Source organism: Ambystoma mexicanum, chromosome 1p, assembly GCF_040938575.1.
Source record: "Ambystoma mexicanum isolate Mex_15411 chromosome 1p, UKY_AmexF1_1, whole genome shotgun sequence".
NCBI classification, from domain to species: Eukaryota; Metazoa; Chordata; class Amphibia; order Caudata; family Ambystomatidae; genus Ambystoma; species Ambystoma mexicanum.
In genome coordinates this window covers 43,186,332-43,474,689 of record NC_090921.1, presented here as the reverse complement: position 1 = coordinate 43,474,689, position 288,358 = coordinate 43,186,332, and the positions used below count along the sequence as shown (strand labels likewise).

General features: G+C 48.1%; 1 protein-coding gene across 1 annotated transcript; it reads right to left on the bottom strand.

The window, feature by feature from the left end:
* Nucleotides 1–57,000: 57,000 nt before the first annotated feature.
* LOC138565921 (zinc finger protein 793-like) lies at nt 57,001–271,043 on the bottom strand. The gene is made up of 8 exons (XM_069643040.1): nt 270,835–271,043; nt 222,142–222,268; nt 162,839–162,949; nt 139,640–139,741; nt 111,300–111,407; nt 101,100–101,177; nt 95,535–95,645; nt 57,001–59,148 (listed from the first exon to the last, which is right to left on the bottom strand). The coding sequence occupies exons 1-8, from the start codon at nt 270,877–270,879 to the stop codon at nt 58,490–58,492; spliced, it is 1,341 nt and encodes a 446-aa protein (XP_069499141.1). The 5' UTR covers nt 270,880–271,043; the 3' UTR covers nt 57,001–58,489.
* Between the last annotated feature and the right edge of the window lie 17,315 nt (nt 271,044–288,358).

The following is a 288,358-nucleotide window of genomic DNA, read 5'->3' as shown; positions in this document are numbered from 1 at the left end:
TCTGGAGAATAGTGCGTGACCCGGCCACACCGGTACTGTACTGAAAAGATAGAAAAGCTTAGGCAAAATGATCATTTTAATTAATGCTATCCTCCAGCGCTTTATTTTGGTGCAAAGTGCATCTGCCAGTGAACTGTAATTCAGTATTCGGGACAGTTGAGCAGATCTGGCGACAGCAGCGCCTAGGTAAACAATGTGTACCGGGCTCCATATGAGACCGTGTAGGTTTTGGGGGCGCGTGGTGGCATCTGTGAGTGGGAATATCTCCGACTTATTGGGATTCAGGCATAGACCTGAATATTCGCCGAACTCTTTCACTACAGCCAGCTCCTTGCCCAATGTGCGGTCTGGGTTCTTCAGGTATAACAAAATATCATCCGCATAAAGCGTTATTATATGCGGTTTACCTCCAAGCCATATCCCGAATGTACTATAACGGGATCTGAGTATTTCTGCAAGGGGTTCTATAATTAGGGCGAAGAGTAGCAGGGAGAGTGGTCAGCCCTGCCTGGTGCCCCCCAGTAGTTCTAGTATGTCTGTGAGGGACCCATTCATTCTAATCTTAGCATGTGGCTGTGTGTAAAGAATTTGGATCCACTTTATGAAGTTTGTGCCAAATCCATAGTTCCGTAGCACCCCGAACAGGAATGGCCATGAGACAGTATTGAATGCTTTCTGCATGTCTAGGGAGACCGCTATTCCTTGGGTTTCTGGTGGTATTGTGGCAATGATTTGGTGACATCGCCTTATATTCGTTGCCGTAGATCTGCCCAATATAAACCCAGCCTGATCTTCATGTATCATATATGGCATGAGTGGTGTAAGCCTGGTTGCTAATATCTTGGCCAGGATCTTGGCATCTGTATTTATTAAGGCTAGAGGCCGGTATGACCCACATTCCCCAGGAGGCTTCCCTGATTTCAGCAGGAGTGTAATTATAGCTTCCCTGGTTGTTTCGGGGAGTTCTCCTGTGTCTAGTGCCTCCATCCATACAGCGTGAAGCCTGGGAGCTAGTTCACTACTGAACTCCTTATAGAACTAAGCACCCAGTCCGTCCGAGCCCGGCTCTTTCCCGTTGGGGAGTGCTTTTATTGCTTCAATTATTTTGGGCTCGGTGATGGGTGCCTCAAGTGATTCCCTAGTGACATCCGCTAAAAGGGTTGTGGGTATCTGGGCTAGGTAGGTCTCTATCTCAGCATCTGTTACGGCGCTTTGCGGGGAATATAGTTCTTTATAGTAGGCATAGAAGGTCTCCTTCAGTTTGGCCTGATCTGTGGGCACCGTGCCGGCAGGCATCTGTATGCAGGGTATAGTTGTGGGGCCATTCTCTACACGTACTGCTCTTGCTAATAACTTCCCCGGGCGTTCCCCTTCCCCATATCTACGCGCTGCAGCTGGTCGATCAAAGTATCTGACCTCTTGATCTGCAGTCTCGGTGTATTCGTCTAATTTGGTCTTTAATTCAGAGCTGAGCTGGGATGACAGGGAGGATGCGTACTGGGATTGTAGGGATGGTATTTAAGTTTCTAGTCTAGTTAACCTATTCCTAATGTCTTTGAGGATTCTGCCCTCTACGGATATTGAGTGACCTCTGACGCAGACTTTGAACGCCTGCCATAGTATAGACTGGGTAGAGACCGAGTGTTCATTGTTATCGAAGTAGTCCTGTATATATTGTTTCATCGAGTTAGTATAAACCAGGTATTTCAAGGCCGCAGGTTTAAATCTCCAAGGTGGGCTGGTGTTGATCTTAACAGGGATTCGTAATGTCAGTTATATCGGTGAGTGGTCTGAGTATGTGTCATGCTTGCGCCATGGGCGCATCCATTTACGCTCAATATGGACTATTTGCTTATCATTTATTAACAACAGACTCCAACAAACTACGTATACCACAATGCACCTGGCTACAAACATCAATTCCTGGCTGTTCCTATTTGTCATCAAAGGAACTACACCCCCCAGAAGCCCTAGGGACTTGCCCTGCTTCCACCAGCCTAGGAACAGAAAGGGAGGTGGCCGATTGCCTGCAGGTGCGCTTAGCCAGGTGCTACCAATTAGCCTGCCTCTGTGCTGGGCTAGGCAGTATATAAGGCTGCTGTCTGCAGTGGCTCAGCCTCTTGCATTGAGAGTCCTTCCTCCACCTTTCGCGTCTGTCTTCGGATCCTTGTATGCTGTTTACCCTCACTCCTGCTTGGACCCTGCCTTGCAGCTTGTTACACCCTGCTGCCTACAGCCCTAGCCTTTTGGGCTCCCTGCCTTGCAGCTTACTACACCCTGCTGCCTACAGCCCTAGCCTTTTGGGCTCCCTGCCTTGTTGCTTGCTCCACCCTGCTGCCTCCAGCCATAGCCTTCCAGGCTCCCTGCCTCACAGCCCTGCTCCTCTGGGCTCTCCACACTGCAGCTGATCACGCTCTGCTGCCTTCCAGCCTCCGCCCTTGCCCTGCAGGCTCTCTACATTGCAGCTGATCACGCTCTGCTGCTTTCCAGCCTCAGCCCTTGTCTTCTGGGCTCCCTGCTCTGCAGCCTACCTCACTCCGGCTGCCGTAGCCCTTGTCCTCTGGGCTCCCTGCTCTACAGCCTGCCTCACTCCGGCTGCCTTAGTCCTTGTCCTCTGGGCTCCCTGCTCTACAGCCTGCCTCACTCCGGCTGCCTTAGCCCTTGTCCTCTGGGCTCCCTGCTCTACAGCCTACCTTTCTCCGGCTGCCTACAGCCCTTGTCCTCTGGGCGTCCTACTTGCAGCTTATCACGCTCCGCTGCCTACCCCCTACCTTTTTCCCGCTGGGTCCTCTGCCTAGCAGCCCTCTATAGTCCTCTGCAACCTTCTACGTTCAGCGGCCCTGCCCCTCAGGGTTCACTCCTTACTGCCCGGCCCTTCTGGGATCCTTGCCGTGCAGTCTGCTTTACTCTGTTGCCCTAAGCCCTTTTCCTCTGGGATTTCTACCTTACAGTCCCACTCCTGTGGGCTTACTCATTGCCTTCCTGCTCCTCTGAGCTCTCTACCTACCCTTCTGTCCTCTGCCATCCTATCCTGTTACTCTACTTTCCCTTCATATCCTTCTGCTAGTTTGCTATCATCTCCTTTCCTGGATTTGTCTGTTGTATCTTCTCTTGTACTGTTTGTAGACCCTTTTGTACAGAGCTTGTCTGCTGGTTTCCATCAGTCAACCTCTGCCCCTTCCCTTGTCTCGTTTCTACATCACAGACACCCATAGCTGCTGTTCCGAGTCATGAGCAAATAGCGTGGGCCTCTGTTATAGCAAACTGTGCAGAAGGCTAGAGTATTTCCAAGGTTCGTGGAATACTCTTTTCCTATATCTGCATACACCCCAAGAGGGTATTCATTCTGTATCCTTTCCCTTGCTACTCTTGCCTACTCTTCGCTCCCTTTCCTTTCCGCTGTGTGTGTTCCTATTCTGTCCACTTTATTTGGCACAACCACCCAAACCCTTTCTGGGTGTCCTGTGCCGCTCTTCATAGAGTGCCATCCTTGACAGAATGCAAGAGCTAAAAATTTCTTATTCCATTGGCCAGAAAGGCACACACACACCAAAGATGCTTTCCTTTCGAGTTAAGAAACCTTTGCATAAACCTATGGTTTCCCTAAGGACAGCAAACAAGAAACTTAGTCTAAAGGACAGTCTCGCCTTAGTAAACAAAGATTTACAAGCACGGTACTACACTCACTGGCTTGCTCACCCTTCTTCCATGTACAATTATTATGACATTTGCGACTATGATCCGCAGTCCTTATCTGTTGCAGAGCTACAGCAAGATAATGAATTCTTACAGATCTTGTTAGACCAAACAGTGGAAAACTCTCCTGCGTCTTCTGACAAGCCTTCTAACATCGCAACAGCTAAGGACATATCACTCATTGTGAGAGAATCTAAACCAGAATACGCTGTTGCCAGAGTGATATGCGCAAGATCAGCTTGGCAAGCCCCCCAGAATGCTGGAAAACCTTATTTGACAGGACAAGGCAGTCATTATCCTGAGGTTTGTGCATCTGGTCCTGGGTACAAAAGACCTATACTAACCATCGGTTGTCTAAATGCTTCCACAGTATCTACTAACCACAATAACCCTAAGGTCAGTCTTCCCATTGCTGCAACCGAATTTTCTACCACACCAGCTTCTGAAGCTTTAGATCAAACAAATGATACTTACCTGCTACAAGAACAACTCCTATGCCTTAAAAGAAAGACCGAAGAACTCTATGATGACTTTGTTTATTTGCATTATCAGAATCTTATGAAGGGACACAAGTTACCAGACCATCTGACACTATGTCCAACACCTGACCTCTTATCTTTAGAGATCGACATGATAAGGCCTGGAATTGCCACGCAGAAAAGGATACAGACTTATAACAAGCAGATGGAAGACCTAAACATAGCATATGTATCCCTTCTAAAGACTGACACAGCTCTTTCATCTTCCAGCCACAGTAACTCAGGTTGTTGTACTGACAGAAAAGAATTAACTCCTCCGGTGGTTCAAATCACTCACACAGCCATAACACCACAAAACAAGGGTGGTCTTCTAATTGGAGATCCCTCTGAGTCAAAGGATGGTTCCGCCCTCACCCTTGCCTATTGTCCAGTACTCACACTTACAACCTCTTCTGAAATGACAACGGCAGCTGAAGAGACTGGCACAGTTCACACCGAGCATGCTGAGTTGGCAAGCGGGGCTTGCCAAAGTGTGGCTGTGCTATCAGACAACACTCTTGAGCAATCAACATCTTCAGTTTCTTCGATACCCCCTGAATCGCCAGTGGTTGTGGTACCCGATCTACCAGTAGTTGCAACACCTGAACTGTCTGTAGCTGCTACAGAACCCAAACTTCCAACTGCTATTCATGATCCTCCTGCTGCTATGGCTTCTAAACTCCCTGCCACATTTGAGACACCTGTAGTCCCTGCTGCGAATCTTGAGGTTGCTATAGCTACTGTGATTCCTGAAGCTACCGCTATTTCTGATGCTCCCGATGCCCAGATTTCTACTTCCTTCGCAGCTGTGCTCGCTGCAGCAGAATCCTCTGCTACACAACCTGATCCCGCAGCACCTTCTCTTCCTGATCCCTCATCCGCCATGCTAACTGTTGCAAAGTCAGCGAAGGGTTTCCCTGTTAAGACTACTGTTCCAGTTGTTCCTGCTGGTGTATCTATAGCACTAAGACTGCCAGACTCTACTCTACCAGTCTCAGGTGCGTTCCAGCCCGCTGACTCTCTCATGGCACCCACAGACCCAGTCGCTATAGCATCGATACTCTCTACAGCCATTCGAGATCTCACCGCTGCTGTAACCTCTGAACTGTCTACTAATCCTGGGGAAACCGCCACTGTGACTCCTGAACTCTCTGCGGCTAACCCTAACGTTGTCATTGCTGCTCCGGATGTCTTGGAAACCCTGCCTAAAGCTACCAACTCTGCTGTACCTATGGCTCCACTTTCCAGCATCATACTGTTGCCCGTCAAAGCAAAATGTATCATGGAGCCTGCAGCAGTTTTTCGCAGTTCCTCTCTTCATGCACACACAGTTGGCGTTTGTGATCCAAAGACTTCGTCTTTTCTGATTTCTACATCTAAAGTTCAGAACATTGGTACTGTCTCCGTCATTCAAGACTCTCACCTTGTAAATCGTTTCTGGTGCTTGATGATGTGCTTTTTCAGATTAAGACTCTGGTACGATGTGACAGACATTCTTCCTCTAGGTCGGTCTTCAGGGAGCCTGGAGAGGGGCCTGGAGAGGGGCATACTGTCATGCTTGCGCCATGGGCGCATCCATTTACGCTCAATATGGACTATTTGCTTATCATTTATTAACAACAGACTCCAACAAACTACGTATACCACAATGCACCTGGCTACAAACATCGATTCCTGGCTGTTCCTATTTGTCATCAAAGGAACTACACCCCCCAGAAGCCCTAGGGACTTGCCCTGCTTCCACCAGCCTAGGAACAGAAAGGGAGGTGGCCGATTGCCTGCAGGTGCGCTTAGCCAGGTGCTACCAATTAGCCTGCCTCTGTGCTGGGCTAGGCAGTATATAAGGCTGCTGTCTGCAGTGGCTCAGCCTCTTGCATTGAGAGTCCTTCCTCCACCTTTCGCGTCTGTCTTCGGATCCTTGTATGCTGTTTACCCTCACTCCTGCTTGGACCCTGCCTTGCAGCTTGTTACACCCGGCTGCCTACAGCCCTAGCCTTTTGGGCTCCCTGCCTTGCAGCTTACTACACCCTGCTGCCTACAGCCCTAGCCTTTTGGGCTCCCTGCCTTGTTGCTTGCTCCACCCTGCTGCCTCCAGCCATAGCCTTCCAGGCTCCCTGCCTCACAGCCCTGCTCCTCTGGGCTCTCCACACTGCAGCTGATCACGCTCTGCTGCCTTCCAGCCTCCGCCCTTGCCCTGCGGGCTCTCTACATTGCAGCTGATCACGCTCTGCTGCTTTCCAGCCTCAGCCCTTGTCTTCTGGGCTCCCTGCTCTGCAGCCTACCTCACTCCGGCTGCCGTAGCCCTTGTCCTCTGGGCTCCCTGCTCTACAGCCTGCCTCACTCCGGCTGCCTTAGCCCTTGTCCTCTGGGCTCCCTGCTCTACAGCCTGCCTCACTCCAGCTGCCTTAGCCCTTGTCCTCTGGGCTCCCTGCTCTACAGCCTACCTTTCTCCGGCTGCCTACAGCCCTTGTCCTCTGGGCTTCCTACTTGCAGCTTATCACGCTCCGCTGCCTACCCCCTACCTTTTTCCCGCTGGGTCCTCTGCCTAGCAGCCCTCTACAGTCCTCTGCAACCTTCTACGTTCAGCGGCCCTGCCCCTCAGGGTTCACCCCTTACTGCCCGGCCCTTCTGGGATCCTTGCTGTGCAGTCTGCTTTACTCTGTTGCCCTAAGCCCTTTTCCTCTGGGATTTCTACCTTACAGTCCCACTCCTGTGGGCTTACTCATTGCCTTCCTGCTCCTCTGAGCTCTCTACCTACCCTTCTGTCCTCTGCCATCCTATCCTGTTACTCGACTTTCCCTTCATATCCTTCTGCTAGTTTGCTATCATCTCCTTTCCTGGATTTGTCTGTTGTATCTTCTCTTGTACTGTTTGTAGACCCTTTTGTACAGAGCTTGTCTGCTGGTTTCCATCAGTCAACCTCTGCCCCTTCCCTTGTCTCGTTTCTACATCACAGACACCCATAGCTGCTGTTCCAAGTCATGAGCAAATAGCGTGGGCCTCTGTTATAGCAAACTGTGCAGAAGGCTAGAGTATTTCCAAGGTTCGTGGAATACTCTTTTCCTATATCTGCATACACACCAAGAGGGTATTCATTCTGTATCCTTTCCCTTGCTACTCTTGCCTACTCTTCGCTCCCTTTCCTTTCCGCTGTGTGTGTTCCTATTCTGTCCACTTTATTTGGCACAACCACCCAAACCCTTTCTGGGTGTCCTGTGCCGCTCTTCATAGAGTGCCATCCTTGACAGTATGTTCTTGGGTGTATATGGGAGTCTGTGACGCATGCCATGCTGTCTCCGTCTATTAGCCATAAATCTATTCTGGAGTGCATGTCATGGACTGTGGAGTAGTAGGTGTATTCCCTACTGGTAGGATTCAATGTTCTCCAGGCGTCTTTCAGTTGTAGATCTGCCATATGTAGGTGTATTGCCGGTGCTGCTTTAGTCAGTGTTCTAGTTTGCGTAGATGTAAGATCAAGATGTACATCTAGAATTGTGTTGAAGTCCCCACCACATATCACCCGGGCTGTTGGGTATCTTGCTAATTTTTCAAACACTGAGGCATAGAAATCTGGTTGGTCAATATTCGGACCGTACAAGTTCAGAAAGACAAATTCTTTATCATATAGATGGCCATGAAGTAAAACATATCTCCCCCCGGGTCACACTCAACATGAATACATTCAAAGGACAGCGTTTTATGAATCAGAATTGCTACCCCTCTCGCCCGGCTGGAGTATGTCATGAAATACTGATGTGAGCCCCAACTGGGCATCAATTGTTCTCCTTGTCGTGGTCCAGAATGTGTTTCCTATAAGAAGACTATCCTGGCAGCTTGCCTATTGAGGTAGGCCAGGATCTTCCTCTTCTTGATCCTAGATCCCAGACCCCTTACATTCCAGCTGAGCACATTAATGTTGTCTTTGTCTAATTTAGCCATTGTCAATGGGGCGATCACTGCCATGTAGTCCCCTATAATCTGCCATTGTGAGCTGAAATATCGATATGCCTGATATCTGTGTGCTTATTTCTTTATAACAAAACCCCGAAACTCCTGTGTAAAACCCTCCCCCCTCCCTCACAGTTCCCCTAACTTTAACTGTGCCATTAGATATCCATCCCTCCCCTCCAAACAACATCTCGAGCACCTGCTACAGTGGGGGCTGCAGCGTCTCCAGTGCCTAAGCCAGCTTTTCTTATAGGTATCGTGTCCGGTTCACGCATGTTGCTCTCGCACATCCTAACGACTTTTGGGACGGTGTTTCCATTGCAGATTGAACATGTACATTCTACATAAACATCCCTGATGTGGGCCTCCAGGGTGGAAGCCTCTGGCGTTGCTGTTCCTTCTCACTTCGAGAAAGTGGTGGTAATGTTTAGGCTTCAGTCTTGTTTAAATCGCCCACACTTTAGGTCTTCCCATTGTTTGGAGGAATATGCGTTTCTATGAAGTTCGCCGCTTCTTCGGGAAATGTGAAGAAATATGACTTGTTTTGGTGTTGGATTTTGAGCCTGGCGGGGTAGAGCATTGCATATTGCACTTGCCGTTTGCACAGCATTTTTTTGATTCCTGTAAATAGTTTCCTTTCCTGTTGGACCGCCAGGGTGAAGTCTGGAAAGATGCGGATAACATTTGCCTCCCATTTGAGCTCCTGTTTTTCTCTGGCGGTTTTTAGAATCAAGTCTCTATCCCTGTAATTAATCATGCGTGCTATGATGGGCCTGGGGTATGCCCTGGGTTTTGGCTTCGGGGCCAGTGATCTGTGCACCCTCTCAACTATGAACATCGGCGACCATCCGGGATCACCCAATAGTGTACGTAGGAGGTCTTCTACCGCCTTCTCCATTGATCCTTTTATGGCCCCTTCCGGAACGCCAATAATGTGGATGTTGTTTCTCCGGGATCTTGCCTCCAAATCTTCACATTTGGATTTCACTGTGCCAAGTTCGATAGCCATTGTGGATACCGTGCTCTTCAGGGCCTCTAAAGCATCCTCAGTGCCAGATATCCTGGATTCCGCCTCAGTCATGCGAGTGGTTGTCTTGTCGAGTTGTGTTTTAATATTGGCGACACTTGCCGTGATCCCATCCAACTTGTCTGTGAGTGTAGTGAAGCCCTGCTGCATCGCCTGAGAAATGGCCTGGGGGTCTATCATTGTAGCCCGGGGTACCTGCTTCTCGTGTACTGGCATTTCCCGGTCCTTCTTGGGCTCCGTTTCCTTCTGCATCGCTGTCGTGTATTTATTGATGGTTCCTCTGCCTTTCTTCGTGCCAAAGTTCTTGGGCATTGTCTCTGGTCTGGGAGATGTGGGTTATCCTAGCGCTCAATGGGAGGGCCGTGATAGTTCTACCAAAATTTACTCTGCGCTATATCCTCTTGTTGTCCCTGGCACCCCAGGCGTCGTGGTGGTGGAATCAGTGCCCAGCCATTGCTTTATTAGTAGGCTCTGATGTTTCTTACAGATCCGTCATATATGGTAAAGTGGAGCGCTAGTTTCGGCGCACGGGCGCTAGTTTCGGCGCACGGGGGCCACCAGTTCCAGGGACCGAGGTTTAAATGTGGCTTGCGCAGGCGGTACAGAGAGGCCCTCCCGCGTCCCGCCGATAAGTGAAGCACAAGGCTCTTAGTAAGCTGAGTTTTTAACCGCCTGTCCCGCAGTCCCCGAGCTCGCAGGGGGTAGCGGGGTGGCTCGCTGGTTGTGCGGTGGGCGCAGATTTACACGCTGGGAGCGGGATGGGCCTACCTCTGCAAATGCGGTCTGATCCCAGAGCAGGCCGCCAACCGTCCGGGCATCCGAGGCGATGAAGGTGGAGGGGGCCAGCGGGCGGTCCACAATACTCGGGGCAGCCGCGGCTCTCCCCTGCTGGATGGATGAGAGGAGCGGCCTGGTGCCGCCGCACCCGCTGCCTCGGGGCGGGGCTCCTCTCCCCTCCCGCCAGCCGCCGACTGTCGGGGCGTCTGCTGACCATCCGGGTTCTTATCTCTGGAATCTCTGCACCGATCAGCCTGAAATTACGTTGGGCAGTCTGATGATATTGTTACCTGTTCTCTGCAAAAATCGCGGATAACCGGTGCCTGCAAATGATCTTTTCTGGCTTTGCAGCCTTGGGTCCAGCCGGAGCTCACACGAGAGCCGCCATTTTCTCTCGTGCGCAACAGCGCTCCTCCTCCTGTCTGTGATGTTTGAAATGCATTGGAGGGACATCAGGCACCAGCTAACCTTCGCCAAGGCTGCATGAAAGTCAGTCCTCGAAAGGCTACCGACCGGAGATGGGGACCGCCGCAGAATCACGAAGCGAATCGCTCGGACATTGTGTAAATCTAGAAACAACCCTAACCAAGTATAGAAGGTATATTATGTTGGCCGAAAACCAATCGCATCACATGTCCAACACCGCACACATAGAATCGTCAGTAAAACCACAGGGCGTCCATTTTGTGTAACATCCGCCCTTTACTTTTTTCCTTTCTGTAAGAATGCTTTGCAAAACGTGTTATATTCTGAAAAGCTCACACACGGTACGAGGCCATAGCCTGCATGTTGAAAGATCAGCCTAGACAGGAATGCCAAACAGTACAGAAATACATTATTTTCCTCCCTCACTGAGTCCTTGAGAGCAAGCAGAAACGGCATTTAATCAGCGGCCCAGGTGCCGGCCTGTCTCACTAAAGCTGTAGGCAATAGGCAGATAAAGCATGAATTATACTTTTCTAGTGGTCCTCCTTCGCGGATCTTTCTTAGAACAGGCTGACCCCAAGTTCACGAATAGAAACTAGTAGATAACGTGCTCTGGAATGTGTCTCTCTCGCGAACACGATATCCTTGCTGAACAAGTGCTTTATGTTCTGTATAACAAAGAACTATGTCTGCAACTGTTGCAAAGTATAAGAAACTGGTCATAATGTGTCATATTTGTCATAATTGTCAATCACCGAACCCTAGTTCAAGAAGATACATTATGGGCGGTTCTGATGTGCCTTGAAGGCTTGCTTTTTGTATATATGTAACTGTTTGAATGATGCTCGCTCTCTTGCGTCTCATGAGGTCTGGGAGACACACGTTGCGAGACATTAGACCCAGCCGGCCGACTGAGCATATTTTTGCAATAAACCATAGTGCTTGGAAAATCGAACCTCGTGTCTGTCGTATCACTAGTATATGGTGATTGTGCCTTAGTTTCCATATGCGGAGGGTCTTCAGGCCTCCCCCTTTTGCTCATACGAATCAAGGACGAAGCCATCGAGCTGGGATCGAAAGGTGTTGGGGCGCCCCTTTAAAAGTGATGAGAGGCTCCTTTGCAGATCTGTACACAGCTATTCCCTGATCGACGAGCAGCATCGAGGCAAGGGTCCCAAAACAAGGCAGATTGAGCCAGATACACAGTCACGACGATTCTTGGTTGCGTCTGTTTACAGACGAATTGCGTCTTGAGAGACAAACTGATTGATCAGGTGAGTCGTGCCCTGATTCTTAATTGCCCTGATATTGATTGAGTGTTGCTCTTGCAAGATCAAATGCCCATGGTAAGGTACAAGTAAAGATCAATTATACCTGGGAAATTGTCTTCCTGTCTAGTGGGATTTTTCGACTGCGGTAGACAATCTTTGGAAACTGCCCAGGTTGCGCCACCCGTAGGGTCGCCAGTGTTTGAAATGTATGTGAAGTATGAAATAGGGGCAATAATGTTTAACGCAATTTGGCATAAGCAGACCAGACATGTATCAGACTTGCAGTGGCCTAACGACGGGACTTTTGAATTGGCACGTATAGAACACTTAGAATCAGTATTGCTATGCAAGAAAGCACGCCCAGCGGCATTCGATGTCGTGAGAGACTGGAGAAAGGATGCTAATCTCCGTCTGAGAAGTAGGGAGAAGCATGCATGTAGACACAAATCAAACACAGAGAAAGCGCTAGAACTTGATGAGCTTAAAGTGACAGAGGCCTTTCAATTAGTCGTACAAAAAATATATCCACAACAAGATTTGTATATATCAAATGAGCTAATAAACAAAATTTTGAATGAACGAAGAAATGAACACCCTCAAAGTAGTATTGACCCTCTTCCCATTGCTCCTCCACCTCAGTTGCCACCCCCTGTTGTTCCATCTGCGCCATCTCCCCTGTGCACGTGACACCATTTTCTCCATTGCTGACAGATCGTGAGTTAGCAGCTGCTGCAGGAGGTAGTTCTACAGAGGTGGGGCCTGTGCTGAAATGAAGCACTAGAGTAACTTGTAGTATGGTTAGCAAAGAGAGAAAAGAGCAGCTGAAAGAATGGGCAGAAACGTACATTGAAGGCAATGATGAGGGATCCGTGCAGAGTTTCATGAATGACTACAAGAAGCTTGGCGAACAACAGGTATTGTTAGAATGCATGGGGGAGTATCTTGTGGAGGAATGGAAAAAATGGACTGGTACATTGGCACAGCAGGAATTGCGGGACATAAAGTTTTTTTCTCGTATGCGGGATAGTGCGTCAGAAATACAAGAACATATAGGCCGGCTATTTGTGTTTAAAAGTGAGCTTGATCAATTGACTGAAGAGATGAAAAGAGGGAAACAACAGGTAGTGCCATTTGTCCAACAGCGATTTTTGCCGCCTTTAGTGACGAGATGAACATTTGTACGCGAGAGACGCTTAGATGGATTACAGATGTCACCATTACCCCAACAGAAGTGCATGACACGTTTAGTCAGTATACACTAGAGATGCAGAGGAAGGTATTGCAGGTAATGGTTGAACTGGTTGAATATTTGCAAGATGAGTGTTTGAAGAAAAAAAATATGTTGCCCCCCTGATTTAATGACTGATTTAATGACAATATACAAAAGAGCATCTTTGCTTGAAACTGGAAAGGCTGCCTTCTCTCTCGATTTAGCTTTATTGCTTAGCAAGCGAACAGATGAGGAAACGCCTAGTTTACAATTGCCTATGAGAGAAGTGCCCCCTACGTTTGTCCCGAAAGTAGAGATTGCTGCAGAAAGTGGAAATCCAACGCAGGTAATAGAAGCCCATTAATCTGCACAGTTCGTGCATGTCTTTTTTTCTAGACAGGAGGTAAATAATATTAAGCAAATAATCCCTGATTTTAGGAAAAATCTGGCGGGATTTTATAAGGAAATTGAGTCTGTTTTGAATTCATCTGTTTTTACATGATGATATTGATCTATTATTCCCTGTGATTCTTCCTGTAGACATATGGAAACAGATTAGGAATACAGATGACATTGATATTTTGGGTGATACATGGCAAAATTTGATTATAAGTGATGAGAACATAAAAGCTGGCAAGAAGCCACCGCCGGTCATGTTGGCCTTACCAGCGCAAATTTTATAGAAATTGAAAATTTTAATACCTGAGAGAAGAATTATTTGGGACAAATTAACGGCTAGCGTACAGGGTAAAGATGAAGTTGTGACAGATTATTTTAATCGATTTGAAGACGTATTTGCAGATTTCAGTGGCCAAGATTTGAGTACTGAACCAGGGAAGATGTTGTTTGTTGATAAGTATGTACGAGGGTTGTTACCTAAAATTCAAAATGTAATAATGACATCTGAGAGTGCATGGCAAGCAAAATCACAGAGTGAAGTGTTACACATGGCCCAATATTATGAGTATAGAGTAAATGCAGAGAAGGAGAAAGAAATAAGGGACAAAGGGAATTTGAAAACAAGGGTATTGATGCAACAAGTAGCAAACAATAACAGAGGTAGCGGGAACGCACAAACCAGATCTAAATTTTCCAACATGCATGGTGGTCAAATTGGATTTAATCAATGTGACTATTGTAGACAAGAAGGCCATTGGCGAGCACAGTGCCCAGAGATACAGAATTGGAATGGGAATTTCCCAAGAAGACAGAATAGAGGTCGCCCGGGAACACAAGGGCAGAATAGGAACCCGAGAGTGCCACAAAATCCGAACAACCAGGGGAATCACAACCAGAACCAAAACCAGCAGCAGCAGAATAGTACGGGAGATGGAAATGTTTTTGATAATCAGGCCATTGCATACTACACTGGTGACTTTACATCTGATGATGTATTGTTTTACTAGGACAGCCCAAGACAGGGGTTGGAACCAGTATCTATTCCCATAGACCAGAAAGGGCCCTATGTAGAAATGAAGGTTGGGAATAGGGAACACACTTTTCTAGTGGACACAGGTGCCCAGAAATGTTCAATTGGCCATCACCTGGTTCCAGATATACCACTGTCAGGACAGAATAATGTCTCAGTAGGGTTTGCAGGTACACCAGTAATTAGTCCAGTGTCACAGTCAGTAACTATAACACTAGGTCCATTTACTGAGTCTTGCCCATTTCCTTTGACACAAAATTGTGGCGAAAACTTATTGGGTTTGAATTTGTTGAAGAAATTGAGTGTGGTTATTCATTGTTCTCCTGATGGAGTGTATTTGACAATATCACCACAAAAAGCGCCAGTATCACAATTCTTGTCTACACCATCACTGACTGAATTGAGGAGAGTACCAACTTGTATATGGGCGATGAATGATAACGATGTTGGCTGTTTAAAGGTAGAGCCAGTAAAAATTGTTTTAAAAGAAGGATTTACATTTCCATGCATTCCACAATATAAGATTTCGGTGGAAAGGGAGAAATCATTAAAATGCATTGTTTCTGATTTGATTAACGAAACGTAATTGAAGTGATTTCAGGTAGCACTTGCAATAGTCCAATTCTTCCAGTTCATAAGAAAGGAGATAATGATATACCGTACCGTTTCATAATTGATCTGCACGGATTGAATAAAGTAGTTGATCCCCAATTTCCATTAGTCCCAGATGTGACTACCATTTTAACTATGATTCCAGCATCTGCATCGTATTTTAGTGTTGTAGATCTGAAAAATGCGTTTTTCAGCATTCCGGTACATCCAGATAGCAGATATGTATTTGTGTTTACTCTAGGAGGACGTTCATTTACATTCACACGAATTCCACAAGGTTACACTGAAAGCCTGAGTATTTATAGTAGAGCATTATTTATTTATTTGTAATGCGCCGGTAACGCGCACGTTTCGGGGTGCAAAAACATGGACACGAAGACCAACAGAAATTGGACGAGACAGTTCCTAGAAATCAAAGGGTTAGTGGGTCAAGGGTGGCAAGGTCAATTAAAGAGATACGTTTTCACTAACTTACGAAAGCGTAAGTAGTTGGGTTCTTTCCTTATGTGGGCTGGCAGATTGTTCCAGATACCTGCTGTAATGAATGGGAAAGATTTTAAAAGAACAACTAGACATGCTAGAGCTACCAACAGGCTGTGTATTATTACAGTACATTGATGACTTACTAATTGCTGCAGACACAGAAGACATTTGCAAAGAGAGTACAGTTACATTGTGGACACATTTACCAGCTCATGGGCACAAAGCTTTTTTGAGAAAAATCTAGTATTGTCAAAAGGAAGTGGCCTATTTGGGCTACCTCCTTTCGAAGTAGGGAAGGAGACTGACACCAGAAAGGATAGAAAGCATCTCTGGTATGCCTATTCCAAAAACGCAGAAGGAAGTCAGGGCTATTGGCATGGCTTGATATTGTAGGCAGTGGATCGCGAACTTCGCCATGATTGTGAAACCAATGGTGGCATTGACAAAGAAGGATGGTGCTCTGCCTTTGCCATGGAGCATGGAATGTCAAGAAGCATTTGATCTGTTCAAAGCTGCATCGTGCTCAGCTCCAGTTTTGGGCACACCAAATTATGGCAAGAGTTTTAAGTTATTTGTGCCTGAGAACAATGGTTGTGCTTTGGCTGTCTTGACCCAGGAACAAGGAGGGAGAAATAGACCATGCGGTTATTTTTCTTCTGCGCTGGGATCCTGTTGCATGCGCTTTGTCGCGCTGTTTGCAAACTGTTGCTACGGCTGCCGCGTCAGTAAAACAAACCGAGGGGATGGTTTTGGGTCACGCTTAAACCATAATGGTACCTCATGCAGTAGACGTTCTTTTAAATAGAACGCAGACGCACCACCTTACATCAGCCAGGCTGACAAGATATGAAATAGTTCTATTTGCACTGCATATTCAAATTTTGAGGTGTTGCGCTTTGAATCCGGCTGAGTTAATGCCCCCTCCCAATGAAAAAACGGGTGGAACAGAATTCCCCCATGATTGTTTAATGGTTACTGAACAGGAAACGAAAGGAAGAATTGATCTAACAGATACCCCACAGAAAGAGCCAGATGGAGAACTGTTTTGTGACGGTTCTTGTTTCAAATTACCCGATGGTACATCAACTGCTGCATATGCCATCACAACACTAAAGAATATTGTGGAGAGCAAAATAATCCCATATAACTCAGCACAGGCTGCAGAGATAATAGCGTTAACCAGAGCATGTGAAATTTCTGAAAACCTAAATGTAAAGATATATACTGACAGTCAGTATGCATTTGGGGTGGTCCACAATTTTGGTCGACTATGGGCTGAGAGTTTTTTTTTGACATCACATGGAACGAAGATCCAACATGGCACTTTGATAGTAAGATTGTTGTCTGCTCTTGCACTTCCTAAACGATTGGCAATAATGAAATGCGAAGCGCATAAAAAAGTAACATGTAACGTTGGAAAAGGAAATGCATTTGCAGACAAAATTGCAAAACAAGCTGCCACTGATTTACATACGAAAATGTGTATTGAGAGGTCAAAAGAGGTACCCTGCATGGTAGAAAATGGAATTGCCACAGTTAAAGAGATGCAAACAGAAGCAACTGCAGACAAAATAAAAGCTTGGTCTGAGGGTACAGCAGAATTGGACATAGAGGGTTGCTGGGTGGACAAAATGTGTAAAAAATAGATGTTGCCCAATGCCTATGTAACAGCGATGGTCACTATGGCCCATAGCCCCACACACATATGTGCTAAGAAAATGATTCAGTATCTAGACACAGTATGATAGAACCCGCACATTAGAAAAACTGCTGACAGACTAGTCCAAAACTGCATGACCTGTTTGCAACATAACATTGGCAAAGGAACCATGACTCCCGTAGGTAGTTTTGGTCCCCTCTCTATACCATTTGAAGTGATCCATTTTAATTTCATAGGGGGTCATTATAAGGTGGGCGGTAAGGGATACCGGTGCCGGTAATCCTTTACCGCCCTACTACAAGGTCCCTTAGCAGGTCCCTCCAGTAACGCCTGGTCTGACCTGGCGTTATGGACGGGACCCGTTAAGGGACCAGGGCGCAAATAACAGACTTGACATACGCAAGCCGGTTTTTTGCTCCCTCTCCATTCCCATTGAGCCCTATGGGGGCTCAAATGGGAATGGGGAATGGCATTTTCAATGGGGACTTACCGGTCCCGCAAAGGCTGGATTATACCGGTAAGTCCCCATTGAACTAGACCGGTGCCGGACCGGTTCTTGATGGCAGTCATGGCGCAAATAGCGCCATGACTACCACCAATCTTGGAATGAGGCCCACAGAAATTGAAAGGTGTCAGAATTTCAAGTACCTCCTTGTAGTGGTCTGTGCATTTAGCAAATGGGTGGAAGCCTATCCGCTCAAAGATTGCACAGCAATGAGCACAGCAAAGGTGATGCTAAAAGATTACTTTTCCAGTTTTGGCCTGCCACGTGTCACATGGTCAGATAACGGCCTGCATTTTATTGCAGCTGTAATACTACAAATTTGTGCAGTCCTCCAGGTTGATAAACGATTCCACTCGGCCATACAACCGATGAGTGCCGGTCTTGTGGAACGCCAGAACGGTATTTTGAAGAATAAACTTAGCAAAATATGCTCAGGGAGTCAATAGAAGAGGCCTGATGCGTTGCCATTAGCTTTATTGTGCATGAGAACGTCTGTACAGGCAAGGACTGGACTCTCCCCATACAAGATCGTAATGGGCAGACCTGCAAATTTTGGAGTGCCCTGCAGCCTAAACGTCTGAGTGAGATCGAGTACCCTTTGCTCAGCACCTTTTGTAAACTGTTAACTCAGAACTTGCGTTTGATTCATCAGCAGGTGCAGGGGGGTCTTCCTGTCAGATATACTGGCCTGGGGCATTGTCTGCAGAAGTCCTTACTTGCAGCGAGGTGGAAGGGCCATTACCAGGTCCTCCTGGCAACATAGACAGCAGTCCGAGTGGATGGTCGAAAGGCATGGATCCATGCTACGCACACGAAAATAATTCCATTCCTGTTGAAGGAGCTGCCTGATCCGAACGCCGAAAGAGAAACAGCTGCACTCGATCGCAAAGACACCATCGCCAGTTCTCTGCCAGAAGTGCTTCCTAAGCCCGAGAAAGGGCCTGTGGAGATTGCAACGAGGATCAAAGGGCAAAGGTGCCTCAGCCTTGCCCGACCACTACTGCATCATCACTCATTGCATCACAGGCTGACACTAAGCCTGCCTCCGGAAATGAAAATGCATTATTCATTGATCACACAGTACCTGGAGCAATAAGGTACAACCTGCGCTCTCAAAATCGGAAGTCATCTGATCTACGTGTTTGTTTTGCCTCTGTTCCCAACACGGATGAATTGGGAATCAGAGGCCTAGGGAAGTTGAGTGTATGAGCTGTATTAATCTGCATGAAAATTGAAAGCTCCGAAATGCGGCTTCCCGGTGCTACCTTTGGAAAGTGAATGGCCAATGCGAGCCCATGGGGACAATTGGGGAGGCATATGGTACCAACACAAGTGATGCTTGCTCTGACATTTTTGGAGCATGTGCAGAATTACATAAGCTTGCTACTCATTTATCATGCAGGCTAACCAGAACTGGCCTGAATGCTTTGCTGCTATTTGAATGCTTTGCTGTTTAACGTGTGCTGCTGTGAAGAAATCCTTCGTGACAAACATTGTCGAGAATAAACACTGCAGACAATGCCTATACTTACTCCTGCTCCCTCCTGCACCAACGCTGATGATATTATAGAGATAGAGACTAAAAAGAATATATAGAAGAATTTACTGTAGGAAACCTATGTTAATAATTATAACACTACTTTGCATTTTGATTACACTGGTCCCAATATTTTGGTATTTGGAAACTGTGCATCCGTTAAGCTCTCTTTCGCCTGCTACTAATGCTCCTGCCACAAACAGTCTGGTACATGTGCTCTCTTATACTCTCCCTCCATTAGAAGAGAGTCACAGAAGAGAGTATGATAATAACACATTGCTTTTGATTATGAATATGACTCACACTATCCTGAATAGAACAAATTGTTGGGTCTGCTCCCATTTACCCCAGCATGGCGGAAAAGGAATGGGTTGGTACGTACAGCCATTACTGCTTAATACGACATGTTATGCATCATTGAGTGCACTATTTTATGGGAAATGGAATAAGAGTGATACGGGACAATTAGATGGAACAAACATAGATGAGTTTGAAAGAGTGGTAATGGAACCAGTGGGTTGGTCCATATTAAACAGGTCAAGAATAATAAAACCAATAGTAAAACCTTTAGATAGACACTTTGTGCCTTATGTATATAAGGAATCACTTTCCACATGAATCCAGTAGGGAATAAAGATGTTGTGCCTCCCTCCTATACTATCAATTACAGTCCACGTACTGTCCCATTTTGTTTACGAAAAAAGGGTTCTTATTCAGTGGGAACATTCTCGAGATGCATGAATATTGCAGTACTTGAGAAAGAAGAAGAACCAATATATGTAGGTGATCCCATTTATTTTATATGTGGAGAACAGGCTTATCTCTGGTTACCTAGAAATTAGGGAGGGACGTGTTACTTAGGGATCCTTTTTCCTGGTGTATTCCTTTCCAAAACTTCAGACATATCCAAATTATCAAGATCTAGGCCACGGCGGGATGATACAGGATTAATTGCAGAGGACATAGCAAAATCATTTATACCATTCTGGGGACAAGCAATAAATTCATGGAATATAAGAAAACTGTCCAGGGTGTTAGAAAAAAACGATAAATGGAACAACCGATATATTATATAACATGATATTAGAAGAGAAGGCAGCTATATTAATGACACTTCAGAATATAATGGCTCTGGATATAATTTTGGCTGATCGTGGAGGTGTGTGCAAAATCGTGGGGTCAGCGTGCTGTGTATTTGTAAGTGACTCCTCCCCTACGATTTTTGAAGCAATCAAGAAATTGCACATCCTGAATTCTGACATTCATACCCCGACAGGTGGTTGGGATCTGAATATGAGTTCATGGTTTTGGGAACTGCTGCTTCATGGGGATGGAAACTAATTGCAATCTTAGTAACGATACTTGGAATCCTCATATTCTGCTGTTGTTGCATACAATGCCTGCCAATTTTTTGCTCTGAAATGACAAATGAATGTGTACATGTGATGATGGAAAATCAAACTCCCAGGTTGAATAAGGTGTAGATCACGAAATGGAAACAATGAAGGAATTTATGTCAATTAATATTGAAGATGGCGATTACAGTAGCATGCATAATTCAGAATTAGATACATGGTCAGATGACGATGAGATGTATGGATGATGCTCTTGGCTTACGGTCAAAAGGAGGGTTTGTAAATCTGGAAAAAACCCTAACCAAATATAGAAGGTATATTATGTTGGCCGAAAACCAATCGCATCACATGTCCAACACTGCGAACATAGAATCGTCAGTAAAACCACAGGGCGTCCATTTTGTGTAACATCGGCCATTTGCTTTTTTCCTTTCTATAAGAATGCATTGCAAAACATATTATATTCTGAAAAGCTCACACATGGTATGAGGCCACAGCTTGCATGTTGAAAGATCAGCCCAGACGGGAATCACAAACAGTACAGAAATACATTGTTTTCCTCCCTCACTGAGTCTTTGAGAGCAAGCAGAAACGGCATTTAATCAGCAGCCCAGGTGCCGGCCTGTCTCATTAAACCTGTAGCAATAGTCAGTTAAAGCATGAATTATACTTTTCTAGCAGTCCTCCTTCGCAGATCTTTCTTAGAACAGGCTGACCCCAAGTTCACGAATAGTGCTTTATGTTCTGTATAACAAAGAACTATGTCTGCAACTGTTGCGAAGTATAAGAAACTTGTGATAATGTGTCATATTTGTCATAATTGTCAATCACCGAACCCTAGCTCAAGAAGATACATTATGGGCGGTTCTGAAGTGCCTTGACAGCTTGATTTTTGATGCTCGCTCTCTTGCGTCTCACAAGGTCTGGGTGACACACGTTGCGAGACGTTAGACCCAGTCGGCCAACTGAGCATATTTTTGCAATAAACCATAATACTTGGAAAATTGAACCTCTTGTCTGTCGTATCACTAGTATATGGTGATTGTGCCTTAGTTTCCATATGAGGAGGGTCTTCAGGGCCTAGCAATTGAAGTCCAGCACCGTCGACAGGAGCCTCAACGCTCCATTGCCTAAGAACACTTTGAACAAAGGACTCCCTTGCTCATCCCTGATGACCGCTTTGTCCCACCGGAGAAATTCAAGGCCGCCGTCGAGCCGAGGAGAATCCACCGGTTGGAATTATCGTCATCGAGGTGCACAGCATGACTCATCTTCGCAGGACGTCCATGACTGATCGTCGACGAGCACCGCCAGGACCAAAGCTGCTGCCCCAACGCCGTTCTTCACCTTTTTTTCATGGGATCTCAACAATCCGTGACTTCTGTCTTAAAGGGGGTCACTCAAGAAGGATCCGTCAACAACCCGACGTCGAACTCTTCTCAACCAGGTACATTGGGGCGATAGAACTTTTATAGAAGGAGTTAAGACTCTATTAGACAATATATGGACTGGGCTTGTGTTATATCCTATTTACAGGTTGCCCAGCTGGGGGGAACCTCGCACAGAACTGTGCCTGATAGTAGGGGTCCAGTATTCTGCCAATTTTCTAAACCCTTGCTTTCCACCTATATCTATGGTCTTGCCTTTTGCTATATTGATTTGTATGCTATTTGAACTGTCTACAGTTGAAGCATTTTAATAGAATCAGAGTAAGAGTGGTACCACAAAGAAACTGTATATATTTACTGTTTTAGAATTGTCAGAGCACAAAGTGTGCTTTGTGATTGTGTACATAGCGTGAACCTTATTTCACTAACATAGTGTGTGGACATTCCTTTGTGGGTGCCTGGGGACTACCCTGTACTTAAGAACCAGCCTGCATCACCACATGAGAGCTTAAGCCTTGATTGCTCGACCTTCGCAACCAGTCTCCCCCAACCTAGCCGAGGAGCAGGAGCTCCACAGAGTAGGATCCTTCCCTGCAGGAGCAGCGGACACGTAGCAGGAAGCCCCCCCAGTCATCCCAGGAATTACGGTGAGTGCTGCTACTAGAGCGCACACGCTTGAAAAAATTATGCTCCTGGCTTTGTGGCAACGCATATGAGAAAATATCCAAGTTTGCCTATAACAGCCACTTCCACGCTTAAATCAGGTGGAATTTGCATTTCTGTGCCCCCTAATACCATCAAGATACACAAGGCACAGAAGACCCTCCAAGATGGCCGACCGCTCGCTGAATTGAGTTTCCACGGCCTAACCAGCAGTCTCCAACCTCACTGGATTGGCTGCTCGACCCATTTCACCTTCTATTGGTCACAGGCAGGCGAAGCCGGCTCACTCACGCCAAGGCCTACGGGAAACAAGGCCATCATCGCCCGTTTCCTGCCTGTTTGTGCCGTGTCTGCTGTCTGCCAGACCCCCTGGCTCTTACACCTTGGCTCCTCCCAAAGGTAACACTTCTATTGCATCTCCACCATTGCATTTCACTGGGTGACTATATACTATTCATGCGCTATTGCCTGACCCAAGGCTGCCTGACTCATATGCTCAATCTACTGTACTGTTCATATACTGGCGTTCGATTGTCACCAGAAATAGAATTTTCCATTGTCTGATTGCTCCTACCCAGTCTCCAGCCCTGAGCTCCACTTCCCCTACCATGGATACACAACTCGCCCCCTCTCTTTATTAAACGCGCACACATATCCCTTTTCCAACACCCTGTGATCACATTATCCTCAAGCGCTTCCTCACAATCTGCCGGCACTATTACTCACCACCTTATCACTTCCTTTCCACTACCCAGTAAGGATGATTCATCCCCCCTCCGCACAGCACCCACCAGCCATATACCTACTAAACTGCTACAAGTTGTAAGTTATTAAGCAGTCCTTCTCCACTGCACCGTTGCTCCTACCGCCCACTAATGCGCTGCCGAGATACCTATAACAACAAAGCTGTTCTCAGAGTGCAAACTCACCTTAGGGACACTCCTCTGCAAACCCATCTTAGCAGCACAGACGCACTTAGATTGCTTGAGTAAGCGGCCTTGCAACTTGCCTTTGCCAATCTATTCCTGCCTACAGCAGTAAATCTACATTTAGATTATGTGAGGAACTGTCTTTGTAACTGGCCTTTGTCCATCTATTCCTGCATACAATAACAAAGTCGTATTTAGACTGCATGAGATTTGTTAGCAACTAGCCACTGCCAACCCATTTTTGCTTCCAGCAGCAAAGTCGCATCTAGATTGTGTGAGAACTTGCCTTAGTAACTAGCCACTGCCAGTCTATTCCTGCCCACAATAGCAAATTCGCATTTAGATTGTGTGAGGAACTTTCTTTGCAACCTGCAGCAGTAAATTTGCATTTAGATTGTGTGAGGAACTGTCTTTGTAACTGGCCTTTGTCCATCTATTCCTGCATACAATAACAAAGTCGTATTCAGACAGCTTGAGATTTGTTCTAGCAACTAGCCACTGTCAACCCATTTTTGCCTACAGTAGCAAAGTTGCATCTAGATTGTGTTCGAACTTGCCTTAGTAACTAGCCACTGCCAATCCACTCCTGCCTATAGCAGCATAGTCACTTCATACTGTGCGACAACTGTTGACACTATGTACTTGGTATCCGCCTAATAGCATTTAGATTGTGTGAGGAACTTTCTTTGCAACCTGCAGCAGTAAATTTGCATTTAGATTGTGTGAGGAACTGTCTTTGTAACTGGCCTTTGTCCATCTATTCCTGCATACAATAACAAAGTCGTATTCAGACAGCTTGAGATTTGTTCTAGCAACTAGCCACTGTCAACCCATTTTTGCCTACAGTAGCAAAGTTGCATCTAGATTGTGTTCGAACTTGCCTTAGTAACTAGCCACTGCCAATCCACTCCTGCCTATAGTAGCATAGTCACTTCATACTGTGCGACAACTGTTGACACTATGTACTTGGTATCCGCCTAATAGTTTGCTCTAACTGTCATGATTAGCTCTGCATAGCTCTACCTTCCTAGCAGTCAAGCCACCTATATGAACACCCTATGCATCTGCCATCACTCTACACTGTTATACTCAGAACTATCCTCTACTTGATCACCTTACAAGACCCCATCATGTCCCAGTCCCAGAACCAATTACCACATGTCAGTGCACCTCCTAAGCATGCCGGCATGGCCACCAAGCCCTGTTGTCTCGAACAGAGAAACTTCAAACTTCGTGCCAGACTCCCAAGAATCTATGATCCCCGAACTAATGCCCACCTCACCATTACTCACCCAAGGGACGCTCATCCTACTCCCAATGTCTCGCCCCACAAAGACACTAATGGCCAACACTCACTTCAGCTCAACTGTCGACTCTTCAGAGAGCCCACTTCCCCTTCGAACTGCCAACACAAAGCTCAGCCGCTGTCTGTTCAACCCACCCAAACTGGCATAAAAGGCGCATTAATAAATGCCTGCTCTATGGTAACCCATGCCACAGATATAGCAGACTTAATACATAATGAAAACATAGACCTCCTGGCTTCACCTTGCAGCAGGCCCAGCAATTATGCTAGCCATTCCAGACGACTATACTCTGATAAGACTGGATCGCACCACCTCCAGAGGTGGCGATCTTGCTATAATTGTTAAGAACAACCTAACGCTAAGACTTTCCACACCCCATAATACAAACTCCTTTGAATCCCTCATGGCCAAACTCACCATTGCCAACAATCAAACCATCACCATTCACTTGATATACCGACCACCAGGCCCTCTAGGTTCCTTCGAGGAAGACCTCATGAATTTACTATCGGACAACCTAAATAATTCATCATAATGCCTTATCTTAGGAGACTTCAACCTCAGACTCAGCGACCCTCTAGATCTTAACGCCTTACAGATTAATAACTCCCTTGAGAAACTAGGATTCACCCAAAAGATTACAGAACCTATTCATATTAAGGACCCTCGATTGGATTGCCGAACATAATTGCCCAACTACTATCACCTCTCTAATGCCCCAGCCCTGGACCGACCATTACCTGATATCCTTCACCCTAGAAGCTACACCTCCTACGAACTCTACCAGTATAGCACCTGCCGCTTCTACTAGAAACAAAAGAAATATTATTCCTGAAAATCTTATTCCCCTCATCCTTCCCACACTAAACTCTATCTCAGACCAGACTGACCCAGCTACCATGGTAGAAATGTACAACAAAGTGATGCTCGCATCTCTAGATGCCATTGCACCACTGAAGGTTAGAAAGTGCAAACCCTGCCAACATCTAAACACTTGGTTCACGCCACATCTGAAAGTAATCAGACAAGAGAACCGTCTAAGCGATAAAATCTGGAGATCAGACCCCTCAGACATCAACAAAAATAACCTGAACAAACTAGCCACCCTCTACAAAAAAAGAAATTATTTTAGCTAAGCAAACTTCTTACAACTCCCGAATCTCTCAAGCTAACTCCAATACTAAAGAATTGTTCGCCATCCTTAAAGGTAGAATCTCCCATCCAAGCCCCCGACTCCTGTCTTAAGGATAAAAACTGGTGCACAAGCATACAAAACGCCTTAGCCAACAAGATAACAACGCTCCAATTGAAGATTAATAATAAAAAAGACACCCTTATTGCCTCTAAGACTGGTTTCAATGCTACCACTTTCAAGACTGTCACGAACATCATACCATCACCTCAAACCTCTCTGACTCCACCCACACCACTGACCCCCAGTTTCAACTTTCATAAAGTATCTATCAAAGAAGCCGAGAAAGTTATCCTCACCCTCAAACCATCTAATTGTCATGGTGACCCCTTCCCAGCCCAAATCATAAAAGGTGCTGCCCGCAAACTCTCCCCCTTCATCACTAAACTTATAAACGCTTCATTCACTACAGGCACCATACCTAGCAACCTGAAAAACCCCTGGGTCCTCCCCCTCCTTAAAAAACAAACCCTCGACCCTTCCATCCCCACTAACTACCATCCCATACAACAGTGCCAATCCTACTTAAAATGTTAGATAAAGTAGCATATCTACAAATCCAGCATCATCTGGAACAAAACCACCTCCTAGGAGTTTGTCAGTCTGGCTTCAGACATCAGCATGGTACTGAGACTGCACTCTTAGACCTCAAGGCACAAATAGACACACTGAGAGACAAAGGTAAGACAGCACTCCTACTACTCCTTGACCTCTCAGCCGCGTTCGACTTGGTAGACCACTCTATACTTTGCAACCACCTGGTCTCAGCAGCCCGCTTTTTGCAGGAGGCAGTCGCCTGGATCCAGTTAAGAGGACAATGCGAGTCTTTCCTCCTCTAGCAGCTGCGGACCGTGCGCCCATATCATGCGGTGTACCCCAAGGCTCCTGCATATCTCCCACCCTGTACAACATCTTCACTAAGCCCCTTTTCGATGATCTAGATGGTCTAGGTATCACCTACACAAATTATGCCGATGAAACACAGATCCTCATCCCGTTGACGGGAGATTATGACAAGGATTTGGCCATTGTGAACAGAGTCTACCTCATCATCCAGGCATGGATGGCCTCGCACGGTCTATGCCAGAATGATGACAAAACAGAACTCCTCATTCTAGGTACACCATCCAACATTAAAAAAACTAGGTCCAAACTATGCATCCCTCATAATTGACAACAATAACATTACTGTGGGTAAGGCAGTTAAAACCCTGGGCTTCTACATAGACTCTATGCTTACCTTTGGTAAACAAGTAAATTCTATGGCCTCAGCCACCTTCTACACCTGCAAGCTGATCAAGGCAGCCAAGCCTTTCCTCTCACCCAACAATTGCATTACCTTAGCGAGAGCCCTAATCTTATCCAAATTGGATTATTGTAATGCCCTTTATATAGGCAACAACAAATACATCACGTCCAAAATTCAGACTCTCCAAAACAATGCCCTGAGAGCTGCCCTAAGTCTCCTTAAAAATGCCCATATATCTGACCTCAGGAGATCTATCAACTGTCTCTCTACGAGAGATAAAATCTTCCTCAAAACTGCATCTTTGACACATAAATGCCTTAACCGAGCAGCCACATAATACTTCTCAGCCAGATTCACTGGACAAACAGCTTATCGCCCCCGAAGAAAAGCCAATTCTAACCTCCTATTAGTACCCAGATTTAGGCTGTCTAAATCTGGTGGGAGTAGCTTCCCTTTCAAAGCAGCACAATATTGGAATTCCCTCCCCCTGCCTTAAGAGAAGATCTATCCTACCTACAATTCAGAGCTAGTCCCATTCACTGGCTAAAGGAACATGACGTCTGACCCTACCTTACCTGCATCCTTCCTAGTATCTTTGGTATATACGCAACCTCTCTGTTGTGTTTATTTACGTGCCTCACACTTATTCTTGTTACTTACTGTATATACCTATTCGCCTTGCCTATTGTTCATGCATACAGCATTGTAACCTCAGCTGTACTCCTCTTGTCCACTATGTAACTTAAGCTTAACAACCCTCTTTATGCTCTTGTGCCTGAATACCCCTGGGTCTGGTGCAAAATATAAATAAATAAACAAACAAACCCTACAGAGAATCTTGGCTGGGGTGCTCTGTGCTTCTACTCTGCCATATAGAGAGCAGGAGTACAAATACCCCCACTCCAGTCTTTACAACAGCCTGCAAGTAGAAATTGCACAAAAGTCAGTAGACCACGTCCACTGCCAACAGTCATAATTGTATAGTTGTCAGTGTAAAATAAATGTTACAGGAGCAGGGAGGAAGGTTTGTTTGTTTATTTGTTTTTATATAGCGCTCCTGACCCAGGGGTATATGGGCGCTAAGTATCAAGTTACAGGCAATGGTAAGGAACAGTTGTACATTTGTGCAGCATATGTAAAGTTACAAGAAAGCAGATACTGACAAGCAGACATAGTAAGGATGCAATCATACATTAGGCATACAAACATAATTGGTTATTTATTGAGTAACCAAGTGATGACCTGAGGTTGGAAGGTAGGGGTGGATTTGATATCCAATGGGATAGTGTTCCACAGTTGTGAGGCTACTACTGGGAAGCTGGATCCACTGGCTCTTTTAAGGGAGTATTTGGGCACCGTTAGTTGTAAAGTATTGGAGGATCTGGTGGTTCTGGTGTTCTGTCTTACAGTGAATTTGTTGGTTAAGTAGGGCGGGGATAGGTGGTTGAGAGCTTTGTAGGTGAGGCAGATAGTTTTGAGATCTATTTTTTGTTGGATGGAGAGCCATTTGCAAGAAATTCTTGTGGCCGAGATATGTTCTCTTCTAGGATATTAAGGGCGTCACGGAGTGCATTGTTTTGTAGGACTTGCAGTTTATTAATTACCACTTTGTTGGCACCTACATAGAGGCTATTACAGTAATCCAGTTTGGATTGTATAAGTGCTCTGGCTAAAATGAGGCAGTTGTTGGGGGAGATCAAAGGTCTGCAGGCCCTAATTAGTTTACCAGTGTAAGCAGTGGCTGAGGCGTTCATGTTAATTTGTTTGGCGAGGTTGGTATTCGTGTCTAGATAGAAACCAAGAGTTTTTACACTCTAAGCGATGGGAATGGTGTTACCGTCAATGGTGAAGCTGGTGTAACTAGTGCTGAGATTCCGGATGGTATTAGGTGAGCCGACAAGGAGCAGTAGTTCGGTCTTGTCATCATTCAGGCAGAGGCCATGTGTGGCCATCCATGCCTGAATGATGGAGAAGACTTCATTGATCCGGTTGGCGTCCACGTTGTAATTGCCGGATAAGGTGAGGAGTATCTGGGTGTTATCTGCGTAGTTAGTGTAGGTGACACCCAGATGGTCCAGCTTGTCAAATAGGGGCTTTGTAAATATATTATACAAAGTGGGTGAAACACAAGATCCTTGTGGGACACCACAAGTGATGGGAATGGGGTTCGGCCGCTGCTAGGGGTGAGAAGACCTGCATGGTCCTGTTGTCAAGGAAGGATTGGATCCATGTGACCGCAGATTAGGAGAAGTGTGCTGCCGATGACAGGTGGTTGCACAAGATTTTGTGGTCAACCAGGTCAAAGGCAGTGGAAAGGTCAAGGAGAAGAAGGATGGAAGCCCTACCTTTATCTTTGAGTTCGTCTATCTGGCTTTTGAGGTCAACAAGGGCCGTTTCCGTCCCATGTTGAGGACGAAAGCCAGATTGGCGAATTCCCAGTAATTGGTTAGTCTCGAGGTAATCCTGAATTTGTAAATAGGCCACTCTGTCAAGAATGTTTTGTAAGAATGGGACAGTGGTAATGGGTCTATAATTCATGGGTATATCTGGGTCAAGAGTTTTTTTTTTTTAGCAGTGGTAGGACCCAGGATTGTTTCAGATTGCTAGGGACCGTGTTATTGGAGAATGACAGATTTATTAATTTGGTGATGAAGGGGGAGAGATCCCTGGCTGCATCTTTTACGATCTGTGCGGGGCAACTGTCCCCCTTACAGTTCGAGGGTTTCAAGGAAGCTATAATTTTTTGTACTTCAGGTATGGTTACCTTTTTGAAGGTGAAGCCTGAGCTAGTGGCGGTGGGTGAAGGCAGGGTGGAACTGGAGGTAGGACCATGAGTAAGTTGTTGTCGTTTGTTTTCAATTTTAGTTTGAAGCCCTGAGATTTTGTTAGCAAGGGCATTCTGGATCCCTGTGCACCATGGTTTGTCCTTTGTGCAGGTATCTGCGGGAGGAATGGGGTTTTCTAATTCCTTTAGGATGTTAAAGAGCTCTTTTGTGCTAGAGCCGGCCTGAGAGATCCTGGAATTAAGAGATTCTTTCTTAGCGCGTATGATTACATTTTTGTAGAGGGTAGAAATATTAGTAAGGTTAGTTCTGTTGTCTACTGAGGGCACTGATTTTCATAGTGCTTCAAGTTTGCTCTTTTGTTGTCGGAGGGTTTTGAGCTCCGGGGTGTACCACGTATTCAGGTGCGCTTTTGGTTTCCCTGGTGTTACTATGTATCCCCTCACTACTCCACATAGGGTGGTGTGTGTGATCTCACAAAGGGAAAAGCTAAGAATCGTAAAAAGTATCCTTCTAACCTTGAGAACAGTAGTTCTTAAGGAAAATAAAAGAATATTAAAAGGAAAGCCTAAAGGGTGCTTTGTGTTGCAAAAGTGAAACACAGATTCCTTTAGAAAGTATGGAGGAAAACCTGACTCCATAAAATTAAGTAAAAACACAGTGAGCAGGGTTCCCGGGGTCAGAGCAAAAAGAATTAATGAGGGGAAAAAAAGATTTGCCTGATTCAGGAGAACAAGAAAAAAGGAACAAGTTACTTACAGGTAAGTAACTTGTTCCTTTTTTCCTGTTCTCCAGCATGGGTCTGGCATGGATTCACATGCTCATGAATATTCCCCGTCGTCAGGCCGGGAATCCTCGGTAAAAGAAAAAACAGTTTCACTTTCACTTATATGCTGTCTTTCTCCTATAAACCAATCACTGAGCTCTGGGTTATACTGCCCCCAGCCAATGACTGCCCTCTCCCTAAGCCTCTCCTCTGGCAGCCATCTACAGATTGAGTAGCACGTAAAGTGGCAGTATGACCAAGAAGAGACACAGAGGGGCAGGAGGGAGGGTTTGCATGTGAATTCATGCCAGACCCATGCTGGAGAACAACAGTTACAGGCAGGTAACTTGTTCCTTCTCCAGCATGGGGTCTGGCATAGATTCACATGCTCATGAATAAAGAATACATAGCAGTACATACATACACAACCACGGGAGGTGGCAAGGCTCAACAGAACCAATTACTCTTACCTCCACACCAGGCTCACCTTCAAGCTAACAGGTTGCGCAGCACTGCTTGGCTGACCCTGGACTCCTCTCTTGAATCCCTGTCGACGCAGTAGAATTTTGTGAAAGTGTGCATAGACCTCCACGTAGCAGCCCTGCCGATGTCCATCAGGGGCACACCAGAGAGGAACACCGTCATCGCAGGGATCACTCAGGTTGAAAGGGCTTTCGGACTGCCAGGCAGCTGTCGGTTTGCCAACCGGTGACAATGAGAGATGCAGTCGGAGAGCAATCTGGAGATGGAAGCCTTGGACAAGGCCTTCCCATGGTTCACAGGACCAAAGTTCACTGAGATGTCTTCCGGAATCTCTTCATGCGGGCCACATAGAACTTCAGAGCATGCGCCACATCAAGAAAGTCCTTTCAGCCGGCGACAAAGGCGTTGGAAAAAACAAAGGCAACAGCAAAGGTTCATTGAGATGGAATTCTGACGGAACCTTCAGCATGAAGGAGGGGCGCGTCTGCAGCACTACCCTCGCATTGTGGAAAGTCAGATAAAGCTGCTTGCAGGACAGGGCCTGATCTCATCTACTCACCTGGCAGAGGGGATAGCCATGAGGAAAGCCGTCTTCCACGAAAGGTACTTGAGAGGATATTGATGCATAGGCTCGAAGCGGGCCCCCATGAGCCTCGTCAGAACCACGTTGAGTTCCCACACTGGGGCAGGCGCCTTCACTAGCGGGAAGATCCCTTTAAGTAACTCCTTGACTAGACGATGTGACCAAAGAGACGACCGTCCCGGAGACCTGGTGTAGCGGGAGATAGCCACCAGATTAACTTTGACGGAGGCGTGCACCAGCCCTGCCTTAGCCAAAGATAATAAGTACGGAAGGACCTGAGGGGCCGTGGCCCTCAGCGGGTTAATCTTCTGCAACTGGCACCAAGTCGCAAATCGCTTCCACCTATGTCCGTAGCACTTAAGAGTCGACGACGCTGTGGACTGGCCAGGACCTCACTGCAGTCCACTGACAGCTTGTACCCAAGAAACTCTAAGGCTGCAGAAGGCAGGCCTTTAAGTTCAGTGATCCTGGATCGTGGTGCAGGATTGCGCCTCCTTCTCTGGCGTGCAGATACGCGGCCACTGGAAGATTGACTGGAGGTGATGTTGGCAGGCTGAGAAGGTCCAGGTACCAAATCTGCCTCAGCCATCCTGGGGCGATGAGTATCATCTTGCACTGGCACCGTTAGAGTTGACTGATTGCTCATAGTCGCAGAAGCAATGGCGGGAACGCATACAGGAACAGCTGGTGGAACCTCCAGGCGAATCTCCGGCACTTGGTGTTGGCCACCGCCGCAAATAGATTGATCTGGGGTCTGCCCCACCTGTGGAAGAGGTTGTCCACTTGAACCTGCCTAAGTTCCCACTCATGGCAAGAGCGCAGGTGAAACAGAATGAGAAACATCCCCTGGGCGACGGCCCAATGCCACAACTCCTGCGCCTCTCTGGAGAGCGCTGGGGATCTGGGGCCCCCCTGCTTCCTGATGTAAAACATTGTGGTGGTATTGTCCGTGAAGACCCTCACCACTTTGAGTTTGAGGGACAGAAGGAAAGACTTGAGGACCCAAAACACTGCTCACAGTTCCAGGACGTTGATGTGTAGCTCCTTCTCCTACAGTAGCCACAGGGTAGCGGGAGATAGCCACCAGATGCACTTTGACAGAGGCGTGCACCAGCCCTGCCTTAGCCAAAGACAATAAGAACGGAAGGACCTGAGGGGCCGTGGCCCTCAGCGGATTAATCTTCTGCGACTGGCACCAAGTCGCAAATCGCTTCCACCTATGCCCGTAGCACTGCAGTTCCAGGACGTTGATGTGTAGCTCCTTCTCCTACGGTAGCCACAGGCCTCTGGCGGGGAGACGTCCGGTGTGGGCTCCCCAGCCCTCCAGGGATGCGTCCGTGATGACCATCTCCTGGTACGGGGGGCTCTGGAAGTCTGTGCCCCCGGCGATGTTGGAGCGCATGCCCCACCACCTTATTGCCCGATGGAACTCCTCGTCAAGCACAATCCTGTCCTTTAAGCTTCCATACACCTGGATCCAGTGGGGATCCAGGAATTCCTGGAGTGGTCGCATCCGCAACCTGCAGAGCCTGATCAGGTAGATACCCGACAACATCATGCCGAACAGCGACTTCAAGGTCCTCACCATGGCAATCTTCAGTGCTAACAGCTGTTGCACCTTGCCCAAAATGGCCGCCATTCTCTCTTCTGAGGGGAGCCACCAGGCTGGATACCGTGTTGAATCTGGACCCTAGCAACAGCGCACCCTGCAATGGAATCAAGTAGGACTTTGGATGGTTTACGGAGAACCCCAGATCCGTCAGCCGCCGGACCGTCCTCACTATGTGATTGACGGTGATGAGCCGGTCATAGAGGTATGGGTACACATGTATTTCTTGTAGGGGCAGATGGGCCGCCACTGGCGTCAGCCACTTCGTAAAGACTCTGGTTGCCTACTTGAACTGGTAGTGTTTTCCCTGTACAACAAAGAGTAGGAAGTTGCAATATTTTTTTGAATGGGGACGTGGAAGTACGTGTCTGCTAGATGCAGCGACGACAGGAAGTTGCCCGCCTCATATAGTTGGCCGAGCATGTGCTGCAACATGACCATCCTGAATTTTGGGACTTGCTACACTTGTTGAGTCGTCATAGATCGAGAATTGGCCCCCAGTCTTCTTTCTTACTAAGAAATATCTGGAGTAAACTCCGGAGCTCTGGAGCCGCTTTGGAACTAACTCTATTGCCCCCTTTTTTAACATGGTCCCAACCCCCAGCCGCAGCTGAGGGATGAGTTGTTCCTGCAGGGCCACCGGTGGTATCCGCGGACCCTTCCGCTGAAACTCCAAAGTGTGTCCATGGGCGAGAGCATCCTGCACCCATCGATCAGTGGAGATGTTTTCTCACATGCTGACGAAGTTCACCAGCTGGCCGCCCACCGAGGTGCAGGTGTGTGGGCCTGATGTCTTGGTCAGTGCTGCTTGGAGACCGGCGCGCCGCCTTGGGAGCCTTGATGATGATGGCAGCCACCTCCGAAGGCCTTGCAACAGCCCCTGTAAGCTTCCTGGGTCATGGAACGGGAGGGTTGGCAGTAAGAAGACGATCATCAGCTGAAACCGTTCCATGATCTGCCCAGCTTTCCTCCTGAGGAACGAAAGGACGGATGGTGCTGTTGCAGAGTGCCCAGGGCATGGGCCTTTTCCGCGTCAGTATTGATGGCCAGAAGAGACTCATCCACAGCCTTTCCAAATAGATTGTCACCGTCGAACGGCATGTCCAGGACCATCGTATGAACTTCCTGCCTAAAGTTGGTGGCCTTCAACCAGCAACGACGATGGAGGCAAACCCTGTTCCCCATCTGGCGGAACCCTGTGTCCACAATGTCCAGGGCCACAGTGATGGCGTGGTCTGACACCACCTCACCCTCCTGAAGGATCTCCATCGCCTTGACCCGTTTGTCCACGGGGCGGTAATCCAGTAGCAGGCCATCTTGTACCATAATTCACAGTCGTACCTGGCCAGGATCGCTTAAAGCGTTCGCCGCATTGAACGTCGTAGCCACCGCGTAGATGGCTTTTCTACCCACGGTGTCCAACTTCTTCCCCTTGCTGTCTGGGGGAACAGAGGCTGAGGACGACGGGTTGGATGACTTCTTCCGCGCCGCTGCCGAGACCACTGAGTCTGGTGATGGCTGTGACAGCAGATGCTTGGGTGCAGACTATGGCACCCGTTATTTCTTCTCGAGCCTGTCTCTTTTCGCTGGGGCTGAGATGGGGTTTTTCAGCAGTGCCAGGCCCTCATTTTAGACGTCGTCCAGCAAAGGCACCGCCAGAATGGTCTTCCTTTGCGCCTCCCAGCATTGGTAAAGGAAGCCCTCCCCCTTCGGCTCCTCCGGCGTGAGCTGGTAGAATTCCGAAGCACGGGCGACCATGGAATGGAATGAGCCCACTTCGTCTGGGGGAGAAGCCCTTGGAGGCGGAGAGATGTTGCTGTCATCGTCAGTGTCTGTTGTCGCTGTGTCTGTATCCCTAGGGGGAGAGGGTGCATGCAGTGACTGGAAAGGCAGTGTACAGTGCCGCTTCCTCTTCGGTGGTGGACCCGGTGTCAACGTGGCCGGCAGCGGTGGTGCAATCAGCATCCTTTTCTGTATCTCCAATACCAGCGTGTGCAGAGTCGAAAGAATGTCTTGTGACAAGTCTCTGGGAGGTGTCAGGGGAGTAGATTTTCTGGGCCCACCGTCTACGTCACCGGCGACTACCACTTTCTTGATGTTCCCGTTGTCGTCACCCCTCCCAATGTCCTCCTGGACCGTGTGGACGGAAACCATGTCCTCCTCATCGGTAGAAGAAATATCCGTGCCCTGAAGTACCTCCACCCAACACACCCCTTTATTGTGTCCTGATGGGTCACTTTCAGGCTTAGGGACGGCATCCTCTTTTCTGGGGTCTTTTCCACTGGCTTGGTCAAAGCCTCCCGCCTGGCCGCCGTTGGGGCCTCCTGGGCTAGGTCAGCCCCTTTAGCATTTGAAAGGGCAGCCACAAGCAGCTCGATAGTAGATGACGATTTAGCCTGGACCACCTCGTCCCTCACGGGCAGGTCGACCACCTTATCCTGAGGCTTGGCCTTCTACGGTCTATCCCACAGCTTCCCCGGGGTAGCTGACTTCCTCTTCGACGAAGAACTGGAGCGGTGGCTGGACATGGAGGACGATGGAGAAGATGAGTGCAAGGGAGATATGGGAGATGCGGGCAGCAACAGCAAGAGGTGCATGTGCTCAATGATACATTCCCACTGTCAACTAGCAGTCAATGGGCCTCATTACACGGTAGGCGGTAAGCGATTACCGGCACAGGTAAGGGCACTGGTGCCGGTAATCCCTTACTGCCCTACTACGAGGTCCCTTAGCGGGTCCCTTCCTTAACGCCAGGTCTGACCTGGTGTTAAGGATGGGACCCGTTAAGGGACTTCAGAGCTAATAACGGTACCGCAAATTGCGGTACTGTTATTAGCTACTTCCCCATTCCCATTGAGCCCTATGGGGGCTCAAATGGGAGTGGGGAATGGTTCCCGGAATGAGGACTTACAAGGTCAGAATGACCTGGTAAGTCCCTATTCCGGGAACACGGACCCGGAATGCGGTAAGGGGGTAGCCATGGCGCTAATAGCGCCATGGCTACTGCCTACCATGTAATGGGGCCCAATAACTCCAAAATTTGGATAGCAATGAATATTGAAGGTATTTTGTGAGTTGGGGAGTTTTCAAACTCATAATCCAGGATTATATACTGCATTTAGGTTTTAAAGGAATGCATGCAGTGTCTGGCAAATACTCCATGTAAAGTTTAGAAACTGAGCAGGAGGTAAATAAAGCATGTGCTAACCAACTCATAAGGAGGAAAGTGCCAATGGACAGTGTTTCACATTCCACCTGTTCCTCCGATTACTGCTAAACTCATAACCGGAGCCAAAGATTACTTTAAACTAATATTACGAGACTAAGGGCCTCATTACGACCCAGGCGGTAAGTTACCGCCTGGGTCGTACCTTTACCACCATGGCGTAAACTACGTTTACGCCATGGTGGTTGGCGGATTTACCGCCCCATTCCGAGTTTGGCGGGGCGGTAAGTCCCCAATCCCCATTTACCCTTCCCCATTCCCATTTTTGCCCCATAGGGCATAATGGGAGTGGGGAAGGCGTTAATTACGCCACCGTAAATTACGGTGGCGTAATTAACTCCATGGTCCCTTAGCGCCATGGATTTTAACACCTGCTAAAAGAAGGTGTTAAAACCTCCATGGCGCTAAGGGACCTCGTACTCAGGCGGTAAGGGTCGGTGCTGTTTACGCCGCCGTAAACCCCTTACCGCCAGATTTTACTTGAAAAGAAAAAGTTTGGAGTAAAATGATTTTTATGGAGTAAAAATGTAAGACCCATTGCCAATGAGAGTATTCTATAAGCAAGTAAATATATGTTTTAACTGTGAAATGGAAAGGTTGCTTTAGTAAATAGTTCTTCATGCACATTTAAAGATAATAGTTCCCATTTCCGATCACTCAGAAATAATAGTTTAATCCTGTGGCACTGTATGCATGGATCAGTGTGGCTTAAAGCAGGGAGACTGTCTCGTATGTATCCACGGCCTATTCACCGTTGGGAGTATGTGCATTCCTTATTTTTCTTTTTTGTGAGTATTTGCCTAATTTTAGGGTGGAAAGGTTGCTGATCTGATACACCTGTAGGAGTGAAGGTGAGATTGTAGTACCAGCTTCAGCTAAGCTCTATCACGTTTCTTTATCGAGCCTGTCTCAAGCTTGATTTCACATGTCTTTTTGGAATGAGCCTGAAAGTAGATTTCATGTCCATTTTAGGAGACTTGATCGAGCTCGATCTCATGTCCCTTTTGAACCTTAGCTCACATTCTATTTAATGCTCTATTTTGAACGCTGGCAGGAGCTTTATTTCATGTACTTGTTTTGTTCCCTAGTTCGAGCTGTACTTCATTTCCATTTTTGTACCTTTGTTCGAGCTGTATGTTATTCCATTTGTCAGGTCTGGCTCAAGATGTATCTTATTTCTCATTTTTAGTCTATTTCATGTATCTTTTTGGACCCAGTTCCAAGGTGAGTTCAATGTCCCCTGTACACAGGCAAGCATGGCAAGCGGTTCTCACAATGAAGAGTAAACGCTGCATGCCAGGCAGCGTATGCTCACATTGCATGGCAGAATGCAAATGTGCAGGGCAAAATGACGCCGTGCAAATGTTGAGAATTTGGCAGAGCAGTTTACGATGCAGTGCAAATGTGACGGTTCCCCGCTGTCAAATAATTTTTCATAACATGAACTCCTATGACATTTCATTGAATAATGAGCACATATCTGCCTAGATATCTCTTAAAAGCAGGAGTGACCTTGAGAACTGGGCCTGTGCCTCCTCACAGAAATCAGTTGCACTAATTGGAAGGCGTGACATCCTTCCTAGTGAAGCCTTAAGACCATCCCGATGCTGCATTGGAGCCTATGCAAAGAAAAGCCATAGGCGGACACTGCAGCCAATCAGATTGCTTGGAACGCAGGCTGAACCGTGCGGTATATGTCTATGTTGCAACCAAGCGGACAGCTGCTTGTGCCTGCCCCACCATTCTCTCCCACTTCATTTTCCCTTCCCGCCCCGCCTCTCCCTTATCTGAAAGCACTGAGGTGCTGCTGGGTCACTCCTCTTATGTCTGCTGGGCCAGCAGGGAAATGGAAGAGGGTCTTCAAGCAGAGCTTCTCTTCCATTTCTATGGGAGCCATGTGAGTTTAGCATTTCTTTGAAACAACTAGTCTTCTGCTCGCCGTGATTCGTTCTTTCAAAGAAATTCATTCCTGTTATCACCCCGGCACGTTAACTCAGGGTGCTAATGGGAATTTCCAGAGCCTGGGCTGTTAGTACCCATTACGGTCCTTTGAACTCTTGAATAAGTCTAAATTGTAAAAGGAGAGGAGGACAACACAGGGTTGGGATTGTTGTGAGCCATGTGTTGTCTTTGGCTGTGTTCACCCTGCAGTGCTGCTATTAAAGATTTATCAAACTAACCACACTTAAGACTCAAGAGCAGAGTTTGATGCCTTCTAAACTCTACAGCAACACTGACTGTACATGTGTAAGTTGTGCTTTCATAAATACACCCTTCACGAATTTAGCCCGGTGCACACACATAGAAGAACAAGTTACTTACCCCTGGTAACGTTCTTTCGATTGGATGTACCCCCCGCGTATTCCTCATCTTATGATAATTATCCTTACAGCTTCAACTGCTTCAGAAAAACATTTCGACAGAGGGCGCTGTGTGCCGTCTCGTCGAGTCGATGTTGCTCGAGGGCCTCCAGTCAACATCATCATCAGTATAAGTAGCGCACGCAGTGCTCATTGGCTTCAGTTCTGTTTTCCCCCTTCCTGTAGAGGATTTACCATGCGTACCATAGACCGTAGTCTCAAAGAAAGCGTAAAGTGTAAAGACATGTAAATTGTACGGCGGGGTAGGCTGGGAGAGGCGATGAGGAATATGTGGGAGGAAGATCCAATCGAAAGAACATTACAAGGGGTAAGTAACTTGTTCTTCAAATAGATTCTGTCCTCCCACATTTTTTCTCATCTTATGATAGACTCCCAAAGTAGTAATAATTTGGAGGTGGGAGTATAAATTATATTTTGTTTTGATCATGGACCGAATGAAGGACCACATTTTCAATTTGTCCTCCCTGACTAGAAGATGAATCCAGGCAGTAATGCCTCACTAAAGTGTGAACAGACGACCAAGTGGCCGCTGAACAAATGTTTTTGCTTGGGACACCTCTTTGAAGAGCAGCAGAGGTTGCCATGCCCCTTGTGGAATGTGCTCTTAAGCCTTCCGGCAGGTCCTTGCCCACTAATCTGTATCATTCACCAATAGCCAGGATGATCCATCTGTTTTTTTTTTTTTTGTAACAGCTAGACCCAGTTTAGGGCCAGTATATCCAATGAATAATTGGTCATTTTGGTGAAATGCAGCCATTCCATGTACTAAGAGCCCTTTTTGGATCTAGTCTATGTAATCTTTCCTCCTCCTTTCCGGATGAGGAGGTGGATACAAAGTTGGCAAAATTATTTTTTGCGACAAGTGTAAATCAGAGACTACCTTAGTTAAAAAAGAAGGTTCCCCTAGAGAACAACCTTGTCCTTTTAGAATACCGTATCTGGGGGAGAGCCTGCAACTTGCTTACCCTGCAGGCTGACTTATTGCAATAAGCAAAACAGTTTTGAATGTTAAAAGTCTTAATGGGCATGAGTGTAAAGGCTCAGAAGGAATGCATGTTAGAAATGCCAACACCACATTGAGATCCCATACCGGGACATTGAATGGAACTGGTAGAAATACATTAGTAAGACCTTTTAGGAATTGAAGGGATCTTAAAATATTAATACTCCTCTGAAGATCGCTTAAAAATGAATAGGGCTGCCTGGTAACCTTTAATTGTTCCAATCTGGAGCCCCAGATTTGCCAAATATAAAAAAGAAAGCACCATAGGCTTGTCACATAGAAAGGGATCCGCATTCGTATCCCTGCACCAGCTGCTGAACTTGTTCCAGCAGCAGCGGTACAAAGATATTGTTGCTGGCCTTCTGGCTGAAAGCAAGATCTTCATTACGTCATTTGGGAGGTCCCAATCCTTGTACCTCAGCCTCTGAGAAACCGTGAGTGAAGGCTGAGAGTATTGACCTCTGGATGGGGAAACCGGCCATCCTCTCGCGAGAGAAGATCCTCTCTTTGTGAAAGACGTATTGGAGGCCAGATGGACATGTCCAGAAGGCTCGGGTACCATGTCCTCCTGGCCCATTCCGGGGCAATTAGGATCATGGGTTTCCCAAACTTTCTCAACCTCCTGATCACGTGAGGAATGACGGGGACTGGAGGAAACATGTACAGGAGTGGAAACTCCCAGTCCACTATGAACACATCCCCTAGAGCTTCTAGACGTTCTAGACATTCTTTCCCTGTAAAGAGGGCAGAAAGGCCTTCAGCGCTAGTCCGACTGCCCTGAGCTCCAAAAGGTTGATGTGTAGTTTGGACTCCGATGGAGACCAACAACCGCTGAATGTCAGCTCATTGGCGTGCGCTCCTCACCCCATGAGTGAGGCGTGCAACACTACTGTTATCTCCAGTCATGGCTGCCAAAAAGATTCTCCCTTGAGAATGTTGTCCTTGCAAGCCCACCACAGAAGGACCTGAGAGACTCTGCTCGGAACTTTCAGGTGGTCCGACATTCTGCCTGAAAACTGGGACCATTGAGTCCTGAGAGCCCATTGAAGGGATCTCCTTCTCAGGCGAGCCCCTCACACCAGAAAAATGCAGGATGCCATGAAACCGAGCAACCTCAAAAAAATTGAAGGCCGGAAGATGCTGGGCATTCTGAAATTTGGTGGCCATTTGCAGAATATGTTGAGCTCTCACCTCGGGTGGCGAGGCCTTTCCCGAGAAAGCATCCAGGACTGCTCTAATAAATCAGAGTCTTTGAGATGGTATCAAGTGGGACTTCTTGTAATTGAGGGAGAAGCCCTATTTGTGAAGAGAGTGACAGGTTATGCTAAGATTTTCCCGGGCTTGTTCGGGTGAACAAGCCCTGATCAGCCAATCTTCTAGGTAGGGGTAGATGTGAATCCCCCCTCTTCTGACACTCGCTACCACCACTGCCATCAATTTGGTGAAAACCCTTGGGCGGAGGTCAGCCCGAATGGTAAAACTCGAAATTGATAGAGAGAACCGCCAACCGCGACACGAACCTCAGGTACTTTTTGTGCTTAAAATGGATAGGCACATGAGAGTAAGCATCCTGAAGATCCAACAATACCATCCAGTCTTGGAGTTGGAGAGCCTGAAGGATTTGGGAAAGGGTGTTAAATCCCTTATCTTTCTCCCCGGAGCGGCTGATCTCCACTTCCCCCTCACCTGTATTACTGGTGTCCGGACTTCTCCTCGCCAAGCGCCTCCTTGAACGGTAATCCTTCTTTTTTTTTAATGACGTAGGGCCTGCCTCGAGAGCAAGCCACAGTGGCTGTCTGTGGACTGCAGACCTGTGACCTTTCATCCGAGGCAGACCAAAAATGGGGAAAAAGCGTAGTAGGCACAAAAAACCCTGGTATTAGGATGAACTTGCGGTGAGTGGAAGTCTTGGGGTGTCCGAGGCTAGCTTTGTGTCAGCACTGCAAAGTCCAAGGTACCACTGAATGGGAGGTCTGCAGCAGAGCTGAGGGATCAGTGGTGGTACTGAGAGAAAGGTCTGTGTCAGTACTGAGTGATCTGTAGAGGTGCTGCATCCGTGGAAGCACTGCTGGACTCCGTAGAAGGTAGGCTCTGGTCGGAGTACAGTGGAGGCTATCAAAAGGACATCTGCATGTGGGGAGAAAGAAACCCAATGTGGACAGGTGGAAACGGTACGTAAGTATTCTCCAGCAGGAGACGAGGACAGAAAGAGAGTCCCTGAGGAAAGCAAGGAGCCCGAAGAGAAGGGTGTGCGTGGGGCCGGGGAAGCGCTGCATAAAGCCAGGAAAGTGAAACGGAAGAGAGAGAGAAAACAAGGACGAACCGGGACAAAACGGGGAGGCCCCCGGGCAAAGAAGAAAAAGAGAGTTTTGGGAGCGAGACGCGAGTACAGAGGGGCTGGTCCGGAGAAGACTGGCGGACAGCCAAAGGGGGAGGCTGAGAAAAGGAAAGAGTGTTGGTGAAAGGAACCAAGCAGAAAACTTACGAGCGTAATCACTGTGACAAAGGGAAAAGCGCATCGGTTGCAACGCGCCGGCTGCTGGGAGATGAAGGGCTAAGAACCTCCCGTCAGCGGCCATATTGGAAAGTGACCAGACCATCAAATGGTGAAAGGGGGAGAAGGCCTAAAGAAACACATCAATGGTGGCGAAATCTCCATTGATGCCATATGCTCCAGTGTGCTGGGTGCATGTGTTAGGGAGAATTCTCATAAATGGCTGATTTCCCTTCCCTAATGAGTCCTTCAGCAGGTTTGCTGGATTTCTAGGATTTATCCTTTTCACCAGGTAAGAGTGTGAACCTTTTTCCCACTCTTACATGTGTTTTGCTGTGTGGGTTTTCACTTTTTGTGTGATCTTGAGCACTGGAGCCTCACCTACTCCATGGCCTCATATGTTTCATGTGTGTTACACAGCACCTTCACCTTGGTTGTCTTTGAGACTTCCCACTGACTCCATTTTCTGGGGCTGACTACTGTCCCTCAGAAAAGGTAAATTTGCCATTAACTTTATTTTAGTCACTTTAAACCACAGACTCAGTGTACCCCATCTTACATGGAGTATTGGAAAGGGTTAATTTTTATCCCTTTTTGTCTGTGTCTCTTGGAACATTGTTTTGCTCCCTTTAAATCAGGACTTGGCTGGTGGCAGTGGTAACTACCCTAACTTTTCTACCGCGGTTATCTTATATAAATGTGGTATTGTTTTAGACTATTGTATTAGCCTCGAACATAAACCCGCTTGACCAAATACATTTTATTTTGGCTCCGGCTGGGTTTATTCGCCCTTTCTTTTTGTTAAAGTCTTCCTCATGTTTTTCTCTGCGCGCCAAACCGGGGATGATTCCTTTGTTCGCCGTCTTTTCGCAGGCTTCTGCACAGAAGCCCTCCTTAAGGCGCCTGAAAGTCTGGGTAGGCAGGATGTGAGGGAGGGATCTTGGGACCCCTGCCATGGGTTCCCTTGGTAACCCAAGTCGCACTTTTGTTTGATTGGTTAAGGGGACTGTCCTTGCCAGGACAGCCACCCTGCTGTGTGATTGACAGCCAGGCTGTAGGAATGGGGGAAAACTGCATAAAAAGCAGGTCTCTGGGACTGGAAAGGCACAGTCACCACTGGAACGAAAGAACCAACAAGGAGCTGACAGGAGAGGACCCCTACAACGACTGAACCGCCTGGTGAAGCCCTGCTGCAGGTCCAAATCTTCAGAATCCGACAACAGAGAAGATCCTCCAGGAAACTTCTTCCCTTGAGCTGGTGGGACCAACCAGTTAGCCCAAAGACACCACCCCGGAAAGACGTAAGGCTGTTAGGACGCAATCGGACCCGCGACGCACTTACGCGACACTCGACTGTGGAGAGAGGCGGGCGAACTAAAGACGCGAGGAAAGCCTGACGAACGTGGATTTCGCACGCAAGAAAATTGAACTGAGAATACGGGAGAGAGTCTCAGCAGCAAGACTGAACAGACTAATGAACTCATGAAGTGGCGATGATGGAATAGTAACACAGAGCGATCATGGTGTAACTATCAACGGCTCCCGCTCTAGTTTGTTGAAATCCGTACCGACCTCGAATAAACAGAAGATTTTCTCAGAGGTATCAGTGGAACACTAACTAGTGGATAGACTCCGGTTATCCACAAGGGTGGTGGACCTTGTTTTCCCTTATCAAACCAACGGCGAAGGGACTTCAAATTCTGATTGAGAAGAGTTGTATCGAAATTTGAAATGTGTTGATATAGAATTGTTTTTATGTATTGATTTTATTGTAAGCAACTGCCATGAAGCTAGAGTGAATTTTGTAGGCTACATCCATCCTTCAAGCAAGCCCCTGATGAATTTCCCTAACAATTACTGATAACTACACACTGTATGGAAAGAAACATGTTGGGCAATAGATGTGTGTGTTTTGAATGAAATTGATGTTGGATTCTGAGAGTGAGTGAACATGAGAATAAGTGAGTTGTGTGAAACAAGTTATGACCGTGTGTGAAATACTACACAACACAGTACGCTTCTACAAGCCTCTTTGAACCAAAATCACGTAGTGTTTTAAATGAAGGATTGAAGTTGTTGCTTACAATCTAGTGATCTACTTTTTAGAGATCTATTGCTAATGTTTATGAATCAGGCAGTGAGCGCCCACTTTTGGTGTTCTTAAAACATTTTGTGTATCTTTTTGTATATTTGAATAATAAAATATGTATTCGTTTACAACTGAACTTGCATTGAAGTAATTCCTGCTCTTGCGCCGAATAGCGGATAATAGTTAGGAACAGGGACCACCCAGAGTGAGCAGCCACGATTAGCACTAGCTGTGTTGTTACTTGTTGGTGAAGGGTTAACCCCTTGAGTTTGGGGGTGCGCTAGTGCTCCTTATCCCTCTATCTCTTTCTTTTGTTTGAATGAGCCCAAACTGCAAGCCAGGACCCCTCTGGTCGAATTCGCTGTACAGAGCTACAATGGGCCGGATAGCCAGAAAGGTCGAACCCTGCTTGGGTTTTAAGGAGCACACCTTTTATTTGTTGTTTTGCTGCTGGTTTCTTCCCTGGGTAGTGCAGGACCCTCCAGTCTTCCTACTTCGTGTCAGTCCGACAATCGCTTCAGGAACCGTGAGCCTGCAGGAACTACCAGGAACGTCTGCCTCAGCTACAGCTCCCTCTCCATTTTAAGGTACTGTGCAAATCCGGTTGCTCGTTTCGTTCAACCGCGGTGAAAGTGTTTGAAATCTTCCTTCTCTTCTCTTTGAACTAACTTTTCTATCAACCAACCTCATCCGGAAACCGTGCCACGAACTTTACTGCAAACGACCCTGAACTGTGTGATCTTGAGCAAAAGACCTTTGATCCATTGACTTTGGCCTTAAACCTTTTCTATCTGATTTTATCACTGTAGTTCCTCTTGTTCAATTGCCCTGAGTACTTACCTGTTGGTTTGATTTAATTTCTAATAACTTTGTCCTTCCCTCCCTTTTAAATTGCTGGAGTGCCATTTTGCTCCCACTTCATTTTGTGAGCTTAACTCGTCAGGAATTTAAGAGAAGTGGTGTGGTGTATTAAGAGAATGATTTTTTAACTGCTTATAATAGTGTAATGTTATACAACTGAAGACTGAAATAAATGTATATTCTTTTACTTGAAACCTTCAGTCAGTGTTTTCCTGAACCATAGTAATTGCTGTCCTTTGTGTAACTATCTGATACTGCTCACTTACTCTTGAGATAAGTCTGGCTGCTCCGCTACTGCTACCACTTTAACTGTGTAGTACAGGCTTGTACCAAAGGTGAATTTGTACTGTCACTTGTAGTCTTAATTGTGTGTGGTGTTCCCAAAGGGTACTGCATATAATTCTGGCTAACAGCATGACAGTATGCCCCTTCTACTCCTGGGGCAACAAGGTTTCCCCGGATGTGCCCGATGGAATCTGTTAACCAAAGCTGGGACATGAACAAAAGAAACGGGCGTCCAGGAATCGTCAGAATGGGGGCACCCTTTCCAGCAAACCAAGTATTCAAGATGACCCCGATGATAACGGCAATCACACATTTGCGAAACCTCGTATTCCGCCACCAGATCCCCCTTGATGTGTGCTTGTTGAGGGACAGGATGGTGAGATAAGTCAGGGATTGCAGTCTTTCGGAGGGAAGAATGAAAGCCAGGGTGAATGCGGATAAGGTTTGGGGGTAGTTTGAGCCGGTAGGCCACTGGGTTGATCTTGGCCACTTTGGAGAAAGGACCCAAGTAGCGAGGAGAGAGTTTAGAGGGGAGGACCCAGCGAGGTAAGAACCTAGTTGATAGCCAGATCTGTGAGCCTACTTTCCAGTCCGGACACCCCCTACGATGCAGGTCTGCTTGAGTCTTGTAAATCCTTTGGCTAATTTCCAAGCTGAGCTTAGCCGTCCTGTGGGCCTCAGTTATCTTGGATAAAGTGGCTTCAATAAGCTGGTAAGTCGGTTGGCCCTGTATGCGTTGGTAAAATGCTGCAAAGGTGCTGACCATAGGTGCAGTAAAACGGAGAGCTACCTGTGGCAGAGGGCTTGGAGTTGTTGTACGTGAACTCCGCCTTGGGTAGCAAAGACACCCAGTCGTCCTGCTGTTGGTTGATGTAACACCTCAGGTACTGCTCAAGGGTGCCGTTGAGCCGTTCCATCTTCCCGTTCGTCTGGTGATGGAAACCGGAAGAGAGTGCTCTTTCTATTCACAATAGTTGGCACAGGGCTTTCCAAACCCTTGAGGTGTATTGACTCCCTCTGTCGGATAGGATCTTGTCTGGTAATCCATGGAGGCAAAACACGCACGGACAAAAACCTCAGCCATTTCCGCAGCAGTGGGTATTCCAGGGAGAGGAGAGAAGTGTGCCAGTTTGGTCAGAGTATCGACTGTGACGATGATGCAGGTGAAAGTATTGGACATTGGGAGGTCCACTATGAAGTTCGTCGTGATACGGCTCCAAGGAGGAGATGGAAGAGGTCCTTGTTCTAGTAGACCGATGGATTTACTGGTGGTATGTCTGCTCCTAGCGCAGGTGGGATACCATCTTGTGTACTCTTCCACGTCCCTCCTTAAATTGGGCCAGTAGAAAGAGCGACGGACTAGGTCTAGGGTACCTGACTGCCCCCGATGTCCAACAGTCTTGTTGACGTGACACCAGTTAAGGACTGTCCTGTGAAGAGGAATCGTGGGTATGAACAGCCGGTGGTCACGAAAAAGCAGATTCTCCTTGTCTTCCAATAGGGCGGCTTAGTCCCTGGGGAGGGATGGCCGTTCCAGGGTGGTAGCTTCTTTAACTTGCTGCAGGAAGGTTGATACGTGTGCAACTATCCTGTTTCTGGGAAACAGTCGTTCAGGCTGATGGGTTCCTTTATTTTATTTTTATTAAATAGTTAAACGCCCAGATCCTTGGGTATCACTGCGAGGTTACAGACAGTTTTGGAAATAGTCATACAAGGTTACAGTACACAGAAATTATTAACAGCAGAATATTATACATCATATGCAGTCATTATATACAGGTTTTGCTAGGGGGCTAGATCTAGCAAGTAAGAATCAGCTCCATATATTTGGTTGAATAACCACGTTTTGAGTTTTTGAAACCAGGGAGAGATATTGAGGGGGAGGGAGTTCCAGTGTTTAGGCGCTAGAACAAGAAAACTGCTGCACCCACTCTCGTGGATTTGAATCGAGGGGGTACCAATAAAAGGTTAACATTGGATCTAAGTAATCTCGTGGATTTTTTTATATGTAAGGTATTGTTGAGGTAGGTTGGGGCTTTATTTGTAAGACAATTATGGGCGATGCACAGTGTTTTAAAGATGATTCTAGCTTTAATAGGTAGCCAATGGGCATCCTTCCTGATCTTAGAGATGTGGTCAGACTTTTTATCCCTAGCGCTGCCCTAAGGACTTTATTTTGCAAAGGTTGCATTTTGGAGATGTTGGAGTTGGAGGTCCCTAGCAGTAGTACATTGCAATAAACCAACTTGGACAATACCAGGGCTTTGGCCGGGGTCAGGCAATTGGTGGGGGTTAGGAATTGTCGACTTAGGGCGATCAATTTGGAAGTATTCACTGCCATGAATGCACAACTGAAAAGGATAACTTCACGAAATCTACAACTAAAGAAATCACAAATGCCAACGATAAGGAACTTGAATTCCCATGATTTCGTAATGGACCAGAGAAATTTTATTATAACTAACATTCAGAGAAAGAGACTAAAGAAGCATTGCGCTACTGGCTGCACCAGTGAACAGGCCCAGGAGTAGTGTCATGAGGCTACCCCCGGGGACCCAGACCTAGTCCAGCAACCCCGGAAGCAGGCATCAAGTTATTCCAAGCAAGCCCAACAACCCCTGCTAGGGGCTATTTAGGTGCAGTCCTGGCGTCTATGGCGCCAGGCTCATATCGAGAGTCAGTCCTTGCGCCATAGGCGCCAGGCTCATAGATTAAAACTTACTTGATGCAGAACATGCTGCAAACTTGCCTGATGCAGACCATGCTGCAAGAGCTCCAAGCCAAAAGAGGCTTGGAAGGGACTAATTTGTCCAAGGGACTATTTCTTACTCCGGTGGGGCTGGGGAGGAATACTTACCTGGGACTACTTTGGAGGCTATTTAAAAACAGTCCCGAATTCAGGATCCATCACGCCTTCGAGCTGGAAGAAAGAAGCTATTTTATGCGTGTCGCCACGCCTGCTGCAGTGCCGCGCTGAACTCACTGGCCTTCGCAGCATCTTCACATTCCACTGCATCCTTCTGCATGTTGCCGCCGCACTCCGGCACCTAAGGGGAAGACAAGAACAGCACGGTGAGCCAAGGGAATACACAGAGGTAATATTAGTTACCCCCAAAGACTTACCTGATTTTACCACCGGGGGTACTATTCCTCTTCACGGGTCGGTGCAGCTTCCACTGCATCCTCGCCGAACTCCGGCCCCTAAGGGGAAACAAAACGACAGCAAGGTGAAACAAAGGGACAAACAAGGGGAAACCTCCTCACCACAATGGACTTACCTGATTTTACCGCCTGAGGCATTATTCCCCGAGACTTCATACTTTCTCTCGGCGCCTGAATTAGGGAGAAAGCAACAGGTTAAATATTGACATTATTTTATCGAACTGTGTTCGATAATACAAATCCTTACCTGAATATTACCGGTTGCCACGAGGAACTCTTCGCTAGGGTCAAGCTGCAACCTGCAAAGAATCGGACAAGAGTGAAAGTCAGACATTTGAACTCTTACGAACTACATACTCAGAGTCAATATTGTTCTGGAACTCACCAATTCCTTTGAGCCAGTGAAGCAACTGGTTATCTACGCGCCCCTGCGCTCAATGCAGGATGGAGAGCTCAGCTTTCCAAACCATCAGGTGAGACTATAAGAGGGGACATCAAAGGTGATAAGTGGAGAGAACAGCGGGAGTGGGGGGGTTAACGGTCAACTCCACGGGTGGTTAATTCCCTTTCTCCATTTGCAGAAGAATATTCCTACAGGCCAAGCAAACGAAGCTAGGTGGGCCAGTCCAGTCCGTCATCTCGGCACTACGCGTCACATTGGTGGAGACCGCAGCTGTCCAGTTCAGATCGACGCCCCTGTGGGAGCCAGGTGAGCGTAACAAGTAGTCAGTCTCAATGATTTACTGATTATTAAAAGGATAGACTTGAGTGACTGGTGCTCACTACCCAATCGTGATTGTATTCTAGTGGGTTGCGGGGGGAGTACCCTATCTGCCTTTCTTAGACGATGCAAGTACTTGCCTAAAGGACTTCGAAATGTAATCTTATTCTCTAATTTCAGCAACAGGGGGTCAGTCATGTATATGGCTTGTCCCTAAGAGTTCTGCGTTCATGCTAATTCTGATGGTATAATTCCTGATCGAGAATCATTAGGAGGGGGTAATTGTTATACCTTGCCTATCTCGATCCTTATGGTGTTACAGCTGTATATTTGTATCTATGTTGTCTGTCTTGTCTGCACCATTAAGCCTTCGGGTAAGGAGGTGCACAATATAAATTAATAAACATATATGCCGTGGATGAGGAGAGTGTATTAATGTGTTTGGTCATAGTGAGGTTGGCATCAAGGTGAACACCTAATGTCTTCACTTGCTTTAGTACAGGAATTGGCATACCATCAATATTGATGGTCGAGTAGTTAGGGTGAAGGGTGGCTATTTTAGGTGGGGAGCCCACGATGAGGATTTCAGTCTTCTCATCGTTGAGACAGAGACTATTTAGGGCCATCCAATTTTGGATGATGGCGTACATTTTGTTATTGGTGACCGTGTCCTGCTCATACTCACCTGAGATGGGTATGAGGATCTGGGTGTCATCTGCAAAGTTAGTGTAGATGACACCCATTTTGTCCAAGGCTGAGAAAAGGAGTTTTGTGTAGGCATTATATAGAGTAGGAGAGAGGCAGGATCCTTGGGGTACTCCAATGGGTACTGGGATGGGATTGGCGGCTTCTTTGCCTATGGAGACTCTGGAGGTGCGTTTGGGTAGGAAAGATTTCACTCACAAAGTGGCATAATTAGAAACATTGAAATCCTTGGCCAGTGATGTACACAGTTTGTCGTGGTCTACGAGGTGAAACGCTGCAGAGAGGTCTAACAATAGGAGTATGCAGAGTTTCCCTGAATCTCTAATAGTGTCCATCTGGATTTTGAGATCTAAGAGAGCTGTTTCTGTGCAGCTAGCTGTGTGCTGCAGCTATGTCTGAGGACCCCTTGTTGTAGAGGGTATCCGGCAGGGTATTTTGACTCCCTGGCAAGTATGTAATGCGAAAGTCATATTGTGCAAAAGAATGCGCATACCTGGCCAGGCGAGAGTTGACGCATTCCATAGACTGCAGGATTTGGAGGCTTTGATGGTCGGTTCGGATCAAAAAAGGGTGTACACTACCTTGGAGAATGTGGCGCCATTCCTTGCAGGCCAGACTCATGGCAAGAAGCTCCTTTTCTAATACAGAGTAGTTGTACTGACTAGCTGTGAGGGTCCGCACCAATTGCAGCGGCCGACACGTCTGATTCCACAACAAAAGGCCGGTCTTGATCTGGTTGGCATAGGGTTGGAACTGAGCAGAATAGGTCTTTCAAGTGGTTAAAGCTGTCATGCTCTTGTGAAGTCCATGTCATCCTCTTGTGAAGTCCATCGGAATGGGGCAGATGCCTTCTTTAAGAGAGTGGTAATGGGTAAAACCATGTCAGAAAATCTTGGCACAAAGCACGGAGCTGGGGACTTAGAGGGCTGGAAGAGGCCATTATGAAGATTGGCATCAAGATACTCACGAAGAGCTTTCTTTTCAGTGTGGGAGAGGAAGAACATGTGCCCGAAAGGGACCAGAGCATCTGGTACCAGGTCAATGGCGCAGTCTTCGGGTTTAAGCAGAGATATCTCAACTGCAGTATTTTCTGCAAACACCTCACCGAGGGTGTCAGGTCAGACGTGATGGTGTGAACTCCAATGGTGTTATCAGCTGCTGTAGGCACTGTGTGTACATGCTGTACTCAGCAAGCAGTGCTGTTTATAGTACCTGGAGTCAAACTCCGACTGTTTTTTTGCCCAGTCTATCCACGGGTTATGCTTCCTGAGCCAAGTGATCCCCAGGATAGCCAGGAAGAGAGCTGCCCGTATGATGTTAAATTTTAGGACCTATGTATGTTGCATGACTGTGACGAGTAGATTTTCGGTAGTCTGGGTGATGGGACCCGAAAGTAAGGGAAATTCCGTCGATGCCTTCTACCATCTGCCCCTCCTTGCGTTTGAGTCTCCCGAGACCTACCTTGTCCGCCCAGATGGTGTCAACAAAGTTCCCTGCTCCTCCACAGTCCAGGAGAGCCAGAAAATCGGTCTTGTGTTGGTTGATGCAGACTTGAACCGCCCCCACCATGAGACGGGTATCCTCCTGAGTGTCGGGTGAGGAGAATGAGAAAGAAACGTAGGTATTGACAATGGAATTGTACCCTCAGTAACCTGTCCCTCCTAGGTCCTGGGTCGTCCTTTTTCTGGACGGCGTGCGGTACTTCTGGACTATCCCGGAGTAGGTGCCCATCTGATCTACAGTAGCTGCAAAGGCACGCCGCTCTTCGACGTTTCCATTCCTCGGGCGTGAGTGGAGAGCAGACAGCCCCTATCTGCATGGGTTCTTCTCGGGAAGCACGCTGAGGTGAAGAGGAAGCAGGGGGGGAGTCACTGAAAGAGTAGGTGCCCTGGTATCGTCTCCTTTCAGATCTCCTTTCCTGCAAGTTGACAATAAGTCAAGGAAGGTTGGGAGTCTCGGTGAGCGCACAAGCTCATCTTTGATATCTTCTTTTAAACCGCGCCAGAAGATAGCGTACTGGGCTTGCTGAGGCCAGCCCGCTTCGGTGGCTAGTCTTTTGAAGGTGGTTATGCAGGACAGCAGATCTGTCGAGCCTTGGCGGGCATCCAACAATTCTTCAGAAGCTGTGAATGTGATCTCTGGTCGCTCGAAGGCCTGCTTGAAAAGTGCTAGAAAGCCTCCAAAGTCATGAAGCACAGGGTTAGCGCTGGTAACCAGAGGCGTAGCCCAGACCAATGCATTGCCTGTCATGTTGGATGTCATGTATCCAATGCAAGCATGTTCTGAAGTAAAAGTAGTTGCCCGGGATGTGAAGTGAATCATGCATGCGTCTAGGAATTCCTTCAATTTCTTTGGTGTGCCATCAAACTTGCCAGAAGGTAGGGCAATGGGTGGCAATTCAGCTGGATGGTGTTCTTGGGCTGTACCAGCTGGTGTAACACTGTGTTCTCAGTCTTTAGGTTTTGTACTTCTTGAGATAAATCCCGGACCGCTGCCAGGAGCTCTTGGACCTGTTTGGCCGTAGCCATACCTGCTTCTTGTCATTGCAAAACATCAAAACCCTTATCTTCCACCCCGGAACTGCTGATCTCCTCTTCCTCCTCACCTGAATTACTGGTGTCCGGACTGCTCTTCGCCAAGCACCTCCTTGAACGGTAATCCTTCTTTTTTTATGAAGGTAGGGCTTGCCTCGAGAGGAAGCCACAGTGGATGCCTGTGGACTGCAGACATGTGGCCTTTCTCCCAAGGCAGACCAAAAACGGGGAAAAAGCCTACGAGGCACAAAATACCACGGTATTGAGATGAACCTGAAGTGAGTGGAAGTCTTGATGTGCCCGAGGCTAGCTTTGTGTCAGCACTGAGAAGTCTGAGGTACCACTGAATGGGAGGTCTGCGGCAGAGCTGAGGGATCAGTGGTGATACTGAGAGAAAGGTCTGTATCAGTACTGAGTGATCCGTAGAGGGGCTGTATCCGTGGCAGCACGGCGGGACTCCGTAGGAAGGTAGGCTCTGGTCAGAGTACAGTGGAGGCTATCAAAAGGACATCTGTGTGTGGGCAGAAAGAGACACAATGCGGACCGGTGGAAACAGTAGGTGAGTGTCTCCAGCGGGAGACAAGGACGGAAAGAGAAAGTCCCTGAGGGAAGCGAGGAGCCCGAAGAGAAGGGCGTGCATGTGGCTTGGGAAGCGATGCGCAAAGCTAGGAAAGTGAAACAAAAGAGAGAGAGAGAGAGAGAGAGAGAATGAGAGAGAGAGAGAGAGAGAGAGAGAGAGAGAGAGAAAGAGAGAGAGAGACCGGGAGGCCGCTGGGGAAAAGAGAAAAAGAGAGAATTTCGCGAGCGAGACCCAAGTACAGAGGGGCCCGTACGGAGAAGACTGGCAGACAGCCAAGGAAGGAGGCTGAGAAAAGGAAAGCGTGTCCTGTGAAAGGAACCATGCAGAAAATATACAAGCGTAATCACTGCAACAAAGGGAAAAGAACAGTTGCAACGTGCCGGCTAGCGGGAGATCGAGGGCTATATCCCGGAAGTGGCCATATTCGAAAGTGACTAGACCGTCAAAGGGTGAATGTGGGAGAAGGCGTGATGGAACACATCAATGGTGGCCCAATCTCCATTGATGCCATATGCAAAAATGTCCTGGGCGCAAGACAAAGGGTAACCATCTTGAACTTGTCCTTCCTGAGGAACTTGTTCAAGTTTCTTAAGTCCAAGATGGGTCTCAATCCTCCGTCCTTTTTGGGAATCAGAAAGTATGGGGAATACCAACCATTGTTCCTTTCCGCTACAGGTACATGTTCTATTGCACCTTTCTCTAGCAGGGTCAAAATTTCCTGCACAAGGAGCGGATCCAGAATTTTGAAAGAGTTGTTCCCCAGTGGATGATCCCGAGGCCTTTTTTGGAAAGGGAGGAAGTAACCTTGAGCTACAGTTTCCAGTGCTGAAGCATCTGAAGTAATGCCCCGCCATTCTTTCAGATGCTGAGTAAGCCTGCCTCCCACCGGGGTCTTGTGAGTCAAGGCCTCAGAGTAGTTTTGAGGCAGCTGACGCGGCGACTGATGATAAAAATGCTGTTGCTTGGGTTGGCTTAACACCTCTCCCTCATCCACCACGAGGGAATCTTTTCTGAGAGGTTTGTCTTCTTCATCATCCAATTGAGGAGTAGAATTGAAAGGACTTAACCCTCCAGGAAGATAAGCCAGAGATGGGGTGTTGAGGCTGTGTAATGGCGGCACAAAGGAATTTAGCCACCGCCTTTGAGGTCTGAAGCTTCACCAAAAACCTCATCCACCTTACTGCCGAACAGCCTTGAGCCATCAAAGGGCATGCTGAGCAGTCTAGCTTGCACATCTGGTGCAAACCTGTATTTCCTTAACCACGCAAACCTACATAACACTGTGCTAGTTGCCATGGATCTGCTGATGCTGTCTGCATTATCCAGACCTGACTGGAGACATTCACCCAGTGTCTCCTTGCCATCATTGATGATCGCCTGAAAGCTGTATCTTTCCTCTCCTTCTGGGATGTGGTCAGCTGCCATAGCTATGCAATCTCACAGGGTAATCGTAAACCTTGACAAGGTACAAGTTGCATTCATTGACTTTTATGCCATACTGCCAGCAGTAAATATCTTTCTCGCCTAGGTATCCACTCTTTCTTCATCCCTATCAGGAGGGATGGATGGTTATGCTGACTGCTTGGTAGATGTAGGAGCCTGAACCACCACATTTTTATGGTGTAGGATGCTTAGTCAGATACTCTGGGTTGCTGCTGGATGTTCTGGTTTTTTTCAGCAACATTTTTATTCGCTGCAGCAGCAGTCTCTGGTGTCACCCAATTTGTGGAGACCCTTTTTTGTAGTGCAGTGTGAAATGGCAACACTGGATCTTTTTGGGGACCCTGATCCAAGATATCTGCCAGATCATCCTGCTCAAAAGAAGGAGTAGGCCTGCTCCAACCTCAAAACTCTATAACCTTACTCAGTAGTTTCCTATATGAGGAGTCAGCATGATCAGTAGGATCTGGTTTGCCAAATTCTAACTTGGGAGAGGTATGTAACCAACTGGCCAATTGAAGGTTGTCATAAGTCTTTTAATCTAGACTCATCAGAGATCAATTCCTCTGGCACATTAGGGGTCCCATATTGTAACCCAAATGGTGGTGTTTTATCATCTGAAGGTTCATTATCTTCATAGGTGGCTTAAAAATCAAAATCTTCAAAAAATCTTTTTGGGCAAAGGTTTGAAAACCTTTTCTTGGATTACTGCTGGCTTCGACAATCTCAAAGTAATCGTCGACAATTACTTCAAAGTCGAAGTCGCTTTTGTCAGTGTCGACCGTGTCAGTGAAGGAGTCGACATTGTCGGCTTCTTATGCTTCTTCGAAGGAACCGTCGATGGACTGGATTCCTGACTTGTTGAAGCCCTCGATGATTTCTCGTCGGATCGAGATCTTTCTCGACACAGAACCGGCTTATGGCTCGGTTTCGGAGATTTTGTCTTCGACTTCCCTTTGTCGTGACCTATGACGCCGTTTCTTGGCCTTCTTCAAAGAAACCGGCAAAGACGACGAACGGCGTGATCGACTTCTCGATCAAGATCATTTCGATTTTTTACGTCAAGGAGAATCCCTTGACTAATCTGTCTTTCTTTTTGAGGGGACTTTGAAGGCATCCTCCCCACCGCCAATTTACCTTTACGCTCCCTGAGAGCCTTTTCGATCATCACATGACAAGAGCCACAGTCGGAGTTACGGTGACCGGTACCAAGACACCACAGACATAGGCGGTGGGGGTCTTCCATCCACAGTCTTGGCACTTCTTGAAGCCCGTCTTTGGTGCTGATAGAGCCGACGGGGAAAACATTTTCAGAACGAAAATAACTATCGAAGTTCACAGAAGAAAAAAAGCGTGCCATAATTCTTCAAAGCGTTAGCTCGGAAAAACAGAACTGAAGCCAACGGGCGCTGTGTGCGCTACTTATACTGATGATGACGTTGACAGTCGAACGGAAGCTCTAGAGGAGCATCGACTCGACGAGATGGCACACAGTGCCCGCTGTCGAAGAAAGATTCGGAAGCAGCAGACTCTGGAAGGATAACTACCATAAGATGAGGAATACATGGGAGGACACAATCAGTTCGAAATAACTTGATTGTTTTACCCACTGCCAAAGTCACAAGCCTGTTTTGTGAGTGTATGGAGCCGCAGCACATCCAAATATCAGCCACTCAAATTTTGGGGTAGTGTCCCATCTGCTTATTTGGGCGGCCTGTGCCATATCATTGTTTTTCTAAGCTCTCATACCTGCTAGGCCACATTGTGTGGTTAGTTAAGTGCATATGTCACTTCGAATATACTGCTTGCAACATATGGCCCCATGCAATACAGGTGCAGAAGAATGTACACGCTGATAATAACAGTACAGATTCCTTGCCTGCCTGCCTGAACTCGGCGAATTACACTATATGCCAATCAGTGAGTTGCTAATCCTTCCAGTACACTTTAAGCATGTGCAATTAGGATCCCCTATACATGGGACACGTTGCACATGTAAAAATGCCCCATGATATCCAGCAGCAGCAGAATGTCCACTATAGCAGAAGAACAAGCCAGTGTTTTCCAGGAGCTGGTTCATAAAATGATTCAGTGGAGAATGTTAATAAATACATTTTGAAAGATCACACACCTGCTTTATTCATTCATGTACATCCAACATATAACTGTTGATAAGCAAACATTTCTATCTCTATGTAACATGATAGATAACGCTTTCTCAAAAATGCAATGAAGGAGATACCTTTTTATATGCCTTTCAAAAATATGAATTATGTTCTAATCAGAGCATTACAACCTTAGAAATCACACTTGCACTGAATATTGAAGATTGAATACAAAATGTCTTGTTTCTATTCATATCAGTAAATCATTAAACACATATATCTTTTTAACTTAAAACCAAGTTTCAAGTAACAAGTTCCAGCAAAAATCAGAACCAGCCATGTTTCTGCATTACGCGTCTCTTAAAGTAAATGTAAGGAATTGTCATTGTGCATTGTGTGCAAGTCACAGCTCCTTTCCCATGTTCACAAGGTGGCCCTGTTGTTCTGTAGCTTTAAGCTTGATTGCCACCCAGACCATGGAGACTAGCATATGGGTCCCTATGATGTCATGACTTGCTATTTAATCAGTAGCTCTCTTTCTCTATCGTGCACGTGAGTTTGTGATCAGCTCTCTAATCGCAGCCATTGTCATGTGCTTTCTTTTACGACAGTGTCCTACTTAGCAACACAGACTCCCATGTCCTCATGATCAGATTCTTTTTGGTACTTCCATGTGAGCATATCTTTAGCTACCATCACTGTCCAACGAGTCCAGAATTAACCTCATGGTGCAGAGTGATTTTACAATAGACATACCACAGTGTGGGGTAATTTATGCATAATGTAATACCCTCTATGCATGTATTCCCTTTGATGCTGGTAGACATGTCTTAGAAACAACTGGATGAGTCATACAAAGTCCACCCTCTTTCTGCCCTTAAAAGGCACAACACGGATGTACGTTGGATGTGTGTATTAACTCATCGGACAGGAATTAGTCCTCCTTGTTTCAAAGTCCATACATATCAACAGAGCTTCACTCTTTGCAATGTATTCTTTGGTGTTCAATGCATAACAGCCCTCCAGATTCTCCCACTGCGCCAGATTAGATTAGATTAGATTTTTATAATATGAGCCGAATGAAGCTAATAAGGACTCAAGGCGTGTCGGACAGTCGTTAGTCTTATTAGTCTCTCAAATAAATGTCACGATTGCCTTAGTATCCCTGTTGTGCTGACAATTGCTTCCTTCTAGTGCACATATTGTGTCTCATTTGCCCGCAGCACTTGTCCGTGGGGTTTTTAATTTACCTGTGCTTCTTTTGGTGCAGGAATTCTCATAGTTTTATTGCAAATGTGGATTGCCTCCAATACTCCACGTCCTATTCGTTCACAATGAGGACATATTTATTACTGCCAGCAATCCTTCGGCAGTCCTCGCTAGTCATGATTTAATTTGAGTGCATGGCTAACCTATGCAGTATTTGTACGTTGGTACTAAGGCATCCTCCGTCCATCACTTACATGTCAGCCTTTACACAGTTGCCAGCAGAGTGCATTACAAATATTGCACCTTGATTGCATGGAGTTGCTGGTGTCCCACTAGATTGTGCTTTAGATTGAAGCTCCGCCCACACAGATTGCACTGATAAGGCTTCTCTCCTGTGTGCATGAGCTGGTGTCTCTGCAGAGTGCCCTTTTGCTTAAAGCTTTTTGCACACAGAGAACAGTGGTATGGTCTCTCTCCTGTATGTATTCGTTCATGTACAATAAGCGCTGACATCGAAGAAAAGCTTTTCCCACAAACTGCACATGGGCATCTCCCTTTCACTTTGGACCCTCGCTGGCGTCCAGGGCGGCTGTTCTTCGGGCAGGAGTCATTACTTTCAACATAAGTGTATGGCGTGAAGGCTTGCACTGGGTCTGGCTCACATGGAATAACATTGTCATTTCTCGCCATCCCCTCAAGCTCAGCGTAGGTTTCCACTGTCTGTTCAGCAGGTGTTGTCTGATGTAAACTGGGCCATTGACCATTCTTCTCATCCCTCAGTTCGCAATCACTTCCGGCCCTCATCTGACTTGGAGATGGTTTTCCTTCATAGACACTCTGGGTCAGGTTTTCTTTCAGTTGATTTGGATGAGTAGATTTCTGCATTAATAATTCATCATTACTCTTCGAAGAAATACTGGGTTCTCGCTTCCGGTTCCATAGGTTACCTATTGGATTATTAATAAATCAACATGATTAATCGTCTATTTGTAAAATAGTGCAAGTTACATTTCAAATTCAATATATTGTAAGTGGCACTTAAACAAGTTTGTCTGAACAGAACAATTACAAAAGTTACATGATTAGCCATTTTACACAACTGAACTGCTGGTGAATGAAATTCTGATATTTTTGGAAGTTCATTCCACCATTTCTGATATAACAAAAATACAGGTATAGCAGAGAATATTGTTGTATCGGACAGTTGAGCGCCATGAACATGTACAGCCATGGATTCCATAGTATGGGAGATGGCAGAACTGGGTAAGGTGTCAGGCACAACATCCCATGCGTGTGGAGAGACAAGTGCGATGAGTGGCTGAAAATGGCTGAAATAGCATATGCATGGCACAATGGGGATGGCTTATCAGGACTCAGGTTTGTGATGTGGCATATTACACATTTAATTAGGCAAAAGTAATACATTTTTATTTCTATTATGAGCTTCTCAAATGACATGCATTACTTACCGTAATAGCATTTCTGATGATTGTATCTGCTTAGATTCACATGCTGTGCATATGGTCCGACATCCAGTGGTCACCACAGAGTATTGTATCTTGTCTTTCGGGGACCGAAAGGGGACGTCGGCATAGGTCTGTAACACTATCGCTATCGTGACGTGTAGTGTACCCAAAATCCCTCACGTGCCGAGGTCCCTCCGATTGTATTTTTCCTGCCATGAGGGAGCCCCAGGCTATTGTGAGTGAGTACATAAAGAGGGAAAGTAGTAAGAAGTCTATGTTCCTTCCACTCCGAGCGGGGAGGCAGGGAGGGCGCATGTGTATCTAAGCAGATACAACCATCAGAAATGCTATTACGGTTTGTAATGCATGTCTTCTGATGTTTGTTAATCTGCTTAGAATCACATGCTGTGCATAGACTAGCAAGCAGTACCCGGAGTTGGAGGTGGGTTGTGAGAAGGAACAGTAGTGAAAAGATGTCTTAGTACTGCCTGTCCCATCTGAGAATCAGACCTAGAGAGAGTGTCTAGGCAATAGTGTTCTGTAAACGTGTGTACAGAACTCCAGGTTGCCGCTTTGCAAATGGACTCAAGCGGAACATTTGCAATGAATGCTATGGAAGCCCCAGCGCCCAGAGTAGAATGTGCTCTAGGCTTAAAGGGCAGTTCTGTTTTAGCAAGAGTGTAAGATGATATGATATGATATGGCATTTTTAACGCACCTATATACAAGTGTTTCGAGGCGCGACAAGGCAAGGGAGGGGAACAGAGGAAGGACAGACAACGATTCTACTAGGCCAGGTGTCATTCAGATCGCGCAAGTGCGTGGGAAGGGGAAGGGACAGTGCTGTACATGAGAAGATGACAACAATAAGTAAGTAACGGCCAGCAAGTGGCAAGTGCAGGGTAAGTGCGGATATCAGGTGTCAAGGGTTGGAAGGGGGACTGTAGGGATACATAAACAGACCCAAGTGCGGGGGTGCCAGGTGAGCAGTGCGGGTGTGCGAATCTGGCAGGGGAAGGACCTAGGTCAGAGGGTGTCCAGGTAGCCAATGCAGTTCAGGTTACAGCCAGGAGGTCAGCAGAGTAGAGGAGCAGAAATCGCTGAAGCGAAGATAAAGGTTTTGAGGTGTTTCCGGAAGTTTGAGGGAGGCTGCGAGGCTGTTCCAGAGGGAGGTACCAGCTGAAGGAAGAGATCTAGCACCAACTCGTTGTTTAGAGAAGCGACTGACCCTGGGGGAGTTGGAGGCGGATGAGCGAAGAGCTCGAGAGGGAAGATATTTAGGAAGAGAGAGTTGAAGGTATTGAGGCCCCAGGCCCCAGAAGGCCTTGTGAACGATGTAGAGGGTTTTGAACTTAATCCTTGCAGCCACTGGGAGCCAGTGCAGTGTGCAAGGAGTGCAAGGTATTGGTTGTACAACCAAGGAGAGAGGTTAGACCCCTGGGGGACACCACAGGTAGAGAATAAGATAGCAGAGAGGAAGGACCCAAGTTGGACCTGGGAGGGTCTGTCGGAGAGGAAGGAGGTCAGCTATGCCAGAGCCTGACCAGTGATACCCAGGTTATCACAGAGACAGTTGAGCAGGATGGCATGGTTGACAGTGTCAAAGGCAGAGGAGAGATCAAGCAAGATGAGGACACAAGGGGTGTTAGAGTCAAGGTTGGAGAGCAGGTCTTCACGGATGTTCAGGAGAGCAGTTTCCGTGCTTCTAGCAGCTCTGAAGCCAGACTGATGATCATGGAGAAAGCCAACAGATTCAGTGTGAAGATTAAGCTGGGAGATGGCGAGCTTTTCCAGGAGCTTGCCCAGGAAGGGAGTTATGGATATTGGGCGATAGTAAGCTGGGCAGGAGGGGTCGGCAGAGGGTTTTTTAAGAAGAGAGTGCACAAGGGAGTGCTTCGGGGGATGGGAAGACTCAAGTGGTGAAGGAGTGATTGCAGAAACAGCAAGGGCAGGAGCCGGGGAGTCAATGTGGTCCTTGATAGTTTTGGAGGAACAGGGGTGAACCTGTTTCAACGTGACTTACATAGATCGGACTTGTCTAGAATCCTCGTTAGCGGAGAACAGGGGAAAGGCAGAGAAGGACGGAGGAGGGATGGCTGCAGAAGGGCCAGAGGAAGACCAGGGAGAGGGGGGGGATAGGAGGAAAGTGAGGGCAGGATGTCCTGAGTTTTACAGATGAGAGGCCAGTGCTGTACAAAGGGCCTGGGAAGGGACAGGCGAGGTAGAGACTGCAGCAGGATTCGACAGTTCCCTGCAGATTTTAAAGAGTTCAGCCGAGTTGTTAGATGCCGCAGAGACGCGGGCTTGGATATGCGCTCTCTTCTTGGATAGAACAGAGAGCCGGTATTGCCTTTGGAGCAGGCGGCATGCCATTTTGTCAGAGGATGTACATGAAGCACGCCATTTCCTCTCGGCCACCCTATACTTGCGTTTTAGGGTGACGAGGTCTGAGTCATACTGTCATGATCTCTGCTTCCAAAAGGTCAGGGTTTTCCCAACTCCCTTGGAAGCAGATCCATAACCCAGGTTCCGAGTGCCAACCAGTCCCAATTGGGACCTTTTGGACCCAGTCCTGGCGCCAGTGGCACCAGGCTCATAAATATGCCCAGTCCCAGCGCTGGAAGCGCCGGGCTCATAATGCTTGGGTGGATTTACCTTCAGCAGACCATGCTGCTTACTTGCCTGCCAGTTGAGCCTCTGATCCTCTTCTGTTTGGAACTACTTTTCCTGTTGGGTGGGGCTGGAGCCACTCCCTAGATTCAGAACACTGGAACTCTTCTGGAAGGCAGGAACTCTTCTCTTACCAGGAACTCTTTTCTTACTTAGGCGTGGCTGTGGAAGGAGACACCTAAGCACTACAGGAGGCTATTTAAACCACACCCGGTGGATGAATCTTGCTTTGCGTTATTCTGCAACCTCTGCAGCAGAACGCTCATCGTGTCTTCTGCATCCGGTCCTGGGCCTAAGGAAAAAGGCTTACCATCCTGAATCCAGTCTTCAGCAACACCTATAAAGACAAGAAAGAACAGGTTAGCATTCCGGCATCTGAAAGGCAAAGGCTTACCATCCTGAATCCAGTCTTCAGCAACACCTATAAAGACAAGAAAGAACAGGTTAGCATTCCGGCATCTGAAAGGCAAAGGCTTACCTACTCTTCGTGCGCTCCGGAGGTCTTCACACTGCATTCCGGCATCTGAAAGACAAAAGTTTACCAACTCTTCGCACGCTCCGGAGGCCTTCGGCGCTGCATCCCGCATCTGAAAGACAAAACAAGGTGCGTTTAAAGACATTGGGGAACTTTAATACTCACGTGCCATTACTCCTTTCCACATCTAATCCAGTCGGTATTCCGGCACCCTGCAGCCGCTCCAAACTCGTACCTGCAAAATAAAAAGACAGAGCGCATAGTGAAGCAGGCAACAAGCGCTTACTTACGTGCTTCCAGGCGCTTCTATTCATCACACGGGCTCCATCTTCAACTCACTTCAGCCCGTCATCCGCCATCGCCGGAACCCTGCAAAACAAGAGACATCATTACTAAAGACTTTAAAGACATTTGAATGACTCGAAACTTACCGTTCGTGCAGTAAACGACGGACAGCAGTCCTCTGAAGTCAAGAGGCCTGCGCTACCTATCCAGTGAAGAAACTGGTTACAGCACCCTGCCCCGAGGCAGATGGAGAGCTCGGCATTCACTTACCTAAGACATCTTACTCTACACGTCAGGCATACAGTGCACAGAGGTCCAGCCCAAAGAGCCAACCGGGTGCTACACATCACCTTTGAAGATACGGTAGTCGCCCAGTCAAGACCGGCGCCTCTGCGAGAATCAGGTGAGCGTTACACATACCAGGAGTTGCACTTGGCATTGGGCTTCAGGCGGATTCTCATGACAGGGGCAAGGATATCAAGAGTATCAGATATAGCAGAGTATATAGTGTGATGCATTTGACAATCCACCTTGAGAAAGCTGATTTAGACAGGATCCCCTTCTCTACCAGCTGCCACTGAAACGTAAAATTGGTTTATTTTCCTCAGTGGTTTAGTTCTTTCCAGGTAGAACATGACTGCCCTGCACACATCTAGTGTGTGTAGGCTTCATTCAGCCATGCTAGTAGGATTCTGGAAAAAGGTAGGTAGTTCAATCGATTGGTTCACATGGAACTTCGAGATGAATTTAGGCGCAAATCTGGGGTGAGTGCGCAGAACTACCTTATTCCTGTGGACTGTAACAAAGCGGTCTCAAACAGAAAGTGCCTGTAGTTCGCTAACCCTTTTAATAGAAGTGATAGCCACTAGGAAGGCCGTTTTATAAGTCAGGTCTTTTAGACTTGCTTATGGATTGGCTCAAAGGGAGCTCCCATGAGCCTGGTCAAAACCACGTTTAGGTCCCACCCAGGAGCTGGGTGAGAAATGGGAGGATAAATCCTCTTAACCCTTTCCATAAAGGCCTTAATCACTGATATCTTCCACCATGACACCTTTTGTTGTGATGTGTTGCAGGCTGAAAGAGCAGGCAGATGAACCTCTAGGGAAATGAAGACCAACCCTGTGTCTAACAGATGGGTAAGCTACAGCACAATGTGTTGGGTGAGCAATCGATGGAATGGACGCCCTTGGAATTACACCAGATGACAAAACATTTCAATTTGCTGGCATAGCAATAATGTGTGTTAGGTTTTCTAGCTTCCCTGAGTATGACCATGAACTCAGGAGCCAGGCTGCTAAGTTCAGAGTTTGTGGACATGGGTGTAGGGTCTCCCCCCTGTCCTGAGACAACATGTTGTATGGGCAGGGTAGTTTTACTGGTAGGGAGGGGGACATTTCCATCAGATGAGCGAACCCTTGGCGTGGTTCTGGGGGTACCTGGAGGCATAGTCTTGGCATTGGGTGTTCTCCAGAGTTGCGAACAGGTCGATATCTGGGAAGCCCCATTCTGCGAAGACGTACCGACGCCATTCGTATTCTTCGGGCAGAGGAAAATCTCTGCTGAGCACGTCTGCCAGAAGATTGAGTTCCCTTGGAACATGCTGGGACAACAGAAACATCTTGTGTTTGAAAGCCCATATCCAAATGTTTTGGGACAGCTTGGATAGCCCTGGAGAGTGAGTGTCCCCGTGTTTGTTCAGGTAATACATGGCTGTAGTGCTGTCTGTTAGAATCAGCACTGTCTTCCCATGTAGTTGCATCTGAAAGACCTTTAATGCACCCACTAATATCGTCAGTAAATTTATATGGTTGGACGCTACTTGAGGGGACCACATTCCATGCGCTGTCTGTTGAAGCAGGTGAGCCCCCCTCCCCGTGAGAGATGAGTCTGTCGTGAGAGTGGCTTCCACTGCAGGAGTGGTGAAGGTTTTCACCTTCAAGAGGCTTTCTCTTGACCACCACTGCAGAGAGAGAAGGAGGGCTGGCGAGACAACTACCAGATCTTCCCATTGTCCGCTTGCCTGACACCACTGGTTGTTGAGCCACTCTTGCATGGGACGCATGCGCAGCCGCACGTGGGGAACCAAGTATATGCACAACACCATCATTCCTAGCAAATGCATAGCTTTGCGCACCGGCACCTCCCGACGTACATATTGAGGTATCTGAAAAAGCATGTTCTGAACCCTCTCGTTGGAGGGGAAGCCGAGGCCGTCTTTCGTCTGGATTAGAGCTCCGAGAAATTGTTTTATTTGGCTGGGGACTAGACTGGATTTCTTCTCGTTAATTGAGAACCCCAGACTGAACAGAAGGTCTACGATCTTTTTGTGTGTTCAAAAACATGTGTCGTACGAGTCCCCCCTTATGAGCCAGTCGTCGAGGTAAGGGTAAACCGGGATGGATAACCTGCGCAGGTGTGCTACAGCTACTGCCAGGACCTTCGTAAACACGCTTGGCGCCGAGGTGATGCCGAAGGGGAGTACCTTGAATTGGTAATGCCTGTCCTCTATCATGGACCTTAGATATTTTCTGTGCGCTGGCAACATTGAAATATGAAAGTATGCATCTTTCATGTCCAATGTTGCTTTGTAGTCCCCCTGTTTCAACAGTGGGATCACCTCCTGTAGCGTTAGCATGCAAAACCTTTGAGGTTTTATGAACTTGTTCGCTGGGCGCAGGTCTAGAACAGGGCGCATGGTGAGGTCCTTTTTGGGTACAAGGAAGTACACTGAATAAACCCTTATTTAACTGACGAATAGGGACGGCTTCTATGGTGCCCTTTCCCAGCAGCGCCTCCACCTCTTGATTCAGGATCTCCAGATGGTCCAGTGAAACGTGCCGCGACCGCGGTGGTCTGAATTGTGGAGGTTGGGAGAATTCCACGCAATACCCATGGGCGACAGTCTTTATGACCTACTGGTCTGAAGTTATCCCCTCCCATGCCGTGAGGAAAGATGTTAAGCGCCCCCCTGACCGGGGTGACATCGGAGGGGACCTGGATCTGATGGTCATTTCTGACCGGAGGCTGCAGCTCCTCTAGGATTGGGGCCTCTACCTCTGGCTTTGCCACGTCGCTGACCCCTTGGAGGGTAGTATGTAGGGCTTCCTGATGTTTGTCCGGCATTGAGGTTTCCCGTGCCATAGTTGTTCTGACTTGCACGGGACTGCCCTCGAAAGGACCGCTGAGATTTATTTCCTCTCTGGGGGCAAGGTCTTTGACTGAATTGTTGCAGAGACGTAAGAGTCCCATGCTCCTTTTTGGCTGTTTCTAGGGTCTCATCGACCGCTTTTCCGAAGAGGTTAACTTCTTCATTTGGTTTATTGATGAGCGAGGCTTGTGTTTCAGGTTTAAATCCTGAGGTACGCAGCCAAGTGTGCCTTTTGAGTAAGGTTCCTTGGGCCAGAGACCTGCCTGCTGTTTCAGCCACGTCCAGAGTGTTCTTTATCACATTCTGGTTCACTTGCCTGTCTTCGGCCACAATAGTGAGAAGCTTGGACCTGATGGGCTCTGCTTGGAGACCTTCTTGTACTAGGTTCCATTGAGCGTCAGCATAACTCGCCAGTAGCGTAGTGTTATTTCGCTATGCGTGTAGTGTATGCGGCAGCCGAGGTAACCCGTTTACCTAGGGCATATAACCTTTTGGATTCTTTATCTGGAAGTTCCTCCCCTGTAGCAAGGGGTACTCCTGCCCGTTTCCGGGTGGTAGTCACTACCAGAGAATTTGGGGTGGCGTGCCCTTTAATGTATTGAGGGTCCGAAGGAGCTGGCCGAAACAACTTTTCAACTGCCCGGGTTTGAACTGGTGACACTAGGGAAGAAGACAATCTTCTCTTCATAGAATTAAGGATGGGAATGGTCTGGTTAGAGGGAGGTTTCCCCCTTAAGGATATCCTCTACAAAGTCCTGCTCAGGCACTGCCTCTTGCGTAGAGATTTGAAAATGCTCAGATGCCTTCTTTAACATGGTATTGAAGGCCATTTGGTCGTCTACAGGTGAGGCCTGGCGAGCCGGGGTGGACGGGGAGGATTCCAGGCACAATACATCAGTGTCCTGTTCTTGATGTGGAAGCGTCCATGGGTCTGTCACCACTTGCTGGGTTTCTTCCCAATTGTCCATGGCGTCCGCCTGGTCCTCATTGTAATTCTGTAGGAAGGAAGGTTCTTCATGCTCACTGTAGATGTCCCTATAGGTATCCATCTGGACGATGTCTGCACGATGGACAGGGACAGAAGGCTGATCTTCATGGAAATGTGAAGCAGGTTGAAGGGTAGGCTCACCCAAGATCTTTTCGGGGAAGGATGGTCAGAAAAGTTGATAATTCTCTCAAGACGGTCCATACACCCTTCAAATTTCTCTCTAGTCCATTTAGAGGACCCAGAAGGGCCTATGGGTGGAAAAGCATTATCTTCCGCTCTTCGGCATCGAAAATTGTCTCTCAGGGTGTTTGAAAGAGGCTCTTGACTGTCCTCATAGGTGTCGTGGCAATTGGGGCACCCTGACGTATCTAAAGATTTGTCTGCGGCCTGCCCATGTTTTTCGGCAGAACAGGAATAAGCCCAACCGGCAAAGTAATTCTCCCGATTCTCTATTCGATTACCGCTGAATCGGCGTGAGTTAGTGGGCCCGAAGGTTTATCAGCAGACTTACTGCCTTCCGCGGTGTTAGAGGGCTAAGCGGTTGGTTTTTCACCTTGAGGGCTAGTCGTGATTTTTGGGCCTACCGCGGCCTGCGGAATTGTGGTAGCATCAGATTTCCGTGCATCGATGTGTAAACCTGATTTAGAGATAGCGCCCTTGTTTGTCTTGGAATGCACAGTCGCAAGACGCTGCTGCGGGTGCGGGGAAGGCTTTGGATCTGAACGATCCGAGGAATCCGCTGACATTTTTGACGGCCCTGCTGGCGCTTTTACCTTTTTCCAAGTATCCATCGAAATAGGTGTAGGGGTTGTGTCCCTGAAGCGAGACCAGAGACAGGCCTTAAAGAGTCAGGGACGGGTGTGGCAGACCTAGAAGTGTCCGCCATGAGGTCTATCACATCCGCAACGGATGTTTAGTCATCAGAGGTGCCCCCGTCATTTTCGGCTTGTGTGGCGGTGGGCTAAGGAGATTCTACCTGCGACATACCGTACGCGGCCCACCGCTTTACACGGTTCTCCTTAAGGGTTTTAGACCGAAGGAGTTTGCAAGCCGCACACTGCTTTTTGTTGTGATCTAAGGGGAGACAGGAGTTGCAGTTCCTGTCTTCGTCCTTCCAAGGGTATCTAGTCCTACACTTAGGACAGAACCTAAAAGGAGTCCTTTCCATAGCCAAAGGGGAAGATGACCAGACCTATAGGGTAAAGAGGGGAAAAGAGGAAAGACATACCAGAAATATGGCCACCCCGACCCCACTCTCCCTATTGTACAGGCCGGCCAGAAGGCCCGGCCACGTGGATGCTTCAGCCGCCGGATCGTAGGCGCCGAACACCACCGCCATAGACAAGTCTCCCGTAGTCTTCGTCGAAGTTGTTCTTGGCGTCGACATTACGTAAGGGGGAAATAACCGACAAGTCGGTTAGGATATTAAACAATGGGGGTCATTACGAGCTGGGCGGTAAGGGTTTACCGGCACCGTTAAGGATGCTGGTGCCGGTAAACCCTTACCGCCCTATTCCGAGGTCCCTTAGCCGGTCCCAGCAGGTATGGCTGGTCTGACCAGCTGTTCTCTGCGGGACCCCTTAAGGGACCTTGGAGCTAATCACGGGCCCGCAATTTGCGGGCCCGTTATTAGCGCCTTCCCCATTCCCATTGAGCCCTATGGGGGCTCAAATGGAAATGGGGAATGGTTTACTGAATGGGGACTTACCGGTTCTGCATAGGTCAGAATGTCCCCGTAAGTCCCCATTCAGTCAGACCGGACCCGGACCCGGGTCTGGAGGCAGCCATGGCACTAATAGCGCCATGGCTACCTCCAAACTCATAATGACCCCCAATGCCTCTTAAGTAAGAGCTCCGCTATAGGGCGACCAGTTATCTGGGTGGAAAAAAACAATCTGAGGGACCTCGGCGCGCGAGGAATTTTGGGTACACTACACGTCACGATAGGGATAGTGTTACAGACACGCCTATGCCGACATCCCCTTTCGGTCCCCCAAAGACAAGATGCAATACTCCGCGGTTAATACTGGATTTCGGACCATATGCACAGCATGTGATTCTAAGCAGATTAACAAGCATCAGAAATTTATTTTACCAGGCGATCAATATAATAGGGCAACAGGATAGGGTTGAGAGTTACAGAAATAAGCATTACTGTAAGTGACAAAGTGCCACGTATGAGCCTGGCGGTGTGAGGTTAGATATTCTAAGAGTCCAGTGGAAGCCACACACACACTGTGATGAGCCACCTGGAGGCAATATATGGAGGAATCCCCAGTGTTTGCTAAGCATGTATGCTGGAAATGTACATATCATAGCCCTGGGACAACACTCAGCACAAAGTGCATACACTATAAGAAGCAAGCGACTTACGTACGAGACTGCTCATAGATCATGGGAAACACAATAAATCATAAATAGATATACAGCCATCCCTTTACATCGTACCGCCTCAAGTTGTAATACTTATGCTCACATGCAAACAAGTCCAGTGTCAGTTATGCACACTGACAAAATTACTATGCTGCCCAAACTGGGTCCAGTATAAAGTTTTTTATATATGAACTTTTCGTATTACCACAGTGTTTGCATGTACCTGCCCTAAGATTATATATGAACTTTTTGTATTACCACCATGTATGTATGTATCTGCTATAAGATGTGCTGGTCTAAACGACTGGTTGTCTTGCCAATTGATGCACAGCTCTGAAAAACGTGCCTAGTCCAGCACCATGTATCTGCATGTTTCTGGCTGTCATCATTGACCTTGCACTCTGAGACTCCCCCTTGCCCACCCTAGCCATCTAAGTTCTAAGGACACAGAGCCTCTGTATACTGTACTGGTAACTGTACATCGGATTAATTGTTCCATCCCGGAAAGTCAGTATCAGCCAATGTGCCGTCAGATATTCTAGGGCCTTACATAGCCATACAGCTCCACCTGTTACCAAACATAGCTCCTCACACACCACCAGCATGACTTATAAGCAGCTCAACTCAGAAGACATTCCCCCCACTTCATTCTTGCCCTCCTTCCACGCTGTCCCCCCTGCCCCATGCACCCTGCTGCCTACCAACACCAATAACCACACCAGCCTCCCATCTACTGGACTAGCTAGGTTGCAGTGTCGGCCAGAGCCCTCCTATCTACTCACATATCACAGACCCACCCAAATGAGAAACCAACGACTAAGAGCACACTCCCCTCTCACCACGACCAGCCCTAAACCAAAACAAGAAGCCCAACTTCGTCAACCCCCCGCTGAACCTAGGCTTACTGCTGTACCAAACTCTAATAAGGAGATCAGGTCTCCATCCCTTATCAAAAACAAGAACCTAGACACATCATCTCCTCCTCCATTCCACTGTCCCCTTATTAATGCTTGCTCACTCCCAGCACATGCCACTGAGATCCATGACCTTCTCACTAACCTTGATCTTGATGTTCTCACCATTACGGAAACATGGCTTCATGAAGCATCAGGACCAGCCATCAGGACCATCCATCTGTCTAGCCCTCCCACCAGGCTACACCATACTCCGTCAGGATAGAACAACTAACAAAGGGGGGTGGGGTTGGCCCTCATTGCTAAAGACTCTCTTGCTATTAGACAAGTCATCTCACCAGTAGGTGAGAACGTAGATGCTTTATCTGTAAAGCTCTCCATCTCACCCAACAATACCATCACCCTCCAGATCATCTATTGCCCCCCCAGTCCCACTACTCGACTTTCAAGGCAATCTTCTCCACTTATTAGACTGGTTATCTGACCACAACTGTGCTGCAGACGTCAGCTCTAACACCCCGTGCCTGTGGACTGACCATCACATCATACACTTCTTCATCCCGACCTGTAACTCCACCAGAACGAACACATCCGCCCGCGGCATTAGCTAGATCCTCACGGCTCCTTACCAAAGAAAGGATCCGTCCATTCCAAGAGGCCTTAACCATGAAGCCCCCGTTCTCTGAGGACCCCATAGCTCTGGTAGAACTTTACATCACCACAATCAAAGTAGTTTTAGACGCCATTTCCCCTCTACAGAGGAGAAAAGCTAAAGTGAAAAACACTCTAATTCTTGGTTTACCCAAGAGTTACTAGAACTGCACTCCCAGAAGCGCACTGCGCTTATCAAATGGCAAGCCGCCCCTCACAACTCCACTCTAGAAGCTTACAAAATACAAAAAAGCCATCACGCTAGCCAATTTCGGGTCAAAAGAGCCATTTGCAATATTCAAGGAATTGGCTGCACCAGCCACCGTGACCCAAGAACCCGTGAAATATCTGGTGCACCAATATCCAGAGGGCCATGCTGAATACAATAAAGCCCCTAAAGGGAAACATCAATTCACACTATAATGCCCTGCCTGAAGCCAGCCCGCCTACTGCTCCCTTCACCAACCCTTATAACAATGACAAGAAATTCTCCTCCTTCCCAGAAGTAACATCATGAAACAAATCAAACCATCGGTCTGTAAAGGGGATATTTGCCCCGCCAACCTCATAAAAGATTGTGCAGACTCTCTAGCCCCATTTCTTACGGCCTTAATCAATGCTTTGTTCGTCACAGGCATTGTCCCTTCCTCCCTTAAAGAGTCGTGGGTCCGCCCTCTGTTAATAAAAAACCTCTGTAGATCCTGACTCGCCTAATAACTACAGGCCCATAACTACTGTCCCATTTCTCTTAAAAATATTAGACAAAGCTGCCTACTTAGAAATTCAACATTTTTTGGAAACCAACAACATCCTGGGTAAGAGGCAACCAGGCTTCCATTACACGTCACATAAAAGAGTCAGCCCTACATGACCTTAAACACCAATTAGGGGAAAGTATGGAAAAAGGCAAGCCAGCGCTACTCTTGCTCCTTCATTTGTCTGCAGCTTTTGATCTTGTAGACCATAAGACCCTCTGCAGACACCTCAAGTAGGAGGCCCAATTCTCCCATGAAGCCACTTTCTGGATCACCTCATTCCTTGAAGGTAGACTTATGAGAGTGTTTTCAGATCAGACCTGTGCTGATCTCACCACCATCCACTGTGGCGTTCCACAAGGCTCCTGCACCTCGCCCACATTGTACAACATCTTCACTCTAGCTCTTTTTAATGACCTGAACAATCACGGCATAGCTTATACCAACTATGACGATGATACTCAAGTACTCCTCCCCCTTTCTGGTTCCTACGAATTGGACTCTGCCACACTCAGCAAAGCATATGCCATCATCCATGGCTGCCAATGATTTGAGTCCCAATGGGGACTAAAAAGAAATCCTTCTGGTAGGCCCAAAAGAAATTCTCAACAAACTTGACCCTCAATACAGTTCCTTCTGCATTGAGAATCCCGTAATCACGGCCTCTGCAGCAGTCAAAACCCTGGGAGTCTTCCTCGACTCCACCCTCTCAATGACCTGTCAAGTCAGCGCCATCTCATCGTCTACAGCACCTATCATCAAATCATAAACGCACTCAAACCGTACCTCTCCTCCAAAAACTGCCTCACCATAGCAAGGGCCACCATCGGGGCCAAGTTGGACTATTACAACGCCCTGTTTTTAGGCACCTCAGCAAAAAACCTTAACAAATTACAAATCACCAAAAATAACGCCCTAAGAGTGGCACTCAGCATCCCCAAAAAGGAGCACATCTCCCCAGCAACCCAAGATGCCCATTGGCTCCCAGTCAGAGAGTGTATACCATTTACAACGCTCGCCATCACACACATGTTCCTCTCGCGCACATCATCCCTATACTTATCTAAAAAAATTCACTGTGCCACGTTCAGTAGGCACAAGAGTAGGCACAAGAGAGCGCAGCACTCCAATCAGCATCACGTCCCTACCATCAAAAGAGCCAAAGTGGAGGTGTAAGATTTCCTTTCCTAGCACCTAAAAATTGGAACAGTCTACCCACCTCCCTTCGGAATGAAACTTCCCTCAGAGCCTTCCGCAAAGCTCTCAAAACCAATCTGTTCAATTAATCATGCCTTCCAAAACAAAGATTAGTTCGCACTGTATCATCCCTCTCAGCATTGTAACTAACTCCTCTATTGTATGTCTTCCTTCCCTAACCAATGTATCCAATGTAACCACTGTAACGAAGTAAGTTCTACTGTAACAGCGCCACAGGGCCGTTTGTGCCCTCTATAAATTCAAATAAATAATAACACAGGACTCTTGGAGACTGGCAAATTAGTCATGTACCGAGTTAGGAAAACAGAAAAAGAGCTAATTATACTTCCGTCTGACTCCAAGATGACGGAAGGAGTACCAAAGCCCTCGACCTGCTAGCCAATCAAATTGCTACTTATAAAAAAGGGGTAGCCAAAACATATGGGGATGATATTGAGCCAGCCGTTTGGCCTATGCGCACCATCCACGGTGCTGAGCGACGTAGGTGTTTGGCGGCGATGGGGTCTGTGGTGTAGACAGTGAGTGCAGACAACTCACCCTCCTGTCTGCGGCTGCCAGGTAAGAAGTTGTGGAGAGTTAGCTTGCTCTGTGCTTCTTAGCCCCTCTGACTGCATCATTCTCATCTGACCTGTGTCTCCCCTCCCTCGAGATTTGTCCCTCTGCCCGTGCCCCTAGACTGGGTGTAACCCCTTCCCTGTTGATTCCTTCTTGTGTGGTTCCATTGCACCCTTCCTGAGTTGCACTTCCATGCCCCTTTATTCCTTATCTTCTCGCCTCTGCGTCCTCTGCCTGCATGGTTCACTCGCATTCCTTGATCGTGTGTGCTCTGTGCCCCTTCCAACCTTTGCTACGCTCTCGTCTGTGCGTCCTCAACCCGCGTGATTCCCTCGCAAACCTTGATCGTGTGTGTTCTGCGCCACTTCCATCCCTGCTACTCTTACGCAGGGCATGGTCCCTCGCAATCCTTGCAGGCTCCTCTCCCCCCCTGCACTTTATCCAGACCCAGTCCCTGTTGCTACTCTTTGCTGTGCTGCTTTTCTTATTCTAGGCCCCTTTTGCTTGACTGCATTGTTTTTGGGTCTGTTATCCTAGACTGCTGTATACTTGTTCGGCCTACTTCTGTATGTTTTTCATTTTTCTCCTTAGGTTCCCTGATCATTGTTCTGTTACTTAGCCCTCACTCTGCCTGGTTGTTCCCGGTTGTGTTCCTTCTTATGTTTTTCACTCCTCTTCTTAGGTTCCCTTGATCATTGTTCTGTTACTAAGCCCTCGCTCTGCCTGGGTGCTCCCTGTTATGTTGCTTTTTCTTTCAGGTTCCCTCGATCTTACTCTGTTAACTGGTTTGTTTTCACATCTACTTGACTGCGCTTATTTGTCTCATCAAGGCCATTGTATATTTTATTAATTTGTTCATGTCTCGTCTGCTAGCATCCCTCCTCTTGTGTCTGGCCTAGTGTCTCCACCCACTTTACATTTGTTCCCCCCCCTCCTTTCTCCCCTCTCACTGCCTTCTGCATCCTCTATGGTGCTCTCTGTCTCTCCTATCTTCGCGAACTGCTTCTCTATTGACTATCCTGGCCTTCTTCTTAAGCCTGGAAGGAAGAAGTTCAAAAGGGATATACTGGTCTCCAACCCAGGCTTCCCTATTGCTGATACCTACATGAGCGTCTCCTCCAGTCAGACAGACCTTCACGGACATCCTCTTTGTCGTTCCTTCGCCAGACCTATGGACTCCACATATGGTCTCTGTGCTCTCTCCTTTTTCCTCCTCCCCCATTAATGGTGGCACCCAGTGGGAGGCCCTCCTAGCCCCCTTCTACTCCTCTAAGATCATCATTATTGTTTACCTAAATGGCACTGTCTTGGTCCAAGGCCCTCAGGCCAACATCCTCCTCTTTGATAGATGCTTTCCGCTCCTCATCAACTTCCTTTCTTCTCCTGCTGTCCCTTCCTTTCCTTCTCCGGCTCCCTTGCCTCCCTCCTCTGCCACCTCTCTGATGCCTCCATCCTCCTCCTTGGCTACCTTGTCCTCTCTACCTTCCTCCTCTGCCAACCCTCTGGCCCCTTCTACACCTCCGTAGGGCGTACCTCTGACTTGTTCCCCTCCAGGGAAGTCTTTCAAGAGTGGCAAATTTCTCCAAATTGCCACTCTCAATTCTCACTCAGCTGTCAAACACTCCTCTGACATCTGTTGTCTCTTGGAAGATCTCAACCTTGATGTTCTCAGTGTTACTGAGACATGGTTCACGGCCAGACCTGTCACAAGTTTGGACACTCTCCTCCCTGAGAGCCACAAGGCCCTCTCCGTGCCCAGATCCAACTGTCCCGGTGGGGGTGTAGCTTGGATCTTCCCGGAGTGGATCCCTGCCTCTATCATTCCTATGCAGGTTTACTCCTCCTTTGAATGCCTGGTCTGCAGGCTCTCTCTCTCTCTCTCTCTCTCTCTCTCTCTCTCTCACACTTTTTCCTGGCCGCTCTCTCACTGTGGCTGTTATCGACTGGCCACCTGGTCAGGTAACCTCCTTCCTCTCCGAGTGGGCGGACCGCTCCTCCTACCTCCTGGCCTCAACCACTCAACTCCTCCTCCTCGCAGACCTCAACATCCACCTGGATGCTTCCTGTCCCTCCTCTGGACTCTTTCTCTCTCTATTCTTCCCTCTGGCCTGACTCACTCTGTAGGGCACACGTTGGATCTTCTGATCTCCGCAGACCTCCCCCCTCTCTAACCATCTCACCACTCCTCTCTCCTGGAGTGACGACTTTCTCCTCTCATCTCTCTCTCTCTCTACCCCTCAGGCCGAGCCTACCCCTGTACTGCCACCCACCTTCTCGGTCATCAGACCCATGAAGCGTGTGTCAGTTGAGGCTTTCGCTGCCACTTTCTCTCCCCCTCCTGCACCTCTGGCTGACTCACATCCTGACACAGCCCTTTCCAACCTCCATTCTTCTATCTCTGACACTCTTGAGGTACTTGCCCCTGTCATGAGGATCAGCTTGAAGCCCAAAGCCAAGTGCAAGTCTTGGTACGACTCAGACCTCGTCACCCTTAAAAGCAAGTAAACGGTGGCTGAGGGGAAATGGCGGGCATCTTTTGCACCCTCTGACAATGTGGCCTGCCGCCTGCTCCAAAGGCAGTACTGACTCTCTGTCCACAATAAGAGTGGACAACAAAGGTAGCAGGCGCCCCTCTCTCGGAAGAACAAGGCATGATAACCTGTTCAGTGGTTGCTAACCACATTGAGAGTTCGCAGCCATCTGCTTGTTGCTCACTGTACCTTTCACAGATGGGAAATATCCATTTGCATATCAGTCTTTGTCCTGACCACATAATACTGATTCACATCCGTACACCACAACAGAAGTGCTGCATGCCAGCATGGGGACATCAAGTTTGGAATGGCAGTTCACTAGCAGTGTGGTTCAAACGGTGCCAGGACCAAAGGACACAAATGACTGGACCTCACCTAGTACATGGCAACAACTGCCATAGGCATGCACAGTGCATGTACACTTACAAGGACTACATCACCTTCCCACATTGCAGTTACTTTGCTTACCTCCATGCATGTAGGGGTTTGTGGATGACATTCACAATGCTAAGTTGAATTGTGTGATATGTACTGGTTCCACTTGATGTAATCACTTACACATACCCATTGTTGCACCCATGCAGGTGATACTGGCTATCCCCTGAAGAGGTGGCTCCTTACCCCTGTACGGAACCCACAGAACAGGCACGAAGAGGAATACAATTGTGCACATACCCGTACCCGTGTGGTTATTGAGCAGACATTTGGCCTTTTGAGGACACGGTTTCAGTGCCTCAGCAGGTCGGGTGAGGCACTCCTGTACGGGCATGAGAAGGTGGCCAAGATCACCATGGCATGTGTCATGCTGCACAATATGTGCATCAGGCGGAATGTGCCACTGCCCCCTGATGTTGAACTGCAACCACCTGGTGAGGATGAGGATGAGGAGGGAGAAGATGGGGCTGCACATCATGCAGGTGGCGATGCACAGGAGGGACGTGCTGTGCGCCAGCATCTGATAGACCAATATTTCTAATACACATGGATGAAGAGGGTGCAATGGATGTGGGTATTGGGGCACTGAGTTTTGTGGGGAAATGAACCCTGTGCTCTGTCCAGCAGTAAAACACACATACACAAAGAAAATTGTCCACTCCTGTGATTCGTCATGTCACCAGTGTGTATTAAGTATCGTAAGTATAAGAAGTGCATGGACCCAACTACACAAACACCCTTTCCTCCTTCCCCCCACAACACTCCCAAAAACACTTTCCCTCACCCCCCACAATACTCACAAATACACTTTCCCCCAACCCCCCACAGCACTCCCAAATACACTTCCCCTCTCCCCCCACAACACTCCAAAATACACTTTCCCCCCTCCCCCCACAACACTCCTAAATACACTTTCTCCCCTCCCCCCACAATACTCCCATATACACTTTCCCCCCTCCCCCCGCAACACTCATGGCTTGCACATCAGTGCAGCATTGCAGTACACGTGTCAGCAACATCAGGCTGGCCCTAGTTCCCACCCCCTCTGGCACCATTGGGGGGTTGTGAGGTTATGCGCCGCATGGCCTGCATGGACCTTCGCAGGGGGCTGGTCTGCCTTGAGCTGGCAGAGGAGGAGGTGCTCAGTTGGTCCGGTGCCGGTTTCTGCCTATCCATTGCGTCTGCGATACGTGTGAGGACCTGCCTCACAGCTGACATTTCCTCGCACTTCCCTCAAGGCCCACGAAAACAAGGCTAGGACCTGTTCCATGCCTGTGACCCAGTGCCTCCTTCCCAGCCCAGGAGCAGGAGCTCCTCGACCAGGATCAGCCCCTGCAGGAGCAATGGGCACCCAGCACGGAGATCACAGGATCCGTGCTGTATTATCAGCAAGCGTTGTACTCGACACGGCGACTATTTGAAAAATATCCTGCACGAGCACCGGAGCCTCTAAAATTTGAAGCAGCGCTGCTGCATGATAAAGAATAGGCTGACCGCCTAAAAACAACTGGCAACGCTACTGCTGACTCCAGAACTCCATCAGGTACATGAGAAGCAACACGCTCCAAGATGGCTGCCCGTTCCTTCCTGGTAGCCTCCAGAGCCTGACCAGGCCCCAGCAGCCACCCGCCGATTGGCCGTCCAGCCTTTGTTACCCCGATTGGCCGCTGGCAGGCGAAGCCGGCCCACTTCCCTCAAGGCCCACGAAAACAAGGCTAGGACCTGTTCCATGCCTGTTCTATGCCGGGTCTGCCGTCTGCCAGTCCCCCTGGCTCCACACAATCCCTATTCTGCTCACTTGCTATGACCCCGGAGCACTTTGTCCAGTATCCAGCACTCTTCAATCCACTCGCCAATAGGAAGAGCCACTGTCCCGGAATTACCCTACATCGACATGCAGCTCCAGCTCCGGAAGTCAAGGGTAAGCCACCGAACAGCTTGCTGCACGCACTCTCTACCCAATAAGCTGTCTACGCATGCTCTGTGCCCCATGCCCCACGTGCTAGTCCCACCCACTTGCATGCCACCCCATGAGTATATCTTCTCAGTGCCTGCAAGAGCCTGATGCCCACAGCAGACACCAAAACCCAGCGTGCCTATTGCATCTGAACTTGCCTGTACTGCCTCAACGGCACCTAGCTGCCCCCCCCTCTGACTATCTACTCTGCCATTGTTTTATTGCACCATATTGCCTGTATTGCCATACCTGCTGAGTTTTGCACATAACTGCACCCATTGCTACTGTGCACTGCACTCTGCACCTGCCTGTATTGCCATACTTGCAGATTCTTGCACCTAGCTGCCCCCTCTCTGATTATCCATTCTGCCATTGCTTTATTGCACCATATTGCCTGTATTGCCCGTATTGCCCTATCTGCTGAGCCTTGCACCTAGCTGCACCCATTGCTACTGTGCACTGTACTCTGCACCTGCCTGTATTGCCATAATTGCAGATTCTTGCACCTAGCTGCCCCCTCTCTGATTATCCATTCTGCCATTGCTTTATTGCACCATATTGCCTGCATTGCCCGTATTGCCCTATCTGCTAAGCCTTGCACCTAGCTGCACCCATTGCTACTGTGCACTGCACTCTGCACCTGCCTGTATTGCCATAATTGCGGATTCTTGCACCTAGCTGCCCCCTCTCTGATTATCCATTCTGCCATTGCTTTATTGCACCATATTGCCTGTATTGCCCGTATTGCCCTATCTGCTGAGCCTTGCACCTAGCTGCACCCATTGCTACTGTGCACTGTACTCTGCACCTGCCTGTATTGCCATAATTGCAGATTCTTGCACCTAGCTGCCCCCTCTCTGATTATCCATTCTGCCATTGCTTTATTGCACCATATTGCCTGCATTGCCCGTATTGCCCTATCTGCTGAGCCTTGCACCTAGCTGCACCCATTGCTACTGTGCACTGCACTCTGCACCTGCCTGTATTGCCATAATTGCGGATTCTTGCATCTAGCTGCCCCCTCTCTGATTATCCATTCTGCCATTGCTTTATTGCACCATATTGCCTGTATTGCCCGTATTGCCCTGTCTGCTGAGCCTTGCACCTAGCTGCACCCATTGCTACTGTGCACTGCACTCTGCACCTGCCTGTATTGCCATAATTGCAGATTCTTGCACCTAGCTGCCCCCTCTCTGATTATCCATTCTGCCATTGCTTTATTGCACCATATTGCCTTTATTGCCCGTATTGCCCTACCTGCTGAGCCTTGCACCTAGCTGCACCCATTGCTACTGTGCACTGCACTCTGCACCTGCCTGTATTGCCATAATTGCAGATTCTTGCACCTAGCTGCCCCCTCTCTGATTATCCATTCTGCCATTGCTTTATTGCACCATATTGCCTTTATTGCCCGTATTGCCCTATCTGCTGAGCCTTGCACCTAGCTGCACCCATTGCTACTGTGCACTGCACTCTGCACCTGCCTGTATTGCCATAATTGCAGATTCTTGCACCTAGCTGCCCCCTCTCTGATTATCCATTCTGCCATTGCTTTATTGCACCATATTGCCTTTATTGCCCGTATTGCCCTATCTGCTGAGCCTTGCACCTAGCTGCACCCATTGCTACTGTGCACTGCACTCTGCACCTGCCTGTATTGCCATAATTGCAGATTCTTGCACCTAGCTGCCCCCTCTCTGATTATCCATTCTGCCATTGCTTTATTGCACCATATTGCCTGTATTGCCTGTATTGCCATACCTGCTGAGTTTTGCACATAACTGCACCCATTGCTATTGTGTACTGCACTCTGCACCTGCCTGTATTGCCATAATTGTGGATTCTTGCACCTAGCTGCCCCCTCCTGACCTCTACCCTAGCATCAAGCTATTCTGCCATCCTATCACAGCCTATGCCCACCATGCGTCACCCTCAAGTCACCAGCCCACCACCTGCTCCCCCACTTTCCCCTTCAACATTCCCCCCACATACTTTCTACCCTCCTTCTTCACCAAAAGCAACATCACAGCAGCCACCGATCCTCCACCCACCATAACATCATACACCAGACCCACCAACATTAGGAATCAAGTCCTGGGACTCCGCTCCAGATACCCCAGCACTACCCACCAAGCACCCTCCCAATACCATAGTAACAGACACCCCCACAGCCACAGCAGGCATACCCACACCTGCCGTGATTCACCCTAACCCTGCCTTATCAGCACCACACAATATCACCCCCTCATCATCCCAAACCCCTCACAACCTACAGTGTGCCCTAATTAACGCTAGATCCATCCCTGCTCATGCCACTGAAATTCACAAACCCCTCATCAACCTGGACCTCGACATTCTAGCCATCACGGAGACCTGGCTTCATAGCGCCGCAGGGCTAGCCCTCAACCTTGCCATCCCACAAGGCTACTCCATCATCGGGCAAGACCGCCTCTCCTCAGTAGGAGGTTGGGTTGCTCTCATTCTGAAAGACCACCTAGAGGCCAGACACACCACATCCAACCTGGGTGGTACCACAGACTCACTTGCTATAAAAATCGCCCTCTCCCCCACCTCCACCATCACCATCAACCTCGTCTACTGCCCACCTGGCCCACTATCAGAGTTCCATGAGAACCTCCTACATCGCCTAACAGAAAACCTTAAAATCACTTCCAAAAGCATCCTATTAGGTGACCTCAACCTAGATTACAATGACAAAAAGGACAAGCCAGCCAAATCTCGCTCACTAGCCCTAAAAGAATTAGGCTTTGACCAAAAGATAACCTCACCTACCCATAACAAAGGGCGCATCCTTGATTGGGTAGCCAACCACAATTGCCACATAGACATAAGCTCCATCACACTGACTCCTTGGTCAGACCACCACATCATTCACTTCCTCATCCCAGCCGCATGTAAACCCGAAAAGCCTGACCCCATCGCCCCAGCACTGGCAAGATGCGCTAACAATCTCACCAAAGACAAGATCACACCACACCTCAGCACCCTCACAACTGACCTTAAGTCCTCCGACCCGTCAATATTAGCAGATATTTATAAGAGCACCTTAAGCACTGCCATAGACATCATTTCCCCACTACAGAACAAAAAAGCCAAAACAGTGAAACACTCAAACACATGGTTCTCCTCTGAACTCAAACAACTCCGCTCTCAGAAAAGAAAAGCACTGAACACCTGGCAGAAATCACCCTCCCCAGCCACCCTATCCTCCTACAAATCTATCACCTCTAAATATAAAAAAGCCATAATCATAGCCAAGTCAGCTTCCTACAATGAAAGAATTGCCAATGCAAGCTCCGAATCCAAAGAACTCTTCGCCATTTTCAAAGAACTCACTACACCACCTACCAAATCACAAGATATTGTTAAAGACCAAACCTGGTGTAGGGCCATACAATCTGCCCCAAAAAAAATCGAACTCCTTCAAACTAAAATCAAGGAACACCACAAAAACCTATCTCAGCACCTCCAAACATCCTCCACATCTGACCACCAGCACACCCCCAGTCCAGTGCCCCCCTCCGACAAAGCCTCCATTACCCCCTTCAAAATCAGGGAAGTAACAGAACAGGAAGTCATTGAGACAATGAACAAGATTAAACCATCCAACTGCAAAGGAGACCCATGTCCAGACAGTCTCATTAAAGACTGCACTGAAACACTTGCTCCCTTTCTCAAATCCTTCATTAACGCTTCCATTAACGCCAACTCAGTTCCAGACAGTCTAAAAGAAGCTTGGGTACGCCCCCCCCTAAAATAAAAAACACTCGTGACCCAGAAGTTGCTAGCAACTATAGGCCCATCACCACCGTACCTTTCCTGCTCAAGATCCTGGATAAAGTTGCCGCAATTTGCGGTACCGTTATTAGCACCTTCCCATTGAGCCCCATGGGGGTTGAAATGGGAATGGGGAATGGCTTTTTCAATGGGGACTTACCGGTCCCGCAAAGGTCGGAATAGACCGGTAAGTCCCCATTGAACGGGACCGGACACCGGTATTGGATACTAATAGCGCCATGACTACTTCCAACCTTGTAATGATGCCCAATGTCAGGCTTTGGAGTGTTGTTTGCTGGAAAGGTGAGAGATGGCGGTATAAATCCCACCATATAAGCATCTACTGCTTTGCACATTTCTGCTCTATGTGCACTCTGTGTGAGATCATTTACCACAATTGCATGTTTAGATTGGATAGAAACCTTTCCAGGCACAGCAGGCTCCTTGTTTGGGGGATTGGAATCTGGGGTGTTTTGATTGCTTATTTTATCCATTAAGTCATCCAAAGGTGGATAACTCATGGCCTGTGCTGGGATGAAGTTAATAATTCCATTTATTCCAGCCTGTGATTGAAGTAAGTATTTTTGCTTGATTGCTTGAGAGGCCATCTCAACATTTCTTTTTGAAGGGAAATGGCTTGAAAAATTATTTAGAGGAGGCCTTCCCTATACTCTTAGGTGCTTGTTGGTTTTGTGATAGTTTTGTTTGACTCAATTTCTTGACCTTTTTTTCCTGCATCCCTGGCGTGAACATCGAGAAATTCTTTTTATGGTTCTCACTGAAGCTGTTTTCAACAACGGCCAAGTCAGGCGTTATGGTCTTGGTTTTGGGTATCTTCTCAATGTCTGCTACAACATCATAAATGATCTCTTCAATGCATGGTAATGCGTATGAGGTCTCTTTAATGGTTAACTTGTGGAATACATTTCAAGGCCTGCACACAAGATAACATAATCTCTGTTTGACATGCAACAGATGATGTAGCAGCAGTGAGAATTGGGGTTAGATGTTTTGTGGTGGGAATTAATTCCACGTGAGGGGATTTAGAACTTTGCCAAAGGAGGATCTTCTGCAGATTACCCCTTGGGTGTGTACTTTTTGTTCACATGCTTGGAAGACATTGCTCAAGGACTGAATTGCAAGATTCATTGCCTGCAAAGTCACTCCTAATAAATTATCAGAGTGATGGATAATCACAGATGTATTACTACTGTGATTGTTAGTTTGGACTTTGATTGGAGTGAGGGATTCAGCGGAGGAAACTGATTCTATACTACTGTGGCTAACTTCCGAAAACATCACAGGTGAACCAGAAAGATTTTCTGGAAGTAAGTTGTTCGAAAATACTGAGTCATTGTCCTCCAAGTCAATGACTGCCACATCCAAGGGGCTACTACGCATAGGAATCATTGCACTTGATGTTAGCATCATTAAGGGCAGGTCCTTCAACATTGCTGTGTCCGATACGGACACATCTTTTTGTGACGATGGGAGATTAGCTCCCGCCGCGTGAATGGCAACAGGTGCAATGTGAGGGGTCAAGGCTTACTGTCTCAGCATTTCTATCAGATGGCCTTCCTTCCACTTCACTTACATTTTTTGCCCTATAAGCGGAAAGCGTGCCATTACAAAACATCTGAATATCGAAATTCGCTAGCATTCCATTGATGTTAGTCCACGCCTAGGCGTGGAGCATGAGTGATTAGCAAGTCGCTGTCGAGCGGCTAGAGGCGCTTTTACCTTTTGTAACAGGCTTCTGTTCGGCATGTCTGTTTTCAAAGTCTGCAGAATCATTATGTCTGCCCGAACACCTCAAACAGCTGATTTCCAACAGAGAAGTATCCAGAAGACAAGGACGCCTCAATGCCGCGACGACTCGGCGAAGAGGCAAAGAGGCACTTCTGAGGTTCTTCTCTATGGTGCACGCGCGCGGTTTATAGTGATAATATCGAAAAAAAAAATGTCGAAAAAAATGCCGAATGTAAATATGTCGAAATCATATACATACAATAGAAAAAGACACTTATTCGAATAAAAAATGTTGAAAAGAAAACTCGACAAGGAAATGCTAACATACTAATGTAAAATGTCAGAAATAGTAATGTTTTTATGGGGGTGGGTTTAACCCCCCCAAATCCCCCCACCCGAAAACCCTGCATCCACCTGCCCCCACAGACCCGCGTCGCGATCCGTGAATATAATACATTATGAATAACAAAAATCCCAGAAAATGAGGATTAGTAAGGGTTAAACGAATAAATGAAAGCCAAGAGTAAAGAACCGTACCTAGATACCAATGAACAAATGACGGTTGTGACAAACCGTCATTACCTGACAGAACCTAACGTCAGAGCAGACTAAAGGACGATCAGTGCAACTACTTCAGGCAAATACAGGTGATATTACCATAACAAATATGTAACTAAATAGTGAATTCGAAAAGTATACTACCCGTAATGTGTGACAGAAATAGTGAAATGTTTTTTTTGTTGTTATTTTAGATTTACAATGACAGAAAACATGGAATATATAACTACACAGAAGGGAGGACAACAACTGATTTACTATGGATACGTTTATAATAAGGAATCCCACAAAAATGAAAGAACATATTGGAAGTGCACGGAATATGGGAAAACAAAATGTACAGCACGGGTAATAACTGAAACTTCCAATATAAAATTAAAAGGAGAACACAACCATCTTCCAGATAGAACCAATATAATAATTTAAAAAACTCTGACTGAAATAAAGAGAAAGGCAGTAGAAAACCCAACTGAAGCCAGCGGGTCTGTAATTGCGAGAATCTGTGACAAAATGCCATTACACATCTCAGCACAAATGCCTGCAGAAAAGTACATGCAGCGTACAGTGAACAGGACAAAGCAACAGAAAGAAAATCTTCCACTAGCACCCATAATTTATAGCGATATAAACATCCCAGATATATTTAAAACAACGGAAAAGGGAGAACATTTCAATCATGCAACAATAGAAATAAAAGATGAAAAAATGTTAATATTTTCAACAGCAAGCAATTTTAAACAACTTAGTGAATGCGAAATGTGGCAAAGTGACGCGACTTTCAAGACATGCCCCCAGCCATTTCAACAGTTTTTCACTACACATGGATCAGTAAATAACCATCTCATACCCCTAGTATACGTCTTGATGCCCAAAAAAACTGAAGATGCATACAAAATTGTGTTTCAAAAAGTTAAGGACACAATACCGGAAACAACACCTACACATATCATCATGGATTTTGAAATGGCACAAATTAAGGCATTCTCAGCAATTCATAAAGACACACACATACAGGGATGTTTTTTTCATTTCACGCAGGCCATTTGGAAAAAACTGCAAAAACTAGGACTCCACACAAAATACACAGAGGACAGTGCATATCAGCACAACATAAAAAAACTTTGCAGATTAGCATTTGTAAAGGAGGAAAACGTTATACAATTTTACGAACATTTAATAGACAGTGTAATAGACAGATATTTCAAAAATAATGAAGAGGAAAATTCAGACTTGTTGGACTACATGGAAAACACTTGGTTGGGACAGTTGACAAGAAGAGGCACTAGACGAAGACCTAAATATAATATAAAATGGTGGAATTGCTACCAAGCCGTATTGGAAGGGAGACCAAAAACTAATAATACATTGGAGGGATGGCATAACAGAATTAACAAGACTTTTAACACGAAAAACCCAAATTTGTTGCACTTTTTAAAAGACTTAGGCTCTCATTACACGGAAGGCGGTAATGGTTAACGGCCACAGTTAATGGTAACGGTGGCCGTTAACCATTACCGCCTTACTACGAGGTCCCTTAGCGGGTTGGTGCTTTAACGCCTGCTTTTTGCAGGCGTTAAAAACCAACCCGCTAAGGGACCTCGGAGCTAATTACGGCACCGCAAAATTGCGGTGCCGTAATTAGCGCCTTCCCCATTCCCATAGAGCCCTATGGGGCAGAAATGGGAATGGGGAAGGGCAATGGCGGAAGGGGGATTTACCGCCCCTCCAACCTTGGAATGGGGCGGTAAATCCCCTTTCCGCCAAGGCGGTGCCGGTATTTTACCGGCATGAGCCATGGCGCTAATAGCGCCATGGCTCACCGCCTTCCGTGCAATGAGGCCCTTAATATGTGAACAATCCCATCAAGAAATTCGACTATCACAAAGCAAAATGAAATCCACCGAAGACAAATCCGCAATCCATAATGAAAGTCAACGCCAGCCAAGCAAAAAAAGAAAAAAAAAACATATCCAAATCCACGGTAAAAAGGGTATATCCAGCCAAAAAAAGTGTAAAAATCCAAAAGGCCCAAGAAGAAATCCACAATCCAACAGGAACAGTCCGTATGATGAAAAAAATCCATAAAGTCCAAGAAATCCAAGAAAAAAATACATCCAAGCCCAAAAAATCCAGAAACACGCAGCACAGAGACCCGAACGCAACGAAAACGGATCGAAACTGGACTTTAAAAATGGCGCCCACGTCACGTAACACTACGCTACGTTACGTAAATAATAACAAATAACAACAAATTCTACATTACTGTTTGTAATCCAATAGCACCATCTACCGGTGAAAACATACTGCTCATTCAAAGTTGCAAAATACACTTGTAATTATTTATAAAATTATTTATTAATTAAATATGTATTGTAGTCATCTTTAATAAAATATTTATGGTATTATATATTATATTTAAAAAGTTATTATATTTAAAATATTTATAATTAAATATAAACCAATATTACTGATTAATACAATATTGAATATATATATATAAACACTTACCTTGTATGGACATTTATTCGGAAAAAATTTGACTTTTTGTATATTCAAAATTTATATTTTCAACATAATATTTTCGACATTATGACTTTCGAAATTATTACATTCGAAAATACAGTGCGCGCGCGCCTTCACAATTTTATGGCATCACGCCTTTTGGGGGCAGAGCTTAGATTCCAGTAAGTGTTTTAACACTATAAAAGAGAACAAAATAGATTAGTAAGTACTAATACATAATGATTCCTTGATTTCTTGATGTAGTGGTATGATTAGTATACCGTTGTAAAGTCTTGTAGGGTCGTTGTGGACGTATCTGGACGTTTCTGCAGTAGAACAAAACGATGCACGAACAGCGTGTCTGGCAAAGAGGCACTTCCGAGGTACTTCTCGATGGTGCGTGTGCGCTGGTGCACGCGCCGTCTCAATTTTATGGTGTCAAGCCTTTTGGGGACAGAGCTTAGATTGCAGTAAGTGTTTTAACACGTTGTAAAGTCTTTTAGGGTCTTTGTGGTCGTATTTGGACGTTTCCGCAGCACAACAAAACGATTCACGAACAGCGTGTCCGGCAAAGAGGCACTTCCGAGGTACTTCTCGACGGTGCGCGCGTTATAAATGCCATATCATATCAAACATTAATTCCCCTTGGGGGTCTGATGTTTTAGCTCAATCCTGCTACTTTAAGTAGCTACCTGTGATTTTCTGGGTATTATAGGGTGATAACTCACTGTTTATCATTCTGTTAGCCCCTGGAGAATTAGATACACCTACACTAAGTAGGGTAAGGGTTTCCTACTGGCTGTAGGAGTGATCTGGATCTGGTAGCTATCCGGTGCTGTTAATTTAAGAAACTGCTTTGATTTCTATTGCTGAACTACCCCTGCATAGGGCTGTCTGTGTACAAGTCACTGCTCATCACTCTGATAAGTAGACAATATGCTACAGTTAATATTTCCAATGTTTCTACTGACAGAAATGTTGTGGATCTCCATTTATACACCCCGGTAGGAGTTAGAGTTAGACTTCATAAGACCTATCTCTTGGAATTAGGGCCCCAACTCTTAATATAGGCCTGTACTTCACAAGTCGGTATAGTGGCTGAGCAGCCAGGCTTATCTTAATAGGGAGGAATGTGAGCTGTAGATTCATACAATGAAATTCGCACATACACAGAGCCAAGGAAACAATTACTCACTTAAAATGATATCCATATAATTATTTATTTATAATCTTTATCGTGATATAGCTCAATGAGCTTTACACAAGTAAACAAACACATGGATAGGGACATCTGTACACTAAAATCACAAAAGGAGACACTGTCCTTCAACTGAATATCAACTAATGTGCAGCATGCATACGTACACAATCCGTAAAGACTAAACTGATTACACAATGATCTATCAATAAAAGATAATAAAACAGTCTTTAGGTCACACATAATGATAATAATAGTTTCACTCATAAATCAGGCAATATGCACTTTGGGGGTTAAACCTTCTCCCCCAGTAGTTCTTTAACATGCATACATACCGGGATATAATGCCAATTGGATAGAAATAGATTTAACATTCAGACAATAGGTCATGAATGTTTTCAGTTTTAATGGACTCATATGAGTGCATAAGGCCGCCCAAATTGCACATATATATTGGACCCAACTTTGCACACTCCATTGGAACGTGTGTTGTCATCTCAAGTTTGTGTGGGAGTCTGCAGATCCAGCAAAAACCACTCCTTCGCGTCCAAACCCCAGTGAGGACCAGGGATGGATAAAAGAGGTAATTCATTCATCCTCAGTGACAGAATAAAACGGCTAACCTCAGGGTCAGGACATAGTAAAATATACGGCTGGGTTTTCCTGTATAGATGGATTGTCTTAGATACAGTCGCCCTCTTTTTTAAGGTTGCTAGATGGGAGCCCCATTTGTTAAATTTCCTTTCAAAGACTTTCATCATCTCCCCTTGTGTCCTAGTACCTTCAAAATTGGGGTGGCATTCAATCTGTTCGAAAATGTCTTTAATCAGTGTTTCGTAGTTCTTTTTTGTGATGGTAGTTGGACTCACTTTATATCCACCCATGCACTTCCGTAGTTCGCATACAGGGTTCATTTGAGTTTTTATGCATAGAAGACCTCTGCCTCTTAACACCATACCACACAAAGATGTGAGACCCAGTTCCAAACGTATCAATTCGACTGGACATGAAGGACGTTAACCCAGAAGCTTGCGCCAGAATGCCCCTGTTAGGGAGAATTTTCAAAAATGTGTTAATTCCCTCCACCTTGGAGACCCCCAGCAACTTTGCTGGATTTTGAGGACTTGATTTTATACCTGGAGAGAGTGAGACCCTTTTTTCCCACTCTCTCATGTATTTTAATGTGATTTTATACACTGTGTTTCTTTTTGGTTATGGAGTCTAACCAACTCCATAGGCATCATCTTTCACAAAGCACCTTCAGTGCAGTGTGTGAAGACCGGAGGGGTGGTCTGCACTTCCGCTCTCTATATGGTAGAGGGGAGGCACAGAGACCCCTGCCAAGATTCTCTATTATGGTAACGTAGTCGAGCAATAAAGGCCTAGCTTCTCGGGAGGTGATGCAAGCTGGTTCTTAAGTACAGTGTAGTCCCCAAGTACCCACGAAGGAATGTCCACACACTGTATCGGTTAAAACGCAGTCTTTATATAATTAATATTCAAAGTCATATCCATGATAACTCACTTTGTACTCCGAAAATCAACAATGATAAATATGTACAATTCTAAAGTGGTACCACTAACGTTATTAGATCTTATTAAAGTGCAAATGACACACAGATCAAAATAAAGAGGAAACCAGCAGTAGAGGGAGGAAGGAAAGCAGAATGGTTGAGCAATAGGCAGAATACTGGTAACTACCGTTAAACACAGCTCTGTGTGGAGATCCCCCCCACCTGGGCAACCTGTAGAAGAAAGATACAAGCCCAGTCCATATATTGTTCACTTTCCAATAGTACTGCAACCCCAAAGTACCTTGATGTTGTAGCATTCCGCGTCGGGGAAATCGACAACCCCTTCTTGCGTGACCTCCCTTTCAGGCAGGAGTCACGGGTCGTCGAACGTCCGACGGAGAACAGGTCGAGCTACGACGGTGAAGTGGCCGCGTCGTTCCTAGTGGTGCTCGTTGACGGGGAAGCGTAAACGTCCTGCCATGAAGAGGCGTGTGGGGCACCTCGGTGTTGATAGTTCTGGACCGCAAAAAGTTGAAGAACTGTGGGCCAGCAAGGGCGTCGAGTCGTCGGCATCTCTGTGGCCTTTGGGTGGCGGGAAACCCACCGGTGGATGCTCCTCGGCGCGTCAACGGTCAGGCCTTGTCCAGCAGGATACAGCGGCGACGATACGGACGAGAGCGTCCGTGGATCAATGAAGTTCTTAGGCAACAGGAGCACGGCGGCTCCGGTCGGCGACGGCGGTCGGCGACAGGGGCGGACAACAGTCCGGGTGCTTCTCCTTGGAGTTCCGCAGCAGTCCCCGTATCGGGTCGGCAGCCTGTCGAAGGTCTGTCTACCAGGGAGTTTAGGCAAAGATCAGCTGTGCACGATGGTCCCTCGTAGCTCGGGAAGAGGGCGCCTTACCAGGTTCTCTCTGGGTCAGTTCTTGAAGCACAGCAGCTTTCAGATTGCAAAGGAGAGCAACAGCAATTCTTCTCGTCCAGCAGGGCTCAAGGTTAAGCTTCACTCCAGTTACTCGTCGTAGTGGACTTCAGCTTCTGAACACGATTCCTAGCATTGAGAGGTCCCCAGATATACTGTTAATCGCCCATTCATTCCACTGGGTCATACTCAAGCATCCAATCACGACTACGGCATTCATGCAGGCAGGCAGCCAATCAGGCACATGAGGTATTCAGGCCATTCACTTCTCTCCAGACACTCACAACAAGTTATGTGTATTGGGACAAGTACCGAGCCATTCAACACTCCAAGCTGCATTCATACCGGTAACGGGCAGGGCTGTCTCAACCATTGTGTCAAACACCAGATACTAGACAGTCACAACATAGAATGTATATTTGTCACAGACTCCATTCACCCAGGTCCCACCCACAGGCGTACCCACAACATACGGTCGTTGAGAAGGCTCCAGCCAGTCTGGTCGGCACTTCCCCACACTACCATATACAGAACTTCAACCCAACAGCCAGTCAGGGGGAAGGGACAGAGGCAGGGCTTCCTGGGACTTCGGGAAGATCAGGGTAACAGGTGATGGAAGGCAAGAGGCCATGGGGGCCATTTTGTCTCCATCAGGAATCTACCGATTCCAATGACAGGGCCTGGGCATCCCAAAATGGAGGACGCTCAGGGCACCAGTCATTTCAGCGCAGAGCTGCCACCAGCCCATACCCTGCTCTGTGGGTCACACACAGGTACCCAAAAACATACACTAGGGGCAGAGGGTTGTACCCCTACCCATGGGTGCCATCAGGGTATCCCACGGGTCTGTTCACCAAAGGAGAGAGAGCTGCACCGCCAGGAGTCCCACATGAACTCCTGCGCGGAAAACCCAACAGAACACACAATAAAAACAGAAAAGGACAAGGATATGGAGGCCCTGTCCCTCCGATGCATTTCCAGCATCACACAGTGCCACAGGGAAGTCTTCCAGATTTCTCACGGTTTAAATACCTTCTCTTGGATCCACTACTGTTTCCCAGAGAAGTAAAGTGAAATTGGCTTTACTTAGCATTGTACTTGCTAGACCCAGCACACCCTGCCTTACAATAGAGTGCTGGAGGGGTTACTTAGTATCCACTGTTAAACATTTTTTATGTTACCCTTTCCTTAATTGACCGGCTGGTGGCTTCGTTTTAAACTACCTAGGTTTGCATTTACCGCGACCGTTCGCGGACCCGGTAACACTAACCGCGGGAGCCTTCTTTTTCAAAATGGCGTGCAGCCATCTTTGCTAAAATGGTGCCCGGTCTTTGTGGAAAGGTCCTTCTAGAGAGTTTCTCTGCATGCCAAACCAGGTTTGGACTCTTTGTTCATTTCGCCTTTGGCAGGGTTTCTAAAAGAAACCCGCCTCTGGCACCCGAGTGTCTGGGGTAGGCAGGAAGGGAGGGAGGTGCCCAAAACTACCTGTGCTTAGTCTTCTAGAAGACCCAAATGCACTCTGTGGTGATTGGCTGGCTGACTGTCCTGCTGGGTGACTGACAGCTAGGCTGGAATGAATGGGAGAGAACTGAATAAAAGGTGAGTCTCTTGGCTTGGAAGGCAGAGTCGACCACTGCATGAAGGAACCGAAGAAGAGCTTGAAGAGGACGGCTGCTGCAACTCCTGGACCGTTGGTTTGCTCGGTGAAGCCCTGCTGCAGGTCCGAATTGTCAAGTTCGCATCGACAGAGAAGCCCTACAAGGACGACTTCTCCCTTTGAGTTGGTGGGACCAATCAACTCCCAAGTAAGCCACCTGGACACCCATCTTGGAGCTGGTTGCATTTCCTCAGAGTGCTACAGGAAACTGTAGAGCCAGGGAGAGGGACACCAGATTGTGTGCGTTGCTTGTAAGCTGGCCGAAAGCTTATGGAAGACCCTCTGGACTCCCACGAAGCAGGACTGACCAGGCCTGACCCCCCTCAGTTGAGTGCGGGACCTCAAATGTGAGGAAAGTCCACGTTGACAGCCAGGAATCATGCTTATTGCTATTTGCTGTACCGCAAGGATCTGAAACACGAAACAGCCACTGAAAGTAAAGTTTGCCGGTTGCCAGCTATGACGTGCCAATACAGTGCAGGAGTCCCCCGACATCCTCCCTCTTGTCCCCACAACTGAGGCCCAGGAACAGAGAGATCTGCGGAGCTGTACAGGAACAGAAATCTTCAGCTGCATCGTTTTCCTCTTTACTAAGGTACTGTAAAACTAGCCTAAGAGAACTTACCTTACTGTGGAAGTGCTTGAAACTTCTGCAACTCACAAGTCTAATAAGCTTGTGGCCCTACATTTGGTTCTTCTTTTTATCAAAGACTCCTAAGAACGTGTGCAAAGACTTTTCCATGTACTTACCTGAAGTGCTTCATCCTATACAAAGACTTTTCCCCATTGACTATGGCTTAGCCTATTGAATTGAATGACTCTTCTCTTGCTATCTGAAAGTATTTGCCCTGCTTAAGAAAATGTGTATTTCTTGTGCTCTAATAACCTTTGCCTTTTACACACTATTGAGAGTATTCTGTTTGCCAACAGTAAGTTATTAATGTCCCCAGCACCCTTGTTACTGAAGTCACCTGTGGGTGTAGGTTGTGTCTGTGGGCTATCACAAAAGGGCCTTGTCTGATTCAGAAACTCAGAGTGTACGGTACTGAAGTGTATTTGTGTGTTACTATTATATTGCTCCCTTCTGAAGAAGGCTTTATAACGGATTGATACATAAATTATCAATTGTTTATGCAAGAAACCTTAAGTGTAAGAGTTTATTTCAATACCTGTAACTGTGAATTTTTGTGAAACTCCACTACAGCTCACATTTCCCCTCTTGAGATAAGCCTGGATGCTAAACACGCTACCAAAACGGTGTAGTACAAGCTTATACCAAAGATTGGGTTGCCTATTCCTGGTTGCCTATTCCTGTAGTTATAGTTGCTTGTAGTGTTCCCAGAGGGTACTGCATACAAACTTTGCCTAACAAGGTCCACAAGGGTTCCTGCAAAGTTTCAACGAGATTCATTGATTGCAAGACGACGAACTTGAAAAGGGTCCAGGTACCCTGGGTATTGGTGTTCTGCAGTCCGGGAAAGTCGCAGGACGTCATGCGATGGCCCAATTTGAATAAAGTCTTGAGGCTGATTGTTCCCTCCAGGTCAAAGTAGAAAGTCTTCCTTGGCGGAGCTTTTCTGTCGGGTTGAAAACGGAGTGAGGATAGCTGCAGGGCTTCACCAGTACTTCTGCAGATGTTGAAGGTGCTGCTGCTGTCTCTGCTTGTCTTCTGCTTCGGATTTCCAGTTCCAGTGGTCGACTCTGCCTGTGATCAAAACGTTCTTGCCTTATATGCTGGAACCCGTTCATTCACCCCTATGGAGCTGTCAATCCCATGGGGGTTGGCTGTCCTGTAGATTAAACTGGTTCTAGCCAGGATCACTATCAGACAAAGGACAGTGAAGCTTCGAGACCCTCCCTCACTTCCTGCCTTTCCAGACACACTGGAGCCTGGGTGGGTTTCACACAAGAAGCTTGCCAAAGGCAAAACTCACAAAGGACCCAGCCCTACCAGAAATGTTAGAAGAAAAGCCTAGAAGGAACTTACAAACGTAAAATAGTGAAAATAGAAGACCAGGAGCATTTTGAGAAAATGTTCACCCATCAGCGCTGTACTGCAGCTGAGAAATCAGCCTGCTTGTAACCTGCACAAAAAGGTAGAAAAAGTATCCACTGCCACCAGCCATTTAGGTTTGTACATTACTGTAACAAAATGTTAAAGGAGCAGTGGGAAAGGAGTTACAATGTAACTCCCCAGCAGCCCTCCACATAATGTGGTGTGTGCTGGTCCCACAAAAGAAAAGGTAAGTAAGATAAAAGTTACCTTACTACTCTTGGGAACTGTAGTTCACACAAGAGAATAACATAAAAAGGGAAGTCCAAGGGACTCCTCAATAACACTGCACATAGAGTGCTGTGTGTCACAAAAGTCAATAACAGATGCCTGTATTGAAATACATGGGGGAAAGCATAACTCCATGAAAGTAAAAAGAGAACACAAAAGCAGTAAAATTGGATTCCCAGTAGAGCAACTGAATGAGTGAGTGGGAAAAAGTGCCACTCACTCAGGAGAATAAATCAAGAAAATCCCAGAGACCAGCAAAAAGTGCCGGGAGTCTCTCAGGTTAAAGGGAATTAGCACAGAAACTGGAAATTCCCACTAGCACCCCCTACGATATTTTTGCATAATACCTATATCAAAACTTTATTATTTATCCATAAATGTATACATCCTGTTCTTGCTTATCTTCTAGTAAAGAGTGTATTTTTTCAGGAAGTGCACTGTGTGAATAATGTTTTACTGTGTGCTTGAGGGTAAATGAAATGTACTTTATGACGACTCTGCTTCTGATAAGAGTGACTTCTGGCTGCTCTGTCAAGTTACCAAGGTGTGAGTCAGATCTAACTTTGTTGTAAACCTTGACTTGTACTACAGGATCGTTTTCCTAAGCCCCCTCACAGAAGCTTTATAAGTAAGCTACAGGTTAGTTCATTACACAAGATACATCCCCCAGAAGGTTCACACGGAGATTATATGAGTGTGTTTGCAAGAAACCCATCGTTCTTACTCACCTGAAGGAATGTCAAAGCTTCCTGCACTCTGACAGTCTTGGATATCGATGGTATAGGTCTCTCCTGCTTCATTGATGCCGATCGATACAGCTGGTGAGGTTACTCCAGGCCCTATGAGAAGAATACATTTTATGTACAAATGTGCGTCTGATGGTATGGAAAGCCTCTCACAGTGATGGCAATCAGACATTTCCTCTCATCAGAGGTCTTTTCTACTTGTATTAATTGCAGAACGCTAAACAGACCCTTTCAGAAGCTGGGTAAGTGAGTATAACAATAGGAGGGATCTGTGTAACACACAGCACAAACTAAAAGGTACTTTAAAGGACAAGGAATCAGAATTGGAGATGAAGCCTAGCCATCGACCGAGGCAAACGTTAACCTCCTCTTGTTTAACTCTAAAGTCTATTAAAAATGCAAGAACCACAAAAACAAAGAATATTAAATCCCATGAACACAGTGGAAAAATTGCAGTTCAAAAACATCCAGCATGTGACCAAACGATATACTCAATCCTCTTAGGCCATATACTGACACAGAACAGGGGGGCCTTGTATGAGCTTAGCAGTGATTAGTCGTTGTTCAATGTCCATAATTTAACAATGGTGGTGTGGATAGGTGGATGTCGAACAACTCAAAATTGGCTAATGTGGAGGCCGCAAAGGTTTGCAAACTTGGAAGAATTCCTGTAAAAAGCTTTTTTCAGTCCGCCAATACTGGGCGGACTGAAAAAACAACTTGTTTGCACAGAATGGAAGACATGGAGATGAATTAGACCATCCAAAGAACAGGGTTTGCTGCCAAAAGTCAAGAACACAGGTTCTACAAGCTTATACTCATGACTATGGCAGGCTATAAAAAGTGCGCTTCCTATAGTCAATGGCAAGTGAAAATTCACGCTTGGCAAGTAAGAAATGGCACGATTTCTGCCTGTGGAGATGACGCATTCACAAACTTGAGCAAATTTACTTGTGCCCGACTGCAAGCTTACACTTTGAAACTTTGCACCCGGGCTATAGGGTATCCTTGAGGAAGGACACTGGGCCTCATAACAAGTTTGGTGTAAGTCGGCAGTAAATCCACCTAATCACTGCCAAACCCGATGACTGTTACCGTCACTTGGTCCCACGGATTTACCACCGGATTACAAGTGGTGGTAGGACAGTCTAAATCCTTATTTTTGGAGTCCGTTTTTACCCGCACTGCTGTACTCGTAATGAGGCCCATTGTGTACAAGATTAATAATTTGGAGGACGTCACATTATCTGTGAGGTTGTTTTAATATTTATATAGCTATACTGCAATTTTGAGTTTCTTTGTAATCAACTCTGAATTTTCATCATGATTCATTCTAAGATGTAGGTTTCATAGGTCTACCATTTTCTTATCTTTCAATCTGTTTACCTTAATTTCTTCATCTTCCCATTGCTTCTCTACCTAACATGCCTTTACGAACATTCTCTCTCAGTAAACATGGCTACTAGTTGTTTTTTTAAGAAGAGAAAGAGGAAATATTTATCGACGTTAATATGTAATTGCGTTATTTCTGAAAGAAAGAACTTCAGCCAAAAGTAGGCTGGAAAGGTTTATCATACCCTGGTGTGAGATATAGTAGGGTGTTTGAGGCTGGTGGAGGGATTGAGGGGATTGGGACAAGTTCCATTTATATTTATTTGTACTTGCATTAATTTGAAGAACATGGATGTCAATTTTGATCAAGAATGACTTACAATAACAAAGGGTGCCTGTACAATAACTTAAAGATGAGAACCAGTGGGGAACCTGTTCCTGAGGGTGTACAAAATGAGGAAACATACCAGGGACAAAACAAAACAAACAGAAACAAAATGTATGTAAGAAAACCGGTGACTTGCAAAGGTAACATTAACCCAACAGGGCAAGTACTTCAAACTAAAAAGGAGAACTAATTAAATATGGCCTACATTACTTACCGTTATTGTATTTCTGATGCTTGTATCTGCTTAGATTCACAAACTTTACATAGGCCGCCATTTAGTGATACGTGCAGAGTATTGCATGACTTGTTTTCGAAAGTCGAAAAGGGATGTTAAATGGGTGTGTCTGTGACTCTAGTGTGAGGTACGTTGTACCCATGGTCCTTCATGCATCGAAGGCCCTCAGATTGTTTTGTTTCTGACATGCGGGAGCATGAAGTGCATGTGGGAGTAGATAAGAGCAAGTGTAATATGTTTGATGTTTATGTGCCTTCTATTCCAAGAGGGGAGGAAGGGTGGGGCATGTGAATCTAAGCAGATACAAGCATCAGAAATATGATTACAGTAAATAATGTATGCCTTCTGAGGCTTGTGGATCTGCTTAGAATCACATGCTTTGCATAGACTAGCAAACAGTACCTGGAGAAGGTGTGTTAGGGAGAATGTGCTTTTCTGTGCTAATTCCCTTCAATCTTAGAGACCCCCAGCTCTTTTGCTGGACTCTAGGATTTTACATTTTAACCATGGAGTGAGTGAGCCTTTTTTCTTTCTCTCTCATGTGTTTTGACCTGAATTGGATTATGTGTTTCCTTTGTTTCTGACAAACTCCATAGGAATCTACTTTTTGTATGGTGACACACAGTACCTTCAGTGCAGTGTCACAGAGAAATCATTTAGATTTCTCATAAGGTTTAAATACCTTTTCTTGTGTGAACTTCCATTCCCAAGAACAGTAAAATGAAATTGACTTTACTTACCCTTTCTCCTTATAGGTCCATCACACACCATCTTGTGTGGAGTGCTGGGGGTTTACTTAGTAGCCCCTTTTCCTACCTACTCATGTAACATTTTTTATATGTTACCCTCACTACTTTAAATGGCTGGTGGCAGTGGTTGAATTTTTCTACCATTGTGCTTTTCTACTGCAGGCTGAATCCTCAGCTGCAGTATAGCACCCCGGTCTTCTTTTTTCCCGCCATTTTCTGCTTGTGAGGTCTTTCTTGGGTTTTACTCTGCGCGCCAAGCCAGTTTGAGCACTGGGTTTGTTTTGCCTTTGGCAGGCTTCAGTACTGAAACCCGCCTCTGGCTCCTGTGTGTCTAGAAGGGCAGGAAGCGAGGGAGGTTCCCAAAACTCCCCTGTCCTTTGTCTTTAGGAATGCCTGAATGCACCGAGTCCTGATTGGCTGGGTGCATTCAGGTGCACCCTGCTGTTTGAGTGCCAGCCTAGACTGTGCCTGAATGGGAGAAACCTACTTAAAAGACGATGGTTTTGGGACTACAGGCAGAGTCGTCCACTGGGAAGAACATCCGACGAAGAAACCGTGAACAAAGCTTGCTGCATCCTCCTGGACCTTTGAATTGCCTGGTGAAGCCCTGCTGCTGTGCTGAAACTCTTTTCTGATCAACAAGAGAAGCTCCAAAGGGACAACTTCTCCCCTTGGGTTAGTGGGACCAACTAACCCAGAGATTAACTCCACTGGACCATCTTCCCAGACTGGTTGTAATTCTTTGCTGCTGCAGGAACCGAGTGCCAGGGGTTGAGAAATCTGTAGTCGGGTGCAACTTCTGTGATCCAGCCAGAAGCTCCAGGAGTCTGCTAAGGACCCTCCAGAAGCAGGACAACCAGAGCTTGATACCTCTCACCAGAGTGCAGGACTCAAGAAGCGGAGGAAGCCCAACTGGTATCCAAGATCCGTGGTGGTGCTGTTTACCGAGCGCTGAAACCGTGAAGTGCCGCTGATCCCAAAAGAGCCTGTAGCTGCAGCCGACCGCCGAATTACTGCTGCAGGAGTCTGCCAGACGTCCCCCCTCTTTTCCCCACGACTGAGGCCCAGGAACCCAGGATCTGCATCAGTGCAACCAGCCAGAAGCCAGCTGGACCACCCTTCTTCTAACCAAAGCTACAGATCTGACTTGGGGTACTTACCTCAGTGTCTTTTGCTTTGCTTTTCACAATTGAGACTTGCAGTAGCTACTTTGCTAGAGTTGATTTCAGCTTTACCCTTCACAAGTGTAATAGCTTGTGACCCTACAGTGATTTTTCTTAAACAAACTCTTGCAAGAATTTGATATCTAAGAAGTGCCTCAGGTCCATAGACTGTGATCCAATTCGCTTTGGCTTTCCTGGCTCCCTGCAGACGCTTCTAGTCCATTTTACTTTGATATTTATTGTTCCTCAGAGGTGATAACTTGGTTTTTAACTATTATTGCTGGGGAAGGTTTTTGTCTAGACTTCATTATAAGATGTAAAGTATACCTCAGATGCTCTTTAGAACCTAATTAACCTTTTTCCATCCTTTAACCTTTCGTTTCTACCAACCTCAGAATCTACAAAGTGTACCAGTGATATATAAATGCCATTACTGTCCTAGTTATTGAAGTTACCTCAGGGTGTAGGAGGTGTGTAAAAAGCAGCTCTAAAGATCTACTAGCTTTGTGTTGATTCTGGAAAGGTATTTTAAGGTATATTTGATTGTTACCTATATTGCCCTTTTTAAAGAATGCTTATTTAAAAACTGATGATAAATAAATAAATAACTATTTTTAACTAAAACATTGAGTGTACGTGTTACTTGGTTACTTGCATTTGCGAATTCCATTGCTACAGCTCTAGAGCTCACATTTACCCCTTTTGAGCTATGCCTGGCTGCTCAGTCACACTACCAACTTGTGTAGTACAAGCCTATACCAAATGGTGGGTTACCTAATACCAAGAGGACAAGTGTTGTGTAGTCTCCCACAGGGTTACAGCATCAATTCCTGCCTAACAGGGAGATGTGGTGACTCCATCAGAAGACACGCAGTATTCTTCTCATAATAACGAGGAAGATCCTATGATTCCTAAATTCCTAAAGGCATGTTGTCACTTTACAAGTCCCTCCCATTGCAGGACCCAAAGAACCCTTTCTGCAAAACACCGTAGGCAGAATAACGTACACATGGCTCCCATTTAACATCCTTTATCTCTGATGGTTTTATCCTAAGTACGGATCCCAAACACAATCCCATTACACATAATGCTGACTTGACCGCTCTTGTTTCCAATAGTTTTGATTCAAATAAGTATTCAAAGCAAGGCAGTTTTAAAAAGTCTAAAACTTATATGGACTCCAACTCCCATAAAACCTCCAGTACTGGGACGAGGAAGAGGAGAAAGGAGTAAATGTGGAGCATAAGAAACCCCTGTTTGTGTGTCCAAGCCCCTCGACCCTCCCCCCTGATTGTGTCTCCAAGCCCTCCACCAACCCCTGCCCCAGTGTATGTCTCCATAGGCGCTATACAAATAAACAATCAATTCAATTCAATTCGATTCAATTCAATTCAATAGTCAGAGCAAAAAGAATGAATGAGGGGAAAAAGGTCCCCCTCATTCAGGAGAACAGACAAAAAGAGCTGGGGGTCTCACAGGTAGAGGGGATTTGGCATAAAAATGAACAATCTCTTTAACAGCGGTAACAGTAAAATCGTTTGGTATTATGTCAGCGGATTTACTGCTGAAATACCACCAAACCCGTAGTGAGGCCCAAAATGTGGAAAGGTAGCAGCTCTCGCAAATGTTGCACCACAGGAATCTCTGTTATTCGTCAATATTGAAATGAATATAGCTTACGTGCACTGCTGGTTTCTTCTCTTTCTGTGTGATAACCCTGCAAGCGTGCGTGGCTCACAATATTGTGAAATGGTAATCCTGTGGCACAAAATAAAAGATGTTTTAACACACGTAGCACTTAAAGAAGTTAAGGAGATTAAACATTATTTGTATATGTGAATCTGGGTAAAAGTATATTGGTGCAAGGTGTTGACAAAAGAGAATCAGATACTTGTTACAAGAACTCAATCTATTTGTAAAGCTGTGCCCTGCTTTAAATTACACACATGAAAGGGACTGTCTAGCAAATAGTTAATATCATATTAAACAATGTTATATGAAGAAGAAAAATGTACGCAGAAAACAAGAGAAACATGCAATTAGGTGCTGTGCTGGTAGATAACTCAGCGGGTTGAGTGCTAGCCACTGCGATTTCTGTGTGACCTGCAGATCGCAGGTTCGAATCCCGATAAGGCCAACTTCAGGTTGCGTGGTATTGCAGAGTAAAGATGTTCTCTGTAAAGCGCTCTGGCAAAAGCCCTACATAAATTACACGTCATTGTCACATTTCCAATGTGTCATGTGTTATCCTTGACTACCAAGTCCACAGTATGTTTTTAGTTTTTGTATTCACATTTTTATTGAGGTATTTATAACAAAGCAAGACAAACAGACCAGGGGAACAAATAACAGATCAAAATAATTCATGTGAACTCTACAAACCTACCCCAAATTTCTTCATACAGATTAATTCTTTCTGCTTACATAGAATTACTCTTTCAATCAGTGAGATTTTGCGAACATATTGAACCCAAATCGACCAAGAAGGGAAATGACATTCTGCCAATCTTTCAGTGTGATTTTCTTACTGTCCACAATATCTTTTCCGGCTTCAAGGATGTGCTTGGCAGCAACGGTTCCATTAGCAAGCGTATGACCAATAGTGGCACGCCTGTTGGCACGTTTGCCCACCTCCTTAGTGACTTCTTAAAGCGTTTGGGTGCACCTTAAAAAGGGTACAGATGGCATTGGTGACTCCAGGTCTAAAGCTCCCAGAAATTACACTTTTTCTGTCAAAGATGTTCGATCCATTTGATAAGGCATTAGATTTGACCTTTTGTTGGAAGCAGGGATCATGAAAACCTCTGAGTCTGGTGAGACGGCAGAAGAAAATGGTCTCCTGGAGACAGTGCTTCTTTGTGACACTCTGCCTTAGCCAAGGAACTCAAGAAAGGTATTGTCACCAGGGCAGAAAAGGCTCAGTGAAAAGGACGTACTGTCAAGGCCTCGGATGCCAGTCATGCTGTATTCCTTCCTTTCCTTAGGGGGTTTGCTGATTTCTATAGTTTCATGATGGCTGCAGGGAAACTAAAGTCATTAGATGGGCCTGCATAAGGGCATAGAAGGTCCATGTCAGGCCATGTGTTCAGCCCACTGAAGTTCTCGCGAGGGTATTGGAAGGGATACACCTTCGCCTTGCTCCTAAACTTCCATGCCATCTTCACCCCGGGCCATTCAGACTCATGATAGTTTGAATTTAAAAGTGGCAATGTTGTCGCAAGTCATGAAAGCAATACATTCATAGGTGTTAAAGACACTGCTACTCTTTGCAATTTTTCATCCTCTTGTAGTGTTGAATCATCAGGTAGCGTGACCAGAAGTCTGGCGCATCCTATTTGTTTGTTAAGACAGTTTTTCTGAAGTCCAATTTAGGGCTTAGTAAAACCATTCAGCTGAGCCAACACAAGAATCCACCCTTAGTATAAGGCTGTGCCACATGAGTTCAGGGTAGCGTAGACAGAGCAGCCAGGCTTATAGGAGGGAGAGAGGGCTGCAGAGTCAGTACAAATGGAATTGTACTATAAATGGTCCAAAGAAACACTTAAACACTTTGGGCCTCATTACACGGATGGCGGTGGAAAATACCGGCACCGCCTTGGTGGAATGGGGAATTACCGCCCTATTCCAAGGTTGGTGGGGCGGTAATTCCCCTTTCCCCCATTGCCCTTCCCCATTCTCATTTTTGCCCCATAGGGCATAATGGGAATGGGGAAGGTGCTAATTACGGCACCGCAAATTGCGGTACCGTAATTAGCTCCCTGGTCCCTTTGCTGGTTGGTTTTTAACGCCTGCAAAAAGCAGGCGTTAAATTCCCCAACCCGCAAAGGGACCTCGTAGTAAGGCGGTAAGGATTTACCGGTACCGGTAAAATACCGGTACCGGTAAACCCTTACCGCCTACCGTGTAATGAGGCCCTATGTATTGTAAAAATAAATGGTTTATTTAAATACAGTAGGCCCAGATAAATCTTAGTACAAATAAGTACTATCACAGATCATATAAACACATTATAGAAAAACACAACACTATGCTTGAAGGTACACAGACCAAAGCATATAACCTTATTTGGAACAACTAACAGGATTTCTAGGGAAGTAAAAACCAATAGTTACTTTTAGATTACGTTCAGTAATACCAGGGTAGTAGACCCTAGAGGTTTTACCATGACGCTCAGCAAGAAATCACATAGTAATATCAACTGTACATCATACTTTTCTGATCTAGTGAAACACAGATTCTAGGAACAGTATAAACCTATACTTCTGATTCAGTATAACACAGTTATTCTAGAGGAGTTGGACCTTGGGGTGTAATAATCAATTACAGCTGCTTTTCAGTTCACAGACTACGGGAGGCAATAACTCTAACTTATTTTAGGATAACACAGTTACTCTCAAGGTAAGTAAAACCTATACACTTTCTACAGGAGCTATAACCTAATTAAAGGCAGGTGTAAACAAAGACTCTTTTTGTGTCTGTTTAAAACAGACCAGGGAAAGCAAAACCCAGTGTTACACTTTATGAATGACTCAAGGTTATTCTAGGCAGGTAAAACCTAATGCAGACTTATTCTGGACAGGCTAACAGCAGGTCAGGGGAAGCAAGACCCAGTTGGGGACACTTATCTTAACAGGAATAGTGAAGTGAAACCAGCAGCATTACTTTTGGGAAGAGGCACAACCAAATCACAGGTAGTAAAAGAAGATTTTGCAGCAGGAAGACTTCAGGATATGCAGCCAAAAATCTGGTCACTGAATTCCTTCATAAAGAAGGCAGAAGACAGGACACTGGAAGGACTTTTGCAGCAAGGATCACGAGGAAGGCTCTAGGCAAGGTTTTCCTCATGGCTGGATGCAGCTCTGTGGATTTGGCGCCTTTTTCAGGAGCACAGAAGAAGACAGAATATAGCTGGTCTGAGTCTCGCCTTTTGAAAGGTCCAATACTCGGGTGAGGGGACTTCTAGACTGGAATCGTGCCTCTGGAGATCCAGCAGGATGCCCACGAAGTTTCAGCGGGATTCGGTATTCGGAAGACCATGCACTGCACAATGGCTAGTGGTCCCAGGGTATTGGGATATTGTAGGCATGCAAGGTCGCAGCATGGCGTGGGATGGCTCAAAATGCAGGTCTTCTTGAGTCTAGTGGGTCTCACCAGGCTCTGAGTCGGGGCCATCTTTTTTGGAGTCCCCAGGTCGATTGGAAGAAAGGTTTGCAGCATGCTCCAGCTACACAGCAGGCTCTCTGGTTGCTGGAAATCGTTTCAGCTGCAAATTCTTCCTCTTCTGTTTTAGTTCCAGTGGTCGACTACCTCTTCAGCTTCCAGGTTTGCACTTTTATGAAGAAACCCAGCTAATCAAACTGCCTTGCAACATTCAAACTTGGGGGTTCGTAATCCGCTCAGGACAGCCAGCCTCCCAGTTTGAACTGGAATCTCGCACTCAAGGCTGGAAGACAAAGGGCTGCAGAGTGTTGGACTCCTCCCTAGCTTTGTGCCTTCACAGGCACTCTGGAGGCTAGGCGTGGAGTCCACAGGACTCCCGCCGAAGATAAAACTCACACAAGGGAATTTCCCACACTGGGTGTCGGGTGAAGGAACAAGAAAGGACAAGGAACACTAAACTGGCGAACAACAAGACAGGAGACATTTTGGTAAAATGAGCACCCCTGGGTGCCTTTACCTGTGCAAATAGCCTCCGGTAAAGGTGCACCGAATTAATAAAAAGGTTCACTGCCACCAGACATTAAAAGTAAGTTTGTCCTTGTAACATAAATGTTACATTTAAAATGAAAAAGGTGATACTCAGTATCTCCCCGGCACTCTGCATAGGGTAGGTTGTGCCGGTCTGACTTAATAAAATGTAAAAGGGATCCAAAGATCCTTTCTACCCTTGGGAACTGTAGTTCTCACAAGGTTAGCCAGAGAAAGTTAAAAGGGGAGCGCCTAGAGCAACGTAGAAACAAAAGGCACTTAATGCCAAAAAGTTGTCAAAGAAGATAACCTTTAAAGGACACTATGGAGAGTCTTAAGAGGTATAAAGAACAAATAATCCGCCAGTAAAATCAAAAAGTTCTGGGGTTGACACAGGTCAGGAAGGTTTATCCTAATAAATATGAAAATCCTAGCTAAGATTGTTATTAGTGGGTCCATTCTTATATAATAATAAAATAAACCTGCACAATCATTGCCAGGAAGTCTAGCCACAGTTGATAAAGACAAGGAGACTTCCAGCAGCAAGCAGCAAGCAGCAAGCACAGGCAAAACAAATAGGCCTGACCTTCATATACTGAAGGGTACCAGTTGAATGAACGTGAAGATATGTGTTGTGTCCTTTTTAGTAAGACTGGGCGGAAAACGCAGGCAGTGCATTTCTTAGAAGTGGGGCATGGATTTGGCGATGAGGGTCTGTGCACTTGCTCTGTCAAATGAGTGACCCTGGATGCCCTTTTTCCGCCATCATTTAGCTGGAGTCTATGCACCCAACTTAAATGTAGTTGCCCAAGATAATACAATTTTGTTAAGTGGGGATTTGTAGGGCGATTTATGATGTTTAGGCTTCATCCCCTCTCCTGGTGAGACCCCAGCACTTTTTGCTGGACGTCTGAACCTTTTTCTTTCAATCCTGAATGAGTAGAGCCTTTTTCCACTCATTCATTCTTGTTGGCTCTGTCTTTTGGAACTTTATTCTTTGTATTATACCTGTACTATTGAGTCTGTCTGCCCCAAAGCCCTGAAAGGCATCTGTGTTTTTACTAGTGCAGCACACAGCTCCTTATGGGCAGTGTTGCTGGGGACCCTTAGGGTACTCCTTTAAGATTATGTTTCTATATCCTTGAGTAAATACAGTTCTTAGTATCTCTCCCAAAACTCTATATTCTGAGAGATTGGCCTACACTGCCTTCATTGGAGTGCCAAAGGGATACCTAATATCCCCCTTCTCTCTACTCCTGTGACTTTTTACTCACATAGACAATCTCCTAATTATGGCTGGTGGCAGTGGATGTGTTCTACCAACAATTGTGTAATTTTTATACTGCAGGCCTCATTACGAGGTAGGTGGTAAGGGATTACCGGCACCGGTAAGGACACTGGTGCCGGTAATCCCTTACCACCCTATTCCGAGGTCCCTTAGCGGGTCCCTTCCTTAACGCCTGATCTGACCAGGTGTTAAGGATGGGACCCGTTAAGAGACTTCAGAGCTAATAACGATACCGCAAATTGCGGTACCGTTATTAGCTCCATCCCCACTCCCATTGAGCCCTATCGGGGCTCGAATGGGAATGGTTCATGGTTCCTGGAATGGGGACTTACCGGGTCCTCCAAGGTTGGAATGACCCGGTAAGTCCCTATTTCGGGAACCCGGACCCGGAATGCTGTAAGGGGGTAGCCATGGTGCTAAAAGCACCATGGCTACCTCCTACCTAGTAATGAGGCCCTATGTCAATAGGCTTGGTAGTGCATAATAGGGACACCAAAGTACCAACTTGGGGCCTCTCTTCTTTTTTTGCCATTACTAGTGTGGTTGTCCTTTATTACCCATTTTTCTACCATTCTGGGGGGGAAGGGTCAGTGTGTGTGTTTTGCCTTTGGGGGCAACCCTCGGGTATCCCCACCTTGGCTCCAGAGTGTCTGGGCAGGCAGGAAGTGGTGGAGGAGTCTTCCACCCCACTGTCCTTTTTCTGGATAGGACCAGCTCCCACAGGGGGTCAGGCTGTCCTGATTGAGAGAGATTGCAGAGGAGTGTGTGATGGAACTATATAAAAGGTGGGGCTTCTGGGGTGAAAAGCTAGTTGACCACTGGAAGCTGAAGTAACCGAAGAAGACGACCAGAGATGCCTGCAGACCCTTTGCAACACTGTGAAGCGACCACTGCTGTACTGACACCGTTTCTTGTGCAACAGAGGACGACTTCTTACCTTTGGCTGGTGGGAACAACCAGTCCCAAGACAAACTTTGAATTGAGCCATCTCCTGAGGTCCTAGGAGTTTCCAGAGCTGCAGAACCCCAATACCAGGAAACCTCCTGCCCATTTTGGGTGCATGGCCGTGGGAAGGCCGAATCCATCAATCCACTCCAGAGAACCGATCCAAATCGCCCAGGTACCCTCATCAGAGTGTGGGACTGCAGGAAGCGAAGAAGATTGACTGGACGATCCGTGTCCTTTGTTGGTGCTGTAGAAAAGGTGCCAAAACCACAGAGTGAGCAAATGAGTTGGTGAAAGTTGTGCCCCAGGTCCTTCCCCGAGACTGCTGTTGAGAGATCTCGTCCGCTGTCCTGCCTTCAGTCAGCAGACCAAGGAATTCGGAGGTCAGGTCCAGAGCTGCTACATCGCGGTGCATCCAGCACAAACATTTTCTTCAAACCTAAGGTACTGTGAGGAAAAAGGTATTGCTTACCTGATTCCAAAAACTGCTCCAGAGCGTTGGAGTGCACCTAGAGGTATCCAGGGTCACCCCCTCTTACCTCTGACTCAAGCCGCTGCTTATGTTCCTTCATCAATTCCTTTTACAGATTTCCCTTGTTAGTTGTTAACTTGCTGCTTCTATAAGACTAGAGACTGGAAGAAATCCGCTGGAACTCTTTGTATTCTGCTGCTTCTTAAGACTTTGAGCCCTCTCCGAACTGCCTTTAGCTAGGGTTGTGTTTTTGGACTTAAAAGACTTGCTGTGTGAAGAAAACCTCTCTAGAACCTTGAACCAGGCTAAAGATGCACTAACTAACCACTTTCCTCCATTTACGTAACTTTGCTATATGTGTTTGGAGAGTAAATGTGTTACTGTATGAACTGTTAAAAACCGCAGGTGCATGTATTAACCGATAATATGGTAACCGTGTCTGTTCCCTTTCTAACATTGCTACAAATGTAACCGCGAACAAACACAAAAGTGAAAGTGTCCTTTGAAGTGTATTCCCAAGTATTCCGAAGTGTTCTAGTGTAAACGTCTAAAGTATTTAAAGTGTCTCTGATGTAGATATAATAAATATTACATTTTATATGAATTATTAGTTTAAGAGTTTGTTTGATGTGCATGTCTAACTTCCGTTCAGGGTAATTACCTACAGCTCACATCTTGCTCTTAAGATAGGCTTGACTGCTCTGCCACTCTACCAAGGTCCTGAGTTAGTACTGACTGGTGCTAAGAGTTGGAGATCTACAAACCCCCGGGATAGCTTACTAAAGCCTTTCTATCAGTAGGACTTTAGGAAAACTCCCCTAACAGGGATGCTGACTAGAACACACCAGGGAGTGGGTTGGCGCTGGGCCTGAGCCGTCTCAACCGAGGTAATGTTCAACATGCTGTAGGGCCCCATAGCTTTTTTGAAAGCCCCTGCTGTCAATATTTGCCTGTTTCCATCTATCCCTTTACATTTGGGATAAAAGGGAACACAGGCATGGCATTTGGTGTCACATTGGGACTCATGGATCCCACCACTGGAGATCCTTTTGTGGATATTGTGCATTGTTTACATTGACACATGCCGCATACACAATGATGATGTGAAGAAATACCTATAATGGCCTGGATACCCAGAGTTCTGTTTGTTTCTTGAAAGCGGGTGATGGGTGGTGCAAGCACAGGCTGTGGCATGATATGCATCACGCAATGACAGGAAGAAGGAGATGGCTGGCAGGCGAGAGCGGGGGCAGAAACAGGAACTCAGCTTATGTGGAGTCTGGCAAGCTCGGCACGCAAGGAAGGAATGCAGTAGTGCACCTGGGCATGCTCACATAGCCACCTGGACATGCTCACATAGGCAATCTCCATTTAAGAGGCAAGCAAGTGGAGTCCTCCAGATGGAGGATTCCGTGAAGTAGGCTTTGCTTAGGTAGCAAATAATTGCTATCTAGCATAGAAATAAGGCAATCTTTATGCACAATAAAATCAGCCCACAAGAAAGGAGACATACAACTAACTCCTTTAATAAGTTCAACATAGGTAAATATATGACACCCCTTCCCTATTTGACACTGCATATCTCAGAGAGGAAGACTATAGGACTAGTTTAGACTGAGGGTAAAGAAGAGATGAAAATGTCTCCAAGCATATACCAGACCCTCATCCACTTGGGTACATCTTGCTTCCAGTAGCAGGCACGAAGGAGGGAACATGATGTGTTGGCAGAAACCAACAACATGCTTTCATATTGTCTGTTGCCCCTGGTAGGTATTGGGTTGGCACCACTCGCTACTCTAAGGGGCAACGCCCCTCACCAAGGGTCCAGATAAGATATTGAAGTGGAAGCAGTTTACAATCTATATTTTGCAGTTTGCACCAAGTAATTTGTAGGGAGAATACAAGTAATTTACAATCCCAACTGAAGTATTTTCAAGCAGTAAAAATATATTTTAATACTAAAAGAGAGATTTTTTTGTAACACATTCTCCATGCAAATGAAAACGTGCACTTTTACCTTAAAGTTATTTTTAAAATTAGGTAGCAAAAATAGCAGAGCTCCTTCTTGTGGCCCTGCTCTGCTGGCACCACTGCACCAAAGCCGTCCATGGTGCTCTGGGTGGCTCCTGTGTGTGTAGAATCACAGGGTGGCTCCTGTGTGTGTAGAATGACAGGGAGGCTCCTGTGTGAGTAGAATCACAGGGTGGCTCCTGTGTGTGTAGTATCACAGGGTGGCTCCTGTGTGTGTAGAATCAGAGGGTGGCTCCTGTTTGTGTAGTATCACAGGGTGGCTCCTGTGTGTGTAGAATTACAGGGTGGCTCCTGTGTGTGTAGAATCACAGGGTGGCTCCTGTGTGTGTAGAATCAGAGGGTGGCTCCTGTGTGTGTAGAATCACAGGGTGGTTCCTGTGTGTGTAGAATCAGAGGGTGGCTCCTGTGTGTGTAGAATCAGAGGGTGGCTCCTGTTTGTGTAGAATCACAAGGTGGCTCCTGTGTGTGTAGAATCAGAGGGTGGCTCCTGTGTGTGGAATCACAGGGTGGCTCCTGTGTGTGTAGAATCACAGGGTGGCGCCTGTGTGTGTAGAATCAAAGGGTGGCTCCTGTGTGTGTATAATCAGAGGGTGGCTCCTGTGTGTGTAGAATCACAGGGTGGCTCCTGTCGGTGTATAATCAGAGGGTGGCTCCTGTGTGTGTAAAATCACAGGGTGGCTCCTGTGTGTGTAGAATCAGAGGGTGGCTCCTGTGTGTGTAGAATCACAGGGTGGCTCCTGTGTGTGTAGAATCACAGGGTGGCTCCTGTGTGTGTAGAATCAGAGGGTGGCTCCTGTGTGTGTAGAATCACAGGGTGGCTCCTGTGTGTCTAGAATCAGAGGGTGTCTCCTGTGTCTGTAGAATCACAGGGTGGCTCCTGTGTGTGTATAATCACAGGGTGGCTCCTGTGTGTGTAGTATCACAGGGTGGCTCCTGTGTGTGTAGAATCAGAGGGTGGCTCCTGTGTGTGTAGAATCACAGGGTGGCTCCTGTGTGTGTAGAATCACAGGGTGGCTCCTGTGTGTGTAGTATCACAGGGTGGCTCCTGTGTGTGTATAATCACAGGGTGGCTCCTACAAGTCCACTGTTTGCTCATTTTTGTTGGGAGCATTTGTACTCCTTGTTTTTGTTTGGTGTACTTTCCTATGACTTGGGAGTAAAAGTGGCCGGTTCCCTGCTTACCTGTAGGGCTGGGCCTAAGTGACAGTCATTGCTGAAAGATAAAGCAGTTAGGCCACAATTAAATGTACACACTGCTGTTAAAATAAGAAATGGGATTGAGGAAATTGGGGTAGCAGTGATAATAGTAAGGATGGAATGCTGGCAGGAGTACAGCAATAATAATATGCACAACAGCAACATCTGAGTCCAGGGGGGCTAGTTGCACAGGGTCAGCGGCAACAACAAGGTCCGCAGACATGCCCTCAGGTGAGGGTGATGCACAGACGATACTCACCTGTGGTGCTGCTGCTGCTGCTGATGCTTTTTCCTTTGTCAGGAACACAGGGTTCCATGGAATATGGCTCGTCCTCGCTTTTAATGCTCGATGACCCAACTACCTGCCCTGTGGAGAATCAGTGGAAAATTAACATAATCAGAGGAATCAGGTGACATTGCAAAGGATATATGAAACACAATTGAAGTAAGATAATAATTGCTTGAGAATTGCAAAAGCAGAGATAGAGAGGAGAAACAGTGAAAGAGGTGGCAGGATTAAAGGATATATAAGACATAGGAGAATGCTCCTTGTTGGATAAAGATTTGTGGTAGGTCACATAGGGTGTACTACAACAATCTCAGGCTCCTGGCAATAGGACCCAACCTTTAGTAAAAGTCTGAACTGCACAGTTTGGTAGTGTGGTACAGCAGCTAGGCTTATCTCAAGAGGGATCAACGTGAGCAGTAGAGTGGTTACACAAACATTAACAGTGACAGTTATTCAAACAAACTCTTAAACTCAAGGTTTCTTGATAAAACAATTATTTATTTATTTACCGGTCATTTATATAAGCCTTCTTTAGAAGGGAGAAATATTATAGCAACACACAAATACGTTCAAAATACACACTCTTAGTTTCTAAATCAGCAAGCGCCCATTGGGGATGCCACAGACACTTCCTACACCCTCAGGTGACATCAATTGTTAGGACACTGTGGACATTGATACTGTTTGTCATTTAGAAGAGCACTGAGTTGTGCCAAAGAAAAGGTTATTCAGAACAAACAAGGCATCATAATTATTCTCAAGCAGGCAAATACTTTTCAACTCTCCCCAGTGTCAGAGGAGAGAAGAGTCCTTCAGTGGAAACAGGCTAGGCCAAAGTCAAAAGGCAAAAGTCTATGTAGCTGAAGCACTTCTTGCAGGTAAGTAAGACAAGTATTTGCAAAATGTTTTAGAAGTTGTTAGTGAAGAAGAAGAATCAATGTAGGGCCACAAGCTGTTAGGCTTGCGAAGAGTAGAAACAAATCTACAAGAAGAGGTAAGTTCTCTTAGACTTTACAGTACCTTTAGTAAGAAGAAAAGCAGCATGTGACTTCTGTTCCTGTGCAGCTCTGCAGATCTTGGTGTTCCTGGGCCTCAGTTGTGGGGACAAGAGGGAGGACTTCTGGGGACTCCTGCACTGCAATTGGATGGTTACCGACAGCAAACGGATATCTTCATTCAAACAAGTGGCAATTCGGTGTTTCAGCTCCTCGCGTCTACCGCAAACAGCACCACCACGGTGCCTGACAGTCGAGACAGAATTTCCTTGCATCTGGGGTCCAACACTCTGTTGAGGTGGCTCAGGCTCGGTCAGTCCTGCTTCCTGGGAGTCCGGAGGATCTTCCTTCCTGGAACTCTTGGCCAGCTTAAAAGCAACGCACACAAACTGGTGTTCCTCTCCCCGGTATTTCGGTTTCCAGCAGCAACTCTGTGGATTTTCTACCAGCTCCGAGAAGGATGTCCAGGTGGCTTACTTTGGAGTTGATTGGTCCCACCAACTCAAAGGGAGACTTCATCCTTGCAGGGGCTTCTCTGTTGTTTCTAATTTGGAATTTCAGTACAGCAGCAGGGCTTCACCGGGCAAGCAAACGGTCCAGGAGTTCTAACAGCCGTCCTCTTCGAGTTCTTCTTCGGATTCCTTCGTCCAGCGGTCAACTCTGCCTTCCAAGCCAAAAGCCTCGCATTTTATGCAGTTTTCTCCCATTCATTCCAGCCCGGCTGTCAATCACCCAGCAGGGTGGCTGTCCTTTCCGGACAGCCAGCCGGCCAATCAACTAGGAGTGCATTCCCGTCTCATAGGAGACTAAGCACAAGGTGTTTCGGGCACCTCCCCCACATCCTGCCCCCAACAGACACCCTGGAGCCAGAGGCATGCTTCACTCGTGAATCCCGCCAAAGACAAAATTAACAAAGGGACGAAACCTGGTTTGGCGCGCAGAGTAAATCACAAGAAGGACCATTCCACAAAGAAATGGTGAAAAAAGAAGACCCCGGCCATTTTGACAAAAATGGCACTAAAGGTTGCTTTACTGCAGCTGCGAACGCAGCCTGCGGTAAAGCCACACCACAGTAGTAAAAGGCAAACCACTGCCACCAACCATTCATGAAGGAAAGAGTAACATAAAAATGTTACATGAGAAGCTAGACAAAGGGGATACTAGGTAACCCCTCCAGCACCCTATTGTAAGATAGTGTGTTCTGGGTCTACAAATGTAAGATAGTGTGTGCTGGGTCTACAAATGTAAAAGTGTAAGTAAAGTCAATTTTACTTTACTGATCTTGGAAACAGTAGTTATCCAAGAGAAAGGTATTTAAACCTTTGGGGACATCTGGAAGACTTCCCTTTAGCACTACACTGAAGGTTATGTGTGCTACCATGTAAAAAGATGCCTATGGAGTTTGTCAGACTCAAAAACCCAAAAGAAACAGTGTTCAAATCAGATTAAAATGCATGAGAGAGTGGAAAAAAGAGTCTCACTCTCTCCAGTTAAAAATGAAAAAGTCATAGAGTCCAGCAAAACAGCTGGGGGTCTCTAAGGTAGAGAGGAATTAGCACATTTCTGAGAATTCTCCCTAACACTCGTCCCCACCCAGACCAAGGCAAAAGAGGATTTAATCCAGCCCTGGATGAATCTCATTACGCCAGTCAATCATACTTTCTGGAGAGACCATCAGCATTCTGCCGATTACACCCTGACCTGTGTTCTATGGTAAAATCAAACCCCTGAAGGCTGATAGACCATCTTAACAATTTAGGATTTTCCCCCTTCATCTGTATTAATCATCTCAATGGTTGGTGGTCTGTTTGAATCACAAAAGTAGATCCATACAAGTTTGGTCTAAACTTCTTCAAAGACCACACAATAGCAAAACACTCAAGTTGTATTGTTGCCCAACTTGTTTCAGGGTCCTTCAGTTTCCTACTGATGAAGCAGATTGGGTGTTCCCTGCCCTTTTCATCCAGCTGACTCAGAACTGCACCTATACCTACATTGGAAGCATCAGTTTGTACAATAAAGGATTGGTTGTAGGCAGGAGCTCTCAATACTGGAGCTTGACAAAGGGCTTTCTTAAGTACTTCAAATGCCTTAGTGCACTCCTCATTCCACCTGACCTTCTTGGGGAATTTGGGTGAGGAGATCACATTTAAGGGAGGAGCTATGGTCCCATAGTTCTCTATGAAGTTCCTATAGTAACCTCACTTAGGTGTGAGTAGTAGGGGTGGCCCAGTCCTGTACAGCTTGTACTTTCCTAGGCAATGGCCTTATTTCACCTCCTGCTACCTCATGTCCAAGGTAGACCACTTTACTCTGACCAATTTGACATTTACTTGCCTTTATGGTCATATTGGCCTGGTCAAGAGCCTGGAAAACATATCCTAGGCGGTCAATATGTTCTTTCCAAGTAGGGCTGAACACTGCAATGTCATCCAGGTCTGCCATGCAGAAGTCCTCCATCCCTTTCCGAACATGATTTACCATCCTTTGGAATGTAGCAGGTGTATTCTTTAATCCAAAAGGCATAACATTAAATTGGTAGAGGCCTCCTGGGGTTGAAAATGCAGTTTTCTCCTTGGCATGGTCAGTCAGAGCTATTTGCCAATAGCCTGAGGTTAGGTCAAACGTACTGAGGAACTTGGCTAAACCAAGTTTGTCCACCAGCTCATCTGTCCTAGGTAAAGGATGGGTATCAGTCATGGTGACTGCATTAAGAGCTCTATAGTCCAGACAGAATCTCAAATCCTTGGATCCTGCCTTTGGCATGAGTACAACAGGACTAGACCATGGACTTGTAGATGGCTCAATAACTCCAAGATCAAGCATCTTGTTGACCTCTTCCTTTATGTGGGTTCATACATGGTCTGACATTCTGTAACCCCTGCTTTTGACAGGGAGACAGTCACCAGTGAGGATATCATGCTGGCCCCAAGGGGTCAAACCTGGTGATAGTGAAAACAGAGGGGCAAACTGATTTAACATAATTTTTCACTCCTACTGTTGTTCCAGAGTCAGATCAGAAGAGAGATTAACTCCTTCTATCTTTCCACCTAAAGGTTGTCCCCTGAGGAGGTCAGGTAGAGGTTCACTCTCCCCCTCCTCCTGATCAGAGGCTTGAAGCAAAGCTCCCAGTTCTGGTCTAGAGACATAGGCCTTTAGGCGTTTGGTGTGAAAGACCCTGGGGGCCTCCTTAGGTTTGCCTAAGTCCACCAAATAATTGACCTCTCCAAGTTTGCCCACAACCTTGAAGGGTCCAATACATTTGTCCTGTAAGGACCCCTACCTTGTAGATACCATAACTAGAACTAGCTGGTCTTGAATAAATTCAACCATGTTGGCCTTCTGGTCATGCCAATGCTTCACCAGAGCCTGACCTGCTTTCAAGTTATCTGAAGCTTCTGTCATCATGTGTGTCATTCTGTTGCGGAGACGTAACACAGTCAGTGACTCTCACTGGCTTGAGGGAGGGAGCACTCTCCAACCCTTCCTTGATTAGGGCCAATGGACCTCTAACCGTATTACCATAGAGAAGCTCAAAGGGGCTGAAGCCAACCCCTTCCTGACGGACTTCTGCATAAGCAAAGAGAAGGCATGCCAGTAGAAGGTTCCACTTTCTTCTAAGTGGTTCTTCTAAGGCACCTATCATGTTCTTCATAGTTTGGTTAAACCTCTCCACCAACCCATTGGTTTGGGGATGGTAGGCTGTCTAGAACTTGTAGGTTTTTCCACATGGCATACATGTACTGGGACATAGAATTGGTCCCCCCTATCTGAGATAACCTCCTTAGGAAACCCAACCCTGGTAAAAATACCAAGGAGGGTCTTGGCCATTGCCTGAGCAGTAACAGTCCTCATAGGTATGGCTTCAGGATACCTGGTGGCATGGTCCACCACAACCAATATAAATCGGTTGCCTGAAGATGTGGGAGGGTCTACGGGACCAACAATGTCGATCCCTACCCTCTTAAAAGGTACTCCCACCACTGGAAGAGGCACTAAAGGTGCCATATTCTTGGTTCCACTCTTGCCAGAAGTCTGACAAGTGTGACAGCTTCTACAGTACTTATCTACATCAGACCCCATCTTGGGCAAGTAAAAATATAGAGAAATCCTTTTCTTGGTCTTCTTAAAACTTAAGTGACCAGCCAAAGGAATCTCATGGGCTATCTGTAGAAACTGGGGTCTCACACCCTGAGGCACTACAAGTCTTCTGTAGTCTCTTGGGGTAGACTCTAGAGGCTCACTGTAAAGGAGGCCATCCTCCCAGTACAGCCTGTGCTTCCCTGGCTCTTGCCCTTCCAGCTGGGAAGCTGCCTGTTGGCAAAGTCCTTCAAGAGTAGGACACTCTCTTTGACCTCTGCTGAAGTCTGCCCTACAGGGGCCACCTTCAGCAAGCAAAGTCTGCAGCCCAGGATGGTCTTTAGGATACAGATCTCCAACAGGGGGAAGGGCTTCTTCCAGCTCTGAGTCATCAGTAGCTGATTCACCATCTTCGGGTTGAACCTCACACTCAGCTTCAGCTGGTCTGGGAGTCACCGGTGTGACTTGGGACTGTCCTCTCGGGGATGTCCTGGATTGATGCACAGGAGTGCTGTCTTTCTTGTTTCCTGAGTCCTTGGGTTTCCCCTTTGTCTCTTTCTTCCTGGAAATAGAAGTTGGCTTTTCCTGTGGACTGGATGTTATAGGTTTTTCTGTAACAACCCACTGAGAGTCAATTAAAGTGAGCTCTCTGGCCTTCCTACTCTGTTCCTGCTTCTTTTTACTGGGAGGCCTGGTGGTGCTTGATACAACTTAAAAGAGCTTTTAAGTCATCCCCTAACAGGACTCTCCCAGGCACCTCGTTTTCTACACTGACAGGTATTCTCAACAGTCATATTGTTGCATTTGATGAGAGCTGGTAGTATTGAAACCATCTGGATAGGGCCTCCAACAAGCTTAGTGGGGTCTTTGGGTGCCTTACCAACATCTTCAGGTTTGAAAAAGGTGTCATCCACCACTGTAATGCTGGCCCCAGTGTGCCTAATGGCAGAGGATTCCTGACCATTCACAAGTATACTGTCCTTGTAATATTCTTTGGTATTATCTGGAGTTCTACACATCTAAATTCTGCTGTTCCCACAGACCCAGGGATACTAAAGAAACACTGGCAGAGACTCCAATGAGGTCTTCAGCCAGTAGATGAAAGTTTCACTTGTCATATGAACTTCTCCCTATTGGATGAAGTCTAAGGAGGCAGTGTAGACCCCTGAAGGTTTACCCTTGCATCTGGGATCCCCTTTGACATGGTCAGTTGACCCAAAGGCATTACATTTTCCAAATGTTTGGACAAATGGGGGCTTCTGCTGACCTCGCTCTGGTTTAGCACCAGAGGTTTCACTAGACTGACTTGGTTTCCCATATGGCTTACCCTTCTTATGTTTGTGGCTGTCTTTTGGATGGGAGGTTTTTTTGTCATCTTTCTTGTGCTGCTTCCCCTCAACCTTCTTGTGAGTGGCCCTGTTGGCAGCCCACAAGTTAGCAGCCCTTGCTAACTTCTTGGGATCAATATCTTAACAGTCAGCCAAGTGCTGTCTCAGCTCAGGAGAGCCGGCATCAAAAATAGATTCCAACAAAAATAGATTTCTCATTCCTTCAAAGGAGTTCACTTTGTAACCCTTAAGTCAACCATCTAAGTCTTTCAAACATTCACACGCCCAGGTAGCCCAAGCGGTACCATCAGTCTTTTTGAGGGTCCTACACCTCTTAAGGTACTGGGAAGGAGTTTTCCCAAATCTAGCTATCAAAGCTAGCTTCACATTCTCGTCCTCCTGTCTTTCAAGTTCCCCCACCTGCATTACAGCATCAGTTGAAACCTGGGGTAACCTAGACAAAAGCCAAGGCATCAACTGATTCCCTGTGAGACCCTGAATCCCATGATTATATTCAAAAGCACCCAACGAATCCAAAATATCAAGTTTCACATCATACATACTCACTTCTTCTTTGGGCATGCAAGGACTCTTTTTGGACTGGAAGACCTGAGGACTCTGGGATAGAAATGTTTTCAAGAGACAGTTTCTTCATTTCAAGAGCATGCTGCATTACTAGTTCCCTGAGCTTGATGTCCTGATGTTTGGTTTCAGCTTGGCTTTGTAATCTTTTGAACTCTAATTCAAGTCTCATGTTTTCAAGAGACACAAATTCTGTACTCAGTGATGGACCTTCTGGGATCCCAGTGGATACAAGTTGTGGCAAAAGGGCATGTTGATGTAAAGGGGGGCTCTCTTCCCGAGACTCCTCTTACTCCTCTGACTCTTCTAAGACATTAGAGTTACTCTGAATTAACATTCTCATTATTAGTTTCCACATTTCCTGGTTTAGTAGGTGTGGCAGGTCTACTACCCAGACTTTGATGATTCAACAATCTTGCAATTAGTTCATTTTTTTCTTTCCTTTAACAGTGAGATTCCTGACTTTACACATTTCTTTCAGTTGATCTACTGTTAAAATGATCAGGGCTTCCTGCCTGAATTATCCATATTTGGCATGTTACAATTGCTGTTATATTGGAGCTTAGCTTTGATAAGGGTTTAGTTTGGACAAAAAGCAAAGCAGATACTCAATGTAACAACTCTACAATGGATCCTCACTGCTGTGCCACCAGTGTTAGGTACATATTTGGGGTAGGACACTTAGGGTGTACTACAACAATCTCAGCCTCCTGGCAATAAGACCCAACCTTTGGTATAAGTCTGAACTACACAGGTTGGTAGCGCAGTGGAGCAGCCAGGCTTATCTCAAGAGGGGTCAATGTGAGCTGTAGGGGAGTTACACAGAGATTCACAGTGACAGTTATTCAAAAAAACTGTTAAACTCCAGGTTTCTTGATAAAACAATCATTTATTTATTTACTGGTCATTTATATAAGCCTTCTTTAGAAGAGAGCAATATTATAGCAACATACAAATACCTTCAAAATACACACTTTCTTTTACTGACATTAGTTTAGAGAAAGAAAACAAACTTTTTGTGTCATCCTCATGTTCCATCCAAATTATCTAAAATATTTCCCAAAAATTTCTAGTCCACTTATTGATTAAAAAAAAAAGGAAATAAAAGAACCACCAGAAACAAACAACAAAAACCATCCAAACAAACAACATAAAATGCACCTCCGGGAATTTTAAATAATACTAAACCAATAGTATTACATGTCTGTTAAAAGCTTCTCTATAAAATGAATAATATGACAAGTTAATTGAACATTAATGCCGGATATAAGGTAACCCCGCCAGTCAATCATAATGCCATTTTTTGGAGCAAATCGACCTAGAAACAGAGAACGTTGACCAGCAATTTTAGTACATTCAATCACTAGATGTTTTAGTGCAGTGCCATTAGTGGAAGCAATAGCTCATTTGGGCAACCCCAAGTTTTAAGTTTGGTCCATAAGAGCTGCCAGTTGATGCTGTCAAATGCCTGTTTTAAATCGATAAACGCAAGAAATAGGCGTCTCTTGCATTTTAGGGCATCTAGTTTTGCCAAATTAAGAAGGGTTAGATTTAACTCAACTCCTACTCCGTTTGTAAATCCTGTTTGTCTTATATCCACTAGATTTGCTACATCGGCCCACCTTGTAAGCTTTTTTTGAAGGAAGGTGGCGAATATTTTGCCCATCGTGTCTAGGAGCACTATGGGGCGATAACTTGCAGGATCGTCTCGATTGCGCTTCTTGAAACCGGGACTACCACTGCGCATTTCCAAGACTCTGGGACCACCATTCTGGAATTTATTCGATCAAATAAAACATGCCCAATTTCCCTTATTTGATTTTAGCATCGAGTTGGATATTCCATCTGGGCTGGCAGCCCTCGAGTTATTTAGGCTTTGGATGGCTTTTTCAATGTCTTCTACTGTTTCTCTGACGTTCCAATTTACCCTCGCCACTGGTTCATCAACACTATGTTCAACTTCATGCGTGGTGGAGACTGCTGTATAGTGCATCACCCAACTTGCAGCGTGCACCCCATTAGAGAGCACAAAGACTTGTTTTAAGTGACCCTTGTTTGTGATTTCCCATATATTTCTGGAATCTTTCTGTATGATTAAACATAACATCGTTTCTCCTTGGTCTTGTTCGCAGATTATATTAAATGATTTTATCCAGTTGCGATAGCGTTGCAGTCGCTTACTCATCATGTTTGTCTTGTTGACATCACCAGATTTGTTTAACTGCCGTAGATCTTTCTTTAAAAGAAGCTTTGCCTTTCTTATTTCTATACTGTGAGGATGTTTGTTTTTTGGAAGTTCGAATTTGTGTCTGTGGGAACTAGTTGTAAACTGCGTCAACAAAGGCATATATTCCACTCGATTGCTCATCGTATTCGAGCGGGTAAAGTCTACTATCAAATTATTGATCTGTTAACTGTTGATCCGCAGTCTATTTTGCCCACTATTGACACTTAATGATGTCGGGTATCTGGCATGACTCTTTTCATTAGACCACACCCAAGATAGGAATAGGACTTCATGGTGACTTTTTGTTGTCTTCCACGTAGTTAGTTCACTGATGTGGCATTGCAAATTTTTCAAGGCCCATATATAATCTTTTTTACAGGCCCACGATGCCAGGTGTCAGCTGCCGGGATGTCACCCCTTGTGCATCCATTCAACATTTCACAGTGACGTAATAATAATTCATATTCCCAGTTATGACCACAATCTGATGTTTCGGAGGGAATTTTTTTGCTTACTCGGGGTCAGTCGCTCTTTCAGGTTATTGAACCAAGAATAGTTCAAATCGCCACATACCAAAATAAATGGCTCTTCTAAAGATGAAAGGCAGGCATCAATTTGAGCTGTATTGAAGTTACATACTCAGACTCGTTGATCATTGCTGGGTTCCAGTATGTATTTATGATCAATAATTGCTTTTTTGTACTCGCATTTTGAAAGTTGGTCTCCAAGATTAGTGCTTGCACAAACAGATATGGGTTTCGAACACTAATTACTTTCCAGCCACCAGAGTTCTTTATCATCGTAAGTAGACCTGAAAACGGACGGCCAAATAAGTTTTTCCCTGCAGCGTTTAAGAATATTGAGTAACCATCGCAAGTTGGTGTTTCGCGCAGCCATGTTTCTTGTAAGCAGATTATCGAAATTCATGATCTCCTGAGGACACTCTTCTTGAAACAGATGAACAAACCCTCTGGTGTTCCATGAGGTTAGCAACTGGGTCACACCTCTTGACCCTATATTATGCTAGATGTTACTTTCATCTTGACGCTCCACCAGGGCTGCGCGTTTGTGAGTCGTCAAGAGCTGCTTTGTTTCAACTGCTGGTTTTGGATCATATATAAGATGTTTCCACAGTATATCTCTCCTGAGCTCATTGGTTGTTACATTCTGATTTTTCTTTGAGACTTGCATCTACAGTGACATTTGATCCTCGGTTGTTGATAAATCAAACCCAAAGAACAAAAGTTCTTCCTTGGCATCTATCAATGCTTTTGCCAAGAACTTAGATTTCATATGATGAATTACCCAATCAGTTCTTTGTTCCGATTTGTACTCCACGATTGCTATGTCATCAGATGTTATGTTGCGCAGGGCGGGAACGTTATGCAACAATCTCATGACATTTGATCGATTTAGGTTTACCTCATTTTTTTCTGCAAGAATGTTTTCCAGCTCTAATTTCCACCAGCCAGATTTTGAGGACTCCAGTGCGGAGTTCTTGGCTTCAATTCCATGCTGAGTTGTTTTCTGTTTTTGGGCCGATGTCTGTTTTGGATTGTACTTCAGAATGATCTTGTCATTTATGCATCTTGTGTTTCTATTTAGCTGAGATTGACTTTTGGGCGGTGACAAAGGATATTTCAACTCGACGTAAGCCATTTTCAACACCCACTTTTGTTATGTTTTCGTGTGTGTTTAATGACATTATGCCTACCACACTTGCAGCTGTTATTGAGGCTTCTTCGTCATCAATGGAATACGTTGAAAGATCACACAAGTCTATCGAAGCGTCGATTGACGAATCATCAGATGAAGTAGAGATCTCTCGTACTCGCTTTGTGAGATTTTGTTTGAGTGAATCCACTTCTTTGGGACTTTCATGTTTTCCTTTCAGCTGCACTGACCTGGCTACAGCGTCGCTTTTGGTGCGCACTTCTAAGCGTGGAGGCGTGGTCAGATTTCTGATAAATGTCTTGGCTTCGTTTGAGGGTACACGTTTTTGTGCGGGCCCATTTTTAGTGTTCTTCAACGTGTTGGATCTTTTCCCTTTGGTCAAGGCAATGGACCTCATTACGAGTCCGGCGGTAACCGAGGCGGTAAAACCGCCTGGTTACGGCCGGACTCGTATTACCATTCCGCCTCCGTGATTCCCAGAATTACCGGGGCATTACAACCCCGGTTTTCCGGGAATCACGGAGGCGGAATGGTGTTAATACCCATTCCCATTGAATCCTATGGTACTCAATGGGAATGGGGATCATGGAAACACCGGCAGCATCTCGTAATGCTGCCGGTGTTTCCTCGTCCGCCTGCAGGCGGACGGTGTTAAACCCGCCAGGTCAAACCTGGTGGGAACATCACCTCCCGCCTGCAGGAGTCGGGATCAGGCGGTCTGGAAACAACGGTGGCGGCGGGTTTACCGCCACCTTTATTTCCGGACCACCTGATTTGTAATAAGGCCCAATGTTTGTGCCTGCAGATTTAATTGATTTTGCAACTCCAGTCAAGATCCTAAACGAGACTTTGTGTGTAGCATAATCTTTGGGCTCAGATTGGGAACTTAAGGAGTTGGCTATAGCCACCGGATGAGCGGCCCGCTTTGCATGTTCGTCGATTGAGCTATTTCAGGAATCTTTGGCTGGATGCCAGAAGCACAATTCGATAGGTCCGATGGAAGGGCCTTTTCCTTCTCAGGTGACTTCAAATCAGTTTTTTGTTTATTCTTTTCCCCTTTGTCTTTTCTTTCATGTTCTGTGACAATTGGTCCACATCCACATTGATGCTCTTTTAAATAAGAGGAGGCCTGAGAGACTAAGCTCTTATTCTGTAAGTTACATTGGCTTTCGTTTGACAAATCACCAGCTTTTCCATTACAAAGACATGTGTAAGTCACAGGATTACAGAGAGGCCTCACTGCAACGTTGTGTCTTATCCACTTTGTGCATTCTACGAGTGCTTCACTAAGGTCGACCTTTTCAAGCATTTCACGTTTGGTTAGTTTGTTAAATCGAGATTGCCATTGGCAGGAGGAAACTGCTTCGTGGTCAAGACGTTGCACCAGATGTTCATTAAATTTTTCCAATGCTATCAGCTTAGTATTTGCTGTTGCCAATAAAGAATTTTGATCTCACACTGCGTCACTCAAAGACTCATACAATTTCATGAAAGGCAGTAAAGCAATGGAAGTAGCTGCCAATACATTGTTATGGATTTGCAGCCCTGCTGCTATTGATATGGTCGAAGCTTCTTCCAAGAGTTTTAATGATTCTAGGCGAACAGCACAAGGACGAGTTGCCTCATTTCCAGACACTGTTGGCGATGTCTTGTGCGTGCTGCAACTATTTTTGTACAGATTTCCTTCATCGTGGCTTTGATCAGTTAAATCGAAGTTCATGCTGCCAAGCACAGCGGGTGAGCCATTAATGTTTGGAGCCTTATCAATCACGTGGTGGGCTTCTTTCTTTGTTGTGCTTACTTTACATCATGTGTCAGGCTTATTTGTATGTTTATCAATAAAACTTGCATTTAGACGATCGCGCATTATTACAAAATCAGCTTTTATACGTTCCGTTAGTCGGGCTTCACGTGCAAGCACGTCGTAATTCAGCACAGAGCCAGATTTCACTACTTTCATAGGTGGTTTGTCAAACTGTAAATCCGCTGTGACTCTTGATAATGTTCGCCTCCGAGTCTTTCCCTCTAATTAGTTCAGCCTCATCTGAGACAGCTGTTGTTTTTTCACGGCGCTCCTGATTTTGAACTCCCCAATCGCCTGATTTATTTGATTGTTCTAGGCTGCCATTTGCTTGCGTGTCGCCTCTTTCTATATTTTGAACTTTGCTGGCCAAGTTGCTATTTAAAGGTAATCGATTTGCAGCCGCAGCAGAGGGAAATTTATCAGGTGCAAATATTGCAGATTTTCCGTGTGACCCATGAGTGACACTTGATTGAGGGGCTAGGTTTTGCGCCACGGCATCGGATGCCAATTCCGCTGGTAAAGGCATTTCCAAAAGATCAGAGTCCAAACGAGAAGGGCATTTCAAGTGCATCAAGGTAGACCGACGAGGGAAGTGGTCTATGCATCTTCAAATTCAAAACTACCGGGCGCATATGGACGGCCCCTTCGTGCAGCAGCAAAAAGTGCAGAGACTGCTTTTGGTTAGTTTCTTCTGCATCCTCTTTGTCCACTTTCACGGGCGTGTCTGCTGTTTGCCTTTTGCTTTGCGCTATTACACACAAAGCCATGGCCACAAGAGACGACACACTGACAACACTAGCTGGAGACATGGCAATTGACATTTCATATAGCATTTGAGGGCTAGATGGTAGGGGAAGCGTGCCTACCTTGCAGGGCGCTGCCTTCAGATGCTGCCGTCGGTGCTGCAATAGTCTGTTTCTCGTTTGAGGGCCGGCTACAGAAGCGGCTGTAGCATCAAAAACAGGATTGTTAAACGACAGTGATTCCATCTGGCTTCCTGGGCGCGTTCTGGGGTAGACTGGGGCTGACTGAACTCAGCTCTGAACTCTGCGCCGCGCTCCACGCAGGAAGTCGGTTTTTAAAGGCAGTCTGGGAAGTTAAAGTGACAGGCACTCCAATTGCTCTGGTAACTGCAGCTCTTCTCTGGAAAACATTCCACGCAGAAACTGGGACTGGGGCTGACTGAACTCAGATACACACTCTTACTTTCTAAATCAGCCATCACCCATTAGGGATGCCACACGGACACTTCCTACAACATCACGTGACATCAATTGTTAGGCCACTGTGGACATTGATATGTTACTGTTTGACATTTAGAATAGCACTGAGATGTGTCAAAGAAAATGTTACACAGAACAGACAAGGGATCACAATTATTCTCAAACAGGCAAATACTTTTGAACCCTCCTCAGTGTCAGAGGAGAGAAGAGTCTTTCAGTGGAAACAGGCTAGGTCAAAGTCAATAGGCAAAGGTCTATGTAGCTAAAGCACTTCTTGCAGGTAAGTAAGAAAAGTTTTTGCACAATGTTTTAGAAGTCTTTAGTGAAGAAGAAGAATCAATGTAGGGTCACAAGCTGTTAGGTTTGTGAAGAGTAGAAACAAATCTACAACAAGAGGTACGTTTGCTTAGACTTTACAGTGCCTTTAGTTAGAAGAAAAGCAGCAGGGTACTTCTGTTCCTGTGCAGCTCTGCAGATCCTGGGCCTCAATCTTGGGGACAAGAGGGAGGACTTCTGGGGACTCCTGCACTGCAATGGGATGGTTATTGACAGCAACCGGCTATCTTCAAGCAAGTGGCAATTCAGTGTTTCAGCTCCTCGCGTCTACCGCAAACAGCACCACCACGGTTCCTGACTGTTGAGACTGACTTTCCTTGCATCTGGGGTCCAGCACTCTGTTGAGGTGGCTCAGGCTCGGTCAGTCCTGCTTCCTGGGAGTCTGGAGGATCTCCCTGGAGCTCTTGGCCAGCTTAAAAGCAATGCACACAAACTGGTGTTCCTCTCCCTGGTATTTCAGTTTCCAGCAGCAACTCTGTGGACTTTCTGCCAGCTCCAAGAAGGATGTCCAGGTGGCTTACTTTGGAGTTGATTGGTCCCACCAACTCAAAGGTCGTCCTTGCAGGGGCTTCTCTGTCGATACGAATTTGGAATTTCCGCACAGCAGCCGGGCTTCACCGGGCAAACCAACAGTCAAGGAGTTGCAACAGGCGGCCTCTTCAAGTTCTTCTTCGGATTCCTTCGTTCAGCAGCCGGCTCTGCCTTCCAAGCCAAAAGCCTTGCCTTGTATGCAGGTTTCTCCCATTCATTCCAGCCTGGCTGTCAATCACCCAGCAGGGTGGCTGTCCTTGCCGGACAGCCAGTCGGCCAATCAACTAGGAGTGCATTCCTCTCTCCTAGGAGACTAAGCACAGGGAGTTTCAGCTTCTCCATCACTTCCTGCCCCCACCAGACACCCTGGAGCCAGAGGCGTGCTTCACTTGTGAATCCCACCAAAGACAAAATGAACAAAGGGTCCAAACCTGGTTTGACGCGCAAAGTAAATCTCAAGAAGGACCTTTCCACAAAGAGATGGCGAAAAAAGAAGACCAGGGCCATTTTGACAAAAATGGCACCAAAGGGTACTTTACTGCAGCTGCGAACGTAGCCCATGGTAAAAGGTACACACCACGGTAGTGAAAAGCAAACCTCTGCCACCAGCCATTCATCGAGGAAAGAGTAACATAAAAATGTTCCATGAGAAGCTAGACAAAGGGGATACTAGGTAATTTTCACTTTCACTTCACTGCTCTTGGAAACAGTAGTTATCCAAGAGAAAGGTATTTAAACCTTTGGGAAAATCTGGAAGACTTCCCTTTAGCAGTGTGCTACCATGTAAACATATGCCCATGGAGTTTGTCTGACTCCAAAAACCACAAGAAACACAGTGTTCAAATTACATTAAAATACATGAGAGAGTGGGAAAAAGGGTCTCACTCTCTCCAGGTAAAAATGAAAAAGTCCTAGAGTCCAGCAAAAGAGCTGGGGGTCTCTAAGGTAGAGAGGAATTAGCACATTTCTGAGAATTCTCCCTAACACTCCTCAACAATGATCCAGCAGATGCATAGTTACATCTTGTACAAGAAAGGTAATTGTGCACGTGAGCACAGTTAAAACACTCACATAACATAACTGAAACTACTGTGAAATATGTCTGACACTTCTACAAACAAGAAGGAATCCTATGGCTTTTCTTCTTAACACACCAAATGCTGTGACACCATGTATGAACGAATGTGCAGTTAATGTGCTGCTTCCAAGGAGACAATGCAGCTAAATTACCAGGCACAGAGTTTATTCAGAGAGAAAGGGCGAATGCAGTGAGGCACCACATCAGCTGTCTGTGAAAAAACAAGAAGTTGTTTTACTGCCTAGGACCCGGGGATCCCTTACTCACAGACAGCCATCGCCTTTGGATCCAGACCCTGGGGGTGGACAAGTGCGGGAGGATCACATGGATGAGGGGTCCTCGGGAAGTGGGAGAGGGACTCCAGATGGCAAGATGCGGTACCCCGTTTCCCAATACCCCTATCCAATTTATTTATTTTTCCTTTTGTATAGCACGCGAAGCCCTTGTGCATCAAGACACTGTTAGATAAAACCAGTTACACATAAAAGAACCAGAGCATATAAATTCAAAGATCCTTAAAAATACATCAAACAAGTTGCATAGGTGATCAATACAGGAGCATGGTAGTAGTACTTGATTGACATGCATTGTTTCCCAGCCAAAGGGAGGGGGGACCAGTGGGAGATACAGCATCGTTTTTAGCGCTTTCCTGAAGATCCAGTTGGATTGTTCGGCCCGGAGGGTGGGCGGGAGTAGGGTCCATTGCTTGGCAGGAAATGTTGGGAACCTAGATCCCCCAGCTTTTTGCCGCTTGAATTTAGGTTGAGTGATGCAGTGGGTGTAGGATGCTCTAGTTGTTCTGGCAGAGGTTGCTTTGGTGATTTATTGGGATAAGTGGGGGGGGAACTTTGGACGCGCATTTTATTAATCCAAATTAAATCCATTTTTAATTTACATTTAAATCCAGGTACATTTTTCGAATTTAATATTTTCAAAAGTTAATTATTATTTAAAAAAAACATCTCGAAAACATTTTCTTCTAAAATAAAATAATAATTCGAAATACAATGTATGAGAATATTAAATCATTTATTGAACAGTAAAGTAAAAAATGTATTGAATGGAACTGTTATTTTTTTCACCGCTAGATGGTGCAATTGTATAACATGTAACTTAATATTATTATTTTTGAAAACGTAGTTCGTTGTGTAACCCTTACGTATGCGTTACGTGTGCGTAAGCGCCATTTTGGAAGTCCATTTGTTACCGCCAGGTGTCTTCGCTGCTGCTCTTCCCATTTCTCTGGATTTTTCTTTTTATCAGACTTTTTTTTGCATTCCACGCGTTTTTGGGATTGCATTCTTGAATTACTGGAATGGATCATGGATTTTCTCCTTGGAATGTTTTTTTTCATATTTTTTCGCTTGGTTTCTTTTTTTATGGACTCCGGATTACACTTTTTTACCCTGGAATGGATTATGGATTTTGTCCCTGGAATGGTTTTTTATGCATTTATTGCATTTGGTTTCAATTTATTTTTTGCTGGAATGGATTATGGATTCTCTCAGTGGAATGGTTTTTAATGCATTTTTCTGTATTTTGGACGCTTCATGGATTAATTTTATTGATTTTGGATACTGACTTTGGCATCTTTTCTTATGGATTTTTGGTTACTTTGGATGTTTCATGGACTAATGTGGATTTTCAAAATGCTGAGTACATTAACACTTCAGATTATATGCTATCGCTTCTAAAAGTCATATGCATCTTGTGTTTCAAAATTGTTTACTATACTTTGAATTCGTTGTTCATAGTCTCTATATTTTTTCTTTTTTACTTGTGCATTTTCCATTGAAATTGTTTGAGATAACCTAAATTCTTGTGCTGATTGTTCCGTAATTAGGTCTCATAAGAAATGCCATAGTTTCGGTTTGTTGATGTTGAATCTTCTGTTTATTCTGTTGTGCCACCCTTCTAGCATATTGTTTGTTTTAGCTCTACCCTCAATTACTGCAACGTAACAGTTCCACCACGATATTTTATATTTTGGTCTCCTTTTCGTACCATTCCTTGTTAATTTCCCCAACCATGTTCCTTCCATGTAATCTAGCAAATCTGTTATATGTTCTTCATTTTTTTTTGTAGTATTCTGTGTCTTCATAAAATTTAATCACTTTTTCTTCTTTCACAAATGCTAAAGCAAACAATTTTTTTATATTGTGCTGGAAATCGCTATCCTCTATGTATTTTGTGTGTAGGCCTAGTTTTTCTAGTTTTCTCCATATGGCTTGTGTAAAGTGGAAAGAACAACCTTGTATCCATGTGTTTTTGTATACTCCTTTGAATGCACTTATCTGGGCTAGTTCGTAGTCCATTAATATTGTGGTAGGCATTTTTTCAGGAATGGCTTCTTTAATTTTTTCAAATATTAATCTGTATATTTCCTCTGTCGTCTTTGGCATTAATACGAACAATTGTGGAATTAGACTTTGGTTAATTGGTCCATGTACACTGTAAAACTGTTGAAATGGATGCAGGCAAGCCTTAAATGTGGTGTCGCTTCGCCAAATAGCACAATTTCCAAGTTGTCGTAAATTACTGTTCGTTGTGAAAATTATTTTTTTTTCCTCTTTTGTTTGTATTGTCATGTAGTGAAAATCTTCACCTTTGTCTGTTTTTCTAAACATCTCTGGTATGCATATTTCCTCGTATCCTCTTGGTGCTATTGGTAGATTTTCTTTTTGTTGTTTTTTACTGTTCAAGGAACGTTGTATATGTTTTTCAGCTGGCATTTGTGCTGCCACATGTAATGGTATTTTGGTACATGTGCGAGCTATTACAGACCCGCTGACCTCACTCGGGTTTTCCATAGCCTTTTTTTTAGTTCATTCATTGTTCTTTTTACCAGTATTGTCGTTCTGTCTGGTAAATGGTTATGTCCACCTTTTCTTTTTATCATTGTATTTTCAGTAATCACTCTCCCTGCACACTTTGTTTTCTGGTATTCTGTGCACCTCCAATAAATGTTGTCATTTCTTACTAATTCTCTGTTATATACGTAGCCCTCATGTATTAATTGTTCTCCTCCTCTCTGAGACTTCACATATCCGATTTCGTTGCTCATTTTGTATCTACAATAACGAAAACAACGTTTTCTTTTTCTTGCTATGTACTACTTACAGATTACTTTTATTATACATTTCCTCTCATTTCTATATTTTTATTAAATATTACCTGTATATATGTCATGCAGCTACAGTGTATTTTTCTTCATTTTCTCTGACCTTCGTTTCTGTCACGAATGCCAGTTTGATCGCAACCGTCATCTGTTTGTCAATGTTCATTTAAGGTGCTTTACTCTTGGCTTTTACTCACTCGTTTAACCCTTAGTATCGTTATTTTACGTGCTTTCCGTCACTCACAATGCATATTATTTGTGTGATTGTTGCGAAGGGTGCGAGGGTTACGTGTGTAGTAGGGGGTTGGGGGAGGACCCCCCACGACAATGTTATTTTTTAGACAAGTTAACATTGATATTTAGGCATTGGGTTATCACACTTTAAAAAAAAAAAAAATCTCTTGATAGTCGGTGAAATATTTTCGATAATATCACTATAAACCGTGCATGATAGAGAGGGTTTTGAAGATGATCCGTTCATGAATCGGGAGCCATTGGACACGTTTTCTTACTGCAGTGATGTGGTCAGCTTTGGGGAGGTTGAGTGCATCTCTAAGGGTGTTATTTTGAATGACCTGCATTTTACGAATATTGGCGTCGGTGGTACCTGCAAAAAGGGCATTGCAGTAGTCAAGTCTAGATCCTATGGTGGTGCGGGCTATAGTCATTATATGTTCGTTTTGTCTTTGGCTGGATTCATGAGTGAAGCTTGCCTCTGTCTCCAGAGTGTCTGGCAAGGACAGGTAGTGAGGGAGGTGCCCGAAACTCCCTGTGCGTAATCCCCTTGGTTACAGGAATGCACCCAAAGGTGATCGGCCAGGTGGCTGCCAGGCAAGGACAGCCACCCTGCTGTTTGATTGGCAGCTAGTCTGGAATGGATGGGAATAACCTGCATAAAAGGCAAGGCTTTTTGGCTTGGAAGGCAGAGCCAACCACTGGACGAAGGAATCTGAAGAAGAACTTGGAAGAGACTACTGCTGCAAATCCTGGACCGTTGGTTTGCACAGTGAAGCACTGCTGCTGTGCTGAAGCTCTGAATTCGCCTCGACTAGAGAAGCCCTGCAAGGACGTCTTCTCCCATTGAGCTGTGGGGACCAATACACTCCAAAGTGAACTTGTCTGGACATCCTCTCGGAGCTGGATGTACTTCCTTGCTGCTGCAGGAACTGAAGTGCCAGGGAGAAGAAAACCAGATTCGGAGTGCATCCCTTTTAAGCTGGCCAAGAGCTCCAGGAAGTTCTTCCGGACTCCCAGGAAGCAGGACTGACCGAGCCTGAGCCACCTCAACAGAGTGCTGGACCCCAGATGCAAGGAAAGACCATCCTGACAGCCAGGAACCGCGGTGGTGCTATTTGCGGAAGACGCAAGAAGCTGAAACACTGAAGTGCCACTTGTTTGAAGATTGAAGACCATCCCATTGCAGTGCAGGAGTCACCAGAAGTCCTCCATCTTGTCCTCAGGGATAAGGCCCAGGAACACCAGGATCTGCAGAGCTGCACAGGAACTGAAGTCATCTGCCACCTTTTTCATCTAACCCAAGGTACTGTACAGTCTAAGAGAACTTAACTCTTGTCATGTAGCCTTGCTTGCTCCCAGTTGAGACTTATCTTGGTTGCTCTGTAGAATTGCTTGCATTTTCTAACACTCCCAAGCCTAACAGCTTGTGGCCCTACATTGAGTCTTCTTTTTCAACAAAGACTTCTAAAACATTGTGCAAGACTTTTACTTACCTGCAAGAAGTGCTTCAGCTCACCTAGACTTTGCCCAATTGACATTGACTTTGGCCTGGCTCCCTGAATGACTCTTCTCCTCTCGGATTGTGTGTTTTGCCTTCCTTCCAGGAAAGGGTTAACTGACTTTGCAATGGGGGGGTTTTCAAAAAGTACTTACCTGCTTCAGAATATTTGTGTGATCTCTTGTTTTATTCTGATGACCTTCTCTTTTGACACTCATCTCAGTATTATTCTAAATACCAACAGTAATGTATTAATGCCCACAGTGTCCTAGCTAATTAAGTCATTTGAGGGTGTAGGAATTGGCTGTGTGCCATCCCCAATGGGTATTTGCTGATTTAGAAACTAAGAGTGTGTATTTTGGAGTGTATTTGTGTGTTACTGTTATATTGCCCCGTCTGAAGAATGCTTATTCAAAAAGACTTTTAAATACATTAATAATTGTTTAATCAAGAAACCTTGAGTATAAGTGTGTATTTGGATACTTATCACTGTGAATCTTTGTGTAACTACCTGGCTGCTCAGCCACACTACCAACCTGTGTACTACAGGCTTATACCAAAGTTTGGGTTACTATTACCAGGAGGTTAAGGTTGTTGTAGTGTACCCAAACGGTACTACCCCAAAGCTTTACCTAAAACTGGTGTCAGGCGGTGGAATCTATTGTAGAGTTGTTACACTAAGTATTTGCTTTGCTTTTGTTCAACTAAAACCTTCACAAGGCTAAGCTCCACTAGAACAATGTAACATGCCAAATATGGATAACTTCAGTCAGGAAGCCCTGATCATTTTAACAGTAGAGCAACTGAAAGAAATGTATAAAGTCAGGAAACTCCCTGTTAAATTAAAGAAAAATAAATTAATTGTAAGATTGTTGAATCATCAAAGTCTGGGTAGTAGGCCTGTCACACCTACAATACCGAGAAATGTGGAAACTGATAACGAGGATGATAATTCAGAGTCTTACTCTAATGTCTTAGACGAGTCAGAAGAGTACCAGGTAGGGAACCCCTCTATGTCTCAGCCTGCTTTTTTGCCTCAACCTGTATCCACTGGGACCCCACAAGGTCCATCACTTAGTCCAGAATGTGTGTCTTTTGAAAAAAATAGACTTGAGTTGGAGTTCAAAAGATTACAAATCCAAGATGAAACCAAACATCAGGACATCAAACTCAGGGAGTTCGAAATGCAGCATGCTCTTGAAAAGAAGAAATTGTCTCTTGAAAACATTTCCCTCCCAGAGTCCTCTAGGTCTTCCAGTCCAAAGAGGCCTCGCCTGCCCAAAGAAGCAGTTAGTATGTATGATGTTAAAGTTGATATTTTGGATTGGTTGGATGCTTTTGAATATAATCATGGGATTCAGGGTCTCGCAGTGAATCAGCTGATTCCTTGGCTTTTGTCTAGGCTCCCCCAGGTGTGCAACTGATGCTGTAATGGAGGTGGGGGAACTTGAACGATTGGAGTACGAGAATGTGAAGCTAGCTTTGATAGCTAGATTTGGGAAAACTCCTTCCCAGTACGTTAAGAGGTTTAGGGCCCTCAAAAAGCATGATGGTACCCCTTGGGCTACCTGGGTATGTGAATGTTTGAAAAACTTAGATGGTTGTATTAAGGGTTACAGAGTGTACTCCTTTTGTGGGAATGAGAAATCTATTTCTGTTAGAATCTATTTTTGATGGCTGTTCTCCTGAGCTGAGACAGCACTTGGCTGACTCTAAAGAGATTGATCCCAAGAAGTTAGCAAATGCTGCTGGCATGTGGGGTGCCAACAGGGCCACTCACAAGTCTATGGGACACTAGGGGTGTCACCGTATTAGTTTTATGACGGTACGATAACCTTCTTGCCAAATTACGGTATATCATGGTTATCGCGGTATAGCAGGTGGAGTTAACTAATCTTAAGAAATATTTTCTAAAAGGTCATAAATTGTCAGATTTATCATCACAAACAAAACCAGGCACCCTGGGCCAGAATTGGGCTTTCAACATACTTTCCACTGAAATCCCACCCCTTGCTTCCACCAAACACAAACACACGTGTGGAGAGGAGGAGGAGGAGGAGGGAGTGGGGGTGGGGGGAGCCCTGCTGTGACTGGCAAAGCAAACTGAATAGCTTTTCTTAAGTGGTCATTTAGGCTTTTAGCTCCCCCACTGGCTACTGGTGAAGATGAAGATGAACATGTTGCCATCTTCATAACCTGCATGCCACAGATCAATGGAGGCTGATGTAGTATACTCTTTACGTTACAGCCTTTAGTTTATTTGCGGGCTCAAAAGGTGTTCAGTAATTACCCTGTGGTATGGCAGCAGGGAATACCCACATATATGAGTGAATTTCGCTGTATGTAAATTCAATGATAGAACCAGGGAAATCTCCCATCGTCACATGTTTAGAGAACATTATCCATTATAAATATATAAACCCTAAAACCGCCAACCCAAAGTAAACCGTTTCCCTTCTTGGCATTGTACCTATTCTTCCTATTGCTAACATATTGATTTTGTGTCAGGCACGTGTGGTTTATGGAATGGCATTAAAAACTGCTCCAACTAAAACTACTTGGCAGACGGCACATCCAACAGTGCAAGACCAAGATTGCGCAGCACTTGCTTACTGCAGCCTTTCCAAATCAGATTGAAAAGCACACTTAACGGTATAAAAGGTATAACGGTATAAACAATGTGACGGTTATTATTGTTCAATTAAGTGGTTCACAGTATTTTTAACGGTATACCGTTATACCGTTACATCCCTATGGGACACTCACAAGAAGGATGAGTGGAAGCAGCACAAGAAAGATGACAAAGAGAATTCTAAAACCTCCCATCCAAAAGAGGGCCACCACATAAGAAGGGTAAGCCATATGGGAAACCAGGTCAGTCTAGTGAAACCTCTGGTGCCAAATCAGAGGGAGGTCAGCAGAAGACCCCATTTGTCAAAACGTTTGGGAAATGTTATGCCGGTGGGTCAACTGACCATGTGAAAGGGGATCCCAGATGCAAGGGTAAACCTTCAGGGGTCCACACTGCCTCCTTAGCCTTCATCTCTGAGGGAGAATTTCATATGGCAAGTGGAAACTTTCATCTATTGGCTGAAGACCCCATTGGAGTCTCTGCCAGTGTTTCTTTAGTATCCCTGGGTCTGTGGGAACAGCAGATTTTAGATGAGTATAACTCTATTCCAGATAATACCAAAGAATATTACAAGGACAGTGTACTTGTGAATGGTCAGGAAACCTCTGCCATTAGAGACACTAGGGCCAGCATTACAGTGGTGGATGAAACCTTTTTCAAACCTGAGGATGTTGCTAAGGCACCCACAGGCCCCACTAAGCTTGCTGGAGGCCCTGTCCAGATGGTTCCAATACTACCAGCTCTCATTCAGTGCAACAATATGACTGTAAGAATACCTGTCAGCGTACAAAATATGGTGCCTGGGAGAGTCCTGTTGGGGAATGACTCAAAGGCTCTTGGAGTTGTATCAACCACCCCTAGGCCTCCCAGTAAAAGGAAACAGGAGCAGACTAGACTGACCAGAGATGGGAAGTTACAGAGAAACCTATAACTCCCAGTCCACAGGAAGAGCAACCTTCTGCTCCAAGGAAGAAATATACAAAGGGGAAACACAAGGTCTCAGGAGAGAAGAAAAGTTGCCCACCTGTGCACAAAAGCAGGACATCCCCAAGAGGACAGTCCAAGGTCATACCTTAGACCTCTCCACCAACTGATGCTGAGTGTGAGGTCCAACCAGAGGATGGTGAATCAGCTACTGATAACTTTGCTTGCAGAAGGTGGCCCCTGTAGGACAGACTTCATCAGAGGTCAAAGAGAGTGTCCTACTCTTGAAGGACTTTGCCAACAGGCAGCTTCCCAGCTGGAAGGGCAAGAGCCAGGGAAGCACAGGCTGTACTGGGAGGATGGCCTCCTTTACAGTGATCCTATTGAGTCTACTCCAGGGGACTACAGAAGATGTGCAGTGCCCCAGGGGTTGAGACTCCAGTTTCTACAGATAGCCCATGAGATCCTTTTGGCTGGTCACTTGAGTTTCAAGAAGACCAAGGAAAGGATTTCTCTATATTTCTACTGCCCAAGATGGGGTCTGATGTAGATAAGTACTGTAGAAGCTGTCAAACTTGTCAGACTTCCGGCAAGAGTGGAGCCAAGAATGTGGCACTCTTGGTGCCTCTCCCAGTGGTGGGAGTACCTTTTGAGAGGGTAGGGATTGATATTGTTGGTCCCTTATACCCTCCAACATCTTCAGGCAACTGATTTATATTGGTTGTGGTAGACCATGGTACCAGGTATCCTGAGCAGTAAACTATGAGGACTGTTACTGCTCATGCAGTGGCTAAGGCCCTCCTTGGTATTTTTACCAGGGGTGGGTTTCCTGAGGAGGTTATCTCAGACGGGGGGACCAATGCTATGTGTTACTACATGCAGGCCATGTGGAAAAACTGTGGAGTGACCTACAAGTTCTCAACAGCCTACCATCCCCAGACCAATGGGTTGGTAGAGAGGTTTAACAGAACTATGAAGAGCATGATAGGTGCCTTAGAAGAACCGCTTAGAAAAAAGTGGGCCCTTCTATTGCCATGCCTTCTCTTTGCTTATAGAGAAGTCCCTCGGGTAGGGGTTGGCTTCAGCCCCTTTGAGCTCCTTTTTGGTCATCTGGTTAGAGGTCCATTGGCCCTAATCCAGGAAGGGTTTGAATGCTCCTTCCCTCAAGCCAGTGAGAGTCACTGACTATGGGCCTCATCACGAGTTTGGCGGTAACCCTTAAATCCGGCGGTAGCGCTATTACCGCCAGATTTAAGGGTCCGCCAAATCAGGGCTTCGGTGGATTTCTCCCCAGCTCTGAGCTGGGGGGAAATATGCCGAAAATTCGCACTCATACCACCAGCCGGAAATCTGCTGGTGGTATGAGCGTGAAAATTCCCCATTGAGCCCAATGGGGAATGGGGCATTCCCGAATGGGCTCAGTGGGGAATGGGGACTTCCATCACCGCCAAACCCGTGATCCGGCACTAATAGCGCCGGGGGGGTTGGCGGTAGGGCAGATAGCGCCAGAGCTATTAGCGCCGGCGTTACCGCCCAACTCGTGATGAGGCCCTATGTGTTAGGTCTCCGAAGGAGAATGACACACATGATGACAGAAGCTTCAGATAACTTGAAAGCAGGTCAGGCTCTGGTGAAACATTGGCATGACCAGAAGGCCAACATGTTTGAGTTTACTCAAGACCAGCTAGTTCTAGTTATGGTACCTACAAGGAAGAGAGCCTTACAGGATGAATGGATTGGACCCTTCAAGGTTGTGGGCAAACTGGGGAGGTCAATTATTTGGTGGATTTAGGCAATCACAAGGAGGCTCCTAGGGTTATTTCACAGCAACCACCTAAAGGCATATGTCTCTAGACCAGAACTAGGAGCTTTGCTCTTAGCCTCTGCTCAGGAGGAGGAGGAGATTGAACCTCTACCCGACCTCCCCAGGGGACAACCTTTAGATGGAAAGATGGAAGGAGTTCATCTCTCTTCTGATCTGACTCTGGAACAACCGGAGGAGTGCAAAATGTAAGAACCCACATAAAGGAAGAGGTCAAGAAGATGCTTGATCTTGGGCTAATAGAGCCATCTACAGGCCATCTACAAGTGGGTGTCTTTCCACAGGTACTTTCTGTTGCAAGATGGATAGAAGTTCTCTCTATTGTTAAATTTAAGTGAAAAGGTAGCTAGACATGAGCAGTGTATAGAGGAAGTAGGAGTATGCATTCTCTAGGAAATGTAATCAGTCCCCCCACTCTACTGCAAGGCCGAAGCCGATTGCCGAATCGGAGGGCTCCTCAGATTCGGCAGTCGGAAGGTCTTCAGGATATAAAACGTGCATCGAACTGCGACTGTCGAAAGAGGTCAAAAGTTATAAATATGAATTCTAAAAAGTAACAACACAATCTGAGGGACCTCAACGCAAGAGAGATCATGGGTAGAGTAGACATCACACTAGGGATAATATTACAAAAACAGCCAGTTGACATCCGTTTTTGAACTTCGAAAACAACATGTGCAATTTTCCGCACCTACAACTAGATGTCAGCCTATGCAAAACATTTGCTTCTAAGCAGATCCACAAGCCTTAGAACATGTTTTATCCTACCTGGCCCCAGCGAGCCTGAACAAACTCAGGGCTGTTCAAACAATTCTCCACCAAGAAATGTTTTATAAAATGGGCTGTGATGGTTCATTTTACAGCACAAATGGCAACACAGGAATTTGTTAATGTTATTTATGCTGTTAGTGCCCAATGAAAATCAAGAGACTTGTGTCTCAACATTCTATGCCAACTTTGCAACTGTAATAAACACTCTCTTGCTGCTTGTGCCCAAGAAATTAAAGAGGTCTGTCTCAATAATAAATGCCAGCGCTGCCCCCCGCACATCTTAATGGCTGGTTAAACCGAAAGAAAATGATGCAGTCTGTCTTAGCTTTATTGTCATAGCTGCCACTCTTTAATGCTGGTGGTACCAATTGACTACCATGTGGGCTGTGTCAACAATCAATGCTAGCACTGCAACTGTAAAGTACCTTTACATTCAGGGTGTTGTCCCTCGCTCTCCCCATGTTCTGCCCCAATGCTACTCTTTTTATCCAGGTTTACCCCAGCGTTGTTCTTTCCCCCATCTGGGCCTCACTGCAGTGCCCACGTTTTGCTCCAATGTCAACTTGAATACCTAGTTCTGTCATTTGTGGCACTTGTTGTGCCTAATTCCCAATATAACTGTGACTATCCCCTCAAATCCTGATATCTCCCATGGGGAACTCACAATCACACACACAGAAACACTTATTTTTGAACATAGTTGCTGTTCTCTTGGTTCTGCACATCGCCTCATCTTGTGTGGATAGAGGAAAGTGGTAGAGAAAGTTAATTGGCAACTTCTCTCCACAGCTCAACCAAAAGCCATGAGAACCTCCCAATAGATGCCTAATTGTATCCTATGAGCTGGACTTGCCAAGAAACAACTAGTGTAAGTGTCTGCAACCTACAGCACTCCAAAGGTTTTGGGCTGCAAGTCTCAGTCCTACCGAGCATTGTCAAATATGAGGAGTCATGGGTGTCACAGTCCAAAGCCTCTGAGAGCCATACGTTTTAGACCCCTGACCTGGACACCACCCTTCATTGAAAAAGGCTAATGTCTCTGTCCCTACAGTCACTATATAGTGGTGTCATGCAAAGCCTCCCAGTCAGGTTTCTTGACATGGTGCGGCCTGCAAGACAAGCAGAGCCAACCTCCATCACCCATTATGGACCGTCTGCTATGGGTCTGGATGAGCATACAATTTTTCTTGAATCTTAAAATATTTTCTTCCTCTATTACAGAGGTGGTTCCAGGAACAGAAGTGGGTATCTGTACAATGCAATGGGGCATGACTCTTTTAAGTTGCGTCTAGAATGAATGTTGTCCTTTCTATTCACCAATGTTGGACATAGCGCTTAACACTTACTTCAGCAAACGCTTATGTATTTTTCCCCTGACATGGTGACTACAGTCATTAGAACACTCTGTGGTTCTTTCAGTTAGTATCCACATTTCCTTTTGATTCCTGACCTGTGCTGGGATCCTCATAGCATTCCCATTCTTCTGTAGTTGTTGCATCCTCCAGAAACTGTGAATCCCGGAATAGCACATCAGTGTCCGTGATCTTATCTCCTGTAAAATAAAAACAAAACCATGATTTACTCATTCCCATGCCAGGAGATATCAGTGTCTGTGATCTTATATCCTGCAAAAGAAAAACAAAACCCATGATTTACTCAATCCCATGCCAAGAGATATCAGTGTTTGTGATCTTATCTCCTGTAAAATAAAATCAAAACCCATGATTTACTCAGTCCCATGCCAGGAGATTTCAGTGTCTGTGATCTTATCTCCTGTAAAATAAAATCAAAACCCATGATTTACTCAGTCCCATGCCAGGAGATATCAGTGTCTGTGATCTTATCTCCTGTAAAATAAAAACAAAACCCATGATTTACTCAGTCCCATGCCAGGAGATTTCAGTGTCTGTGATCTTATCTCCTGTAAAATAAAATCAAAACCCATGATTTACTCAGTCCCATGCCAGGAGATATCAGTGTCTGTGATCTTATCTCCTGTAAAATAAAAACAAAACCCATGATTTACTCAATCCCAAGTCAGGAGATATCACTGTCTGGGATCTTATCTCCTGTAAAATAAAAACAAAACTGACGATTTACTCAATCCCATGCCAGGAGAGTTATTTTCATTTTTATAAATGTTTACAGTTAATTTGCTTAGAGCTTATTGACAGTGTAATGCCCCTTTGCAAAGGACCCATGAAAATACACATACGCAGAATTAAAACTTACATGCAATTAACAAAATAGCTACTTGAAGAAGAGGAATTTAAATTTGAGAAATCTTTTCAGCGGGAGGAGGGAATGACATATATGAACATTTCAGCTCTTCCTTCTCAAAGGAACTCCACCCTTCCTCGCCTTTCCTCAGAGACTCAATGTTACCCGTGCTCTGGTTCTCTCCAGGCTAGACTACTGCAATATCCCCCTCCTTAATCTTCCTTTGTTCATCCAGAATAGGGCAGCAAGACTTATCCTTGGCCTCTAGCCCAGGGACCACATCTTTCCTGCCCTACAAAGCCTTCACTGGCTCACGGTCTCAGCACAGAATAAATTCAAATCCCTCTGTATCATCCAGAAGGCTATATGGGGCTGGGGACCATTCCATCTTCAACGTTTCCTGACCAAATACTCGCCTTCTACACTCCTGCGTTCCTCTGGCACCAACTCCCTGCATGTTAAGCGCTTTGCTAAACAGAGAGTTGGTGGTCGGTCACTTTCCTTGGCAGGCTCCCTTCTATGGAATAGCCTCCCTCTACCTCTGCGTCTTGAGCAGGACCTCCTCAAGTTCCTCAAGGTCTGGGAAAGCCTCAAGACCTTTCTCTTTACCTCTTCCTTCTCCTCCTCACTTCCCTGCTAATTATACAGTGGTGTGACTGATGTGCAGGGCAATTATGTATCCTCGGGCCCTGACCCACCACATCTCTCATCCTAGCTTCTGTCTTACTGCACTTGCTTAGGCTCACCCTGCCAACGGGAGGTTGCACTTATGTTTTCTCTTCTTAGCACGTCACCCCAAGCACTTCTCCATGAGCACCACAGCACCTATCCATTACCTCCTCTCCACTTGCACATTCTGAACACTCACAAGGTATAGTAGGTGCGTCTCCCCTCCCTTTTATTCTCATGATTTGTTTCTACTATTAATTCAATTATTTATCTTTTTTGTAATTCATTCCCTACCATCCCCTGTCCCCACCCTGTTGCCCTGTGGGCGCTTTGAAACTGTTTTTGCTAATTGTACAACCGCCTAACAAGTGACCAATACATAAATAATTAAATAAAACAATGGCTAAGCAGGATAATGTTTTCAGAGAATCTAAAGATGAAAGAATAACTGAAGGGAAGAAATTAGAAGTATTTGTGACATCCTATGTGTAGGAATATATTGAAAGCATTACTTGTCATCCAGGCAAACAAACAAAGAAACACAACTGCTGGAATATACGACTTTAGAAATTATGGAAGTGTCATTTCGTTACCAAATAGGAGCAAGTGGCTACCAACGAGGTACAATGGCCCCAAGCCCCTTTCTGGGAGCAAAGCCTCACCACTGATCAAAATTGGTGTTTAAGGTGCATCACAGGCCCAGATAGCCCTACAGGCTACTATGGGCAGCACACCACAAATTAGTTGCAGCTTCAGGAGAGGAAGAAGAAATCCCTCTGACAGAAGAACAACTATAGGAAACCAGAAAGCCAGCAACTGTTTAGGTGACCACTCAAGGTAGTAAAAGTACCCAAATATAAAATTCTGTACTAACAATTCTAAACACCCGTAATGCTCAAAGCAGGTTCTAGGCTTTTTAACATTTCCTCTACTAGGTGTTTGTAGGACTCTTCAACACCTCTGACCAAGTGTTCCTCTTAGCTTCTCTGCACCTTTTATGTCAAATGTTCATCTCACTTATTCATCACCCCCAGCTGTAAGAGCTTGTCTTGTTTGTTCAGTACCTCATCAGTTAAGTACACTTCATGATTGTTGAACATGTCCTGTGGCAAGAGCCTGTATAACTGTTCAGTGCCTCATCTGGTTAGCACTCATCTTGATTGTTCAACACCTCGAGTGACAGGAGCTCCTCTTGCTTGCTCAGTACCTCATCTGGTAAGTACTCTTCTTGCTTGTTCCACGCATCCTGTGGCACGAGCTCATCTCGCTTGCTTTGTACTTCATGAGGTTCAACACGACAGGAGGCAGGAGCTCCTCTTGCTTGTTTAGTCCCTCATCTGGTTAGTACTCATGTTGCTTGTTCAACATCACCCGTGGCAGGAGCTCAACTTGCTTGCTTTGTACCTCATAGAGTTTAACACCTCCCTTGGTAAGAGGTATTCTCACTTGTTCAGTACCTCATCTGGCAAGTCCCCTTCTTGACCAGTCAGCTTCCATAATCTATCTCTCTGTATTTGTCTGAAGTCTCACTTTTATATGACTGCTGTCATCCCAGCGATCCAATTACCATAAGTAATCTTTTGTTCTTCCACATTATTGGCTATACTTGTGGCAAATAGTCCTCTCCATGCAAGTGTCCCGCTTGGCAAATCTTTCACTGCTGTAACTTTTACTTTGTTTCTCTTCTTTGATTGACCGTGTTAGTGGATCCCCCATTTCTTGGGCTCCTTCTGAATCCTGAGAATGTTTTTGATTTGTCCACAGGAGTAGTCGAGAATACCTCAAGTATACGGCTCCTGATTATCTGGATTTGTCCTGTGGGCTTAATGTTGGGCCTTGTCCCAAGTACGTGGATCCTCCGAGTACTGCATTATGGGTTCCAATAACACACTTGGATCCTGGTGTTAAAATCACTTCAAACATTCGACAGTGTCAAGTTTTTCACCCCAACAACAAGGCTACAGAAGCCAGTAACAGAGATTCCAGCAACCCCAACCTCCCATCAGTAAGGCCCACAATATGGAATTTTCACAAAGCAATTCCAGTTAGGATCGGTTATTGAAAGAAACACGCTGCACACATTGTGATTTTAGGGACGTAAACCATGTCTCAATAAGCGGCGACCCCCAGCTGCATGCTCACACCAAACAACTCTTCATGGAACCTGGAACCCGCCCGGGCTGTGAGCAGCCGGGTTACAAGTTCCATGTGATGATGTATGCAATCAGAAACACTATGATAGGAACTAGAAAAACTGAATGTAACTACTAGCAAACCCTGTGGATGGAAAGGAAGTGCATTCCTAACACCTCCCTTCCTTCTACTGTTCTAACATACAATGTGAAAACAAAACATTGCAACCGTTCTGAGCCCTCCTAGAATTCCTAACCATTATCAATACCATCCTCAAATGACCACAAGATCTGAACTGGGATAAGATGAACATCCAATATGGTAGACGCTGAGGTGATAGGATATGATATTTTATGTGTATCGTGCTCGTACACAAGTGTTTCAGAGCACGTCAAGGCAAGGGAGGGGAACAGGGGAGAACACAACAACGATATTATTAGGCCCAGTGACATTGAGAACGCGCAAGTGCATGGGAGAGGGGGAGGGGAAAAGTGCATGGAAGGGGAAGAGTGGAAAGTGCGGAGCAGAGGAGAACAGATAAATAATAATAAATAAAAATAAATAGATAATGGAGGCCAGGTGCACAGTGCCAAGAGAGAGCAGGTCATCAGGGGAGAGGGGGAGCGAAGGAAGAAGCAAAGAGGAAGGTCTTGAGGTGCTTCCGGAACCAGAATTGGTTCTCCTCAAGTTTTAGAGTGGCAGGGAGGCTGTTCCAGAGGGAGGCCCCAGCCAAAGACAGAGATCTACCCCCAGCTTGTTTCTTTGAAAAACGACTGACACTGAGGGAGTTAGAGGTAGAGGAGGGAAGAGCTTGAGAGGGGAGGTATTTGCGGAGGGATAGCTGAAGGTATTTTGGACCCAGGTCCCAGGAAGCCTTGTGGACAATGCAGAGGGTTTTGAATTTAATCCTTGTATCCACTGGGAGCCAGTGAAGAGATTTCAGAGCTGGAGAGATACGATCCCAGGGCTTGAGGCCAAGGACAAGTCTTGCAGTCCTGTTCTGGATTAGTCACAGGGGGCGGAGAGTAGAGGCAGGTAGATTTAGAAAGAGGCTGTTACAATGGTCCAACCTATAGAGAACCATAGCTTGCAAGACAGCGAGCTTCTGGGGGAAGGAGGGGAAAGGCAGAGTACCTCTGAGGAGGTGCAGTAGTAAGTTTGACTTTTTAGAGACCTCAGAGATGTGGGCGGAGAAGGAAAGTGTGGAGTCAAAGATGACCCCGAGGTTCTTAGCCTCGCAGGTGGGGGTAGGAGGAGGGCCAAGGGAGGCTGGCCAGAGAGTGAGGGGAAAGCAGGTGACAGAGATTCCCAACATATAGATATTCCTGTGTATATTCAATGATTGTCAAAAGCTGTGGTTATGTGCACGCACGTATGAGAAAATGTGGGTATTTGTGCTCATGGTCCTACGTACTCTATACAATTGGCTCACATGTACGATCCACTGCAGCTCTGCTCCAAGGTGTTCCCAATGGTCATTTGCTATATACAACCCATTGCAAATCGGCTTGTAGGTGTTGTCTCTCTAGGACATTTGCACAGTGATATTTCTCTCAATGCCTGCACCCCTCTCTAACTCACCCACTATGCATAACTAAGCAACGCACACATGGCAATTCAACACCTCATCCCAATATACAATAACACCATCACACGCTACATCTCTCACCAACTTACATAACACCCAGATGAACTATCCCCACACCACGGCACACAAGGCTCCCTTCTGGACACACATTACTCAGCATAAATCACGTAGAAACATAACTGCACAAAAAGCCTACTGAATGATCACGTTTCAACAGAACAGCAAAGCAACTTAGCATCTCTTCCCCGCTTCCTGCAGATCCTATCGCAATATGGGCCCATGCAAATGACAGCAGTGTGTGGTATAACATCTAACAACATAACCTAAGGTTTGAGTGTCAAAGCATGAGCATTTCTGCGCAAGTGTTCAACCATTGTAAAGATGTGAGTGTCAGAGCAAGGGCACTTCTGCACAAGTGTTGGGCCGTTGTAAAGGTGTGAGTATCAGAGCATGGGCAATTCTTCACAAGTGTTGGGTCGTTACAAAGGTATACCAAGGGCTGAATTGGATGCTAGCTCGTTTAGGATTTTCTCGCAACAGCTTGAAGCCCCCCTTCGTCTCATCACACGTATGGCAGGCATGGCCAGTACCCATTAATTCATAAGCATTACATGCCTTGGGATCACATTAGTATAGAGTTAAAGAGGTGCTAGAACGGACACGAAAGAGATAGTGTGGTGTGACGGATGCGGGATTCAGTCACTTCTCCCCACTGGGGAGCCTTTCCCTGTGAGGCTAGGGAGGTGAGCCTGCTACGCATTACCCTTTCTAGGGGTAGAGGCAAGGGGGACCTCACCGGAAAAAGAGACTTCCCCCCTTGGGAACAAGGACTCCCGTTCCGATGAAAAACTTCCTAACCAACCCACACATAGCCCATCACTAATAACACCTACCAGAAGAAAATATAAACAACAAGCTGATATTTGTGATTGTCATGTAGAACCCTTATGGAAACCTGAAAAGAAATACTTATCTGGTACTGAGACGAAATACAACTCTGGAGTAGTACAGTGCACAAGCCAAACAGAGAAGGACTTTGATGCTCTGCCGGGGAAGTCCTCCGGCAGCATTGTAAATCTAAGGGGAGGAGACCTGAATGAGAGAGAAGCTCAGGAAATCAGCTGTGATGGCAGAACAAAAGGAGTCGGTGAAGAACAGCTTCAGATGCAAAGAGGAAGCTGGCATGCGACTCCAGGCATTTTATCCTCATGAAAACCTGAAGTACAAGAAGCCGAAGGACTGACACACTGCCCAAGGAGTGACCAAGTGAGGACTGGTGGCACGACTGAAGGCTGGTGGACTTGAGAGTCCCTAAACATCGCTGAGACCATTGACCATAAGGCAGCTCGCAGCGTGCCGAACAATGAGGAAGCAAAGAACCAAAAAGCCAACCTGACGATCACAGGCGACAGCCCTGTGCAGACTGAAAACCTGGTGAGTCACCCCTCAGACAGAAAGGTAACAGGGAGAGCAGGAGACCCAGGTGGGGAACCGAAAATAATGAATGGCATGTTCATACTCGTCTCAGTAGGGACCAAGTATGGGAAGTAGATAAGAAGAGTGGAAATCAGTACTGGAACACTCATAATCGTACCAGTAAGACCAAGTGGTGAAGAAGAGTAAGAATTGTTACTAGAACACTCATACTCGTCCCAGTAAGACTCAAGTGTTGGAAAAGAGTAAGAAGCATTACTGGAACCCTCATACTGATCCGAGTAAGACCCAAGTGTTGAAGAAGAGTGAGAAGCATTACTGGAACCTCATACTCGTCCCAGTAAGACTCAAATGTTGGAGAAAGGTGAGAATCAATACTGGAACACTCAAACTCGCCCCAATAAAAACCAAGTGTTGGAGAAGAGTGAGATCATTTCTGTAACACTCATACTCGTCCCAGTAAGAACCAAGTGTTTGAAACACTTAAGTAGAAGAAGCGCTGTAATTGGAATAGTTCTAATTTCCCTAGTCAAGAAGAGTAGTTGACCTTAAGTGAAGAGAAAGTCTCAAGTTTAACCAACAAGAGAGGAACAGAGTTGCCCCAAGGAAAAAGGGGGAGAGAAACAAATAGAATCAGAAGAGAGAAGAATACAAAGGAGAGGAAGAACATATGAAAATCCAATATCTGAACTATACGACTTGATCATAAAGTGAACCTACTGAGAAGAAGCCCACAGGAGAAGGGAGTCATTATCCTGTGCCTTAGTCATTTTAATAGTGGCAAGGATAGGATAGATTAGTTTAGACAGAGGATAGATCTTCCATTTGGACTCACTGTGGGATATTTTTACAGACTCAGAGGTGCCCCACTACATCACTTTACTGCATTGGCGCAAGAAACAGCACAAAATGGCCGCACTGACCCCTATGCGCGACAAGTCCCCTAAACTGCATTTTTCAACAAACAGAAAATGGCTGCACCGCCCTGCCAACACACATTTCAGGGGGGTGGGACAGTGTACTCACTGCAGGAGTATGCCAGTATGCCAGTGTGCTCTGCAACATTAAACATGGAGTGAAAGGAAGAGGCAGCATTCTTTTGCTGAAAAACACAAAAATGCTGCCTTAAAATGTCACTTTTTCAACCTTCAAAGTGCTGTTTGGTGCTAAATCCATCATTTATTCTGAACCACTGTGATTTAAGGGCCCTGCAATGCCCAGGATCATTCATTGTGGCCCAGGGGAACCGGGCCTCATTTGAATGACAGCTCCAGTCAAAAATATCTTTGGGAAAGCAACCAAGGACTTTGTTTTTCATTTACATGGGAAATGTGGCTAAAACTTTGCAAGTGTATCTAAAGAATCAGCTGTAAGAAAAAGACTCTAAACAGATGCCTGATACATGTATCCATGCTGCAAACAACTCCAGCACTCAAGGAAAGAACTAGAGCTGTACAAAGTGTATATTTGCTGCAGATGAAAACCAAATTTAAAGAAATAAGTTAAATGTGCTTTTTCCTGAATGACGAGCAAAATCGTCTATTTAAAAGTACATTAAGTACATTAGGTAAAGGCATGTTCATTTAGAAATGTAAAAATATTTCTTGCTGGTAAAAGTACTCATATAAACTGTTTTGATTCCATAGGTTTCAGTCAAGATTTAAAATGAGAAAATAAAAGCTATACCCAGGATAAGTTGGTAAACTATATTTAAAAGAATAAAACCTGCTCTGCCGGGTGACACCTCTTAAACTACTGGCTCAGGAAAGGCTAAATGCTAGCTTGGAGGCTTTGAATACCCAGGACAATGGAGCTTTCCAAGTTATATTAGACATTCGTCTTTACCCCAGGTTGAGACAATAGCAGTCTAGGGCTCTCACCTTTCAAGTGGGAGGGGCAGGAAACGTCAATCAACAGAGAGGCCCCTCACCCTGCTTCAAAGGAATTGACATTTGCTTACACTTGGGGAAAAGAAAAAAAAACGGATTAAGTGACAATAGACTTCCTGTTGGTTTTAAAAAGCCTATTTTGTAACTGAACTTTAAAGACATTTAACTGTGCAGCAACAATGAGGACAAATATGAAAAGTTGTAGTTTTAAATCTAATTTTATGCTCTTTCTGTGAAGACCTGGTAGAATTCAGTAGTACATAAGGAACAGAAGTTGTAAAGAATAACAGATTGTGGGGAAAGTACTGAGGTTGCGCACATATCATTTTGTACACATATCCCAGGGGTAAGTGTGCATCTGTGTACAAAGTTGGGAAATTTTAGGCCACATCTTTCATGGGTAAAATTGCCAAAATGTACCAGAAAGGCTAAACCATGTCCCACAGACTGGGGATTTGAATTGAAATGTGACCCACAAAATATGCAATCTGTGCAACTGATTTTCTCAGAGGTCATCACTGTATAAATATGTATGTGTGGGTAAATTAGATTTTGGTTGTAGTAGCTAGGGGAGTTTTCTAGACATTGTAAAAGTAACACCCTAAACATGACATCCTTTTCTGTGATCCAATCAGTGAAGAGCAAGACGGAAACTATGCTCTTGCCCAATCCTAGCATTATGGGTGTGGACAGTAAGCCTGCCCATGCCATATACTTTAGTGATGTCATTAGGCATGATAAATAAGGGAACCTGACAACACACAAGGACACTGATTCCTGACTTTCTTCCTGAATTCCTGCGTCGCATCCTGTTCCTGATTTCTACATCCTACTTGATCCTGATTCCAGATTTCATTGCAAAGCCAAGGCCTATGCATTGCTGAACCCTTTTCAGCTAGGCCTCAAACTCTAAAAAACCCAAAAACCCAAGGAAAGCATTCTGATCCAGTCTGGCTTGCTACTACTAGATGCATGCCTGCAAACTCGCCATCCCACTGATCTCCAGTCTCCAGTAACCCGTGCAGTCCAGTGTAGTTCGGTGACCAGAACAGCCTAGATGATCCTGTCCCGCCCGAGTTGGCCAGCTGTCCTTGGTCAGACCTGATCCGTGTGATGACCAGAACCCTTGACGGTCCAAAATCCTAAATTAAAGTAGACTGTAAGTATTAATAGGAATCATAGTAAAGCATAGCATACCTTGTGATATATCTTGTTAAACGCCATTTCTTTAATCATTTTCTCTTGTGTAAATCTTTAAATCATCCATCCTACTTCGAGTGATCCGACTGGTTCCGCCGGAGAGGGCACTTGGGATCTGGGTTGAAGTCATGAATCAACTCTAGAGCTTACTTTGTCCCTCCTTGGTATGCTAGCCGGAATGCTCTAGTCTAGAGTAAAACTATAGTAAGGGCCTCATTACACGGTAGGCGGTAAGGGTTTACCGGTACCGGTATTTTACCGGTACCGGTAAACCCTTACCGCCTTACTACGAGGTCCCTTTGCGGGTTGGGGAATTTAACGCCTGCTTTTTGCAGACGTTAAAAACCAACCCATAAAGGGACCAGGGAGCTAATTACGGTACCGCAATTTGCGGTGCCGTAATTAGCGCCTTCCCCATTCCCATAGAGCCCTATGGGGCAAAAATGGGAATGGGGAAGGGCAATGGGGGAAGGGGGAATTACCGCCCCACCAACCTTGGAATAGGGCGGTAATTCCCCTTTCCACCAAGGCGGTGCCGGTATTTTACCGGCATGGACCAAGGTGCTAATAGCACCTTGGTCCACCCCCATCCGTGCAATGAGGCCCTATATCTTTTCTTGTCCAAACTGAGTTTCTTTTCTGTTTTCCATACCCGATTTTTCTAAAAACACCTCTCATTCAACCTTGCATATCTTCCTCAGTTCTATAGCTAGAGACTTCATTTCAACTTTTTATAATACCTAAGACCCATAGCTACATCCCAATCCAAAAACCACACTCAGTGTATTTCACCCGTTTTTCTTAAAAACCGTTAAGTGCATTTTAGGCAGGAATCCGCATTTTTGCAAGGTTTGACACGTGTGATTTTTGTTTTCAATTATTTTCAACCTTCCATTAAGATTCAAAGTGTTTACTTTTGCTCAAACTATAGTTCATGATTGTTAGCATCTTTCCAATGTTGCTCCCATATAGATTTGTACTGATTTAAGGATTTTTGCACACATTAATTGTTTCACACAGCCATTTTTGAATGTCATCATAAAGTGTAAGATTTCAAATCCGTCTTTCTCTCTTGTTTGGGCAGGGAAGGCTGGATTCGAATTCTATCTTCCATTTTTTATTCCTGATTACATGCTGCTTGAATAGTTTGTAAAATGTACCTCCCTGTAACTAAGCTCCCTGCAAGTAACAACGCCACGATGCCCAAGGGCTGTTTGTGCGCTATACAAGGAACAAGTTGCTTACCTGTAACTGTTGTTCTCCAGCATGGGTCTGGCATGGATTCACATGCTCATGAATATTCCCCGTCGTCAGGCTGGGAATCCTTGGTAAAGAAAAATTAGTATCAGTTTCGTTTCTGATCTGTCTTTCGTAGTAGTAACCAATCACTGATCTCTGCGTCATACTGACCACAGCCAATGACTGCCATCTCCCGAAGCCCCGCCTCTGGCAGCCATCTTCAGATTTGGTAGCACGTGAAGTGGCAGTATGACCAAGTGAAGAGCCGCAGAGGGGTAGGCGGGAGGGTTCGCATGTGAATCCATGCCAGACCCATGCTGGAGAACAACAGTTACAGGTAAGTAACTTGTTCCTTCTCCAGCATGGGGTCTGGCATGGATTCACATGCTCATGAATAAAAGAATACATAGCAGTACACACATGCACAACCACGGGAGGTGACAAAGGTTCAACATTAAGCATTACATCCAAAACTCAACATTAAGCAATTCTTACCTCCTCACCAGGCTCACCTTAGGCGAACAGGTTGCGCAGCACTGCTTGGCCGACCCTGGACTCCTCCCTGGAATCCCGATCGATGCAGTAGAATTTCGTGAAGGTGTGCGTCGACCTCCACGTAGCAGCCCTACAGATGTCCAGCAAGGGCACACCAGATAGGAACGCCGTGGTAGCCGATGACAGTACATGATACAGCCGGAGAGCCATCTGGAAATGGAAGCCTTTGAGAGAGCCTTCCCCTGATTGTCAGGTCCAAAGTTCACAAAAAGTTGTGACGTCTTCCGAAAACTCTTTGTGCGGTGCACGTAGAACTTCAGCGCTCTAGCCACATCCAGCGAGTGCAAAGTCCTTTCAGCCGGCGACAAAGGCGACGGGAAGAAAACAGGCAACACCAAGGGTTCGTTGAGGTGGAAGTCCGACGGCACCTTGGGCATGAAGGAGGGGTGCGTCCTGAGCACTACCCTCGTGTCGTGAAAAGTCAAGTACGGGGGCTTGCAGGAAAGGGCCTGGATCTCACCCACCCGTCATGCGGACGTGATGGCCACAAGAAACGCTGTTTTCCACGACAAGAACTTCAACGGAGCGCAGAGGCTCGAACGGAGGTCCCATGAGCTTGGTCAGCACCACGTTGAGCTCCCACGCCGGGGCCGGGGCCTTCACCGGCGGGAACGATCTGAACAGTCCCTTCATGAATTCTTTCACAAGACGATGAGACCACAAAGACGTCCGTCCCGTGGTTCTGGTGTATCGGGAGATCGCAGCAAGATGAATCTTGATGGAAGCGTGCGCTAGTCCAGCCTTGGCCAGCGTCAGTAGGTACGGAAGAACTTGAGGAGCCGTAATCCGTAGAGGGTTCATCTTCTGTGCGTGGCACCAGACAGAGAACCTCTTCCATTTGTGTCCGTAGCATTTAAGAGTTGAGGACGCCCTGGCCTTTGCAAGAACCTCTCTGCAGTCAGCCGGTATGTCGTAACCTCCAAACTCTAACGCTGCATGAGCCAGGCCTGCAAGTTCAGCGACTTCGGGTCATGATGGAGGATGGCGCCTCCTTCTCTGGAGAGAAGATCCGCGTCCACTGGCAGCTTGATTGTCGGGGACGCTGACAAGTCCAGAAGGTCCGGGAACCATATCTGCCTCGGCCACGCAGGTGCGACGAGGATCACCCTGCACCGTGACCTCTTGAGCTGGTTGATGAGCCGGATCAGCAGCGGCAATGGAGGGAACGCATATAGGAACAGGCCCTCCCAGGGGAACGAGAAAGCATCGCCCATGCTCCTCGGCTGGGGAAACCTGCTGGCGAACCTCCGGCACTTGGAGTTCGACGCTGTCGCGAACAGATCGATCTGGGGTGTGCCCCACCGTCGGAAGAGGCGGTCCACTAGATCCTGTTGTAGTTCCCACTCGTGGCACGAGCGCAGCTCTCTGCGATGGTGTTTTTTATCCCTGCCAGATGGAACAGCACCAGAAACATCCCTTGGGCGACGGCCCAATGCCACAGATCCTGAGCCTCCTTGGACAGGGCTGGGGATCTGGTACCACCCTGCTTCCTGATGTAGAACATGGTGGTGGTGTTGTCGGTGAAGATCCTCACCACCTTGCCCTTGAGGGACGGAAGAAAGAACCTGAGGTCCCCAAACACTGCACGGAGTTCCAGGATGTTGATATGGAGGGACTTCTCCGTCGGCAGCCAAAGGCCCCTCACGTGCAGATTTTCGGTGTGCGCTCCCCACCCTTCCAGAGAGGCATCCGTGGTCACTGTCTTCTGATGGCCCGGGGTCTGGAAGTCCATTCCCGCCGTCAGATGCGCGCGGGTGCCCCACCACCGGATCGCTCGTCGGAAGCTCTCGTCGAGTGTGATCCTGTCCTCGAAGCTGCCCGTCGTCTGGATCCAGCGAGCGTCCAGGAACTCCTGTAACGGGCGCATCCGAAGCCTGCACAGGCGGATGAGATAAATGCAAGAAGACATCATTCCGAGGAGGGACTTGATGGACCTCACCCTGGCCGCGTCCGCAACCAGCATCCGCTGCACCTTGCCCAAGATGGCCCTCGTCCTTTCCTCCGACGGAGAGGCCAGATGCGCCACTGTGTCGAGCTTCGCTCCCAGAAACAGTGCGTCTTGAGCGGGCACCAGGTGGGACTTGGCGTAGTTTATGGAGAATCCCAGGTCCGTGAGTAGTTGGACGGTCCTCGCCGTGTGCTCCGCGGCGAGCTCCTTTGTCTTTGCTCGGATGAGCCAGTCGTCCAGGTAGGGGTAGACGTGGATCCCCTCCAGGCGCAGCCGCGCCACCACCGGTGCGAGGCACTTGGTGAACACCCTGGGTGCCGACCTCAATCCGAAGGGAAGGGCTCTGAACTGGTAGTGACGCCCTTGGACCACGAATCTGAGAAACTTTCGGTGTCCCTTTAGGATGGGGATATGGAAGTAGGCATCCTCCAAATCCAACGACAACAGGAAATCGCCCTCCTCCAGTTGACCCAGGACGTGCTGGAGGGTGACCATCCGGAACTTCTGTGCCTTGATGAATTTGTTCAGTCGTCGTAGGTACAGGATGGGACGCCATCCTCCCGTCTTCTTCTTCACGAGGAAGTATCTTGAGTAAACACCGGAGCCCCGAAGCCTCTTTGGGACGAGCTCGATGGCGCCTTTCTTGAGCATCGCTTTTACCTCCAAGAGAGGTTGAGGGATGTGATGTTCCTTCCTGCCACGGGGGGGACGCGCGGGCACTTCTTTAGAAACTCGAGCGCGTGACCCTGGGCCAGGGCGTCCAGCACCCAACGGTCGGTGAAGATGGACTCCCACACGCTGATGAAGTTCGCCAGCCGGCCTCCCACCGGGGTGCTTCGGTGGGGGTCCGACCCCACGGCCGGTTCAGTCCTGCTTCGACAAGGCTTTGCTGCCTTGCCCTCCTTGGCGACGACGACGGCGGGGTCCGCCTGACTTGCCTCGTCCCCTGTAGGCTTCTCGTGACGACGAACGGGGCGCTTGACGATAGGTGGAAAATCCACCGCCGGAACCTTTGGAGGCACCCTGCTTGCCTCCACCGCTCCGAAAGGGCGGCCGCCGTTGCTGGAGAACACCAAGAGCCCGGGCCGTCTCCCGTGTCCGTCTTGATGGCTTGTAGGGAATCGTCCACTGTTTTCCCAAACAGGTTGTTCCCGTCGAACGGCATGTCCAAGACTCTGGTCTGCACGTCCTGACGGAAGTCAGTTGCCTTGAGCCATCCACGCCGTCTAAGGCACACGCCGTTGCCCAACTGGCGAAATCCAGTGTCAGCGATGTTCGTCGCTATCGTAATGGCGTGGTCCGACGCCACTTCTCCTTCCTGCAAGATCTCTAGGGCCTCCGCCCTCTTGTCGTCTGGTAAGAAGTCCAGCAGGAGGGCGATTTTGTACCACAACTCCCTGTCGTAGCGGGCTACGATAGTCAAGGCGTTGGCAGCCTTAATCGTTGTCGCTGCCGATGAGATGACTCTGCGTCCCATCGTGTCCAATTTCTTTCCCTCGCCGTCCGGCGGGGAGGTTGACATAGAGGCCGAGGCCCCCCCCGCTTTCTTCCTGGCTGCCGTGGAGACGACCGAGTCCGGGGTCGGCTGTGCCTGAAGGCACAAGGGGCCGCGTCCGGGACCCGGTACTTCTTCTCGTACCGGTCCCTTCTCGCAGGCGTTGTGGATGGATTCTTGATGAGGGCGAGACCCTCATCCCAGATATCGTCTAGTAGAGGTACAGCGAGGACCGTCTTCCTCTTGGTCTCACGCCGTTGATAAAGGAAACCTTCCTTCTTCTTCTCTTCCGGGCAGAGCTGGAAAAGCTTGGATGCCCTGGCGATCATGGCATGAAACGATCCAATCTCGTCGGGCGGGGAAGCCCGGGGAGGAGGTGACGACGGGAGATCCTCGTCGTAAACCTCGTCGTCTGTGCCCGTCACGGCCGTGTCAGTCCCCGTATCATCCCCACGGGTCGTGGACGGGGAGGAGGGCTGAGCAGGGTGCGATGGTTGAAAAGGAGGTGGAGGATGAATCCTTCTTCTCTTAGGAGGGGGGCTTCCAGAAGGGCCTGGCTCCGGGTCCCCCGTCGGGAGAGGTTCCTCCGTTGGTGGTAACGGCAATCTCGTACTTATCTCCGAGCATAAGGACTGTATAGCCCACAAAATGGCCGCCGAGTTGTCTTGCGGCACTGGTTGAGGGGAGTCCGACGGGCGGTCAGGAGCCCCGTCGGCACCCTCGACGTTCTCGTCGTCTCCTACGTCGGGGTCCCTCCCGACAGGCTGGTCTTCTTCCATGCCAACGCCGCGGCTTAAGACTTCGATTAGCTCCTCCTCAGAGGTTGAGGCCGAATCCACGACGACCTCCTGCCCCCCTTTTTCTTCTCCGTCGGAGGTTTCACGGGGGTCCTGTCGATGGGCATGAAAGAGGACTCCCTCCGCGGTGGCAGGGAGACTCTGGGCCCCGAGGTCGGCACCACTGGTGTAGCCTCCACAGGCTGAGCCAGGGCCGCCGCAACTGTCTCGATAGAGGCCTTGGCCAGGTGGATTAAGGCTTTCACCACCTTAGGTGCGCTCACCGCCTTCTCCTTGGGGGGAGGGTCACCGCCTCGCTCCCCCTCCGATGGGGCCTTCGAGCTCGACCGGGGTCTCTCCAGGAGCTTCGCCAGGTGCTCGGCCTTCCTCTTACCCGAGCCAGAGCGTTGGCTCGTGGTTGATGGCGCCAGGGAGGATGCGCCCTGCCTGGCGCCCGTAGAGCCCGACCGTTTGGCGCTCCCGGTGCCAGCAGACTCGCGGTGCTTGGCCTTCTGGTCGACCCCCGTCGCCAGGGCGCCCTCAAAGGTCTTAGAAGACCGCTCGGACTTCTTCTTCCTCTTCTCGCCTGACGGGCTCTTCCCTTCCAGCCAGTTGGCGAGACGCAGATGGCGGTCCTTCATGGTCCGCTCTGACATATTGCCGCAAAACGCACAGTAATTCTCCACGTGCGTCTTGTCCTCATGCAGGCAGTAGAGGCAAAGGGAGTGTTCGTCCTCCTTAAAGACATTCTGAAGCTGGCATCCAGGGCAGACCCTGAACAGCTTTCCGGGCGTCAAGCTTCCCTTCTCCTGGGCCATGATCGAGATGGGCCTGAGAAACTTCTGGAGTCCTCCAAAAGCGTGGCTCGACGAAATCTTCACCCTTGAGGGGCGTAGAAGAATCCGACACGGGTCCCCGTTGATCGGATAAAGAAACGGTGGAGCTTGAGGCTCTTTTGACCGAAAAAGAGAACATTTTCCTAAGAAAAAGCGCGAAAAAAGCACTAAAGCTCGAGAGCAATAGCACGAGGATCCCAACACTTGAATGTGCGGTAAACATCTGAAGATGGCTGTCAGAGGCGGGGCTTAGGGAGATGGCAGTCATTGGCTGTGGTCAGTATGACGCAGAGATCAGTGATTGGTTACTACTACGAAAGACAGATCAGAAACGAAACTGATACTGATTTTTCTTTACCGAGGATTCCCAGCCTGACGACGGGGAATATTCATGAGCATGTGAATCCATGCCAGACCCCATGCTGGAGAAATGTAAAAATAAAATAAATAAATAAAATAAATTTCTCCCCGGCACCTTCTTCCTGCTTCTCCCTCCCTCCTTCTGCACCCCAGTCCCTCCCACGCCCTGTGATTGGCCTTTGCACTGTGTGCCTTCGGGTCTAGTGACCTGTGCTAACTCCTGCCTCCACTTTCCATCGGAGCAGCACAGGTGAGTGGGGCTTCCAGAGCGACCCCATATTTGGCCTGCAATTTGTTAAAAAGGGCATCCAGACCCTGTGTCCCTCCATTTCTCCCCAGCACCTTCTTCCTGCTTCTCCCTCCCTCCTCCCGCCTCCCAGGCCCTCCCACCCCCTGTGATTGGCCATTGCACTGTGTGCCTTCGGGTCTAGTGACCCGTGCTTCCCTCAATGCCTGCAGCAGCATTCCCTGGCAAAGTGCCCCCACCTTCAGCATGACCACCACTGCCCTTTCCCACCTCCTCTTGGCCCCTGCCCTCCGAATCCCCTCTTCTTTGCCCTCTGAGCCCACCTCGTCCTCTTGGTGGCCCTCCTTGCCACAGAGGTCCTGCATATTGTTGATTTCCTCCCCACTGGCCTTGTCTATTGCTTGGGCCCACACAGCTGCCATCCTTGCCTCTGTGGCAACGGAGGCACATCCTTCTTCTCCCATCTTTTCTGGGGGCGGTACTACTGATACTGCAGCTACGTTCACTAGTTTGTTTTGCACTAGTTTTGCTTCCTCAGCCTGCCTTCTTTGAATAGTTTCCTTTTCTCTTTCTTTGAATCTCGGGCCAACTTTTCGCTTCCACCTCTGCTATCTTATCTAGGACCTTCTGTACGTCCTGTAGTCCCCGCTTTATAATAAACATAAAACAATGATGTTGATTGGTCCCAAGCGGTGTCTGTTTCTGCTCTCCACATCTCTTAGACTCGTAGAATGTACTGTGCAGCATCTTCCTCATCTCCCATGGTGCATTGCATTATTGAATGTAAGTCGGGAGTATCTGGGAAAGCGGCCGCAGTGCATCCCACACACATGCTCTGATATTATTAAATGAAGCCCCATCATGGGTGTCATTACTTATGGTTACTCCTGGATACCCCGCTTTCACCCACACGGATTCTGCCTGTTCTCCTACTGCAGACACCAGCAAGCTCTTGATATCTCCTATAGCTAGGGGCGCCCCTGCAGTGTGTTTCTCAAATGCGTAAATCTAATTTCCCGTGCCTGTCGTGAGTGGGGGGAGGGATTTAAAGAGGTTGTTTTTATCCATCTGTGCCCATGGAACATAATGTGGCCGATATGCGCCTTTGTGGATCAGGGGCATTTGCAGGTTTGATTTTACTTTCCCAATTTTTGTTCCACTTCATTTCGTTTTCGCTAGGACCATTCTCCCAAACTTTTCTCGCAACCTACCTTCCCACGTCCTTTCCACCCTTGGTGTTATCAGGTGTACTTGTTGAACTCCTCCCACTGCTCCTTCTGCCCCATCATCAAAGTCGCTCCAGTAGTCCTCATCCCTCACTGATAACCCATTCTCATATCCTAAACTATCTGTCTTCCCTTCCCTTCCTACGCGCAAGGCCTGTATGGGAGCGCTGTCAGTCATAAACAGAGAATCTCCTGATTTCCACTCATCTTCCTGTGGGGGAGGGGTGATCAGGGCTAACGCGGCACTCTCTGATCCTCTCGCTGCTTCACATGCCACTCGTAATCTAGCTAACTCTGTACATGTGAAGACAGTGCTGCTTCGATGTCCCTAGCACTCACTCCGGTGTGAGTGGCTGTTGTTGTTGGGGGGTCATATGGAAGTGGCGGTGCTGTATTCGGATTTGCTAGAGCATTTCCCCCTGTGCACACAGGTCGGATTCGAGTACTCCTCCGCTGGTCGTGTTAGTAATGGTTGTCGGCTATCTAGTGCATGTCACACAAAACATGTTCGTGCAGTATTTTCCCTGTCCGTCTCTACCATCAGGGCACACGGTATCAGTCACTTTATATTCATCACATGCATGTGAGTACCATCTTTAGACTGTCAGACAATGTGGACACAATTGCTTTTAAAACCATATAACCAAACATATACCTAATACATACTTTCCTTTCTCTCAAAACATCCCCACACCACTTCCACTCCTCATTCACACCATACCTGCCCCTCCTGGGCCTTCTCCATACATATGAAAAAAGACTGAAAATAATAAGCTAAAATAACAAGCTAAAACAATAACTACTACTGTTTCCCGAGCCCTTTACTTATATGGGACTCCTAAGTTTCTCCTTATTTGTATTTCCCTGCACTGGTCGGGCCAGTGCACCGTGGTTGCCACCTTCTCTCCTCAGACGGATAGGCTTCCTGTCCTTCCTCCTTCTATTCTTCATATAACTTAAAAATAAAAGAATAAAAACAAATGGCCATACAAACTACACTACTCAAAAACACTGTCAATTCAATCACTTTCACTCAATGCGTGTTCCCCTCTACCATACTGCTCCATGCCCAAACCCTGACATTGTTATTCCTTGCAGTCTATACTCACGTGTCTGTGTTCTTCCGAAAGCCTCAGTTTACTGTTAATCCACAACACATCTGGGCCTCTCCCTGGGGCCGTACTCGGCTCCAACGAGCAGGTGAGATTTTCCAAAAGCCGGCACCCTGCACCCACAAAACCCACTTCTGCTGCGTATGCGTTTTTGGGGGACTGGTCAGCTGTAGGTGGGCACGGCCTTTCCGGAGAGGCCCCTGGATATCGCCGCAAGTATAGGGACTAAGGAATCAAGTCACAGGGGTCACCAAATGAAGGCAAGTCCCTCTGTACGCACACTCTAGAGTAAATACAAACCACTAGTGAATAAGACCAAGAGATAACTTTGCAAGGATAACAAGGTTTTGCTCGTACAAAATACAAGTACCAGCAAAGAACTCTGCTGTTCGAGAGCGCTCTGAGCTTACATCATCAAACATGAGTTTATAAGTACAAAAAAAGTCACATCTTTACTGAACATTGTTAGGGAGAATTCTCTGTTTAGGCTGAATTTCCTAACCTAGTGAGTCCCCCAGCAGTTTTGCTGGATTTCTGGAGTTTGTTTTTTCCATCCTACCAAGAGTGAAACTCTTTTTCTCCCACTCTTGGACATGAATGTGTGTAATTCCTTTGAATGTCAATGTGTTCTATGGGCTATGGGGTCTTTTACCCCATAGGGTCTCATATGTTTTTCTATGTGTGTTACACCGCACCCTCTGTGCCGTAACACTGGGGTATCCTAGAGGATTCCTACCATAGACTCATACCCTGGGACTGACTACTGTCTCCCAGGGCATGTAAAGTCACCATTGGCTTTACTAGACCTAAATTTACTAACAGAATTAGTACAAACCATCCTATTGTGGACGTACTAGTAGGAGTAATTCGATTACTCCTGGGTCTGTTATTCGAGGGGGCACTGTCCCGTCCCCCCTCGTCGAGTTTTGGCTGGTGGCAGTGGAAACTACTTGTTATATTCGACCCCGAATATAACTCTATGGGATTCTTCCCATTGTTGGAGGTTAATACTTTTTCTCGTTGATCTCTAACATACCACCGGTTTATTTATTTTAAATAAATCTATCGGTTGCTATTTTCTGCTAGAACTCGGTTTTTAAAATGGCGTCTGTGTTCGTCTCTGTGACTCGCAAACCAAAGGTTGAGCCCTTTGTTCCACTTTTGGCGGGCTTCTGCACAGAGGCCCTCCAAAGTGGTGCCATTCTGTCTGGGTACCACAGGGGGTGTGGGAGGGGGTTTAGGCACCCTGGACTGAGTTGCCTTGCCAACTCAAGTCGCACTCTGGTGTGATTGGCCCAAGTGGTGAGCCACCCCGCTCACCACTTAGCGTGTTTTGATTGACAACTAGGCTGAATGAATGGGGGTTTTCTGCATAAAAGCAGGGCTTTTGGGACTGGATCTTCAGAAGTCGCCACAGGACCTAAGAATCCGACGAGGGTAAAGCTGAGCCGACCTGCAACGACGACACCTCTGGTGGAGCCCTGCGGAACCGACTCACCACTTCCCGACGACAGAGGAGATCTCCCCGCCAGAGAGTCTCTTCCCCTGACTGGTGGGAACAACCAGTCCCCTTTGCTTTTTCTTCGTTCCAGGACGTAGTGGTCGAATTGCCCGTGCAGAGGACCCCGGCAACCGGATAGCCACTAACCCCTGTACTGCGACCAAAAGGTTGTGCCTTGTGAAGGAGCACTCCGCGGCTGGTCTCTTCCCTGGTGGTGCAATGATCTTCAACTTTCCTTCGACGACGAGATCATCTCTTCTCTTGGCAAAGCCCCGACTTGCATCCCCCACCAGGAACAACTGCCCCCGCCGGAGCTGTCTCTCCACATACAAGGTACCGTGTCCGCCTGGCTTCCCTTGTGACGGTTAGAGTGAGGTGTCTTAATCCTCGCCTCTTCATTGGGTCGCCTCCAAGCCTTCTTAACTTTCTGTTCTGAACTGGTCCAATCTTTCTGTGACAATTTGCGGCAAAGACTCGAAGTGCATTTCCACTGTGATACTTTTTGGAACATTTCACCTTGCCTCTCTCCGAGTGGGCCTGGCCTCTGAACTTTGCGATCTACAGTAGACGCTGCCTTACTTGCCTTGCATTTGTTCGTAAAAGTGTTGGTACCGAGTTGATTTCATACCCTGCCTTTTCTCTCCCGTCCTAACGAATACTAGAGTGCCATCTAGGTTAAAGCATTCACCTCTATCTGCAAATAAGTGGTGCCGTTGAACCTAGACTTGTCGAACTATTGTTAGGGGGATTGATTTACTTATAGTAATTGTGACTGAAGTTGTTTAACGTATTAGTGCCAGAGTGTTTTCCATAGATGTGTTGTTATAAATAAATATCTATATATCTTTACACCGAAGCTCTGTTCCGTGTCTGCTTGTTCTACTGTGTAGATTGCCCTATTTTGTATACTCCACATACTGCCTAACTCTTCTTGAAGGAAGTCTGACTGCTCAGCCACAGCTACCAAGTGAATCTGTGTGGTACAGACTGCTACCAAGTGGGTTTAGTGCCAAACACCTGTAGTCGTAAGCCTTTTGCAGTGGTCCCAGAGGGAACTGCACAGGTTTCCGCCTAACAAACATTCTGGTGCTCCTGATTGGAGGCACCCTACACACGGGCCTGCTCCATAGGGGATGCAGGGCACCAATTGGTGGCCATGGGTCAGCTGGGCTCATCCTCGCGGTGAAGGTCAGGGCACACATCAAATACAATATATCTAATCTAAGCTAAACAACAGAAACCGGTTATTCATCCATTATGGCAGGCACAGGAAAGGGATACAAGGGAGAGGGGAGGATAAAATACAGTTATGCTGACCCCTCCATTCAGGGGTTCGTTAATACCATAGTTGCCGCACCCAAGGTCTCCCCCCTAGGGATTGATCTATGATTTACTTTTCCCAGTACCTCATGTTACAGGAGACGTGTGTTGCTATTGGAGAGATACACCGTTGTGCAGGCTTTAGATCTGTGGTGGGCACCTTAGGGAGGTTAGGGCCTGGGAGTCGGGTCAGTGAAGTGTGGCTGGCTCCGGCCTGGCAGGGTGGAGGTCAGAGGCCCAATTGGCAGTTTAGTGGAGATGGATGGATGCAGCGCAGAGCCTGGTACGGTCTCATGTTCTTGCAGGGCACATTCCTGGAAGCGATACTACATATTCGCAACATTGTAGGGACAGGAACGAAATGGACGTCCATGGGAACAGGGCTCATGCGGAGCTGGCATAGTGTGCCGATAGCTTGCCACCTCTTGTCTGAACTCGGGACGCGAGCTACGCAGACCATCAGAGCATTCTTTTTTGGCCTAATACAAAATGGAGTCGCTGTTCAGGGATATGGCTAGTGCTAGTAACCAACTTCTATGCATTACAGGGCCTTTGTATGTGCCCTGTGGGTGGGGGCCACGCCCCCTTGTGGATTATATCGCTTCGTATGGGGTTTGCCTAACTTGGAAGCGCCTAGGAGGGTGGGATAGCTAAATTCCATCCCAACAAAACCCATTTAGGAAGATTATATTGAGATGTAATGTTAAGGTAAGCAATTTGGGGAAAAGAGACACCTTTATGGGAGCATGCAAGGATCACCACAAAGACTATGTGTATTGGCGTGCCAAGAACACAAACATTACAAATATTGCAATAGTTCCGTGATCACAGTGACCTGAAACAAAAAAGCCATAACATTTCTGAGTACATTTATACATATACATCTGCCTTTTCTACTCACTTGAGGAGTGATTCATGTTACTGCTGATCTCTATGTCCTGAGTGTCCTTGGAGCAAAGAGCCCCCTTCTCTTTGGGCTTTAAAGAAAACACAGAGGTGGCAATCAGAGGACCTGTGATAAAAGAAAATACATATTTCTATAAGCTATTGCAAAAGGGCAAACGCCAGCCACTATATTACTATAGAAACAAAAAAGTAACACAAGAAACTAACAGGGTAATTCATAGAATTTCGCACAAAAGTGGCGCGCGCGGCTGGCGCACAGTGTCCCCGTGCGATACACTGCGCCAGCCGCGTGCGATAAAATCCATTTCATCGCACAGCGTATTCATGGATTCCAGTCTCCAAAACCAGCCGTGGCGCAGAGTGGCACAGCGACCCTGCAGCAGCACCAGTTACGCCCCCAAGAACGCCCTCGCGCAAGGAAAAGCCTTCAAAATTCCCAATTCATCGCAAAAGGGCTGCGCTAACCCTGGACCAGTTCACAGGGCTGCCAAACAGCAAACGCCAAGTGGGGAACGTGTATTTCAGTGGTTCGCGGGAAGTATCACACGCGATTGTCCTGGGTACGTGTACATCAGGGGTGCGCGTGAAGTAACACACGCGATTCCATCAGGGCACGTGTATCCAGGGGTGCGCGGGAAGTATCACACACAAAATCAGCAGGGTACGTGTATTTCAGGGGTGCGCGGGAAGTATCACATGCATTACATCAGGGTACGTGGATTCCAGGGGTGCGCGGGAAGCATAACATGCGATTCCATCAGGGCACGTGTATTCCAGGGGTGCGCGGGAAGTATCACACGCGATTCCATCAGGGCACGTGTATTCCAGGGGTGCGCGGGAAGTATCACATGCAAAATCAGCAGGGTACGTGTATTTCAGGGGTGCGCGGGAAGTATCACACGCGATTCCATCAGGGTACGTGTATTTCAGGGGTGCGCGGGAAGTATCACACGCGATTCCATCAGGGCACGTGTATTGCAGGGGTGCGCGGGGAGCACTACACGTAAATTGGCCGTGTGGGTCCTCCCAGGTGTTCCCTCTACACCCTCCACGGCCCCTGCAGCCAGCCCACACCACAGGGGAACACCCTGCACCCCTGCCCATGTCCCGCAGGCAGCCCATCCACCATGGCCATGCCTCCCAGCCAAGCCACATGTCACCTTGCACTACTGATCAACAACGCATGTTTCCCAGCACCCTTACCCCCCAGCACTGTGGGGCACCTGCCAGCAGGCCTCCACACATGTCCAACGCATGTCCCCCTGCACCCCCACCCCCTAGCACTGTGGGGCACCCTCCACCAGGCCAACACTCATGTCTCCCAGCATCCCCACCCCCCAGCATCCAGGGGCACCCTCCACCAGGCCCCCACTCATGTCTCCCTGCACCCCCACCCCCCAGCACTGTGGTGCACCCTCCACCAGGCCCCCACTCATGTCTCCCTGCACTCCCACCCCCCACCAGTCAGGGCCACCCTCCACCAGGCCCCCACTCATGTCCAACTCATGTCTCCCTGCACCCCCACCCCCCAGCACTGTGGTGCACCCTCCACCAGGCCCCCACTCATGTCTCCCTGCACCCCCACCCCCCAGCACTGTGGTGCAACCTCCAGCAGGCCCCCACTCATGTCTCCCTGCACCCCCACCCCCCACCAGTCAGGGCCACTCTCCACCAGGCCCCCACTCATGTCCAACTCATGTCTCCCTGCACCCCCACCCCCCAGCATCCAGGGGCACCATCCACCAGGCCCCCACTCATGTCTCCCTGCACCCCCACCACCCACCAGTCAGGGGCACCCTCCACCAGGCCCCCACTCATGTCTCCCAGCACCCCCACCCCCCTGCATCCAGGGGCACCTTCCACCAGGCCCCCACTCATGTCCAACTCATGTCTCCCAGCACCCCACCCCCAGCACTGTGGTGCACCCTCCACCAGGCCCCCACTCATGTCTCCCTGCACCCCCACCCCCCACCAGTCAGGGCCACCCTCCACCAGGCCCCCACTCATGTCTCCCTGCACCCCCACCCCCCACCAGTCAGGGCCACTCTCCACCAGGCCCCCACTCATGTCCAACTCATGTCTCCCTGCATCCCCACCCCCCAGCATCCAGGGGCACCCTCCACCAGGCCCCCACTCATGTCTCCCTGCACCCCCACCCCCCAGCACTGTGGTGCACCCTCCACCAGGCCCCCACTCATGTCTCCCTGCACTCCCACCCCCCACCAGTCAGGGCCACCCTCCACCAGGCCCCCACTCATGTCCAACTCATGTCTCCCTGCACCCCCACCCCCCAGCACTGTGGTGCACCCTCCACCAGGCCCCCACTCATGTCTCCCTGCACCCCCACCCCCCAGCACTGTGGTGCAACCTCCAGCAGGCCCCCACTCATGTCTCCCTGCACCCCCACCCCCCACCAGTCAGGGCCACTCTCCACCAGGCCCCCACTCATGTCCAACTCATGTCTCCCTGCACCCCCACCCCCCAGCATCCAGGGGCACCATCCACCAGGCCCCCACTCATGTCTCCCTGCACCCCCACCACCCACCAGTCAGGGGCACCCTCCACCAGGCCCCCACTCATGTCTCCCAGCACCCCCACCCCCCTGCATCCAGGGGCACCTTCCACCAGGCCCCCACTCATGTCCAACTCATGTCTCCCAGCACCCCACCCCCAGCACTGTGGTGCACCCTCCACCAGGCCCCCACTCATGTCTCCCTGCACCCCCACCCCCCACCAGTCAGGGCCACCCTCCACCAGGCCCCCACTCATGTCTCCCTGCACCCCCACCCCCCACCAGTCAAGGCCACCCTCCACCAGGCCCCCACTCATGTCCAACTCATGTCTCCCTGCACACCCACCCCCCAGCACTGTGGTGCACCCTCCACCAGGCCCCCACTCATGTCTCCCTGCACCCCCACGCCCCACCAGTCAGGGGCACCCTCCACCAGGCCCCCACTCATGTCTCCCAGCACCCCCACCCCCCTGCATCCAGGGGCACCCTCCACCAGGCCCCCACTCATGTCTCCCAGCACCTCCACCCCCCTGCATCCAGGGGCACCCTCCACCAGGCCCCCACTCATGTCTCCCTGCACCCCCACCCCCCAGCACTGTGGTGCACCCTCCACCAGGCCCCCACTCATGTCTCCCTGCACCCCCACCCCCCGCCAGACAGGGCCACCCTCCACCAGGCCCCCACTCATGTCTCCCTGCACCCCCACCCCCCACCAGTCAGGGCCACCCTCCACCAGGCCCCCACTCATGTCCAACTCATGTCTCCCTGCATCCCCACCCCCCACCAGTCAGGGGCACCCTCCACCAGGCCCCCACTCATGTCTCCCAGCACCCCCACCCCCCTGCATCCAGGGGCACCCTCCACCAGGCCCCCACTCATGTTTCCCAGCACCCCCACCCCCCTGCATCCAGGGGCACCCTCCACCAGGCCCCCACTCATGTCTCCCTGCACCCCCACCCCCCAGCACTGTGGTGCACCCTTCACCAGGCTCCCACTCATGTCTCCCTGCACCCCCACTCCCCACCAGTCAGGGCCACCCTCCACCAGGCCCCCACTCATGTCTCCCTGCACCCCCACCCCCCACCAGTCAGGGCCCACCTCCACCAGGCCCCCACTCATGTCTCCCTGCACCCCCACTCCCCTGCATCCAGGGGCACCCTCCACCAGGCCCCCACTCATGTCTCCATGCACCCCCACCCCCCACCAGTCAGGGCCACCCTCCACCAGGCCCCCACTCATGTCTCCCTGCACCCCCACCCCCCACCAGTCAGGGCCACCCTCCACCAGGCCCCCACTCATGTCTCCCAGCACCCCCACCCCCCTGCATCCAGGGGCACCCTCCACCAGGCCCCCACTCATGTCTCCCTGCACCCCCACCCCCCACCAGTCAGGGGCACCCTCCACCAGGCCCCCACTCATGTCTCCCAGCACCCCCACCCCTCTGCATCCAGGGGCACCCTCCACCAGGCCCCCACTCATGTCTCCCAGCACCCCCATCCCCCTGCATCCAGGGGCACCCTCCACCAGGCCCCCACTCATGTCCAACTCATGTCTCCCAGCACCCCCACCCCCCAGCACTGTAGGGCACCCTCCACCAGGACCCCACTCATGTCTCCCAGCACCCCCACCCCCCTGCATCCAGGGGCACCCTCCACCAGGCCCCCACTCATGTCTCCCAGCACCCCCACCCCCCTGCATCCAGGGGCACCCTCCACCAGGCCCCCACTCATGTCCAACTCATGACTCCCAGCACCCCCACCCCCCAGCACTGTAGGGCACCCTCCACCAGGCCCCCACTCATGTCCCCCTGCACCCCCACCCCCGTGCATCCAGGGGCACCCTCCACCAGGCCCTCACTCATGTCTCCCAGCACCCCCACCCCCTGCATCCAGGGGCACCCTCCACCAGGCCCCCACTCATGTCCAACTCATGTCTCTCTGCACCCCCACCCCCCAGCACTGTGGTGCACCCTCCACCAGGCCCCCACACATGTCCCCCAGCCAATATGTCATCACAATCTAGATCCCTGGCCCTTATGGTCAGCCTCCAAATGCCAAACACCCACCCGAGTATTGCATCCACCCACTTAGAAATGGCAATTACATGATAGAACCCCAATTGCAAGTTTGTAAATGAACATATGTCCCTCACATACACACAATGGGTGTCAGTGAGTGTCAAAACCCATATCATGATATGTATGAAACCAATGAGATGATACTACACATTGAAGTTTGAAGTAAAAATATGTATTAAAAGCAACATAAATTGAATCAAAAATAAACAAACAAAAATGGTAATTTAAAAAAAAAAGCAGCATGTCCGTGAAATAATGTAAAAACACAAATCATAATCCAAAGGAAAGGTGTCCAAAGTCACAGATCACAAAAGTAAATCCAATGGAAAATTAAAATCGAAAACCAGTGCCCCATGGGTAAATCATTAAAAAAAATGAAAATCCAACAGTCAACTATATACAGATAAACAATCCAGGGTCCATGATCCCAACAGAAGAAATGAAACCTATCTAATAACACTACCTAATAAAAAAAACTATATACAAAAATGTGGCCCATTGTCCAAAAGGTCCAAAAGAAATGCAAAACCAAAGGAAACCTAACACTAACTACAGAAATATTTACAAGGGCAGCGGGCTAGTCCGATGGCTCACTTCGGGATGTTCCGGGCCAGGGCATCATCGAACTCCTGCTCAATGTCCCGGAGGCGGTCCTCCTCCATGGCCCCGCGGGTCCGCAGGTCCGTCGACGTGTTCACCTCCAACTCCCTGCGGATTGCCTCGAGGCACTCGGCCCGCCTCAGGGCCCTCCGCATGGAGTTCTCCACCCTGACCATCGTGAGCTGTGCCTCTTCCGCCTGCTGCCGCTCCGCATCTATGGCGTGGCCCAACCGCTGCCACGCGGAAGACACTTCCCGTCCTGGGTCCTCCTGCCCTCCGGCCGATGCCTGCCCCTCCGATGTCGAAGGCCCCGAGCCAACATGGCTCCCACCTCGTTGCTGCTGCTGCTGTGCCTCTGCCCGTGCCCTGCCTCCTGCTGCCTGCACATCCTCCACCGGCTGGGGTGCAGTCGTTGATGTGGCCACCCCTGCTGGACGTCCGACTCCCGACTGTGGCAGGCTGGCCGCACCGTCAGAGGCAGCTCCACAGGGCACCCAGGTGACTAATGGGTGGGAAGATGGCACGGAGGATGACTGGCGCATAGGGGGTTCAGTTGAGGAGGGGGTCTGAGCAAGCCCCATTAAAACGGAGGAATCCGGCCTGGGTGACCTGTCCCAGTAGGCCGACGCAGTCAACGAGCCATTCGAGATGACGTGCAGTCTCCTCATGAAAAGACTGCAGGTCACCTCGCATGGCCCGTTGACGCAACGCCACACCAGTCAGGACAGGCTCAACCCGGACCCGGATAGCCACGTCTGCAGGCAGAGGAAGGCCAGTTGTTGTGAGCTCATCCCCTGCCTGAAAACGGGTCTGGACGTAGGCATCCCTGCTGGTGCAAGATGATGCAGTGACAGGATCAGGGACAGGATTGCACACAGGCACCTCCGCGGCGGCCTGTGCTGCCTCCTGTCCCTGGTCCTGCACTGCACCACTAGCACCAGTGGAATTCCCACCTCCAGACCCTGTCTCTGTTGCTTGCACGGCCTTCTCCTCCACCAAACCCCCCACCAACCTGGATGACTCCATGCCATCTTCCCCCGTTGGGCTCTGTGGGGTCCCAGCTGCCCATTCTGCTGCCGAGGAGTCGAAATCCAACCTCTGCCTCTTGGACCTCCCCCCGGCAGCTGCGGCCTGGGACGCGGCACCGGACTCCTCACTCCCCGACGAGATCACAACCTGGGAGGGGAGCCGGGCCTTGCGTCTCCGGCTGGCGGTGCGATCCCCGCCGCTGTGCTCCACAGCACCTTCTCCGCCCTCTTCATCAGTTGACGCTGCAGACAGGGAGAAATAAAACACAGGCATCAGGGCACTGTACAATGGACACATACACACATGACAGTTGTACATGAGTGGCATTGGTAAACCTCAGACATGGCATCACAATCGCCAACACACAAGTCATTTCAACTCGCACACATGAGCCATACCACAGCCATATCGCAACTGCCAGCACCATCCATACACATACAACAGCATGAGCAGGCAAAGGTGAGCCAGACATCACATGCAACACAGGGAGTGCACTACACATGCACACACACCACCACACTTGCATGCATGTGTACACCTCTGCCAACTGTCGCAGTGTTCAGATGGGCATCCATGTCACATCTGCCAATCAGGCTTCCACATCCCGCTGTCACATGCATCCATGTTGCATCACTGTTGCACCCTTGTCAAATACACACACATGCACATGTACACAGTGCTGATACATGCAGCTGAAAACAACATCCATGTGTGACATCCCGATCATGCCTACTTACATACACATTCATCCAAACATGTGTGCCCACACAACTGCATTTGGCATGCAAGCCTACACACACAAGCACCATCCATGTCTCACACATGACAGCCCTCGCATGTGTTAGCCTCACGGCCCTGTACACCCCCACCCATACTCGGCCCCATATAAACACATGTTCAACCTGCACACTACTGGCACATCACCACACGCACAGCTTACAATCATGATGCATGTACACTTACCGCTCGACTCCAGACGGGTCTGCCTCTGAAGGACCTGGACGTTCCAGGACCCTCATCTGATCGTCCGACAAGTGGCCCCGGCGCCCCTTAGCATCCGCTGCCTTCAAGAGGCGCCGGGCCTTGTTGAGGGTCCTGGACCTGAAGTCCTCCCAGTGCTTCTTGACATGTTGGAAGTCGCGGACTGCCACCCCCTCCGCGTTGATGGCAGTCACGATGTCCGTCCAGATCCGAGTCCGTCCTTCCTTGTCGGCGCGCAAACTTCTGAAGAGGGCATCATACTCCCCCAGGACTTGCTCCACCAGGACACCAACTTCGGTGGCAGTGAAGCTGGTGCCCCTCTGCCTCTCTGGCCGGGGGTTGTCAGTGGTGCCAGATATTGCAGTGCCCGACATGACAACCCCAGAGGCAGGAGTGGGTGGGCAACTGGGTCCTGGGGCTGGGCTGTGGAGCGATGGAATCCCAGTCGGGAGTCTTCGGTTCCAGCAGGGGCGGTCACAGCAACAGCACCCCTGGCTGATGTGCAGGCAGCAAATGGCAGGGCACGTGGGCAGCAGGCAATCAGGCAGCAGCAGATGGCAGGTGGGAGCGTGCTCAGGGCTCTGGGGGGCAGTAATTCGGGCTTCTGGGCAGGAGCGTGGTCTTCCGTATGCTTACGCGTGGCCAGCTTGATACGGAGTGATTTGGCACGTGAAAATCCAGCACGTCTGCGTGTAATTCGAGGAAAGGGCCTAAGCGCGTAAGCGCGTCAGCACACGTACGTGAATTCATTGGCCCAAAGGCCAACAGCGCGTATGCGCGTCTGTGGCGTGCGTGCGCGGGCGTTTCCCTGTACACGGGTGCATGTTACACGTCCAATGACTGCATGTCAGAGTGTCAGCGCTTGTAATTGGAGGATGGGGCCTTAGCGCGTACACGCGGAAGTGACGCTGGACGTGTGGGCATGTTAAAAAGGTATGTGTAGAACGCCATTTCCTTGTACGTGCTTTCCGTGGAGAGCGAGTGGGTGAACTCTGTACTTCTTGTCGGTTCACACGCGATTTACTTCACGGCGTTCCAAGTTCGTACTCCCTGTTACCTCTGACAGCTTTTTCTCTTCTTGTCTTTTTCCTGGGCCTGTTTCCTCAAACAGCGTTCACTTCTCCCGTTGTTCTGTCTCCTCAGACAGCGCACAATTCTTCTTTTGGCGGGGGTGTTGCCAACGCGCACACGCGCGTATTTTACACGTGATTTTTCCTGGCAGACGGTGAGTCGCGCACGTATTTGACATCTGTGCTTGCCCCGTGTGTTGCCTATCCCTTCAGAGGTCAGTCTAGGCTGCGTGTGACACGCATACGTTCATTTTTGTGTTTCTGGGTGCCACAGCGTAGTGCAGGTTTTTTTTTTCCACGCACGTGGTCTAGGAGGGGTTGCGTGCACATTATCTCCCTTTTTCGGGGTGCCTGTGCGTTGCGTGACCCGTCATCTTTCCCCAGGGGTGACATACAGCCTTGCTAGAGCACTAGGGTACGAATTCCACCCTACCCCTTTGATCCCCAATTGCCCAGGACAATAGTTTACTGCAACTCCCATACGCACAACTACATCAGTGCCATGGTTGAGAGGCGAGCACGTGGTAAGGGTGGCAAAGGTGGGCGAGCCACAAGAGGTGGCCACGGTGGATACGGTAGGGGACGTGGCCAGGGCTTGCAGGGTGCCCCTAGCCCCCCATGTGTGGGTGACCAGTCAGGGACACCCATGCCTCCCCCCCCGGTTGAGGGTAACGTGGCTGACACCATCCCTGCTCAGCCCTTGTTGGACCAGCCCATTGTGGCACCAGATCTGGCACTGGGTGACTCCATGGCTGACTTCCAGGTCAGCAGGTCTAGGCCACGTGTGGCGGTGCACGTTGGTGTCAGCAGCCCATGTGGATCAGGGGCAGCTATGTCATCTGCTGCCCCGAGAAGACAGGGTGGGGAGGCTGCAGAGGCAGCTGTGGCTCCATCCACCTCAGCTCTGAGTCTCCCAGCCAGGACAGTGTCGGTCCTAGTCCATCCTGCTGACGTTCCCCCTGACTACATCACACTTCAGCTAATGCCTGCACCAAGTCCCATGGTGAGTGTTCATTCCCACACTCCTAGTCCACAGTCCACCGGGGCTCCTGCCCCTAGTGTCCAGAGCGGCGTAGGACACTCAGTATCACCACCACCTTCCAAGCGGAAGAGGAAGAGTGCTCGTCCAGTACAGGCTGATGCCCCAGAAACGGCTACACAGTTCGGCCCACCAAGGAAGCCCAGCTTCAATCGGGTCGAACTTGATGCACTTGTGGAGTATGTGTCCGCACATGACAGCGAAATGATGATTACTGCAGGATGCAAGACCACACCTGCACAACGTCAGGCACACTGGCAGATCATTGCGGAACTCATAAGTGCCCTTGGATTCGTGAGGCGCACAGCTAATGATTGCTACAAGCACTGGAATGACCTTAAGCGCAGGGCAAAGAAAAAGCTGGCCTCAAGTCATGCCGCAACTCTAGTGACTGGAGGTGGGTCTCCGGCAGAGGACATAGAACTCACTCCACATGAGTATGTTGCTGGGACCTACGTCACGGAGGAACAGATCCAAGGCGTGGGAGACCTGCCAGATTACTAGGCATTGTCCGGTGAGTGCACATGCATGTGTGTGAGTGCTTCTGATTGAGTGCCAGGTGAGGGGGTGTGTGCCTGAGTGGTTTGGGTCACCCATGTGCTTCATCCAATACACTCTGCGCACCAGGATTTTGGTGTTGCAGTATCCCTTCTGGCAACAGTAGACATTCAGCCCAACCTCACGCCAGTTGCCCTTGAATTGTCATCTTGCCACAACATAGTTGCATGTTATTCTGTGTTCATTCAGGCTGATTGTCTGCATTCCACCACTTTCACTAGGCATTTCTCAGTCCTATTGTCACATGTGTGACATGGCTAGGGTACATGCCATCTGTGTGATGGCATGTGTCATGTATGTGTATTGGACATGCCTATCACAGGCCAATGTGTGATGGCACTGCTAGGCAGAATGCAGCAAATTTGTTGGTCTTCCATCTTGGTGTCATCAATGTGTGCCATTTGCCTCCCCTTCATACGCAGTGACAGTGCATGCATGGGAGGGTTATAGTCATGTGGTACATGTGTCAATGAAGTACTGTTTCTGTTGCTTCTCAGCCCTAATTGTGTTCCATGTTGCTAATGCCTGTTCCCATTTCTTTTCTTTCATGTCTTTGCAGGGGATGACGCACTAGATACTGCTGGGGTTGTGGAGATGGTGCAGACCCAGGAGGGGTCTCAGGCCCGACCGGGCACCAGGGAGGGACGTGGTGTGGTGGTGGGTGAGAACCCACACTTGCTGCAGGCCGTCATCTCAAGGGGTGTCTCTGGGTGCACCTCCCCCAAGCTCTATTCAGGTGTCGATTCGGATGATGAGACCTATGTTGCGTCGCAGGTAAGTGTCTCTGGCAGGGATTCTGTACTGTCCAACCCACCTGCACCAGAGGTAGAATCCTCAATGGGGATGTCAGTGTTGGTAGGCCAGCCTTTGGTGGTTACGGATGCAGGGTCACACTCCGCTACATCTGATCCTGTTCCTGGGCCAGCAGATCAGAGGGTGAATGCAGTCCTGCAGCCTCAGGCAGTGCCGGCACAGCAAGGCGCAGTTCGCCTTGCCCCAGACAGGTGTGGTGCCCGCCGACGCGGTGGCCGTATGCCACCTGGCAATACCGCATGGGAGCAATCCATATACGGTATGGCAAACCAACAGGCAGCATCAACTGAGATGATGGCGCAGGCCATGGATAGGGTGGCCACTTCCATTGTCCCCCAAGAAAGGCTAATTGAACAACTACAGCAGGCAACAGACTCCATTAGCCAGTCACACAGGGAGGACATGTTGGTGTCCAACAGGGACAGGCGGGCGGCACTGGACACTCTGCGGGAAGCCATTTCCATTGAGTCCCATGGCCACAGGGAAGCCCTGAGGGTGGAACTCCGTCAGCTCAGGGCAACTCTGGTTGAGCTTGAGGCTTCAGCTAACATGAGGACAGAACAGCAGCTGGAGCGTCTCACACGTACGCTCTCAGCTGAGATGCAGGCAACTAGGGCGGAGGTCCGGGCATCCCGTGAGTTGTTGCATGGGGACCTACGCACAATTATCCTCCAGAACCAGACATTCCACACTCGCATGCTTGCTGCCATGGAGGACCAGACTAGGGCTTTGCGTGGGCTGCCTCCCATAGTGCCACCACCTCCTGATGCAGCTGCAGAGGGTGAGGAGAGCGACAGCAGTGATTCTCCCACAATAGGGTAGCCGTGCAGGCCATGAGCCCATGGAGGTGTTTTTTTTCCCGCAAGATCCACACAGGTGGGTTTTGGTGTCCACCCTGTCCTCGGACCTCCTGGGTGGCCTCCCCCACCCCTCCGGCCCCCCCCCCCCCCCCGGGCACATTAATGGCCATTTTTTATTTTTATTTATTTATTTATTTATTTATTTATTATTATTATTTTTGATTTTTTGGACAGTGTGTTGCCTTGTGTGGCTCCTGTGGGCATACGCTGTATTGTGGCTGGGCACTTGCAGGCTTGTCCTGAATTTGGGTCAGATGCTTGGGTTTGTGTGACACACACCCCTCCTGCTTCCCATTTCCATGGGCTTGCAAAGGGTGTGACCAAGTGACATTGACTTACACGGTGACGTTGGACTCCCATTTGATGTGTGGGCAGTCTGTAGTCAATACTGTGTATACATTTCTAGTGCATATTGTTGTTGTATTGTACACTGCATGGTGTATTGATATGTGCCTCTGCATCCATCTCATCCTCCTAATTTGCAGGTCCATTTCTCATGTCTTCACAAGGCGGTCTACTTTGGGACTGGAGTCCATGTTGTAAGCAGTGCACCTACACTCTTGTGTGGCGCTAACACTGTATACTTGGAAGTGTTCGAAGTGCTGCCATTATCAGGTAGTGAGGCTATCAATTCTTTAAGTCTGTACTGTCATGTTTATGGTAGGTTGGAGGTTGTGTAGGTGATTGGTATTCTTGGTAAGTATTTGGTAATGTGTGTTGTTGGTCCTGCATTACTGTGAGCATTTCATGTGTGGCCAGTTTCCATTAGGGACACTGTAGTTGGTGACACTTGGGGCATGTTGTGGGGATTAATTTGTTTGTTGTGTGGCTGTGCCTGGGAGGGGTTGGGTGACATGCCACTGTTCTCATGTTGTATTTTGCAAGTGGGTATTCATTTTTGCTGCATGGAAGTGTGTCTTTTGATGACACTGCATTGGTGGTGTTTGTGTAGGTAGGGATGCACACATTGTGACACTTCCAGATGAACAATCTCAGGCTGCTATGGTTCTGACAGTTGACAGTTGACCCTTTGTTCATCATAATTGTCAGATTGAGTCATCATTGATTGTCAGATGGTATGTGGCAGGGCTGTGTGCACTCCACAGGGGTGTGCTTTCTATGTGAAGTAATTAGCCACCAGCTACGTACGGGCTGCCTCACCCCGTGCCCTTTCCCCTCCCATGCGCAGCGGGCGTGCATGTGGTTGGGGATGTGGGGGCACCACCATGTCCACAGCCAGGCCCCGGCGTGTTGCAACATTGTGCAGGACACATGCTGCCACTATGATCCTGCACACTACTGGGGGAGCGTATAACAGCTGCCCGCCAGAACGGTCAAGGGAGCGAAAGCGTGACTTGAGCACTCCGAATGTGTGCTCCACTATGCCCCGGGTTGCAATATGGGCTGTGTTGTATCTTACCTCAGGAGGCGTGATGGGGTTCCGAATTGGCGAATTGGCGTCATCATGTGTGTGCTCGGAGGGTAGGCACTGTCCCCTGGGGAGGTGGTGATGGGGATCATTAGTGGGGTATTGGCATTACTCTGTATCTGTCATGCATGCGTGTGCTGTGGCATTTCTACTCACCAAGCAGCCATGCATCGCCATGCCGCCCAGCTTCCATGTCCCGGTTTAGGGTTGACATCCTGTAAATGAAGCTGTCGTGGGTGGACCCTGGATAGTTGGCATATACTGAGGTGATGATTCCCTTGGCATCACATACTACCTGGACGTTAATGGAATGCCAGTGCTTGCGGTTTCTATAGATGTGCTCAGATGCCCTGGGGGGACGTAGAGCCACATGGGTGCAATCAGTGGCACCTAGCACTTTGGGGAATTGTGCCAACCTGTAGAAATCCTGGCTGACAGCCTGCCTTTCTGCAGGTGTTCTGGGCAGGTATATGTGCCTGCGGACTGATGGGCGTGCAGTGATGATGGCCAAAACCTGGTGTAGGCACCGTGACTGCGTGGCCTGTGACACCCCCCCACTATGGCACTTGTCCGCTGAAATGATCCGGTAGCCAAGAAGTGCAGTACATTGAGAACCTTCTCCAGGGGCTGAGTGCTTGGGAGCACAGGGTGGGTGATGTGAGGTCATCCTCCCACTCACTGACCAGGTCGAGTATTATGTGTGGCGGAAACCTGTACCTCCCATACACCTGGTCATCTGGCATACCAAATAGGCTGGTTCTGGGTGTGAAGATTCTGGCCCTGACTATCCTTCTCCTCCTGCGGTATCCCACGGCCACTGCTGCTAGGAACGGTATATTCATCCTGGCGTCTGAGCTTGTTTGTTGTTTGCGCACTCTTTTATGCTGCGCGGGACGTGCGCCTGCTTCATGCTGGCGTACGTGTTTCAGGATTGGTCCTTTTATTTTTTGGCGCGTTGTAGGCGACCGTGTAAATCTTCCCGCCCACCCCAGGAATACACGTAACACGCTCTCCCAGGCCCAGTCGCGAGTAAATAATCCCACGTACCCCCCTCTCACAGGCACAGTCGCGTGTGGAACTTCACGCGCACACACCGAAATACACGTACCCTGCAAATTTGCGTGTGAAACTTCCCGCGCACCCTGAAATACACGTACCCTGCTGGTATCGCGTGTGGAAGTTCACACGGACCCATGATACACGTACCCTAATGGAATCGCGTGTGAGACTACCCGCGCACCCCTGGAGTACACATACCCAGGCAAATCGCAAGGCTGGGGGTTGGGGGTGCTGGGAGACATGAGTGGGGGCCTGGTGGAGGGTGCCCCACAGTGCTGGGTGGTGGGGGTGCAGAGAGACATGAGTTGGACATGAGTGGGGGCCTGGTGGAGGGTGGCCCCACAGTGCTGGGGGGTGGGGGTGCAGGGGGACATGAGTGGGGGCCTGGTGGAGGGTGCCCCACAGTGCTGGGGGGTGGGGGTGCAGGGAGACATGAGTGGGGGCCTGGTGGAGGGTGCCCCACAGTGCTGGGGGGTGGGGGTGCAGGGAGACATGAGTGGGGGCCTGGTGGAGGGTGCACCACAGTGCTGGGGGGTGGGGGTGCAAGGAGACATGAGTTGGACATTAGTGGGGGCCTGGTGGATGGTGGCCCTGACTGGTGGGGGTGGGGGTGCAGGGAGACATGAGTGGGGGCCTGGTGGAGGGTGCCCCTGGATGCAGGGGGTGGGGGTGCTGGGAGACATGAGTGGGGGCATGGTGGAGGGTGCCCCTGACTGGTGGGGGGTGGGGGAGCAGGGAGACATGAGTGGGGGCCTGGTGGAGGGTGACCCTGACTGGTGGGGGTGCTGGGAGACATGAGTGGGGGCCTGGTGGAGGGTGCCCCACAGTGCTGGGGGGTGGGGATGCAGGGAGACATGAGTGGGGGCCTGGTGGAGGGTGACCCTGACCGGTGGGGGTGCTGGGAGACATGAGTGGGGGCCTGGGCCGAAATACACGTACCCTGCTGATTCGCGTGTGAAACTTCCCGCGCACCCCGAAATACACGGACCCAGGCCAATCGCGTGTGGAACTTCCCGCAAACCCCGTAATACACGTACCCTGCTAATTTGCGTGGGAAACTTCACGCGCACCCCGGAATACACGTGCCCAGGCCAATCGCGTGTGGAACTTCCCGCAAACCCCGTAATACACGCACACGCTATTTTTCACACAGCGGGTGTCCGTGTTTGTCGGTACCCCTTTGCACCTCATTTGTCCTAGAGGGCCACTGTATGGACCATTCATCATAGCTGTATATGGGTGCTTTTTGTTAGCGCACATTTTGGCGCACATTTATTTCAGGCGCAGGGACACTACCGCCTGCTTTCTTGTGGCGTACTTGTTTTGCCGTGTGCGCGTCTTTCACCGTGCGCTGGTTTGCCCTATTCAATTCCATGAATACCAGTTGTAGGCGAGCGTGTGGGCGTTCCGCGCACTTGCCTCCTGTACTTCCCCCGTGACGCCCATATTTTCACGCATTGTTCCCCATTCCGATTGTTACGCCCCGTGTTCCGCCTACTTTTGTGATGTGCGCCGCGCTATGTGCGATTTTGCAGTGGCCGTGGCGCACGCCATTGGATGACCTGTGTGCCGGCGTGCACCGCGCAATTTATCAGCGCACATCCAATGTTTTTCTCGCGCACGGACTTCCATGAATCGATGTGCGCTGGTTTCCCTGCGATTTTCACACTTTTACTGCGAATCACACGTTTTGGCACCTCTGCGCGGGAATTTTCAGGGCACATTAATTCCATGAATCGACCTGTAAAGGTGTACCAGGACAGGGTGCAAAATAATGCGGCAGCGGTTCATTTGTGCTTGGAGTTAACAGGAGACTGGTTTGCTTAACATAGATACTACCTGGAATTTTTATAATAAGGAAATTGAAGTGGCTCCAAACTCGATCAGCAAACTTTTCAAGTTTCTTAAGGGTATTGAAAATCCCAAGCTACTCTCACCACTACATACTCCAACTAAGGAAGACTGTGAAAAGGTGCAGGAAGCTTTCACTGCCAAAATCTCAAAAGCTAGAAATAATATCATATTAGCGAAGGTAGCTGATAGTACAGAAATCCCTCGGGCAGAAACTCGTACACAGGAAATTAAAGAGAAATTTAATTTCTTGATGGTCTCTGAAGAGGAATTACTTCTGGTACTGTCCAAAATGAAGACCACATCCTGTGCAGAAAACATTCTACCTACTAAGATCCTTCTGGAGCATAAGGAATTGTTTGTGCCCATATTGACCAGGATAGTTAACTCTTCATTTAATGAGGGAGTAGTACCTAAGGCCATCAAGGAAGTTACGATTACCCTAGGATTCCAACGTGGCGACTCAGAGCAAAGGCACTAAAAGATATCATGTTTAGGGAGGACCTGAGAGAAGAGATTCCAAACTATCTTGATACTAAGAAAAAAAGTTAGGCTTATTGGTACAGCTGGTCTACTGGCCGACTCTTTCAGTGTTTTATTCAGACGGAAAAAAATAATTGGCCAGATGTAGACTGGGGACAGGAATATCCCCTTACTTCCACATATATAAAGTGTCGTCGCAGGTCACTGGATTGACGGTAAACCAAGAAAAACCTGTCATAGACTGTAATACAAGTATGCAAAAGCATGCAAAAGGATCCAGGACACTGCGCCCTTTTAAATTGAAAAAAGTGTTTTATTATCATCCAATCGTTATCATCCAATATTGAAATTTGCCCTTATAATGATTACACGTGTTTCGGCCTTTACTGGCCTTTCTCAAATCAGGGCTAGTGTAATCTTGATATTGTAAAGTAAAAACAAACATTAATGGAAAATGATAGAGAAAAGGTCACATTTTTAGGATGCCAAACCGACAAAGCCATTGAACAGAATCATGTATTGCAACATACAATTGTAAAAGAAATTTCCCATGAAAAATCAAGAGACATCGTAATCCAACTAAAAAGAAGATTTGCCATCAGTACAGTTGAAAGGTAATAAACAACATATCATACAATTCTAATTGTAAGGGAGGGTGAGAGAGAAAAAGGAAAAAGACAAACAAACATACAGAGACAAGAAACGGATATTGAATTAGTCACGGTTTGTCTCAGACTTAAATGTGCAATTATAGCCATAGCTCCTGAGTATCATGACTTACCCACACCAGGGGTCAATAGCTCCTCTTATGGTGGTTGTGTATTGGGTCAAATCCCATTTATATATGATCTGATACCAAAAACTGATACAGAGAGTATTTTTATGTCCCATGTCATAATTCACATATTAGTATTCTAAAAATGGTACTTATAGTAAGAGAGCATTGGGCGCATATCCCACTAGTATGTAGTATCCAAAATCCTACGTATTAACGTCCCTTATAATCATGGAGATATGCTAAATCTTTTAGTCTCATATTGTATACAAATCAAAAACCGGCGTTAAGAAAAGGGCTAATGCGCGAGAGCAAAGTAAACCACTTACTTTCAAGGAACCAGTATTCACTTGCGTTACAATCCAACGTCTACCGTTCCTTATAATCATGGAGATATGCAAAATCTTATAGTCTCATATTGCATAAAAATCAAAAACCGGAGTTGAGCAAAGCGCCAATGCGCGCGGGCAGAATAGACCACTTACTTTCAAGGGACCTGTATTCACTCGCGTTGGCTCCGTACAAGGAAGGCGGGCACCATCTTGGGACTATTTATTTCGTTCCCATGGTGACGCGACGCCAAATCCGCCGCTTGGCCCACACAACTATTGTGCTCACTGCTGTCAGGCACAGCTCTTTCCGAATTGATTGAATGGACGTGCTCTAGGGGCGGTCAAAAGAACCTCCTACAAAAGAGCCCTTCGAGTCTAGCCCAATTGTCATGGTCAAATGTAAAGACAGTTTCTGCACCATATGTAGAACTCGCACTGGCTTCATACGGTAGGCTATTAAGGGAGCATAGAAAATCCACAGAATCTCTTCAATAAGATTCTCCCCTGACTAGCCAGAGTAAAGGCTTCAGCTCTAAGTAACTCCACCCTAGGCCAATCTCTTTTGTTGGTATTCAAAAACAACCCAAGATATGTTAGGGACTTTACTTCTGGGATTCTTCGTCTGCTCAAATGCCAGAGGTTTAATTTCCCGGGCTGTTTCTTGTTGCCAGGTCTAAACGTTACAATTTTGGATTTAATTGGATTGATTTGTAGATCATTTGAATCAACGTAGTTCTGCAGCGCATTCAGTCGTCTTTGAAGACCCCCTGGGGTCTGATCAAGCAGAACCACGTTGTCTGCATAAAGAATACAAGGGATTTTTACAGAGCCGATCGTCGGGGGAAAACATCTGATGTCATGGAAGGCGTTTTCAATGTCTGAGATAAACAATTTAAACAATTTGGGTGCCAGTGGGCACCCTTGTTTGAGGCCTTTATTAGTCTGAATTGCTTTTGTTAACTGGCCCATTCTATCCAGCCTAATTTGCAATGATGTTTCAGCATGTAGGTCCTCCATTGCCTCTAAGATGTAATTCCTGGCATCCCCAACTTGCCAATTTATGCCAAAGTTTGGGTCAGCTGATGGTGTCAAATGCCTGTGAGAGGTCAATAAAGGCTAGTTAGATGTATTTTTCAGAGCTTCTTTTTGCCTGCCCTTTCAAGATGTTAATAAGATGTTAAGCGAAGTCTTCACGGCCTTACAAAGTCTGACTGCCAGTTATCTTGACGGTTTGAGTTCATACTCCAGTTTGCCAATGCTTTCAGAATAATAGAAGCAAAGACCTTCCCTCAGACATCCAGCAGCGCTATCGGACGGTAATTTCCCGGGTCAGAGCGAAGGCCTTTCTTGTGTATGGGGACTACCACCGCCTTTTTCCACGAAAGTGGAACCACCTTAGATTTTATTATGTGCTCAAATAGGCACAAAAGGAAAGCGGACCACCGATCAGGATCTTCTTTGAGAAGGACGTTGGACATCCCGCCTGGCCCTGACGCTCTTGAATTCTTTAGCTTAAATATGATGGGCCTCATTACGTGGTAGGCGGTAGCCATGGCGCTATTAGCGCCATGGCTACCCCCTTACCGCATTCCGGGTCCGTGTTCCCGGAATAGGGACTTACCGGTTCACTCCGACCTTGGAGGATCCGGTAAGTCCCCATTCCGGGAACCATTCCCCATTCCCATTTGAGCCCCCATATGGCTCAATGGGAATGGGGATGGAGCTAATAAGCGGGCCTGTTATTTGCTCTGAAGTCCCTCAACGGGTCCCTTCCCTAACGCCTGGTAAAACCAGGCGTTAGGGAAGGGACCCGCTAAGGGACCTCGTAGTAGGGCGTAAGGGATTGCCAGCACCGGTGCCCTTACCGGTGCCGGTAATCCCTTACCCCCTACCGCGTAATGAGGCCCGATGTCTTTTATCATCTCCGGATTTATTAGCAGTTCTTCCCGTGATTGGCTACTCTTTATCTTCATCCCTTGCTCCGAGATGTCGACATTTTGAAAAGTGAGGACGAAACTGGGTACAACAACAAGGCTTCACGAGGTGCGTCCAGTTCATTGATCATAGTCCATATTTCAGCAGTGTTTTTTTTACTTACTTTTTGCAGCATGTTCTCTACATTTTTTCACAATAGTTTTTTTTTTTAAAATTTTACACCAATTTCTATGAGTTGTTTTAATTTTTGAATCTTCCTCTTTCGCCAGAGAAGTAGATTGTTTTTTAAACTTACGGATCAAGTTGTTCGATATCCTCTTCTTTTCTCTAATTACTAGATCAAATGTGTGTCGGTGCTAAACAATGGTTTTATTAAAAATAATAATAATAATAAACTTTTATGGTGATATAATCCAAAAATTAGGATTTTACAACACAAACATAAGATTCTTAATATAGCGAGATCAAGCCAACAAACCAAAGTATACAAAGCAAAAAGTGCATTTAAGGAATACAAAATCATAAGCACTGTCGCAGCTTTTAAACATTTAGTTCGATAATGGAATTTTTAAAAGTAAAAACATTTCAATTTCAAGTTTGAGCTCCACAGCCAAATATAAATAATTCAATTCATTGCATGGTTTGGCTTCCTAAAAGGAAAATCATAAAAGGAGAGAGACAAATAAAAGGGCAAGTGAAATCTCAGTCACCATTGCCTAGGTTATCAAGTATTCAATCGTTCACTAACTTTCTTCCAAACTCTAAAGAGGGCCAGTTGCGATCTAATAGAATAGGAGTTTAAGCAATAGTCCCAAAAGGAGACTGAGGTGATTGACTCATAAGAATGCACCAAACTGCCAAACATACACATATGAATGGGTCCCAATTCCTTGCAATCCGTTAGGACATGTCGGGCCGTCTCCACCTGGTCCGGCTGAGCACATATGCGACAACCCCTAAGTTCACGTGGTACCTTCAAGCGTGGACCCAGCACGGCCATCACTGGAAGCTGGTTTATGCGCAACTTCAGCATAAACCGGCTGACATCCGGGGCAGGGCATAGCTGTAAATAGGGTTGAAGCTTACGATAGCGATGCATCACATAAGTTACCACTTGATATCCTTTTAGCTATGCTAGCTTTGCTAGCTTTGCTGGATGAGAATAATTCTCACACCAGTCCCACTTGTTAAATTTGTGCTCGAAAGATTTTTTGTAAGTGGACAAAACATTGTTATTAACCTGCTGTTTACTGGTTCGATATATCCCGAGAAGTTTCGGATAGTCAACACTACCTATTGCAATGTCACACGGACTATGGTTGATTTCTAGTTTTAATGAATCTGTGAGGTGGGCTACTTGGTTTGCCTTAATTCTCAATCAGTTTCTTCCCAGCATTAGGACTAGGAGACTGGTATGTACCTGTTCTTCGCATCGCCCTGGTCTTTCCCAGGTCATAGTTAACAAATTGTGATCGCTGCTTTGTTTTTATGTACCCTGTAGTAAGCGCACCTGTCTAAACACGTTACGTGATACACAAATGTAGTCTATTATATGGGACCCCACCACACCCGACCAGGTGACCTTTCCTAGGATATCACCCTCCGTAATCCTGTTAAGGATTACAATGTCTCATGAGTTCATAGCCGCGATCCAGCGTTGGTCTCTTAGTTCCGAATCGGTTGCAAGGTTCTGGTCTCCCACAATTTCCAACCCGTTCTGGGATAGACATTGGGAGTTCAAATCTCCACAAAATAGGAATTGCGCGTCTGTCCATTTTGCTCTAAGTCGTCAATCATAACCACTATCTGATCAGGAAAGTTGTTAACTCCTGTTTTTTTGGGTTCCAGTACACATTCATGAGAATTAAAATTGTGTATTGTCCATCACGGTTCATTGGAAGTCTTCCCACCAACACTTGAATGAAAGGACTAAGGTTGAGTTCTTCTAATAAAGTAAACTCAAGCTGGTTGTTGATTGCGGTCATTAGTCCAGACATCGGTCTTCCCTTTATGCCCTTAATGGCTGGGTTCAGATGAATGGTATTTAAACATTCAACAGTTCCCTCAGCCAAGTATCTTGGAGGTAAATTATATCATATTTTACTGCGAAAAGATCTTCCTTTGAAAACTGGTGGGCGAAGCCCGAGTATTCCAGCTTGCAACCCTTCTTTTCCTGTTTTCCATGGCTGTCTGGCATTATTGATTCCCTGTTTTGTATGCCAAGAGTTTTGCAAGCCATCTCCAGTTCTTCTCGTTACCTTCGGTTCAGTTAGCTGGTTTGCAGATTTCATTTTGTATTCGTCCTGTTTTGTCCGTCCTTGCAGAATTCCATCTATCTGCTTCTTGATCATTTGGTCTTCTGTTATTGTTTTCGTTTGACGTACCACACCTTTGTTGATCTCGACTCAGTCGAGACACAAGGTGCGATTCGCAAGATTCCACTAGATGTTCTGTAAGATCGAAGCATATTGGTCTCAATTGGGCTGCCTCTTCCATCAGAAGTTTGGTAATCCATGGTGTGGCCAAATGTAAAATTACCTTATCCGTTCTTACTTCATCTGGGAATTCCAATGTCAATAAATCAGTTGTGGTAAAAGGTCTCCCACAAGGGATGTGAGGCAGAAGCCGGATGACGTTAGCCCTGTTTAAAATCAAGCCATCATCTGTTGACAGGATTCTTTCCAGTTGCAAGTTTGTACACAGTTTATTTGGCCTAATAGCCTCTAGAGGATTAGACTTCAACTTCATGAACTCCTGTCTAAATGTTTGTTCAATGTTTGATGGTTCTTGGACTCTCCTTGGTTTAACAATTCTCAAAGGAGAGATCCTATATTGAAATTACTGGCCACGTATTTCTTCCACGGCTGAGCAATACTGGATCTACAGCTGTTGGGGCCCTTCAGTTCTTTCCATTGATTGAATGTTAACAATGTGTGTTCGGTTGATGGTTTCATCACCGGTAATTGATCGTTCATTTGAGGGGCAGCAGGTTTTTCTCCTATATTCTCAATGTTTGCCGTCGCTGTGCCGCTGACCCACAAACTTGAATCCATTATCCCACTGGTAGCTGTACATAAATGGACACATGGAGGCTTTGATGATTGTGTGATTGTAGTCAGTTGTTCGGTTTTCCTAAGCGACTTAAATCTTTCCTCAAGGGACAGCAGGCCTTTGGGCTGTTGTCCTCGTAAAATTCGAATTTTCTACCTCATTTATTCAAGGGCCACCGGGCCGATGGGCCGTTTAGACCATTTACAACCTTGGTTGACCTCACTTGATCCTTCTGATTCGATGAGGCAGGCACTTGAGATATATCTTCAATGTCCAATAGTTCGCTCACTTCTTCCTCACTCTCTGAAATAGGGTAGGTTGACAAATCCAGCAGGTCAATTGACTCCTCAGTCTCTGCCACCGCAGCATTGTTTATTTGCTCCCCAATGTCTTGTTGGATCACTCTCTGTTTTGGGTCAGTATCTAATATTGTCGACCTCTTACTCTTGCACTTCCTGATGCCAATACATTAGTCCCTTTGATTTTTGTTTAGATTTGGCTGATTGATTTTTTGTTCTTTTTTCAATTTGTCTAGTGCTTTTTTGTCCACCCTATGTCATTGATTTAACTGGATTGAGCGAACGTTGCTTTATGTTTTTGTCTTTTGGGTTAGCATTTGTTGATTTTGTGAAAATCTCACATATTTTCGGCAAACTGTGTGCCATTTTTTTCCAGATCTTCCTTTGTCAATATGCTATTTTGAACATTTAAAATGTCCACATCCGTTATAGTTGCTCTCTGAAGAGATACTGCAGCAAATGCTGTAGATTTCTCTATCTCTTTGACATTGATGAGCTCAAAATTCTGGTTTGCATTCATCCTAGAGGATGTAGTTTCAGGATTAATTCGAACTGCATCGTTCAGATTCTAAGTTGCTGTAGTAAATAGAGATACATCAGTTGGGTCAGGGTGTTGATTCAAATTTCCCAAAGGACTGAATAAACCATTCTCCTGGCATGTTTGTGTTGACAGGGATGTCTGTTGGACAGTACGCACATTCAATGATTGTTGTGTTTGGAAAAAATCAGAGTCGCTTGACAATCTTCTCTGTTGTTTTTCCCTAATTATAGGGTCTAGTATTGTATGTAGATGACTGGCCATCTTTGCTTCGCTCCAAATTTGTTCAAAATCTGTAACAAAACCTTCAACATAAATCATTTTTGAGTGGAACATTGCCAGCATGGTGGTTTGGTCTTTCATTTGGTCTGACATTTGCTCATGCAGCTTCATAAAAGGGGCAAGAGTTGTTGTTAAAGTGGATACTAAAACAAAGTTAGAGTTGGTTTGTTGTTCATTAGATGGACCAGATGTAGAATATACAGCCGCTTCCTTTGGTATGGAGGAGGTACGCACTGTTTGAGTCTCTTTGTCTTTGAACAGTTTGATAGTTGCATCTTCCCCGTTAAGACTTTCATAGCTTCCTCTTTTTGTCGGACCCTGACAATTGTCCATGATTGTACTTGTTGATGCGAAATCTGATTTTTTATACGACTGCCATCCCCTGCGTGAATAGCCCAAGGCGACTGATGGCCTAGTACGCTCCACTAATTCCTGACCGTCCACTCACAACGGCCCTCCTTTTGCATTTGTTATCAGGGAGTGCGACGCAGGGTTAACCTCCATCGTCCATAATGTCTCCAGGAGTACTTGGTCTGGTATCTCATTTGAATTTTCTAGCTGTGAAGCTAAAATAAAGGACCATTTCTGGAGGTTTGCACTCTAGATTTCAACTCAGTTACATGTTTTTCAAGTCCATGGTAGGTTTTAAGCGTTTTTGAATCTCTATACGGGTTCAGGCGGGCTGTTTTCCAGCCAGGTTTTCCCATCTCTCCATTTTTAAAGGCTCTGTTGTCATTGTGACTAGATTGTGCTGAGGGTGCTGTACTAGCAAACTTCAATTTGACGGGCTCTTGTAACATGAGTTTGATCGGACTGTAGGTAAGAAGAGCTTGCTCATTTGAATTGATTTTGCTGAAGATTGAGTCTGGATGAGCAGAAGGGCAGGATTCTTTTGGTGTGTTTAACTTTAAGTTTTTTGACATTCTGTATCCCCAATTGGAAGGGACGTGCCTTGTTGGCGAGATTCACCATCCTGTGGCAGCTCGTTTTTTTATGTGATGAGGCTGGCTGCTGGTTCTAATAATGTCAGGCGAGTATGTCCCACCCCTCTGCTCCACCAACAGCTGATCTTGGATCTTGGAGTGAAGACTCCAATAATTGTTTGCCTTTCAGTCCCTCTTGCTCCTCCACTCTAGCCATCCTAGGGCTTCTTTGCCCTTTATTTTCGCAACTCGAGGCTTGGACTGAGGTGGCCGCTCACGGCTGCATTGAGCAGGCTTCCCCTGCTTCAAAGCAAGCCGTACTCGCCCAAATGATCACAATCACAAACAACAGAGTGTGTGGCGGGGGGGGGACTGCTTGTTTAACTATTGAACTCCCCTTGCCCCCCTGGGTTTGTATCTTCGGCTTTTCTAACAAGTGGGAGGTTTCATTACTCATTTTATCCGCCGCCTCTATTACTGCAGTTGCATTAGTGTCTATTTGCTCAGTCGGGTTGTCAAGCATTTTTCCATACAGTGCATAAGTCACAGCTTACCTGTTTCAACTGAGAGGCTCCGACACACCCGTTCAGGCTAAGGGTGCTGTTGCGCTAAGGCTATGTTACCAGCCACAGCCACACTTCAATCAATGATACTTCCTACTTTTAGGCATAATTACATGCAGTACCCTTGTGCTTAGCCTTGTGAGGGTTATTTGAACAAAGGTAAGAGCAGCACTCTCAATGTAATAACTATACTTTATCCTCACCACTGTACACCAGTGTTAGGCAGAATTACATGCCGTACCCTTCGGGACCACTACACACAATTAAGACTACAGGTGTAAGCACAATCTCACCTTTGTTACAAGCCTGTACTACACAGTTATGTGGTAGCAGTGGCTGAGCAGCCAGACTTATCTCAAGAGGGATGTGAGCAGTACAAGATGTTACAGAAAGGACTTGCAATCACAGTAGTTTAAAGAAACACTATTCAAGGTTTCTTGGTAAAAGAATATACATTTATTTACACAGTCAGTTGGAAAACATTCCACTAGTAAGAAGCAGCTTAATATCACAATCTAATACACTACAGTACAGAACCAATAGGTTTCTGAACAAGTTAGGCTCCCCTGAAGTGGGAGCAAAATGGCACTAGACAAACGATAAAAGAATTAAAGCACAATTACTTTCATAGGCCATGCAAATAGTTTCAGTTCACTACAACTGCCAATGCAATTCAATAGGCCTGGTCCAAAGTCAATGGTTCAGAGTGTTGAATAGGATGGCACAGTTCTGGTAGTAAACGGTAAAGTCTTTACCAATGTTCGAGGAAGTAGTTTGCCAGAAAAAGAGTTATATGTCGGATTAGGAGCGAACAAGACTCCAAAGTTGGGAAAGCTTCACAAACTTTCACCGCGGCAGAAAAAATGTCCACACCGCGTTTGCACAGTACTTTAGGTATGAAGAAAAGTGGTATCTGAGGCAGTTGTTCCTGGTAGTTCCTGCAGATCTCGCTGTTCCTGAGCTTCAGTCGTGGGGACAAGAAGGAGGACGTCGGGAGGTTCCTGCACTGCCCAGGGAAGAAGCCACAAGCTTGGTTGTGTCGGTTTTTAGGGGCGAGTGCCTTAAAGTCCACAAACTGGTATCCTTCTCACTGGCTATCCTGTTTTCAACAGCAGTCTGATGAAAATTTGAACAGTATGGAGACGGTGTCCAGGTGGCTTACGAGTTGGTTGTTCCCACCAGCTCAAGGAAAGAAGGCGTCCTTGAAGGGTTTCTCTGTCGATGGAGTTTCATGCAATTTGGACCTGCAGCAGGGCTTCACTGGGCAAACCAACGGTCTAGGAGTTGCAGCAGTCATCTTCCTTCAGCTCGTCTTCGGTTCTTTCGTTCCAGTGGTCGACTCTGCCTTCCAAGTCCCATAGACCTGCTTTTAAACAGTTTTCTCCAATTCATTCCAGCCTAGCTGCCACTCACCCAGCAGGGTGGCTGTCCTTTCCGGACAGTCAGCCAGCCAATCACCCCAAAGTGCATTCAAGTCTCCTAGGAGACTAAGCACAAGGAGTTTCGGGCACCTCCCTCACATCCTGTCCACCCCAGACACTCATGCGCCAGAGGAGGGCTTCAGCACTGAAGCCCGCCAAAGGGCATCGAACAAAGTCACCAAACCTGGTTTGGCACGCAGAGTTAAACACAAGAAGGACCTTTCCTGAAAGAAACAGCGAAAAAAAGATGGCCAGAGTCTATTTTTACAGAGGGGTCATGGGTGCCATATTGAAAAACATGGCTGATCCGATTTTTAGCTACTGGTGTTTGTGGTCCGGAAAAATCATGGTAGTTCGTTCTAAAACCACTGCCACCAGCAATTTCAAGACGAAAGGCTAACATTTGACTGTTACATGAGTGTTTAGACACAGGGGATGCTAGGCAACCCCTCCAGCACTCTATAGGAAGATAGTGTGTGCTGGGTCTATGAATTTAAAAAGACTAGCAAAGTCAATTTAACTTTACATGTTCTGGGAGACGGTAGTCAGTCCCAGAGAAGGTATTTAAACCTTGAAGAGTCTGAAAGACACCCCTGTGCCACTGCTCTGAAGGTGCTGTGTAACACACAAGAAAAGGATGATGCCTATGGAGTTGTTTTAAAACTCCATATCCAAAGAACACAAAGTAAAACACACATCAAAATACATGAGAGTGGGAAAAAAGGCTCACACTCTTTGCTGGTAAAAATTTAAATCCAAGAAATCCAGCAAAGTTGCTAGGGGTCTCAACAGGGAAGGGAAATTAGCACATTATTGAGAATTCTCCCTAACACCTACCATTGGATAGACAGAGTCTAATAACTAAAAGCGTTCCGTGAGCGAGATGTGGGCCTAGTCGGGGCCACTACGCTCCCCCGCTCTGACTATGATTCACCAGCACGGCTGCACAACAGTTGCACACAAACAAGGGACCAATGGGCGGTATCAAAGGATTGCTCCAGCAGTCTCCCGCGTTTAAATGTTGGTGAAATTCAATACACGTACCCTTCTACGCAGGTTTGTTTCAGGTCGATCCATATGCAAGATGATTTCCTTAGTGGCAGCGGAGCAAGTGGCAGCGGAGCAAGTGTCGGCTTCCACCGTCGCCAATCACTCTGCCAAACACTTGGCAATACGCTCTGCTACAGTTGAAGTTTTATGAAAGAGACCTCCTCCTTCAAGTTCACTCAGCAGTAAAGACAGACAGCAGGTGAATTCAGGAACTCAGAGAAACATTTGCCCTCATTCCGAGTTTGGAGGTAGCCATGGCGCTATTAGCGCCATGGCTGCCTCCAAAATCGGTCCGACTCCGGTCTTGTGAAGGGAGTAATTACCGGTGCAGTCCAAGGTCGACGGGACCGGTAATTCCCCATTCACCAGAGCCATTCCCCATTCCCATTTGAGCCCCCATAGGACTCAATGGGAAGGGGGAAGACGGCAATAATGGTAACGTAAATTGAGGTTCCGTTGTTGACCCAGGTATCCCTTTGCGGGTCCCGTCCATAACGCCTGGTAAAACCAGGCGTTAAGGGAGGGTCCCACAAAGGGACCTCGGAATAGGGCGCAAAGGGATTACCGGCACCGGTGTCATTACCGGTGCCCGGTATCCCTTTGCGCCCAGGTCGTAATGACCCCCATTGTCTTGGCTGGCCACACTCTGCCAAACACTCCGCAATACGCTCCGCTACAGCAGAAGTTTTTATGAAAGCGGGCTCCACCTCCATGTTCACTCGGCAGTAAAGACAGACAGCAGGTGAATTCAGGAACACACCGAAACGTTGTCTTGGATGGCCACACTCTGCCAAACACTGAGATGGGCTGTGTCGGACCTACATAGGAAAAACAAGTAAGTAAAGTCAATTTCACTTTAATACTCTAGGGTCCAGTAGTTTACCCAAGTGAAGGTATTTGAACCTTAAGAGAAATACAAAGGACTTCTCGGTGACTCTACACTGAAGGTTAGACTCCAAAACCAAAATAAACACAGTGTCAAAATCAGAAAAAAAATACATGATAGAGTGAGAATAAGGTCTCACTTACTTCAGGATAATAATTAAAATTCCTAAAGTTGAGCAAAAGAGCTGGGGGTCTATAAGGTTGAAGCGATTTAACACAGAAATTAGAATTCTCACGAACACTCAATACAACTAACTAATGATACCCTCAGTGTCAGGATGTCCAGCGTACAGTCCACAGTCCTGTGTCCAAAACCTACCCTATCCCTCACAAACTAAACTTAGGAAAAAGGTGAAAAGTGAAATGTCTTTTGGCTGGCAACCTCAGCCCGATATTATAGTTCCAAACTCAAAGTTCAAAAAGGGTATAGAAGAGCAAATATAAGTTCCATAAGGCTTGGGGTTTGATTCCCTGAACCCAAAGCAGTTCTAGTATTCCACAAAGTTTATTCTGCTTCCAAGGGCTAAACACAAGGAAGAATAGACTGGCTCTTTCGCCCAAGCTGTGCTGCAGTTCATCTTCTCACCTGTGTTTTCCAGATCCCATTCACCGTCCCGCTCTTCTTGGCCCACTCTCTCTCCCAGTAGGGTACACCAGGTTCTTCACTTCTCAGTTTTGTCTCTCTTCATTCACTTTCACCCACAGACTTTTCTTACTCTCCTGCAAGTTCTCTGGGTGTTCTTAACACCTACAAAGTTCGTATTCCTCTTGAATATAGTTTGGGGAACTCGCCCCCTCAGCCAGGGTCCACACCCCCGTTCACGTTCTTGTTAACCAACCTCTCCCTATCCCACAGCCCCGGTTTACTCTCCTACCAGGGTCTGTAAATGTCTTGTTTCTTCAATACTCGTAATTGCTCCTCTTCTGAATTGGGGTATCTCTTTCTTATATATGTGTCGCAGACCCCCTTCACTAGTTTCTTCACAGTAGTATCCTGATTCACTCTTCCCTCACTCCACAGCCTTGATTTACTCTCCTGTCAAGGTCTGTAGTATCCTTTATTTCTGAAACATTTGTTGGGTCCCAGAACCTCTCCACTAGGACTCTCAGCCCTGGGACTTGGTCTTCCTTCACTTCACTTTGTGCCCAATGTGCTCCCTGGGTCTCCTCAACCTATTAAGTAGCCACCTTTGTACCTGTAGGGCTTTGGCCTAGTCTCTCTAGTTGTTAGCAGGTCTCCCAAGAGTTGTAGTGGCTCATTAGGCTCAGCAGGCTTTTAACTATCTGCTGTCCTTCAGGTACTCTCCTTGCAGTCTCCGGTTGCCTGGATGTCAGCGGGTCTGCCCTTCTCCTGCGTGTCTCCCTGCTGAGTGTCTGTGCGGCCCTTCCAAAGTGCTCAGTCCACAATGAGTGTTGAACGAAGATGCCATCCTTCTCTACATGCTCTGCCTTTGAAGGACAGCTGACCAAACACGCTGTCAAAAAGGCTAGAGCGTGTAACTTCGTTCCCTTTGGCAATCTTCCTTACTGGTGTCCTCTTGCTTGTCACTGTACTACCATTGAATACTGTGAAAAATGTCTTTTTCCTCAATGAGTTCTACTAGAGAGGTATTAGGACAGTACATTGTGGTACTTGGTTGAAGGTAGAAAGAAGGGGCTGGGGTAAAGGTAGGAGGGTTAAAGGGTTGTTAGGCAGAAACCTGTGCAGTTCCCTTAGGGACCACTGCAAAAGGCTTAGAACTACAGGTGTTGGCAGTAAACCCAATTGATAGCAGTCTGTACCACCCCGATTTACCTGGTAGCTGTGGCTGAGCAGCCAGACTTCTCTCAAGAAGAGTTAGACAGTATATAGAGTATACAAGATAGGTACCAAAATACAGTAGCACAAGCAAACACTGACCAGAGCTTTTGGTATCCAGTATATAATTATTTATTTAAATACACACTTAGAAACACTCTAGCACTATTATTGTAAGCAAGTTCAAAAACACAGTCACTATTAATATATATACATCCCTTATTCCTTATTAGACAAGTCTTAGTTAACACCACTTATTTTCAGACAGAGGTGAGCGCTTAACTAAAGATGGCACTCCAATAAGTTAAGAAAAAGGGAGGGAAAAGGCAGAAATTAGAAACAGCACACAACACAATACTTTAGAAGCACTCAGCAAGGCAGGAAAGTCAAAGTCTACTTGTGAGCAAAATGTCCAGAGGCCAGGCTCCCTCTTGGAGAGAGTAGAACACCAATGCGCCCAAGATCACACAGTTTAACAGGCTTGGAGAGTCTTGCAGAGAGTTTAAAAAGGAATCAGTTCAGCTCAGCTCCGAAAAGTTCAGTTAGCCAGCCTAGGGCCAACCCAAGTGGTAAATTGAGGATTTAAGAGACACCCCACACAGACGGTTGCGAGGGAGGCCAGGCGGACACAGTACCTTGAAAGTGGAGAGAATCCTCCAGCGGGGGCAGTTGTTCCTGGCAGCAGTTGCAAGTCGCAGTGTCTTCCAGAGGAAGAGATGGTCTCGACGTGGAGGAAAGCTGAAGGTCGTTGCACTGCCAGGGAAGAAACCAGCCGTGGAGTTCTCCGGTAAAAAAGGTACTACCCTTTTATTCGCGGTAGTGGAAAAACGTGGTTTCCCGGTTACCGGAGTGCTTGGCACAGGCAAGGCGGCCACGAGATGATCCGGGAAGGCGAAAAGGCGGGCACACTTTTTATCTCCACCAGTCAAAGGAAGAAGACTCTTCGGGAGGAAGATCTCCTCTGTCGTTGGAAGAAGTGGTGAGTCAGTTCAGCAGGGCTCCACCGGTGGTGTCGTCGTTGCAGGTCGGCTCAGCTTCTCCCTCTTCGGATTCTTTGGTCCTGTGGCGACGTCTGAAGTCCCAGTCCCCAAAGCCCTGCTTTTATGCAGAAAACTCCCATTCATCAGTCCTAGCTCACCACTGGGCCAATCACACAAGAGTGTGACTTGAGTTCCCTCCCACACCCCCTGTGGTACCTAGACAGAGTGGCACCACTTTTGGAGACTTCCGTGGAGAAGCCCGCCAAAAAGTGGAACAAAGGGCTCGACTTGGGTTGGAGTCACAGAAGCGAACACAAACGCCATTTTGGAACCGAGTTCTGGCAAAAAATACCAACCGGTGAATTAATATTAAATAAATAAACCAGCGGTATATTTGAGGCTATGTTAAAAAGTATTAGCCTCGAACAATAGGAAAATCCCATAGGAATATATTCGCGGTTGAATATAAAAAGGAGTATCCACTGCCACTAGCCAAAACTCGCTCAGGGGGGACTGGACAGTGCCCCCTCGAACAACAGACCCAGGGGCAATCGAATTGCCCCTACCAGTACGCCCACAATATGATGGTTTGTAATGGTTCTGTTCACAATTTAGGACTAGTAAAGCCAATGGTGACTTTACATGCCCTGGGAGACAGTAGTCAGTCCCAGGGTACGGAGTCTATGTTTGGGGGTCACTATGACACCCCTATGTTACGGCACAGAGGGTGCTGTGTAACACACATACCAAAAACATATGAAGCCCTATGGAGTAAAAGACCCCATAGCCCATAAAACACATTCAAAGTCAAACGATATCTCAAATCATGTCTAAGAGTGGGAGAAAAAGTGTCTCACTCTTAGCAGGAGAAATAAATAAACCCCAAAAATCCAGCAACGCTGCTGGAGGACTCACTAGGTTCGGGAAATTAGCCTTAACAGAGAATTCTCCCTAACACTAGCCCCCCCCAGACTAAGGGACAGGAGGATTTAATCCACTCCTGGATGAATCTCATACCTCTAGTCGATGACATACATCCTAGAGAGACCATCAGCATTTTGGTGGTGACACCCTGACCTGTGCTCAATGGTGAAATCAAACCCTTGCAGGCAGATTGATCATCTCAGTAGTTTTGGGTTTCCCCCTTCATTTGCATTAACCATCTCAAGGGTTGGTGGTCAGTCTGAATGACAAAAGTAGAACCATACAAGTATGGCCTAAACTTCTTCAGTGCCCACACAAAACATTCTCTTTCAATTGTTGCCCACCTTGTCTCGGGATCCTTCAGCTTTCTGCTGATGAAGCAAATGGGGTGCTCCCTACCTTTCTCATCCAGTTGGCAAAGACTGCACCTATACCTACATTAGAAGCATCTGTCTGCACAATGAAAGTTTGGTGATAGTCAGGAGCTCTCAATACTGGTGCTTGGCATAGAGCTTTCTTCAGGGTTTCAAAGGCCTGATTGCACTCCTCATTCCATGTGACCTTCTTGAGGAATTTTGGAGAGGAGATTACATTCAGTGGAGAAGCTATGGTCCCATAGTTCTCTATGAAATTCCTGTAATACCCAGTGAGGCCTAGGAAGGCCCTCACCTGGGTTTGAGTAGTAGGTGTTGTCCAATTTTGCACAGCTTCAATCTTACTGAGCAAAGGCCTTATTTCTCCACCTCCTAACTCGTGCCCAAGGTAGACCACCTTACTCTGACCAATCTGGCATTTACTTGCCTTTATGGTCAGATTGGCCTGTCCAAGAGCCTGCCAAACATGTCCTAGGTGGTTAACATGCTCTTCCCAGGATTGGCTGAATACTGCAATGTCATCAAAGTATGCCATGCAGAAGTCCTCCATCCCAGATAAAACCTGATTTACCATCCTTTGGAATGTTGCAGGTGCATTTTTCAATCCACCTTAAATTGGTATAAGCCAACTGGGGTAGAAAATGCAGTTTTCTCCTTGGCATTGTCTATCAGGGCTATTTGCCAATAGCCTGACGTCAGATCAAATGTGCTGAGGAACTTGGCTGAACCAAGTCTATCCACCAACTCATCTGTCCTTGGCAAAGGGTGGGCATCAGTCTTGGTGACTGCATTAAGAGCTCTATAATCTACACAGAATCTCAATTCTTTGGATCCTGCTTTTGGTACTAACACAACTGGGCTAGACCATGGACTAGTAGAGGGCTCTATTAACCCGAGATCAAGCATCTTCTTGACCTCCCCTTTGATGTGGGTCCTTACATTTTCTGACATTCTATATCCTATGCTTTTGACTGGCAGACAGTCACCAGTGAGTATATCATGCTGTCCCCAAGGGGTCAAGGCTGGTGAAAGTGAGAACAGAGAGGCAAACTGATTTAACATAGATTTGAACTCTTCTTGTTGCTCAGGTGTCAGATTTGAAGAGAGATTTACTCCTTCAATCTTTTCATCCAAGGGTAAGGCTCTGAGGAGATCAGGGAGAGCTTCACTCTCTTCTTCCTCTTCGGTTGAAGCTAGAAGCAAGGCTCCTACTTCAGGTCTGGAGACATACGCCTTTAGTCGGTTGGTGTGGAAGACTCTGGGAGCCTCCTTGGGGTTGCCCAAACCCACCAGATAGTTCACCTCTCCAGGTTTACCCACAACCTTGAAGGGTCCCATCCATTTATCTTGCAAGGCCCTCTGCCTTGTTGGGATCATAACTAGAACTAGCTGGTCTTGAGTGAACTCAACCATGTTAGCCTTTTGGTCATGCCAATGCTTGACCAAAGCTTTATCCACCAGTTCATCTCTCCTTGGCAAAGGATGGGCATCAGTCTTAGTGACTGCATTTAGAGCTCTATCGTCCACACAGAATCTCCACTCCTTTGATCCTGCCTTTGGTACTAGAACAACTGGACTGGACCATGTACTGGTTGATGGCTCTATAACCCCAGAGATCAAGCATCTTGTTGACCTCTCCTTTTATGTGGGATCTCACATGTTCGGACATTCTGTAACCTCTGCTTTTCACAGGTAAACAGTCACCAGTGAGAGTGTCATGCTGGCCCCAAGGGGTCAAGCCTGGTGAAAGAGAAAACAGGGAGGCAAACTGATTTAACAGAACTTTGCACTCCTCCTGTTGTTCAGATGTCAGATGAGAAGAGAGATTAACTCCTATGTTTTCATCCAAAGGCTGGCCTCTGAGTAGGTCAGGTAGAGGTTCACTCTCCTCCTCCTTTTGAGCTGAAGCTAGAAGCAAAGCTCCCACTTCTGGTCTCGAGACATATGACTTCAAACAGTTGGTGTGAAAGACTCTGGGAGCCTCCTTAGGTCTGCCTAAGTCCACCAAACAGTTCACCTCTCCAAGTTTGCCCAGAACCTTGAAGGGTCCTATCCATTTGTCCTGCAAGGCCCTCTGCCTTGTTGGCAGCATAACTAGTACAAGCTGGTCTTCAGTAAACTCAACCATGCCAGCCTTTTGGTCAGGCAAATGTTTGACCAGAGCCTGACCTGCTTTTAAGTTATCACTAGCTTCTGCCATCATGTGTGACATTCTCCTCCGGAAACCTATCACATAGTCAGTCACTCTGACTGGCTTGGGGGAAGGAGCACTCTCCAACCCCTCCTTAATCAGGGCCAATGGACCTATGACTGGATGGCCATAAGGAAATTCAAAGGGAGAATAACCTACTCCCTCCCGAGGGACTTCTCTATAAGCAAAGAGAAGGCATGGCAATAGAAGGTCCCACTTTCTTTTAAGGGGATCTTCTAAAGCACCATAATGCTCTTCATGGTTCTGTTGAACCTTTCTACCAATCCGTTTGTCTGAGGGTGGTAGGCGGTAGAGAACTTGTAAGTAACTCCACAGGTTTTCCACATGGCTTTCATGTAGTGGGACATAGAATTCGACCCCCTGTCAGAGATTACTTCCTTTGGAAACCCAACCCTGGTAAAAATACCAATGAGGGCCTTAGCCACAGCCTGAGCTGTAACAGTCCTCATAGGAATTGCCTCAGGGTACCTAGTAGCATGGTCTACTACAACAAGGATAAACCTGTTGCCTGAGGAGGTTGGGGGATCAAGGGGACCAACAATGTCAATCCCTACCCTCTCAAATGGGACTCCCACAACTGGGAGAGGCACTAAAGTTGCCACATTCTTGGGACCAACCTTACCAGAAGTTTGGCAGGTGTGGCAGCTCTTGCAAAACTTATCTACCTCAGCCCCCATTTTTGGCCAATAAAAGTAGAGTGAGAGCCTTTCCTTGGTCTTCTTGAAACTCAAGTGACCAGCCAAAGGAATCTCATGGGCCAGTTTCAAGAACTGTTGTCTGTTGTCTTGAGGTACTACAAGCCGCCTGTAGTCTCCAGGTGCAGACTCAGTTGGTTCACTGTAGAAGAGGCCATCTTCCCAGTGCAACCTATACTTCCCAGGCTCTTGCCCATCAGCCTGAGAAGCTGCCTGTTGGCGAAGACCTTCCAGAGTTGGACATTATCTCTGTCCCTTACTGAAGTCTGCCCTGTTGGGTCCACCTTCTGCCAGTAAAGATTGCTGCTCAGGATGGTCGACAGGATCCAGATCTCCAATGAGTTCTTGGCCTTCTACTAGCTCCTCTTCAGAGTCTATCTCAACCACACAGGGTTGTACCTCCCTCTCAGCCTCAGCTGGAGGTGGAGTTACAGGTGTAACTTTGGACAACCTAGGGGAAGTCCTTGTTGGAAGCACAGGAGTGCTTACTGCTGGCTGTTTCCTAGAAGTCTTGGGTTTCCCCTTTGCTTCTTGTTGTTCAGAGATAGCAAGTTGTAACTCCAGTGGAGTAGGAGTGATATCCTTCTTCATCATCTCCTTGGGAGTACCTATCATGGTTCTCTCCCTTGCAGGTCTGGTGAGCTCCTGTAACCTTTTACTAGGAGGTCTGGGGGTATGTGACACTACTCCAAGAGTCTTCAGGTCATTACCCAACAGAACCCTTCCTGGTACCTCACTGTGTATGCTGACAGGTATCTTCACAGTCATGTCATTACACTGGAGGAGAACTGGTAACTGGGGAAGCATCTGCACAGGCCCTCCAGCTAACTTGGTGAGGCGTTTGGGTGCCTTAGCAACATCCTCTGCCTGAAAAAATGATTTATCCACCACAGTTATGCTGGCCCCAGTGTCCCTAATGGCAGGAGTCTCCTGACCATTCCAAAAATCTGAAAAGGGCAGGGAAACTCTAGCCTCTGGACCAGAGTATTACAATTGCATAGAACAACAGAAAAAGATTGTCCAGGGAAACAAATCAATTTGAAAAAATGTGTATCAAAATGATTTGAAAGTGATACCAACAATTTAAACAATGGTGAGTCAATCACAAATAATTAAACACTGATCACTTTAATACAGCAAAACAGCAGCAACCGTATGCCTAAAGTCGGCTAAAACATTGTCACACATGCTTGCCATTCATAGTGCACTCATTCAAACCCAACTCAACATACCGTGACATAATCCAAAAGCTTAAAAGACAAAAGAATCATGCTAAAAAACCTGTGGGGAGAAGGAATTCATGACTGGTCCCCATCAAACAGACATAATTTTTATATTCATAATCAATAGAATTAATTAATAAATAATCTATTGTCGGGGTGGATCAGAAGGAAAAGTGCAAAAGATCACATCCCTGTAGATATACCCTAGATATTGACTCACCATTGTTTAAATTGTTGGTATCATTTTCAATAAATTTTGATACACATTTTTTCAAATCGTCTCCTGGCCATTGATATGATATGATATGATATGGTATTTGTAACGCGCCTATACACAGGTGTTTCAAGGCGCGACGAGGCAGGGAGGGGAGGAACAAGGGGAGACAGACAACGATCCTACTAGGCCAGGTGTCATTCAGATCGCGCAAGTGCAGGGGTGGGGGAGGGGGAAAAGTGCAAGGGGAAGGGGAGGGGGGGAAGTGCAGTACAAGGTAAGTGGCGAAAAGTAATAAATAAATAGGGCCAGCTGGTGGCAAGTGCAAGATAAGTGCAGAGCAAGTGCTGGGGAAGGGGGGGCTGTAGGGATACAGAGACAGTCCCGCAGTGCAGAGGGGTTCAAGAGCATCAGTGCAAGTGGAGAGTGGCTGGGCCCAGGACCGAGGCCGTTTAGAGTGGTCCAGTTTCAGGATCAGTGCAGTTTCAGTGAAGAATTAATTTGCTGTTCAGCAGGGGAGAGGGAGAGAGAAAGCAGAAGCAAAGAGGAAGGTTTTGAGGTGCTTCCGGAACCGGAGATGGTTCTCCTCAAGTTTCAGGGAGGCAGGAAGGCTGTTCCAGAGGGAGGCCCCTGCCGCGGAGAGAGATCTACCCCCAGCTCGTTGCTTCGAGAAGCGGCTAACCATGAGGGAGTTGGAGGCGGATGAGCGAAGGGCTCGGGAAGGAAGATATTTGGGAAGAGAGAGTTGAAGGTATTTAGGACCCAGGCCCCAGAAGGCCTTGTGGACAATGCAGAGGGTTTTGAACTTTATCCTCGCAGCCACTAGGAGCCAGTGTAGAGATTTCAGTCCTGGAGAGATACGGTCCCTGGGCTTGAGGCCAAGGACAAGTCTCGCAGTTCTGTTCTGGATGAGTTGCAGAGGGTGGAGAGTGGAGGCAGGCAGATTAAGATAGAGGCTGTTACAGTAGTCCAGCTTCGAGAGAACCAGGGCTCGGGAGACAGTGAGCTTCTGGGGGAAGGAGAGGAAGGGAAGAATACCTCTGAGGAGGTGCAGCTGGTAGAGTGACCTCTTGGCGACGTCAGAAATATGAGGAGAGAAGGAGAGTGTGGAGTCGAAGATGACCCCAAGGTTTTTTGCCCTGCACGTAGGAGCAGGGAGGGGGCCAAGGGAGGCAGGCCAGAGAGCTGCAGGGAAGGAGGGAGTGGGAGTACCGATGAGTAGAATCTCAGTCTTACTGGCATTAAGGCAGAGGTCATTGGCGGCACACCATTCTTGGATAGCAGACAGACAGTCAGAGATGAGGGAAGGAGAGGGGGAGGCTGAGGGTAGCCTGAAAATGAGCTGGGTATCGTCCGCATAGCACTGGAAATTAGGGCAGAGAGCGGCGATGCGGTGGGCAAGGAGTGCCAGATACTGGTTGAACAGCCAGGGAGAGAGATTAGATCCCTGGGGGACACCACAGGTGGAGAAAAAGATGTCGGAGAGGAAGGGCCCCAGTTGGACCTGGGAGGGTCGATTTGAAAGGAAAGAGGTCAGCCACGCCAGAGCCTGACCAGTGATACCTAGGTTTTCCCGGAGACGGATGAGCAGGATGGCATGGTTGACAGTGTCAAAGGCAGAGGAGAGATCGAGCAGAATGAGAACACACGGAGTGTTGGAATCGAGGTTCAAGAGCAGGTCTTCACGGATGTTCAGGAGAGCAGTTTCCGTGCTTCTGGCAGCTCTGAAGCCAGATTGATGGTCATGAAGACTACCAACAGATTCAGCATGGAGGTTAAGCTGGGAGATGGCCAGTTTCTCCAGGAGCTTGCCCAGGAAGGGAGTGATGGAGATAGGGCGATAGTTAGCCGGGCAGGAGGGGTCGGAAGAGGGTTTCTTGAGAAGAGGGTGCACAAGGGAGTGCTTGAGGGGGGAAGGGAAGACTCCAGAGGCGAAGGAGTGGTTGCAAAAGTCAGCCAGGGCAGGAGCCAGGGAGTCGAAGTGGTCCTTGATAGTTTTGGAGGAACAGGGGTGAACCTGTTTAGACGAGACTTTCATTGATCGGACTTGTCTGGAAACCTCGTCAGCAGAGAAAGGTGGAAAGGCAGAGAAAGAGGGAGGAGGGGTGACCGCAGAAGGGCCAGAGGAAGGGCCGGGTAGGGAGGGAGGGAGGTGAAAGGAGGAGAGCGAGGACAGGATGTCCTGAGTTTTAGAGATGAAGTGAGAGGCCAGTGCAGTGCAGAGGGCCTGGGAGGGGACAGGAGAGGTAGAGACTGCAACAGGGTTGGCCAGCTCCTTGCAGATTTTAAAGAGTTCGGCGGAGTTGTTTGATGCCGCAGAGATGCGGGCTTGGATAAGGGCTCTCTTCTTGGTGAGAACGGAGAGCCGGTACTGCCTTTGGAGCAGGCGGCCGGCCAGTTTGTCAGAGGATGAACATGAAGCACGCCATTTCCTCTCTGCAACCCTGCACTTGCGTTTTAGGGTGACGAGATCCGATTCATACCAGGAGTTACATTTGGCTTTGGGCTTCAGGCGGATTCTCATGACGGGGGCAAGGATATCAAGAGTAACAGATATAGCAGAGTGGAGCATGGAGAGGGCTGTGTCAGGGTGGGAGTCAGCCAAAGGGGCAGGGGGGGGCGAGAAGGTAGCAGCGAAAGCCTCAACTGACACACGCTTCATGGGTCGGATGACCGAGAAGGTGGGTGGCAGTGAAGAGGGTGGCTTTGCCTGTGGGGTAGGGAGGGTGAGGTGGGAGGATAGGAGAAAGTGATCACTCCAGGAGAGAGGAGTGGAGAGAGGGACGGAGAGGGGAAGGTCAGAGGAGATCAGAGCATCAAGAGTGTGCCCAGCAGAGTGAGTAGGCCCGGATGGGAGAATAGAGAGTGAGAGAGAGTCGCAGAGGTCACGAAAGAGACCAGTGGGGGGACTGGAGGCATCAAGGTGGATGTTAAAGTCGCCAAGAAAGAGGAGTTGAGTGGTTGAGGACAGGAGTGAGGAGGAGAGGTCAGCCCACTCAGAGAGGAAGGAGGAAATTTGACCAGGTGGCCGATAGATAGTAGCCACGGTAAGGGAATGGCTAGGAGAGAGAGTCGGCAGACAAGACATTCAAAAGAGGAGTAGGTCTGCGTAGGAGTGACAGTGGCAGGAATCCACTCAGGGAAGATAAGGGCAACACCACCCCCTGCACGGTTAGGCCTGGGCATGGAGAGAATCTTGTAACCGTCAGGTAGGAGTGTGTCAAAGCTGGTGGCAGAGCTGGCTGTGAACCATGTCTCAGTGAGACAAAGGACGTCGAGGTCCAGTTCCTCAAGAAGGTGACAGATATTGGAGGAGTGCTTGATGGCAGAGCGAGTGTTTAGTGTGGCAATGTGGAGAAGGCTGCCATCCTTGAAGAACTTCCGGGGAGGGGTACAGATCAGAGGTACGCCCTGCGGAGGTATTGAAGAAGGAGGTGAAGAAGGAGCACGAGAGGGGGCAGGGAGGGGGGTAGAGGCAAGGTAGCCAAGGATAGAGGAGGGGGGACAGCAGGAGAGGAGAGGAAGTTGATGAGGTGTGGGAAGCGTCTATCGAAGAGGTGAAGGTTGGCCTGAGGGCCTTGGACCATGACGGTCCCATTAGCGTAGACATTAATGATGGCCTTAGAGGAGCGGAAGGGGGCCAAGAGGACATCCCAACGGGTGCCACCATTAATGGGAGAGGAGGAGAAAGGAGAGAGCACAGTGACCATTTGAAGTGTCCATAGGTCAGGCGAAGGCACGAAAAAGAGGATGTCAGTGAGAGTTTCCTTAGAGCAGGCATTAGTGTAGGTGTCAGCGATAGGGAGGCCTGGGTTGGAGACCAGGATGTCCTTTTTAAACTTTTTCCTACCAGATTTAGTGAGGAGAGCGGGATAGTCAATGGAGAAGCAGTTAGAGAAGATAGGCGAGACGGAGAGCACCATGGAGTAGGAGGAAGGGAGGGGGGGGAGACAGACGAAAACGAGAGCACGCAGACAGGAAGTGAGCGGCAAGCACAAGTTAGCACAATTAGAGCAAACAAACAGTAAAGCGTATTAGGTACCGGGCCACCTAAGTTAGAGAATCCTGCGAGGGGAGAAAAGCACCCTAGTTTACCACAAATTCAGAGCAAACAGTAAAGCGTATTAGGTACCGGGCCACCATTCACCTGGACACTGTCCTTATAATACTCTTTAGTATTATCTGGGATAGAATTATATACATCTAAATTCTGTTGTTCCCACAACCCCAGAGACACTAAAGAAACACTAGCTGAGACTCAAATGGGTTCATCAGCTGGTAACAGAAAGTTTCCACTTGCCATTTGTACTTCCTCCTCTGGAGCGAAGGCTAAGGAGACAAGCTGAACCCCTGAAGGTTTACCCTTACATCTAGGATCTCCTTTCACATGGCGAGCTACAAACAGCATTTACCAAATGCTTTCTGGAATGGTGGCTTGCTCTGACCTCCTTCTGGTTTACCACCAGAAGGTACACTACTCTGATTTGGTCTCCCTTGTGGCTTACCCTTATTGTTTGGTTTGGGGCCCTCTTTGGGATTGGAATTATTAGAATTCTCTTTGGAGTCCTTTTTTGGCTGTTTCCCCTCATCCATTTTTCTGAGTTACTCCAGAGTCCTTGTGAGTAGCCCTGTTGGCAACCCACAAGTCATCAGCCTTAGCTAGTTTTCTGGAATCTAATTCCTTTGAATCGGCCGGCTCACCACTGGGCCAATCACACAAGAGAGCGACTTGAGTTGCCGAGGCAACTCAGTCCAGGGTGCGTAAACCCCCCACACACCCCCTGTGGTACCCAGACAGAGCGGAACCACTTTTGGAGGCTTCTGTGGAGAAGCCTGCCAAAAAGTGGAACAAAGGGCTCGACTTGGGTTGGAGTCACAGAAGCGAACACCTCTGTGCTTTGCTGCAATCTATCTGTAGTTGGAGTCTTGATTACGAACTGGGGGTTAGCAACCTCTGTGCTTTGCTACAATCTATCTTTAGTTGGAGTCTTGATTACGAACTGGGGGTTAGCAACCTCTGTGCTTGGCTGCAATCTATCTGTAGTTGGAGTCTTGATTATGAACTGGGGGTTAGCAACCTCTGTGCTTTGCTGCAATCTATCTTTAGTTGGAGTCCTGATTACGAACTTGGGGTTAGCAACCTCTGTGCTTGGCTGCAGTCTATCTGTAGTTGGAGTCTTGATTATGAACTGGGGGTTAGCAACCTCTGTGCTTGGCTGCAATCTATCTGCAGTTGGAGTCTTGATTATGAACTGGGGGTTAGCAACCTCTGTGCTTTGCTGCAATCTATCTGTAGTTGGAGTCTTGATTACGAACTGGGGGTTAGCAACCTCTGTGCTTGGCTGCAATCTATCTGTAGTTGGAGTCTTGATTATGAACTGGGGGTTAGCAACCTCTGTGCTTTGCTGCAATCTATCTTTAGTTGGAGTCTTGATTACGAACCGGGGGTTAGCAACCTCTGTGCTTGGCTGCAATCTATCTGTAGTTGGAGTCTTGATTATGAACTGGGGGTTAGCAACCTCTGTGCTTGGCTGCAATCTATCTGCAGTTGGAGTCTTGATTATGAACTGGGGGTTAGCAACCTCTGTGCTTTGCTGCAATCTATCTGTAGTTGGAGTCTTGATTACGAAGTGGGGGTTAGCAACCTCTGTTAAAGAATTCTGAAGGTGTCTCTCTTGAATAGGATTAATTTCAAACCCCATGCAATGAAATAGAATGGCTTGACATTTAGTTGTTTCTAGCTTGAGGGTCTTCTTAGGGATAAAGTCTACCGCCTCTCGTGGGAAATGCGAGCCTGCGAGATCCCTCCTCATCCACCTTCTAAAAGGAACATCAGGTAGCAGTCAGGCCAATGCAGTCTTTAGTGGCCCACTTCCCCCAAATTGAAGGGTGGGGATTTCCAACAACTCACCACAGTTACTTATCAAACACCTCAAATATATCCATGGCATAATTTGTATGGGCATCTCGTCCCCCCTCTGCAGACTAAAAGAAGGAAGCTTTTGTTCCAGAAAGGGAATCATGTTTGTGTATTGTAGCTGCCTTATCCTGTCTTGGCCAAGCATGGTCTCACTGGTAACTTGAGTAACTGTTCTGATCCATGTAATTTTACTTCTATAGGGTTATACAATAAAAGCACTTTACAAAAAAGTATTGATTTGTTACTAAATAATAAAATTATGAAAAATACACTGACCAGAAGAAAAAAGAGCACAAGCAATATAGTAACCGCAAGAACATTTTGCGGTGATCATGAAGTAGTGATAGTCAAACAAAATGTGAGCATTGCAAAAGGAAAATGAGGACACCCCATCACGCCAACTTAGATGGCACAAATGTGGGTGGAAGACCAAGTCTACAAAAATGCTAAAAATAAATATAATACAAAAACCTAAGTGCAGTGAAATCAGCAAGGCTTTTATAGGTGTAGGGAAAGCATGGTATCACAAGTATTGACACTTGGATAATTAATACAATTTGTAAAACCTTTATTGATAATGTTGGGGTTGGAGAAACACCTAATCTGCCCTATAACCAAGATAGGAATAGTCTTGACCATCAAACGATAAAGAAAACACAGTCCTCGTCAGTCTCTGTCAAATCAAAATGGCCTACTAACAAAAACCTAATACCTGCCCTATCTCGTGTACAAAAAGTGTAAAATAGGATGATATTTATGCAAAAGGAAAAGTCAGTGTTCAAATGATAATGTGGCAGAAGCAGCTCTCCTCCCCACATTAGGCCTCACGAGGTAAGACGATCCTTGTAGGCAGGATGACATACTCTGGTTCAGCTTCCAACACAGCCACATTTAACAACCCTGGATTGAGGCCTTCCTGTCCTTCCACGTTTAAAGTTCCTTTCTCTGGCTTTCAAAATAATGTTCAACCAAAACGTTCACAAGGCCCCCCTCCCCTCTGCGGGGCTCAGACCTTTCACCATACAGTTCTCGTAGGTCCCCCTCTGCCAGGCTCAGACCTCTTATGATACAGTTCACACAAAGTTGCAAGGGGGCTACCTTCCCCAAGCTTAAAGGAGTTTGGGTCTCCCTCAATCGGCCTCGGACAACTTTCGGCTGTAGAAGTCTTTCTAATGTGCGTGGTTTTTGCTTACTGACCACCGCAGGACCACTCCAACTAAGCGTTCACTATTTATTTTCACTCGTGCTGCTTGCTCGCTCTTTCGCTTTAAACAATGCACCTTTCACTGAGACTTTCAAATGGGTTACTTCTTTTCTCTGGACCAATCCGTTACTTAGTATCGCTAATCGTGCAGCTGTATTTCACTTTAGAGTTCATTCCCGGGTCTGCCTTTGTTTGTGTTTCGCTCCCACGCGTGCATCCTTCATTTGTGATATGATATTTCTACTTCATTCACTTTAACACACAACGGTCTCTCAGGTTGCTTGCCAACTCACTGGATGTGTGTGCTTCTTTTTTGTTTGGCGCTTTTCCGATTTTCGAGTCAAGGTTAGTACCACAGGATTGATCTCACCTCCCCAACACTGACGTTCACACAGGATGGTTGCTAGTGTCCTTGGAACACAATACAATCTTCACAAGTGGGATCTGGCCTTCTCCATGTGTCTTTCGTGGTCTGCCAGAGGCAACGACCTCCATTAGGGAAGCCATGGGAGTTTCGGGCCGCTGCTTTCGTCCCTTGGTCTGTTGCTCTGCTCCAGTAGGTGTGCCTTCAATCTGCCTGACCCGATTAACGGTACATGTCCAGTACGATGTGAGAGTTAGTCTGGTTACTCTCAGTCACCCTCTTCCTCGGCCCAGTGTTTGTGCAAAAAAAAAGGGAGGGGGAAGTTGGGACTTCAGTAAATCCTAAAAAATATGATGGGGCAGATGAACAAAAGAGGGGGCGAATACCTTGTCTCACCATCTGCCAACTCACCCCCACTCCCTAAAGAACCCTCACCCAGGTGATCCTCCCACACTGGATCACCCACAGGGTCTGGATCCAAAGGTGATGGTTGTGCCCTGGCCACCTGGATGACAAGTCCCAGAGGATTAGCAGGAGAGATACCGTTTGACTGACATACCCTTCGGCTATGTGATGTGGATAGATTTGTTCTTCTCCGAAGTTCTCTAGTCTGAGGACTCTGGAGAGGACAAGTGGAAACTCTATCCATATCCACATAAGTCCTCTCTGGCTGTGTTGGAAGGTTAACATCCAAACCCTACAAAACACAGTCTTGATATAATTAAGGGTCAAGGTTATATACACAATCACAATAACTCACTTTGTGCGCAGTAAATCTACAATGGCAAATATATACAGTTCTAAGTGGTACCACAATTATTATCAGATTTCATTAAAGTGCATCACCTGTACTCTGGCTAAATGTCCCACAAATCACTTAATAAAGGTAACCAACAATAGATATAGAAGGGAAAGCAGTTGGTTAGAACAACTGGCAGAATGCTGGCCTCTAACGTTAGACACAGTTCTGTGTGGAGATCCCCCCACCTGGGCAACCTGTAAAATAAAGATATATCACAAGCCCAGTCCATATATTGTTCTATAAGTCTTATTTCCTTCTATAATGTTTCTGCCACTCCAATGTACCTGGAATAGCAGAGTTCAACGACGAGTCAGTGACAAATACTTCTTGAGCGGCTCCTTTTAAAGCAGGAGCCACGGATCATCGAGATCCCTCGAAGAAAGTGAACTCGGTGTCGAGGCGGCAGCTTCGGTCCCAGCAGTGCTTGTCGTCGACGAGTCGAAGACGTCCTGCAAGGAAGAGGCATGCGGGGCACCTCAATGTCGATAGTTCAGGACCGCAAAGCGTTTGTAAAGTCGTCCAGCGTCTCTACGGTTGTTGGGTGGCAGGAAACCCACAGGCGGATGCTTCTCGGTGCGTTGACAGTATGGCCTTCTCCGGCGGGATAAGGCGGGCGGCGGTGCGGACGAGCAAATCCGTGAATCAAAAGTCTTAGGCAAAGGAGCGTTGCGGCTCCGGTCGTCGATGGCACGGCGTCAAGCGGTCCCCTCTTCTGGGCAACACAGCTTTGACGGGCCTCCAGTAGTTATGCAAACCTGCGATCCCTTGTCGACGACGGTGGACGGAATGTCCGGTGCTTATCTTCATTATCCTCGGCGGTCCCTGTCTCCGGTCAGCAGCCTGTCGAGGGTCTGACTTCCAGGGCGATTCGGCGAAGGTTAGCGGTGCTCGATGGTCCCTCGGACCACAGGAAGAGGGCGCCTAACCAGGTCCTCTCTTGGTTCAGTCTCGACGGCTTTCGGCTTTCGGATTTCAGCAAAGGGAGACAGCAGTCACCCTTCTTCTTCAGGCTCGGCTTTGAGATTAAGCGTCAGTTTCAACTTCAGTTTATGAACGAATTCTAGCAGTGAGAGGCCTCCAGATATGACAATGCATTACTTACCGTAAAAGCATTTCTGATGGTTGTATCTGCTTAGATTCACATGCTGTGCATAGGTCCGACATCCAGTGGTCACTGCGGAGTATTGCATTTTGTTTTTCGTAGTCGAAAAGGGGACGTCGACAAGGCGTGTCTGTAACACTATCCCTATAGTGACGTGCGTTGTACCCACAATCCCTCACGCGTCGAGGTCCCTCTGTTTGTATTTTTCTGCCCTGAGGGAGCCTTATAGACGTGAGTGAGTACAGAAAAGAGAGATATAAAGGAAGTCTATGTTCCTTCCATCCGAGCGGGGAGGAAGGGTGGGCGCATGTGAATCTAAGCAGATACAACCATCAGAAATGCTTTTACGGTAAGTAATGCATTGTCTTCTGATGTTTGTTAATCTGCTTAGAATCACATGCTGTGCATAGACTAGCGAGCAGTACCCGGAGTTGGCGGTGGGTTATGAGAAGGAACAGTAGAGAAAAGATGTCTTAATACTGCCTGTCCCACCTGGGAGTCAGATCTAGAGTGTGTATCTAGACAGTAGTGTTTTGTAAAGGTGTGCACAGAACTCCAGGTAGCCGCTTTGCAGATGGACTCAAGGGGAACATTTGCAATGAATGCTATGGAAGCCCCAGTGCCTCGAGTGGAATGTGCTCTTGGCTTGAAGGGTAGTTCTCTCTTAGCAAGAGTGTAACAGAGAGTGATGCATTGAACAATCCATCTAGATATAGTGGATTTTGAGACCGCATCTCCTTCTCTTCCTGCCGCCACCGAGACAAAGAACTGATTAGTCTTTCTCAGTGGTCTGGTTCTTTCCATGTAGAACATGACAGCTCTGCGTACATCTAGTGTATGCAGACTTTTTTCTCCCGAGCTGGAAGGGTTTTGAAAGAACGTTGGTAGTTCTATAGTTTGGTTTACATGAAATTTCGAGATGAATTTAGGTGCAAACCTTGGGTGTGTGCGTAGAACCACTTTATTTTTGTGAACTGTTACGAAGGGGTCTAGTACAGAAAGAGCCTGTAGTTCACTTACTCTCCTAATGGAGGTGATAGCTATTAGGAAAGCAGTCTTAAGGGTGATATCTTTAAGAGTTGCCTTGTGCATGGGTTCGAAGGGAGGGCCCATGAGTCTGGAAAGTACCACATTTAAGTCCCATCCGGGAGCTGGGTTAGCTATCGGAGGGTCTATCCTCTTTACTCCCTCCATGAAGGCTTTGATAACTGGTATCTTCCACCACGACACTTTAAGTTGGGAAGTGGTGTATGCAGAAAGTGCCGCTAGGTGGACTTTAATGGAATTGAACACTAAACCTGAATCCAGTAAATGGGTCAAGTATAGAATAATGTCAGTAGGAGAGCAGTCAACTGGGTTGATGCTAGTATCTCTACACCAGATAACGAATCTTTTCCATTTGCTAGAATAGCAGTGTCGAGTATTAGGTTTTCTGGCTTCCCTGAGGATGTCCATACATCTCTGTGGGAGTTGTAAATGTCCAAATTCTATGATCTCAGGAGCCAGGCTGCTAAGTTCATGGTCTGAGGGCATGGATGCAGTGTCCTGCCCTTGTCTTGTGACAGCATGTTGTACGGGCAGGGAAGTTTCACTGGGGGAGATAGGGACATCTCCATCAAGTGAGCGAACCAAGGTTGCCGTGCCCACATTGGGGCCACTAGTATCATGGTAACCTGCTCCTGGTGCATCTTGTGCACCACTTTGTTGAGAAGGGGAGTTGGGGGAAAGGCGTAAACAAATTTCCCTGACCATTGAATCGACAGACCGTTCCCCTTGGACTGGTTCTGGGGGTACCTGGAGGCGTAACTTTGGCATTGTGCGTTCTCCAGGGTTGCGAACAGGTCTATATCCGGGAATCCCCATTGCGTGAAGATGTCTAAGACGATGTCTTCGTGCAATTGCCATTCGTACTCTTCGGGCAGGGGGAAGTCTCTGCTGAGTTTGTCTGCTAGCAGATTGAGTTCCCCTGGTACATGTTGTGCTAGTAGGAACATGTTGTGTTTGAGAGCCCACTTCCATATATTCTGGGACAGCTTGGACAGTCCTGGAGAGTGAGTGCCCCCTTGCTTGTTGAGGTAGTACATGGCTGTGGTGCTGTCTGTGAGGACCATCACTGTCTTTCCTTGTAAGTGTTCCTGAAAGGCTTTCAGTGCTTTGAACACCGCTAGTAGTTCCAGCAGGTTTATATGCTTGGATGCTAAACTCGGAGTCCACACTCCGTGTGCCGTTTGATGGGATAGGTGAGCCCCCCATCCTGTAAGGGATGCGTCTGTGGTTAGAGTGGCTTCCACTGCGGGTGTGGCAAAAGTTTTCCCTAATAACAGGTTTTCTTTTGTCCACCACCGTAGCGAGAGAACCAAGGCCTGCGAGACCACCACTAGATCGTCCCATTGTCCGCTGGCCTGACACCACTGGCTGTAGAGCCACTCTTGCATTGGGCGCATGCGCAGGCGCGCGTGAGGTACCAAATAAATACATGACGCCATCATCCCTAGCAAGCGCATTGCTTTGCGTACCGTCACCTCTCGGCCTGCTACATAATGGGGAATTTGAAACAGCATGTTTTGGACCCTCTCGTTGGAGGGGAATACGAGGCCGTCCCTTGTTCGAATTAGAGCCCCTAGGAATTGTTTGGTTTGGCTGGGGTCTAAGCTTGACTTCTTTTCGTTGATGGAGAAGCCCAGTTGGGACAAGAGGTCTACGGTCTTTTGGGTATTGGAGAAGCATGTTTCGTAAGAATCCCCTGTTATGAGCCAGTCGTCGAGGTAAGGGTATACCGGGATGGATAATCTGCGCAGGTGGGCCGCTGCCACTGCCAGTACTTTCGTGAATACCCTTGGTGCAGATGCTATCCCGAAGGGTAGTACTCTGAACTGGTAGTGTTTGTCCTCTATTTTGAACCTGAGGTATTTTCTGTGCGATGTCAACATTAAAATATGAAAGTATGCATCTTTCATGTCCAGTGTTGTCATGTAATCCCCTTGTGATAACAGTGGGATTACCTCCTGTAAGGTCACCATACGAAACTTTTGGGGTTTGACAAAAATGTTCGCTGGGCGCAGATCTAATACAGGGCGCATGGTTAAGTCCTTTTTGGGTACAAGGAAGTACACTGAATAAATACCTTCTGTTACCTGTGATAGGGGGACGGGCTCTATAGCTTCTTTTTTCAGTAGTTCTTCCACCTCTTGAAGAAGAATGGAGAGGTGTTGCGGTGTCATGCGCCGGTTCCGTGGGGGTTTGTACTTCGGGGAACCGTTGAACTCGATGCAGTATCCGTGGGCTATGGTGGATAATACCCAACGGTCTGACGTGATTCCCTCCCATGCTGAAAGGAACGATGTTAGCCGGCCCCCGACCGGTGATGCATGGGAGGGGACCCGAATTTTCGGGTCATTTGCTGGTATTGGGCGTGGAACCTCTGGGGCTGGAGCCACGACCTCTTCCTTTGCCACGGCGTTGGCCTCTTTGGGTGAACTGGGTGTTACTCTGGTTGGTGGGCCAGTTGGAGCCAGAGTAATATTGTTGTTGTTGGTTCTGCTGCTGTCTTTGGCCACGAAAGGAGCGTTTATTACCATAGCCTCGCCTGTTAGGGGGCCTAGAAATTTGATCAAGAGTCTTGATGGTATCAAACTCTTTTTTAGCATGTTCTAGGGCCTCATCTACTGCTTTTCCAAACAGATGCGTCTGTTCAATGGGTTTATTTATGAGGGAGGCTTGGGTTTCGGGCTTAAAACCTGAATTGCGTAGCCAAACGTGGCGCTTGAGAAGTATTCCCTGCACTAGGGAGCGGCCAGCCGTCTCAGCGGCATCTAGGGAGTTTTTAACAATGCCCTGGTTTACCAGTGTGCCCTCTGATATTATAGCTAGCAGGCGAGAACGCAGAGGTTCAGGTGCTTCCTCTGCTTCGCTGCGCAGCTTGTTCCACTGTGCATCTGCGTAGCTAGCTAAAAGTGAGTTGTTATTAGCAATTCTAGTAGAGAAGGCGGCGGAGGTCGTGATTCTCTTCCCCAGTGCGTAGAGTTTTTTGCCTTCTTTGTCTGGAGGTGCTTCACTAGTGGATAGTGGCACCCCTGCTCTTTTTCTTGTGTTGGTAACCACAAGGGAGTCCGGAATAGAGTGTCCTCTGATGTATAAAGGGTCAGAGGATGAAGGGCTGAAGAGCTTTTCTATTCTAGGGTTGACCCCTCTTACTAAAGCTGGGTTAGTAAGGGAAGGAGAAATTCTTCTTTTAATAGAAGCCAAAAGTGGAATAGATTGGCTAACAGGGGCTTTTTCTTTGATGACTTTTTCTACAAAGTCAATGTCTGGAAGAGTTTCCCCTGTATCAATCTCAAAATGCGCTGCTGCCTTGCGCAATAGTGCATTGAGGGAAGGTTGGTCATCTATGGGAGAGGAGTTCCCATGTGAATCCTTGAGAGGAGAAGGGAGAAAGGCATCAGGGTCTGAATGTACTGATGGGGATTGCCAAGGCTGCACTGACGGTGAATGCCAGGGCTGCGAGGTAGCTGTATCCTCTTCAAACCCTGTAGCAGTGGTGTAAGGATCTTCTTCGAACCCCTCTTCCTCAAGTTCTACCTCTTCTTCTCCACCCAAACACTCCTCTTCTTCTTGGAGGTATTGTTCCTCCTCAGTGAGGTCAACCAGCCTAGGAATCTTGACTCTAGGGTCATCCTGTGGCCATTCTCTTTGTCTTTTGTGAGTGGGTGGGTCTTGGTTTCCTAGAAACCTTTCCATTTTCTCCATGCAAGAATGGAGTCTTTCAAGGGTCTCATGGGGTACCCCTGAATAGTCTAGAGGGGGGAAATTAGTGTTTTCGCCGTCGAATCGTCTCGAACGCTCCCACAACGTCGACGAGAGGTTCCCGTCTCCTTCTGAAAAGCCTTCAGGTAGTTCGGAAGCGTCCTTTGGAGAAAGGGGCAGATCCTGGCTACTTTTGTGTTTTTTCGACGCGGTATTCGACGTTTGTTTCGTCGTCCGCGTACGTTCGTCTTCGGCGACAATTCTCGCTAGGCTCTCGGCCACGATTTTGTCCGTCGAGGGCTTTGGTGTCGACGTTGTGTGCGTTGCGCGTTGTACCTCGACGGTCGCTCTATGGAGCGTTGTGTCGGATGTTTTTGGGGTAGCGCCCGTGTTAGATGGAAGCCCAATCGCTGGTCGCGGCTGCGTTTGCGGGTGGGGCTTGTGACCTTTACGGTCTGCGGTAGACGCCGGAGTGCCCTGCGTCCCCTTCGGCGCAGATGGATTCTTCGTTCTCGACGAAGAAGAGCCGTGGGTAGTGTGTTTAGCCTTATGGGGTTTGTGTGCGTCCTTGTCGCCGGGGTGTTCATCCCCATAAGCAGGGCGTGAGCCGAGCCCGTCGGGGCCGGGGACGGACGACGAGGAGCGGGAGCGCTCCTTCTGGGGGTTCATGACTTCCGTAACGGACGTCGAGTTATCGCACTCCTCGTCACTTTCAGTAACAGCGGCAGCGGGTGAGGAAACTGACTTCGACATCGCGTAGTCCGCCCACCTCTTAACCCTACGTTCTTTAAGAGTCCTGGGTTTTAAAAGCTTGCAGGCTGCGCAGCTGTTCTCTATGTGATCGAGGGGTAAGCAACGATTACAGAGCTTGTGCTTATCTTTCCAAGTATATTTGCCCCTGCAGCGTGGGCAAAACTTAAATGGTGTCCTCTCCATAGCTGAGGCAATAATAGCTGGCGATAACAACCCCAAGGGAAAGAAAAGGGAGAAAGAAAGACATTCTCAAAGAGAAGAGACAAAGTTCTAACCCCCACTCTCCCTACTGTAAGTTGGCCGTCGAGGCCAGGCCACGTGTTCGGCAGCGCCGAAGGATCTCCTCCGCTCTTCCTCTCCGTCGAAAATAGTTCGGCGGAGAAACAGCTTCACAGCTAACGTCGAGGGGGAGGGATCGTTACCAGTATATTAAGTTATGACAAAAGGACCGAGGTCCGTGGTAAGTATAGCAATGTCTCTCTAGGAGCTCCGCGAAAGGCGACCAGAAACTGGGCGGAAAAAAACAATCTGAGGGACCTCGACGCGTGAGGGATTGTGGGTACAACGCACGTCACTATAGGGATAGTGTTACAGACACGCCTTGTCGACGTCCCCTTTTCGACTACGAAAAACAAAATGCAATACTCCGCAGTGACCACTGGATGTCGGACCTATGCACAGCATGTGATTCTAAGCAGATTAACAAACATCAGAAACTAGTTGATCTCCCATTCATTCTGCTGGGTCACACTCAGGCAACGAATCACTCAGAAGGGCATTCAGCAGTCAGTCAGCCAATCAGGCATACAGTGCATTCAGGCCATTCTCCTCCCTCTCAGACACTCACAACAAGGGATGTGTATTGGGACAAGTACCCAGCCATTCAACACTACGCACTGCATTCATACCAGTTTTGTGCAGGGCTGTCTCAGTCATTCGGCCTCATTATGAGTTTGGAGGAAGCCATGCGCCTTAATAAGGGCATGTCTGCCTCCAAACTCGGGTCAGGTCTGTGGTCCCTGAATGGGGAAGTACCGGGCCATTCCGACCTTGGAGGGACCGGTATTTCCCCATTCAGGGAACCCGGACCATTCCCATTTGAGCCCCCACAGGGCTCAATGGGAATGGGGAGCATGCTAACAACGGGCCTGTTAATGACAGCCCCATTGTTAGCATGCTGGGCCGCTTGCGGGACCCGCTAAGGACGTCTGGTAAAACCAGACGTCCAGAGCGGGTATCGCGAGCAGCCCTTGTAATAGGGCGGTATGGGGTTAACGGCACCGGCACCTTTACCGGCACTGTTAACCCCATACCGCCCACCTCGTAATGAGGCCCATTGTGTCAAACACCAGATACCAGACATCCACAACAAGAAGTGCATATTGGTCACACACTCCATTCACCCAGGTCCCACCCACAGGGTGTACCCACAACATACAGTCACTGGGAAGGCTCCAGCCAGTCTGGCCTGGACTTCACAACAACGCCATATAAGGAACTTCCACCCAGCATCCAGTCAGGGGGAAGGGACAGAGTCAGGGCTTCCCAGGACTTTGGGAAACCAAGGTAACAGGCGACAGAAAGCAAGAGGCCACAGGGCCATCTTGTTTCCTATCAGGAATCAACTGATTCCAATGGCAGGGCCTGGGTATCCCAAAATGGAGGATACTCAGAGCACCTGTCAAATTCAGCATGGAGCACACAGGTGCCCAAAGACCTACACTAGGGGCACACGGTTGCACCCCCACCCATGTGTGCCATAAGGGTATCCCATGGGCCTGTACACCAAAAACACAGGAAGAGCTGCACTGCCAGGAGTCCCACATGGACTCCTGGGCAGAAAACAATACAGAACACAAATCAAAAAGGACTACAGGACAAGGGCAGGGAGGTCCTGTCCCTCCAGTGCATTTCCAGCATCACAGTTGCCCCCCGAGACTGAGGCTAGGGTGCCTAATCTCCCACGAGATAGACCCCCTCATCCAGACGGTCAACATACCTTCTGGAAGGGCCATCGGCATTATCGTGACTCTTCCCTGGTCTATGTATGCTCTATGGTGAAGTCTAGCCCTTGCAAAAGATTACATTTATATAGTAAAAACTTGTCATACGTGACGCCATACTACGTGGCAAATAAGGAAAACCTACGGGGTATTGAGGTCGGCTCAAGGAGAACATCTAAGCATACTTTCTACAAGGGATCGGGTTGTGATTGGGTCTCTACAGTCAGGTGAATAACTTATGCACACCCCTAGTGCAAGTCATCTTCAACAGTTATTTGACACATAGCTCATCATTGGCTATCAAACTATAAGGCTCCTCGTTATATGGCCTTTTATAATTGGTTGGCACGATTGTGCCCTTCCAGAACATTATGCTCACTAGCTGCACGTAAGCTGGTACCACGTGTCAGTGGGTGGACTTTGACCATGTCTCACCACCCAATTATCCCAACATCTCTCATTGTCCATGTCTTCTGCCATGGAGATTGCCTTTGAACTTGGTCTTGCGAAGTAGCCTTGTTCCTCGGAATATTTGGGAGTGTGAGCATACGTTATCTCAAGTCTAGAGCTGCATGCCCACCTTCTATTTCTATCCATAGTCCACGTGACAGGAGACTGCAATGCGGCTCATTTTCTAGCATTAATTGTATTACATGAAGAAAACTTGGCACTCATAGTGTTCTTTCTTTGCACCTTAACAAGGGATGACTTAGCCTCTCATATTCACTGTTGTTCAAGGATAAGTTCTTGGTTGCTTCAGTCTTTGACATCAGGCCAGACAGCCTTTCTCGGTCCTTCCTTGATTCCAGCTGCTTTCTTACTGTGACACACACCTCTCGATCCTTCTTTCTCTGTGGTTTTGAGCTTACTAAAATTGTGACACCGAAGTCCAGATTCTATTTAATGGCGGCACTGCCTGCAGTCTATTCACTACGTATTACATATAGATTACTTAGTCTACTTTGCGTTGCTGCACCGGTAGAGTTATTAAATGGCTTGCATTTTCTGCAGTGCTCTTCACGTGCAATCTTCACTTTGCAAAAGTTTACTTGATTCTTGACTTCGTCATCAGTTTCCATAAGGTCTATACATCCTCTTCTTCAGCCACTCTTCTTAGAGCGCCACGCTCAGCTCTTGTGACGTCACCTATTTCTCTTTCTTTCATCTTCATATTCCTTTGTGGGTTTCTTCCAAGAGATTGTCATCTCTACGGGGATACATCAGATAGGGTTTTCTTAGTAGATACCTTTTCTCAAAGACTCTCTGCGGAATGGGCACAACCACTGGTGTTGTGCATGGCGCGACTTCTAGCTTCCAGCATATAGACATGAGGGGGCCGGGACTTCCTGCAGAGGCATTCGGCTGCTCCTCTACACAGTGGTTTAGCCAATCATTCAAAACATTTTTTTTTAAATCCTGATGTTTTCACCTTCCTGGTAGTGTTGTAGTATCCATTAAGGTCATAGGGGTTTTGCTTGTAATTTGACTAACCTTGTCAAATTTTCCTGAAGGCGAGCCTTGCCCTGCATTTCATGGTCCACCAGCTGAGCTACTACTGCTTCAATATCAGTTATATTTTCAGAAGGGGTAAGGGTTCCCTCTGTCAGGCTTTCAGACTCAGAAAAGAAAAAGGGTCTCAACCTCCTCAGAGAAGGTTTCAAAGTCGTCTGACCCTTCCGAACTGGACTTTGATGAAGGCAGTTTGGTACCAAAAATAAAAGGTTTGGGAAAGGTGGGTTTAAGGCGCTAGGTATAATAAATATATGGGAGGGTCTGACTTTTAAGACTATACAGTCCCACTGGTGTAATTGATAATGAGATATCGGAAGGGTGCCTACTAGTACCTGGGTTTTGAAAAACAAATCCTGTTCGTTAACTGGGATTTGAAGTTGGAAGAGTAAGATTTCCTTCATGGTGGATATTCAATGAGAATCAAGGACTTCAAAAATCCTTTTCTCTCCTACTGGTGGGATGACAAATACCAGCATGGGCTCTCAATGTATATGAATTGAATCATATTGCACTCCTGACACCATATGTAGAGAAGGCATGGTATCACAAGTATTGACACTGACACAATGGATACAATTTGTAAAACCTTTATTGATAATGTTGGAGTTGGAGAAACTCCTATTCTGCCCTATAACTAGGATGGGAGTAGAGTAGTCTCGACCATCAAACGATAAAGAAAACACAGTCCTAGTCAGTCTCTGTAAAATTAAAATGGCCTATACTAACAAAAACCCAATGCCTGCCCTATCTCTTGTACAAAAAGTGTAAAAAGGAGAATGTGTATGCAAAAGAAAAGCCAGTTTTCAAATGATAATGTGGCTGAACCAGCTCTCCTCCCCACGTTAGGCCTCACAAGGTAAGGTGATCCTTGTAGGCAGCTTCCAATACAGTATGTGGATCGATACCCGCCTGGCCTTCCACGTTCAAAGTTCCTTTCTCTGGCTTTTAAAATAATGTTCAACCAAAACATTCATAAGGTCCCTCTCTGCCGGGCTCAGACCTTTCCCCACACAGTTCTCGTAGGTCTCCCTCTGCCAGGCTCAGACCTCTTATGAGACATTCCACACAAAGTTGCAAGGGGGCTCCCTTTCCCAAGCTTAATGCAGTTCAGGTTTCCTCAATCGGGGTCAGATCACTTTCGGTTGTTGAGGTCTTTCAAATATGCATGCTTACTGACCACCGTAGGACCACTCTGACTCAGCGTTCACTATTTACTTTCACTTTTGCTGTCTGCTCACTCTTTTTCTTTAAACAATGCACCTTTCACTGAGACATTCGAGTGGGTTAATTATTTTTGCAGGACCACTCTGTTACTTACTATCGCTAATCTTGCAGCTATATTTCACTTTAAAGTTCATTCACGGGTCTCCCTTACTTCACGTTTCCCCCCCACACATCCAGCCTTCTTTTGTGATATGATATTGCTACTTAATTCACAATAACACATACCAGTCTCTCAGGTCACTTGCCAACTCACCAGCTGTTTGTGGTACTTTCTTGTTTGGCGCTTTCCGATTTTAGAGTCAAGGTTAGTACCACAGGCTTGACCTCGCCTCCCCAACTCTGCCGTTCACCGGGGAGGGTCACTGTCATCCTTGGAACACCATGCAATCTTCACATGTGGGATCTGGCCTTCTCCACGTGTCTTTCGTGGTCTGCCGGAGGCAACGACCTCCAGTAGGGAATCCATGGGGGTTTCGTCCCGCTGATCTCGTCCTGCTGCTCTCGTCCCTTGGTCTGTTGCTCTGCTCCAGAAGGTGTTCCTTCGTCCCGGAAGTTCTGCTCGTTCTTCTGTTCCACCTTGCTCAGAGAGTCTCTTTAGGTTTTGCCTTTTATTCGTGAGAGTTAGTCTGGTTACTCTCAGTCATCCTCTTCCTTGGCCCAGTGTTTGTGCAAAAAGCGGGAGAGGGAGTTGATACTTCGGTAAATCCTAAATAATAGGATGGGACAGGTGAACAAAAGAGGGGGAATACCGCGTCTCACCATCGGCCATCTCACCCCCACTCCCAGAAGACCCCTCACCCAGGTGATCCTCCCGCACTGGTCCACCCCCAGGGTCTGGATCCAAAGGCGATGGCTGTGCCCTAGCCACCTGGATGACAAGTCCCTGAGGACTAGCGGGTGAGTTACCCTTTGGTTTCCCACATAGGCAAACCTCCCAATTCCTTAACAGCCTCACAGGTGGAAGAGGACATATGGATCCAAGTCAGCATAGGCTGGATCACAGGCAGGGAAAGAAGCTATGCATTGGCAATGTAGATGACATCATGGGCCTCATTAGGACCCAGGCGGTAAGGGGTTTACGGCGGCGTAAACAGCGCCGACCCTTACCGCCTGATTCCGAGGTCCCTTAGCGCCATGGCGGATTTAACACCTGCTTTTAGCAGGTGTTAAAATCCATGGCGCTAAGGGACCATGTTGTTAATTACGCCACCGTAATTTACGGTGGCGTAATTAACGCCTTCCCCACTCCCATTATGCCCTATGGGGCAAAAATGGGAATGGGGAAGGGTAAATGGGGATTGGGGACTTACCGCCCCGCCGACCTCGGAATGGGGCGGTAAGTCCGCCAACCACCATGGCGTAAACGTAGTTTACGCCATGGTGGTAAAGGTACGACCCAGGCGGTAACTTACCGCCTGGGTCGTAATGAGGCCCCATGTTATTGAAGCACAGATAAAGTTCAGTGCAGCTCAAATGGGGGGACGGAGTTACGCTGCTCTAAAATCGGAGGCGAGTCTAGGACTATTTGGTAAATCCAAGTCATGCTCCGTCACAGTTCCGAATGGTAACAGAGGTGCACCATACACACATCTGTTCATTACATGCCGGAATGGCATGGATTAAAATGGTGCATTATAGAGCACACTTTCTGCAACACCTTGGATATACAATCCAGACAGTTTGCAAATGGTTTTGTAGGGTAATTCCAATTCCAAAATCCAATAGATACCAGTCATTAGCAGTGCACAGGAGCATTAATGCCTTCATTAATGTAATGTTTTGTCATTAAAAATAGAAAGCTGCAATAAGAAAACATGTCCAAACTGGCTGCACAATGTAGGCCAGTCTTGACACATAATAGCGTGTATGTTTGCTTCACCGTTGATGAAGCCACACATTCACACAGGTGTTCAGTCATAATATCGAGAAAAATAATGTCGAAAGACAATAATTTTGAAAAAATTATGTTAAAAAAAATCAAATTCTTAATTTTTTTATTTATATATTTTTTGGGGGGTTTCGAGAGTTAAAAAAAAGGTAAAACAAAAAATATAAAAAAAGGGGCGTTGGGGGAACCCCCCCCTTTTTGAATAAAAAACGTAGTGAAAAAGAAATTTGATTTTTTTTTTCCCGACATAATTTTTTCGAAATGATGACTTTCGACATTTTTGTATTCAATATTTTCACTATAAACCATTCACACACCATTCACTTACTCATTTACAGAAACCAATCACTCGCTCATACGGACATGCACCCAGCCGTCTATACATTATACACCCACTCATTCACACACACTACATAATACATAAGCACTCCCTTGAATGCAAATACGCACACACACATACAAAAATACATCATGAACATACAACATTCTCGAACGCATGCACACACATTTACTAAAAATGTATTTCCTTTATGCTGAATCTGTCGCTCGGCAAGAAGGCCTCTGGCTCCCGTGCGCAACGCAGACAGGACCCAGGAATCACTTCCTAGTTCCAGCATTGCACAGAGCAGAGGAGACTAAAGCCTCCCTCTTGTGCCAACAGGAATGGAAATAATCTCCTCCGAATTCACTCTCTCTTCAGACATATTTTTATTTTCGTTCTGGTTATAAAAGAAATAATTTCTTTCTGAAGTCAGAGTGACTTGAAAAATACATGATTTATTTGTAAAAGTCAGAGGAGCAGCACTGGGGAGCTGAGGGTACCTCTGCAACGCCAATGGTGCAAATGCAGGAATTATAATCAAAAACATTAAATGAAGGTACTATAGGTTCTCCAATTGCAAAATGGGGATCGGCTAGGCATTTCATACAAAGAGAGAGTAAGCTCACCCAGGGAGCTGAAGGCCTGCTGGATCTCCTTCATCACATTCCTGTAAAGATCCCTCTGCCAGCGCTGCAAAAGCTTCCACTGCTCCTCCGAAAAAGAGGCAGTCACCTCACAGAATGCGAGTGGGGCCTGGAAAAGAAGATTTATACCATATTTAATGGGGGTGGGGCACTGAAGTGTTAAGACTGGCTCAGGTTTTAGCCAGATGCATTTACAATCATCAACAAGGGGCCACATTATGTAACATTTATATTGGGGCAAGGAAATGAGCAAATGTATTTAATATGGTAATATGGAATCGAGCAAACTGGTTTTGCGCCAAATTGCATCCTCTAAAAATGTCTGCACCAGGGCCACATTGAAGCAGGGTGTTTTACTACATTTCATTTTATATTACACAGCAAACGTAGTAGAAAAACAAAGAAAAAAAGATAGTCATTTTGCACTAGTGAAAACATTTTTAGATAACACAGATTGGGACAAAACCCAATTGTTTCATTTTCTATTACAAAATGTTCCACCTCGCATAGGTAATACTGTAATTCCATGGATGGCATATTTGTATTTGTATTTGGTTATTTATATAGCGCTCTTTCCCCATTTCTCTGGTCTCAATTAGTTTTTTTCTGGTTGGAACGCCCTCGGTGACCATAGTTAATATAGTGAAAAATTCTAAGGAATTTGGCTTAGGAGATGCATGTGTGCATGTTGCCGGTGTAGGACTTAGGTGGCTGGACAGGTTCGACTAAGCAGCCCGAATAGAGAGAGTTGTTGTGTGGCCAGCTATACCAGATTCCATTTGTATGTTAGTGGCAGAGGTGTTGAGGTACGTCAGATGTTTCAGTCTGGACGGCTATATGTGATGCTAGACTGGATGAGCATAGCTATAGCAGCATTCTATCGTGCAAGGATGCTTGGCCGTGCCAGCTCCCTATGTGCACACTGGTGGTGTGAGATAGGCGTACTGTAAGCTTTGAAATTGTTCGGCTGGGGGCGATCTTTGTCCAGTGCAGCAGAGGAAGTGTATGGGAGAAAGGTCTTTGAGGACCCCCGTCCCCTCCATTCCTACCCACTTGCACACGATGCTCGTCCCGCGGCTGCCTATGCGCCTGTGCTCAGAGGTGCCAGGCAGCCGCAGAACAACACATACGGACGCAACATTCAATTAGACTGGTGATAACTAACTCCATTTTGTACTAAACCCTGACTCCATTTTGTACATGCTAAAACAGGCCTCATTGCAAAGCGAGCTTGCAGGCCTGCAGCTCTGCCCTGGTGCCGCGCACAGTTAGCCAGCTACGCCCCCCATCGCCTCCCCTCTGTGTCACTGCAACAGCCCTGTTCTCACGGGAGACTTGGCGCAATCAGTTACAAGTCAAACACTGTAACTCTCGCCTTCTTCCTTCCATCACTGACCCGTGAATGACCGGGCAAGAGCTTGGGCCTGGAGAAAACAATACATTTATTTATTTATTTGCATTTGTTTAGCGCACAGGCAGCCCAGAGGGCATCGTGGCGCTTGTTACAGATATAAAAATGACTTGTTGTACATACAGTGAAGTCATTACTTAGTTGCAAGAGAAGAGTAGTAGATACAGGAGAGGAGGAGAAGAGAGTAAACGACACGAAGGAAGAGGAATTAGTTAAACAAGGTGGTTTTCAGTTTTTTTCGGAAGGCAGTGAGAGAGGTTTCTGCTCTGAGTGTGCTAGGTAGTGCATTCCATAGCTTAGGAGCAATGTAGGGTAAACTTATTCTACCTGCTCTAGCTCGTTTGATGCGTGGGACCCTAAGTTGGTTGGTGTGGCATTGCCTAGTTGGTCTGGTGGAGTGAGATCTGGCTAGCGTATCAGACAGGTATGAGGGTGCAGACAGGTTGATACATTTGTGTGCGGTGGTAAGTATTTTGAATGTAATGCGCTCTTTGACAGGTAGCCAGTGTGCTGCCTTTCTAGCTTGCGCAATGTGGTCCCTTTTTGGTATATTGAGAGCTGCTCTTAGTGCATTATTCTGTGTTGTTTGGAGTTTATTGAGATTGGAGTTGGAGGTGCCAGCCAATAGCGCATTACAATAATCTAGTTTGGCTCCAATGGTGGCTCTGGCAATAGAAAAGCAGTTATCTTTGGTTAGGAAGGGTTTGATGGCATTAATGAGCTTAGTGCTCAGGGTGGAGGCAGAAACAATGGAGTTGGCTTGCTTGTCCATGGAGAGTGAGGCGTCAATGTGGACTCCTAGTATTTTAACAGAAGGTAGAACTGGGATGACACAATTGTCTATGCAGAAGTTGGTGTAGAGTGGGTCGAGGTTCGTGAGAGTGGATTTTTGACCAAGGATGAGAATTTCAGTCTTATCTCCGTTAAGACATAGGCCGTTCGTGGCCATCCATGCTTGGATGGTGGCGTATATATTCTGGAGGGTGGCTGCGTCCTGATGGTAGAGTCCTGTGAGCGGAGGAGCACTTGGGTATCGTCAGCGTAGTTGGTGTATGTGATCCCAAGTGCGTCCAGTTTGTCAAAGAGAGGTTTGGTAAAAAGATTATAGAGGGTAGGAGCCGTACATGAGCCCTGAGGGACTCCATACCTGATGGTGGTATGCTCTGCGTTTGCTATATTGGAAAACACTTTCATCACTCTTCCTTCGAGGAAGGAGGTGATCCAGTTTGTGGCTTGTTTGGAGAAATGTGCGGCCTGAGTGAAATGGTTCGTGAGGATGGCATGATCGACCTAAATCAAACGCCGCAGAGAGGTCTAGGAGGAGCAGGAGGGCCGGCTTGCCTTTATCTAGAATTAGGGTAATTTGGTTCTTCAGATCTAGTAAAGCAGTTTCAGTGCCATTACCCTTGCGGAATCCGGACTGCCTTTTACCTAGGACAGAGTCGTTTTCCAGGTAGGACTGTATCTGCATGTGTGCAGCTTTATCTAAGATTTTTAGAAGAAATGGAACCGTTGTAATGGGCCGGTAGTTGTTAGGTTTGGCAGGGTCCAGGGTTGGTTTCTTTAAGAGCGGGCACACCCACGCCTCTTTAAGGCTGTCAGGGACTTTGCCCGTCTTGAATAAGGCGTTAATGAATACTTTGATGATCGGTGTGAGGGGTGACGCACACTCTTTAATGATGTTGGGGGGGCATATATCGCCTTTGCATTGAGATGGTTTGAGCTGTTTGAGGAGAGCATCTGATTCGGTGATTGGAGAAAAATTAAATTTGGAGGAGTGCTTATCTTTAGAGGTATTGACGGAGAGGGTCTGTTGGGGGTGCAGAGCCTTGAAGTGTTCTGCTATTTTGTTTTGAAGAAGGTCTATTTTCTTTAACATCGCTGTTTGGATGCTATTGCACCAGGCTTCATCCTTAACAATCATATCTGTACAGATTGGGGGAACGGTGAGCTCTTTAAAGATGGTGAAAAGCTCTTTTGAGTGGGAGTTAGCTTCCATGATACGTTTGTTGTAGGTTTCTGACTTCGCCTTAAATATGGCACTTTTGTATTTTTTAGAAATACAAAGAAAGTCTACTTTGGTGGCATCACATTGATTGGCCTGCCATGTTTTGAGGGCTAAGCGCTTGCATTGGCGTAAATTTAATAAGTCCTCCGTGAACCATGAGTTGGAGTGAAATGATTTTTTTCTTTTTTGTTTTCAAGAGGAGCTTCGGCGTTGATGGCATGGGTGAGGGTGTCTTTGAGGATCTCTGCTAGAATGTTGGGGTCAGAGGAGAAAGGAGGTGCTAAGCAGGGGTTTTTGAGAAAGGGACGTATATTGTCTGCTGTAAGTTTTTTGGCACTTCTGGCTAGCTTGGCCGGTGCGGGTATTAGTGGTTTGGAGTATAAGGAAATGGGGATGCAGAATTAAAGGCAGTTGTGATCAGACCATGGGAGGGCTGTGTTGGAGTTGAGGGTGGAGCCACAGTTGTGATCAGACCATGGGAGGGCTGTGTTCGAGTTGAGGGTGGAGCCACAGTTGTGATCTGCCACCCAGTCTAAGATGCGGCCTTTATTATGGGTCAGGCAGTAACTATCTGTGTGAATCCTAGATCTGTGAGGTTTCTGGCGAGAGTGGTCGCTGCTTTGTCAAGTTTGTCATTGTATCCAAGGTTTAGGTCTCCTAGGAGCAGTGTTTTTGAAGTTTGTTTGATGTTTTTTCCAAGGAGATGGTTGACTATGCCTGTGAAGTTATTGACAGGGTCTGGGGGTCTATATATGACATGAATGTTTACTGTATCTTTAGGGGAGAGGGTAAGTTTGGCTGAGAGGATGTCAGCGGTATCTTCCCCGGTGGTGGGAGTCTGTCTTAAGGCTAGGGTGTCTTTAAAAAGTAGTGCGACCCCACCTCCCGTTTTAGCTAATCTGTCCTGTCTTAAGATCGAGTAACCTGACGGTACAGCTAGGCTGATAGTAGGGCCAGAGGCAGAATGCAACCATGTTTCTGTTATGGCTAACATATCTAAGTCCTGGCTGGTAATAATATAATTGACTTCTAAAGCGTGGGCGTTGAGTGAGCGAACATTTAATAGAGCACATTTAAGGTGTTGGAGCTTTTTAGATTGTGGTGGCTTGAGGTCGGTAATTGGAATGAGCTTTTTGGTAGTGTGAGTAGGCTTACTGGTCATGTGATGTCTGGGAGGAGAGAACGTCATAGCCCTGTTTAGGCGCTTGTGGGTAATAGTGTATGGAGGGCGGCAGGTCTTAGCGTGAGTGCGTGATCCTAGGCGTGAGTTCCTAAGTGTTACCTGCATGGGTGTGGAGATGAATGCTAAAGGGAATGTGCGTGTTCCGATTCTGAGCTGCCTGAGTATGATCTCTGGCATTTTCGGGGGAGTAGCGTGTGTGGTGGTGTGCCTTAGTTCCATGATATGGCTGTTGGGTTGCCCTTTGGGTACGAGGTTGGCAATACTACTAGTAAGTATGATGTAGACTGATGGAGACTCCATCTCCACAAACACGCCGCATGATATGTAGACCCTTCCCTAAAGATATATAACATGTATAACCCCCAACCTCACACCCCTTTTGATGTAGCAGATGCATGCCCCATGACTGGATGCCACCCTGTTTCATCCAAAACAATAATGCCCTCTCGAGTTTGGGTATGAGAGAACTGTTTTTATGAGATGATATAGAACTATCAATAATTAACCTGTTTAAATCAATCGCAATGAGTAAGATATCATGATCCACATGTTGATGCTCTATAATGTTGGTCACATATCGTTCACTACCAAAAGGTCCCGGCAAATGTATGAGATGTCAGGTGATTTGTTTGTTATGATGCAAAATGTATAGTCCACATACCCCTGGTGTCCCAATGCTATGTATGTTCGTGAATGTATTCAAATGGTATAAGATTTTTATGCATACAATATAAATGGGGAGGCCACGGGGCTAATGTAAATAGAGCCATTTTTGTAACACAATAACATGGTACATGCCAAGACCTAGCTCACAATATAACCAGAACTTGCTTATTATTTGTTGTAAAAGAAGTGACAGCAAACATGGTGTTCTAATGGTTCACGTGTAATCCCACTAATCGAACTGGGCCAGACTCGACGAACCACAGAGCCTTCTCTCCCCACCCCAGCAGCACCGCACACAAAGGGCGCACAGTCCCCACCCGTTCTCCCCTTCCTTCGGACAGTACTGCAGCGAGAGGCCATGTCTCACTGGTGTCTTAATGCAACAAATGTAGCCTCTCACCCTTCCGCTGAACCCACGCAGAGTATTCCCCTCCCTGCTCCCTGATACACGATGTCTCCACAAACCTGCCTTACACCCACAGACCCCGTTTTAAGAAATACAGGCTACAAGCCCCCTCACCCCAAAGTTTTTTGATGTAACAGCCGCATGCCCCTCGTCTGTGCCCCTCATAGGGCTCAATGGGAATGGGAATGGGAGCGGGAGCTAACAACGGGCCGATTACGATCGGCCGGTTGTTAGCTCCCTGGTCCCCTCGCGGGACCCGGTAAGGACGCCTGGTTTTAAGGAGCGAACTTACCGGGTCCCGCGAGGGGATCTCGTAATGAGACGGAATGGGTTTAACGGGTCCGCATCCATTTGCGGCACCCGTTAACCCATTCTGCCAAAGTTATAATGAGGCCCAATATATTCTCTTCATTGTAACAAACAATAAACCATTTTCTCATGAGATCTAAGGGAATATTTGATGAATGTGTCAATGACATATTGTGAATACATTAGGCACCTGGACCCATGTAGTCTCACTTTTATTGTCCAGGTCAAATGTCTAGTAATATAATTCTTATATGTCAAAACGTATAAATAAGGTCCAAGGTATGTGTGGCCATAGGGACGAATGTCAGATAGTCTATAACTTCACAACTTGGACATCGCCTGACCCGCATGCTCCACGAAGTAACCAGTTCTGTGCCAGCCAATCCGGGAGCACCACCCCTACAGTTTGGATACAGTCCTGTCCCCTTCGTCCAATGACCACAATTCTATGTATCCCCTATTGCACACGTCATAGATGACGTGATTCTGTAATATAATGTGCATTTTCTGATGTTTGGGCAGAGCGCTCTCAGAGTTTGCAGAGTTCTCTGCATGCCCTATTTTGGTTTTAGATAAACTTTTTATACTTTCACCCGCGCTTGGTCTTGGTCTCATTCTCTCCTGGGGTGTGTCCATTATTGCCTCTTATTGGGGAGTTTTGACTGCATTTTTGGGGACTCACACTTTCAGAAGGAGGCCTAGATTTGAGAATCCTATTACATTGAGGCCTAGGTTTCAAAGTGTAGTAGGTTTCACCATATAATAGACATGGGCTGGGGGCAATCTTTGTCGAGTGCAGCAGAAGAAACAGGCCTAGATTTGAGAGTCCTATACGATTAAGGCCTAGGATTTCACAATGCAGTAGGTTTCACCATATACTAAACAAAACGGAGGCTACACCTAGATTCGAGAGTCCTGTATAGTGGGAGAGAGACCTAGGTTTCACAATGCAGTAGGTTTCGCCATATACTAAACAAAGAAGGCGGCTACACCTAGATTCGAGAGACCTAGGTTTCACAATGCAGTAGGTTTCGCCATATACTAAAGAAAGATGGAGGCTACATCTAGATTCAAGAGTCCTGTATAGTGGGGAGAGGCCTAGGTATAACAATGCAGTAGGTTTCACCATGTAATAAACAAAGATGGACGGTACCCCTAGATTTGAGAGTCCTGTATAGTAGGAGATACCTAGGTTTCACAATGCAGTAGGTTTCACAGTATAATGAACAGAGATGGAGGCAATTGAACAATTGTCTGGGATGCAATGCTGTCTAGTAATCATAATACTGTCAAAGTGTGCTGGAGGCTAACATTCATAGTATGATCATAGTGTAGTGCATTATTTTCTAGATGTGATTCAAGTCAATAAAAACAATTCTCTGGGTTATGGCGCAGGCTAACAATCACAATACAATCACAATGTAGGTTAGTTTGCTAAGTGGTTGGGATTCCAGGGTAGAGTGATTGCTCTATCCGTCACCCTGACCACTCCTACCTTGATTGTGGCTGCTGGTTGATGGCTGGCCACTGGCTTCCCCAGCTGACACTGTAGGAGCTGCCTCTGTATGAGCCGCCCTTTGCCTCTGGCCCTTAGTCGCACGGGCTGCACGAGCAGAGGGCTGCCCTGGGAAGGTCAGTTATGACCAACAATTGAGCCAATCACAGGCAGTTAGAGTGATGGGAGGTGGGATGCGGAAGGGGATCAGGAGAGAACGGGTGTGCCTAGAATGGGGCTGGGGGACCAGCATAGAAGCAAAAAACAATTTAAAAGGCCCAGCAGGGTCCTTTACTAAATGTACTCCCCCAGGTCAGACAGAGCTAAAGGCGGTGAGCGGGGGAACAAGGCCCGTAGGCCTAGCACAATGCTTGTTGGAAGCCAATCAGAGACAGGGAGAGGGATGGGAGGTGGGATGCGGAAGGGGATTGGGAGAGAACTGGGGGTGCCTGGAACTGGGCTGAGGGATCGGCAAAGAAGCAAAAAACAATTTACAAGGCCCAGGAGGGTCCCTTTATTAGATGTACTCACCCGGGTCACACAGAGCTAAAGGCGGTGAGCACGGATACACACGGCCTGTAGGCCGAGCACAACGCTTGTTGGAAGCCAATCAGGGGCAGTGGGAGGGATGGGAGGCAGGATGCGGAAGGGGATCGGGAGAGAACGGGGGAGCCTGGAACGGGGATGGGGGATCGGCAAAGAAGCAAAAAACAATGTACAAGGCCCAGGAGGGTCCTTTACTAGGTGTACTCACCCCAGTCACACAGAGCTAAAGGCGGTGAGCGGGGGCACACACGGCCTGTAGGCCAAGCACAACGCTTGTTAGAAGCCAATCAGGGGGAGGGATGAGAGGCGGGATGCGGAAGGGGAACGGGAGAGAACGGGGGGCCTGGAACGGGGATGGGGGATCGGCAAAGAAACAAATAACAATTTACAAGACCCAGGGGGGTCCTTTACAGGATGTACTCACCCAGGTCACACAGAGCTAAAGGCGGTGAGCTGAGGAACACACGGCCTGTAGGCCGAGCACAATGCGTGGTGGAAGCCAATCAGGGGGAGGGATGGGAGGCGGGATGCGGAAGGGGATCGGGAGAGAACGGGGGTGCCTGGAACGGGGCTGGGGGATCGTCAAAGAAGCAAAAAACTATTTACAAGACCCAGGGAGGTCCTTTACTAGATGTACTCACCCAGGCCACACAGAGCTAAAGGCAGTGAACGGGGGCACACACGGCCTGTAGGCCGAGCACAAAGCTTGTTGGAAGCCAATCAGGGGCAGGGGGAGGGGGAGGGATGGGAGGCGGAATGGATGGGGAGAGAACGGGGGTGCCTGGAACGAGTCTGGGGGATAGGCAAAGAAGCAAAAAACTATTTACAATGCCCAGGTGGGTCCTTTCCCAGTTGTATATCTGGACAATACTATCCTATTGGATTATATGCCAATAGGACTATGTGAGAAACCCAAAGGTATCTCACTTACTAGTCTCTGGAGATATGTCATCCACGTGGCCAGGGCACACCCATCGATATTGGATCCAGTTCCTGGGGTTGGACCACTCGGGGAGGATCACCTGGTTGAGGGGTCTTCAGGGACTGTAAGCGGGACACAGAGGGGTGAGACGGGGTATCCCCTTCCTTGTAAAACCTTTTCCCCATCCTACCCTGTAGGATATTCAGAAGCTCTACCCCCGCCCCCTTTTCCAACAGAAACATTTTCTTGCACTGTAACAGACAACGGACTAACACCAGAGCCGTTTACCTGACATTATACAACAAAAGGGTCAGGCAGAGCCAGGCAATTGTCACTAACCATACACACCTGACGGCCATTAACCTTCCCCACAGGGGTAAAAGGCGGAGCACGAAAGCACACAAGGTTGCAAGGCCGAACACACAAGGAGACAGCTATACCGAACCTGCAGTTCAAACGGAGGAGAAAGGTGGCAAGACCTGGAAGGAAAACAAAGGGGGAGCTGCCCTTGCCCTGTTCAACTCAGACCTGTGAAGCCTCCGAAAGGGAAATCCTAAGACCGGGAGTTACAGCTGGTGTGAGGAGCAGCAGATGCCAACAGTGCACGGGGGCCTCCTGCATTGATAGCGCAGGCAGGGAGGCAGGCTGGCTACCGTGGTAGTGTCCTTGACTCCATAGCCCAGAGAAGCCAACGGGTTCAGCACAGCGGGTGAGTCGGAGGAAGCAGAAAGCAAACCGAACTGTGCTGAGCCCAAGGTTGCAAGTAGCAACATTAAGAATGCAAGGAATTTGAAGAGAAGGAACTGATATGTGTGTTTGAACTTTTAAGAAAGTCCAGACAACGGCAGGCTGAAGAGTGGTCAGGCACTGCAGGAGGGCTCATTCGAAGGACTCTTGCTGGCCCCTTTTTTGTTTCATATTAAGACTGCGAAGACCAGAAGGCCCTAGGAAAGGACGGTGGAGGGCGTCAGAGTGGTTATACAAAGGTCACGCCAATTCCCTTGTACAATCGAAAGTCTCTGACCCATTGGAACCCCCGCTTTCTGACAAGGTTGCGAAGTGTGGAATAAGGCAAGTGTGAACCCGACAGAGGGATGCCGAAAGAAAGCTAGGAAAAGGAAAACCCTGCTTTCTGATGAAAATGAGCAAAATATGAACTGTCTTAAAAGGTACATGAACTGTGTTAAAGAAAGGCTGTAGTGTTCCCGACAAAGGGAGGCCCAAGTTGACAAGTTGAGATAGAGCAGAGTAAACTGGGTTGTCCACAGTGAGTTTTTGTTCAAAAGGACATTAAAGGCCTCATTACGAGGAGGGCGGTAAGGGGTTAACAGTGCCGGTAAAGGTGCCAGAGCCGTTAACCCCTTACCGCCCCATAACAAGGTCCGCTCGCGGGATCTGCTTAGGACGCCTGGTTTTACCAGACGCCCTTAGCAGGTCCCGCGAGCTACCCAGCATGCTAACAATGGGCCCGTCATTAATGGGCCCGTTGTTAGCATGCTCCCCATTCCCATTCAGCCCTATGGGGGCTCAGATGGGAATGGGGATGGACCGGGTCCAGGTTCCCTGAATGGGGAAATACCGGGCCCTCCAAGGTCGGAATGGCCCGGTATTTCCCCATTCAGGGAACCCGGACCCGAGTTTGGGGGTGGCCATGCCCTTATTAAGGGCATGGCTCCCTCCGAACTTGTAATGAGGCCCTTAGCCTCTGAAGGTTTTTTATATCGTTGAACTAGAACTGTGAACCTCGTGCTAACGAGGCCCAGGAGTGTGCTGTGCTCAGAAGTCCTACCTTGTCTGTGCTTAAAACCTGGGGAAGGGAGACCCAATAATACCATCCTGACTTATCATTTTTGTGAACACTTCTTTCTTTTCTGGTGAACATTATCCCACACTCTTTTTGTAACTTAGTAGTAAGGATTGGCAATAGGTTTCTTAGTATAGGCCCCTTCTATTTGACAATAACGCCACTGGGCTGCCTTATTATTATTTGATAATCATAGCATGCTCTCATCTTAAATTTAGGTTTAGATTAGGCATTTTTCTCACCCATTATAAAGTTCAATAAACACCCTTGAACTGTGATCACTTGTGTCCGTCTTTACTGTTACCACGATGAGTTCCTTACAACTACAACGCTCAATTGCTACACTTGCCACCTGTGCTTCTTTTAATAATATGAAAGACATCAAGACACTAAATTTTGCTGGAGGTTATATACAGCGACTCTAGAAGCGGTTAAAATCTATATCTATCTGGGCATTCCTATGACATCCTCCCTGAACATTCTTAGTATTGGAAACTATGGCCTCATTACAAATGTGGCGGTACAGTGACAACAGCTCCGGTAGTGCTATTGGCACCGGTGTTACCATACCGCCACATTACAAGTTCTGCTCGTGGTGCTGCTCTGCACGCCTGGTCAGACAAGGCGTGCAGAGCGGCACTCGCAAGCACATCTCGTGATTGCACCGGCATCGTTATCAATGGTGCCGATGCAGCCATGCTCACCACCCCCATTCTGCCCACACTGGCACCCGCGAATGGGGAATTACCGGCCCATTCAACTCGTAATGGCCCGGTTGTGGACCATTTGCGGGTGCCGGTAGCGAGTTTGGCGGTAGCCATGCCCGTAATACAGGCACGGCTACCGCCAAACTCGTAATGATGTCTCTTGTAAAGTGATGAAAAGATGGGTGGTTATTTCATCAGAAGGGTGGCAGAGTATAGAAGGCAGTATTGAACACTACAAAACAGGAATTGTCCCATGCATTTTATATGCCCTGGATACCCTACACACTAATAAGATAAACTGGCTGGAAACACTGGAGGGTAAACTACTACGCTCTATCCTGGGAGTAACCCACGCAGTGCCGGTGGAGGCTTTACGCCATGAACTAGGCACCACATCTTTGCAGACGATGTGGCAGATATGTAGAACAGAATTTTATATCAACCTTAGGAGGGCAGGCACCGAAGAGATATCTCTTATGCAAATGTTGACCAAGTATAGTGGTCAATACATTCAGAATTAGTTATACCAAGCCTTCGAAAACACAGTGACCAGCTTCCTGGATGGAATAGATGTGTCGCCATTGTAGGGAAGGCATGGTATCACAAAACAATCCTAGTGGAGTCCGTCAAATCAAAATGGCCTATGCTAACTAAACCTAATGCTTGCCCTATCTCTTGTACAAAAGTGTAAAAAGGAGAAATGTATGGAAAAGAAAAAATAAGTGTTCAAATGATAATGTAGCTGAACCAGCACTCCTCCCCCACGTTAGGCCTCACCGGCTAAGGCGATCCTTGTAGGCCGGATGAAACACTCTGGCTCGGTTTCCAACACAGCACACAGTTTAAAACCGTGAATCGAGGCCAGCCCGTCCTTCCACGTTAAAGTCTCTTTCTCTGACTTTCAAAATAATGTTTCAACCAAAACGTTCATAAAGATCCCCATCTGCCGGGCTCAGACCTTTCACCACACAGTTCTCGTAGGTCCCCCTCTGTCGGGCTCAGACCTCTCAAGATAAAGTTCAACACAAAGTTGCAAGGGGCTCCCTTCCCCTAGCTTATTCTACTTTGGGTCTCCCTCAGTCGGGCTCGGACATCTTTCGGATGTCGAACTCTTTTGAATGTGAGTGGCTTTCTTTACAGACCATTGCAGGACCACTTTGACTCAATGTTTGCTATTTTACTTTCACCTTGCTGTTTTTCGCCTTTTTGTTTAAAACAATGTACCTTTCACGCAGACTTTCGAATGGGCTACTTCCTTTCACCGGACCACTCCGTTACTTAGTGTCGCTGGTCTTACAACTGCATTTTACTTTAAAGTTCATTCACAGGTCTGCCTTTCTGCGCATCTCCTCCACACTTCTGATATATTTTTGCTACTTCATTCGCTTTAACACACACCGGTTTCTCAGGTCGCTTGCCAACTCACCGGCTGTGTGCGCTTCTTTCTTGTTTTGTGATTTCCAATTTTCGAGTCAAGGTTAGTACCACAGGCTTGTCCTCACCTCCCCAACTCTGCCGGTCCCCCAGGAGGGTGGATGGCATTCTTGTAACACAATGCAGTCTTCACTTGTAGGATCGGGCCTTCTCGTGTCTTTCGCGGTCTGTCGGAGGCAACAACCTCCAGTAGGGAAGCCTTGGGGTTTTTGGCTCGTTGCTCTCGTCCCTTGGTCCGTTGCTCTGCTTCATAAGGTGTGCCGTTGTCCCAGAAGTTCTGCTCGTACTCGTGTTCCGCCTTGCTCAGAGTGTGTTATTGGGTTCTGCCTTTTATTTGTGTGAGGAGAGTTAACTGGTATCAGGTGAATGCACTTAGTGTAAAGTGCCTGACTTTGCCTGGCACGATTAACGGGACATGTCCAGTACGATGCGAGAGAGTTAGTCTGGGAACTCTCAGTCACCCTCTTCCTCGGCCAAGTGTTTGTGTAAAAAGGGGGAGGAGGGAGTTTGGACTTCAGAAAATCCTAGAAAACAGGATGGTGTAGATGAAAAAAGAGGGGGAATACTGTGTCTTACCATTGGCTATCTCACGCCCACTCCCCGAAGACCCCTCAACCAGGTGATCCTCCCGCACTGGTCCACAACCAGGGTCTGAATCCAAAGGCGATGGCTGTGCCCTGGCCGCCTGAGAGAGAGATCCCCGGGGACAAGCGGGTGAGACACCCTCTGGTTTCTCACACCAGCCACAGAGGGCACTTATACATTCTTTTCCAAAGACTTGAAAGAGAAAGCCCTAATATGGGACCGCTTGCAAAACATAGATAAATTAGGATCGAAGAAGAGATATAAAGAATTTTCTACCCAGGGCTTTCACCCTGGTTCTCCTTGTTCCTAATTATTAAAGGTAAACGGCACCAGATTAGTCCAGTGAAAAGGAGTAGCCCACTCGAAAATCTCTGTGAGTGTGTGTGGGAGCGAGGGGCCAACAGGCCCCTCTCTGCCGTCACTTCTCAGTACAAAACTCGGACCAAGTGCCTCCAGTAGTGGGTACGCCCCTCGCCCTTATGCAATGTTAACTTTGGGTTACATTCGCGTAGATGGGACCATTGAGCAGGACACTAGGCATCATGTTTTGTACCCCCTTTCGACTCCATCTTGGTGACCAGGCCACACTGCGATAGTACAAAATTCCTCTTTCCCTTTCCCCGTCGCAGCAGCTCAGAGCACATGGCCCCCACCCTCGTTCCCACTCTGACTGGAAAACTCTGCAGCTCCATTCTCACGCTGAAGCAGGAGATGCTTGCAACAAATAATAAATGTAACAAATCTCTTTTCCTCTGAGATCACTCTCCTGCATGTAAACCAACATGAGCTAAGCACATAGCTCGTCCATCTCCACAAAAGTGTCCTTGCCCTCTTACCCTCGCCAGTTGAAACTTATTGCCATTCTAACCCTGTGTCCCTGCAAGATATTCCTTTCATGTGCCAGACCGCTGACCATGCTATGAAGTCCATCCAACAGACCCCCAACTAACATTAGACCCCTGCTGCAGTATATCGTGCCTAATACTAACAAATGCCACATACCTGAGATTCTTGTGAGACTAACCCCACAGTTCAATGAGAGTATTATAGTGGTCAAGACCCATAAACTTGTGATCTGTATAACCCAAATGTTACAGATGATATAGATACCTGTGTGATTTGTATAGTGACATGATAAACTACTGAGTGTCTTTTTGATCAACCATTATTTAGTGCATGCATTATTTAGAATGTATTTTCTTAGCTTAGACAGTGACCACCGTGTTTCACAGCGACCTGACCTTCACCCATCCGGAGCACAGATGTCCGACGTCAATCCTCCTGCCAACCAAGCAACCAACCCGGAGAAAGAGATGATGCCCACACCTAAGACATCACCCTGGCTGACCAATCCGGGTCCAACATAGCATCATATGTTAGATATGTCAATGTGCTTATATAATGTGTTGTAACCTTAATGTGGTCAGAGCGTTCTCAGAGATCTAGATAAACTTTTCCTTGAACTCTCGGAGCCTGCTCTTTTGTGCCTTATTCCCTGTCCAGGGAGTGTCTGTTTTATCCTTTTTACATGTGTAAGTCAGGGAGGGCACAGACATTTGGTGACCCCCTGCGATGTCATCGGAGAGGTGCCTCGAGGCCGGCGCTGTGCGGCGAGATCCGGGACACCCCCCAGCAAAACCATCGCTCCGCGGCCGACCAGCCTGTGTGCACTACGAAGAAGGGTCAAGGGTTACCGGCTGACGAATACCCGACTGAAAAGCTGATCGCCGAGGCGGGCCACGGCTTGATTGGGGTGCGGACCTGACTGGGGTCGGACTGCGAGCGGTGACCCTCGATTCACCTGACTGAACACTTAAGTGCCGGTTGCGAAGGTTACTAAGGAAAGGTAAGGGGGAAATAGGTGGGACAGGTGGTAATGGGTTACAGGGAAGAGTAGGGCCTGTGTGAGTGATAATGAGGCTTTTCTGATCTGTCCTTTATATGGCCATTAGGTATTTGTGAGAAGTGAAGAGAAAAAGAGAAGTGGTATCCTAGCCCAAACGGGGTAGAAAGCAGCACCGCTTAGCATTGTCTCGTCCAGTGCAGAATAAATAAGTGAAGATACAGAGAAAATAGTAGGAGACTCGCATATTGAGTAGATTCAGAGTCGTTATTTAGAACATTCTTTTTCTGGGTACGAAAGAATTCTTTGAAAAGAGTAAGAGGGTGTAAGAGGTGGGGAGTGAATGAGAAGAGTAGGCGAAACGGGGAAGGGGTGATAACAAGGACAAACCGGGAAGAAAAAGCGCGCAGGTAGTGCATGTGCATGATATGTGTTATATGTCTTTTGTGTTCTGTCCATTTTTGTCAAGGATATCCAATTACTGTGATTGATTTGTGGGTAAATGGCAAAATATGCAAAAATGAACTGTTGAATTTGAACATGCAACAATCATAAGGTAAACATCGAAAACTGATTTTTATATATATAGCCGGTCAAGTGGCACAGCGAGTAGAGCGCTCGCTTTGACATCCGTGCAGAGCCTGCGAACGCAGGTTCGAATCCCGGCAGCGCCAAACTCAGCGTTTCATCCTTCCCACACACCGTGGGTAATAATAAGCAGCGCTCAGATACCTGAGGGTTCGTAGCGCTATATAAATGCCAAATTATTATTATTATTATTATTATTATTATATATATATATATATATTGATACATATATGTGCATACAACCTACAAGTAATTGAGAAGATTTGTGGTATATTGTCCAGCTAGAAGGAAAGAAAGACAAGTGGAGAAGTGATTAGAGGGAAAGAGAGACTGAAGGGCAAGTACAGACAAAGGGAAAAATATTGTCATGGGGGGAATAGCACCACTAGCTCATATTTGTCAGCACCTTCTGTTATACAGTGAGAAGATACAAAAATACCACGATCAGTGGTTGGCGGAGATAAAAGGAGACAGTGTGACGCCAGTTTGGCCAGAAGGTGGGTCATTTGATAAAAGGGTGTTAGATTTAGTGTCCACACACTTGTTGGCAAGGTATAAGGGGAAGCAGTTACAGAATAGAAGAGAAGTACTAGATCTGTGGCAAATGTTTGAAGAAGTTACGCCTACAGCAGAGGTAGGTAAAGTAAGAACAAACGAAAAACAGAAAACGCAGGAAGAGGTAAGCGGAACACCAAAGGGCGAGTGCACAACCACTACAGCTGAAGTCCACTGCCTTGTTCTATTTAATCTATTTTAAAGGGGCTCCCGAAGGAGGTACAGAAGGCCTTGGATAAATAGCTGGGATAGAAGCCAAGGGTTGGCCTAAAATACAGAGTATAATTGTGCACCACTGCAGGAGGATCAAAGAGAGAGAAAAGGAGATAGCACAAAAAAGGCTAGCAGACGAGGCGAAGCTGGTACAGAACAAATTAGTGAAGGTCGCCGCCATCAATGCCAGCGTAGCCACAGAGAAAACGAGGGGGATGAAGGAGCGGGAAACAGACCAGTCACAATAGCGGCACTGCGGGCAACAGGAGGACAAGGACTGTGGAACGGAGAAGAGCAATACGGCGGACAACACTGGCAAGAAAGAACAGCAACAGTGGTTGGAGACAATGGGCCTCATTACAACCTGCCAGTCCGGGACCGTGCAAAATCCGTGATGGCGGTAAAAACGTTTCCGTGTCCGCAAGGGTGCGGAAAAACCGCCCGATTACACGCTGTCGGTCGCGCGCACCACACGGACTCGGAAACGTTGTTACCGCCGTCACGGAATACCCCACGGATATGGAAATAACGAAGCCACAAGTGGCGCAAAACCCGTTTCCGCCTCCGCCGCCACGGACACGGAACCGGAAATACCATGATCGCCAAAACAGGAAACAGAGAGGCGGCCATCATATAAAAGCACAATCCATTGCCATCCAGAGCCAGCACAAGCACAATCCTGACTCTGAGAAGCCAAAAGGGACCACAAGCATGTCTGCCAGGATTCCTGCTCAGAGGCAGCGCAAACAGCGCTTCAGCGAGGCGGAGCTAACCGTCTTGGTGGAGCACATTGTGGACAATGCTGAGATGCTGTTCAGCGCCGACCAACGGCGTGCCACACAGCAGCGGAGGAAGGAGGTGTGGGCCGAAGCTGCACGCAAGTGCACCGCTGTGGGCGTGGCAGTGAGGAGCGTGAAGGACTGCCACAAGCGTTGGGACGACCTGAGGCTGAGGGTACGCAACCTCATTTCCACGCACCGCCAACGCAGCAGTGGGACAGGCGGAGGACCCCCTTCCCCACTGAGGCTGCAAGCATGGGAGGAGCGTTGCAGCAGCGTCCTCCACCTAGAGGGAATCCATGGGATTGGGCAGGCTGAGGCAGGAGTGAGCCCACCTGCAGATGCCGGTAAGTGCCCAAACATGAATGCCACATGTAAATATGCAGTTGTGAGTACTGGGCCAAAGGACCCATTAACAATCCCCCCCCCCCAGGCAGTGCATGTGTGGGCCAAAGGACCCATTAACAATCCCCCCCCCAGGCAGTGCATGTGTGGGCCAAAGGACCCATTAACAATCCCCCCCCCCAGGCAGTGCATGTGTGGGCCAAAGGACCCATTAACAACCCCCCCCCAGGCAGTGCATGTGTGGGCCAAAGGACCCATTAACAATCCCCCCCCCAGGCAGTGCATGTGTGGGCCAAAGGACCCATTATGATCCGTATGGCAACCAATATCACTGAATGCAGACACCAGCAATCAGATGCATGTGACTAACACTATTCAATGTACAATCTTAATGACGCATGTGATGCACCCATCTGCCACCACAACAACACTAATTGCATGCCCTTTGTGTCCCCACAGCCGTTTCAAGTGACAGTGATACTGCACAACAGGCCAGCCAATCAGCATCGGCAAGTACACTAGCCACCGCCACCACACAGGGGGATGCTGCCGGCAGTTCTGCACCTCTGGCCACATTACCAGCCACTACAGATGTGCAGCACACCACCACCAACATCCCCACCATCTCCACACTGGCTGAGTCCAGACAGGTGCCACAGGAACCTATCATGGCCACCCAACACAACACCGAAGGCAGCAGCACTGCAGAGGGGGCGGCCTGCAGTGATAACAGTGCCCCGCAAGAGCACTCGGAAACGGGGCCACAGGGGGAGATGCCCACATTGGAAGACCTGGGCTCCTTCCATGAGCTGGGGTTCAGCCCCACTTCACTGGGGAGTCCCATGAGGTCGCCCACCCCATCCATGGCCGAACTGAATGCCCGCATGCAGCGGATGGAGGACCAGCAGGCTACCCTCACCCAGCTGGTGGAGAGGCAGCTAGAGGAATCCAGGCTGCAGAGGGAGAGCTACAGCGCCTCAGTGCGTCGCCTGTCGAGGTCCATAGGACGCTTTGCGAGCACCATAGTGACCCTTGCACGCCATGTGCGGGAGGGCAATGACCACACCTCCAGGCTTGTGGAGGCCATGTTGGTTGGCCAACAGGCAAATCTGGCACGGATGCCCTCAATCCCTGATTCTGGCCAATCAAACACTACCACCCCATCCAGCTCCACTACTGCCAGTCCAAGGAGGCGCTCGAGTAGGCTAACGGGTCCCTTGGGCAAGGTTGCACAGAAGCGCACACGGAAGTGATGGCATGTGTGTGGGGCAGTGCAGGACACATGTGGACTACAAGGGTGTGAGAGGGGTGGTCACGTTTGGGTGGTGGGGTAGGTAGTTTTGGGGGTTTGGACAATGGGCTCTGGGTGGGGGTGGGCACGTTTGGGTGGTGGGTGGCCCCGGGTGTACAGCTTCCCTAACCAATGCACCTTCTTCCCTGTTGTGATTACATCAATACATCACCATTTCAAATCAAGACATACATGTGTGGACATTGATCATTTATTTTGCAGTGCAACTATTAATTCATTGTCGTCACCATGTTTGTGCATTACTGTGAATGTGCTGTGACTCAAAAGTAAATGCGAATCAGGGCATCCCGTGCTCTCTGGCCATCATGTGCACCCCCAGGGGGAGGCGGTGCCATCCCATCCCCATCTCCATCTCCATCCCCATCTCCATCCACATCCCCATCCCCATCCCCATCCCCATCTCCATCCCCATCCCCATCTTCCTCATCTGCGTCTGGTGGCATTGGGATGTTCCTGCGCAGGCATATATTGTGCAGCATGGCACATACCAGCGTGATTTTGCCCGTCTTCACTGGGCTGTACAGCAGTGATCCGCCAGATCTGCTCAGACAGCGGAAACGGGCCTTCAGCAGTCCAAATGTCCTCTCAATCATTCCACGTGTGCGGATATGTGCCCTATTGTATGCCTCTTCATGCCTGTTCCTTGGTCTCCGTACAGGTGTCATCAACCATGGCGTGAGTGCATATCCCGCATCACCTACATGGGATGTAGATGGGGGAACATGTCAGTGTTTGTGGCATCATGTCCTCATCTGCTGCTGTGCATTCTTGTATCATCATTCATTCATGCATATGAACCATGCAGTGTCTGGAGGTATGTTTTGGCCATCACGAGGAATGTCGCTGACTGCATATGGGCCTACACATTAACTTGCATGTTTGCTGTGCCCTGCGGGTGACATTTGATTGTGTGCATGTCATGGTGCAGTGCTGTCCACACATGGCAGAGTGACTCCACTGTACGGAAGTAGTAAATACTCGTCGTATCATTTGCATGCCTCTCGTGCTTTTTGGGGCAGTGTTTCAATTGAGGGTGGGTGTCTGCAGTGGCACAGGGTTCATGGGACAGTGACGGGATTGGCTGTGGCAGCGTGTGCACGGGCACATTGTGGTGCCCTGTCATGTCTTCCTTCATGATGTTTGGCATCCGCTGTGTATTTGGTAGATGGAAGGGGGGTGATGCATGTGCGGTCACAGCGGCACACTCACAATGCTCATTGCCTGGACACACACACACCACTCCGACAGGGTTGTAGCATCGTCAGCTGTACTCACCCAATAGCCATGTGCTTTGTCCGGCATAGCGTTCCATGTACCGTGGCAACGTGGAATTCCGCAGTACCATTGAGTCATGTGATGAGCCTGGGAAACGTGCGCAGCAGTGTGTAATCAGTTGCATGGCATCACAAACCATCTGGACATTCAAAGAGTGATACTGTTTCCTATTGCGGAACACCGCCTCAATTGCATGTGGTACTGTCAGCTCGACGTGGGTGCAGTCAACTGCGCCTATGCAATTTGGCATGCCTGCCATGGCATGGAAGGCCAACTTGGTGGCAATGACCTCGGGGAGGGTGCGGGGTAGGGCTATGTGTTCCGACACATGGCGCAACAGGGCATCCAGTACCTGTACCAGGACTTTTGAGAAACACGGTTGTGATATGCCGTGCAGCTCACCAACCGTGTGTTGATAGGTGCCAGTGCCAAGGAAATGCAGAACTGAGACAACCTTCAAGAGGGGGGGGATGGCGGTGGGGGTGTCAATTAGGCTGCTGATGTTGTCCTCAATCATGGCGGTGATGTGCATGATTGTTGCACGGTCCAGCCGGTATAGGGTGTGGATCTGTCCTGGGGTGAGGTTCCAGGGTGAGGCCCTGATGCGTGGTATTGGTGGCTGGCGGCGGGGTCGGGCTGGCTGGGCAATGGGGTTTGCCATAGCTGCAGGGTTGGCTGGTTGCCGCCTGCGCCTCCTCCGCCTACGCCTCCTCCTCTGCGCCATTGCTGCCACCATGTGCAGTACTGCCTGTTGGTTGAGTAGGCCCAGTCCCAGTGCTACTAGCCCTGCTGCCTGCATGGTTCTGTGTTGTGTTGGGCTGGGTGTGGCCCTTTTGTAGGCTCCCAGTGGCCTGCTAGGTCCAGCTGGGCTGATTTGGTGCACCTGTGCCCTGATTCAGTTCAGCCGGCAGTGTATAACGCCATGTTCGCGGTGGCGGCGGTTCCGCCACCGTGATCACGGTATTTCCGCCATTTTTTTCCCGGTATTTCCGTGTCCGCGCTAGTTGTGATGCTCACGGTGTTTCGTGTTGCCGGTAACGGAGGGGTTTCCGTGCAGGCGGAATTAAGGGGAACCCTATTTCCGCGGTGGCGGTTTAGGGTGGTGCTATTACCGGGGCCGCGGGTCATGATTGCGCGGACATGCAAACGGTGCTGGTATGGTTTTACCGGCAGTGTTAATTCCGGACCGGAGTACTTGTAATGAGGCCCAATGTCTTTTCAGTGCCAGGACAAGAAAGACATTCAGATTAGGACAGCCCACAGGGAACACTTGCGTGTCCAGTCCTATCCACCACCCTACGTGCAGAAGAGGAACCACTAGTGGGGGCAGAGATAGGAAATAAGCAGTTTATCTTTATGGTAGACTCAGGAGCAGAAAGGTCATGTCTTATGGAAGGGCTGTTTCCGCTCTCAGGCAGGAATTTGGAAATGCAGGGGTTCTCTGGGGATATTTTAAAAGTTCCTTACAATAAAGATCTTGATATAACGGTGGGGGGAAAAACCGTGGTGCACCCTTACTGTACCACGAAGACGCGCCAATCAATTTGCTGGGGAGAGATTTGTTAACTAAATTAAATATGACCATCTCGTTTACAGAACGAGGAATAGTATGTTCAACCCCAGGAGTGTGCCCAGTACGAGCCATGTTGATGATCAGCACAGTGATGAATGAAGTTGTGGTGCGAGGAATACCCATTGACATAGGCATGTTTATTTATGGCATCAAGGTATTAGCACGAGTGGTACCAGAGATAACGAGAAAAGAATGGAGAACACCATCAGATTTCATATTGCGCCCAATTGCACACACAGATGTCATGCTAGGCACGATCATGTCCATAGACATCGAGGCAGTTCAGGTATCCAGCAAACGTATTGTGGTCATAGGACTGGACGCACATGGGTGCGAGTGGAGAACTGTGTTATGCATAGACCCAAACATAATGCTAAGAGATATAACTGATGAGGAATTATTCACTGATAGTGACGATGACGGAGAAATAATAATGGAAATAAGTATACCATGTGATATTATGATCCAATACAGAGAGGTACACAACCCACTCATGGCTAGCGTTAATGCCCCACCGACTATATTTGAGGAAGACATCGCAAAGGTAGCACCTGAAATTTGGACCACAGGGCCCCACGATGTAGGGTTACTACATGAGGTAACACCAATAAAAATAAAACTCAAAAATAAACCCTCCTCATCCTACTCACATGTCGGGGAGAGCATAATTTCAATTGGGAACACTGCTTACCATGCGCAATGGGCAAAAGGTGGCATATATGATTGTATGCTGCCCTTTAGATTTGGACTCTGCAGTGCAAATTATGAAACTTTGGCGGCGGGGACATAGCTATGCCCGAGTGCATACGTACCAGGTCCCCGCCATCAAATTAAGGTGCAATTCCGCTGAGGGTAAAACAATATCCCATATCGAGAGAAGCAGAAGAGGGAATTAGGGAAACCATAAATGCACTCCTAAAACAAGGTATCACAGTACCATCAAACTCCCCGTGTAATACGGCAATTTTCCCGATCAAGAAAGCAAAAGGAGGGGCGTGGAGGATGAATCAAGATCTCCGCCCACTCAATGACGTAATTCAAAAAGAGTTCCCATTAGTGCCTAACCCAGCATCAATATTGTGCAGCGTACCGAAAGAATCAACCTGTTTTACTGTAATTGATTTGAAGAATGCTTTCTTCTCCATACCACTTCACCCAGGATCTCAATACCTGACAGCGTTCACATTAGGGAACAACAGGTATGAACATCGCAGACACCCACAAGGGTATTGCGAGAGCCCCAGCATTTTTAACAGGGTACTACGTGAACACATTGGAAACATAGATGTAGAGAGCACCATTATTCAATACGTAGATGATTTACTCGCCTGCAGCCATACAGAAGAAAAGTGCAGGGAAGACTTGATAGCACTACTGAATGTGCTAGCTACCAAGGGATACAAGGTGGACAAAGGAAAATTGCAGTATTGCCCTGCCGAGGTTGTATACCTCGGACAGTTAATATCAAAAGATGGGAAGCGGATACTCCCAGACAGAGCAGCTGCTATACGCAACATAATAATCCCAAAAACTGTGAAAGACATGCAAAAGTTTCTTGGCATTTGTAACTATTGCCGAGCCTGGATCTTTGATTACGCGGCATGCACACGTCCCTTACTACTAGCATTAAAAGAAGCACATAAAAATAGAGCCGCAATAAAATGGACACATGAAATGATGACACAGTATTTTAAACTAAAGGACCTCATTGCTGATGCCCTAGTCTTCGTGAACCCAGATTATGAGTGGGAATTTTTCTTGTTCTCGCACTGTAATGGAACACTGATGACGGCAGTACTGACACAAAAAACATCTTTAGGTCACAAACCATTGGCTTATTACAGTGGGACACTAGACCCAGTAATGCAAGGCCATTTCGCGTGCGAACAGGCTCTCGCAGCTGCGGCCTTCACGATTGAAAAGAGCGCCATCATTGTCATGGGATGCTCAGTAACGCTATATGCGGAGCATTCCCTATTCGCCATTCTTGAGCGATCAAAATGAACACTAACAACACAGAGAGCAACAGCATATGAAATAATAATTTCGAGTCCCAACGTACACGTTGTAAGCTGCAAAACAGTAAACCCAGCAACATTCATCACAGAGCCATGCACGACAGAGGACATAAAGAAACACGATTGTGCCACATATGAGGGGGAAGGTGATGACATCCCAAAAGCAAGTGAAAATGCCCTAAACGAGGGAGAAATATATTTTATAGATGGGTCAGCATCAATAAACCCCGAAACAGGGGAAAAACACATAGGGATGGCAGTAGTGTGCATGGAGGAAGATGACTATGAGACGATTGTGCAAAAGCGCCTCCCATCCCATTACTCTGCACAGGGAGCCGAACTAACTGCGCTGATCGAAGCACTACACACAGCTAAGGGATGTGCAGTGACAATATACTCAGACTCAGCATATGCAACTACCACAGTCCACTCAGGGTTGTTACGGTGGCGTAGACTGGGATTTAGGAGGGCAGACAGTTCTCCAGTACAGCATGCAACATTGTTGAATGAGTTAATAGATGCATTAGCAGTACCATCGGTAGTGCCAGTGGTGAAATGCCAAGCCCATACCAACAACACAGATGCAATCTCATTGGGAAACGCGGCAGCCGACGCAGCGGCGAAGGAGACCTTGTATTTCAATGTAACACCAACACTCGAATGCATTGTAAAGGCAACAATTACAGAACCACTAGAAGAAGCCTACAGTAATACACCAATAGCGCAGATAATAGAGTTACAAAGAAGAGCACCACAGGAGGAACAAGAATTGTGGAACAAACAGTGATGTAAACAATCAGCCACAGACCTCATTTGGAGGCAGGAGAAAACAATAAAGGTAGTAATGCCCGTAGAATTACTAGAAATAGCATTCCAACAGCTGCATTTCCCCGGCCATGTAGCGAAACAACACATTGCCGCAGACATCCAGGAACATTGGTTCGTCCCTAATTTACAGGAGCACCTGTCAAAATTCATTGTAGAATGCATAACATGCCAAACATATAATTCAGGGATGACATTGAGAACACTGCGTGGTACCCTGCCCCGACCAACAGGACCATTTAGAGAGCTCCATATAGACTATGCTGATATGGGAGAGCGGTGTAATGGGGCAAGATATTTGATTGTGGTGGTATGCCCCTTTTCATGATGGTTGGAAGCGGGCCCATGTCCCCACCCAGACGCGAAGTGTGCAGCGAAATTCCTTGTTCGGGAAGTGTTCTCCCGATGGGGAATATGCGATGTGATAAGATCAGACAAAGGTACGCACTTCGTGAATGACCTCTTTAAGGAAGTAACGTCACTCTTGGGGGTAAAACACAAGCTATGCTCAATTTATCATCCGATGGCGAAAGGGGTGGTAGAAAAGATCAACGGATTGCTGAAGAGTAAGCTATCCAAGTTGCGTAATACACTGAAGAAGAACTGGGTGTATTGCTTGCCCCTAGCACTGTTCCAACTCAGGACGCAACCATGTAAAGACCACTATCTGAGCCCCCTGAAATTGTAACTGGGAGGCGAATACACACACCAGTATCCCCGATTAGAAGAGCATCGGACGCGCACAGGGCTGCCACAGTGCTGGGGGAAGAGTTCAAGGAATACCTAACCCAGTTGACACGCGCAGTACGCAGCATAGCGCAACAAATAGCACCGCCTTTTACTGAAAATGTGGCGACTGATACTACCACACTGGCCACAGACAGTCCAAGCGGGCCACTGATGCCAGGAGCACAAGTGTACGTCCGCAGCTTTGTAAGGAGGTGGAATTCACCTAGGTTTCATGGCCCTTACGAGGTCATTTAAATTACAATCCCCCAGGAGGAGCAAGACGGTGCCACTGGTACCACAAATGAGGTTGAAAAGGGATAACAAAATTGTCGGTAAAGAGAACCTGCAGAAATAAAAGTTATGATATGCATCTTGTTCTGCACGACTTATCTCCTACTTTCTTCTTTTCCATTTTTCCTTTTTTTTTTCCTTTTTTGGTTGTTCGATATACTCTCCATACCTCTCTACTCTCTCTCTCTCTCTCTCTCTCTCTCTTTCTCTCTCTTTCTCTCTCTCTCTCTCTTTCTCCTTCCTTTCGATCATTGATCCACGCTTTTCTCCATCACTCTTTCACTCTCCTCCTCTCCATAGTAAAAGCAAATGTGTAATAGAGAAAATGAGCAAACATGACTAAAAATGATGATTAAATATGAAGTTGAACAAGAAATGTAAATACATGTATATATTGTAGTGACTTAACAAATTTATATCGACCCTCCAGGTGACAAATGGCCCAACGAACCACAATCGCGGAGAACCAATTAATGCTAGATAGTGATAGGGACGCCATTAGGGCTAATAGGTTCAGTAATGTTGAATGTGTTTTAAAATGTGCTGCAGTTTTGTTGTCGGTAATGTTGTTTTTTATGGCTTGGTATTATACCCTTCTATCTTTGGTTAATGGCATGCACAGGGGGGAGAGGGGCTAACCTGATACGAGAAGGATCGCACTTGATATGGACTGGGGTAAAGACTATGTGGAAAGAATCACATGAGATTAACATTAACGATGCAGATGTGATGCAACCTTCGGGACACGCCACCGTAGGACCAACAAGTATGTCATTGTTACATCTGAATATAAATATGAGTGATGCTTATGAACATAACGAATACAATGGAGATTATGATTGGCCAAATGATTTAACTAACACTAGTACACGTTCACAGACAACCATACACCCTACCTCACGCGACATTGCTGCTACTGATGAAGATACACAAGTCATATTGAATAACAATGATGTTTCCAATACATTACAAAAAGGTGAAAGACAGTAACAAGGAAGGGAGAAGGAGAAAAGGGGGAGGCGGGAGGGAAAAGATACAACATTTATCATGACCTGGGGTTAGACGAAATAGAAGATCCCCGTCACCCTGATCAATCAAATAAAAGGTATTCCGACATGAGCGCTACGGCGAAGCAAGCAACAAATGAAAGCTGCTACGTCTGTTCACTCATTCCGCATGCATCAGGAACACCGAAAATGTTAGTACCGCAGGAAGTGCCCTTGTCGGAGGCCAAATGTTTAATTCATCTGGTTTTATGCAGAATAAAGAGCACGTTCCAAGCGCACACCGTCACATTGAAAAAACTGGAAAATGAGAGAACGTGCACAAGCAGACGCCAAGGAGTAATTTGCCTTAAGGAACCATTTCTTGTCATCAAGGGGACGCGATATGCAGAAAATAAGTAGCACGAAGAAACTATCGAATGCAAAGCAGAAGCACTTCGAGGACTATCCAATGACACTTTCCAATGGATAAAGGAGGTATGTGACCCCATCTGGTCGCAGCATGTCACAAAGCTAACGTGGGTCACAGCATTAGAAAACCTATCACAATACAGAAAGAAGTGCCACATGAACTGTGTTTCCATGGGGAAGGAAGAATGAACATGGGGGAGACAAGGAAATGTAACAAGACGGTAATCATACCTGACATGAGGAAAGGCACCGCTGGACTAATGGATATGTATTGGAATTGCGGCAAACAAGCTTACCTGCACCTCCCCGCATCGTGGAAAGGAACTTGTGCTCTAGCCACCCTCCACACAGCCCTGATGGTAATACCAGAGAGCCATATCCAAGGGACAGCAGGGCAATCGGCTGGCATATCGGCAGCAGGGCAATCGGCTGGCATATCGGCAGCAGGGCAATCGGCTGAACCATCGACAGCACCCCAACTAATGATAACAGAAGCTCCAGTGTATGAACTATTGTCAGAATATGAACTAAAGAGAAGATTGACACGAAGTAAAAGGTCCTCCAATTACATCTCGTCCGAATCATCGAAGCTCCTTGCTGAGATCCCGCAGAAATACAAGCTCTTTTCATCAGCAGAGACATTTTTCGCCTCACTTCTAGTCCCGGGACTGCAAGCATGAACGAACGCCAAATGGTTGCAGATAGTGCGCTGGGAGCTCATCCACCTGGCTAATGACACTGAAGAAGGGTTCAACGTGATAAAAATAGAGCTCTGCACACTGCGCCTTATGACAATGCAAAACAGATATGTCCTAGATCTCCTCACGGCGATGGACGGTGGTGTTTGCCGAAAAATTGGGGGGGGCGTGTTGCACATTCGTGCCAACTGAAGATGCTGATAACGGGACACTGTCACATGTGATAACAGCAGTACACAATCTAGGAGAGAGGATGAGAACAGAAGGAGGCGCAGAAGAAACCACGCGGTTCGACAATCTGAACAGTTGGATACCATCATGGGTAAATGTGGCAATGAAAATACTGGTCCCCATCATCGTCTTTGTGCTCCTGTTCTTCTGTGTGTGCCAACTAGGACTCCGGTGTTGTGAGAAAAGTATGCCAACCTCAGCTATGATGATGGTAACAATGGGCCGACCGACAACGGTAGCTACCATGATAGATGCACAAATACAAGGAGGGGAGTACACTACACCACAATACAGGATGACAGCAATTTACAGACAATATGGGGATATAGTTGATAATTTACATCATACAACGATAAAGGAACCAAGGGAGTTGCAATGGTACCAAGGAGTATGGGTGGATCTAGATGGGGATGGAGGAATTTACTTAATGTGTACACTAGACGAATATGCCAGAAGAGGAAATAGCTTAAGAAGTGTATGCAGAGCGTGGATGGCAATAAATGGCACGCCCGCATGGGACAAGGCTGTGGCGGAGGCTGAGTACTACCGAAGGGAGAATGAAAAGAATAAAAAATAAAAATATTAGTTACTTTAGATGTAACAAAAGGGGGGAATGTGTGGGAGCGAGGGCCCAACAGGCCCCTCTCTGCCGTCACTTCTCAGTACAAAACTCGGACCAAGTGCCCCCAGTAGTGGGTACGCCTCTCGCCCTTATGCAATGTTAACTTTGGGTTACATTCGCGTAGATGGGACCACTGAGCAGGACACAGGGCATCCATTTTTTGTACTCCCTTTCGACTCCATCTTGGTGACCAGGCCTCACTGCGATAGTACAAAAAGCCTCTCTCCCTTTCCACGTCGCAGCAGCTCAGAGCACATGGCCCCCACCCTCGTTCCCACTCTGACTGGAAAACTCTGAAGCTCCATTCGCACGCTGAAGCAGGAGATGTTTGCAACAAATAAATGTAACACATCTCTTTTCCTCTGAGATCACTGTCCTGCATGTGAACCAACATGAGCTAAGCACATAGCTCGTCCATCGCCACAAAAGTGTCCTTGACCTCTTACCCTCGCCAGTTGAAACTTATTGCCATTCTAACCCTATGTCCCTGCAAGATATTCCTTTCATGTGCCAGACCGCTGACCATGCTATGAAGCCCATCCAACAGACCCCCAACTAACATTAGACCCCTGCTGCAGTATATCGTGCCCAATACTAACAAATGCCACATACCTGATATTCTTGTGAGACTAACCCCACAGTTCAATGAGAGTATTATAGTGGTCAAGACCCGTAAACCTGTGATCTGTATAACCCAAATCTTACAGATGATATAGATACCTGTGTGATTTGTATAGTGACATGATAAACTACTGAGTGTCTTTTTGATCAACCATTATTTAATGAATTGAAACACCTGTGTATAGGCGCGTTACAAATGCCATATCATATCATAATTCATTATTTAGAATGTATTTTCTTAGCTTAGACAGTGACCACCGAGTTTCACAGCGACCTGACCTTCACCCATCCGGAGCACAGATGTCTGACGTCAATCCTCCCGCCAACCAAGCAACCAACCTGGAGGAAGAGATGATGCCCACACCTAAGACACCACCCAGGCTGACCAATCCGGGTCCAACGTAGCATCACAAGTTAGATAAGTCAATATGCTTATATAATGTGTTGTAACCTTAATGTGGTCAGAGCGTTCTCAGAGATCTAGATAAACTTTTCCTTGAACTCTCGCAGCATGCTCTTTTGTGCCTTATTCCCTGTCCAGGGAGTGTCTGGTTTATTCTTTTTACACGTGTAAGTCAGGGAGGGCACAAACAAGTGAATAAACTGTAAAGGCAACGTGATAGATAGGCTGAATGTTCAACTTTGGTGCATAATACAGTGAACTACCCAGACCAGAAAGCACTGGGGTAAAGAACATGAATATGAATTGAAAGTTAGAAAGTCGAAGTCGAAAGTCGAAGTGGTCCTGCGGAGGTCTGTCCCAAAAACCACACACATTCGAATGTTTTCGACATCAGAAATCGGTCTGAGCATGACACAGGAGGACCTGCGTGAACTCTTGCTGTGAAAGGTCTGAGCCCAGCAGAGGGGGACCTACGTGAACTTGTGCTGTGAAGGGTCTGAACCTGACAGAGGGGGACCACTTTAAACTTTTTGCTTTAAGCAGTCTGAGCCCAACAGAGGTGGACCGATGTGAGCTTTTCTGTTAAACTGTGTTTGTGGAAACTGGAAAGAAAGACTTTAACGTGAAAGGCCTAGCGGGCCTCGATCCATGTTTTGAACTGCTTTTGTGTTTGCAGCCTGTGCCAGAGTGTGTTGTCTTGTCTACAAGGCCTCCTTACTCCGAGTTGTCCAACGTGGGGAGGAGAGCTGACTCAGCCACATTGATTCTTTAAAGTTTTGTACATTATTCCTTTTGTATACACATTTTTCCCACACATTTTGTTACATTTGAGTAAGGGCTGGCATTAGGTTTTGTTAGTATAGGCCATCTTATTTTGACAGACTCCACTAGGACTGTGTTATTTATTATTTGATGGTCGAGCGTGATCCCATCCAAGACGTAGGGCCAGATAGGCATTCTTCCAATCAATCAATCATTCTTTACAACACAGCAGGTTGTGAGGCGCCTCTAAACATTCAGGGCAGATGTACCAAAGTCTCTGAACCATGGGCCAATGCTCACAGGGACACACTTCACAACATGTATAGGGATTCACCATGGGCACACCACCTCACTTTCGCTAAAGATTAGGGGGTTGCAGGTTGATAAACCCGACTCTCTGGGGCTCATGTTCAATAGAGCCGTAATGTCAATGGAAGAGGGAAAAGCCTGGTATAAGGCTTTAAGCCTTCCATTGACACCACAGCTTGTTTTCCTGCATTTGTATGGCGCAGAGGAAGGGCAGAATGCAACTTGCATTTCTGCCACCTCACTTCCTTTCCAGCATTTGCGCCGGCATGGATTTTCATGCCGTCACAAATGCTGGAGATCCCTATGGGGTCGGCCAGCTTAATGCAGCAACATAAAGCAGGCAGACCCTGTGGGGATCCATTGTACACGCTCCTTGCCATGCGAGCATGACAGGAAGATTGCACAATTGAAATGAAACCCTCCTCATCCTACTCACATGTCGAGGAGAGCGTAATTTCAATTGGGAACACTGCTTACCATGCACAATGGGCAAAAGGTGGCATATATGATTGTATGCTGCCCTTTAGATTTGGACTCTGCAGTGCTAATTATGAAACTTTGGCGGCGGGGACATAGCTACGCCCGAGTGCATACGTACCAGGTCCCCGCCATCAAATTAAGCTCAGCAGCAACATGAGCTCCTCCTTCTTTTGTCCTTGGGCTACTGAGGGCCGCTTTGGAAGTTGGCCGAAATGGCACTTGAGGGACCTGTTTTTCAATGAAATTAGGTAATTGCTGGTGTACAACTCTGTGGTTCTTTACTCGCTGTTCTCATGTCTCAGGTCAATCCTGCTGTATATGGTATGTCTCACATGTGAGTACTGACACAGTGAAGCGGGTTAAAGCAGTAATCTCTAGATTACTTAAAGGTCCAACTCTTCCTCACCAGTCAACTTCTTGGTAAAATACAGGAGACTGCAGAGCAAGGGATGAGGTATACCTTCCATCTACAGGAGGGAGATGTGTTATAAGAAAACATATTTATAAATATATATCATGCTCCTGTCTGGTGGGCCAATTCAGTCAAACATAACTACTGCGATAAGGAAGGGAAGGGCAGCATGATCTGCCGAAACATAGACAATAACGCCACAACTGACAGGACATGGCTCATCCGATCTCGTAAAATCACAACTACGTGGACAACTTGCAAGACACTATCGAAGACCTCAATGCCACCCTAGCCTCCCTCAAGGCCACGGTATATGAAATAATATGATGTTGCGACAAGGCATGGGAAGGGAAACAGAGGGAACACAAAAACAACAATCTTACTGGGCCTCTGTGACATTCAGATCGCGCAAGTGCAGGAGAACTGGGAGGGGAGAAGTGCCGGGGGCAGGGGTGGACAAGTGCAGGACAAGGAATCAGGAAACAAGCAGTGCAGCCAATGGGTGGCGAGTGTTAAAAGTGTAGATAGCAAGTGTCTAATAAGCGCAGTAGAGGGGACTGTAGGGTTACAGATACAGATCACAAGTGCAGGGGGTTCCAAGAGGCAGTGCGGGTTTGCAGCCGGGCAGGCGGGACCTTGGCCCGAATTCAGAGGGTTGCCAGGTGACAAGTGCATGTATAAGACAGGAGATCAGCAGGGGAGAGGAAGAGAGAAGGTAGAAGCAAAGAGGAAGGTCTTGAGGTGCTTCCGGAACCGGAGATGGTTCTGCTCAAGTTTCAGAGAGGCAGGGAGGCTGTTCCAGCGGGAGGCACCAGCTGAAGAAAGAGATCTGCCCCCAATTCGTTGCTTGGAGAAGCGACTGACCCTCAAGGAGTTGGAGGTGGAGGAGCGAAGAGCTAGAGTAGGAAGATTTTCAGCAGAGAAAGTTGGAGGTATTGTGGTCCCAGACCCCAGAAAGCCTTGTGGACAATTCAGAGGGTATTGAACTTGATCCTTACTGCCACTGGGTCCCAATTAAGATATTTCAGTGCTGGAGAGTTCTGATCCCTGGGCTTGAGGCCAATGACAAGTCTTGCAGTTCTGTTCTGTATGAGTTGTAGAGGACGGAGAGTAGAGGCAGGTAGATTAGAAAGAGGCTGTTGCAGTAGCCCAGCCTAGAGAGAACAGAGCTCTGGAGACAGTGAGCTTCTGGGGGAAAGTGAGGAAAGGAAGAATACCTATGAGGAGGTGCAGCTAGTAGTTTGACTTCTTAAGAGAAATTAGAGATGTGAGGACAGAAGGAGGGTGTGAAGTCGAAGATGACCCCGAGGTTCTTAGCCTGACAGGTAGGAACAGGAAGAGGCCCAGAGTCGGCGGCCAGAGAGTGACAGGAAAGGAAGGTGCTAGTGAGCCGATGAGAAGGATCTCTGTCCTTTCATGTGCCAGACCGCTGACCATGCTATGAAGCCCATCCAACAGACCCCCAACTAACATTAGACCCCTGCTGCAGTATATCGTGCCCAATACTAACAAATGCCACATACCTGATATTCTTGTGAGACTAACCCCACAGTTCAATGAGAGTATTATAGTGGTCAAGACCCGTAAACCTGTAATCTGTATAACCCAAATCTTACAGATGATATAGATACCTGTGTGATTTGTATAGTGACATGATAAACTACTGAGTGTCTTTTTGATCAACCATTATTTAATGAATTGAAACACCTGTGTATAGGCGCGTTACAAATGCCATATCATATCATAATTCATTATTTAGAATGTATTTTCTTAGCTTAGACAGTGACCACCGAGTTTCACAGCGACCTGACCTTCACCCATCCGGAGCACAGATGTCTGACGTCAATCCTCCCGCCAACCAAGCAACCAACCTGGAGGAAGAGATGATGCCCACACCTAAGACACCACCCAGGCTGACCAATCCGGGTCCAACGTAGCATCACAAGTTAGATAAGTCAATATGCTTATATAATGTGTTGTAACCTTAATGTGGTCAGAGCGTTCTCAGAGATCTAGATAAACTTTTCCTTGAACTCTCGCAGCATGCTTTTTTGTGCCTTATTCCCTGTCCAGGGAGTGTCTGGTTTATTCTTTTTACACGTGTAAGTCAGGGAGGGCACAAACAAGTGAATAAACTGTAAAGGCAACGTGATAGATAGGCTGAATGTTCAACTTTGGTGCATAATACAGTGAACTACCCAGACCAGAAAGCACTGGGGTAAAGAACATGAATATGAATTGAAAGTTAGAAAGTCGAAGTCGAAAGTCGAAGTGGTCCTGCGGAGGTCTGTCCCAAAAACCACACACATTCGAATGTCTTCGACATCAGAAATCGGTCTGAGCATGACACAGGAGGACCTGCGTGAACTCTTGCTGTGAAAGGTCTGAGCCCAGCAGAGGGGGACCTACGTGAACTTGTGCTGTGAAGGGTCTGAACCTGACAGAGGGGGACCACTTTAAACTTTTTGCTTTAAGCAGTCTGAGCCCAACAGAGGTGGACCGATGTGAGCTTTTCTGTTAAACTGTGTTTGTGGAAACTGGAAAGAAAGACTTTAACGTGAAAGGCCTAGCGGGCCTCGATCCATGTTTTGAACTGCTCTTGTGTTTGCAGCCTGTGCCAGAGTGTGTTGTCTTGTCTACAAGGCCTCCTTACTCCGAGTTGTCCAACGTGGGGAGGAGAGCTGACTCAGCCACATTGATTCTTTAAAGTTTTGTACATTATTCCTTTTGTATACACATTTTTCCCACACATTTTGTTACATTTGAGTAAGGGCTGGCATTAGGTTTTGTTAGTATAGGCCATCTTATTTTGACAGACTCCACTAGGACTGTGTTATTTATTATTTGATGGTCGAGCGTGATCCCATCCAAGACGTAGGGCCAGATAGGCATTCTTCCAATCAATCAATCATTCTTTACAACACAGCAGGTTGTGAGGCGCCTCTAAACATTCAGGGCAGATGTACCAAAGTCTCTGAACCATGGGCCAATGCTCACAGGGACACACTTCACAACATGTATAGGGATTCACCATGGGCACACCACCTCACTTTCGCTAAAGATTAGGGGGTTGCAGGTTGATAAACCCGACTCTCTGGGGCTCATGTTCAATAGAGCCGTAATGTCAATGGAAGAGGGAAAAGCCTGGTATAAGGCTTTAAGCCTTCCATTGACACCACAGCTTGTTTTCCTGCATTTGTATGGCGCAGAGGAAGGGCAGAATGCAACTTGCATTTCTGCCACCTCACTTCCTTTCCAGCATTTGCGCCGGCATGGATTTTCATGCCGTCACAAATGCTGGAGATCCCTATGGGGTCGGCCAGCTTAATGCAGCAACATAAAGCAGGCAGACCCTGTGGGGATCCATTGTACACGCTCCTTGCCATGCGAGCATGACAGGAAGATTGCACAATTGAAATGAAACCCTCCTCATCCTACTCACATGTCGAGGAGAGCGTAATTTCAATTGGGAACACTGCTTACCATGCACAATGGGCAAAAGGTGGCATATATGATTGTATGCTGCCCTTTAGATTTGGACTCTGCAGTGCTAATTATGAAACTTTGGCGGCGGGGACATAGCTACGCCCGAGTGCATACGTACCAGGTCCCCGCCATCAAATTAAGCTCAGCAGCAACATGAGCTCCTCCTTCTTTTGTCCTTGGGCTACTGAGGGCCGCTTTGGAAGTTGGCCGAAATGGCACTTGAGGGACCTGTTTTTCAATGAAATTAGGTAATTGCTGGTGTACAACTCTGTGGTTCTTTACTCGCTGTTCTCATGTCTCAGGTCAATCCTGCTGTATATGGTATGTCTCACATGTGAGTACTGACACAGTGAAGCGGGTTAAAGCAGTAATCTCTAGATTACTTAAAGGTCCAACTCTTCCTCACCAGTCAACTTCTTGGTAAAATACAGGAGACTGCAGAGCAAGGGATGAGGTATACCTTCCATTTACTGGAGGGAGATGTGTTATAAGAAAACATATTTATAAATATATATCATGCTCCTGTCTGGTGGGCCAATTCAGTCAAACATAACTACTGCGATAAGGAAGGGAAGGGCAGCATGATCTGCCGAAACATAGACAATAACGCCACAACTGACAGGACATGGCTCATCCGATCTCGTAAAATCACAACTACGTGGACAACTTGCAAGACACTATCGAAGACCTCAATGCCACCCTAGCCTCCCTCAAGGCCACGGTATATGAAATAATATGATGTTGCGACAAGGCATGGGAAGGGAAACAGAGGGAACACAAAAACAACAATCTTACTGGGCCTCTGTGACATTCAGATCGCGCAAGTGCAGGAGAACTGGGAGGGGAGAAGTGCCGGGGGCAGGGGTGGACAAGTGCAGGACAAGGAATCAGGAAACAAGCAGTGCAGCCAATGGGTGGCGAGTGTTAAAAGTGTAGATAGCAAGTGTCTAATAAGCGCAGTAGAGGGGACTGTAGGTTTACAGATACAGATCACAAGTGCAGGGGGTTCCAAGAGGCAGTGCGGGTTTGCAGCCGGGCAGGCGGGACCTTGGCCCGAATTCAGAGGGTTGCCAGGTGACAAGTGCATGTATAAGACAGGAGATCAGCAGGGGAGAGGAAGAGAGAAGGTAGAAGCAAAGAGGAAGGTCTTGAGGTGCTTCCGGAACCGGAGATGGTTCTGCTCAAGTTTCAGAGAGGCAGGGAGGCTGTTCCAGCGGGAGGCACCAGCTGAAGAAAGAGATCTGCCCCCAATTCGTTGCTTGGAGAAGCGACTGACCCTCAAGGAGTTGGAGGTGGAGGAGCGAAGAGCTAGAGTAGGAAGATTTTCAGCAGAGAAAGTTGGAGGTATTGTGGTCCCAGACCCCAGAAAGCCTTGTGGACAATTCAGAGGGTATTGAACTTGATCCTTACTTCCACTGGGTCCCAATTAAGATATTTCAGTGCTGGAGAGTTCTGATCCCTGGGCTTGAGGCCAATGACAAGTCTTGCAGTTCTGTTCTGTATGAGTTGTAGAGGACGGAGAGTAGAGGCAGGTAGATTAGAAAGAGGCTGTTGCAGTAGCCCAGCCTAGAGAGAACAGAGCTCTGGAGACAGTGAGCTTCTGGGGGAAAGTGAGGAAAGGAAGAATACCTATGAGGAGGTGCAGCTAGTAGTTTGACTTCTTAAGAGAAATTAGAGATGTGAGGACAGAAGGAGGGTGTGAAGTCGAAGATGACCCCGAGGTTCTTAGCCTGACAGGTAGGAACAGGAAGAGGCCCAGAGTCGGCGGCCAGAGAGTGACAGGAAAGGAAGGTGCTAGTGAGCCGATGAGAAGGATCTCTGTCTTACTGGCATTAAGGCAGAGATCATTGGTGGTACACCATTCCTGGATTGCGGACAGACAATCCGGGATGAGAGAGGGAGAAGAGGTGGCTGAGAGGAGCCTGAAAGAGAGCTGAGTGTCATCAGCATAGCACTGAAAGTTGGAGCAGAGAGCAGCTATGCGGTGGGTGAGAGGTGCCAGGTATTGGTTGAACAACCAAGGAGAATGATTAGACACCTGGGAACACCACAGGTAGAGAGAGAGAAAGAGGAGAGGAAGGCCCAAGTTGGACCTCAGAGGGTCGGTCAGAGAGAAAAGAGGTCGGCCAGGCCAGGGCCTGATCAGTGATATCCAGGTCATCGCGGAGCCGGTTGAACAGGATGGCATGGTTGACAGTATCAAAAGCAGAAGAGAGATTGAGGAGGATGAGGACAGAAGGATGGTTAGTGTCAAGGATTGAGAGCAGCTCTCCAAGGATGTTCAGGAATTTCCGTGCTTCTGGCTGATCTGAAGCCAGACTGATGGTCATGAAAACAACCAACATTCAGTGTGAAGGTTAAGCTGGGAGAAGGCCAGCTTTTCCAAGAGTTTGCCCAGAAAAGGAGTAATGGAGATTGTGAGATAGTTAGCAGGACAGGAGTGGACCGATGAGGGTTTCTTAAGAAGTGGGTGCACAAGGGAGCGCTTCAGGGGGGAAGGGAAGGTTGCAGTGGCGAAAGAGTTGTTGCCGAAGTCGGCCAAGGCTGGAGCGAGGGTGTCAATATGGTCCTTGATGGTTTTGGATGAACGGGGAAGAACCTGTTTTGACGAGACATTCATAGATCAGACTTGTCTAGAAACATTGTCAGGGTGAAAAAAGAAAGGGAAGAGAAGGGAGGAGGAGAGGGGGCCACTGGAAGGCCAGAAGTAGAAGAACAAGTAGAGGAAGAAGGAGGAGAGGAAGAGATGGTGGCCGGATGTCCTGGGTTTTAGGGATGAAATGTGAAGCCAAAGCCATGCAGAGGGCCTGGGGGGACAGAAAGGTAGAGACTGCAGTAGGATTGGCCAGATCCTTGCAGATTTTAAAGAGTTCAGCCGAGTTGTTAAATGCCACAGGGACGCGGGCTTGGATGTGAGCTCTCTTCTTGGTGTGGTCAGAGAGTCGGTACTCTCTTTGGAGCAGGAGGCAGGCCAGTTTGTCCGAGGGTGCACATAATGCCTGCCGTTGCCTCTCAGCCACCCTACACTTGCATTTAAGGTTGACGAAGTGTGAGTCGTACTGAGAGTTACACTTGGCTTTGGGCTTCAAGAGGATCCTCATGAAAGGGTAAAGTACATCAAGATTGTCATAGATAGAAAAATGAGGTTGGAAAGCGCTTTCTCAGGATGTGAGTCAGTCAGAGGTGCAGGAGGGGTAGAGAAAGTGGCGGCGAAAGCCTCAATGACACATGCAGCATGGCTCGGCCTGAGGAGTAGAGAGAGAGAGATGAGAGGAGAGGGGTAAGTGGTCACTCCAGGAGAAAGGAGTGGTGAGAGGGTTAGAGAGGGGGAGGTCTGAGGAGATCAGAACATCCAAGGTTTGCCCTGCAGAGTGAGTCGGGCCGGAGGGAAAAATAGAGAGAAAAGGTGAATCGCAGAGGTTGTGAAAGAGTCCAGAGGAGGGACAGGAAGCATCCAGGTTGAGGTGGAGGTCTCCGATGAGGAGGAGTTGAGTAGTAGAGCCAAGGAGGGCGGAGGAGAGATCTGCCCACTCGGAGAGGAAGGGGAGTTACTGGGCCAGGCGGCTGCTAGATAGCAGCCACAGTAAGAGAGCGGCCAGGGGAGAGAGAGAGCCTGTAGACCAGGCATTCAAAGGAAGAGTAGACCTGCATAGGAATGATAGAGTCAGGGATCCACTCCAGGAAGATCAAAGCTACAACCCCACTGGGACGGTTGGATCTGGGCACAGAGAGGATCTTGTAGCCATCAGGGAGGAGAGTGTAAAAACTTTTAACAGATCTGCCCGTGAACCATATCTCGGTCAGACCGAGAACATCAAGGCCGAGTTCTTCCAGGAGACGGCAGATGTCGGAGGAGTGTTTGACAGCTGAACGAGAGTTGAGAGTGGCAATATGGAGAACGTTGCCACCCTTGAAAGTCTTCCATGGAAAGGTACAGGTCTGAGCTACGACCTGTGGAAGTGTAGAAGGAGCCCGAGGGTGGGCAGAAGGAGCCCGAGGGTGGGCAGATGAGGAAGGTGGAAAGGGCAAGGTAGCCAAGTAGGAGGATGAAGACACCAGAGAAGTGACAGAGGAGGGGGGCAACGGGGCAGCCAGAGAAGAAGTAGAGGAAGCAAAAGAGGTGGCAGAGGGTGGAGGCAGAGGAGCCAGAGAAGGGAAAGAAGGAACAGTAGGAGAACAAAGGAAATTGATGAGGTGCGGGAAGTCCCTATCAAAAAGGTGGGTCTGAGGGCCTTGGACCAAGATGGTACCATTTAGCTAAACATTAATAATGGTCTTAGAAGAGTGGAAGGGGGCCAGAAGGGCCTCACACTGGGTTCCACCATTAATGGAAGAGGAGGAAAAAGAAGAGAGCAGAGACCATATGTGGAGTCCATAGGTCTGGCGAAGGAACGACAAAGAGTATGTCGGTGAGGGTCTGTCTGGAGGAAGCGCTGGCGTGGGTATCAGCGATAGGGGGGCCTGGGTTGGAGACTAGGATATCCCTTTTGAACTTCTTCCTACCAGACTTATTAAGAAGTACAGGATAGTCAAGAGAGAGGCAGTTAGAGAATATAGGAGAGACAGAGAGCACCATAGAAGATGCAGAGGGAGGGGACAGTGGGAAAGGGGAGTGAGGGGTGGGGAATCAAAGGTGAGGGGAGGAGACACTAGTGGCAGGCACAAGAGAAGGGGTGCAAGCAACGAGACAAGAACAAGATAAGAACAAATTAATTTCAATTCACGACAATACACAGACATCTTTCATGCATTTGTACTCAAGACCCTTCTCACTGAAGCACTTCACCCTTACCTGACAATCATCAAAAGTTCCATAACTAAAGGCACCTCCCCTCTCAACCCTCAAGACCGGACAAATCATCCTGCTTTTCGTGAAACCAACACTGGTACCTCATGGTGTAATCCTTAGCCACGCAACTCCTCTAACACATCAAAGCAAACAACCTTCTTCTGTGCTACTAATCTGGTTTGAGCCCCAGATGTAGCACAGAGACAGCTACCATCGAGGTGATTGACGATGCCCTGAAATTCCTAAATGATGCCCATTCTTGCCTCTTGGTTCACCTTGACCTTCACCAGTAATTGACACAACAGACTACCAGACAATCATTGATATTCTAGGTTGCTGCTTGGAAATCATCAAGATGGTCCTTCACTGGTCAAATCCTACCTGGCTCTTTCATGGAAAATCAAGCGTTTCGTCACAGAAAATAACTTCAGATCTGCTGTCCAAGCCTTGGTCCTCTCCATTTTGGATGATGCCAATGCCTTTTTGGAAGGCCTTCCGGTGACTACCATGGCACCCCTGGGATGTATGCTGCATGCAGCAGCACGACTCAAAGGACTCTATGACTTCCAACACCTCACCACGTATGTCAGTGAGATGCACTGGCTTTGGCTGCAAGCACATATCTGTTAGGAACGTGGCTCGCCCTCACCAGAAATCCCTGGTCGCGCCATACCGCAGGCTTACAGCACCTCGCATTTCACATTCCCGAAATGCCTCCTTCATTCAGCGTTGGAGTTTGCCCTGGCAAAGTTGGGGGAGGTACGGCAGAACAAGGCGCTCAGCTGCACGTACCGGTGCCAGGGGAACACAACGCAAGCTTGTGCAGCTGATCGCGACTGATGTCTCTCGCCCCACCTCCTGCTCTCTTTAAAAACATAGCTGGTCGGGAGCGTCCTTGCCTTTGATTGAAGTTGCGGCTCAACCTTTTGGTTCCTGATCGTCCAGTGTCCCCCTTTCTCTGACCTTGTTTTTCAGTCCTGTTCCCTTGTGTTTTCCTGGTTACGAAAGCAGTCGTGTTTCCGAACTGCTCCTGCTTTGTCCTTCCATTCAAGTCTTTGGATTACACAAGCCGACCCTGCTACGTTTCCTGGACTCCGCCTGCATAACGTTCTGTACCTTACCTGCTCGCAACCTTCCTTCCCCTGCTGTTGTTCACTATCTCTGGCTTCAACCTTTGGAATACCACGTCCACAGCACCTTACTGATTCCAACCTCTTACCAAATAGGTAAGGGACACTTCTTGTGGCCTCTATTAGTCTCCTGTCCGGATTGGCTCTTACCGGTTTTCTGTTTACGTAGGGTCTGCATTTCGCCAAGAGCCAGTACATCAACACCCTGTCCTGCAAACCAGCCAAACAGCATTTTGGTCCAGAGAAGGTTCTGGAAAATACAGGTTAGTCCAATACAGTTTGGTGCTACACTGTATGGTTTGGATATTCCTAAGGTGATACCTGTCCTTTTGGTTTTCAGCTGGTGTCCGTGGCGTACCTGAACTGTCACACTGCTCATTCGATCAATTGTAAAATTGAGCAAGAGAGGGATACATTGAAAGACCTCCCTCCCTACGGACGAGACCTGAGCCTACTGGTCTGGCCAGGTTCCAGGGTTGTGTAAATGAGAAGAGTCTACTGATCTGGTCGGGTTCCAGGTAGTGGTCACCTATATGTCCATCAGTCTCTGGATCTACATCACGGTGAGTCACAACAGAATCAGAAGCCTTTATCCAATATGGAAGCCTCTTACACCTTGGCCAATCTTGTGCAGCTGGTAACCGAGCTGCGCTCTGACATGGTCGCTGCTCTAGACACAATGCTACGTCACATAGACGCGCTTCAGGAATGGGCTCATACACAACCCTGAGTGGATCCACAAGCCGGAGCCACGGCCTCCTGAACTGGGCATCCTCTGCCTCGACAAGAACGGGTACCCGTTCTCATGTCCAACCAGTTCCCTCTAGCTCTCCTAGAACGCTTTAACAGAGAACCAAAACACTTTCGCCCCTTTATCAATCAATGTAAACTACATTTCCTTTGCTGGCCTGCTGACACTACTACTAAGGCAGCGTTTGTCCTGTCCTATCTTGGTGGCCCTGCTGCAGCCTGGGCGAACCATCTTCTGGAGAACAACAGTCATATGTTATACAACTGTGATGCCTTGATTACGACCATGGGCAAGGTGTTTGACATTATGTACAATACCCAGGCCACTGACCTGGAACTTCTAAACCTCAGTCATGGTGACTCAACGCTGTTGTCCTACCTAGCAAGGTTTAACCAGCTGGCAGCTGCAACCGGGTGGCCTGAAGAAAAGAAGGCTGTTGTCTTTTATAACGGTCTATCCGAAAGTCTGAAGGACACTTTGGCCACTGTTCCGGTGGTTCCAGTCTCTTTTCAGGAGTTACTAGAACTTGTATGACAGATAGACGCAAGAAGAGCAGAAAGGAAAGGTGAAAAGCGAATGCCTATTGCAGTCACACCCTCTCCAGACCACACCCTGCAAGGAGGCGCTGAACCCATGCAGATTGGGGATATCCGTGGCCCTTTGACCCCTGCTGAAAGAGAGAACAGACGCAAAAACAATATTTGCCTCTACTGTGTCTCGGCTGAGCACTTCTTGCATTCTTGTCTCAAGAAACCTGGAAAGCGCCCAGGAAAAACTCCAAGGCTCAGCAGTAGAAGGAGTCCGATTGCTGAGTGTCCTTCCTTTGGACTCCACAGATCTCACATTGTCGACTCCTTTTGCTGTCACAGTCCAGTGTTCCATGTCCTCAGTTGATCCCTGGCTGACTCAAGCTGTCATAGACTCTGGCGCCACTGGAAACTCTATTGATTTGTCTTATGTCTGTGAACTGGGTATACCTGTCCTAGCCAAAACCCAGCCAGAGACGGTAAATGCTGTTGATGGCACAGCCCTGTGATCCGACATACTAACAGAACAAATCACCAACATCCTTCTGACCACTGAGTGTGACCACTCAGAAACTATTTCTTTCAATCTGATTTCAGTACAACACTTCAAGGTGATTCTTGGTCTCCCTTAGCTTCACATGCACAATCTCTCAAGTGACTGGCAGCGTCGGGAAATACTGTTCTCATCTTCCTTTTGTGAGGATTGTTTTAACAGTCCTTTCCCAGTGGCACGGGCAACTGCCTGTTGCACTCTTCTCGAAACAGCCTGCGTGGTAGGTGCGATCGCAGCTGTTCACATGGCCGGGGTCCATGGGAAGTACCAGGAATTTCAGGATGTTTTTGATAAAGGCCCGGTTGAGCAATTGCCGCCACATCGTCCGTACGATTGCCCCATTGATTTGGTTCCCGGGTCTAAGATTCCCACTGGCCGTGTGTATTCCCTAACATGGAGGATGCAGTATTGAAGGAAGACATTGATAAGTCATTACCCACTGGCTTTATTCGCACTTCCAAGTCTCCTGCAGCCTCCCCTTTGTTCTTTGTGCCCAAAAAGGAGGGCGATATGCGGCCCTGCATAGACTACAGAGGGCGGAATTCCATAACAATGCAGAACCAGTATCCCTTGCCCCTCATATCTGTTCTTCTCGATCAGTTACGGTCATCGGTAATGTTCACAAAGCTCAATTTGTGAGGGGTGTACAATCTTGTTTGTATTTCAGAAGGCAATGAATGGAAAACCACCTTCAAGACCCACTGTGGCCTCTACGAGTACTGCGTCATGCCCACTGGCCTCTGCAAGGCTCAGTATGTTGTGGTTTATCTAGATGACATTTTGATCTATTCACCTTCATTGGAAAAGCATGTTGTCCATGTTTCCTCGGTTGCTATGGCGTTTTAGGGAGAACCACTTGTACGCAAAGACTGACAAGTGTGTTTTACACGCCACCGAAGTGGAGTTTCTGGGGTATGACCTAACGGATAAAGGGGTGAGAATGAACCCCTCCAAGGTCAAGGCAGTACTGGACTAGCCAGTACCGACTTCCATCAAAACCCTTTCTTGGCTTTGCCAACTTTTATCGATGTTTCATATGCTCCTACTCCTCCGTGGTTGCCCCCTTGACCGCTCTTAACAGCAACAAGATACTGTTTGCCTGTACTCCTGGTGCCCAGTACGCTTTCGAGTCACTGAAGGCTGCTTTCACTTCGGCTCCCATACTGCAACATCCGCTTCAGCCGTGGCCGTAGGGACTATTTTATCACAGAAGTGCGTAGATACAGACGTGTTGCACCCAGGTGCGTTCTTCTCTCGAAAATTGATGCCCTCTGAATGCAACTACGCGGTCACAGAGAGAGGGCTCCTGGCAGTTTGCGATGCCTTGACGGAATGGAGACATCACCTGATGGGCGCTGTCCATCTGGTGCAGGTATTTACGGACCATCCTAATCTGCTAGCACTCAAATCTATGAGGTGTCTTAAAGCCAGACATGCTCGTTGGCTCACCTTCTTTTCCTGGTTCGATTTCACCACTACCTACCGACCAGCACGATTTCAGTCCAAGGCAGACACCATCTCATGTTTGGGTGGTAAGGTGCCCACCACTGACAAAGAAAGTCTGCTTCTTTTGGTTAACCAGGTCGCCTGCAGTTGTACACCCCAACCCTCACTTAGGAGCTTGATTCAAGAATGGGTGTTGTTAAACCTGCCTGAGATTGGCGCATATAAACTGAATGTTATATATTCCTTACCGTACATCGAGGGACACCTCTATGTGCATATTACTACCTCCCGCCAAACGGTGTTGCAATGGTACCACGATTCATTACTTGCTGCACACCGTGGGAGACATAAGACCCTAGAACTCCTGCGTCGGTGGTGTTCTTCCATGCAGAAAGACGTAGCTGAGTTCATTTCTACCTATGCAGTGTGCACGCAATGTAAGTCGTCCACAGGTAAACCAGTTGGCCTGCTGCAATCGCTCCCGTTGCCCTGCCTTCCGTCGCACATTTTCAATGGGCTTTATAGTCGAGTTACCTCTGGTGCAGGACTATGACACCATATGGGTGGTAGTGGACTACTTCTCAAAACTGGCACTCTTTATTCCCTGTCGTGTTCTCCCCTCGGCTTTCTGGAGAGCTCCGACATCGTCTTTTGGCATAGATGAATGATATTCTTCGGCCTACCATCCTCAGATGGATGGGCAAACAGAAAGGCTTAACGCCACCCTTGAACAGTATCTCCACTGCTTATGCCTCCAATATCAGGAAACCTGGTTATCCGCATTGCAGCCTGCTGAATTTGCCTATAATAACTCACAACATTCTACCACCGGTACCTCACTGTTCTATGCAATGTAAGGACAACACTCTAGGGCATTTCCCATGCACCCTGAGCTGTCCATAGACAATCCAGCTGCCTGCTCATGTGTCTGTGACCTAGTCAGCCTCCACAAGGGCATAAAGGCACATCTCTTGATGCCACTTACTCGGTCCAAAGTGTTTGCGGATGCCCATTGTTCTTCTCCTCCGGTATACCGGGCTGGGATGCGGGTCTGGCTTGCCGCCAAGTATCCTCGTATTCCAGGCAGAAGGGCATTGCTAACCCGGTTCGTGGGCTCTTACAAGATCACAGAGGTTTTCAATCCTGTGGCCGTTCATCTTGCTTTACCCCATCGCTGGAAAGTGCATCTAGTATTCCATGTATCCTTGGTTAAACCGTGCCTTCCAGGTCCCCGCCTCCTTTCACATCCAGCGCCCATGACAGTGCAAGGATCAGAAGAATATGAGGTTAAGGCAATTTTGGACATGCGTACCCGTGGAGGTCTACCCTAGTATCTAGTGGACTGGCTGGGTTATGGTCTTGAGGACAGGACGTGGGAACCTATTGGTAACATTCTGTACCTTACCTGCTTGCAACCTGTTAGACCTCTGCTATGTTTCTTGGACGCCGCTTGCTGAACGCTTGGTGATAATGGTGATAAATCTGCCAGCACGTTGCCAAACCTCCTTTGTCTCCACGTTTTCCATCGGATTGTGTTTTCTAGATTGTCATCTGAGCACAGAACCAAAGACGCTATCCTACCTTTTTCACGTGCTCCATCCCGTTGCTAGTGCGCCCTTGTGCCGCCCGGGAATAAGGCCCATTAACCTTACTAACCTTCCTTCCCATGCCGTTATTCACTATCTCTGGCTTCAACCTTTCGAATACCACGTCCACAGCGCCTTACTGATTCCAACCTCTTACCAAATAGGTAAGGGACGCTCCTCGCAGCCTCCATTAGTCTCCTGTCCGGATTGGCTCTTACCTGTTTTCTGTTTACGTAGGGTCTGCATTTCGACAATAGCCAGTACACCAACAGCCCGTTCCACAAACCAGCTGAACAGCATTACGGTCCGGAGAAGGTTCTGGAAAATACAGGTTAGTCCAATACAGTTTGCTGCTACACTGTATGGCTTGGATATTCCTAAGCTGATATCTGTCAATATCATCGTCAAATCCTGTCGCATCATCTACAAATCTGTTAGCATATAGCTGAGAAGCTCAGCATCTCCAGAGGCCCACGATCCAACAGAAAGAAGGACATATGCAGACTTGAACTCTGCTAGTGCAGGGAGGAAAGAACGAGAAGATATGAGTTCTCTATCTATGCCCCATACTTTAAAACTCTTCCATGTGAACAGCAGACTCACCCACTCGTATATTTCAGAAAGGAGCTCAAGACCCCCCTCTTCATGGAATGGCTCCTCCTCAATATATAAAACTTAGGAAATTCAGAAGGTGTTGTGCAATGTACAAACACCTTAACCGTCATACACTTAATTTTAAGATGTAATAATAAAAGAGATATGGTTGCATACAACAGCATTCTGTGTGGGTGACCACTAAAACTACTCATCCAAACTTGTGAGATGATTGCTGATTACATCCATCCACAGTTATCTGAGTAGGTAGCATCCTACAGCCACACTACACTGCCTCTGCCACATCTCCAAGGCGCAGTTCTTCTCAATAGTAGTGGGGCATGTGTTTCATTGCGAGTGGCATGCGACCTGACCACCATGGAACACAGCAGAGGTGGAATGTTGTGGGAGCGGTGAGGTGACGGTTGGGAGTTGGATGCTGCAGATGCTATTATTCCCTGTACAGGGCCTTTATCAATAAAATTGCCTACCTGGAAGTCTCCTGGGTCTTTTTTCCTCCATCTATATCTTTACCTACAAATGCCTGGACTGTTCTCTCTGGCCTCTGTGACTCTTATGCACTTTCTGTGCCTCGCCAGCTCTGCCTGAAAGCAGCATAGAAACGAAAGAGGGGCTTCGCTCTGTGCCCCGGCTTCTATTTACATGACAGCCATGTTCTCTATAAGCAAAGCGATTGCCGCAAGGTTTTGTCTGTGTTTTAACACACTATTGACGCTCAGAAGGGCGACAATAGCCATATGAAGCAGGTTTCACCAGCCGGCAACTGCCCCGGGGCTGCTTGAGCCCTAGACCACCAACGGCCCCTGTGAAGCCCTCTGCTTCAGATATTATTGCTTAGGTGTTGTCCCTTTTAGATACAATTTTAAAAGGAAAATGTCTCAATACAATTCATCTTTATAGAACACTATAATAAGCATGCACATTGCTGTTGCTTGGAAGTAAACAAAGGGCAGACAGCTCCATTGACCTGGCAACTTGGACAGACGTGGCCATGTGTTGCGAGTCAGTGCTGCGCCTTCTGGCGGGAAGGTTATGACCTGCAGCGCGGTGGCCTGCGTGGGGCACATATAAGCGTTCTTCTGCCCCGGTGGCACTTGCGCTGGACCCCCTCCGGGGCATCACTGCGTGGTGGCCTGCGTGGGGCACATATAAGCGTTCTTCTGCCCCGGTGGCACTTGCGCTGGACCCCCTCCGGGGCATCACTGCGCGGTGGCCTGCGTGGGGCACATATAAGCGTTCTTCTGCCCCGGTGGCACTTGCGCTGGACCCCCTCCGGGCCATCACTGCGCGGTGGCCTGCGTGGGGCACATATAAGCGTTCTTCTGCCCCGGTGGCTCTTGCGCTGGACCCCCTCCGGGGCATCACTGCGCGGTGGCCTGCGTGGGGCACATATAAGCGTTCTTCTGCCCCGGTGGCACTTGCGCTGGACCCCCTCCGGGGCATCACTGCGCGGTGGCCTGCGTGGGGCACATATAAGCGTTCTTCTGCCCCGGTGGCACTTGCGCTGGACCCCCTCCGGGGCATCACTGCGCGGTGGCCTGCGTGGGGCACATATAAGCGTTCTTCTGCCCCGGTGGCACTTGCGCTGGACCCCCTCCGGGGCATCACTGCGCGGTGGCCTGCGTGGGGCACATATAAGCGTTCTTCTGCCCCGGTGGCACTTGCGCTGGACCCCCTCCGGGGCATCACTGCGCGGTGGCCTGCGTGGGGCACATATAAGCGTTCTTCTGCCCCGGTGGCACTTGCGCTGGACCCCCTCCGGGGCATCACTGCGCGGTGGCCTGCGTGGGGCACATATAAGCGTTCTTCTGCCCCGGTGGCACTTGCGCTGGACCCCCTCCGGGGCATCACTGCGCGGTGGCCTGCGTGGGGCACATATAAGCGTTCTTCTGCCCCGGTGGCACTTGCGCTGGACCCCCTCCGGGGCATCACTGCGCGGTGGCCTGCGTGGGGCACATATAAGCGTTCTTCTGCCCCGGTGGCACTTGCGCTGGACCCCCTCCGGGGCATCACTCACCTCATCGGGCTCTTGCTTCTGAGACAGGCACTTTCTGGGTTTCATTCTGACGCCCGTCCTCGGCAGGGAGCTGAGCACTGCGTTAAGGCTCTCTTTAATAATAATAATAGTAATAATAGTAATAAGCCGCCTCGCGACAGTGTCCTGTGACTTTCCCTGCACCGCCGCGCGCCGAGGCTGCACGCGCTTCCGCAAAAGACCCAAACAGTCCTGCGCGCATGCGCAGTGCGGCAGGGTGTTTAGCATATGCGCTTGCGTGGAAAAACAAGAAACCTTGTGTTGCGCATGCTCAGCGCGAGACCCCGCGTTAGGCGCGCGTGCGCGCCCATAAATGCGCTGATAATGATTGGCGCATGCGCTGTGCGAGATCGCGAGACGCCCGTCTCCATCTTATTGCGTTGTGTGTGGCGCTTGAGGTTCACCCTCATGCCGGGGCCCCGGGGGTACTGTAGGCAGGCCACCCGGCTTATCCGCACGATTAGGGCTACGCGTGATTCGGTCCTGGAAGACTGGCTTCCTACTTCCGCAGCAACATTCCTTTTTGCAGGCCACCGCCCATAACCTGATCTCTGTAGTGTGTACCCTCCAAAGTGCTTTGCCCCTTTAAGGGCATGTGTCCCTCCCATGTGTATTGCCCTTCTAATGTGGGCCATGACTGTGTCATGGTCCAATCAGTAAAAAGGAGCCACTGCAGGCATCAGGGGCATGGCTTGCCCTGCCCCCACTCCAGATGGCGCCATACCTGCCTAACCTCCGGAATTTTTCCAGAGACTCTGGAATTTTAAACATTTCTCCGGGTCGCAGGAACAGTCCCTTGAATCTAACGAATTTTGAGGTTTTTTCCGGTCCCGGCATATTCTCCACCTGGACCCGGAAAAGGTGCAAAATGTTGGTGCCCACTGCCCGCATCACCACTATATGAGGCCGCTGCTCCCTCAATGCGAGCCCCCGACCGCCATAATTACAGTGCTTTCAATCCATATCATTGGATGGAAAGCACTATTATGACGGCGGATGTGCTGCGTTCGTTTTGCTTACCATAGCATAGCATAGCATAGCATAACGAAAATCATTAATTCAATGCTATGGTAAGCAAACTGAAGGTGCCGCCGCCGCAATAATAGTGCTTTCCATCCAATGACATGGATTGAAAGCACTATTATATCGGCGGCGCCGCCACCTTCAGTTTACTTACTATAGCATTGAATGAATTATTTTCATTGCTATAGTAAGCAAACTGATGGCTACAACAACCGAGTTTACCTTTTTGACAGGTGGGCGGGGCGTGTGTGCAAATGGGCGGAGTCTTGTGTGGCTGTGGGCAGCGCATAAATCTCAGGAATTTTGATTTTCAAATGTTGGCAGGTATGGATGGTGCTGGTGTCCCATAGCACCATGGGGCCTGCTTCATAGCAGGCCCCAACCCCGCTTGTGAGGAAGGGAGGAGCAGCATCCATCCCCGTCGGTATGGCGAGTAAAATCCAGTAGGGAGCCCTGCCAGTGAATCCCCCCGGCCGCAATCCTCTGTGAGGAGGGCGCTTGTGCGCCTTGGGTGGGAGTTTGCCCGCAACCTCCACCGTGGAATCCGCCACAAAAGGATGGTGAACAGTGTGTGTTCCGGTGGAGCAAACAAAGCGGAGCACCCGCAGCCCAGAAGCAACCCTGATATGCGGCATCCACTGCGAAAGAAGATGGGGGGGAGTCGCCGTTTCCCCCCCAGAAAGAAGATGAGGCCTGCCGGCATGAGGGATGTGAGGGGGAGGGACTGATTGCCCTCCTGCAAGAAAGAAATGCAGCGGATGCAGCCGCAAGGAAAAGTGGAGTGGTCGCAAGATAAAAGGAGCGGCTGAAGCTCTAGCGGCTTTAGCCACGATAACAAGGGACTGCCACACAAAGGAGAGGAGCAGGAGGGATCGTATGTCAGCGTTCCTGTGGGCCGATATTCCTGACAAAGAGAAGGTGAAGATAGAAACCTGCTGTTACGAAGGGTACATGGATGGTCATTGTGGCGCCGCTGGCGCTACATGCCTTCGATTCATAACGTTACTCCCAAGATGGCACCGTATGCACAGGGTGTCGGTCGAGGGTCCCCGCAGTTACCTGAGGATACTCCGCCCACATATCAGGACACAATACATCAGCAACCTGAACGGAAGCCGCAGTGCGTTGCTACTGCCTTTAGTGGTTACACTCCGTAAGTTATCGTCTAGGAAACCCTCAATCCAGTTATTTCGATATCTTGCTCTCTACACGATTACTATACTAACCCTCTCTTCCAATCCCTATTTTCCTTCCAAACACCACCCGCCCAATTCCGTGTGAGCCGAACGGAAACTGCTACACCGGCAGACTCGGCAAGCCTTATCGTTTACGACATAGTAGGTCTTGTTCCTTTCTGTCTTCTTTTCAATTGCTTCATACAATAGGGCTATAGTGTCTTAACCTCTCCTCACTTTGTTCAATACCATTCAGATAATTGCCTGCACTCGGACTTCAATTCCCAGCATACACTTCCACTCTTCTAATTTGAGTAGTACCATATCGCAACTCGGTAGGTGGGGAACAAAACAGTCCGCTCTTCCAACAGTCACATCCGTAATATCTACATACACTTACCTTCTGTCTTTATTTGTCTTTAAAGCTCCCGCGACCCGCTGAGCTCTCCCGGTTCTCATCTCCGGATTCCCGATACAACTTCTTCTGCTATCCGGAAGTGCTACTATGGCGAAACAACGGCAATATCAGCTCTTACGACAGAGACTCCCGATCCACACTCACAAGCCACACAGGGTTTTTTCCCCTTACGAGGGTTTCCCTGCAACATCCTCTGTTTGCCGTGTTGGAGGCAAGGAGAGGGTGAAGTAGGTAAAGTCTCTATGTCTGCACATCATTTCCGAAGACCAGGTAGGACTCTACTTTGTTTCATTGTTATTGTGGGGTAAACACTGAGTGGTAAACCAGTTCTCTGAGAATCTTGTGATAACGTGACAGATAGCAACGCCCGTATTTCAGCTGTCTCCGACGCCCACTCAGTGTTTCCCTGTGGATAATTGAACAAAGGAGATTTTCATATGGAGCAACAGGTTCAACAGTTAGTAGCTGTGATGCAAGCACTCTCTGTTGAGGTCCAACAACTCAAGCAGGAGAATGCGAATAAACGACAACAAGTCGGTCGCTCTGCACAAAGCTCAGAGGTTCCACCCGGTCCGCTACCTTGTGGAAGGTTTGATGGAAATCCACATACGGTTAAGGAATATTTAGAACCATGCACTGTGCAATTCGCATTCAAAGCAGCATTTCTCCCAACCGACCGTGACAAGGTCGGGCACATGATATCCCAAATGACTGGAGCCGCATTAGCCTGGGCTACCCCATTAGTTACCAATAACAACCCGATACTAGATTCCTATCCCGCATTCTGCAATAGTGTTAAGAGCATGTTTGGGACACAGGAAGTTACTATTGCTTCCCAAGAACGGTTGTTGGACCTAAAACAGGGAAGTCAAGACATTTTGTCTTATATCACTAAATTTAAACAAATGTCAGCGGATACCTCCTGGGGTGACGATGCACTCATAACCATTTTTAGGCGAGGGCTGTCAGAGGAACTAAAAGACTATCAAGCCGATTCATGGAATAATTAGCGCGGCGCAAGTGGCCAAAAACGTGCGAATCGCAGTGGAATAGCGAAAATCGCAGTGGAATAGCGTAAATCGCACGAAAAGCAGCGCACATCGATTCATGGAAGGCCGTGCGCGAGAAAACCATCGGACGTGCGATAAGAAAGTGCGCGGCGCACGTTGGCGCACAGGCCATCTAACGGCGTGCGCCAGGCCACAGCGAAAATCGCACATAGCGCGGCGCACGCAACAAAAGTAGGCGGAACACGGGGCGTAACACTCGGAATGGGGAACAACTTGCCAAAATGTGGGCGTCACGGGGGAAGCACAGGGTAAAAGTGCGCGGAACGCCCACACGCTCGCCTACAACACGTATTCATGGAATAGAATAGGGCAAAAAAGCGCACGCTCAAACCAGCGCACAGGCACAAACACGACCGCCACAAGAAAGCAGGCGGTAGCGTCTCTGTGCCTGGAAGAAATGTGCGCTAAAAGGTGCGCCAACAAATAGCACCTATATACAGCCATGATGAATGTCCAATACTGTGGCCCTCCAGGATAAATGACGTACAAAGGGGTACCCACAAACACAGACACGCGCTGAGAGAAAAAATAAACGTGTGCGTGTATACCGGGGTGCGCGGGAAGTTGCACACGCGATATGGCCGGGTACGTGGATTTCAGGGGTGCGCGGGAAGTTCCACACGCGATATGGCCGGGTACGTGGATTTCAGGGGTGTGCGGGAAGTACCACACGCGATTAGTCAGGGTACGTGGATTTCAGGGGTGCGCGGGAAGTTCCACACGCGATATGGCCGGGTACGTGGATTTCAGGGGTGCGCGGGAAGTACCACACGCGATTAGTCAGGGTATGTGGATTTCAGGGGTGCGCGGGAAGTCCCACACGCGATTAGGCAGGGTACGTGGATTGCAGGGTTGCGCGGGAAGATCCACAGGCGATATGGCCGTGTACGTGGATTTCTGGGGTGCGCGGGAAGTTCCACACGCGACATGGCCGTGTACGTGGATTTCAGGGGTGCGCGGGAAGTTCCACACGCGATTAGGCAGTGTACGTGGATTTCAGGGGTGCGCGGGAAGTACCACAGGCGATTAGTCAGGGTACGTGGATTTCAGGGGTGCGCGGGAAGTTCCACACGCGATATGGCCGGGTACGTGGATTTCAGGGGTGCGCGGGAAGTACCACACGCGATTAGTCAGGGTACGTGGATTTCAGGTGTGCGCGGGAAGTCCCACACGCGATTAGGCAGGGTACGTGGATTGCAGGGTTGCGCTGGAAGTTTCACATGCGATATGGCCGTGTACGTGGATTTCTGGGGTGCGCGGGAAGTTCCACACGCGACATGGCCGTGTACGTGGATTTCAGGGGTGCGCGGGAAGTTCCACACGCGATTAGGCAGTGTACGTGGATTACAGGGGTGCGCGGGAAGTTCCACACGCGATTAGGCAGGGTACGTGGATTTCAGGGGTGCGCGGGAAGTTCCACACGCGATTAGGCAGGGTACGTGGATTTCAGGAGTGCGCGGGAAGTTCCACACGCGATTAGTCAGGGTACGTGGATTTCAGGGGTGCGCGGGAAGTTCCACACGCGATTAGGCAGGGTACGTGGATTGCAGGGGTGCGCGGGAAGTTCCACACGCGATATGGCCGGGTACGTGGATTTCAAGGGTGCGCGGGAAGTTCCACACGCGATATGGCCGGGTACGTGGATATCAGGGGTGCGCGGGAAGTTCCACACGCGATTAGTCAGGGTACGTGGATTGCAGGGGTGCGCGGGAAGTTCCACACGCAATTTGGCTGTGTGCTCCCAGGCATTACCTGTATACCCTCCACGGCCCCTGCAGGCAGCACACACCACAGGGGACTACCCTGCACACCTGCTCATGTCTCCCACCACCCCCACCCCCCAGCAGTGCAGGGGCACCCTCCACCAGGCCCCCACCCATGTCTCCCACCACCCCCACCCCCCAGCAGTGCAGGGGCACCCACTACCAGGCCCACACCCATGTCTCCCACCACCCCCACCCCCCAGCAGTGCAGGGGCACCCTCCACCAGGCCCCCACCCATGTCTCCCACCCCCCCGCCACCAGGGGCAGCCTCCACCAGGCCCCCACCCATGTCTCCCACCACCCCCACCCCCCAGCAGTGCAGGTGCACCCTCCACTAGGCCCCCACCCATGTCTCCCACCACCCCCACCCCCCAGCAGTGCAGGGGCACCCACTACCAGGCCCACACCCATGTCTCCCACCACCCCTACCCCCCCGCCACCAGGGGCAGCCTCCACCAGGCCCCCACTCATGTCCCCAATCACCCCCACCCCCCAGCAGTGCAGGGGCACCCACTACCAGGCCCCCACCCATGTCTCCCACCACCCCCACCCTCCCGCCACCAGGGGTACCCTCCACCAGGCCCCCACCCATGTCTCCCACCACCCCCACCCCCCAGCAGTGCAGGGGCACCCACTACCAGGCCCACACCCATGTCTCCCACCACCCCCACCCCCCAGCAGTGCAGGGGCACCCTCCACCAGGCCCCCACCCATGTCTCCCACCACCCCCACCCCCCCCGCCACCAGGGGCAGCCTCCACCAGGCCCCCACCCATGTCTCCCACCACCCCCACCCCCCAGCAGTGCAGGTGCACCCTCCACCAGGCCCCCACCCATGTCTCCCACCACCCCCACCCTCCCGCCACCAGGGGTACCCTCCACCAGGCCCCCACCCATGTCTCCCACCACCCCCACCCCCCAGCAGTGCAGGGGCACCCACTACCAGGCCCACACCCATGTCTCCCACCACCCCCACCCCCCAGCAGTGCACGGGCACCCTCCACCAGGCCCCCACCCATGTCTCCTACCACCCCTACCCCCCCGCCACCAGGGGCAGCCTCCACCAAGCCCCCACTCATGTCCCCAATCACCCCCACCCCCCAGCAGTGCAGGGGCACCCACTACCAGGCCCCCACCCATGTCTCCCACCACCCCCACCCTCCCGCCACCAGGGGTACCCTCCACCAGGCCCCCACCCATGTCTCCCACCACCCCCACCCCCCAGCAGTGCAGGGGCACCCACTACCAGGCCCACACCCATGTCTCCCACCACCCCCACCCCCCAGCAGTGCAGGGGCACCCTCCACCAGGCCCCCACCCATGTCTCCCACCACCCCCACCCCCCCCGCCACCAGGGGCAGCCTCCACCAGGCCCCCACCCATGTCTCCCACCACCCCCACCCCCCCGCCACCAGGGGCAGCCTCCACCAGGCCCCCACCCATGTCTCCCACCACCCCCACCCCCCAGCAGTGCAGGGGCAGCCTCCACCAGCCCCCCACACATGTCTCCCACCACCCCCAAACCCCAGCACTGTGGGGAACCTGCCAGCAGGCCCCCACCCATGTCCAACCCATGTCTCCCACCACCCCCACCCCCCAGCAGTGCAGGGGCACCCTCCACCAGGCCCCCACTCATGTCTCCCACCACCCCCACCCCCCCGCCACCAGGGGCAGCCTCCACCAGGCCCCCACCCATGTCTCCCACCACCCCCACCCCCCAGCAGTGCAGGTGCACCCTCCACCAGGCCCCCACCCATGTCTCCCACCACCCCCACCCTCCCGCCACCAGGGGTACCCTCCACCAGGCCCCCACCCATGTCTCCCACCACCCCCACCCCCCAGCAGTGCAGGGGCACCCACTACCAGGCCCACACCCATGTCTCCCACCACCCCCAACCCCCAGCACTGTGGGGAACCTGCCAGCAGGCCCCCACACATGTCCCCCTGGCCCCAGGTCCTGACGATATACAATCATGGCAGTAATGGCCAGCATACCCAGCACAAACACCCAGGCAAGGATTGCATCCACCCACATAGTGAATGCAATCACATGACACAACCCCAATGGCAAGTATGCAAAAGAACACATGTCCGTCACACACACATACACAAAGGGTGCAAGTGAATGTCAAAACCCATATCATGACATGTAAGAAACCAATGAGAAAATAACACAAGTGTAAGAAAATATAAAAAATGTATTAAATAACAAAAATAAGTTAACTTTTCAAACATACAACTATGTGGCTAAGTAAAGAAATGGTCCATGTCCGAGAACAAAAGTGATAAACAAGAAAACAAAGGAATGAAAAAAAAAAAATTTTGTCCAAAGCAATATCATAGTAGGAAATTAATGAAAAACCATTACGTCATGGTGAAAACAATAAGAAATTAAAATAATGTATCTCCCGAAAAAACAAACTATATACAGGAATGTACCAGGGTCCATGAGCCCAACACCATAAATGAAACCTACTACTAACTAATTAAAAATATATGTACAAAAAAGTGGCCATTGTCCGAGCGGTCCAAAATAATAAAAAAAAATAAAGGAAACCTAGCACTAACTAACTAAATAACTATATACAAAGGCAGCGGGCAAGTCCTGCGGCTCACTTGGTGATGTTGCTGGCCAGGGCATCATCGAACTCCATGTCGATGTCCTGGAGGCGGGACTCTGTCCTGGCCCCGAGGTCTCGCAGGGACAACCCCATGTCCACCTCAAATTCCCTGCGAGCTTCCTCGAGGCACTCAGCCCGCCTCAATGCCCGACGCATGGAGAACTCCGCCCTGACCATGGCGAGCCGCTCCTCTTCCGCCCGCTGCCGCTCCGCACCTATCCGCTGGCCAAACTCCTCCCACACGGAAGACACCACCATCCCAGGGTTGCCCTGCCCTCCGGCCGATGCCTGCCCCTCTGCTCTTGATGGCCCCGAGCCATGATGCCTCCCACGTCGAGCCCGCTGCTGCCTCCGACGCCACTGCCTCTGCCAGCACGACGGCATCCAGGCTGATGGAAACCACCGACGCCGTCGTGCACGTGCCCTGCCCGATGATGCCGTCACATCTTCCATCTGCTGGGGTCCACTTGCTGTGTTGTCCACCCCTGCTGGACCTCCGACTCCCAACTGTGGCAGGGATGGGATCCCCACCGAGCTGGCTGCATTGGTCGGGGCAGGTCCACAGGGGGCCCTGGTGGCATCTGGGCCGGAAGACGGCAAGGAGAACGACCGGTGGATAGCCTGCACAGAGGAGGAGAGGGCCGTCAGATTGGCCAACACATGCAGGAAACCCCCGAACATGGCCGATCCCAATTGGGCCACGTCGGCACGGTGCACTTCGTGATGACGTGCGTGCTCCTCCCGGGAAGCATGCACGTCATCACGAATCACAGCCGTGCGCATCGCGACCCCAATCAGGACCTTCTCCACGCGGCCAGGGGTTCCCACGTCCGCAGGTGGAGGGGAGTCAGGTGACATGGACATCCCCTCTACCTGCGGACGGGCCTGGGACGGGGCATCCCTGCTGGTGCATGGTGGTGCACTCACAGGGACAGCGACATGCACAGGCCCCTCCACGGTGACCTGTGCTGCCTCCTGGCCCTGGACTGCAACACTTGCACCAGCAGGGATGCTCCCACCAGGCCCCATGTGTGCACCAGTGTCGGCCTCCTCCTCCTCTGTGCAAACCACCAACCTGGATGGCTCCTCACCGTCTACCGCCGTAGCAGGCCCCTGTGGGGGCTCACCCACCCCTTCCGCTGCAGCCGTGGGGGCATCCCCGCCGCCTTGCTCCACAGCGCTGTCTCGCCCTCTTCTTCACTAGCCGCTGCGTAGAGGGAGACAAAGGACACAAGCATCAGGCTACTGTACAATGGTCCCCTAGACAGGAAGCAATAGCAGATGAGCACCACTGTCAAAGTACACTTCCATCATGTCCCTCCACAACACATGGGTCAGTCCAGGCAAAACACACACAGTAACAGGCATGGTGCATGCCATGGACATTTCCATGCATGTCCAATGGACTATTGAAACATTCAATGATATGTAACTCACATGCATCATGGCTCATGCATATCACATGCACACACTTCACCTCAGTCACATCCATCTGGCCCCAAACACACCAAACACAGGGGAAACAAGGGTAAGTTGGGTGCGTCACTGAATCTTTGCATTGTCACACACATGTGTCATGCATCCATGGCATGCACAAGTCACAGACACACAGGTCAGGCACACAGACATGGCTACCATATATGTACCTGGCATCAGCACCCATCCTTCACCCCCATCCATGTCCAGGTACAGAGACTGGCATGCTCTCATGTCCAAAATCTGCATAGGGCTCCCCATGCCGCATTTCAACACATGCAACAACCATGTGGGTCACACATCACTGGTCGCACATGCATTACCATGATGTCCCTGCACACATACATGCATACATCGCCCATGACACACATACAGGCAAGTATCATAGAACCAGCACACCGCAACATGCCCTGTCTCACACAGTAATGCTTGGACACTTACCGCACAACTCCAGACGGGCCTCCCTCTCAAGGACCTGGGCGTGGAGCGCTGGGCGTACGCGTTCCAGGACCCTCTTCTGGATGGAACTCATGCGGCCCCGGCCCCCCTCCACGAGGCGCCGGGCCTTCACAAGGGTCCTGGACCTCAAGTCCTCCCAGCGCTTCTTGATCTTCTGGACGTTGCGGGTTGCCACCCCCTCCGCATTGATGGCAACCACACAGTCGGCCCAGATCCTCTCCCGTCCTTCCTTGCTGGCGTGGGACGATCCAAAGAGGGCATCATACTGCCCCAGGACATGCTCCACCAGGACACCAACTTCGGTGGCAGTGAAGCTGGTGCCCCTCTGCCCCTCTGGCCTGGGGTTGCCACTGGTGCCAGATGTGGAAGTGCCCGACATGGCAACCCCAGAGGCAGGTGTGGGTGGGCAACTGGGTCCTGGGGCTGGGCTGTGGAGCGATGTAATCCCAGTCGGGAGTCTTCAGTTCCAGCAGGGGTGGACACAGCAACTGGACCCCTGCAGATGGCTGATGTGCAGGCACCAAATGGCAGGGCACGGTGGCAGCAGGCAGGCAGGCAGCAGCAGATGGCACATGGGAGGCTGCTCGGGGCACTGGGGGGCAGTAACTCGGCCTTCTGGGCAGGAGCGTGGTCTTCCGTGTGTTTTCGGGTGGCCAGCTTGATACGGAGTGATTTGGCACGTGAAATTCCTGCACGTCAGCGTGAAATCCGAGGAAAGACCCTTAGCGCGTAAGCGCGTCAGCACGCATACGCGATTCTATTGGACCAGAGTCCCTCAGCGCGTAAGCGCATCTGACGTGACCCGCACGGGTGTTCCCCACTCAGCACGTGATGACGGAGCACACGTGGAAATACTGCACGTCAGAGTGTCATCGCGTGTAATTGGACAAAAGTGCGCGTACACGCGATTGGCCTATGTACGTGTATTTTAGGGGTGCGTCATTGCGTGTAATTGGACAAAAGTGCGCGTACACGCGATTGGCCTATGTACGTGTATTTCAGGGGTGCGCGGGCACTTACACACGCAAGTACGTCAGCGCACTTGATCCCGTGCTGCGTGGGAATTTCCACACGCTATTGGACTGGGAACTAGATTCCAGGGGTGCGCGGGTCACACGCTCGCCTAGAACACGCGCAAAGCATTCATTTGCGCACTTTTCAAACAACAAGCCAGATGCCAGGATGAACATACCGTTCCTAGCAGCAGTGGCAGTGGGCTACCAAAGGAGGAGGAGGAGGAGAGTCAGGGCCAGAATATTCACACCCAGAACCAGCCTTTTCGGGATGCCTGATGACCAGGTGTTTGGAAGGTACAGGTTTCCACCACACATAATACTGGACCTGGTGAGTGAGTGGGAGGATGACCTCACATCACCCACCCTGTGCTCCCAAGCACTCAGCCCCCTGGAGAAGGTCCTCAATGTACTGCACTTCTTAGCCACTGGATCATTTCAGCGGACAAGTGCCATAGTGGGTGGGGTGTCACAGGCCACCCAGTCACGCTGCCTACACCAGGTCTTGGACATCATCACTGCACGCCCATCAGTCCGCAGGCACATATACCTGCCCAGAACACCTGCTGAAAGGCATGCTGCCGCCCTGGATTTTTACGGTGTGGTACGATTCCCCAAAGTGCTAGGTGCCATCGACTGCACCCATGTGGCTCTACGCCCCCCAGGGCATCTGAGCACATCTATAGGAACCGCAAGCACTGGCATTCCATCAACGTGCAGGTAGTATGTAATGCCAAGGGAATCATCACCTCAGTATATGCCAACTATCCCGGGTCCACCCACGACAGCTTCATTTACCGAATGTCCACCCTATGCCGGGACATAGATGCTGGGCGGCATGGCGATACATGGCTTCTTGGTGAGTATGTATGCCACTGCACATGCATGCATGTTGGATACTGAGCAAGGTCACAACCCCACCAATGATACCAATCACCACCTCCACAGGGGACAGTGCCTACCCTCTCAGCCCCCACATGATGACGCCAATTCGGAACCCCACCACGCCACCCGAGGTAAGATATAACACAGCCCACATTACAACCCGGGGCATAGTGGAGCGCACATTCGGAGTGCTAAAGTCACGCTTTCGCTCCCTTGACCGTTCTGGCGGGCAGCTGTTATACGCTCCCCCAGTAGTGTGCAGGATCATAGTGGCAGCATGTGTCCTGCACAACGCTGCAACACGCCTGGCCCTGGCCGTGGACATGGTGGTGGCCCCACATCCCCAACCACATGCACAGCCGCTGCGCATGGGAGGGGAAAGGGCACGAGGGGAGGCAACCCGTACACAGCTAGTGGCTAATTACTTCACATAGTATACACTCCCCTGTGGAGTGCACACTGGCCTGGCACATTCCATCTGACAGTCAATGATGACTCAACCTGACACTGATCCTGGATGTCTGGAGATTCAACCGTGAAAAGCATATCAGCCTGAGATTGTTCACCTGGAAGTGTTACAATGTGTGCATCCCTACCCACACACAACACCAATGCAGTTTTGTGAAGAAACACATTCAAGCAGCCAAAATGAATACCCACTGGCTAAATGCAACAAGAGGACAGTGCCATGTCACCCAACCCATCCCCAGCACCGCCACACAACACACCGTGCCATGTCATGCTATGTGCAGGTAAACAAAGTAATCCCCACAACATGACAAGTGTTGCGATGTACAGTGTCCCCAATTGAAACTTCCTACACCTGAAATGCTCACTGTAATGCAGGACAAACAACAAACTTGAGCACGTACTACCATTAACATGACTTCAGTAATGTAATAGATCAGTTGTCTCACCACCTGGATATGCCTGCACTCCCACCACTTCCAACTGAACAGTGTTGGTGCCATGTAGAGTTGTAGGTGCACTGCTGCCAACAAGGACCCCATCTCCAGACTAGAGGGCCTTGTGTAGACATGAGGAAGGGACCTGCAAATTGGGAGGCAGACACAGATGATGAGTTACACATCAATGCAACATGCAGTGCACAACACAACAGCAATATGCACTAGGAATGTATACACAGTATTGACTAGACTACCCACACATGTAGTGGGAGTCCAATGTCACCATGTACTTCAATGTCACTTGGGCACACCCTTTGCAAGCCCATGGAAACGGGAAGCAGGAGGGGTGTGTGTGACTCAAACCCAGGCATCTGAACCTAATACATGACAAGCCTGCATGTGCCCAGCCACAATGCAGCGTATGCCCACAGGAACCACGGAAGCCAACAAATTGTCCCAAAAAAATTTGGGAAAAAAATAAAAATAAAAAAAAATAATAAAAAAAAATCAAAAATGGCCATTAAAGGGCCCGGGGGGGTTGGGGAGGCCACCCAGGAGGTCCGAGGTCAGGGTGCACACCAGAAACCACCTGTGTGGATCCTGGGAAAAAAAAACACCTCCATGGGCTCATGGCCCACACGGCTACCTTATTGTGGGAGTATCACTGCTGTCGCTATTATCACCCTGTGCAGCTGCATCCGGAGGTGGTTGCACTATGGGAGGCAGCCCACGCAAGGCCCTACTCTGTTCCTCCATGGCTGCAAGCATGCGGGTGTGGTAGGTCTCGTTCTGGAGAATGAGTGTGCGGAGGTCCCCATGCAACAACTCACGGGATGCCCGGACCTCCGCCCTCGTTGCTTGCATCTCAGCTGAGAGCGTACGGGTGAGACGCTCCAGCTGCTGTTCTGTCCTTTGGTGTGTTGAAGCCTCTAGCTCAACAAGAGTCGTCCTGAGTTGATGTAGCTCCTGCCTCAGGGCTTCCCTGTGGCCCTGGGACTCTATGGAGATGGCCTCCTGCAGAGTCGCCAGTGCCGCCCGCCTGTCCCTGTTGGACGCCAACATGTCCTCCCTGTGTGACTGGCAGATGGAGTCGGTTGCCTGCTCTAGTCGCTCCATCAGCCTTTCAGGGGGGACAATGGAAGTGGCCACCCTATCCATGGCCTGAGCCATCATCTCGGATGATGCTGCCTGTTGGGTAGCCATACCGTAAATGGATTGCTCCCATGCGGTATTGCCAGGTGGCGTACGGCCACCACGTCGGCGGGCACCACACCTGTCTGGGGCAAGGCGGACTGCGCCTTGCTGTGCCGGCACTGCCTGAGGCTGCAGGACTGCATTCCCCCTCTGATCTGCTGGCCCAGGAACAGGATCAGATGTCGCGGAGTGCGACCCTGCATCCGTAACCACCAAAGGCCTAGCTGCCAACACTGACATCCCCATTGAGGGTTCTGACCCTGGTGCAGGTGGGTGGGACAGAACAGATTCCCTCCCTGGAACACTCACCTGCGACGGCACGTAGGTCTCATCATCCGAGTCAACAGCTGAGTACAGCTCGGGGGAGGTGCAGCCAGAGACACCCCTTGAGAGCACAACCTGCAGCACTTGTGGGTTTTCACCCACCAGCACACCACGTCCCTCACTGGTGGTTGGTCGGCCCTCGGAACCCTCCTGGCTCTGCACCATCTCCACAACCCCAGCAGTATCAGGTGCGTCTTCCCCTGCAATGACATAATGACAAAGAAATGGAAACCCGCATTAGCACCATGGCACACAATGAGGGCTGAGAAGCAAGAGAACCAGTACTTGATTGACACATGTCCCACATGACTAAGACCCTCCCATGCATGCACCCTCACTGCGTATGAAGGGCAGGCAAATGGCACACACTCATTACACAAAGATGGAAGTTGAACACATTTCATGCATGCTGCCTGGCAGTGGCATCACACATTGCCCTGTGATTGCCAGGTGACACACACATGCCATCACACAGATGGCATGTGCCATTGCTATTGAGTGTAGATGGAGAGGAGGGCAGCACTTATTCATTCTGTCCAGTTCCCACATGCAATAGCTTTTCTAATTCAAACAGGTCTGCTTTATCACCTGGAGCTGGCAGTCCAATATGGTCCAATTGCACAGGGACATGTGTGAACATATGATATCCAGGTAACAAAGTAACTCCACTTTACCATGGCCATGCCATACATGTGACTAGAGGACTGAGGAATGCCTAGTATAAGTGGTGGAATGCATACAATCTGTCTGATTGAACATAGGAAAATAAGCAACAATGTTGTGGCAAGGTGGCACTTCAAGGCCAACTTGGGTGCTGTTGGCCTAGATGTCTACTGTTGGCAGAAGGGATACTGCAATGGCAAAATGCAGCTGCGCAGGATGTATTGCATGAAGCACATGGCTGACCCATTCGACTCAGGCGCACACACTCTCACCTGGCACACAAACAGATGCCCTCACACACACACCATGCACATGGATGACACACACATGCATGTGCACTCACCGCACAATGCCTCGTAATCAGCCAGATCTCCCACGCCTTGGATCTGTTCCTCCGTGACGTAGGTCCCAGCGACTGACTCATGTGGAGTGAGTTCCATGTCTTCTATTGGAGACCCACCTCCAGTCACTAGAGTTGCGGCATGACTTGAGGCCAGCTTCTTCTTTGCCCTGCGCTTTAGGTCATTCCAGCGCTTGTAGCAATTATTGGCTGTGTGCCTCACGATTCCAAGGGCACTTACGATGTCCGCAACGGTCTGCCAGTGTGCCTGGCGTTGTGCAGGTGTGGTCTTGGATCCTGCAACAATGACCATCTCGTTATCATGTCCGGACACATACTCGACAAGTGCATTCAGTTCGTCATCCGTGAAGCTGGGCTTCCTCGACGGACCGGACTGTGTAGCCGTGTCTGGGGCATCAGCCTGTGCCGGACGAGCACTCTTCCTCTTCCGCTTGGAAGGTGGTGGTGATCCTGAGTGTCCTGCGCCGCTCTGGACACTAGGGGCAGGAGCCCTGGTGGGCTCTGTATCAGGTGTGTGGGATTGCACACTCAGCATGGGAGTTGGTGCAGGCATTGGCTCAAGTGTAATGGTGTCATGGGGAATGTCAGCAGAATGGACTAGGACGGACACTGTCCTGGCTGGGTGTGTGAGAGCTGGGGTGGATGGAGCCGCAGCTGCCCCTGCAGCCTCTCCGCCCTGCCTACTTGGGGCAGCAGATGACCTTGCTGCCCCAGATCCACGTGGCATGATAGCATCAACGTGCACCAGCGCACGTGTCGTAGCCCTGCTGACCTGGAAGTCAGCCATGGAGTCAGCCAGGTCTGGTGCCACAATGGGCTGGTCCAACAAGGGCTGAGCATGGATGGTGTCAGCCACTTCAGCCTCAACGGGAGGGGTGGAGAGGGGGAGGGGGGGGATGATGGGTGCCCTTGACTGGTCCTCCACACATGGGGGGACAGGCTCACCCTGCAAGTTACGACCACGTCCCCTACCGGATCCACCACGGCCACCACTTGTGGCTCTTCCACCTTTGCCACCCTTACGGAATCCTCGCCTCCCAGCCATGGCACTGATATTAATGTGCGTATGGGAGTGGCTGTAGACAATTGTCCTGGGCAATTGGGGGTCAAAGGGGTTGGGTACCAGATGGTAATTGTACCCTAGTGCTCTAGCACGGCTGATTGTAACCCCTGGGGAAAGATGACGGGTCACGCAACGCACAGGAGGCCCAAAAAAGGGAGATGACGTGCACGCAACCCCTCCTAGACCACGTGTGCAGAAATAAAAACCTGCACTACGCTGTGGCACCCAGTAACACAAGAATGAACGTATGCGTGTCACACGCAGCCTAGAATGACCTCTGAAGGGGTAGGCTACACACGGGGCAAGCACAGAAGTTAGATACGTGCGTGACTCACCGTCTGCCAGGTAAAAGAGCGTGAAAAATGAGCGCGTTTGGTTGGCAATACCCCCGCCAAAAGAAGATGTGTACGCTGTCTGAGAAGACAGGACAACAGTAGAAGGGGACACTGTTTGAGGGAACAGGCCCAGGTAAACCAGTACAAGAGAAAAAAGAGAAAAAGCTGTCAGAGGTAACAGGGAGTACGAACTGGAAACGCCGTGAAGTAAATCGCGTGTGAAACGACAAGAAGTACAGAATTCACCCACTCGCTCTCCACGAAAAGCACGTACAAGGAAATGGTGTTCTACACGTACCTTATATACAGGCCCACACGTACAGCGTCACTTACGCGGTGTGTACGTTCACCAATCACACGCTTTGTCACTCCTGCGTGTAGATCCATTTTCACCAATCACACGCTTTGTCACTTCTGCGTGTAGGGCCATTTCCACCAATCACACGCGATGAGACTCTGACGTGCAGTCTTTCCACGTGTGCTCTGTCATCACGTGCTGTGTGGGAAACACCCGTGCGGGTCACGTCACAGACGCGCTTACGCGCTGAGGGCCTTTGGTCCAATAGAATCGCCTATGCGTGCTGACGCGCTTACGCGCTAAGGGCCTTTCCTCGATTTTCACGCTGACGTGCAGGATTTTCACGTGCAAAATCACTCCGTACCAAGCTGGCCACGCGTAAGCACACGGAAGACCACGCTCCTGCCCAGAAGGCCGAACTACTGCCCCCCAGAGCCCCGAGCACGCTCCCACCTAC

Excerpts from the sequence above, each read along its gene's own strand:
- LOC138565921 (XM_069643040.1), bottom strand. The coding sequence starts at position 270,879 with ATGAAACCCAGAAAGTGCCTGTCTCAGAAGCAAGAGCCCGATGAG. Across the intron at positions 139,742-162,838 it reads TAACATGAATCACTCCTCAA|GAGATAAGATCACGGACACT; the intron begins GTGAGTAGAAAA and ends TTTATTTTACAG. Across the intron at positions 95,646-101,099 it reads AGAAGAAACCAGCAGTGCAC|GGCCTGGAGTAACCTCACCA; the intron begins GTAAGCTATATT and ends TTCTTCTCATAG.